Source organism: Molossus molossus, unplaced genomic scaffold (assembly GCF_014108415.1).
Source record: "Molossus molossus isolate mMolMol1 unplaced genomic scaffold, mMolMol1.p scaffold_m16_p_3, whole genome shotgun sequence".
NCBI lineage: Eukaryota > Metazoa > Chordata > Mammalia > Chiroptera > Molossidae > Molossus > Molossus molossus.
In genome coordinates, this window is record NW_023425366.1 from 16323959 (window position 1) to 16612316 (window position 288358).

Genomic DNA, 288358 nt, shown 5'->3' on the forward strand with positions numbered 1-288358 from the left:
ACAGCTCTTCACTTTGCAGAAAACACACACACACACAACATTTGTTTAAGAATAATCGGTCACCATGAAAACTGCCTTACAATGAGAGTCTGCAAAAAAAACCCAAAAACACAAGAAATCTAAGCCTGCATGGAAAACACTCCACTTAATTGAAAGCAAATACTTTGTAAAACTCTAATGGGTCTCCAGCCTTGTTTTTGGGTTATTTTTGGTGCTTTTTTCAGACTGATTAGAGCTTCAACAATTCAGTGTTGTTCTCGATGTATGTTACATTGCAAATATGGTATCAGGTGCTTATTTTCTAGTGTAGCGTTTCACTAATAGTCTGTTATTTTCCGCCTAGGTTGCTCTGTGACAATCTCATGCAGAATTTCCTCCCATGTGGTCTTTCCTCTTTTAGATACGTCTTATTATCCATTAAAGAGTAATGAGATAAATAGGTGCCATCAAGTGACTATGTGACCATGGCGGGGGGGCGGGGGGGGATAAGTGCCCAGCACAACCTTGCAAATAAGTAGTTGCTCTCTCACCTGGAGAGCTTTAAAATATGTCCACACTGGAAACATTTTTTTTTTTTTTTTATCCTCACCCGAGGATATTTTTCCATTTTTTGTACAGATAGAGTGGGAAGGAGAGAGAGGAAGGGAGAGAGAGTGAGAAACATCGACGTGAAGGGACACATCGAGTGGCTGCCACCCGCACGACCAACCAGGGCCGGGGACAAACTGCAACCGAGGTACGTGCCCTTAGCGGGATCCGAACCCGGGTCTCTCCGGACCGCAGGCTGACGCTCTAACCGCTGAGCCAAACTGGCCAGGGCCACACTGGAAACATTTAAAGGGCCATTTAAAAAAAAAAACCTACTTGGTATTGCATCTATACCGTCCTCACAGGAGTGTGGTTAAGACGCGACTTACATGAATATACGTGGGTGTTTATAGAAGCAAGAAAGCGAACATGGAATGGTGTTCCACTGGGCATGTCTCTTGCAGGGTACGAAGCACAGAAGTGACCAGAAATCTCGGTTTCTGCAGGGGAAGCCACCGCACGCAGAGCCCTCAGCTGTTGCGGTCAAAGCCAGAGGGGCTACGACCAGAACAGCTGGCTGCTGCTGCCACCGGGGGCAACGGTCACTTCCCGGCTCTCACTGCAGGGAGAGGGGACCGGAAGTCTTAGCGGGACCTGGCCCTCGAGGACAGCGGGGAGGACTGTGTGAGTCCCTGAGCAGTGTTAACGTGAGGAGCAAGCAGGCTGCCAGCTGCGTGGCCCTCGGCCTGGGTGGCAGTTAGGTACTTCATCGGAGCAGGAGGTAAGACGGGCTCCCACAGCCACACCCCTCTTCGCCTCTCTGCCCGTGTCCTGTGGAGTTGGGCCGTGTATCTGTGGCTTTCTCTGACCTCCATGTCCCCGAGAGCGTTAGTGTCCAGCCCTAGACTCCTCCCTCATTAAGTTTGTGAGATGGAGGTTAGAAGATTGAACAATATACATACAAATTACAGTTCCAGAAACTGAAAAATATTGATTAAGAAAATATCTTAGATTTCTGCTATCCATCCCAGTATCATGGGAATTCAAATTTAGAGATTAGTTTCTCCTAAAATCAGGCCCAATATTCATGTTGCCATAGTAACATTGCTGATGAAAGAGAGAGTTTCCACAGGACCCATTTGTCTAATTCTGTTCCAGTCACAGGGCTGGACTTGGAAGCTCCATAGAATTCAACTCTATTCCTCCTCTGTAGATTCAAGCACTATTTTATGGGAAGGCATGAAACTATTTAGTTGCGTTAAAAATTAATGAAGTACTATGACTGATAAGCTATCTATTTGAGACAAATTTAAAAGCTCAGCCCTGGCCTGTTTGGCTCAGTGGTTGGAGCATCGGCCTGCAGACCAGAGAGTACCAGGTTCGGTTGCCACTAAGGGCAAGTACCTCGGTTGCAGTTTATCCTCAGCCCTGGCTGGGGTCGTGTGGGTGGCAACCTCTCACATCGACGTTTCTCTCTCTCTCTCTTCCCCCCTCTCTCCCTCCAGCTCTATCTGAAGATAAATGCAAAAATGTTCTCTGGTGAAGATTACAAAAAAATAAAAGCTCATGGTCATCATTGTACATAGCCAGTGTTCTCTTTCTTGAGTTCATACAGTCTTTAGTGTCAAAAGTCTTCCAAATTCTGCCCATAGCTATAACATGAAGACAGATGCCACTAAACTCCCTACAACCCAGGGAGAAAATGATGTAGTCAAGCTTCTGGAACTGTGATACATTGAACCCCAATCTCAGATTTTGACTTTGACCCCTCCTCAGTTTGATGTTACTAGCTTGTGTGTTTTTCAGAAACGATATGCAGACAGGCATGCAACGGGGTATATATACTCTGTAAAGTGTGTGCCAGTTTTAAGATGGAAGGTTTAACACACATTTACCTTTTGACATTTCCCCAAAACCACTGGGGAAAAAAGAAATAGAAGTGATTAACTCACAGTGAGAAGATCAGGATGAAGGCAAGGAGAGGTGGGTCACAGTAGATGAGGAAGTTCAGCAAAGTCTCGAGGCAGGGAGAAGGTGGACTGTGCTGAGCGAGGGACGCCCAGGACACGCTATGGGAAACAGTGCAAGTGGAGCCAGGGAGCGTGGAGAGACTCGATTCTACACCAAACCGTAGGACAGGACAAGAGCAAAGGGCAATAATCAGGGATGATTTTATGGAACAACCGCACACAACTCTACAGAATAGCAAGAAGCTATGACTTATCTGTAAGCCAACTAGCCAATCAACTAATCAACCAGTTAACCAACCAACCAACTATGCTTCACCAACCTACCATCCAACCATCAACTGATCAGCAAAACCAGAGGGATGTTTTCTGAAATGAATATGAACTCTGAAAAAATGGCGAGGTCCCAGCTGCAAGTTGGTCCCTAGAGTAGCCCCTCTTCATTCTGCCATGGTAGACCTGCGGCCCAACAGAGGCTGAACCTTTACTCATCTAAAGCAAAACTGTCAGCTGACATGCTTCATCCATGTGAGCAAACCCCAAATCAAAATTTCCTTAAAAAAAAAAGAGGGCCTTTTGGGGTATAGATCTACCTACACAATAGTAGAGGAAAGCCACTACTATTGTGGCTTTGGTTTCTGCTCTTAAATATGAATGAACTTCATTAATCATAGGACAAAATACAAAGAATCATCAGTCACAGGACAAAAATCAGCCACATGGGAAAGAAAGATGTATCTAAGATGCCTTCCGCTGCAAAGAACAGAAAACCCAACTAACATGGACTTGAGCAAAGAGGACATTTATTTTTTCACTGGCGCCCTGGCCAGGGTGGCTCAGTTGGTTGAGTGTCCTCCCATGCACCAGGAGGTCACCTGTGTCCTCCCATGCACCAGGAGGTCACCTGTTCCTATTCTCGGTCAGAGCACCTGCCCAGGTTGTGGGCTCAATCCCTAGTAGAGGACATGCAGGAGGCAGCCAATAGATGTTTCTCTCTCTCCCTCTCCCTTCCATTCTCTCTAAAAATCAATAAACACACACACACACACACTTAATAAAAAGAAAAGTCTGGAAATGGGAGGGTTCTTAAAGGGAGTAGCTCAGCAATGTCATCAAGGGGTTTTCATCTTTCTGTGTCACTATCCTTAGTATGTTAGTAATTTTGTTCCTTATGATTACAGATAGCAGCAGGTATTACATGAATAAGATTACTTTTAAAATTTTTATTTTTATTTACTTTTACCACATGCCATTTATTACTAGAGAGAGTTTTTCCCATAGATGTCTCAGGAGATTTTACCTAGGGTCCCATTGGATCTCATGAATTGGGTCTCATGCCTGTGCCTATAAAATCACTAGAAATGGGAATGAGACTCTTGTGATGGCCCCAGACCAGTGTTTCCACCTTGGCTCTATTGACTTTTGGATCAGATCATTCTTTGCTGGGTTGGGGGCTGACCTATGCCTTGGAGAATATTTAGCAGTATCCCTGGCCTGTATCTACTAGATTCTAATAGCACGGATACCCTATTGTGACAACCCCAGATGTGTCCAAATGTTGCCAAATGTCCCCTGGGGTATAAAATCATTCCCATTTGAGAACCCTCTGATTTTAGACCTCTGATTGTGCACAAGAAGTGGGCTACAAAATCATACATCATTCTGGAGGGGTACCCTCTCAATCAGTCTCAAGGAGGCCGTGAAGGACAATGGCAGAACAGGGCAGGACCACGGGGCCCATGCAGGGAGCAGAGCCAGAGGGAGGCTTTGCTGCGGGGGATGTGATAAATGCGGTGCAGCCTGACCTCTGTACACTTCCCATCCTGCCATTTCCCAGATGGGTGGTGGTGTCCTGCCTTGGTGTGCTGCTTTTACTTTAGATTTTTCAGTGACTGTTATTTTCCTCTGCTGTGTATCAGAGGTAGTGCTTCTTAGTGTAGCTCATCTGACCCCAAGGAGAACTAGTACACCCGGCAGAGGATGATCTCTCAGAGACAGCGGACCTCAAGCTTGATGCAGCATCTGAATGAGATTCTGTGGGTGCCCCTTGGGGAAGAGGTGAGTATATTCTGCGAGTATATATAGGTATTGAGGAGCCAAAGGGAGGACTGGCAGACACCATAAATTGAGTTACTGAACATCTGTTTCCAATGTCCTTCTCTGTTTCCTGCACAGACTCACCCACTCAGCTAGTGACACCATGTAGCCATGTGACACTGTGTAGCCAGTCAGACCTAAACAGGTGTTAAGGAGGGGTTTTTGGCAGAAATGTGGTCAGTGGGAAGAGACAGACTGCAGGCACTCAGAGGATTAGAAAAGGACTGTTTAGTGCTCACTGTTGCTCTCCCAGGGGAGTCCCCTCCAAAGGCTGAGCCCCGAGCCCGGGTTCCAGCCGCGTTTTATACATGATGAGCCTCCGCATATTGGGGCTTTCCAGTTCCACTGCAGTTTAGGTGGTTGGCACATGTAGGGGAATTACAAACGCCAGGGGCGGGGCCTCTGCACTGCCCAAGGGGCTCACCTGGCTCGCCTTCTCATTCCCCACTCTTGATTCCCAGCAGACTTAGAGAACATCTTGGACCATTCTGATTCACAAAAGGTGCACAATTTTGAGGGGGTCAATTTGACCCCATAATCTCCTGAACCTCTTTATAAAATTCTTTATTATACATTCCAGAACAGTGGGTTTAGAGAAACTTCCCCCCATGATGATATCTAAGATGGTTAAGCAACCTCCCAGTGAACGGTGTCATGAGACCAACAGGAAGAAACTCTTCTCGTCCGCCTGGCTGCTCCCCTCTCAGGGATTAGGTGTCTCTTGGCCTTGGCAGGTCACTATAAGCCCCTGACTTGGATCAGGTTCACAGGTGGAGACAAATGTCCCCAGGAACCTGATGCTGCCCTTAGCCGTATGAGGTCGCCACGGGTACACAGGTTGGGACTCACACAAGCTCTGTAACAAGGCACTGTGGAGCACAGTCACTCACACACACAATCACACAAAATTTAAACTGTCCACCCAGGAATTCCCTGTCCTGTGTGGCATCTATGCCCCCAGGGAGGTGATCAAGCTGTGATTCCACCTCAGAGGTGGGCCTGCACTCGGTCCTGGTCCCCAGGGACACTTACCCGTCCAATGTCCTAGCAAGCTTTGCTGTCCTCCCCGAGTCCGTTTGAGCACAGCGGTGGCTGTACAGTCGGGCCCAGCGAGGGTCCGGGCCCAGTGAAATCACTGGTTGGGTGCCGTCCTTTCCGTTGCCAGGGCCCAAAATTAGTGGCTCCTTCCCACCGGCTTCCAGTGCGGCTGTCAACTTCCCGGCCAACGCACCAAAATGTGGCAGAAATTCGGTCGGCGGGAAGAGACAGACTGCACGCACTTGGAGGAGCAGATTAATAGGACTGTTTAATGCTAATGCGCACCGGTGCAATCCCAGCAGAGTCCCCTCCAAAGCCTGAGCCCCGAGCCCGGGTTCCAGCTGCCTTTTATACATGATGAGCCTCCGGGCATTTGGGGCTTTCCAGTTCCACTGCGGTTTAGGGGTTGGCGGATGTAAGGGGATTACAAACGCCAGGGGCGGGGTCTCCGCCCTGCCTAAGGGGCTGCACCTGGCTCACCTTCTCAAGGGCACTGCTCGGGGGAAGCATTTGCTTTACCCCTTCCTTCCCCTTCCCACTTCCTCCTGCCAGACCACAGACACAAATCCCAGCACCCAGTCATCTTGCAGCAGTGAGACAACTGGTCGACATGTAGGAAAACAGATGCCAGGTCTTCCCTGACCCCCTTATTCACTGGGTCAGTTCTGGATTGCCAGTCTCTGGACTCAGCAATAACTGAGTGATTTCTAAGTCAGGTATTCGAGTCAATATAAGACAGGTGTTCTTTCATTTGAAACTGAACAGCAGCTGATTTGTAACAGAAAGAAGGTGGGAAGAAGGGGAAAGGGTGGAATGAAGGGTGGGGGCTGCTAACAGCCTCACATACAGTGGAGGCGAGGTTGTGACTTCTGCCTTTGCAACCCCGTCTCCAGTAATACCCGGTAATTCCCCCCTCCCCCCCACCTTTTTGATGTTGTTGTTGTTTATCCCCAAATCTTTTCCTGACTAAATATACTGTATGGGCTGAGAACTTGTGGGGCTTTGCCTGGAGGAGGGCTGTCAGAGCCTCAGGCATCAGTCAGGGTCTCAGCTTTTGAGATTCTAAGTATGCTTTTGAAATTCATTGTCGTGAAATTCAAAGACTTAATTTGCAAGAACCAGCTATTTGAGAAAGACTATGACATTGAATTCCAAAAGCTTGGTTTTTGAGTATTCAAAGAAAAATCTCTGAAGGAATCGAGGTATAAAGTAGGTTCCCTGAAGTGAAGGAGGAGGTTAGATGTTGAGTTAGAGGTGTCCCAGAAATCCAGTACTTGGGAGTGTGCCTGTGAGGCAGGATGGTGGAAGCTCAGAAAACTTCGTGGCAAGTAGGATGGGGAAACTGAGACAGCTGAACAAACTGGCCGAGCAATTCACGACAGATACAGAAGGTCACCTCCCGGGGGATGGCATCTGGGTCTCTGTTGTATTTCAGCTCCAGGACCAGAAAAGCAGCCAAACCAGGGGGGTGAAGCCAGGACCAGCTTAGTGACCCCCTGCCCTGCAGATGACCAATCAGTAGAGACCGCCACCCTAAAAGGACACACCTGGAAGACTGATGAATATTCTGCTGAAATCCTCCCCTGAGACCTCCCCTAAAATTCCAGCCTGCAGGAGCGAAAGAGAAAGAAAAACCCTCCAGACAAAAGACCCAGTACGTGCCCTCCCTCCCGAGAGCACTCGGTGCCTTTCCCTTCTCCTTCTCCGGCCCCCACAGACTTGCATCTCCTGAACATTGAGGGACCACACTAAACTTGCAACCAGGAAGCACTGAGCAACCCACCCAAACCTGTGTGGAAGGCCACTGTTCCTGACTGCCCAGGGAGCCCAAGCACCCTCCTTGGCTCATCGCTTTCCTGTAGCCAAAGCCGCCCAGCCCAGGTCTCTTCTGCGGCTCCTTCTACGCTAAGCCCGTCCTCGATTCACTGTCCTCAGCTTGAATAAACCTTCCCTCACAATCACCTGGACTTGCGCCGTGAAATCTTTCCTGCATGAAGTCAGGACCCTACACACCACCGGCTGGCCCTACGCAGACCCGCTCGTGAAATCTTTGCTGCAGAGTCAGAACCCCACACACCACCGGCTGGCCCTACGCAGACCCGCTCGGGGCCAGGTCCCTTGTCTGGCAACCCCTGTGCTCTGTCCCCACTCTCCACCTCAGTCCGGGTTGGGAGGGGCAGGTAGGAAATGAGCTCGGAAAGGAGCATGTACTCCTCTGCCTTCAACTCCCAGGAGGCGACAAGCTAACCAGCCAGGCTCACAGAGGCCCCTCGGTGTCTCACGATGGTGTCATAGCCTCAAACGGAAATTGGAGTGGGCAGGCCAAGGCAGAGGGCCCCAGGCAGCCAGGCCGGGCTCCCACAGTCACAGAAGAGAACAGAAAACCGTTCCCGTGCCGGAGAGTCTCCGAATGGCTGGGATGGCCGGTGGGTCTGAAGACAGCTCTTACCAGCGCATGCTTGATGCGAACCGTGAGGAGCGCTAGCGAGAGATACCCCTAGAAGCCTGCTTATCCCCGCTTTCCACACCACACAGCTCCCCAGAAACGACCTGCCCTCCCAGGAAAATGGGTGGCATGAAGGGATTACGTCTGACTGTTTAGAGTTTAAATGTAAAAACGACCGAGTTTGCCCAACTGACAGTGATGAAGGTTCTGCCCGCTTGTCAATGGCGTCTTTTAGTTTCAGAATATAGAGAAAGTTAATCTTCCTTGTGCCCAACAACATGGCTTGAGGAAACTGAACCTGCTACATAAGAACTTGAGGCATAAGTATATTATTTAAAGTAATTAAAAATAAACAAGCAAAGAAATAAAAATGATGATATATCAAATACTATAAAGAAGAAGAGGTGGGAAAAAGAGGGTGTTTACAATAGTTCATTAAATTCTCATTTTTCATTTTTGGAGAACAATAGGCTAAATATAAAATTTGATACATTCAGAAATCTCATGTCATTTGGTATTTTGAAGGTATAAGAATTAAAAACATTTAAGAGGTTGTTGCTTGGGAAAGGGACTGGGTATAGGTAGGAGACTGTTTCTTTCCATCATAAATTGTTTACTGTTTGATTTTTTTCTTACAACATACTGGTGTTGCTCTGAATCAATTAAACTGGAAGGAGAGCCATCACGAGCTGTGTGTTTGTGCTGCAGCCGTGTACACTAATAGAATGTGTGTGCTAAAGATAAAAGGACACTGAGTGTTCTAAGCACACGGAATATCACGCACCAGAGAGTGGCTTTGCAGAGTTCTGCAAGAATTCCTGAACTTTATGGGCAACTGCGGCAACCACTAGACCAATAGGAAATGGAAACTATGTGGCAAGAGACACCAGAGGACAAATAACCCATGAAGCTTAGATAGGGAGACTTTTCAAAGTCGATTTATTGTGAGAGAGACTGAATGAAAGTCTATTTATTCCCTATTCATTGTGAGAGAGATTGAATGAAAGGTTGTGTCATAGTAGTTGGAGCTGTGGGATGATAAATGTAGCATTTGGATTTTCTTTTGTGAAATGCACCAGGAGTTTAAACACACAGACACACACACACATACACACACACACACACACACACGTTGGGTTTCGCTTGCACTCTAGCCCACTAATCATCTCCCCCTCCCACTTAGCCCTTGAGTCTCCAGAGCCCAGTTTCATCGTCCCACCTCTCCCATGTCCCCTCATAGGCAAAGGCTGGCCGGCAGAGGGTAGGGGGCTTATGACTGAAATCGATGATCATTTGACTGTGATTTCAAATAGGTCTAGGAAGCAGCCTAGCAAATCTCTGTGATGCTGTCAAGGACATGAGCCCTGTGCAGTGACATCCAGATCACTTGTTTTGTTTGTTTTTAGTCTGAATGACTTTGTACTCACTCTGACCAACAGTCTTCATTATGTTCTTAGGCTGATGGAGCTATAAGAGGAGAGAGACATTCTGGGGCAGGTGAATTAGTGATATGGACTTACATCCCCTAATTGCTTCTTCAGGCAACACACGCAAAATAGCATTTTCAGGACACTACCAAGTTCATTCTCATAGAGTCTGCGGAGGCAATTAAAGGTTGTACATATTCTTGATCCCAAATCAATTCAAGTTGGTTTATGACTGGTAACAACAATCGGTGGGATTAGTTAAAATTTTCAGCCTGACAAATTTCCTGAAATTATTTCAGAAACTCTTGAACACCAGACAGAGAATGGGCTGAGATTTATTTTTTAAAATTGATTCCAACCCACTGATTCCAACACTGAGGGTATAATCATGCTGTTCCACAACTACATATAGTTCCACCGAAGAAAAAGTCTATTCATGTGGCCAAAGGGAGGTGCATGGGAGCGTCTGACCTCCAACAGTGCAATTCTGCTTTCTCAACAACAGCGCCCAGGAAGCACTGGGGGTAGGTAGATGGCTTTTCTAGAACGCAACACATGAAAACTAGCCTTGGTTTCCTGGCCGTTCATCTGGTCAACCGGGAGAGGGCTTACTCACAGCTCACAATTCAGAAACAGGTTTAATCAAAATCAAGCTCCATCCACATAGTTTATTCCTACCACAGGGTGATTTCGTTGAAATTCAACACTAGGATGTTTGAGGTCTTGATAGGTCGGAATTGGAAAATCTGTCATTTAGAAACCGCCAGCAGCTGTCTAGGTCAGTGGAGACCCCGGAACTCCTTCTGAACAAGAGGCACTTTTGTTCTGGGTCAACTACCTGAACGGCTGCTTGGTCGGCTGAGCGCAAATACTCTTGACCCTCCTTCTAGCAAGTTGAATTCTTGCCTGAAAACTCCTGTCATTTAGTGACAAGCTGTTCCATGAAAAATATTTCCATTAGTTGTAATGAAATTTGTGCTCATCCAAGACTCTCAATTATCTCAGAGAGAGAAATATATCAGTTGGATAATGAAAACAAGAGTAAAGAGTTAAGAAGCAATAATTGTAAAATGCATAGAACTTGCAAAGAAAATGTAATGTAAGGAAGGGTTATTACCCTTTTTTTTTTTTCCCTCTGAACCATTATCTTGACCAGTTTTTCAACTATTTTAGGCCTCATGGTTATCTTGCACACAAACTGCATTTAAAAATAAATTGAAGGACAGGCAGCTGTCTTTCAGGGAAAATTAAGGCTACGTATGGGTGTGCTTGGAAAGGCCTGGAGGGGGCGCACAGCAGAGTGAGGACCAGTGGAAGCAGCCACCTTGTCAGTTGCTCGCTCAGTAGGGGTGTGCGAAGCAAAGCAGCCGCACATTGCACAGTTCAGCTTGTTGCAGATGATATTCTCCAACTAGAAGCTGTTGGCCTGAACCTTGGTGTGTCTTTGCCTGAAAGTATAATTTTAGAACACCACTCCTTATAGCTCATTCATTTAGTATGCTTTGGGCTACAAAAGGCATCATCTTGACAAACAGGTCTGGTAGGTAGAACAGTGGCCCCCCATAGACGCCCATGGCATAATCCCCCAAACCTGTGAATACGTCGCTTTACATGGCAGAAGAGGATCTGCAGATGTGACTGAGTAAAAGACCTTCAGAGGAGAGGATTATTCAGGATTGTCAGGGTGGGCCCAAGGTAATCACAAGGGTCCTTCTAGGAGAGAGGCAGGGGTGGGCGAGAGCCCTGTGATGGTGGAAGCCGAGGTCAGAGAGGCGAGGAGGAAACCTCTGGGCCAGGATGCAGACAGCTGGTCTCTAAACCAGAACAGGCCGGGAAATGGATTCTCCACTAGACCCCATGAAGGAACATGCTCCTGCTGTTCCATTTTATTATAAAGGAAATAGGCTTCCTTCTTCTTCTTCTTTTTTTTTAAATGTTTTTACTGATTTTTTAGAAAGAGAGGAAGGGAGAGAGAGAGAGATACATCAATGTGAGAGAGATACATTGATCGGCTGCCTCCTGCACGCCCCCTACTGGGGATCGAGCCTGCAACCTGGGCATGTGCCCTGACGAGGAATCAAACTGGGACCTCTCAGTCCATGGGACGATGCTCAATCCACAGAGCCACACCAGCCGGGCATCCAGCTGTTCCATTTTAGACTTCTCACCTCAAACATTGTTAGAGAATTCATTTGTGTTGTTTTAAGCCACTAAAATTGTGGTAACATTATAGAAGCAATAGAAAATTAATACAAGACATTAGTTTTGAAAAGAGTCATTGCAAAGTAGTGTAATTTCCAAGAGCCAGTATGGCCAACTTGTGATTTGACAGTCTCTGTGTGGGGTGGGTCTGTGCTTACTCTTTGTTCTACAGTTTCTTTTCTTTGGCTGACATCAGCATTCATCACTCGGATTTGTGAGTCACTAAATGTTGTATTTTATTTTTAATTGTGATATAACTGACATATAAGCTCGTATTAGTTTTAGGTGTACAGCATAATGATTTGATATATACATATATTGCAGAATGATTGCCACGAGTTTCATTCACATCCAAACATTGTTTCCTTGTGATGAGAAACTCTTTCAGCATTTTTCAAACGCACAACACAGTATTGTTAACTGTAGGAATTGATTGACTCCACTGAAAAGTATAAAATTAGGCCTGGCTCCAAGCACCATCTTACCCAGAAGTTCAAAATGCTCCATTTTCCCCTTGATTGTTTCAGTTGTCCCCTCCTCTTTGTGTTAGATTTATCTTCAGGCTGGCTCCCCTCATGGGAGCAAAACGAATCCTGCAGCTCCAGGCCTGACACACTCAGCACCCTCTGAGAAGGAGAGAATCCGGAGGATAAGGAAGACGTCTACCCTCAGAGCCCCAGCAAATATCTCTTACGCTTCAGGGGCCTTCGCTGGCTCTTCTCTTCTTCCCTAAACAAAATATCAAGACTCAGGGATGGGGGTGAGGGAGAAGGCGAGGTAGTGGATTGGTCTGTGTTCCACATGAAGACAGAAGAGGAATAAATTCCACCCAAATCACATGGCTGAGACTAGGGAAGAAGAAATTGTCTATCTGATGAAAAATTTGGGTGCTGTCGGAGAGAAGAGATGAATCAATACGGAGCAGAATAAATGCTGTAAGGTAAGCACAAAGTACTATGGTGCTATAGTGTCAAAAAGAGAAAGGGTCAACCTTTTGTCAGGGTTGCGGAGATAAGAAAAGTTTGCATTGCCCAGCTCACTAGTTGAGCATCCGCCCATGCAACAAAAGGTCGCTGGTTCGATTCCTGGTCAGGGCACATGTCCAGGTTGTGGGCCCGATCCCCAGTGGGGGGCAGGCTGGGCGGCCAATTGATGTTCTCTCTCATTGATGTTTCTTTCTTTTTTTTTTTTAATCCTCACCCGAGGATATTTTTCCATTTTTGTACAGATAGAGTGAGAGGGAGAAAGAGGAAGGGAGAGAGAGAGAGAAACATCGACGTCAAGGGACACATCGAGTGGCTGCCACCCACACGACCAACCAGAGCCGGGGACAAACTGCAACCGAAGTACGTGCCCTTAGCGGGAACCAAACCCGGGTCTCTCCGGACCGCAGGGCGACGCTCTAACCGCTGAGCCAAACTGGCCAGGGCTCACTGATGTTTCTATCTCTCTCTCCCTCTTCCTTCCTCTAAAAAAAATCAATAAAGAAAAAAGATTTTTAAAAGACAAGGTTGCATGAAATAGTTGTGGTTGGCCTATTTCCTTCTTAGTCCTGAAAGGTTCACCTTAGAGAGGGAAGAAGCCATCCTTAGAAGTAGGAGCATTGCAGCAAAAGCCAAGAGGCAGAAAACCTGTGGCATGGCGTAATAGTGACACTAATTAATGCGACACGACCACAGTGCAACACGTTGGAGGACAGCACTGACAGGGAATCTGGAACCTTATGGTGCAGGGCTTTCCCTGAATTCCAGCAGGAGTCACATTTAATTTAGAAACCAGTGGGGAGCCATGGCAGGTTTTGAATAGGAGAAAGATATAACCAAATATGCCCATTGGAAACATTCATCTGCTAGCAACAAACCGGAGGAGTTGCAACAGAGAGACAATTCAGGGAGACCAGGCAGGGAGCGCTTGTGGTATTCCGGTGCAAAGCCATGAAGTAAGGTGGCAGCCAAGAGCTGGAAGATGATGAGCATGAGAGACTGGAGATGGTAGAGTCTTCATGGCTGGCTAATAAATTAGTTGCAAAGGGTTAAAGGAGGAGAATCGGTGGTGACATAGAGCTCTGATGTCACCAGATGTCACTCTGATGAGTAAGAAAGTGATATCATTCATGAAAATGGGGAGCTCACAAACACGAGGTGTTTTGCAGGGTGACAAGCACCACAGGTGGGGAGCGGTAAGGACTGCCTGCCTCTGTGGAAGCTGATCTTTAGCTGCATGAAAAGCAAAGGGACCCCTCATCTATAATTCACCTCTTTTATGAGCAAAAGGAGTTAGCTATGACCATTTTTTTTTTTTTTTACCATGTCAATGCATTAGCTCTTAACATCTCGGAGTCATCACCCAGAGGCAGAATCATGAGCCTTCCAAAGTGTTGGGGTCTGAGTCAGTTAGAGCAACATCCACTTTCCCCTCAGTAGGTTCAGAATTGAAACTCTAGAGACCAAAATATTATCTTTAGTGCTGATACAACCATGGGAGAATGAGCTTACCGTGAGGGTCGGCTGGACTTACCAGCTTGCCCCGAGAGTGAAAACAACTCACCGATTCACAGTCAGTGCCTGGGGTGCAGATTTCCGCCTGCAGGGACGGAGCCTTTACATGGAAAACTTACGCCGCACCTTCCCTGTGGGCAGGCAGGTCCCAGAGACAACAGGGGCACAGCGCCCCGTCCTCTCACCTCCCAGGAGGTCCTTCCTCTTCCCCAGGGAGGGCAGAGCCGAGCTTGTTCCCTGCTGAGAATGGGGACTCACCCACCACCTCAGGCGGCATGTCTACCCCTTCCCTAAAGGCCTGGTGTCCTGACCCACGACGACCCTGCGCTCAGCCCTCCTGGCTCCGGCAAGGCAGGGCAGGCAGAGGAAGCCAGCTCAGGCGGATTCCCTGGTTCTCACATGAGGAGCTAGAACTGTTTTTATTTATGACGTGTTGTGGTCAGACTGGGGGCTTTAGGAGGTTCAGTCTCGTGACAAGTGGAGAGCACGTGGTGGAGAGACCGTTTAGGAAGACGGGGCGGTCATCCACAGGAGGTCCGTGGGGGAGGTACCAAAGCGTTGACAATGGGCTGGAGTGGGAGACAGATTTTTGAATCATTTAAGAGGAAAACACTCCACAGGACTATAGGCGACCAGAAGGAAAGAGAAAACTAAACAACCCCAGGTGACTGGTTGGGCAAGGACGCCTTGCTTGGAAGAAAAGATCTGTAGGAAGAGGAGCACGCGGAAGGGCAGAGTGAGATTTCATTTTGTGGCATTTCCGAGGGAAGATGCCCAGAGATGACCTCACCTTTCTGCGAAGCACAGGGCGAAATGAAGCCTGGGATCAGCTTGGTGGGAGCATGGAGACACGGACTTCTCGCTGCTCACGTTTTCGTAGAGGGGAGGGCAGGTCCCCACCCCCTGAGAGCAGAGGACAGCACCCCCCCTCTCGCGCCCTCACTCCTTCACAGGGAGCCCTCTTCGGTCAGACCTGCCTGTCCACCCGGCAGGACCTCCTGGCTGTTCGATCTGGCGCGTCTCCAGCAAGGCCTGCTGTGTTGATTTCCATGCAAGCCCTCAGGATCGAAGCCACACCTTCAGATCAGTTTTACCACGAATATGCCTGACACTTTACCCCCGTTTCTCTGTTGGTTTGTTTTTCGTCTCTCAGCAGTGGTTCAGAACTCTGGAGGAGAGATATTAGTTTGCTAGGGCTGTTGTAACAAAGTATCACAGAACGGATGGCTTAAACAACAGAAATGTATTTTCCTATGGTCTGGAGGCTAGAAATCTAAGACCCAGGTGCCAGCAGAGAGGCCCTTCTGAGGCCTCCCTCCGTGCCTTGTAGACGGCTGTCTTCTCCCTGTGTCTCCACACGGTCTTCCCTCTGTAGCTGCCTGTGTCCAAATTTCCTCTTATAAGAATACCAGTCACAGACAAACCACAGAACTTACATGCATGGATGCGTAACCATGGACAGAGACAGCAATGCTGGGGACGGGGTGGGGGTGGAGATGGGGAGGAGGGAGTCAGTGGGGGAAAAGGAGAAACATCTGTGACAAAAATAAATTTAAAAAAATTAAAAAAAACAAAAACAACAACAGTCATATTTAGGTTAGGTCCCACTGCCTAATTTTAATTTAATCACCCCTTAAAGGCTTTATCTCCAAATACATTCTAAGGCACTGCGGGTTAGGGTTTCAACATGAGAGTTTCGGGTGGATGTGGGGGCGGTCACAGTTCAGCTCATAACCAAGAGCATGGTGCTTAGTGACCCCCTGAACCCCATCAATAGCCCCTGTCCCACCTTCCTTCTTAATTCATCCTTGTGCACAATTTCGAGACAGATCCCCCCCCCCCCCTATTTATTTCAATGCCAAGAGCCAGGAGCATTTCGATCAGGGCACACTGTTTAGCTTCACTGAAGAAAAAGCAGGGCAGTGGCGCTCGAAGGCTGGATCCCAGTAGGGGCAGAGTTGCCAGGCTACGCGTCACCCGAATCTGGACAGTTTTCCAGACAGGCCTGGTGAGAACCTGCCCCCCGATAGTCATGATGTGTGTAAGTCTTTCCTCCGAAGCAGTGGGGAGTAGTGAGATCATCATTTCTCCAGCCCTGCAGAACGGACGATTTGCCAAAATATCTGAGGTCAACATCTTGCATCTCTTCAGCTTCACAGCTAATGACGAGGCCACAATCCAGCCCTGTGTTTCTTCGTTAGTTCTGTCGTCTGATATTTCTCCCACCAAGTTTGAGCTTGAGAGGTTTTCCGAAGGGAATCAATGATGCATCTGGAATGACGGTTGATTCACAGAATTCTGGTAATTACCCAACACGACTGAAGACGGTCATTCGGAACTTTGTTTCGGCGACACAAAGCCTTTAGGTGTCCCCACACAGCGAAAGGAAGACACCTCGGGGCAGTGAACCTTTCCTCCATCCGTGTGATGATGTGAGGATGCTCGACCTGGATGTATTGATTCGTCTTTGAGAGCGCTCTGTGCCTCATAAATCTCAGAGAAATGTCTTCAAGGGCCTGCCCCAGAGACCACTGCTTCCCTCTTCAGTAAAGAGAAGCAAAGCCAAGGAGTTATTTGTCAAAGTTTCCAACAGAACGGTCCATTTATGAACTGACACTGATGGTTTTCTCTTCTGACATTCATGGGATTTAAAAACTAAGATGCATTTGATGATTAACCTCGGCACATAGAAGCAGAGATATTTGTCTCTTTTGACTTACTCCAGCTACCTGAATTTTTAAAAAATCACCTTCAAGGAGAATCGTATTTATTATACCTCAAAAATTCAGTTTACATGCATCATTGTCCACAGCGATTCCTTCTTCCCTACATTTAATAGCCAAGTGGTCATTTGTTTTGGAGATGCGGTCATGCTCTGGGAGATTTGGCCACCAAAGGAAAAGAACATTCTGGAGAGCACCCCCGCCCCCCCCCTGAATTGGTCCATGGAAAATAGGTCTTAAAATTATAAATGAATTTAAAAATACTGATTAAAAGTTTCATACTTGCTCTGTATTCTGGAACACTTAACCCCTCTTTTCTAGTTTGTAAGAGCTGTGGTGAAAAAAACATCTGTTGTCTCTGTTGAATTGATTGACCTTGAGCAAGTTATTGAACTGAAATTTACTTTTCCCCCTGTAAAATAAGTACTGTGATGTTCATGTTACTAAGGAGGCAGTCTCGGAGGAAGAGGGAAGTGGTTTAGCACACTATTTATTTAGGAGCCTGGGTTTTGAACCTGTTGCCTGGTAAATCTGTTACTTGCTGGTTGGATGACGCTGGGTGTGTGGCTGAACCCCCTAAGCCTCAGTTTTCTCTTCTGGGAAGTAGGCGTTATGATCGCTCCTTCTCCATGGAGCTGTTCGAAAAGGAAATGAAGTAATTTACAACACAGGGCCTAGCATACCACAAATGTGAGATCATGATCTCATCATGATGAAAATAACAAATAACTATTAACTAGCTTAATTATTTTACTTCCTTTAATACGCTAACTAAGACTCAAAGGGAAAGTGAAATCCAGAGTATTTAATAAACTCTGTCCTTGGCAAAATGGATTAAAACCAGATTCATATAATTTGGAATACATCTTTTGAATATTTATATTCATATCTACACATACATATACACACGTATATACACAGATACATATATAGATACATATATAGATACTTATATGGAAATATAAAATATATCTATTTATACTCAGCTGAAATTTCACAGAAGTTTTAAATAACATCTTAAAATATATTTACCAAGATTTTATAACTATACTTCCATTTCTTATGCAAAACTATTTTCTAAATAAAAATATATTTAGTCACAAGTACGAAATTGGAATATGATTTCATAATCTCCCTTAGAAACTTATTTTCAGATTTAAACGGTCCTTTTATGAATACTGTATTAACTCTTAAATCCTTCTTATAATGTCTTCATATTTAAGCCCCAGTGGAGAGAGCTCACCATTCTCTCACTTATTTAAAAGTGTTTCTGGATTTAACAATATTAAGAGCCTCTGCTTGAAGATGGCAGCATAAAGATAATTGTATTAATTCCACTCTCTAATATCGACTGAAAGCAACACACATTCTAACAAAAGAGAACAGCTTTAGTGAAACCGGGAGGCAGAGACAACCCCAAATTATGAAGGATTGCTTCTAAATATAGACATTTGTCCCCAGTTCCAGGAAGATGCCAACAGGAGATTCAGGCTCCACAGTTTGCAAACACACTGCCGTTTTCCATAGGAGGTGGGACAGCTGGGAAGGCTTCGCCAGTCACCCTTCCCGGAAACCACCGATTCCACACCCCACACCGAGGAACTGCGGACCAGATGGTATTGGAAAGACAAAAACCCAGAAACTTTGCAGGGAGCATCCTGGAGGCATGTATATAACGGGAATACTAATACCACTACTAATAATATCAACAATAACAACGGCTGATCATTAGTGAATGCTCACTGTGCCAGGCACTGCTTTGAATGGTTTACATGTACCAGCCCCGCGAATGCTCACAGCAACCCTTTGCACTGTTATGATCCCAATTTTGCTAGTTAGTTTTAGACCCTGGGCTCTTAGCGTCCGTGCCCTCCTGCACGGCCATGGTGTGCATGGAGTCAGCTTTGATCAGTGTCAGTCGAGGAGAGTGAAAATAAATGGCAAGTCACCACACAGAGGACTTGAGCCTGCGGGGCTTCACCTCGAGCCACAGACGCTTCTGCGCTCTTCCAGAGGAATGTGGGTCACTGGGAGGAGACCGGTGCTTGGAGTGGGAGCCGAGCAGAGCTCATGGAAGTCGTCTGCAGCAGCACCGCTGAAACCAGGCTCCTGCGACCTTGGCTGTCTCCCCTTTCCTGCCTCTTGAGCAAAACGCCCAACAGGGTGGAGCTGCCCTCATTTTAAAATGAGCCACGAATTAGAGAGAAACTAGCATCGATGGATGTCTAAATATTTGAAAGGTAGAAAAAAATAGGTGGGGCGTGTGGAGAAAAAAAAGCATTGAAAAGGCAAGCGGATAATACGTGTCAGAAGATGAATTAAATCACGAAGTGAATAAAATTTCAAGCACTTTTCCACACAGGTAAGAACAGAATTCATGGGCCCTCCATCATATTTTAAAGGCTAAAAAGAAAAACTCACAGCCATAAAAGAAGACGTGGTTCTGTGGGTTGAAGGTACACATCTCAGCACAGTTATAAGGGTCAAGTTGCTGGACATAAAGAATCCAGAACCTGATACGGACCTAGCAGTTGGAATGGCACCTATTACACAGTAGACATTCAACTAATACTTGTGGAACTAACGAATAAAACCAAGCCAGAAAATAAAGCAATTCACCTATATCAAGGGAAAACCAAGTTGGCATTAAATTTCACAGCAACAGGACTGAGAAATGGTGCAGCAATTACTACCAAGTCTTCAGGGAAAGAAAGTGTGTGCTGAGGTTTTTATATTCAGTTATGTCATTCAAGAAAACAAACATTATTTTGACACACGAAAGAACTCAGGAACTATAGTACTCTTTACCTTTTGTTGGCAAAATATATACCCGATTACAAAATCTAGCCAAGAGGTAAGAGATAAATAAAAATAAAGAGTTCAGGTATAGAAAACAGAATATTGATGTGAGGACTGAGACTATTTAAATATAGTACCGAGACTAAATGCCTGGGAAGGAAGACATCAGAAGAGAATGGCAAGGTTATGAATAGTAACAACATAGAAATTATGATTTCAGTACATAATTAGGAGGTCAAAAGGAAGTAGAGATAGAAGGACAAGGTCACCTCATTTCATTCTTGAGCCTAAGAAATTCTAACAAATACTGACAATTCAAATTATGAAGGTTTAAGTGTATTATGTTCATGCATGAAGATAGCAGCAGAATAATTTGAAAAAGCAGTATAATCAACCAAATCAGTATGTGGAGGGGTATGTAAATTTGGGAGAAGAGATATGTATGATAATTTCCTCATCTTCCTCAATAGAAATTTGAAGATACTGTTTAAGGTTGATGAGTAAGTTTTGAAAGTTATTTAAATGTGTTTTTCAAAGACATAAATTCTAAACATTAAATATTTATTATAAACCTAAATCCAAAATAGAGAAACCCAGATCACATAGAAAAATAGAGAACAATGGAAATGTCAAAAGCATAAAATAAAGAACTAAGACTAATGACCAGATTAATAAATGTCAGTGGAGTAAACAATCTTTTGGGAGAAAGAGAATAAAATTCCTCATACCTCATATTGTTTAAAAACATAATTTCATGATATGAAGTATAAAAGAGACACATCTCAAGCAAAGTAGCTTAGCAAGATTGAAAATTAAAGGTGGGGCCCTGGCTGGTTTGGCCCAACAGTTAGAGTGTCTACCTGCGGACCAGAGAGTCCCGGGTTCGGTTCCCACTAAGGGCACATACCTCGGTTGCAGTTTGTCCCCGGCCCCGGTTGGGGTTGTGTGGGTGGCAGCCACTCGATGTGTCTCTCTCATATCAATGTTTTGCTCTCTTCCTACCTCTCTCCCTCCCATTCTATCTGAAGATAAATGCAAAAAAAAAGGTGGGTGAAATCCTCCACTCCCAAACCAACCTCACCACAAACTAGGGCAAATGCAAGATAACCCCCCCAAAACCAAACAACAACAAAAACCAAGGAAGTAAGGATTGCAATGTAAATGTCATCCAAGATGAATGATATGACGGCTCAGCGAATGGGACTTGGTAAAGAACTGAGAGGGCAGCCTGTTGGGCGAGTCACCAACAAGGTTGTGATTGTCCCCAAGCACAATGGAACACGTACAAGTCGAGATGACATATGCCCAGTGCTTAGCATAGAGCCTGGAACACAGTACGGGAGTTCTCAGTACATGCTGGCTATTCTATTACTTTTTTAGAACCTTGCTTCTGTTCCACTTGTCCTAGTCTCTCTTCCAGAAATTCCATGTCTATATAAATTCCATTTATCTATACCTCTGCTGACTTCCAGGGGCCGAATCTATCTATCTATCTATCTATCTATCTATCTATCTATCTATCTATCTACCTACCTATCACCTATCTATCTAATCTATATTTAGACATATCCATAGTTTTGGGGGTAGCCAGACCTCTCCTTTAGGCACAAGCCATGGAGCGGTCTCTTTCCTCTTTCTTCTGCCCACCGTGTCCTTCAGTCTAGCTGCCATCCACCTCTCAGTTGGCTAGTTTCACTCGTGCTCCTGGGCTCCCGGCCCAGATGTTTGCTTCCCTCTGACATACTTCCTGCAGACTCTATGCTCCCGTCTTTTCTTCAACCCCAGCCTTCCCACTGGGAGGCTGTTCCTGGGATTTCCCCCAGACGCTTCGGCTTATTTTCATTTGGTTCCATGTCTACTGTATCTCTTTGAAGTTAAGCCACATGGAGGAACTTTCCTTAGTTCAAGTGTTGGTGTACATTCTTCACAGTTTTCAAAAGCATTGGGCATTTTGACAAGCGTACAGGAGTAAGGTTAGACATCTTTGCATTGTGCCCAGAGTTCCATTTTCTACTTTCTCTCGACGCGTTGGATTCTTGTATTCCTGGCAGTTATTGTTCTGGGTTCATGGCCTTGTATCACTTTCTGGTTTTGGACATTCTCTTTGGAGACCCTCTCACTTCTCCACTGGACTCTGATTCTCGCTTTTTATTCAATTATCTTAAAATTCCTCTTGACACCACCATGATCTTAGAGGAGAATCACTTCTTTTAGTTCCATTCTTATAAGATGTGTAGGTAGGATTTTTAAATGGCTCCCGTGACCTTTGCCCCCTTGTATTACTCTCATGATTGTGGTATGTTATATGGCAAATGGGAGATTACCTGGATGTGCCTAGTCAGGGAGCCCTTGGACAGAGAGCTTTCTCCGGCTGGCGGCAGAAGAGGAGTCAGAGAGAGCCACGGCACGCGGACTTCACCGCTAGCTCTGAAGATGGAAGAGACCACCTGCAGGGGAATGTGGGCGGCCTCTAGCAGCTGACAGTGGCCTTTGGCTGACACCCAGCAAGTGATCGGGACTTCAGTCCCGTAGCTGCAAGGAACTGGATCCTGTCGACAACCTGAATGAACGTGAAAGCAGATTCTTCCCCAGAGCCTCCATGTAACAGCCAACCCAGCTCACACCCGATTTCAGTCCCATGAACCCTGAGCAGAGAGAGCAGAGACCATCCTCACCAGACTTGTGACCTACAGAACTCGGAGAGACTGAGTGTTGTTCTAAACCACCCAGGCTGTAGTAATTTTCACACCGCGCTGCAACACGACTGCATAAACATTGCTCAATAGCTTAATGTTCCAGAGCAATATCTGATGATGAATTCTGAATGGGAAGAGGCTAGGGAATATCACCCTTTTGAAAAGAGTGGTAAAGGCAAGATACAACATTGATTCTTTCCCTCCCCTCCTGCCGATCGTCCTCGTGGTCACAGAAGGAGCTGGTGTCCACCCTGCCCTCCCCTTCTCCCTCTTCCTTATCCTCACATTCTGTTGCACTGCCATCCGAAATATCTCTCCTATTTTTTTTTATTCTCACTGAGTGGCCTTAGTTAGAAAACGTCATTAGTTCTTGATTAAATTAGTATCATAGTCTCCTAAGTCAGGGCCTTACTCAATTGTCTACATTGTTCTTGTTTCGAAGTTTCTGAATCTCTAATTCGATTAAGTCACTCTTCTATTTCCACTCCTTCAAGGACATCCTCTAGACTTCCGCAGACAATGCAAACTCCTTGGCTTAGTACTTCCAGCTTGAGTTCTCCCACACTTATCCCTGGCTCCAGTCATACTCAATGGCTCACTCTGCTACAATGAAATCTATTTTTCCATCACTCTGAGCTTAGAAGACTGCTGCCAATTCCATCTGGAAAATTGCTATTCATCCTTAAAACTCAGTTCAAACATCATGCCTTCCAGAAAGTGTTTCACGAGTTAGATATGGACACTTCTTCCATGTGGTCCTCAGCATACTTAGATGGTTGGGACCTTACTAGGGGCTTTTATGCCTTCGTCACTAACAGACCCTGGCAACCACTTTCTCAATGGGTAGAGGCCCTAGGTTTAGACCGGAGTCATGGAGATGCTCATCAGACAGGGTCTAGTTCAGGTTCAAATGTATACTTCAGTCTTTATCGTTGTCTTAGGGCATGACCAGCTTTGGAGCAGAGATGGGCAGTTTGCATAGGAAGCTCTGAGCTGTCTGGGAAAGATGGTCAATCACTCCTCTATCTCACTGAAGTTTGAGTTTCTGGAGAACTCGGAGTTTATAGGCGTGGCCTGATTGAATGTCTAATGGCGGTGAAGGACGACAGGACGACAGGTGGTTTTTTTTTTTTTTTTTTTTAATCCTCACCCGAGGACATTTTTCCATTTTTTGTTCAGATAGAGCGGGAGGGAGAGAGAGAGAGAGAGAGAGAAACATCGATGTGAAGGGACACATCGAGTGGCTGCCACCTGCACGACCAACCAGGGCCGGGGACAAACTGCAACCGAGGTACATGCCCTTAGCGGGAACCGAACCCAGGTCTCTCTGTACCGCAGGCCGACGCTCCAACCGCTGAGCCAAACCGGCCAGGGCAGGACGACAGGTTTTTGATATAACGCTGATTTGAGTCCAGAGAGAGATGTGAAAGGCTAATACACAGGGATGATGGTCCTCGTGTATCAGGTGCTGCTGACGTGGCCTTGAACTGGTTGCTCTGGGGTCTGCTCTTGCCCTGTGACATGGTTGTTGGGAATGGAAAGGGCTGGTAACCCAGGCCTAGACGAGCATGGCCTGCCCTGACGGGCGAAATGGACCACCTTCCCTTGAAGAACATCACGAGCCCCAAGGAGCAGGGCCCTCAGCACGGGGCAGGACAGTCAGTGGCTGCAACCATCCCTTGCATTTACACTCTAGGGACCATACTTCATCTGGAAGCAATTCTTTGTCTTTTCCTTTTTAAAAAATTTGTTTTCAACCACATTTGACATTCAGTATTATTTTATATTAATTTCAGGTGTCTAGCATAGTGATTAGACATGTATATAATTTATAAAGTGATCCCTGGTAAATCTAGTACCCACTGGCACCATGCCTAGTTATTACGGTATTATTGACTATATTCCCTAGGCTGTACTTTATGTCCCTGTGGCTGTAACTGTCAATCTGTACTTCTCAATCCCTACACCCTTCCACCCAGTCCACCAGTCCCCTCTGGCAGTCATCAATGAGTCTGTTTCTGTTTTGTTTGTTCATTCATTTTGTTCTTTAGATTCCACATATAAGTAAAATCATACTGTATTTGTCTTTCTCTGGCCTATTTCACTTAGCATAATACTCTCTAGGTCCATCTATACTGTTGCAAATGGTAAGATTTCATTCATTTTTTTTTTTTTTATGGCCGAATAATATCCCATTGTGTATATGTACTACCTCTTTTTTTTTTTTTTTAAATTTTTTTCTTTATTGATTTTAGAGAGAGAAGAAGGGAGAGGGAGAGAGAGACAGAAACATCGATGAGAGAGAACATCGATTGGCCACCTCCTGCATGCCCCGCACTGGGGATTGAGCCCACAACCTGAGCATGTGCCCTGACCAGGAATCGAACCAGCATGGGTCAATGCTCAACCACTGAGCCACACTGGCTGGGCTGTACTACCTCTTTTTTAAAAAAAATCTGCTCCTCTATCAGTGGGCACTTATTGCTGAGGCAATCATTTTTCATACTGCCTAAATATCTGCCATCTATAGCCTATGAGGTGACAGACACCAGAACTTGTTCCACCCGCGCACGTGGCCCCGGGAGGAAATGCAGAGAGAGGTGACAGGAAGTCCTCAACAGGTTTCCTTCTCACTGAGAGAACACTGTGGAGTGGACAGGCCCCCTCGTGGAACTATTATTGCTTTGGCAGCTCGTAGCGTAGGGTCTTGTTCCACCTGGGGTGCTTTGGACACCATCTCCTTAGCCAGCGCTGCCGCTCAGTCAGAGCGCCTCCCCCAGGGTGGAGCTGGGGTGATGAGTGGACTTCCTTCGGCTAGCAGTGTATTGGTGTTTGAATAGGGAACTTCGGGATCCGACCGTTGCACCCAGGCAACCACCTTCCTAGTTTTCATAGTAGCATTTTGTTTGGGTGAATAACAGAAATAAAACGTGAACTACCAAAAGCATTTGTCGGATCAGCTATGGCCAGGAGTCCCCAGTGGTGCTGGGTGGGATTGTCAGTCTCAGGTAATCCATGCGGGGCAGGTCTCAACAGGTGTCAATAACAATACTGTATGGCATTCACTGGTTTACTTGTTTGTTTCTCCAACCAGTTAATAAACATTTTATAGTCATTCATTTTTTTTTCTATTTCTAGTGAGTATCTTACTCAAAATAGGTAATTCGATAATATTAAATCAATTTTTAAAAATTCAGGGTTTATATACTGTATTTTTGTTCATACGTCCTATCATACTTGGTTTTACAGATATAAAATGCATTCTGGAAGGACAATAAACTCTGACAATTAAAACGTGCTCCTTAATTATAAATTATTTTGATACTTGAGAAAAAATTTGATGCATTTGATGCAGATCTGTTGGTAACATAATTTTGTCTAATCAAATGACTACTATGAAAGTTTTAATAAAACTCTGCTCTATCAACACATTTAAGGTATATTGTTTTCCTCCTTATTTGAAAATTATCTAAAAAAAAAGTCTTTCTCTATAGGAAATATAGAAATAAGAAATTAGTAGTAATAAAAGAGACGTATCACCCCGGCTGGAGTGTCTCAGTTAATTGAGCATCACCCTGGGCACCGAAAGGTTGCCTTGATTCCTAGTCAGTGCACTTGCCTGGGTTGTGGGTTCGGTTCCCAGTTAGGGCACAACCAATCAATGTTTTTCTCCTACATCGATATTTCTCTTTCTCTTTCTCTCTCCATTTCTCTCTCTATGCATGTTGTTGGGTGAGGATTAAAAAAAACAAAAAAAATGCCAAAACACAAACACATACCATAGAATTATACATAGTTAACTATATCAAATACTATTAAAAATGCTTGAATATTTATTTTTTATAATAGTTGTCCTTCTAATGTTATGAAAGGAATTAGTAATTTATATTATAAAGGAAGGACACTGATAATTTGAATTGTTATTCTAGTTTTAAAATTTTACTGCAAATGGGAAAAATACCTTTTTTTAACCCCAAAAAGTTCCCAAGTAGATAGAAAAAGATGACAAATAACTAAGTCATTGGTTTTTTTGGGGGAAATTTAAAAAAATATTTTATTGATTTTAGAGAGAGAGAGAAAAGGAGAGAGAAAGAGGGAAACATCGATTTGTTGTTCCACTTATTGATGCAGTCATTGGTTGATTGTTGCATGTGCCCTGACCAGGGACTGAGCCTTGCGGCCTTAGTGTATCGGGGTGAGGCTCTGACCACTGAGATACCTGGCCAGGGTATGTCATCATTATAGAGCTGGCCACTCGCTCACCTGCTGATAAGCCTGACAAGTTAATGCTAGAAGGGCCATGAGCGCCAGTGAGGAGAAAGCAATGATGACAATAATAGTCCTAGAGAGTGTTATCATAATCCTGTGCCCCATGTTCAGAGCGTTTATTTATTTTTAAAATTTATTTATTGAATTTATTGGTGGGGGAACAATGGTTAATAAAGTTATATAGGTTCCAGATGTACAATTCTATAATACATCATCTGTACACTGTATTGTGTGTTCACCACCCCAAGTCAAGTCTCCTTCCATCACCATTTATCCCCCTTTCAGAAAAATGTTTTCTGTAAACCATTTTTCTTTCCTCACTCTGTGCAAAATAATGCAAAGTAAAAGACTTTGAAATACTTAGAAGCATAATTCAATGTATCCAATTCTGCAAATGGAAAGGTAGGCTATTTATTTCTCCTTGGAAGTTTATTAATTCAAGCCACGTACCAGTTAGAAAAACATGTATTATAGGCAAAATGGCTAGAGGACTCAAGTAATTTTTTTCTTCTAACTGGTGAGAGTATATCCAACCTTTTAAAAACGCAATAATTTATTGATTCTTAGAAAGAGAGGAAGGAGAAGGAGGGGAGAAGAGAGAAACATCGATGTGAGAGCGGAACACTGTTCAGCTGCCTCCTGCACACCCCCTACTGGAGACTGAGCCCACCACCCAGGTGTGTGCCCTTGACTGCAATCAAACCAGCAGCCTCCTGGTGCACAGAACAACGCCCAACCAACTGAGCCACACCGGCCAGGGCTATACAGTCATTTTTAATGACAACACTGAGCCATCCTCAGCGTAAAACTATTTGATAACTCTTCCAGGATAAGTAAGAATCGACTCTCTTTTGATCTCTAGCGTGGCTTTACAAAGAACTTTGCATGGAGTAGGTGCACAGCTTCTAGAAACAATTGAATAGTGGATGCAGAAACAAAGAGAAGTTAGCACGAGACTGTGCTGAAAGCAAACCAGCATTCAATGTCTTGGACGGTTGGGACATTGAAAGTAAACTTAAAAAGAATCATTTTTATGTGTCAAAAGTTATCCATTTCATTTACCCTCATTTGGAAAATAGTTATTTTTACTTAAACCAGTGATTTAAACATTTTTTTCCTGGCCTGAAGTTTCTGGTGCTATACCTCATTTATCTCTGTGATACTCTCACCCCATCAGTAGACCAATAGACAAAATAGCCAAATTCAGGAAATAACGGTCTCTTTTTATAAAGAGCCAAAAATTCAGAAAGGGATCTTAATCCAAACTCTTTTCCAAAAATAATCTCACTTTTGAAATTGAAAACAATATTTTCAAAGCTGCTGGATGAAACTTTTGCTCACCAGTTTCGATGGGGCAGCATTTCCCGTGGTCCACACTGTCATCCTGAGCACGGTGCTTGCTCAGCACCATTCTCTCCATCATCACGTGTTCAGAAGAGACGAGCATTGCCTTTCAATGTGTGCATAACACGCGTCCCCCAGGTATTCTGGCTCTTTTCTCCTGATTAAGAAGCTCAGCTGCAATATTCAACACTAAAAAAAAAAACAACGACGAATGTCTCTTCCTGAGTCACCATCTAATATTATGCCTGGGGATTTCAAGGTCAATGTGTGTGGCTGTGTGGTAGCTCAACACTGAGAGTTGTGACTGTGTGGGATTATGGCAAACATGAAAACAATGTCTTATGCACTTGCTATCTGAAAGGGAAAGGAAAAGCATGTAACATTTAAGGTACAAATGCTTAGGGAAAGATTACAATTGTCACACTTGACTACTGGTAGACACAGCTTGACATCCCTGAAGAATAAATATTAAAGAGTAACTCTTCTTCAAAGATATGAAAATCCACTCATTCAGCTATCCAATAAATATTCATTGGGAACCTACGGTGTACATAACGCAGCAGGTACACTGATGGATAGCAAAGATGTATAACATATCATACTGTCCGTGTGTGTGTCATTTCCTTAGGGCTTTATCAACAAAGTAGAAATAAAGAGGACTGATTATTGTAGATGGTGTTGGAAGTTAATCTTTTTGTACAGTAGTAACATGACCAGGAAAACCTTTAACATCCTTGTTCCTCCAAAGATATATCATAAGTTACTCACCAATAACCAGGGAGAATCTAAAAAAGACTCTTCTGTGGGGAAAGTGGACCTAGACTATATTTGATTGAGGACAGATAATCTGAGCACCGATGGTTTAAGAATTTCCAGGTGCAGTGAGATCAGCCTGATGATTATAAAGGGCATGTTATCTGAGATAATTACAGATTTAAAGTAAAAGGTGTCAACGTTGGGATCCCATGATTATGTGTATATGGCGCTACTCATTCTCTAAGAACATAGAAACTAAGAGAGCAAGAACAATCCAATGACTTGCTTAAGAGAACCATTTGAAAGCTTTTTTTCCTATGAAGAAACGTGATCTTTCAAACCGTGAGCTAGATTGTCAAGAGACTGAAAATTTAACACTGCTGAATTATATCACCGAATTGTTCTTTAAAGCATAGTATTCTAGTTTTCCCTAAAATTTCTATGTAGCTTACGAGTTTGATGGAAAGGTGCATGGCTTTATACCACATTACATCTTTTAGTATTTGGATAAAAAGGAGATTATTCAAACTTTAATCACATCAGGCTAGAGATTAGAGCTAATACAGATTTGTGGTCTTGAACACCAGCTCAGACCTTAATGCGACCTGGAGGAGATCGGGGGACCCTCTTGGTGGGAAATGACTGAGCTAAGATAAATGATTTACAAATGCCGACGAACCATCAGTTGCCTTCAATTACCCTATGTTGAGGCCCATCAGCTGATACATAAAGCTTCTAATTAGCTTCTCAGGACCTCACTATTACCTATGAACAGACAAGTAATGATCACCAGACATTTGAGCATGACTTCTGAGGTGGCAGGCAAAGACCAAAGCAAACAGAGAAAAGAAATTCAGAAAAAATAGAGATAAGCAGTGGGAAGCAGAAGAAAACAATTTTTTTTTTTTTCTGCAAAAAGCTTTATTGATTCCATTTGGTCCAATGCATGGGAGAAGGCTCCAGGGTGGTTCAAGCATGGCTGGTGGTTTCGGGGAGACGCTCAGGCAGGAGCCAGACACCAGGGATGCAGAGGGGCCCTGCTTGAGGGGAGCCTTTCAGAGACACGCTTGCCCAGCCCAGCCTGGGGACGGCCAGCCTGCCAGGTGAGCCAGGTGTCGCCGGTCTTCTTGCTGAGTTTCCCCTGCTCCCCAGGAAGTGGCTCCAGGAAGCCACCGAGCCGAGGGTCTGTGGGCAGGACCCAGGGCGAGCAGATCCCAAGGGCCTGGTCCGGGTCCTCTCCCAGCGCGGCGGCTTCCATGGCGCCGAGGGTCACCCATGCCCCTTGGGGAGGCTGCAGCACGTCCGGGAGGAGGAGGACGTGGCCACGGCGCTGGTTTGCAGCTGGGAGAGATGCTCAGGAGGAGCAGCCCAGGCCTCCAGGGCCACGTGGTCGGTGGAAACAGGAGCCCGGAGGGGCAGGTGCGGAGCCGCAGGTGCAGGGGGCCCGGCGGCTGATGGCACCTCCTCCTCGGTGGAGTCACGGACGGATCTGGGAGCTCAGGGTCGTTGGGCAACAGGAGTTAAGGTACAGACACAGTGTTGGCTGGTCTCGGAGGCTGAGGGTGGCTGAGGTGGTGCCGAGGGTGTGGCTGGAAAAGAGTTTGGAGGGGGGTCGGAGGCTGGAAGGAGGGGTGTCCCCGGGTCTGCTCTGTCCAGAGACAGATCTGGGGTGACCCAGGGCACTGCCAGAAAACAATGTTTTTAAGAAATGATTTATGACATCAGAGAGATGGAGAGTTTCTGAAGTGATATTGTAAGCAAAAGAAAACGGATAGAAATTACCTTACATGGTAGAGAGAAATCTAAGAATCGTGCCGGGAACTCTGTGGCTGAATTATGACAGGTATATAGGAAATTAAGGGAATTTTTAAAAACCAGGCAATTATTAATTTCAGGAAAAAACAATCGAATAAGAAAGGAAACAAAATTATAGTACAGTGTAACGCTCAACTCTGAGCAGTATTTACATAGGGTAACAATTGTGCTGTAACTATATTGGAGGGATGAGGGAGAAGGGAGTGTGCGCGTGTATGTCTGTGTGTGTGTTCTGGTGGTGGTCGCAGTACATCCAAAGCCTTATTCTCTGTGGTGGGAAGTCAGTCAGTAGAGAATGTTCAAAACTGTAAACCCAAGAGAGTAGTATTAAGCTGAACCAGCTGAAATTATTGATATTAGCCACTTTTTACTCAGAACAATGGCACTTTCATATGATTCAACCTAACGTAAGCATTATTTAGGAACATGGAAATACTGGATGAACCATCTGGAAGAGGCGAAGGGGTTGCCTCTGGGTGAGTGAATGGGGCAGAGTGGGAAGTTTTTGCTAAACGCTTTATAGAGCGATTTGGCATGTTAGGCAATAAACATATATTAATTTAATAAAAACTAAATGTAATAAAAGAATGAATAAGTGGCTTATTTCCAAATTAGCTCGGTGAAAAGACCCGACTTTACTTTGAGGGATCATTAATAGCAGTGATTGATCTGATTGGGCTCACCTTTTCTCCTTTAAGGGTTTCTACCGTTTAAAAAATGACTATTAGGAGAGCTTTCTCAGAAAAGACAAAAATAGTCTATTCTAATAGTTCACTTAGAACTCTAATTGGAAATTTGGTTGTCTTCTTCCAATTAAGCTAATTAAAGTGTAACTCTGTTTGGGCCCGGGAGAGGAGGAGCTCCCTAGCTGGGATTCAGAATAACAGCTGACTTTGAAAGGAAAGAACTAGAAGCAAATGCTTAAGAAGCCTGGTGAACCAACTCTGGAGAGATTTTAATTGTTTTCTTATTGACTGACACATGGAGGGAAAGCAGCCAGAAAAGTTCTGAAAAAAAGGTGGGAGAATGGACAACATCACCTGAGGTTTTAAATACATGGGTATCTGAATTGGGAACATCCATCTTTTTCTAGGGAGGGCACCTGTTTTAATGCCCTGAGCATTTGGTAGACAAGCCCATGCTTTGAATACAGCAGGTGGAGGCAAGTTGGAAAGCATGTGTGAAAATATCAGAACTTTCATCCCTCCTGGTCCATTCCAGGACCTTTCTCGCTAGTCTCATGGATCCACCCCCAGCTCCCTGAGGACGCTGTTGCCTTTGTTACCTCCATAACTTCGCTTCTATCGCAAACTCTGGTGTGCACAAAAACCACGAGGAAATCGTCTACAAAGGCAGGCTCCCAATCCCACCCTTCTTTTTCCTGTGATGTCTCTAAATTCATTTTGCATAACACACACCACTACCTATTTGCTCTCAGATGAGCTACAGTAGAAAAAAAGCCAAAATAAAAAGGCCAGGCCTGGGTGGGGGCGGGGGAGGGAGCTTCAAAATACCGAAGGAAAATTGCAAAAATCAAATCAACAAAAGTCCAAGGGCTTATATAGCAATGTGATTTAAACCAGCAAACTACACCTTGATTCGTGTCTATAAGGTAGAGTGTGGGTACTTGTTCGTAGGTTTGATATACTGAAGGTGGAGCCTCCAACGTTGGGGATGCCTGTGGCCTGTGGGGTACCCAGACCACCCTGATTATCTGGAGTGGGGTCCGGGGGTGTGCATTTTAGACAAGCATCCAGGGACTTGGCTGTTGGTTCTGACGCTCCTTCAGATGCCTGGCTCGAGTCTGAATGCCCAAACCAGTCGGCCCCTCAACCTTCTCTCCACTGAGAGATGTTATTTGAATCTTGGTGTCATTTTGCCAGATTCTTGTCAGATAGATATATTTCTTTGGTTCCAAAGAGACCTGAACAGTCTGGATTTAACTTGCTTATTGTTTTCAGTACAGTTTATTTGTTAAATATATGTTCAATTTTGATTTAATTTTTGTAACTTTGCAAGATTTTTTCTATAAATGTATTCACAAATCAGAAAAGACTTTGTCACAATTTTCTTGATTTATGATAAAGAAAAAGTAGGTGTATTTTACACATTAAATAACAAAGTTCTCAACACATAAGAGAGGTTTGGAGGTTGAAGACTGGTTCAACCTTAACATATTTATTTAATATAGTTTAATACTGTAAATGAGTACTTGTGTGATACTTGCCATAGTTAAGCATAAGAAAACAGTGTTATAAATTAGCATTAAACTGGAAATAGTGACATTCTGAGCTAACTTTCTGCTCTTTCTGAATTTCTGCAAAAGCCGTAAGTCAGGAAAGAAGCAGATGTCTTTCCTAAGCTTTTGATCCTGACACTCTGAGAATAAGGCGTCATGACAATAACAAAATATTTCAGATCAATGAACTTCAGCCTCTCCATTTTGTGATGGCTGAGAGGACGGACAGGGAGGGTTGGAAGAATGATTGCACTGTCCTCTGGAATCCGTCTACCTGAGCTCGCTCGGCTGTAAGCTGGGCTGTGCCTCATCTTCCTTCCAACCCTGACTCTCTGTGTGACCTTAGCCCTTAGAACCTAGCTGTGATGTCAGTGAGAGTGGTGGAAGGACATCCTAAATGACTAAAGTTGAGTTTCTGTTGCTCATAGGAATCAAGGTTCAAAACAGAAGTCAAGTCAGTTAGAGAAAAATATGAAAAATACATTACTTTTAGTTTGTTAAAGATTTGTAGCTACTGCTCTGGCATACCGCCTAGATGGGTGATTGAGTTTTTGAGAGATGTCACGGACATCACGTCCCTGGGGTGGGCACCTGGATTCACTGGGAGCTCATGGCCAGAGCAGGTCTCCTTCCTCCTCCTTTAGTCACAGGGTCTGAAGTGCTTGAGGAGCAACAAGATGTTTTAATTCTTTTTCTCTCCTTGTCCTGTTTTAGGGCATTGCCACCCTACAAAGGGTTGACCACAATTTGATATCTGAAATATCAATATTGTCATGGTGATGATTATATAATCAACTAGAGCTTTTGCAGTCTTGGGTGGAGTTTCATATTTATTGGGAAAATATTTCCTTGGGAACACTGTTCCTAGGAATCAGTTGGGTGATTAGAATTAATAGGCAGAATTTTGCTTTTCAGATTCTTTTCGTTCTTTTTCTTCTTCATGGAGCAGTTACCTGATCTTTTTAAAAATATGTTTTTATTTTTTTAGAAAGAGAGGAAGGGAGAGAGAGATAGAAACATCGATGTGAGAGAGAAACATTGATCAGCTGCCTCCTGCACACCCCCTACTGGGGATTGAGCCTGCAACCTGGTCATGTGCCCTGACCGGGAATCGAACCAGGACCGCTCAGTCCATAGGGCGATGCTCATTCCACTGAGCCACACTGGCTGGTCTGGCCTGATCTTACAGAGAGGAATGTCTTGGAGGCTTCAGCCATCAGCAGGGTCCATCCTCATCTAAATTTGTACAATTTTTTTCTTCCAATATTTCTTTCAAATGGATGAGATTAGAATGTGCATACAAAGGAGAAAATATGGGGTTCAGTGTCAAGACTGAGTTGAAAGAAGTGAGTTTAATTCTGATTCCTGTGATGGGACCTCAGGACCAAGGACCCCCTTTGTGAAGTGGGAGTGATACAGCCTATTGCACAGGGCTTTTGTGAGAGTGATATTAGGTCGCGTATATGAGAGTCATTTCAAAAGTGCTCTGTAAAAGTTAGGTGTTCTTATCAGACAGCTAAGCAAAGTTAGACGCTTCCATAGAACCCATCCTTCCCTCGCTGCAAGGAGACATTTTCTTACCAATGTGCAAACAAGACATATTTGCCATTGAAAGTTAAGTTTTTGAGACTAGATGGCTCAGGAAGCAATAAAGATGATCAAATATGTCAAGGGAGACATTTTTAAAAAGGGATAAGTATATTATAGTCAGAAGTAGGAGACAATCTACTTCTTTTAAAGAGCCATCTCTATTCATAGCATATTTGGAAAAGTATTGAATTCAGGGATATGAGACTAGAAAAGTGATCTAAGAATAAGGGTGTCATTCAGTATGAAATGTTTAGTCAGGCAAGCTTAGATTAATACTAGGAGCTTAAGTCATGGCAGCCCTTGCAGGAAGGACATGCACAGAGCAGGTGCGTGTCTGTGTCTTACCCCTGGACTTCTATCACCTTGATCCACGCCTGCCCGTAATCAGTTCTCCAATAACTTTTGCAGAATGAATGTAAAGGCTCAGGAGCATCACTGAGGGGAAATACATCAACCAAGCTGATACTATATTTGAATTGTTCCAACAAAGAGATACATGCTTGTTGGTTTTGATTTATGAAATAGAGGTGTGAGCTAATTACAGTGGCAGACTGAGCCTTTTAGCCTCCTTAATTTCTGACAATCTCAGGATCAGAAGGCTCTTCACAAATATCAGTGATGTGTAGTCAATGAAACCTAGAATGAAAGAAAACAAGTTCTCACTGGAGAACTTAATCTCTTAGTTTTGGGATGGCTAACAGGTCAGCATTATTCTGCTGCTGGGCATATCTGTTAGGGATTCTAAGGATACATCTAGGAGATCCATGAGTCAATTGATTAGAAATATCTACCGTGGGTGCTGGCATCAGGGATGGTACGTAAACACCTCTTAAAGGGGTTTTCAGCTTGAAGGGTGAATTTGTAAATGACTTCCTACCTGCTCTTCTGATAACAGCCTCATGATTATTATGGGATATGGCTTAATATGGTGACTAAAGTTTGGGGAAGTTGGGAAAGGTATTACAAGACTGAAAGAGACTGAGACACACCAGACACACATGCATTTGTGGATGTACATCTCCAGCCTCGTCCAGTTCTTTTGGACCATATGACTGCGTTCTGGCCAATGAGATGTACCTCTCTGAAGACATCTCCATGCCACCTTCTGGTGGGCACTGCAGTTATGTGCTTGCAGTACTTACAATGTACTTATGGCAGCCCTTCCTCCTGGACCGTGAGCTGGAGAGGAGGGGAATATAGCCATCTGGCTCCTTGTCGAATATTCTATTGCACACAGCAGAGTGCCTACACTGTACTGAACACATGAATGAATGGATGAAAATCTCCTTTGAAGAACTATGAATTCTCCCAGTTTAAAAATTATGAACTAGCCTCTGTAGAAATAGGAGGCAGCTTAATGAAAGTACAGGCATGTAACATGTTGTAGCTCTGACTATACTAAAAACATTTTATTTACTCATAGTATCAAAATGCTGGAAAGATTTTATTATTTCCCTCTGGTCTGGTTCTTGCTTTTCCTTTTTTAAATCAGGTCCTTAGACAATTGTTTTTTATGGGAGCGAAGTAAAAGGTGGAGATTTGGGATGGGCAAAAATGTAGAACTTTTTTTTTAATCTATAGTAATTACCATGAGGATAAACAGCTTTCTTCTCAATGCAGCAGTTCCATTAATAGTAGAATTCTTGGTGTCTCACCTGTGAGAGGTCTAAATATATATATTTCTATTTCTGGCTGGGAGAAACTAGGGTCTTACAAGTGGATTATTATGTGACAAGTTGGCTTTAGTTAGTTACCTGGGAGGTTAAGACAGCTGATTCGGAAAGACAAGGTGCACATCCTCATGTACATTCTAAAAACTCTGACACTCTGATTACAAACAGTAGTTTGAGAAAATTGGGGAAAAAAAAAAAAAACAAGTTAGAAAAAAACAGTTTATTAAGTAATATCATATAAATAACTTGTTACAAAAATTGATTTTCAAAAGGCATATTTACTCTTTGTGAGAAGTCACTTTTTAAATTGCATTCTTTTCAAATTTATACGTCTACGAAAACAAAGGGAAATAAAAGAAGCCATTTCAAGGAGAGTGTATTTGCCATTGGATGACAACAAAAGGCCCGGCCACATTGAGCTAGAAGGTAATTGTCTCAACCTCTTGTTTCTAACACAGAAAACTCTCTCTGTAACCCGTGAATCTGAAAACCTCCCTAACTAGAAATGTTGATGAAGGCTGAGCAGCGATGGTTCCCATCAGGTGTCCTCACTGCCGAAGACACAAGCAACGCGGAGGAAAACGCTTCGAACCGAGCGCTCCAGCCAGTAAATCTCCAAGGGTGGCATCAGCTTCAATTTGTACTTGGGAGTATTTTTAATTAAAAACAATCAATACCCGAAAGCTTTGATTTTCTGGGTTGAAAAATCACAAATCACAGTAGGGGAATGCCAAATTGCCTTAGCTGGGTGCTCTGGAAGACGGAGCATTTCCTGTAAGGCCTGTTCTTACGCGGTGCACTTCGAAGCAATGGAAATAATCACAAACAAAACAGGACAGCGGTTTGCAAGCGTTCCTCAGCTTTAGGTTTGCTGCACAGCGGTCCCCTGGCTGCCTACTCATTCTGTACATTTGATTCCTTAATAAACACTAACCTACTAGATCATAGAAAACTCAAAGCTTATCGAAGGTGTCTCTGGACATATTTACATGAATAGCGTAGCCTCGCAAGAAACACCCGGTCTCATTACAGTGGAATGCTTTTCCCACAACGCTGGGTCCATGCCTCATTTGTCAGATTAACCCCATTTGGGGAGAAATTTGAGTTTGTGGTCCATGGGTTTAAAAAAAAATAGAATTAAGCAACTTGTAAAAGCTCTTTTGAAATTAATCTAATAAGCCAGTGGCTGTTCAGCTGAGCGCCCCGTCCTGTCTGGGCGCAGCGGGTATAAGGCTCCGTTCCCGGCTGACCTCCCTTCGGCACCTTCATCCGCTGGCTCTGTGGGCCTAATGTACCCCCAAATTAAAAAATGAAAATGCATCATAAATAAGGTATTACAAAATGGGGAGTAGATTAAAGATTGTCTCAGCAATGCTTAAATTAAATTGACGATGCAGAGACCATAAACTTGTGGCTTTAAAAATGAGCTATTTCTTAATTAACTTTTAACAGGCGTGTGAGTCAATGTATTTCTTTGCTAAGAGGGTATTGCTCTGCCCATTGTATATGGTCGGGTCTGATGTATTTTAGTAGAGAATTATCCCTTTAGAAAATTATTCCATAAAGATGCCAGAGGGAGATTCAAAACGTTGCAACCGTAATAGTGCTGAACTAGTAAGAAGACCATGTGAATTCTGTATTGTCTAGTAAAGAAAGCTGCTTGTCAGACCTTACGAAAGAGTTCATCTTTCTGAAGATCCACACACAAAAATCTAGTCTTTCCACCCTTAGAACCTGATACAGAAGGCCACCTTGTCGTGTTAATATAAGCACAGCAGACTGCTTAGATTTTTCATCTCCTGTCACAATTCAAAAAAGATTTCATCTAGATAAAAACACAAAAGACAAAAAAATTACTCTAAAATGATCTCTTTCAAAATAGTGGGGATTATGACTTTTTAGAGAGTTCTTCCAAAGTAATTACAGTACTTCAGAATTAGTGACTAGGGTACAATAATTTATTTGTGGTGAATTTCCTGCAGAAAATACATTTAGCTTGACCTGATTTGAAATATTTAGTTTGTCCTCAGGATTCAAGTCTGTTATTTCCTTTCAACTGCATAGTCTTATTGGTCGTCAAGTATACAGAATTGAGGAATACCCAATCACAGTCTGTACATTATTATCTTCAATAAAATATGCGTTTCAAGGCAAAACATTTGATATAAGGTATTGTTCAGCAAATCAGGATATCTAAAATTTCTGTACTTGACAATGAAAATCCTGGAAATATTTCCAAGTTAATTTGAATTCATAAAATTTGGACGCTTCTAAGATAAAGAATCAACTTTGCAGAACTTTTTGCACAACTTTTTGGGAGCTGAAAATGAAAGCTCAACCACAGATTTTTATACTGAGTTAGAAACTGAATAGGAAATGGAGTGGATTTGTATCTGAATCTCTTTGTATGCAACTAAACTGCAGAGCTAAGAAAAGCTCTGTAAAAACGATACTGACTGTGCCCAGATCCTCTCTTATGGTTCCATGGAGCCATCTTTTCTTCTCCCCCATTAGATTTAGTTTTTTATTTGTGGACAAATATTTTCTAGGGCCTTTCAGCAGAAAGTGGCCATGAAGTGAAGGAGCTTTACATGTATGCACAATGGCTGACTGTTTCAAAATTTCAGCTCATTCCAGAGAACATCTTTGTGGTTTAAAGAAATTCTCCCCTTTGAATGGTGGGTTGGGGAGAGCGACTCAGAAAGGCCTCAAAGTTCCCGAAACAACCTATAAAAGCAATCTGCTTATATTTACTGAATTCTAGTTTCCCAGTGATTAAAGCAAATAGTAAAATTTTACCCTCTTCCCACTTTCCACACTTCTCATCACAAATGTCTACTATGGACAGAGACAATGTGAAAAGTGATTGTTTGTGTTGATCCTGCTCCTTGACCTATATTTTGGTGGGAAGGAAGTTAGACCTGGGCAGAATAATGGAATTGTGATTCTTATTGTTTCCACGATGCTCAAGAATCTTGACTGTAGGAAAATATCACTCTACCTTGATATTAACAGGACTCTACTGCTAATTATCCAGCCCCAGTCTTAACTTATCCAATTTCTTAGAGATCCACTTCATCATCAGGTTTTGTGGTAAGAGCTTAAACATATCTCGATATTTGGTCATATTAACCTGTTCTTGGTGCACGGTGACATCTTCAGGATGGGATAAAATACCCTGCCAATTACATCTCACATATTCCACTACAGAACTACTTACTTTCACTTATGAGGAGAGAGCAAACCTTACCCTTAAATATTGGAAGTTGCTAGTGTCAACCCTCAGACATTCCAATTAACACCAAAAATTTAAAAGGAAGACTTCTGATGATAGCTTTCTTGTTATAGGACTTGCTTGATTCAGTTTGTTATATGACATAAAACATAAGGATAGGAACTCTTCAATTTTACAGTAAGTCGTGTGATTAAGGTGACTTTCTATTGCTATAAATAACTAGTTCTTATTTATTAACTTTACTAAGCTATCTTTTTCTCAGTACTTACCTGTGACTATGTATGATATGTATTGATTCCTTACAGTGAAGCCCTCCTATAGTATTCTGTTTGCATTCCTGTGTGTGTGTGTGTGTGTGTGTGTGTGTAACTAGCAAAAGAAAACCATAAAAGCAGGAAATAACCCAAGCATGAAATACTTGTTAGTATACAGGGAAGTGCTTTACAAAATAGAAAAACATTCAGGAAACACAAGGAATAATATGTTTGTTAAAATTTTTCACTCTAAACGGGAAATCCAAAACACTAAATTTATCTCATTTTAAAGGTGCCATTTTTACTTCCTGGGTAATACACCTATTTAAAACTTAACTAGATGACAGTTTGTTTCCCAGTAGAAAATATGTGCTGATATGACATTATCCCCAAATGGATATGGCACTAAGATTATCTGTAGAAAATTAACATTAATTGAAAATAAATCTCTAAGACTAATAATTGAAGTCAGCATATTCTTAAGTACATATATATATATACAGAGCCTTTTATTTTTATTTTTCAAAATAAGAATGTTTTCATTCCAGTACTTTGGAAATTTCTGATGACTACACAGGGAGGTTCTAATGATAAAAGTCATTAGAACAGCCGTGTGAAATGAGAGATTGGAACCTGCCAAAAGGAATGCTTCAGTTCGGTCCGGCCTTCTGGATAACAACTGTGATGCTAATTGCATAATTAGAGACATAATAGATTGGATGGATTGTACATTACTTTTCTGCCATAGTTTGAGACCATTACTTTATCATTAGTTCAAAGACAAAGATAGCAGAGTTGCCATGGAAACAAAATGGAAAACAATGAAAAGAATATTAGTGCTTCTGAAAGTCAACGATCAGTTTAATGATCATCTTCAACACTCTGGTTGCAGGGAATCCAACATAGGGAATCCCTACGTTAGCGTCTTCCGAGCATGTCATTTGTAGGTTTTCACCACAATTTTGATATTCATCTATATCTATCATGTTATATAAATATATAAGTGTTTCCGGATGTGAAGGACAGGGTATCAGGTTCAAGTGTGGCTGGCTCTTACCACCCTATTAAACTCCGAGAGTGGGATTTAAGTTTTACTTAATCTACCATTACTAATGCAACTTAATTTGGTAAGAAGTATCTGAAGAACATGAATTACTGTACTTCACACGGCTACTTTCAAGTATATATTAGAATAATACTGATGACAACTACAGACGAGGAGTTAAAATTTATCTCAGCAAAGTTCCTTCTAGAACTTTTAAACAATTAGACTTATTTGTAATTAACCTACTGATGGTTGAAATAATTTCAAGTGATCTGTGATACATTTGGTGGCCCAGATTTTAAAATATGCTAAATATTTCCTGTGTTAACATTATTAGCTGTTTTCCCTTTTCCTTTATATGGTACAAGGACAAACTTTTACATGTCTAATTGGTAACAAATTATGAGTTAGTGGTAAGGAATGAGGTCTTATTATTATTTTTTTGGTTGTTTTTGAATGTTGCTATTTAATTTACTTCTTAAAACATTGGTGAATATCATGCTGTGAAGAGTCATTGGTGTCAGAAAAAGTTCTTGAACACACAGGATGGGCAAATGTCATTTTAAATTCCTTGTGACAGAAATACACACCCATATATAGTTCATTGTCTCCTTGTGAGCTCACATACCAGGAACAAGTTGGCAGTGGTTCCTCCCTCATTTCTTTTCCTAAAACCATATTTGATCGTTAAAGAGCAACCCCTCACCCCATGGGCACCGGAGGGTGGGGCCAGAGCGGTCGGCTGACCTGAGTCAACCAGTAGAGTATAAAAGGCCAGGCCAGTGGGGCCGAGCACGGTCCAGCCTCGCCCTAGGAGCACAAGGGGGACGGTCACTGCTCTCAGCCTGTCCTCCAGCACGGTGCCTGTTGGGCTGACATGGTTAACTGGATGCACTAAAAAATAAACATTTGCCTCTTGGAAGCTCATAAAAGTAGACTAGAAAAAAGTCTCTAACATTGGATCCACACAACTGCAGCCAGCGACTTCAGGAACAGGCGGAACAGAGAACCCTCACGGAGCCGTGGATAAATAGAAAGACAGAGCCACTTCAGAGTTCGGTGTCTATTGTAAAATGGAAAAGGCAACATATTAGGAGTCCTTGTCACTGTCCACCCCTCCGTACATATCCGCGAGCTTCTTGAAGCGAGGGCCCCAGTCACTAAGGTAGTCATAGTCTTGGTCTCCATCCGTGGTCACCGACTCCAGCGAGCTCAGGGAATCGGCCACCGAGCCAGTGCCCTCGTAGGCGTAGGTGGCCAAGGAGTCGTAGGGCGGCGCCGTGGGGTCCGTGTCGTGCTCCTTCAACCTTTGGTTAATGAAATCGCGGACGTCGGTGTTATCTCGGGCGGCTGGAGTCCGTCGGGGTAGGAAAAGGGCCTCGGGCACAATGTCCCTGCGGAGCTTGCTGTCCTCGATGGCTTCGGGGTTCCGCAGGGTGCCGATGTCGAAGGCCTGGGTGTCCTCCTCCCCGCCGCCTTCGTCGTTGTAACTGACGATGTTGTCCCTGATGTCCTCTTTGGAAATGATCAAGGGCTCTTTCTTCCGCTGCCGCCTCAGAGCTGCGAACAACACCACGGTCACTGGAAGCAGAAACAAAGCAGCAAGGGGAGGGAAGTTAATTTGCCACCCAATTAATGCGGGAACAATCCCGGGCGCCAACTGCAAGCTTTGAAAGTCCTCTAGGAAAGTGCAGACTCAACTTTTCTCCCTTTAAGGACGCATTTGCCTTCACGCACCATCAAACTGGGACCCAGAAGAAACGGGGTGGTTGAAAGAAGGGTTACGATATAAGGAGAGGATAAAACATCGTCAGATTTTGTCAGCAGCTCCTTTTTTATTTGAAATAACAAACTAGTTTCAAGGTAAGGAGGATGATAAAATACTGATTTAAAAAAGGAAGCTCAGCAGGAGCGAGGGTTCTGCAATAAAAGTGCAAATTATGCCGAACACCTGACATGCTAGAAACGGCCCAAAAGCACAAGGCTGGTGCCTTCCGAAGGTGGTGGAGGGTTTGCATGACTCCGCATCTAAAAGAACCTTTGCACTGTGCCTCCTTTTTTGTTTTCCTGAGGAAAGTGTGAAATTAGTTCAAAACCCCAAGTGGAGATGTGAATATTTGCACACCTTTCCCACACACGAGGAAATATTACAGGTAATAGCTGGAGAGACCCAGAGACAGTTCAGAAAGCCACTTTTGATTTCCCGATCAGCCCCTTCGAAGGGGTCAGGTAATAATACACATGCCAGATTATTGCTGTTCCAGCTATACAAAATACACACGTTTCAGTTGGAACGACAGAAAATGTCTTCCAAAGGTTCATGTTCTATAAATTTGTTGCCTGGATGTTCATTCTTTTGATTATTCCTCCTAACTCAAATGAGAGACAAGTAAGAAATGTGTTTAAATAGCTCCTGATGTTTCTTCACAGCTGGCTGGCTAGAACACAGCTGACTACCTGGAGAGGGACACATCTACAAATGGACATATGGGTGGGAAAATAAAGACATAGCAACAGCTTGGAGAGAAAACAGCTATCCAGGGCAGAAACTGCACTGTTAAACTCGGTTTGTCCAGGGGAGTTTATAACAGGAAGTACTAGTAATATGCCTTTATTCTCTCATCCATAACATGGTCCTATTTTTTTTATGAGCCATGAAAATTGAATTATCGCAATAAGAATTACAGAATAATTACAGAAAAATTTAGGTGGATGTGTGTATCTACCTATACAATAATAGATACATGCACACCCTCGTGTCTATATATTAACATTTCAGATGTTAATAGTACTAATAATTGGACACCTATTGAGAGAGTTCTGTATGTCAAGCACCTGGCTAAGTGTTTTACATACTGGTGTCATTGATCGTAATAGCCCTACAATAGGTACCATCATTATAAGTCTATCTAACACAGAGGAAATTGAGGTCTAGAGATGTTACATGTACAAGCAATTGAAATCCAGGTCAGCCAAACTAATGAACCCAACACTCTGCCATGCTGTGACACGTGTTTGGATTATAGACCATGTCTCAGGACATGCAATTTTGCCTTTTTTCAAATGTGTGGTTGTGTGATTGTATCGTATACATTCTCTTTTGCTGCCAGAGAATATTCTGATGCCTCATTCATGACGTTCATTCAGGGTATTCATTCATTCAATAAATATTTATGTAGTGCCTACTCTGTGTCAGGTATAGTTCTAGGCACTATCAACAACAAAAAAGTTGATCAAGACCTCCACCTTAATAAGGTGGGGCAGGTGGTGGTAGTGGATGGAGACAGAAAATAAACGATGCGCATAATAAATAAGGAAACTATTAGAAGGCGATGAGGAGAGCAGAGTCAGGAGGATGGGAGTGCTTCTGGGCTTTGTTTCAGGGGCTGGATATGTTTTTCGGGGTGGACAGCATCATTGAGAAAGTGACAATTGAGCAAACACTTGAGGAGTCATCCAAGGAGCTCTCTGGTGAAGAGGTCAGAGCTAGAAGGCCCTGGAGAGGGAGTGTCCCTGGAGCGTAGGGAGCAGCCAGGAGATCCTGTGGCTGGACCAGAGGGGACCAGAAACGACAGCAGCAGGGAAGGGCCACCTCAAGCAGGGTTATGAATGCTCCTGTATGTCTTCACTTCGCTCTAGGGTCCTGGTGGGTGGAAAATTGCAGGGCTTTGGGCAGAGGGACGCTCACAATATACCTTTTTACTGCTCTGCAGTGTGATCCGTGACATGAATTTGCAAAACAGAAGGACAGCCTTTGGTATTAGAGAATAGTATCAAGCTAACTCACTCTCAAGGAGTTAAACTCTGATGTACATGGGTTTGTTCCATCATTTAAGGTAGGCATTTATAACTTCCTAATTCCTCCCCCGCTTCAGTTACCAGTGTCTTTCACTTTAGTCCCATGTGTACCTAACAGTGCAGTTGTCTGGGAGGGAGGGCACAGTCCATCGTGTAAAAGCATGTATTCACTGCCAATTCTCTTTCAGCTGCCACTGCCTATATCTTCTCTCAGTAGCTCGATGAACATCTGAACAGACTTTCTTGATAGTATAACTGTCTAGAAGGGAGAGCTTTCCAAAGCTAACTTTTATAAATTGAAAATGTGAAACCTAAGGTCACAGAGCAAAAGGTTCAGAGAAAGCAGTTGGCCGAGGAGGTGCCCTTCGGGGTCACCGAGCCTCCCCCTTTTTCCCTGCTTCCCTGGGGCCAGAGGACAACAGTAACATTACTTTGGAGGAGGAGACTCTTGGACAAGTTTGTGCTCAAATCCCATCATAAAACTAGAAAGTCGCAAGGCATTGGGTTTAAGTTTACTTAAGGGATTTGGCCTAAGTCTGTCTCCTTCTCTGAAGAGAGAAGCCGTAACATGATGCCTGATGTTATTGTCAGGATGAGTTAATACATGTGAGTGTTTTGCAAACTCTGGATGGAGCACAACAGAGACAGGAGATGTAATGGTTGTTTTACTGTTGTTTCATTTTTGTAAACAAAACAACAGGAGGCCACCTGATTCAGTTTCTTGACCCCTCCCATGCAAACATGGCTTTCCTTCTCTCGCAGACCCTCAGCATGCAGCCCTGGCTCCCTGGGCCTGCAAGTTGCCCTGTGTTCCTTAATCTCACAGAGAAAGCAGCGTGCCCTGTGGGAGCACCAGGGCTCGGGGACAAGACCTGAGCTTGGACTTCGTTCTATCCCCTTAGCTGTGTGGCTCCAGGACTGCACATCTCGGGGCCGCAGCTTTCATGTTTAGGATGCAGATGCAGATACACGGATGGTGCTGAGGATGGAGTGAGAAAAACTTTTGGAAAGCATCTTGCCCAGTGTCTAGCTCATGATGTGAGCTAGTTAAAGATTAAGTCAGATTTCTCTCCTTTTTTATTAGGCACAGAATTCTGAAGAGATTAGACAAGACGTGGGAGGTATTGAGGCGAATTTGGAGCGAGGAGATAGCGGATTCAGTGGAGGACAGGTATGAAGAGGGAAGGTAAAAGGAGCTGGTTAGGAGGAAGGCAAGGGGGAGGAGAACATGGGTCGATGATGAGGGAGAGAAGAATCACCTCCAGGAGATGACAGTGGTCCTCCTTCTATAGACCACAAAGAGTCCCTGAACCTCTACCTAAGTACAACCCTGCCCAGCCAGCCCTTCTAGAAATAACCTGTTTTAAGAAGTAAAAATTCAAACTATTCCCATCCCTCTCTTCCGAAACAATTTTTACAGACTCGCCATTGGACGCACTGATTGGTCTTTGCATACTGTCGGTTTTTATTTATCCTCATCTCTTAAAATCCTTTCCCCGAAGATTAGCTGACAAAGAGAATCACAGTTCTAGAGCCGAGTTTCAGGGCTTCTGTTTTAATTAGCAGATTTGCTGCGGAATGTAAGCGCTTGAGCGGAGATCCCCAAGCCTGCGCCTCTCTTCCTGGAGAAACGTAGGTCCCTTTGCCCTTCTCAGTCCCCGTGTTGTCATGTTTAAAAGGTTTTTTTTTTACCCCCTGTGTAATCCAGGTTAACTCTAACTTCTTTCTATTCTTTCCGCTTGTGTGGGCAAGCTATACAAATCTTATTTCTATTTTTGGAAGGGGCTGCACGAGCAAACATTTGATTTCTTAGTTCACAACAGTCAGGGGGCTGTTGATCATTTTGAGCTCAACTTGATCATTTTGAGCTTAATTTGTTGGTCAGGGGTAAAAATTTCATTTGATTTGTTACACCTTGATTATTTTGCTTTTATTACACTTATATCTTTTAGGTCCCAGATTTATTTCCGGAGCCTGAGAAGAAATAAGACATTATGTATGGCTATTAGAGAGCAATGCTAAGAAGGTGGTTATTTCAATGGGTTTAAGTTTACTGGGTTAGAGAAAATTTAATTGCTTTTTATTTTCCTGTATGAGAGAAAAAAGTCATTGCATTCCTCTTTCTAGTTTCCCATCGATTTTTAAAAAAATCCTCACTTGAGGATATTTTTGCATTGATTTTTTTTCAGGTGGAGTGGGAGGGAGGGAGGGAGAGAGAGGGAAAAGCATCGCTGGGTCTCTATTGGTTGCCTCCCACATGACCCCAAATGAGCCAGGGTTAGAACCTGCAGCCAACATACATGCCCTTGACTGGGAATCGAACATGCAACTCCTTGGTTTACAGGCCAACACTCTAACCACTGAGCCAGACCGGCCAGGGCTCCCACTGATTTTTAAACTTTACCTTCATAGAAAAGTTCTTTATCAGATACCCCATGTCACATGACTTTCACTCTTTAAAATTTAACAATGTTTGTCAGGTTAAATATTAACCAACACATGAAATGAAAAGCGCATATTTATGTTGCCATCACCCCCCTGGGATGTGCTCCCAGTCTGCCAGGCAAGGGATTCTTTGGGGTAGTGGTTCTCTGGGTGGGTAAACGACATGGGCAAGTTTCACATCTGCTCATGCTCCAAAGCCATATCCAAGCAAAAATGAGTTCATGGTCAAACAACACAGATGCTCAGCATATCACGCGACTCACCTAGATCGAGCGGTATGCCTTATGGGGAGGCAGACAGATCTAGTGTCCCAGTGACAGTGTGTGCCCCTCAGCGTGCGATGGGGAGAAGGCTTACCTAGCAGTGTCACGATGCACAGGAGGATGGCGATCAGAGCCCCTGTGCTCAGTCCCGTGGGGTGGACGAGTGCCTCCGCGTGGCAGGACTGCATGTTCCCGTGGTGGTCACATGCACAAACCCGGACAGTCACTGTCCCGGTGCTGCTTTGGACCGGGTAGTCATTGTCTGAGATGACCACAGGCAGGAGGTAGGTGCTCATCTCGTGTCTGTTGTAGCCATTTTTCCGAGTGAAGATCCCCGCGGTGTTGTCTGGAACCAGAAAGCTAAGTGGTGAATGGATGTGGATGCCCAGCCACGTAAGGGTTCAGGTGTGAGGGGCTTAGATGGACACAGACAGAGGTAGACACAGAGACAGAGAAGGTCACTTGGGCTCCTTTACCTTTGTTGTCTTGCACAGTAAAGTTTGAGCCGCTGGCTGCTTCCGGGGCCAAGGAGAAGGAGAACTGGTGGCCGCTGTGCGGGTCATCCTTGTCGACGGCTCGCAGGGTCTGAATCAGCTGAACCCAAACCACAAGCTGTCACAAAGTGGTGCTCACTTCACGTGTTGCTTACAGTTTGGCAGTCAACTGCTTGACTAAATGATTTCTATTTTGAATTTAAAAAACGATAGCCTCTGAAAAACGTACAGTGGGTCTACTCTCTGCAAAGAACCGAGGGTTGGAAAGAGAGTCGGGGTGACTGTGCTGTGAGGCGGCCTGTGGGTAGCTTAGCAGGAAGCCTGGCCTCCTCCCACTAGATACCAGTAGCATCCTCTTTCTTGCGACCATCCAAAGTGTCCCAGACATTGCCGAATGTCCCCTGGGGGACAGAATCACCCGGGTTGAGAGAAACAGCCCTGGAGTGATACAAAGCTATAAAATATCACAGTGACCTACGACAACACTGTAACTTAAGGAGATGAGGCGCCCATTGGCCAGCCTGCTTAGAAATGCAATCGGAGCTTATACACATGCCATGGACTTACGTAAAAGCTAAAGAGAACATTTGTCTATGAAACACCTAACTTCAGCTTCCCAGTTGAACATGTATTTTAAAAGTGCACCTCTAATGTCATTTCTATATCACTGGCAGAAGAGACCTGTTTCAGACGAGGACATGTGTAAAACGTTCATAAACTTGTATTACTTGTGCAGATGGGCAATGTAAGTGAGCGGAACTATGCATTATAGGCATTTGTAAAATTTGTGCTGGTTGTCACTTTCCAGTGTATGTGGTAATTAAAACTGTCTGCTTACCAATAAAGATGTTCCCAAGAAGCTGTGACTAATCTATTTTAATGAAAACTTAAGACCGATTTGGAATCAGCATCAGACTTCGAGACTGATGACCTTCCAGTTCTTAAAAACTGTTTGTTCTTTTATGCAAGTTAAACATTCATCCTGGTTCTTACTTATAGTATTAATTTTGTGAGAATTCATATCATAGATAATTCAAAACTGGCCCTTTGCTCTGTTTATCATCTGAATTGCTAGAGGATCTAAATTAATCCGGCTGGATTAATTTACTTTCCTATGAAACTCACCTGATCTGCTTTGGCTTTTTCACAGACAAAGGTTTCATAGAATTCAGCAAATTCGGGGGCGTTGTCATTGACGTCCAGAACTTTAATGTAGAGAGGCACGCGGCTGCTCTGCTTTGGGTTATCTGCAACATGTCAGAGTGAAAGGAACAGACATGTACATGTTGATCACTAATCCCCTTTAGATAACAGTCACTCACTCCTCCTTTCTCATTCATACACAGAGTCCCTGGGGCTGCCCTGCCATGTGTGGCAGAGGGCATTAAGTACCAACATCATCACAAAAAAGTAGAATTAGATTGTTTGGTACTTCTGGTCCATTAGGTACAACTGATGGAAATACCCGGCAGACATAGGTACGTGTTGATGGAGTGCAACTGTGTCATGAGCATCAGAGTATAAAGAAAAGCTATCCTACAAAGGCATTCTAGAGCTAGATTTTAAAACAAGCCAAGGAAGCAGGCAGATGGGGAAAATGGGGACAAAGGAAGAAGGGATGGTGAGGTGGTGGGGATGAATGATTGTTGATGGTCTCACTTTTTTCGTTGGAGTGCTGAATAAAAGCTACACATTGTACTAAGCACTTGGCTACTTTATCTTATTTAATCCTTGCAAATTGCTGAGATTATTGCCCCCATTTTATAGGTGAGACAACTGAGGCACAGAGAGGTTAGATAATTTGTCCAGAGATTGTAAAGAGTGGAGCCTAGACTCAGACTGGGTCTGTCTGACTCCAACGCCCAGGCTGTTCATCTGGGATAATGACAGAGCAGGATCTGTGTTCGAAAACCCGAGATAAACAAAGCGCTGGTTGTCTTCTATGACAGTCTCCTGGGTAGTATGACAGCCAGGTTCCTGGCCTAAGAATCAGGAGTTGGTCTCTCACCTCAGCTTTTTCATTCATTTGGCTCATATGTCTATTTGTTCATTCACTTGATAAATATTTAGTGAGCATCTAATATCTAATTTGTGCCAGCCACTCTTTGGGGGTGCTGGAACACATGGGGAACCCGACAAAGATCCTACTTCCTGAAGCTCTCTTCTAGTATGAATAGCAAACTGTAAACACATTAATATATAATGTGTCAGATGGTAAAGGCAATGGAGAAATTAAACAGGGAAAGGAATTGGAGAGAGATGATTGTGTTCCTTTGAATGGAATGACCAGGGATGGCTTCTCTGATGAGACGTCATCTGCACAGACATGAATGAATAAAAAGATCGAGCAATGTGAATATTCCTGGCTCTCCAGATAGAGGACATAGCAAATGCAAAGGGCCCTGGGGGCGGGGCAGTGACCTGGATTTAAGCTTTTGGTTTCTGATACAACAAGGGTATTTAGACTCTTAATCTCCTTCGCATCTAAAATTTTGCTCACATGGTTCTTCCATAGAGCTGCCGAAGGGGAAGTTTCAAAAGGTCTATCATGGGTGATTTCAAATATATCATAGAACTTTAAACCATAAAAACAGAACACTTTAGGTGCAAAGCTTAAAAATACATATAAAATGACTTCCATTAAAAAAATTCCTGATGTTACAGAAAAAGGGTACTTTTGGGCAGGTAATGATTTTATAATTTCAAAGCTTTAAGTGTGCCCTATCATTGGTGTCCACGTTAGTCCCTCCACTTAAATTCTGAAGAGCAAATTCCTGCGTAACAAAGTTATAATAAAGAGTTCTCACCACTATCAAAGAACAATGCTGCTTTTTGCTCGCATTGGTTATTTGTTATTCTACTCAGTACCCTTCAGCTGCTCAAATCTCATGAGTTGCATTGACAAAGACTACCACGGCAATGTACCATTTGATATGGAATGTTTTAAAAATAAAATTTTTGTACTTTTAAAATAAAAATCAAAAACTAAAAAATGTGTCATAATTTGGAAGCCTATTTTTAAACATTTAAGTGATATTTTAAAGATCCTTTTTCGTTCATGCATTTGGTTTTACACTGTGTTTCCATTGCACAGTTTTCACTGTGTATAATCACTGTATTTGAAGCATTCCTTTGGCACTAGTTTTCTTTGCCTTCCATTTCACCGCGACTGCCATAAAATCCATTCCGAACATTTTATTGTGTTGCTCATTTTGGTGTACCATGGAAAAGTTAAAATGTATCTCTCTGAATTCTGTAACAATTTTGAAATAGGAATTAAATAGAAAACTAGAGGATAAATTAAATATCTAAAAGATTTCTAACCAATGCCTGTTTTTTAGAATATATTTGATCCCTCCAACATGTACCAATGCAACCCCAGTTGAGACAGATGCCTTTCCATTTGATTGTCTAAATTGCTGAACTTCCACAGTTGCCTCTGTATTTGTGAATGAACCAACATACGTCTAGAAGAAACATTATTGCAAATCAACACATGGTGAGGGGTTTGGAGCGTGCTCCCCCAGCCCTTGCTGGGACACTCCCTCGGGAAGTCGGGACAGCAGTTTTGGGGCGGACTTACTGATTTCTGTTGCTATCACCGTAATGTTGTGCCACAGCAGTGTTTCCCGGTCAAGAAGTTTGGATGTAAAAATGGAACCATTTCCAGAATGAATGTTGAATATTCTGTCCATGTCTGTGTGTCGATCGACAGAATACCTGAAAATGGAGAGAATTTAAAAAGGTTTTCTTTGTATTTGCTCTTCTCACATTCTAAACCTATTCCCAGAGTATGTGATACATGCAATTTTTTCCTAACTGTAGCATATATTTGAATATCTATAACTTAACATTAAGCAAAATATTCTGAGAAATTAGTTGTTGACAACTGAAGTCTTATTAGTAAATCACCAGACAAGTTGCATGATTTTGAGTATCACCTCTGAAGTTTTTTTTTTTTTCAAATGTAATTTGGATCAAGTTTGTATAGTGATTGTTATAATTTAACTCAGGTTTTTAGAAACTCAGAACTTTAGTGTGTGTGTATGAATAAGTAGGATTATTAGCTATTTGTCTAATATGCATATTATTTAAGAAGTTATGTTGAGAGTGCTGAATCCATCAATAGATGATGGATAAAAAAGCTGTAGTACATATACACAACGGAACACTATGCAGCTGTAAGAAAGAAAGATCTCTTATCCTTTGAGACAACATGGAGGGACCTTGAGATATTATGCTAAGTGAAATGAGCCAATTAGAGAAAGACAAATACCACATGATCTCACTTATTTGTGGAATATAATGAATTTGTGGGCTAATGAATGAAATAGCCCTAGAGACATAGAAAGGAGTATGGTGAACCAAAGAACTTATGTGCAGGTATGCCTAACAAATGGACATAGACAACAATGTTGGGGGAGGGGTCTTGGGGGGGCCGGTTGGGGAGGTGGGTGTCTAGGGTGGAAAAAGGAGAAACATCTGTAACAAAAATAAATTAATAAAAATTGGGAAAACAGAAGAAAGAAGTTATGTTGAAATAAGCAAACGATGGCTAGCTGGCTGAGGTTAGTGGGCAGGAGATGGGGCTGGGGCGCAGCTGGGGAAGAGGCCCACAGCCTGCACGCAGGAGGGTGGCTGGCCACGCGCGGCGCAGCCCTCGTGCCGGGAGCGGCGGGGCTCCACCAGTGCAGTCTCCGCAGCAGGGTCACCTCCTGGATCACGCTCCAAGGCGCGCTCTGCGTGAACGAGCAGATCGGCTGGGCACACTCACAGGACTTGTGAAGAGCAGCGTTTGGGGAAGATCCGAAGTTGCAGTTCTGATGCGTTGAGGCGTAAAGCCTGGGAAAAGCAGGGAGAGGTGCGGAGTTGGAAGCTCACGGTGGCGGTCTGGGCTGGCCGCCTGCATTTGCCGCTCGGCCCTCGGGGAGAGGGTGCCCGGGAGGGACGGAAGCCCGGGGACAGAGTCCCGTCGAGGACCCGCGGGACCGAGGAGCTGTGCCAGGACTAGAACCAGCCCAGAGCGGGCGGGGACTCGACAGATACTTGAGGAGAGTTTGGAGAGTTGAAAGAAAACCAAGAGCGCGTCTCAGAAACCAAAGAAGGAAGAGTCTTCAACACCCAAACCGACGGAAGGCGGGTAGGTTTTGAGGACTGTTAGTTTGTATACACTGGAACAGCGGTGTAAGGGGGTGTCGGTACTCTGTTTTATGGGGGGTGTTGAAGAGGACACTCAGAAGAAAGTTGATATGTGAAGGACATTAGGAGCAAAAAAAAAATGCCCATTTTAGTTGGATTCTCAACATTTATATCATGGTAGGTGATTTAAGAATGTCGGCACGGTAGAAATAGCATTTTAGTAAATGACCAAGCTAGTCATACACATGTGAAATTATTATGAATTCTCTGAGAAAAATGAACCCTTCTTACTAAGTTGCAAGAGTGTACAATGTCCAATATTCTCTTTCAGTTAATTATTTTGTTTTAAAATATAACTAGTGAATTATAATAAACCATATATTTTATCATAATAAAATCGATTTTTGTCATTTAACTGGAGTCAAAATAAAACAGATAATCCAATTATTGTGGACCGTGCAGGCCTGATTATAAAGACAATGAATAAGTGGATCTACATTTATCAAGTTCCAATTTATATAAACCTAATGTTTTATTATCAAAAGGATTAAAGCAGATGAAACAGCTATTTTTTTTCCTATTTATGTCATGAATCAACATTTGTTAAGAATTTAGGCAACAGCATTGTACTTGCTTGAGCACCTTTCTTCATTTTTAATCTGAGAATGATAAATATTTACAGCATATAATTATTTAATAATAAATTAATCAAAAGAAAATATCGGTATTCATAGACTTTATAGAAATTTAGTGATATATGCAAATATGTTTTTTTCCTCAGAGAAAGCATCAAGCTTAAGGCATGTTGCCTATTGCCTTTATAAGCTGCAACAGTTTTATCCAGCAGTAGTCTTTTCTTGTTTCTTGCCTCTTTTTATCTTGCTATAGTTTTAATTTTTTTCTTTATTGATTTTTAGAGAAAGGAAGGGAGAGAGAGGGAGAGATAAGACACACTGATGAGAGAGAACACTGACTGGCCACCTCCTGCGTGCCTCCCACCAGGGATTTGGCCCACAACCTGGGCATGTGCCTTGACCAGAAATCAAACCAGTGACCTCTTGGTGCAGGGGTTGATGCTCAACCACTTAGCCACACTGGCGGGCGGATCTTGCTTTAGTTTTAGGTTTTATAATTAATCATATTCTCACATCAAGCCTTGAAATAAAGGGTACGGGGTGAGGAACTTCTAGTTGAAGGCAGTTTTTTTTTTTTCCTTTTGGTACGTGCCCCTCGCGGGAACCAAACCGGGGACTCTCTGGTCCACAGGCCGATGTTCCAGCTGAGCCAAACTGGCCAGGGCTGAAGGCAGCATTGGCTTCAAATAGATATATACCAAAATGTATATGTTTTTTCTTTAATTGGGAGATTTACAAATAGAAAGTCGAAAGTGTTTATATTGTTTAGGAAAGATGCTTGCATGCAAAGCCTTGCTTATTTGTTGTTTCTCTTTTCAAAGTATTTCCGATTTACATTCAGACTATTTACCATCTTGTCACATGAATTGTAACCATCACTGATAAGGAGCAAGGTAATCAAACCCACCAGGATGGTAGCAGATTTTCTGCTAGGTAGCTCTTTTGCTTTCTTTCTAAAACTTTATTCCGTTCTGTGATTCAATAATTTGGCTTCTAATGCATCCTCAAGTCAGGAAGATTTGTGGGTCAGGAAGGGTGTTTGTATGTAACTTTTTCACAATATATGTTCATAGTGACAGTTTATAAGGCTCTGTCATGGGAATCAAAGGCCATTTGTGATAGTTATGAGATGAAAATTATTTTATGTTATTGAAGAATTAAAGATTTGTGTCTGCATAATGATATATCAATGTTTGGGGGAAGAATTCTCTAGCATAAATTGTGCACCTAACATATTATCTAGAACCTACTTGTTCAGTATGTGGCCTTGAGTAACCAAAAACTCTGTATGGGTACACTTTCCTAGTATAAGAATCAGTTTTATCCTATAAAAGGGATCACTGGCATATACCGATATATCTATGTGCATTTCTATCCTTAATCTATATTTATACACCAAATCCATTTCTGCCAAGCGAGGACTGGCAGAAAGAACTTCAAAATTAGTTGTCAGCCAACCCAGTTTGACAAACTCCTTATTTGCACAACACATAATATAATGCAGTGGGTAAAAATGATATTCAGAATAAAAAGAAAAATAGACATATAAATGCAGCCTACATTTCCAGAAGACATGATCTCTTTCAATTAAAAACATGTTGACCGATCAAAGAGGTAACTGGATGCTTGCATTTGTGAAATTCCAGCATGAACACTTGACATCAGTCTTGACGTGGACTGCTAAGACTTTCCCCCTCACGCAGTTAGAACAAGCTCCATGTGAGAGAATAGTTGTGAAAGTACTTAAAATGGTTTGTGTTGTACAAGTGGAGGCTGTCGTCCATTTTCCGTGTTAATAGTAGTGATATGTAGGGAGGAACACTTTGTCCACGGAGCTGTCACGCGGCCACTCCTGGTGGCCCTTAGTCCAGTTAACGAGCCCAGATAAGACAATGGGATGATAAAACAAGAGTCTGTTTTACCGAGAGTGTAAACTTACTCTCTGAAAGTAAACCAGGCATCTTTGTGTTTTAGATATGGGACTTGCTATTGGTTTCATGTGGACAAAGGGCTCAGTGGCTAAAAAGTTAGCAGACGATGCCTGGGAGCCTCAGACTCTGGTCTGCAGCAATAGTCCTCACGCATGGCCAATGTGATCTTTTAAAAAAATAGTTTTGTGCCCTGGCCGGTTTGGCTCAGCGGTTAGAGCATTGGCCCGCGGACCAGAGAGTCCCGGGTTTGGTTGCTGCTAAGGGCACGTACCTCGGTTGCAGTTTGTCCCCGGCCCTGGTTGGGGTGGTGTGGGTGGTGACCAGTGGATGTGTCTTTTTTACATCCATGTTTCTCTCTCTCTTCCTTCCTCTCTCCCTCCTACTCTATCTGAAGATAAATGCAAAAATGTCCTCGAGTGAGGATAAAAAAAAAAGTAGTTTTGAATTAGGTAACGTGGCTACTCAAAGCTCTCTAATGGCTTCTTCCCTGACAGAATACAATCCAGTCTCTCCCAGGGCCTACCAGCCCCAGTAGGCCCAGCCAGGTCCCGCCTGCTCAGCCTCTTCTGTCTCCACCAGCCTCCTTGTTACTCCTAAATGCCCAGCAATCAGACCTTACCCTTGCCTTTCCCGCCTTCTGGAATGTTCTTCCCCTGATCAGCATGGTTCATCCCTATATTTCATTCAAATAGCTACTCAGATTATTTCCTACCGAGGCCAAGCGTCACCACACTATCTAAAATAGTTCCCCATAGTCCGCCCGTGTGGTTCAGTGGTTGAGCGTTGACCCATGCACCAAGAAGTTGCTGGTTCGATTCTCGGTCAGGATACATGCCCAGGTTGTGGGCCCAATCCCCAGTGGGGGGCATGCAGGAGGCAGCCAATCGATGTTCTCTCTCATCCATGTTTCTCTTTTTCTCCCCCTCTCCCTTCTTCTCTCTCTAAAGTCAATAAAGGAAAAAAATATTAAAAAATAAAATAGTTCCCCATATACCTGTTGTAACCACACTGTCTTATTTTACTGTTCAAATTTATGTTTACCTGCCACATTACAATATTTATCAGTTGCTTATTTCTATCTGCCCCATTGGAATGTGGGCTCCCCATTCAGATCTCTGTGTTGTTCTCTGCTGTCTCCCGCCTCGCACGTGGCAGAGCCCTACCGCGGATGTAGCTGTGGACTCGCTGGCAACACCTGCTCCAGCTCAGCTGCTTGCTTTCTCTATGGGGAATCGTTGGCACAGTGGTTTACTGGCCTAGTACTCTTCTCATCTAGTCAACCAAACTACGGGCTGAAGGCTGGAGGTTGGTTCACTATTGCGCTTTCATGACAAGGTTCTAGCACCCTGGAGCATCGATGTCTCGGAACCTGGTTTATGACTAAGGCGTAGGAAAGTGCAGGCAATGCGGAGCTTGCTTACACGGTATAAATGGGATTCAGCTCTATTAATTTATCCCGAATTTCACAGACACATATCATGAACCAGTTCTCATTTTTATCCACATCTGCAGAGAAAAAAAATAATGCATCCAAATAGAGCAGAATTCTGCCTCTAAGTGTAACACAATAGGTCTTCCACACTTGTAAACAGACTCACATGCTTCCTCCACACCACTCTTTCCACATTTAAGACCTTAAAATATCCCAGGCCATTCAGGAGTGTTACCTTACACCAATTCTATGTAAGAGCTCCTTATAGCTCATTTTATGTCCCCCACCCCTAACTTTTGTTTTTCAACTTGCTGCTGCTGCTAAAATGATATTTACGTTGAGCGAGGAGATAAAAGCTGCTCTTTAGTGCAGTTTTTCAGGAAGACGCACTGTGAATTGGATAAAAAGGATGTCTTTTCCAACTTGCAGACTGATATTTGAATATAAATCGACTGAAACTTATGCAAGAGACATGTCGCCGAAGGTGCTTACTTGACAGGATTCCTGGCAGCGTCTGGGTCCTGGGCTGTGACGGAGCCTATTGTCGTGTTTATCTGAGCATCTTCTCTTACTTGTAGGATGTAGGCCAATTTGCTGAAGACGGGGGGCTCATCCACATCTTCCACCACAATCCTCACCGTGGCTGAATCTTTGAAGGGACCCAGGTAGAGAAAACGGGGTTCAACGTGAGGGTTGGAGGCTTCCACTTTGAGGGTGTACACCTTCTTCTTCTCAAAGTCCAAGAGCTTGGGGTGGGGTAGAGGGAAAGTGACATATTTAAAGCAGCCAAGACACAGAAAGCCAAGACATGAACTGTTTTTCATGCAGATCACCGATGAAAAAGAGGGTCCCAGTGCTTAGAGACACCACCACCAGTGATTTTGGGCAGAGGAGCGGGGTTCAGGTGGCTCCCAGCGCTGAGGGAAGTGCAGGCTGAAACCACACCTGCTCTTGTCTTGAAAGTGGGTGCAGGGGTGCAAGGTGTCATGGTCAGCAAGGGAACCCAGAAGCAGGAGTATGTTAGACACCTGAGAACATGTGGTCGATTATTCTGGGTCATATCTGGCTTTAACTGAATACCAGATGAGTGTTTAAAAATTGCCAATATCTGGACCCCACACTGGATCATTAAACCAAAGTGTCTGGGGGAGGGATGGGAATCCGTACTTTTAAACACCTCCCCTAGTGATTCTAATGTGCAGCCAGAATTGAGAACTACAGGCTTGTACTATTCCTCATTCAGAGAAAATAGATGAAAAATGGTGGTTTTGTTTTGTTTGTTTTATTTTGTTTTGCATGAGGTGATAAAATATTTCAAGTGTTATCTTGATAAGGGCATCGGGCTAATTACTTGCCAAAGAAAGTAATGATCACTGTTGTCAGAGGTCTTTAGGAAAAGTCTCTCTGCTTCTGGAGACATAGAGAACTCCAATGCTTATTGCTGACTTTTAGTTTTGGATAATAATACGACAAGGCTCACTAGAAACACAATTAATCAAGACGTTCCTGAATGTGATTTAGTCGGCTAGGCAAAATTTCAGTTTGAATCTGATAAGGCACCAGAAAAATTAAAAAGGTTAATGGACACTAATGGGCTTTCTAATTATGTTATAGTGTAAAACATTGGTCTGAGTGTCACTTAAACATGTTTTATTGTGCTTCCAGTTACTAAGACCTGTAATCCGAAGCTGAAGAAGAAAACATGTTCTTGTTTACATTTCCCTATACTTACATATGCCTGCAAATATGGCAGTGTGCTAAAGGAGAGAGAAAATATCAGTAAAAGAGAGATCAGTAAAAAACAAAACAAAACCCAAATTAATATTATTTTTAGCTTCGAAGCCAACAGTTTACTGTTTTTTAATTTCTGCCACACTTCTGTATAGTGCTCTGTGGTATTAGACAATTTTGGGGGATAAATGGTGAATAAGTACCTAGGAGACAAATAGAAATTCAGAATATAAAATATTTATTACTGTGTTCCAAAAGATAGCAAAAGAGCTTTAGGGAATTTGTGTTACTTAATTTATTTTTGTGGTCTTTATATCCTCTCTTTCTAATTAAGGTCATTGTTATCATTGCTTGTATTTACTTTTTCTTCAAAGCATACGTCAAAATTGATAGTTAAACATTTTTGTATATTTATCTGTTTCCTCGTCTCTTTTCTCCGTACGTTAGAAGTTCCACAAGAGACCAGACACCAACCATCCTGTTGAATAGACCATTAAACTCTCAGTATCTAGAACAGTGTCTGGAACTGCTTTTTCATTTATTGTTTCATTTATATTATTTATTTTATGTATTTTCATGTATTTCTCTTCTTAGTAGTTCCTTTATAAAAATTTATTGAAAGTATGGAATTCATGAGTCGATTAGATTACCGAGGACCCCTAAAAGCCAGCCAAAGAGATCTCAGTGTGATTAGACTTGGTGTTTTAAAGAACGAATTAGAACAACAAAAATCTAGAGGAATGTTCATGTGAAATGTAATTGCCCCCAGTTACTGGGGAGCAGAGAAATGTCAATGCATTCCTTTGCATGGGACTGCGGCATCCTTACCTTTCTGACTGTTATGATGCCTTCCTGAGTTTCCTGGTCAGTGACGACATCAAACATGTCCAGCCCCTCTCCCTCTGTGATGCTGTACTCAATCGCTGCGTTTTCTCCCATGTCGGCGTCACTGGCTTTGATTCTGCCGATCGGTGTGCCCGGTGGAGAAGATTCAGGGGTGTGAAATTGGTATGTACCTGTTAATCACCAGAAAGACAGAAGTCAAGCGTGGACTAAGAATACTCTATCCGAACAGAAACAAACTCATTTTCTAGCCGTTCTTTCAGACGCAGGCAGATTGTGTTTTCCTTAAAAGAAGGAATGGTGCCCTGTTTTCCTTACGTATTTACTTTCATGATGGTTAAGAATGTTTCTTTTGTTTCATACCTGTCTCTCTGCAAACGGAGAACACTTTTCTCGTCCTGTAAGTTCGAAGTTTATGGTGTGATTGTGAACTGTTGGGGGGGCTGCAGGTTTCAAAGCCTCCTGCTGATACAATCCAGCAGAAAGAACAGAAAAGAACTTAACCCGAACTGTGACTTTAAGCCAATTACGACATATTTTTTAAAAGAGTTCTTTCTGTCATTGCTAATAATAACTGAAGGTGAAAATAAATTACAGCAATTTAGAGAATGTATCCTTGCAGACATTCACTCAAGCATGGAGCTGGTCTAGGTACAGTTAGAAATATAGATAAATACACAGAGAGATAAAGCTCTCACTTTTTTTCTTTCGACGTATTTTTTCTTTTAAGTTTTATTATCTTACTTTTTCTGTGCATAGACTTTTCTCATTCTTGAATTTATATTCCTAATTAGAAACCTATATTTCATAGATAGACACATTGCTTATGTCCTCATGTTGCAAAACTGGCTCGAGGAGACTCTACGTGAGTTTCAGTTTAGATCTGCTCCACCAGTAGGTGCTGAGGGCCAAAAACAAAACAAAAAAACTGACTTATTCTTCTCTCACCCAAATTTTGCCAACCATTTATGCAAACGGTTTTGGAAAAAATTTAGACTACGACAGCACTAGAATATTGTCCTTTAGTAATATTCATCCACTAAAGAATGAGCTCATCCTTGGTAAGATGACGGCAGGCCACGTTTTCCTCTGGGGGAGTCAACTTCCATCTGGGGTGCCTCCTGCCCCTTCCCCTGTTCTCCCCTCCTTTGCTTCTGCACATCATCTGCTGATAATCACAGGCCATCGGAGGGGAGGGGGGAGGGGCGTGGTACCTGTGGCCCTGGTGCCTGTCAACCCTTTTGTCGTGCTTCCCAGGGCATTTCTGGATGGAAAAGGAGTTTGGGGGATTAAGTGTTGGTAATCCTGATGTTTTGACCTCTAGGGGATATTGTAGGGTTCCTAAAATGTTTCTCCTGCCTGTTACATCAGAAATTATTTAGCTACTCTTTTTTTTTTTTTTTGCATTTAGCTAAATTGTGATCAATTTGTTGAAAAAAGTAAAGAAAACAGTACTATTTCCTGTGGATCCATGTGCATCTCCATCATAAAAGAAGCCCATATTAGCTGACTGGGCTTTTTAAAATGCATGACTGAGTAATTGGGGTTCTGTTTAATAATGGGCAGCGATTTTCTCCTGGAAGACAGGATTCAGGAAATTTTCTTAGGAGACCATGGTCAGAAAGGAATTTTGTTCCTGGAAGAAAAATTACCTTAAAACCACTTGAGGTGTTCGAAAGGCCCAGCACACTGCTTGATACAAAGTGGGCATTTATGAACACTGTCCTTCCCCCATGGCATTGGGAGGGCCAAGATTTCGGAGATGACTTTGGGCATCTCAATGAACCATTATGTAGAACACTATTTATGAATACAAATGGATTAAGTACATCGCTATTTCCACAGATGTATTTTTAGAAACAGTAAAATGATAAATCCTCCTCTTACAAAGTTTCGTGAGGATTTAGAAGAGATTACATAGCTGATTAAATTCACAAAATATCAAGTCCAAATTCCCCTAACAATTGGCAGCGTGCTTGTATGCATGTATTCTGCGCAAGCAAATTTATGTCTTTTTAATAAGGAAAAATAGAACGATGTTGCTTTTACTTGACAGCCGTATCAGAAATTGCTCGGCTAATTACCAATTTAGGAACATAAATGTTCATATCTACTGAGTGTAAGCATTGTCAACTCATTCTTAATAAAAGTGCTGGTTCTTACTAAGTTCATTAATTTTGACAATTAATAACAATAATCGAAAATAAACATCATTCTTCAATTTAGAGTTTTACAAAAGCGCACTGAAGAAAGTCATCAATCAAATGTCCTACTCTGGGGAAACCGGGGAGGATTGTCGTTGACATCCGTCAGCGTGATGTTTACTGTGGTGGTCCCCGATAGTCCCCCCATCTGGCCGCCCATGTCCTTGGCCTGAATCACCACTTGGTACTGCTCCCTGTTTTCTCGATCCATGTTGAGCAAAGCTGTCTTGATGATACCTATGGATAGGAAATTCAGAAGTGGAAAGGAATATATTAAAAAGACTCTATGGAGTCACTTATTTATGCAAACACACACAGATTGTCACCCACAATATGCCTAGCGCTATGCAGATGTCGTCAGTGACATAAAAATAATTATACATAGCCTCTATACTGAAGGAAATGAAAACCACATAGGGAAGAGAGATACATTAAAAAATCCACCTACAGTATAAGGAGAATAAGTAGAAGTCAAATCCTGCAACAGTAGAGAATGTAAGTAGTATAAATATTAAGTGTTATAAGATGACCCAGCAAAGTGTGTGATTGTGGCACAGTGGTCTCCTACTGAGGCTGCCTGGTATATTTTGGTACATTATGAGGAGATTGTTTAGAAAGCCATGTACATGAACTGACTCTTGAGTTTCACTTACTGAATTGGCTAATTGCTCAGCAAATACACCCACCATCATGAATGTTCTGAGGATTTTCTAAACCACAAAACTACGGTCTTAAAAAAACACAGCATCAGTTCTCCATCATCTTTGTCTTGTGTGAACCAAGAGAATTTAAGTTTTCCCAGTGCTTTGAGCGTTAGTTCAACTGGTCCCAGCAGTGACCAACATTTTCAAATCAGGTGAAGTTGACCTCTATTGTTATATAATAATTATAAAATAATTAATTAGAAGAACTTCTGAAAATTTGCCTGATCTCTAGGTAGGTTTTATGCTTAAATTAACAACATTCTTTCAAAAATCACTGGAGATGACCTTTAACCCTCTCTGGAGCGCATTCCCATGCTGAACAACCATGAAACTGAAAATATTTTTATTTTTACTTTTATGGTTAACAAGAATACCTCAGACAACAGGTCAGTTTTAGCCTGTAGTCCTGGCTTCAGGGAAAGTGTAGCTGCTCTCAGTTCTCCAAGCAACAGTATTTCTATTTAAAAGCCTTAGCTTTTTGTTATTTAAGTTGAATAATTCTAAATACTTTATCCCCATTGTTTTTAAACTCAACATTTTCTTTCTCCTTGGGCTTCTTTCTAAGTTTATTACCCCTCTTAACATATCTATTTCCAACTGGACCTGGTCACCTAGGAGGGTTTTTTGCACTAAGAATAATGGATGCTTGAAAAATGTTTCAAAGAAATTCCACTCCTATTATGATAACAAAAATATGTGTAGAATTTACTAGAGAGTACAAATTATATTTACTAAAATAACTCATTCATGCAACCAAAGTTCATTGTTCACTCTGAGCAGGTCAGCAGGTAACTAGACTCATCATAACACTCAGATTTCTGGGATGGAGATACATCTCAGCTTTACCAGTAGAAGTGGGGTTCTTGGGGACCTACTGGAATACAAAGTTCTGGCGACCACATGGGAAGATAAGATGTTGTAGAAAGCTTTATTTCCATGGAATTACATCCCTGAGTTTCCAAGGTCCCATTTCCCTCAGTCTCCCTCAAGGAAGGAGTCCCATTTTGTCTTTAGCTGGGCTAAAATCAGAGCCAGTGTCCAGAGTTTCTGTTCCCTATTGCAGTGGTGTCCAGTCCAGCATCAGGGTAGCTTAGCTTGTGTTCCCGGCTGCAGTCTATCAGTCCATTGCATGTGAGATTTGCAGGGCCACATGGCTATGGGGGGAATACGGGCTAATACAAGGGAGCAGGAATAAGAGAGCCCTAAGAGCCAAGAGCTAAGAGAGAATGGACTCCTTTGCTTAGGAGATTACACAGTCCCAAATTTTCATGGGCTTGCAGTGGCCCCTCACCTTCTGGCCATCCATCTCGGAGCCCAGGTTTGACTGGCAGGCAAGTACCTTCCGTAGGTCACCCCACCTTCACTGGGCATGCATCTACCTTCCTTTTGTTGGACCTCCTTCCTCAGTGATCTCAAGGACTGGGCTAGTGGTTCCCTGGGGAGTGTGAAGTTGCAGTTTCCTGGTGAAGCTGCCCAAATAACATGCGGATAATATCTGGCCTTCACTTTGCTCCTTTCTGTTACTAATAGCTAATCAAAATGGTGTTGTCAGCATTGGCTCCCATCCAGAACCACTGTGGCAAAGTGGAAGGGAACACGGTGGGTTGTACACCATGCCTAAAAGTTCCACTTGGAAGTAAGTCACATCACGGCCACATTTTATTGGCCCAAGTAAATCATACGGTTACATCTAGCTTCAGAGCTGGGTAGAGAAATGCAAACCTACCAAATAACTAGAAAAAGATGAATTGGAATATTTGTAAACAGCCAAAATGTCTATCAGAGGGGATTGGTCTTTTAGCTTTATACCAAACTGGAAGAAAAAAATAAAGCAATGTATCATTTGTTCTGAATATATCATATATAAATATAGTGGATGAAAGATCCATTGTCAGATTTCTTGACTAAAATGATTTGGATGTTATGTTTATAAATATATCTCTGTATTTGGCAGACAAGTCTAAAAAGAATCAATTACACTGATTGTTTTTATTAAACAATATGCTAGCTCAGCGGAGCATGTCAATGAAAATGACAGATTGTAAAAAGAAGATCAAAGAGGAAATCTAACCTGTTTCTGATTCCACTGAAAAATAGGGCTGGCCTTGTAGGATGCTATAGACAACTTTAGCACTGTTCCCATACGTTGGATCATCAGCATCGGTGGCGGTGACTTGCACAACAACTGTGCCTATAACGACAGAACATGACTCGGTTTATTAAGAGCTCACTACAGATCCTAGATATGCACACATAACAAGAAAGCATGGTCTTACTTTTGTACAAAACTATCACAGCGAGGGAGTGAGGAACTTCAATAGTATTTTAGGTTAAAAAGCCTTGGATCCCTCCCTCTGAAGACTGTGGGCACCGTTTATAAACACTGTAAGGATTAGGTTAAAGGGAAGCATGGGGATGAGCATGACTTTGGGTGGAACTGATCTCAATCCACCTCCAAGGGTGGGGTTTGATTGGATTATTGTTATGGCGCCTCTTTTAAGTCATCCAGGCCCGAGTCAACCCGAATCTCGAATTCCTTCGTCCACAGGGATTAGTTTAGGAGTTGTCCACTTGGGCCACTCATGATTTTGCTGGAAATTCGGTCACTCCTCCTGGACTGGAGTGCACCAGAGAGGAGCCTGCATTTGCAGCAGCTATTTCGTGACCTTAGAGATGGCAGCCTGGGACCAGAGATGACTGGACAGAGAATTAAGGAGAAATAGCTAGAACCACAATCAAACCATGTCCAAAGCTCACTTTATTTTTGGATTTAAGTAATGTGACCAATAAGTACTTCTATTGTTTAAACTAGGTTGAATTGGGTTTTCTGTTACTTGCCAAGAAAAACATTCTTGAACCTTAAAAGAGGTAGTATTGGATTAAATAAAGAATTCATTGAAACAACAGAGGACATACATCTGAAACCTATAATACCAAAAAATGTTATGAGTGTCATTAAAGGTACAAAGAACTATGATGTTTGAGATTAGCATTCTTATTTTAGGTTATTATGGGTAGTATCTTTAACCCCCCCATAAAATTTCATGCAAAATTTTATGTATAGGCTTACATGTATATTTCTCTAAAGTTCCATAGATTTTTTAAAAATTTATTTATTTTTGTTACAGATGTTTCTCCTTTTTCCCTCACTGATTCCCACCCCCCGCCCTGTCCCCAGCTTTGTTGTCCATGTCCATTGTTCATGCATACATGTATATAAGTTCTGTGGTTTATCTCTCCCCACCACCCTCCCTTCTGGGGATTGTCAGTCTGTGCCCCACTTCCATGTCTCTGGGACTACCCCATTCCTCAGACTGTTATGTTCATTATATTCCGCAAATAAGTGAGATCATATGATACTTGTCTTTCTCTATTTGGCTTGTTTCACTCAGGATAATACTTTCCAGGTCTCTCGATGTCATCTCAAAGGATAAGAGATCTTTCTTATAGCTGCATAGTACTCCATTGTGTATATGTACCACAGCTTTGTTATCCATTCGTCTACTGATGGACATTTGGGCTGTTTCCAAATCTTACCTATTATAAATAGTGCTGCTATGAACATAGGGGTACATATATTCTTTCTGATTGGTGTTTCAGGTTTCTTAGGGTATATTCCTAGAAGTGGGATCACTGGGTCAAATGGCAGTTCAATTTTTAATATTTTGAGGTAACATCATATTCTTTTCCATAGTGACTGTATCAGTCTGCATTCCCACCAGCAGTGTACTAGAGTCCCCTTTTCTCCACACCCTCGCCAGCACTTGTTGTTTGATGATTTGTTGATGGCAGCCATTCTGACAGGTGTGAGGTGATACCTCATTGTTTTAATTTGCATCTCTCTGATGATTAGTGATGTTACTGGGCATGTGCCCAGATCGGGCATTGAACTGGTGACCTCTTGGTGCATGGGTCAACGCTCAACCACTGAGCCACACCAGCCGGGCTACAGTTCCATAGATTTTTGATTCACAAAGCAGTCTGTGACTTCCAAAAAAGGTAAGACTCTTGTTTATGATTATTTTATGGATGACTTTTGGTATTCATAGTAGACACGTAGTAAGCATACTACCTCGGTTCTCCTGTCTATGGGGCAGAGGAGGGACATTTAGGGAATACTGGAATCTTCACTTTTTAATACCTAGCCAGTACCATGTACTGAAGAAATACATCGTACTGTTTAAGGCTGGATGCTCTGGACGCAGCATCCTGGTGCATGAGATACAGCGTGCGTCCTTTTAATATAGAAGGACTTGAGGAGGATGAGAACATCATGATTGTGGAATGAGAGCTAATAGAAGAAGTCAACAAACATGTTCTTATTTGACATCAATACCAAATGTAATAGCTTTTAGAATATGACTGGACATTTTGAGCAACTGTCAGTAGCCAGATATTGTACTGGGGGCTGTGCACTTGCTTTGTTCTTTCATCTTCATGATAACTCTTAGAAGTTGACATTTATTATTTATTTCTTGGAGATACAAAACTGGAGGATCAGAGAAGTCAAGTCATTTACCCAATACCACACTGCTGCTTATTAGGAGAGAGAATGTCAAACTTAGGTCTATTTGACACCAACATTCATTTTGACTACCCTGTTATTGTTTCTTTATATAATTTTTTTAAGATGCCTTTATATATCAGAGTAAGGATTGATATCATATTAATGTATGATAATGATGAATATCAAGATAACCATACCTGTGTGCAAATTAGAAAAAGTCTTCTCTTTCTCAAAACATGTTTCTGTCGGCTACCCCCAAATATTTGTATTACATATTTAATTCTGTAATGGCTTCAAACAAGACAGAAACAGACCCATAGATAGAGTAGGGGGCTGGGTAAAAGAGGTGAAGGGATTAAGTGAAAAAAATAAAACAACAACAACAACAAAACTCATAAGCAGACAACAGTGTGGTGATTGCCAGAAGGAAAGGGGGTGGGGCAGGCAGACAAGGGTAAAGGGGGATAAATGGTGTTGGAGAGAGACTTGACTTGGGGTGGTGAGTGCACAATACAATAACAGCTGATTTATTGTAGAACTATGCACCTGATACCCATGTAATTTTATTATCCAATGTCACCCCAATGATTTCAATTAAAAATTATCTCTCTGTTAAAACACACAGTCAGTGGCACCCCTGGTAAGTTGTACAGTGACAGCTAGCACATCAGTGATGGTTGCCCTGGTGGTGCTGATGGCAAGACTGTCCTTTATTAATTCTTCCTGTTTTTCCCACCAAGTGGGCAAATATTATCCCTAACAAATCTTCCTCTTAAAGAATTCTAATCCTCCTCTTGGCTTGGTGATCATCTGTGATTTAAAGAAAAAAACAAAACAAAGTGGCTTCAAGTAATGAGATGAGCAACTTCGTGAGAAAAATTTAAATGTTTTACAATCGTTTCCAGGGATTAAATATTTTCAAAGTCTTGGAACTGTGAACTGAAACAGCTCTGATCGATGACTCAGAATTACAGAAACGTTTTTATTATATAATTTAGCCCTTTTGAATTTGACACTGAGTGAACATTAAAATAACCCTCACACAAGTAGTTTAATATTTGTCATTGTCTCCCATGAAGTATATTAATGTGGCTAAGAGTGACGTCAGTAGAATTCTTTTTCTTAGTTGAAATTCTGTCTACTTTCTCCCAGTCTAAGCAAGTGAAATGCACACTTATGAACATTAAAATTGGTAGAATGGTGCAGAAAATATTAATTTACCACATTAATGTTACAGTCTCTTAATTTCCACCAATTAGTAAAGAATGTATCCCCTAGATGTCATCTGCATACTTTTTATAGATTATAGATTACTCTCCAAATATACAGTTTCTTAAAGCAACAGTCACCACTTTTTCATCTGGAATCCAGGCTTCCGTTTTCCATTGGAGAGATTCTCACCTGGAGCAAGGCCAACATGGGCTGAGAGAAACAGAGGAGACTGCTGTTTTCTCGCCCCAGACAGAGTGGGAATTTTTAGTGGGAGAACAAGTAGATGTCATGGTCTCTCTCTCTCTGCCACTTTCCATACCCCCAGAGAAATGTAGTTTTCTTAATAATAAAGATAAGTTGAGACTAGAATAATATCAGAAAACCCTGGGTACTTACAAAAAGGACATAAATAGATTGTTTGAAATGTGATACTTATAGGATTTGGCACCTATATGTACTCAGCTCAGTGACTTCGCTCCTAGGCCTCCTTACTGACGAGCTAGAGCAGAAACACTGTGTGGCTGTGGTCACAGCTCGCTCACCGACATCGGACATCTCGGGCACGGTGGCCGTGTACAGCTCCTTGGTGAAGATCGGCTCGTTGTCGTTGATGTCGTGGATCTTGATGATGAATTCAGACTCAGGCTCCACGGGTCTCCCTGTCTTTCTGTTTACCGCTTGAGCTCGAAGAATGTAAACGGGTTTTTCTTCCCTGTCCAGCCTTCTGGTGGCCTGGATATCCCCTGTGTTTTCATTGATAATGAAGAGATCTCCTGCTCCATCTCCTGAAAGGATATATTTAAGTGATCCATCTCCTCTATCCTGGTCTGAATGTAACTAGTGTAGAAAAAAAAAATTAAAGAAAGTAAAAGTCAAACATGAGATCCTAAACAGTTTGTCTTACGATGCATGCTTTCATTCAATCCTTTCCAAGGGGTGCAGTTTTTTTCTTTTACTGTTACTTAAATCCCCCAGAGTAAATACCATTCGTTAACGAACATGTTTCCTTATACTCATAAAAATTTCCAGAACTGAAACAGAGCTTGGAAAAAATGTGGTAATCCTTACTTTGAAGAATAAAAGACTATAAGCCAGAGCAATCACGAGATGTCCAAGGACATATTAGACTGGCTGGAATGAAACTATTTTTACTACAGCTTTTAGATTCTACTCGAATACTCCTCACTTTTATGCACATAGACACACTAGGGAAGCAGTGTATTATTGATAAAAGGATTTTGGTTTGTGACTCAGAGAGACTAGGGTACATTATGTCTCTACACTTTACTGAAGGGAGTCTAATGTGATGAAGATTATAATAAGTTTTCTGCATAGATATGAACTTTATGTATTTATTTATGACTCAATGAATGAAATTCAACTGGAAACATTTGAAAAACAGTGTAAGTGCTACTATGGGCGTTGCCTTGAAAACCCCCTGACTAGATAATTTACAAGGTCATTTGGAATGAGAACATTTAATACTTAGATTTTAGTTTAATAAGGGGAAGGACTTCTAAAAAGTACAGCCAGCCTAGAATTGCATAGTCGGCCTTAGGAAGTAGTGAGGTCCTGCTCCTGAAGGTAATCAAGCAGGGGCCCTAGTCAACGCGATGGGGCTGGGTAACAGGTTGAATTAAGTGAATGTGAAGATACCTTTGAAGTAGAAGAGAGTGATGGTAATTTGGGAGGTAGCCCATGTTACCTAGCCCAAAGATTCTTTCCAGAGAGTTGACTCCCTGTTATTTCCCATGTTCTCTTTTCCCCTCTTCAGCAAAAGTTTAGGCAGTATCTCATAGGTCTGCTAATCTAACCCTACTTACAAATTTTCAGAAAGTGCTCTTTATTGATGAGAACTATTTTCAAACCCCAGTTATAAATATCAGCTGCATACATGCCCTGGCCAGGTGGCTCAGTTGATTGGAGAGTCATCCCATACACCAATAGGTTGTAGGTTTGATTCTTGATCAGGGCACATACCTAGGTTGTGGGTTCGATCTCCAGTCAGGGTATGTGTGGGAGACAGCTGATCAATGTTTCTCTCTCATATCCATGTTTCTTTCTCTCTCCCTCCTTTTCTCTCTCAAATTAATAAACATATCGTCAGGTGAGGATATATATCAGTTGTGTACAGACCAGTTAGTTCCAGTGGGAAGGCTGCTAATCTCTACCTCATTTCAACTTTGTCTAAACAGGGTAGGGGCCATGTCACAACAGGCATGGCAATAATAGCAACAAGTAAACAAACTTCGTGCCCTCCTGCTTAATACTGCAGGGAATGCTCACAGTAGTGTCTAGAAACATATTTGAAAACAAAATTTCAGGACAAAAAGGGATTTTTAAAATAACGTAACCCTGCCTTTCTAAAAGTGTATCACATGACTATCATTTATGCAAAATACTGACGCAAAAGGGTTCTGTGGCCCAACGAGTTTGGGAAATACTTCATATTCTGCCTCTTTCTTGGAGTCACCCCATGTCCATTAACATATGAAAGACTGTGAATGTCTACAGCTCAAAATTGTAGTTGACTTCCTTTATTCAATCTGGCTTTTCCAAACTCTCTTATGTAAAGAAGGCTTTCTGGGTGTGCTCCATATTGATATTTATTCCCCATAACAGTTTTCCAAGAAACACAGTTTGGGGAACATGAGCTAATTGAATTCATCATCGTAGAATCAAGGAAACTGAAGTTCTCTTTTATGTCGTGTTTCCAAAATCACGCAGCTCAAGTGAAAGCGTCGGAAGTATAGAATTTGAGTGCAAGAGAGGCCTTATAGATTATCGGGTACGGCCTCCGGTTTTTAGAGATGGGGAACCGTGTCCAATGCCACACAGCTAATGCTGGTTAATAGCAGGGCTGGAGAATATCGTTCATGCAATTAGTAGCCTTGAAAGCAATTTGACAGAAAGAATGAAAGATAAATGCGAACGGGGAGGAAATTGCTTAGAAGTGAGGCACACACAATATGAAATGTAAAACAGGAGGACTCCATGATTTGTGTAATGTGATATGCTAAGAAAACGTTGAAACCATGATTACACAGAAAGAGCCACTGGGGAAAGTTTAACTTTCCACCATCAAATTCTAATGACTGGAGAGAGCTCTTAAAAAGCTATTTCATTAACTCATGAGTAAGGAAACCAACATCACTGCCTATGGGGTCCTGGCTCAGGGCAGCCATGGTTAGATCCTGGCACAGTGCAGGGCCCTGCACCTGCAGCCCCGAGTAAGGTCTTGCTCATTCTTTTTCCTCCTCAGATATAGGATCGCAGCAGGGTCTACTCGCCCGCCTGTGCCAGGTTTCTTATTCGTAAAATGAGGATGATAAGAGCTCCAGGACAAGGCTGTTGGGGATCTCATTAGAGCCAACATATAAATATGACATTAATCACTATGTGATAAAAGCGGATAGGTTTTATAAATTACAAAGCTCCTTCCAAATTTAAGAGATCGTCTATATTTTTAGCTCTTAGTTCATAATAAGCATATGTCTGCTCTTATTTTGACTTTGAGAACTTTGTCGTGAGGACTCTGAAAATGCACTTTTGCAAACACACGGTATCTAAGGTGAAATCTGTCACCGAAAGCTAGCATTCTCCCACCTGGGGACAAGTGCCGCGTTTCCGTGTGATTTATTGTCCCCTGCGTGCCACTAGCTTATAGACTCCCCTTGGCCTGCTCTATCACCGCTCTCGATTGTAATTGTTGCACACTTAGTAGGTGAATACCACATCTGGTCACAAGATTTATTCAGGTAAAAGTAATCAGAAACTTATTTCTAGCTGTCAGGAGAGACCATTTCGATGACTTATAGATCAAGCACCCGAGGCGACAGGGAAGGGCCGCAGAGACGCCAGCTCAGAGGGCGCCCCGGGATTGCCCCGTCGATCCGACTCTGATGGATCAATATTGGAAAACCAGTGGGGAAACGCACCTCTTCACTCAGGCGTCGCGGGGTAACAAACCAGTTTAGCCTCAGCCCTCCACGTGCCCGGTGTGTCTGATGGGCTGCATAGCAACAGAAACCTCGGGAGCTTTTGTGTAATTCTTTCCCCACCACCCTCTCCTTCCCGAACTCCCCGGGCCAGTTCTTCTCCCTCTTCTTGGGGAAAAGAGGGAATGTAAGACATCAGTGCCAGGGAAAGGGGTGGTGACAGGCAGACATTAGGGGTTTATTGAGCACTTAGATTTTAATTGGATTCTTCCTTTTGTGATGTCATTCATCACGGCCACTGTAAAGGCAGAAGTTAAACAACAACAAATAAAAGGTTGTAGGTTGCCGCAGGCATGTTCTCACTAATTTCAGTTTAATGTGGCTGTTCCATTAAGTTTAATCATCTGGTTCACTTTTTAACGATTCGCCATCAAGTAAAAATTATCCGCTTCCCTCGGAAAGTCACATCTCATCTGACGCCGGCAGGACTTTTACTACTGTACCTGTGGCCTTTGGTTCCAGAAGCAGCGCTTGGTCTTTCTGTTGATTTATTTTCATTTTGTAAGCGCAGCACCTTGACAAATAGATACAGGGGCTTGGGGGGTGGACGTGGCCCCACAGAGAGTGTCACCGAGACATTGCTGGCATCCTTTTACCTGCCACTTGTGCCAACTTTCAATTTAATGTTGACTCCAATTCGAAGCTCTAACGCCAACGGTACGGACTGCGGTGGTTTATGGCAGTCGCGATTGCTGCCCCTTTCTCAGTACTTGTCACTGGGTCACTGTGCGTCAAAACCACACTGAATCCTTCAAGTGTATGTTTAGACGGAAAACGGAATCTGAACATCAGCTCACCTGCATGGCACACACGGGAAAGAGCCTGCAACAGCCTGAAGGGGGCTCAGGGAAGGGATTACTGATTTTTTGCTGAAATAAAGAAAGTTGGATTGTGGCCAGTGTGCTTGCAGAGTGCCATGCAGGTGTGGTGTGGCCCTTTAGGAAACGGAATGTTTCCACTCGGAAATGTCAGAGGAGAGTCAGAGCACAGCTGCGGTGACAAGATACTGTTCGACTGGGACGAAGGTGGAGATACTGGAGATAACGGCAGAGAGAGAGCGCCTTTGTGTTAAACAGCTTGACTATTATTTTAAATTAGGAAAATAAAGATACAATCAAGTTAGGACAAATTGAGGTTTAACTGAATTCAATATATATGTACACGTACATTTGTATGCATATATACATCTCTCTACACAATGCATGTATAAGTAATACTAATAAGTATACTTAATGTTGTGACGCCTGTGAAGGGCTTGTTGAGTAGAGTTCACGTCTGGGGGAATTTTAACCGAGCTTGAAGTACACGGCAGGGATTAGAAGCAGATGTATGTTATGCTTAGCAGAGCGCCTAGCTGCAAAAAACACTCTTCAGTAAAGTCTTCTTGCATCATAAACATGCTGTATTCAGAAGGCAGATTCTATTTATTTTTTATTTTTTAAGTTAAAAATCTTTATTTTTTTAAAAATCTTTATTGTTGAAAGTATTACAGATGTTCCTCCTTTTTCTCCCATTGACCCCCTCCTCCCCACTCCTGCCCCCCTCTCGCCTTTTCCCACACTGTTGTCTGTGTCCATTGGTTATGCATATAAGTTCTTTGGTTTATTTCTTCCCACCCCCAACCCCTTTCCCTGTGAGGTTTGTCAGTCTAGCAATGAATTTTTACTTCTTAATCCCTTCAATTTTTTCACCCATTTCCCCAACCCCCCTCCCATCTGGCAACCAACAAAATGTCCTCTGTATCTATGAGAATGTTTCTGTTCTGCCTGTTCATTTTGTTTGTAGATTCCATTGTCGATAGATATGTATTCATTGCCATTTTGTTTGTTCATATATTTTATCTTTTTCTTCAAAAAGACCCTTCATCATTTCATATAATAACAGTTTGGTGGTGATGAACTCCTTTAACTTTTTCTTGTCTGGGAAACTCTTTATATGGCCATCGATTCTAAATGACAGCTTTGCAGGATAGAGTAATCTCAGTTGTAGGTTCTTGGTTTTCATCACTGTGAATATTTCTTGCCACTCCCTTCTGGCCTGCAAAGTTTCTTTTGAGAAATCAGCTGACAGTCTTATGGGAACCCCCTTGTAGGTAACTAACGGCTTTTCTCTTGCTGCTTTTAAGATTCTCTCTTTGTCTTGAACCTTTTGCATTTTGATGATGATGTGTCTTGGTGTGGGCCTGTTGGGGTTCATCTTGTTTGGGACTCTCTGTGCTTCCTGGACTCGTAGTCTGTTTCCTTCACCAAGTTAGGAAAGTTTTCTGCCATTATTGTTTCAAACAGGTTTTCGATTTCTTGTTCTCGCTCTTCTCCTTCTGGTACCCCCAAGATGCGAATGTTGGCATGCTTGAAGTTGTCCCAGAGGCTCCTTACACTATCCTCATTTTTTGGATTCTTTTTTCTTTTTGCTGTTCTGATTGGGCGTTTTTTGCTTCCTTATATTCCAAATCGATGGTTTGCTTCTTGGATTTATGTACTCTACTATTGAATCTGTGTAAATTATTCTTTATTTCAGTAAATGCCTCCTTCATTTCTGACTGTGTATCCATCATTTCTGACTGGTCCTTTTTTTTTTTTTTTTTTTATCCTCACTCTAGGACATTCTTCCATTTTTTGTACAGATAGAGTGTGTGTGTGGGAGAGAGAGAGAGAGAGAGAGAGAGAGAGAGAGAGAGAGAGAGAGAGAAAGAAACATGGACTTGAAAGGGACACATCGAGTGGCTGCCACCTGCACGACCAACCTGGGCCGGGGACAAACTGCAACCGAGGTACATGCCCCTAGCGGGAACCAAACCCGGGTCTCTCCGGATCGCAGGCCGACGCTCTAACTGCTGAGCCAAACCGGCCAGGGTCTGGTTGGCCCTTTTTTATGCTCTTGAGGCCCTCACTAAGTTCACTGAGGTTCTCACTGAGTTCACTGAGCATCCTTATAAGCAGTATTTTGAACTCAGCATCTGTTAGGTTGCTTATCTCCATTTCACTTAGTTCTTTTCTTGGGGTTTTGTTCTGTTCTTTCATTTGGGACCTATTTCTTTGTCTCCTCATTTTGGCTGCCTCCCTGTGTTTGTGTTTGCCTCCCCTCCAAGCTTAGAGGGAGAGAGTCCGATAAGTCCATGCGCGGGCCCTTTAAGGAGCTGCCTGGGGCTCCAGCCGCCTCAGCCTCCCTGAGGCTCAGTTCCCGCTGGTTTTTCCAGCCAGAAGTGATGAGGACTCTCTTCCTGGCACTGGACCCCTGAGCTGGGTGCCTGGTGTGGGACAGGGACCCCTCAGTCCTCAGGAAGGACCTTCCCAGCCGAGGTGTCCTCCTGATTTTTATCCGCCACACGTGGGTGTGGGACCAGCCCGTCCCCTCCGCCCTCCTACCAGTCTGGATGTGGCTGCTGCTTTGATTCCGTAGTTGTAGGACTTCCACTCAGCTCGATGTCAGGCTGTTTTGAATGATGGTTGTTCTGTAGTTTAGTTGAAACTTTGATGTGGTTGTGGGAGGACGCGATACCGTGGTTACCTCCCCGCCATCTGGTCCGGAAGTCAGAAAGCAGATTTTGGGGGTGGAAAGATTTGGGTCTGAATCCAGGCTTAATCAACTAAATTAATTGAATTTTCCTGGTTTTTATTGTCATCAATAAGATAGAACTGAGAATAATTAGCTTTACCACAGCTATTCCTACTTCATTTGTCCCTTCAAAGTTGGTAATCTTTAGCCCTGTTTGGGTCCTTGTCTTTCCTCATTTCACACACTCCCCCAAAGGGATCATCTACCTATTTTCATGTATTCAATTATTATCTTCACGCCACTGGTGCCCAAAGCTATACCCAACTTCAGGGCAGATTGTTTTCTTGAGGTCCAGAGTCAAGGGTACCGTTGCTTCCCAGGCAGGTCTCTTGTACAATTACTCTGAGTACTTCCCAACTGGCCTCTTTACCTTCTGTCCCAAACCTGTTCCTCCTCTTATATGTCTCATCCCTTTAAAGGCCACCAGAGTCATCCTAGACCCTCCCCTCTGCCTCCATCACCACATTCATTAAGCCACCAACTCCTGTCAATTCTACTTTTTCCCTGTATCTCAACTCACTGACTTGTCTCCATTTCCAGTGGCGTCCCTTGGTCTGAGCTACCACCATTTCTCGTTCATTGCATTGAGGCCCTCCAAACACACACCCCACCTGCTTCCTTTCAATTTATTTTCCTTTCTGTAGCCAGACCCATTTAAGCAACAACAACAATAATAACAACACTCTAAAGATGACACTCTCTTCTAATTAAATCCTTTAGTGTTTTTTCTGTACTCTTGGGAAAAAGCCCCCATCCCTACTCCTTAACATGGCATCCAAATTCCACCACAGTCACTGCCCCTCTCTTTGGCCTCATCACCTGCCGTTCTCTCTTTGATGCTTTTTGGTCGAGTGTACTTGTTGCAGTTTCCTGGAGATACACTAGTCTCTTTCATACCTGGGCCTCCCTGCATATGTTGCCCTTGGCATATGTCCTTTTGAACATCTTCACCGAGTTAATCCAAGTCATACAGCAGGTCTATGTAATCTCGATCCCCTGGGGAAAGACTTCCCTAAGCTGCTAGTCTAAGTTAGATTCTCCAGTTATGCACTCTCAGGTTAGTCCCTACTTAGCCATCCGTGAATTCTGTTTTATAATTTTTTTTTTGATGACTTGTTTCACAGCTGTTTTTATGTGTCAGTCAGCAAACAGATTGCAAGCTTCGTGAAGGAAGGCACCAAACTTGTCTGGTTCACTTCTGTGTTCTCAGCATCTAACATACTGGCACATTACAGATCCTCAATAATTAAGGATCTCAAGGAATGAGTGAACGAATGAACGTTGTAAAGATAAAACTGGATACAATATCCATAATCAATGAAGTTTCAGAAGGCAATCAATAAATCTTACTGTCCTCCATTGCCACTCTCACTTAATTTTAGGATAACTCTATGTGTTAAGAATATATGTTCCTAAAGTTGCCAGATAATTTAGCAATTATTGCCAAACATGGTCCAATCTGAGCAGTCTGAGGGAGGAATACAAGTTATTGTCTCAGATCTACAACATCTTCTTTAATAACCAATTAAACCTCAATAAAACAATGTCACTTGTAGTTGATGAAAAGAGCAGAGAAGTTATAAGTCCATTGAGTACACTGACCATCATAATTATACTAGGTACTGTGACAGAAGTCACCTGTTAAGGAGAAGAAACTGAAAGATTTTACTGAACCGTATTTTAAGCATCATCCTGTTGCAGAAAGCACTGATAATGTACAGAAAATGCTCCATTTTATGGAAACATTGTTCCCTAATAAACATAGTTTAACTGTCAACCAAACCATTTTAAAACACTTATGGGCCTGAAGAGCTTCATAAGGAAACAAATAATAATAATAAAAAAAATACCCGTCTTCTACAAACTTGAAATTTAGGCTTGTACACACTCATGTGTAAAAGATACAGAATAAAAGCAGAAATCAGACAGCTGAGTACTTTTGTTAAGTATTAGGAATAAAAAGGTAAATGAAAAGAGCGAGAGCCTGTAAGTTGGACTGGGTGGAGTTAGGGAATGTATCCGGTCTTCGATGGTTTAGGAGACTTCCCGGAGAAGTTCAGGTTTACCTATGGCAGAAAAATGACGTAGCATCCAGCGTGATGCAGGGCACGGTTTCAAGGCTCAGTGTGGGAGAAAATCAGAGGAAACCTTGGGAAGGTGCCTGCCTGCTATATGAAAAGCAATAATATCAGCTAAAACAGAAACACTCTTTCCCTTGAGTTACTGGATCCCGTATTTTCTCACACTGTACTCAGGTGTGCAAGGGAAGATGATGCAGCTTCCTTATTTTTTTAAATAGCTTATCCCTCAAGCTCGAATCCCACTGAATATTAGGAACTCTGTATTAGGCTGAATATCCAGTCAGTAATCTAGTGCAATTCAATAAAGCCTCCCTGATTCAATAATACAGTCTCTTTAGATAACTCTTTTACATAAATCCTAGTCTTTCTAGTTTCAGCTTTCTGCCTTTGCCCCTAATCCAGTCCAGGATGGCATCTGGGTGTGTGAAGAAGAGAGAGCCACATGACCTGAACCAGAGGGTAACATTTGGGGCTTTTGGAATCAGGAGTAGTCCTTGTGCTGCCCTCTGGCCTGCTGGTCTCGAGCTAGTATCTCTCGTCCATTGCTTTCCTCATCGACAGCTGGGATTTTGGCAACTGGAATCATGACCTCAGCTCCCGAAGGTCCGATGTGACCGGCTCTAACCTGCCTCCCCCCTAGCCATCGCATAGGCCCTGATGTCTGGCTGTCACGCCTTCGTTGCCCTTGGCACATGTGGTTGCAGCTGCAGCGTTGCTTTGTCCTTGGTCAGTACCATCTACAGGACCATCCACCTTTCTTGCCCTGGAGAAGCTTTGGAAGGCTGCGGGGAGCCGCGACGGGCTTCCCCCCACTACACGATTGCCCCAAAGGGAAAACTACTCTGCTTCCATCTTTACCCACAAACTGGCCTCTGCTTCCTGGCCCCTCCAAGGACTTCAGATACCCTGTCTCAGGGCAGTAAACATGACTTCAGGTACACACAGGGCTGTGTGTGTGCATGTGTTTAGTAGCCAGAAATGTGAACCGTCTCCCTTGGCTTTGGGAATACCCCACCACGTGAGTTTTGGTGGAAGGAAGAGCCAATTCCCAATATAAAATCTGAGAAGACAGCTGAGGTGGGAGAGTGACATACAGCCTGGCACCAATCATTTTCCATGATGACATGCATAGATGAGATGAGTGAGTTGTATTGTAGTTGCTCAGACCTGACTTTTGAAACATTAAATGGGCTTTTAAAGAATCTGGAAAAATCTCTTTTTCTCCAATAAAATCTAGGATTGGGCTACCTCAATATCCCATATTCTTTTTCTGTTTATACCATGTTGCTTCTTGTCGGTGATCTGAAAAAATTATTTTCTTCTATACAACATAAATTTGTGGATTTTATAATAGTGAATATACTTTATCTTTAAAGTGTTCTTTTATATTATTCATCATTTGGGAGTTGGTCTGGCTGAGATTTGGGAAAATAATAAAAGCAGGCATTTATTAAGCCCATACCTTGGGCTAGAAAATATGCTGAACTTATTCCATAGATTATAAAATTTTTTACTCATCATGAATTTCTTTATATCCCCTCTAAACTGATGAGGAAACTGAGGCAAGATAAAAGTTAAGTAACTGCTCAGCATCGTACAAACACACGAAGCAGACTTCAGCCAGTCTGACACCACAGTCCAGCCTGCTAACCACGACACAAATATTTTCTCTGGATGTTTATACTCAGTTCTATGAACATTCATTAAAGGCTTACTCTGTACCAGGCAGTATTTTAAGTACCAAATTACAGAGATGTAAATCAGGATGCTTCAACCTCTTTGCCATTAACAGTCTGGGCTGGGTAACTCTTAGTAGCAGTACCTGTCCTAGTGAACAGCACCCTTGGCCCTACCCACTAGAGACCTGTAGCACTTTTCAAGTTGTGACAACCAAAAATGTCTCCATAAATTCACAAATGTCCTCTGCAGGGATAAAACTGCCTCTTCTGAGAACCACTGATGGAATTCTGCATCTATTATCTATCTATCTATCATCTATCTATCTATCTATCTATCTATCTATCTATCTATCATCTACCTACCTACCTACCTACCTACCTATCCATCCATCATCTTTCTCTCCGCCCATCTTTTTTTCTCATTATGTACCTTGTAACTTTTAAAATTCATTCAAATTATACCACAAAGGGCTCTGCATTTGCAGAGATAACACAACCCCACTCATTTCAATCTTTTATCTTTTGTTAGATTTAATAACCCTGAAAAAGACCTTGTGTTTCGTGGAAGAGAATTTTTGACAAAGTGCTAAAAGTAAAAAAAAATTTCAATCTAAACTCAGGAGAAATTTATTAATTTCTTTGACATTTATCCTTTATATTCAATACCTTGAATTTAATGTCGAAAGTACCAAAGTGACTATTAAATGAATGGAACTTGAGTACTCTAGTGGTTGTGGTGGGCAGAATAATGGCTCGCCCAAAGAGGTCCATGTACTAGTTCCCAGACCAGGGCCTGTGTTCCTTTACATGGCTAAAGGACTTTCCAGGTGTGATTAAGATAAAGATCTTGAGGTCCAGAGATTAGCCTGGATTATCCAGGTGAGCCCAGTATAATTCCCAGGGTCCTCAGAGGGGAAGGAAGGGAATCAGAGGAGGGAATGTGCAGTGGAGCAGAGATTGCTTTGAAGATGGTGTACCGCTGGCTTTGAAGACGGAGAGGGACCCGTGAACCAAGGACTGAGGTGCCGCTGGAAGCTCGAAAGGCAAGGGAAGGGGTCCTCTCTGGAGCCTCCAGGACACCTTGAAGACACCTTGGTTTTAGCCCAGTGAAACCCATTTTAGACTTTTGACTTCCAGAACTGCATACATGTGTTCTGTTTTAAGCCACTAAGTCTGCATAACTTGTTATAGCAGAAATAGAAAACTAAGACAGTAGTTCCTTATCTTTGGGATTCAAGGTGGGCTATGGTCCTTAAAGAGTCCTAGTGAAGAGGGAAGAAAACTAACCTCTGGTAACACCTACTATGTGTCAGGGACAGTGTAAGTGCCTCGTGTGTTACATCCACTAAGTCTCATAACACGTCTAGAAGATAAGCATTACTTTCTCCACTTTTTTCGGAGACCCTGATATCAGGGAGGTTAAGTAATTTACTCAGAGTTAAGGGCAGAGCCAGGAAGGATACGAGGATCTGCCTGACTTCAAAGTCTGTGTTCATGCACATGAGCACATACTGCCACACACGTCTAGGATGATTACAGAAGTTTCTGGATTCACTGTATTTATTATACTAGGCCCCAGGCTAAGTTATTTGTAAACTCTATTGGCACAAATGATACAAACTATAATAGATGTTATTGTTAATTTTGGATTTATCAATTAAACAAATGCTTTTGGGTTTATTCACTGCATGAAGTTATTTCCCCAAAAAGGCATTGTTTACTGCCTTGTGCTTGGCTCTGGAAGTCCAAGGTCTTCGGCAGACTAAGACATTAGTCTCAGCTCCTGCTTAGTTTTAACATTTTCATTTTCAAAATGCCAGTGGTAAATCAAGTTGAAAGCCAGATACCCAGTCAAAAATTGATTTAGCAAGGCACTGTAACTCACCAGTTTTAATCCTGCTTTTTTGCCTGATAGTGTAATCTTTTCAGCAATTGACAAATCTAAGGACACACACACACACATTCACACTCACCCCCCTACTCTCTCTCTCTCCCTGTCTCTGACACTACTCTTTAGAAGAAAATATTGATAAATGTAGACATTTAAGACAGTGAATCAAACAGCAGAAATTTAAAAAATTATGTTTCTCACCAGCTAATGGACTTTTCCCAACATGTTTTTCTTCAAAGGCAAATATCATATTGAATATAATAATCTTATGTTGACTTTTTCTTGGGATTTCAAAAATTACAGCCATATCTTTATAAAACAAGTAGTTTACTTTGAGGGAGAACCTCTTTCTTATTCAAATTCATAGCTCCCAAGCATCCCGTGTGCTCAGGAATCGATGATTAAACTGAATTCTGTAACCTACTCATACAGTCAAGGAAATAATGGTGAGCAATTCTAGGAGAGAAGATTATGAGCTCATTTATTAGTTTTTCTTACTTGGGAACCAGCTTTAAATTCTTAAATGATTTGAACAACTCTTTTTTTTTTCCCCCTACAAGGAAGCTAAATGTGAACCAATCGGGGAGGAGCAATGTGTGCTCCCCAGGGCTGCCCGGGGTAAGTGCGCTCCCCGTGATGCAAGTGCCCTGAACTTGAGCGCCCACCTAAGCCTTCATGCTATTATTTCACGTGCCCACCGTGGCTGGGATGCTCTCAGCTGCTGGAATGTCTCAACGATGGGCAAGGGAGGAGCATCAGCCCCGGCTCTGGTCCTTGCTGGCAGGGCCCTGGGACAGTTTCCTGCAGCGGGCACGGGCGGGAATCGCTGGGGGAACACTGCAGCGTCCGAGAAAACGTGAGAAAACTGCTCCTAATCTCATGGCAGATTTTCTGCAGGGAAACTGTCAGTCTGCGCTGCCCCCTGGCCCGCCGCGGGCAGCTTCCCTCGCGCGGTGCTCGCGTCCTCCTCGTTCCACTTAGTGACCTGAAGACGGTCCAACAGGAGATACACTGAATAAAGTGCTGCCACCCATGTTTGCTCAAGTCACCTGCTTTTCTGGACTTCATTTTAAAACTACATTTCCCTTCAAGAGGCAGGTGGATTGGTCATCACCAAGATCTTAGCTTTAACAGGGTAAATAGCTCCCCACTTTTATTCTTTTCTCATAATACGCACCGTTGGGAGGGTGGATAGAATATTCAAGATACAAATAGGTTTGGAAAGTAATTTCTTAAAATCCATTCTGCTTTACTTGATTTCTAATTTTAGGAAGTCTTTTTTAAAAATTATTAAAAAAAAACTATTTGGAAATAATTTCAAACTTAGAGAAGATGCAAAAAAAAAAAAAAAAAAAAAAAAAAAGGGCCTTACTTGATTTGATTTCTAAAGGGGAAGCTCTCTTCGTGGAGGGTGTTTACCCTCATTGTGGTGGGGGGGTGGGGGAGAGCCCTAAGCTATGGATTAAGTAAGGAAATGAGCCAGATTCTTATGCTTTCCAATTTATGAAAAGAAAACAATAAAAGCATGCTGAAGGTTTGCATGACAGTACTTTAAAGCAGAATTTTCTTTGCATCTCCTCTTTCATGGTTCTCTTCTGAATTATACTTATAACATAAATTGTAGAAAGAATTAAGATGAGATTATTCTCCAGAGATAATTATTTTTCCTGTGAGAACTAAAAATATGTAGATTAGAAGAATATTAGTTGGTAAAAAAAGAATTATTCGTTATATAGAGTTTTTCTCTCCCTGAATGATCACATTTGTCTTGATTGCTGATTTATTGTGAATCATCGCAATCAACATTCTCAGGTCTTAAATGATTTTTCTTTTCCTGAGCACTTGAATTGTCTGCACTGTGTACCTTCTTAGGAATTTTAAGAAAAGGAAATTCGTTTTCTATTGGTTAACTGTCTTTTTCTCATTTTGTTCCAAACATTCTTCTACTGAGACTCTAAATAATGTCTGATTTTCATTTGTAAAAGTCTTAAAGGAACCAACTTTTATGATATGATGTTATTTGCTATATATTTCCTTTTTATCTTTCTTGTTAGTTCATGCGCACACAACTGCGGTGTCTTTAGTTTCTCTGGTTTGCACTAAGGAAGCTTGAGTTTTCTCCGACCGTATCATAAATATTTGTGTCGCTTTTATGTGAAAGTTTCAGAGGCAGTTTCCATGGAAGACTTTCATAACAAATTTGGTTTATATGTTTGCTATCTAATACATGCTTGAACTTTAAAGACTAGATTTTCAGTTGTCAATCAATGACAAATAGCATCATCAATGGTATCCATATCAAACTATTCACATCGATAAAGTGGGAGGCAGTTTGTAGATAGACAGCAGATTTTTATCTTTTGTGGTCATTGCAGCTTACGTAAGTAATATTTGACTGTTTCCAATGTGCAAAGTCTGTGCTAGGCACCTTGAAAGATAGATGCAAAGGTGAGCAAAGTTTGCAAAGATGTAACTATTCAAAGGTATAAATTTAATATCTAAAATACTAATTGAAAGAACAGCGCTGGGATCCAATATAAAACACGACTCAATTATTGAAGGTCAAAATCCAACCTTAAACAAGAAATTCATTATTTTGTTCTAAAAGGAGAAGCATTTGGAGTAATTAAACAATCAAGAGTGGCTTTTCCCACCCACACACAAAACTTTGATTCAATAATATAAGGAGATTATATTATTTCAACCTAATTATGATATTTCCATCTTAAAATAATAGTATACCTGAAGTACTATAGTCACTTTTGAATTGCTGTATCCATTAAACTTTTTATTGGAAAAAACAAAACAGAAACAAAACAGTATCTAACCAGACACTTAACATTTTACAGTACTCTAAATAATATAAGCTCCAAATTGTGGTGCAAACTGATGTTTTAAAATGAAATAAATGATAAATAATCTTAATAGGAGGATGAACAAAATTTACTGAGACCATCAAATAACGTAATTGTAGTGTGCATTTTATTTTTGTTTGTTTGGGATAATAAAGAAAACTTTGTAGTTTCTATATACTTAGCCTTCTGAATTGTGGTTGATTAATCCTATTTGCAGATCCCTAAGCTGCTTTGACACCATCATCTGGCCCATAATGCTTAGCTTCCCTGAAGGAGACAGAACATTGGTGGGATGTTTGGGGCACCGTTGGTTCTCCCTTCTCTTCACCTTTTCATTCTTTGAAGGCACACTTGGCAGCAGGTGCCTTCCTGCTGGTACTGGTCTTCCCTTAGTTCCTCACTAGTGAGTATGATATATCAGGCCCCGTTCTATGACCTTCTGTGTATTAACTTATTTAATCTTCACCTCAATAGCTTGATTACTCCCCTCATTTAACAGCTGAAGAAATGGAGGGCAGAGAGAGGTTAAATAACTTGTTCAACATACCCAGGTAGTCACAGTGTAGCTGGGGCTCAAACACAGGCAGGCTGCCTACGCTATTAACTTTACACTCTCTGGCGGGCAATTGTTGAATGAATGAAAAGCATTTTCTCTCCCAATGTGTTCGGAAATGCCACGGCCGAGATAACTTCAATCGCCTTCTTAACTCCAATCTGTGTTCCCTCCAGTCAGCATTAAATCCCACATCCAAAGTGATATTTCAAACTTTGTGTTATGCCTTTATTACTGCCCTCAGGCCTGCTGGAATGCACCAATTCACCTAAAATATTTATTCATATATTTCACACATGTATACATTTTAATCCTTTAAAATGCCTCTTTTCTTGCGCACATGCGTTCGCTGTGAATGGAACACTGGGAAAAACTACGAATACTTGTCCAGTGGAATGTTTTGGCTGCTTTTCTTTCTATTCCAGCTCGCGTAATCTCAAATGTGATGCTTCACATTGACCTTTGAGAATACTGGTTATTTTTACTTCTTTATCAAGAATGGCAATAAGAGACAAAAAAATCTCTTATTTTCTTCTGGGGAGTCTGTGCTTTCCTTCACCCTCTTCTTCAATTCCCCATGGAAATACAGGTTTGGAAAGAATACTGATATACTTAGCATGCTCATTAGGATCATACCACATTGTTGTCTTTAATTTTTTTAAAAAATCTTTATTGTTGAATGTAGAATGTATTACAGATGTTCCATATTTTTCCCCCATTGACCCCCTCCTCCCCACTCCCGCCCCCCTCCCGCCTTTTCTCACACTATTCTCTGTGTCCATTGGTTATGCATATAAGTTCTTTGGTTTATTTCTTCCCACCCCCCAACCCCTTTCCCTTTGAGGTTTGTCAGTCTAGCAATGAATTTGTACTTCTTAATCCCTTCACCTTTTTCACCCATTCCCCCAACCTCCCTTTAATCTGGTAACCAACAAAATGTTCTCTGTATCTATGAGAATGTTTCTGTTTTGCCTGTTCATTTTGTTTGTAGATTCCATTTTTGATACATACGTATTCATTGCCATTTTGTTTGTTCATACATTTTATCTTTTTCTTCAAAAAGACCCTTCATCATTTCATATAATAATGGTTTGGTGGTGATGAACTCCTTTAACTTTTTCTTGTCTGGGAAAGTCTTTATATGGCCATTGATTCTAAATGACAGCTTTGCAGGATAGAGTAATCTCGGTTGTAGATTCTTGGTTTTCATCACTGTGAATATTTCTTGCCACTCCCTTCTGGCCTGCAAAGTTTCTTTTGAGAAAGGCAGCTGACAGTCTTATGGGAACCCCCTTGTAACTAACTGCTTTTCTCTTGCTGCTTTTAAGATTCTCTCTTTGTCTTGAACCTTTTGCATTTTGATGATGATGTGTCTTGGTGTGGGCCTCTTGGGGTTCATCTTGTTTGGGACTCTCTGTGCTTCCTGGACTCGTAGTCTGTTTCCTTCACCAAGTTAGGAAAGTTTTCTGCCATTATTGTTTCAAACAGGTTTTCGATTACTTGTTCTCGCTCTTCTCCTTCTGGCACCCCCAAGATGCGAATGTTGGCACGCTTGAAGTTGTCCCATAGGCTTCTTACACTATCCTCATTTTTTTGGATTCTTTTTTCTTTTTGCTGTTCTGATTGGGCATTTTTTGCTTTCTTATATTCCAAATCGATGGTTTGCTTCTTGATTTACGTACTTAACTATTGAATCTGTGTAAATTATTCTTTATTTCAGTAAATGGCTCCTTCATTTCTGATTGTGCATCCATCATTTCTGACTGGTCATTTTTTATGCTCTTGAGGCCCTCACTAAGTTCACTGAGGTTCTCGCTGAGTTCATTGAGCATCCTTATAAGCAGTATTTTGAACTCAGCATCCGTTAGGTTGCTTATCTCCATTTCGCTTAGTTCTTTTCTTGGGTTTTTTTTCTGTTCTTTCATTTGGGACCTGTTTCTTTGTCTCCTCATTTTGGCTACCTCCCTGTGTTTGTTTCTGTGTATTACTTAACGAGTGGTATGGGGCTAGCTGAGACCAGATGCTGTTCATTTGAAAGAATTTAGGAAAACCTGAAGCAGGATCCAAGACAGGCCAATCCTATGGTTAAGCAAGTGGCAACAGCTTGGGTGGGCCTGAAAGTTGGGCGGGGCGGGGCAGGGCCTCAGGGAGTCAGCAGGGCGGGGCTACCAGTGTGAGCCAGGTTGGTGGAGCCCCAGATATGGTGGCTGTCTGCCGCCCCAGGGAAGGGCTCACCAAAGGAACAAAGGCCTCTGATGGCACGTCTGTCCCGGAGAAAGCCCCTTCTCCAGCCCTCACTCCAGTGCAAAACAGCTCAGTTCTTCCCTGTATGTCTCTGGCGCCCCTCGAGCTGCCTCCCCTCCGAGCTCAGAGGGAGAGAGTTCGATAAGTCTGTGCGCGGGCCCTTTAAGGAGCTGCCTGGGGCTCAGGCCGCTTCAGCCTCCCTGAGCCTCAGTTCCTGCTGGTTTTTCCAGCCAGAAGTGATGGGGATTCTCGTTCTGGCACTGGAACCCTGAGTGGGGCACCTGGTGTGGGACGAGGACCCCTCAGTCCTCAGGGAGGACCTTCCCAGCCGAGGCGTCCTCCTGATTTTATCCGCCACACGTGGGTGTGGGACCAGGCTGTCCCCTCCGCCCTCCTACCAGTCTCGATGTGGCTGCTGCTTTAATTCCGTAGTTGTAGGACTTCCATTCAGCTTGATTTCAGGCTGTTTTGAATGATGGTTGTTCTGTAGTTTAGTTGAAACTTTGATGTGGTTGTGGGAGGACGCGATACCATGTTTACCTACCCACTGTCTTGAACAGAAGTCCCCCCGACATTGTTGTCTTAATAACTGACTCCATGAAAACTTATAGGAAGGCAGACTTCACTACCAGCAACCTGCATCTACACAAAAAGAGATGCCTTCTTGAGTTTCTAATGACACCTTAAGATCTACACATTTGATTAGAAGGCAGGACTCCTATCAAAAATCTGTTTATTTTTGGTGCATACGGTAGAACATTAGGATGATATTTTTAATTTTGGCTAGAGAGATACTGCCCTCTAACTGTTACATTTAGAATTCTGGTTATAATATATTCTTGTCATATTTAATTTAATGTTCTAATGCCATCATTTATATCAATGAAAGTGAAAATGATTCTGGCTTAAGAACCCACTGACTAGTGATTGCAATATGTCAGGGATTTTTATGTAATTTTTGAAATAAAATTCAGTCACAATGATAATTAGGGATTTTGGTTTTAAAATAAATATAAAGCAGATGTTGGCATTCTGCATATTTGTATTTCCACCTGCTATGGTGGATTCATAACATGACAGAAAATGAAGAACTCTGGTACAAACCAAGCATTCCATGGTTCAATATTAGGACAAACAAGTTAAGGCAATCAGTAAAGAAATACCAATGTCCATGGGCTAGATTCTGGGGTATTTCTTATAATGAGCATGTAGAGTCTCAACCTTTCAAGAACCTCTAGCTCTGTTTGACTTGTAGAGCATGAAGTTAAAATAGCTCAGTGGGAACAAAAAGAACTTGAACCCTTAACTGTCTTATTCACCTCCATCCCTCCATTTTGTTGAACAAATTGAATTACAAGCAGAAGGATATAGGATTCCACAGGCATAATGACCTGGAAAGTTGGGGATTTGGATCAGGTCCTTGTTGGCTTTCTGTACTTTGTGTGACCCGGGCAGCTGAAAGTTGTGTTTACAACCAAGGTCAGACATTCTGATGGTCTTGCTCTCCACATGAGCAACTGCGCAGAGAGGCAAGTTTAAGACTCGGTGAATTGCTGTTAAATGGGACATTTTCTTAGCATCAAATAGCAAAACGAAGCTTTTGTCATTAAAGAAGTGAAATTAGTTGGCTGGTAGTGGAAACAAAATGAGGATTACTGCCAAAATTGGCAGTTGGGAAGTTATTTCTTGAGACATTTTTAAAAAGTACCTTCAACAAGCAAATGAATGCATGTTCTCTAAAATATACTAACAGTTGAAATATAAAAATGTTAAATGGCTGGGCATTAAATTTAAATGATGAAGAAGAAAGATGTGCCTGAGGCACTTGTCCTGACTCAGGGAGAAAAGATTATTGCGGGTTATCAAACCAGAACAGAAGTTTAAGGAAGGTTATCAAGATGTAAAAAGAAGAGGCACTGTTTCATCATGATGACCCAAAAGACCACTGAGTGCATATCTAATTTTAAAATCACATGTAGCTGTTTTGAATATCACTGATGTGTTCTGGAAATTAAAATAAAAAAAAATAAACGGAAGGCACAAAACATTCATGTAAACATATTTGTGCAGCTCTTTAAAAGGTAGTCTTTAAAAAAAATTATTTTTCTCTCTACTCTTGGCTGTCACACGACAGGTTCTCAGTAGGTATGTATGATACTGAGTTGAATTCAATCATTCAGCAGCAAGGCATGGTGTACGTCTGCTTTTTCATTGAGCCCCGCTGGCTCTGCAAAGCCCTGGCAGTGTGTATAACCCAACAGTTACCAGGTCAGGCAGGCTACCTGCCAACTTTGGCAGCGTGAGACTTTGGTTAAAATGCCTGACTGCTCTGAGCCTTAGTTTTCTCATCTGTAAAACAGGGATATAACTAATATGTGGGCATTAAGTCAAGTTGCTATGAGGGTCCAGTGAGATACTATACCCGAAGCACTTGGCAGAGTGTCTGGAACAGGAAATGTTACTATCGTGATGCTTTAATTGGATGCTGCTGTTTGAAGTGACGGGTTAAATGAGTGTCTGAATCACCCGTCAAATTAGCACAAGGAGGTTTCTACTTTTAAGTTTCTGCTATTTTCAGGGGGTGGGGGTGGGGGAATATAATAAAGCAATATTTTAATGACAGCATCTTTTAAATGGTCTTTCAGAATGTATAAAATATTGCTTTATATTTGCTGATTTGGGATCATGTAATTGTAGGAACAAATAATTGTTTATCCCTAATTGTAAAGGTGTATTTGGCTGACAACTTTTATTTTTATGGGCCATTGAAACATTACTGTCTAATTATCCTAAGAAGACTGGCTTCGTCAAATTGGGTAAACATTAATTTTAAATACTCAGAGAAAAGCAGCTTAGGAAGACCTGTGCATCACAGTTTCCAATAGAACCCACATTTTCACGGTATTTTAAAAAGCATGTGTATCAGTTTTGGGGGGAAAGCTCCACCAAAGAAAACCGTCATCAACTTCCAAAAATGTGGCATCAGAAAATATCTATGAAAAGTTACAGTTTATCAGATTCCATAAGCACAGCTCTCCTGCGTTGCTACTAAAAATAGAGGCACCTCAACGCTTCGATGGAGATCAGTCTTCTGTACACTTTGCGTGGAAGGAGAGGACGGAGAACATGTGAGGAGACAAGGAAATTTAGCTTTGCTGGGGTCAGTTTAATGACAGGATGTGAATCTCTTACCTAAAACTGTGCATACTTCTGAGATTTTAAAATACATTTATCTCTGTATTAACGAATGCCCGTGCCCTGAAAATCTAATTAATATCTGCCTATGTTCTTCTTTCTTCTTGAACATAATCTCACGCTACATACTATCACCATCCAAGAACTGCTACATTATGTGAAGCTGGCAGGAGGGTATGGTACTTTTCTGAAAATGTGAAATTACGATGCTATTTTCTTCTTTCTCTACAAGCCAAAGAGAGCCTAAGTAGAGTTTCTGTAAAATCATATGGACAAGAAAACATGCACCTCTTTCTGTTTTCTGTGCTGGCATTAGTGACATTTCACTGTCCTGGTTGTTCTGTCTTGAAATCTCTGCACTTTCTGCCTTCTCTCCTGTGGCTTCAGCGTCCGATTAATTGGGAAGTCCTTGTAGTTCTCCCTCTGCAGGGCGAGCTGACGCCCCGAAGCGGTTCTTTAGCACTATGCGCGCCTCAGGAAGCTCTGCTGCACCCCATGCCCAGCTGACCCTCTCCTTTATGTTTCCATAACTTTTATCACTGAACTTGCCACATTTTGTTATAATTATTGTCAATAATATTCTCCTGGGGCCTCAGTTCTCAAATTTTGCCATGTATTGGAATAATAAATACTTAATTAAATACCAACTAAACCTGAATCTCTGGGGAGGGGAGGTCCAGGCAAGGTATTTTTAAAGGCAGCACTTCTCAAATAATGTGCGTTCACCTGGGGATCTTGCTGAAATGCAGCTTCTCAGGTGGGGCCCAAGATGCGGCATATCTAATAAGCTCCCCTGTGACATAGATGCTGTTTATACTAAATCAGCTCAAAGTCGCCCTTAAATATTCATGTATTTTGGAAAAAAAAATCATCTTTCTTATCTGTATCTCTATCTCTATCTCAAGCTCACAAACTCTCACTCAGTTCAGGACCACTTCCTCCTCTGTTATTCTGACCTGCTGCCACCATTTAGGTGAGTCAGGTGTTGATGTTTTCTCACGCAGCAGAGTCTGGGTCGCCAGTAATCCAGCTATTGGCAGTAAGTGCGCCCCTCCCTAACCATGCAGAGTCCATGGTCTGTGTTCATCTTACTGGCCATCGACACAGTGAAAGGCTGTGTCTTAAGACAGGAAGAGGAGGAAGGTCTTGCTGCCCTTGCTTGTGCTTCAAGTTTTAAGCATGATCTCGTCTGTTTACTTTATCGTCATCCAGCCTCCAGTCTTCCACTGCTTCTTGGATGCTCACGTGACCCTGGCCTCTTTCCCTTTGGACACTCCACAGGTCTTTGCTCCCACTCCTCACACCACAATCGTCACTGTCATCTCTATTGACTTGCCCCAGAATAATCGGAACCGATGAACACAAATACAAACATAAACAGATACTTATAATGTAGACACTTTTTTTCCTACTTTAAGTGGTATTTGCTCAACTGCATGACTTTTCCTCAGTTTACGCTTCTATCTGTTACATGTGCAGAGTAATCTTTTCAGTTTTAGCTCTAAGTAACTATTATTTAGTAGGGCTAAGGTTCTATTAGCCTTCGTACAACTTTACACGGCAGTCGCACTGTGGTCTAATGGTTCCCAGAATGTTCACTGAGGTACCCTGGGGTGCAACAAGAAACTCACGGTGGCACCAGGAAATATTTTAAAAATTTCCAGGGAAAGAATGAAACTTGAGCTCTGTCAGACACCTTATGAATGACTAGCTCAGAGTAGTTCACAGTTTCAACAGTAGGTGGTGCTACATTTCTTTCCACAAATTTATATATTTATGAAGCTGGCTTCCCCAGCACCTGTGGGAGAAAGCAATACAGTGCAAAATCAATGTGGCAGAAGAGCAAGGGGCACTGTTCAGTCTGAGCTGTGCAGTGCCCAGCACACACCTGCCACTAGTAAGTCACTGTGGTTATTTAAGAATGAAATAAAAATATTATGTTTCTGTTAATTGATGTGTATTTTTGTAATTTAGCTTTTAGAACATAGTTACCTATAAAGTTGTTTGGACATAACTATCGTTTGACCTAAGGACACGGTGGAAAAATTATTGAGACCTTGAGGGCATTGTGAACTGAGAAAGTTGGGGACCCCTGCCATAGCCTGATCTTGAGAAAAATTTTGTTTTCCAAAGTTTCTTGACCCTGGAGATCCGGCAAATCTCCTCAGGTATCTATTTTATTCCAAATTTATTAAAAGTGAACCAACTTGTTGCCACATGTGGAACCCAAACTGCTTTTTTCTTTTCAAAATTTTGTTTATTTTTTATCTATTTTCAATTGTGGTAAAAAGAAAACACTTTATAGTATAATCCTTTTGTCTATTGATAAAACATAACTCCAAAGACAGATTTGGAAAAATGGCCTATCCATAGTGCAAGAATGCACCATACACACGCCTCTTACACATACCTCTTACACACCTCTTCGCACACCTCTTACACACACCTCCTCACACACCTTACATACACCTCTTCACACACCTCTTACACACCTTACATACACCTCTTCACACACCTCCTCACACCTTACATACACCTCTTCACACACCTCTTACACACCTTACATACACCTCTTCACACACCTCCTCACACCTTACATACACCTCTTCACACACCTCTTACACACCTTACATACACCTCTTCACACACCTCCTCACACCTTACATACACCTCTTCACACACCTCTTACCTTACATACACCTCTTCACACACCTCCTCACACACCTTACATGTACCTCTTACACACCCCTCACACACCTTACACACACCTCCTCACACACCTCCTCACACACCTTACCCACACCTCTTACTCACACCTCCTCACACACCTTACACGCACCTCTTACACCTCCTCACACACCTTACATGCACCTCTTACTCACACCTCCTCACACACCTTACATGCACCTCTTACTCACACACCTCCTCACACACCTTACATGTACCTCTTACACACCCCTCACACACCTTACACACACCTCCTCACACACCTCCTCACACACCTTACCCACACCTCTTACTCACACCTCCTCACACACCTTACACGCACCTCTTACACCTCCTCACACACCTTACATGCACCTCTTACTCACACCTCCTCACACACCTTACATGCACCTCTTACTCACACACCTCCTCACACACCTTACATGTACCTCTTACACACCCCTCACACACCTTACACACACCTCCTCACACACCTCCTCACACACCTTACCCACACCTCTTACTCACACCTCCTCACACACCTTACACGCACCTCTTACTCACACCTCCTCACACACCTTACATGTACCTCTTACACACCCCTTACACACCTTACACACACCTCTTACTCACACCTCCTCACACACCTTACATGCACCTCTTCACACACCTCTTACACACCTTACATACACCTCTTCACACACCTCCTCATACACCTTACATGTACCTCTTACACACCCCTCACACACCTTACACACACCTCCTCACACACCTCCTCACACACCTTACCCACACCTCTTACTCACACCTCCTCACACACCTTACACGCACCTCTTACACCTCCTCACACACCTTACATGCACCTCTTACTCACACCTCCTCACACACCTTACATGCACCTCTTACTCACACACCTCCTCACACACCTTACATGTACCTCTTACACACCCCTCACACACCTTACACACACCTCCTCACACACCTCCTCACACACCTTACCCACACCTCTTACTCACACCTCCTCACACAACTTACACGCACCTCTTACACCTCCTCACACACCTTACATGCACCTCTTCACACACCTCCTCACACCTTACATACACCTCTTCACACACCTCCTCATACACCTTACATGTACCTCTTACACACCCCTCACACACCTTACACACACCTCCTCACACACCTCCTCACACACCTTACCCACACCTCTTACTCACACCTCCTCACACACCTTACACGCACCTCTTACACCTCCTCACACACCTTACATGCACCTCTTACTCACACCTCCTCACACACCTTACATGCACCTCTTACTCACACACCTCCTCACACACCTTACATGTACCTCTTACACACCCCTCACACACCTTACACACACCTCCTCACACACCTCCTCACACACCTTACCCACACCTCTTACTCACACCTCCTCACACACCTTACACGCACCTCTTACACCTCCTCACACACCTTACATGCACCTCTTCACACACCTCCTCACACACCTTACACGTACCTCTTACTCACACCTCCTCACACACCTTACACACCCCTCACACACCTGCTGGTCGCGGAGGCAACGTCAGTCCCTGCCCTGACGTTCTTCCCCAGCCCGTTCTCCTCTGGCAGAACGTCAGGGCAGATGAGGGGAGGCGGGGACATTCCTCTTGCTGCCAGTAAAATGCCCGTCCAGCTCGTGCTCGGCGCTGTGACTGCGGAGGGATTGCGCCTCTCTCCTTCCATCTTCCGCCCGCGGAGACATCCGTTAGTTACCTCGTTTTACTTTTGCAACGATATAAAAATTAACACCCCTCTTCAGTGCCTTACCCATAAATTTAACAGCGTGTACAGCGGATTTTCACCAATAACAACGTCCTCATGCGCCTACTGTCTGCCCGCCTGTCACTCTCGTCTCACGCCCCCTGCGGGAACCGCGGACGGGCCCTGCCCGGGGCCAGAGGGCCGCCCGGAGGGGTACTCCCGGCCCGGGGTGGGGCCGCAGCCCAGAGACGGGCCTCAGCCCTGCTGTGCCCACAGCTCACGACTCCCCGTGGCAGTACTGCCTCTGCAACTGTAACCACGAAGCTGATTCCCGCGTGGTTTTATCCACGGCTGCTTCGAGTGTCCTGCAACATCCTGCCTTTCTTTAGAAACATGTGGTATTTTTCACATAAAATGGCATCGCAATTTCAGAAGAAAAAGCAAAAAACGAGGAGGATCAATTATTTAGACAAAGCACTTGAAAAAAAAAACTTGTACAACAGTAATGTTATTTGTATGCTAGAAAGTGCTTTGAAGATGATACGATTATTCATTTACTTTTACAGCCATTACCCTATTTAGGCAGCTCTGTTCAAACCCCACGAAGGAAATGGAGAGGTGTGCAAGTGCGTGGACTGTGTCTGTGCAGCCACACAGAGAGTGGATTTCACAGCAAATACAAGGCCAGGCCCGTGGGGGATCTGTGTGGATGCCCACCCCTCACTGAATGCTTCCTCTCCTACTTCATTCCACATTAATAATTCACTTCGTTGGAATAATGCCTGGTTACCTCAGCCCAAGCCATGGATGGCTCTCCTTCATTTACCCTGGTAAATACTTAACGAGACAATCTGCACACGGCTATTCAGGGATATTTGATAACAGTTTGACGTGTGACCATGCAGCCCTTGGAATTTGCAAGTTTTATGCAGTTGGCATACTCTGTTATCGATGTCTAAAGTCATAGCTGTGATCATAAATGAAGACATTTTGTCATCTCTGTTGCGTTCATGGGTGACAATGATTTTTCTTATCAACACCATAGGATGAAACACGGAACCCACGTAGTTCATACCTGTATCCCTGCGTTTTTATTTATATTTTACATCTTTACAGAATGCAGATACTCTGCAACTAGAATGTAGCCGATGATAAAATGTCGGGGAAACTCACGGCGACAGTATCACCCGGCTGTTTCCCTGACTCAGCTCCAGCCGTGGCTGAGGGCAACCATAAGCGATGCCTGCTCATCCTACTCTCTGGAGTCAATAAAAGGGTCAGATGATACTCGGAAATAGCACCGCTCCATAACCATTTGTCTCTCTTGCGAACCTTGCCACGGTTAAATCACAAGCTCTTGAAATGCCTGACTCGTGCCAATGATCTGAGACAAGACAGAACAGTAGCAGCTGTATCTACGGCCGACCTGGGGTAGTGGTGGGCGCTCAGAGAATGGCTGGCACTGTAGGTATCAGAGCCCAGAAACAGTTAACGTGAACCTGGCCCAAGGACTCGGAATGTGTGCTTTCAGAATGAGGAAAAGGACCCTGCCTTTCCTTACGGCTTAATCGCTCTAGTCCTATTTTTAATACATCCTGCTTCATAGAAGAAGCTGAACCATATTTTTCAAGCTAAAGTAAAAAAATTAAAGGATTTATGATAATCCTGTGCGGATGGTTGTGGGCGTTTTATTTCCAACTGGGGCATTTCTCTTTCTTTGTCACAGTGCTAACATTTCTCGGCTTCTTGCTACAGTCTTCTTCCTCAAACTACTCAAGTGGGGAAAAGAACATTCTCACCAGATAAGCAACAGTTCTTCCTGGCTTGGGGAATAGTTCACAGCCTCCCTGTCTATCTATTAGTAGTAACTCCTTCAGGGTTTTCAAACCACAATGTCAAAGCGCCCAATGGGATCCTACCTTGCCCACATACTGATAACCAGATCCTGCGTATTCCTCCAGGAGAAAGAACTGATTCCACATCCAGCTTCTTTTTGAACGGTTCAGCTCATTCTTGCTGTTTCCAGAGAGCTCCAGGGCCCTTTTCTTTGCTGGGAAACCACTAGTCCTCTTAGATAACGGAGTTGAGAAAGTTGGGTAGGGCTGACCAACCCAAAAGAGGAGCAAGAAGTACCGGTAAGTTCTCATTGTGATGACGCGGTCCAGGCTCTGGGCAGCAGCGCTCCTATCCTTGGAGTGCCTTGGATCACTGGACTGTGCTCAGCCTCATTCCTTCTTTCTTCCACAACGCCCTCGGCTTGGCTATCGGGATATCTGGAAAGAATAATAACATATCAAGCATTTTTAGAGATGCTTAAGATTCAGTGTCAGAGCAAATAAGCTCTGGCAAAGGAGGACAGGCATTTAAATAGCAAAACGACAAAAATAAGTTGGCTATCAGTTTTGAAACGAGGAAAAAGGATGCTTTGGGTATGCACAACGGAAGGCCTGGGCCCCCGAGGAAGCTGCTGTTTTCCTCTCTCCTGTGTTATCATGTCCAAACCCTGTTTTAAGTGATAGCATTTTTGTAAGTCAACATGCCAGAGTGGATTATTTCACCGCCGTTTTACCTCTGGGTACCTGGGCTGAGATCTGGTGAGAAGAAATGAGTTTGTGTTTCAGATTCTGTTTGCATATTTATCCTCATGAACAAGTCTAAGGCAAAGATGATCACAGACCATTTCAATTTAATTGAGAGTCGACAGTGCTGAAATTTTGCTAGAATGTGTTGAGTAGCTGTGATGTGGAGACATGTCAAAGTGCAGACCCTTGGCTTTGGACATGAGCTGATAGAACAATCTGGGTAAAATGAGGTTGAGAAAACCATACACCTCCTCTTCAGGATTCATGTTAGCATATTGAAGTTTCTGAAGTTAAATTTTGTAATATTGAATCCAGTATTTCCCAAACTTAACTGGGAAACTTATTTTTTCTTGTATGACTTAATTAATAGTGCAGGATGTGTTAAGAGGTAGGTATAGAATTTGACTTTCATAGAATATGAGAATTAAATGAACAATTTTATTGAACTACCTTTAGGAATTCCTAGGCTTTTATGTCTGAATTTTACTTGTATCACAAGCAACCAAGCATATTTTTAAAACTGGTCAATCTGTTACTGGAGAGTTGATTTTCTCTGTCACTAGCTGGGGTGGGGTTCTTGCCATAGCTTCAGAAAAGGAATTTTCTGAGAAGATTCACATGGGAGAATGAATGGATTTTATTTGCATGGAGTTACGTTCCTGGGGTTTTGATGTCCCATGCTCCTTGATCCAGTGCTACAAAGGGATCAGTTGTGGGTTCAGCAAAGCTAGAAGTAGGGCGGTGTCCAAAGTTTGTGGGCCATCATGAAACTGGACCCGGCAGAATATCAGGCAAGATTCAGCCCCTCGGTCCTACAGGGCCATAAGGCACGTGGGCGAATGCAGGGCATGGGAGCCCACAAGCCGGGGGTCCGGCGTAGGCAGCGACAGAAAAAGAAGAGAGGGAACTTCCTTTGTTCAGGAGACTATGTATTCAGATTTCCCAGCCTTGCAGTGGCCACGTCTGTTCTGGCCACTGACCTGTTCCCTGGTGTGATAGACAGGTTAGCCCCTTCCCTTGACACTCAGATCTTACTGGGCATGTGTTTAACCTGCCTTTGTCCCCCATCAATCTGAGAGGAACAGACCTGGAGAGTGTTAAACTGCAGCTTCCTGGCAAAGCTGTACAAATGCCATGCCTATAGTATCTGGTCGCCCCTTTTGCTCCTTTCCTGTTAAATAATAACCAGGTTATTGCAATGGTATCAAAACAATTTCTATGTAGTTTTCATAGGCACCTCACACATATCTGAATATCACAGGGCAAGATTTTAGAAAGTCAGCTATTGTACTTGTGGGTAATAATTTTCCATGGCAAATACTATTTTTCAAGAATACAATCTAGCATTTAAAAAAAAATCCTTGGGCCAGACTGCTTGGCAAAGATGTCACAGATTGGTTTACTATTTTATTAAAGTGATACCTGCCTATATCTCCATCCTAAACTTTTCCACATTTCTTGGAAAAAAATCTAACAAATTACTACTTCACCTGACTATTTGACATAAAAAATATTTTCTTAAATAATACTAACAAAAAATAAAGTGTTTTTTAAAAAATATATGTTTTTACTGATTTTTTTAGAGAGAGAGAGAGGGAGGGAGAGAGAGAGAGAAACATTGATGTGATAGAGAAACATCGATTGGCTGCCTCCTGCATGCCCCCTAGTGGGGGTGGAGCCCGTAACCCCAGGCATGTGCCTTGAGTGGGAATTGAACCCGGACCTCTCAGTCCATGGGATGATGCTCAATCCACTGAGCTACATGGGCTGGACATAAAATACTTTTTAATGTAGAACATAATAGTAATGAAACCAGTACTGCTGGCAGCAGGAGAAATGGCACTGGTTGTCACCAGTGGGACCAGACCTGGGTTTAGCAACCTTGGTGCTTGAGTTCTGGCTAGGAAAGAATTCAGAATCCAGACTCAAACGATAAGAGAACATTTATTTGGAAAATAACAGAGGTAGAAGAAGTGATTTGTAGAAGAAATGGGCTTAGGAAATGAGCTATGAAGGCAGAGGAAGGGCCCTTGGAGCTTGGGAGTGAGGAAGTAAAGGTGACCTACCTAGGGGGAGGAACAGGCATGGGGGTGCTCCTGGGAGGGAGAGCACGCAGGGACCTCCATCCTGAGGGTGCAGATTTGAGGGGAGGTCCCAGGGAAAGACCTCAATAGAATATTCAGTAGTTTTCCAGGTGTGTCCTTTTAGGATTGGCAGCAGAGTAGGGCTTACTACTCGAGGCAGCTGGTCCTGAGGTCAGCATGGCATCACTTGTCTGGTTTTGCTGCTTTTCTGGGCCTGGAGCTGAACTACAACTGAGGCCTAGATGTTATCTGTGAGTAGGAAAGGTCAGGGGCTCCAAACCGCATGATCAGTGATATGCTAAGGGAGGGAGGAAAGGTCACCCTGGGGTGAGGTCCTACTCTGCAATTGTTGGTTGCTAGGCACCCCAGGCTTTTCACCCTGGTGACCTTCTGCACCTGGCCCATCGTCCTTGCCCTGCTCCTGTCTGTCCAAACTGCCAACCACAGTACATTCACTCTAAATAAATGCACGTAAATAAACATATTCTAGGTAATCTGATCAGCGCTCTTTTTCTCTTTGTTAGAAAATATTTGTTCACCTGTCTCCTATTATTCTACCAGGTCAATGTGTATGTGACCAGTTTTATTTATTTATTTTCCTCAGCAACGAGTAATTATCACCACCTAACACAAGGCTTAGGGAAAGCCTTCTGTTGTAATATACGTGAAATATTTCACAGCGTTCAGCATCTTAAAACCTTGATTGCATTATTATGCATCTTCTTGACAGCAGGCTGGGACAGTTGCTGCCACAGGTGAGTAGATTAGTGTGGTGACAATTAGTCATGCTGGAAACACGCCAGGCAACAGTATACTTGTCACTGGGTGGCCTTGGTCCAGGTGTGGAGTGACTGATGCTCAGTTAGGCACCGAGGAGGCCTCTCTTCTCATGGGTAGTGTGGAAGGGGACGGAGGAAGCGTATGGAGAAAGGCCCTCCAAAGACAGCTATTCATTTTTAGCAGTAGAGAGTACACGGAGGTTGAGTCAGTGGGAATCCCATTTTTCTTAATTTCCCACATTCTCCACTGTGTGCATAGACAATTCCGCGGCGAGGGAGGCAGGGAGCTGGGAGTCAGCTGTTCGAAAGGCAGACTCCCGAAGGCCATTTTAAAGAAAAATCTAGCCCTGTGGGTGTTGTGGGCAAACTCTGCAAGCTGTTGCCACTTGAATATTAAACATTAGTTCTTTTTAATATCACAGATACCAAAATGTCAAGTATTTCATAATTTTAACGCATTTTCAAAGTGGTGCGGATTGGAGCAGTTTTCCAAGGGTGCCAGAACATCTAGGCTGGCTCTCCCACCACGTTTTGTATCCATGGCAGGGTGTGTCCATGGGAAAAACTCCATGTTCCAAACCACTAAAATTAGCACGGTCCACTCATATTTGGTGTGTGCTTTTTAGAAGGATATATTTCTCTGTGAAATTCTATGGTTAAAAAATACCCAATGAACTTTAAACGGTTGAATATATAACTTCGCAATTCCCAATGAATACTTCTCAACAGGCAGGACTGCACAGTGGTTAGGATTATCCATGCTGGAGCCAGACTGCCTGGGTTTAAATCCATGCTCTGCCTATTAGTTACTGTGCACGCAGAAAAATGGCTTAATCTTACTGTACCTTAGTTTCTTCTTCTGTAAGTGGGGATAATTATAGTAACTACCTGGTAGGGTTTTGTAAGGATTAAATAAGTCATTGTAGCAAAGCACTTAGTAAGGTATTACTAAGTATTAGCTGTTGTTATTATGATTACTGTTGTTATCGTTACTGTTACTTGCATGGCATGGATGGAACCCATCTACAGCCCAACGCAGAAGTCTGCAGGAGATGGCATGGTTCCTTTCCCCTTAGGCCTAAAGGCTTTTACTTTTCAAGAAGCATTTCCAGCCCTGGCCGGTTTGGCTCAACGGTTAGAGCGTCGGCCTGCGGTCCAGAGAGACCCGGGTTCCGTTCCCGCTGAGGGTATGTACCTCGGTTGCGGTTTGTCCCCGGCCCTGGTCAGTCGTGTGGGTGGCAGCCACTCGATGTGTTCCTTTCATATCGATGTTTCTCTCTCTCTCTGTTCCTCTCTCTCCCTTCCACTCTACCTGGACAAAAGATAGAAAAATGTCCTCAGGTGAGGATAAAAAAAAAAAAAAAAGAAGCATTTCCAAATACGTCAGGTTATTTTAAAACTAAAGAGTGATGCCCTTTAAAAATGAGAATGAGTCCATTTGCTAACTGTTTTCCTTGGGTGGCCCTCCGTTGAGGGTCTCTCAGGAACAGTGTGAAGGCAGAGAAGGCAGAAGCCCTGTGCCCGCTACGGGGGAAAGGAAAGTTCGCTGGAGGACGGACTCAGTCATAGAATTTCTGTGCTTTTTCCCCCTTCTGTTTTGCTATGTTAAACTTTTGTTATTTTATTTTATTTTTTTATCCTCACCTGAGGATATTTTTCCATTTTTTGTACAGATAGAGTGGGAGGGAGAGAGAGGAAGGGAGAGAGAGAGAGATACATCGACGTGAAGGGACACATCGAGTGGCTGCCACCCGCACGACCAACCAGGGCCGGGGACAAACTGCAACCGAGGTACATGCCCTTAGCGGGAACCGAACCCGGGTCTCTCCAGACCGCAGGCTGACGCTCTAACCGCTGAGCCAAACTGGCCAGGGCTGCTATGTCAAACTTTTAAATACCATCTTTATTCAGAACAAGCCCCAACGTTGTCATTTTGCCCTGGTGATATGGTGCTGGACAAACATATCCTGTAACAAACAGGCTGACATATTCTAAGGCTGTAGCAGATGACAACTGGATATAGTTAAAATGAATCACGTACATATTTTAGATTTTACTGAATCTGAAAACAGGGAATGAAAACAGAAAAGCATACTGCAAGCATAACCTTAGATGAAAAAACCCAGGTGCCGGATGGCCACAAGTTCGCAGGGAGGAAACGCCTCGGAGAAGCACGGGGAGCTGCTGATGCCCGGCCGGATCGCAGGACCACACGGCCAGCAGCAGTCAGGCGGGCCAGCCCGCTGTAAAGGCGTCTAGCAGTAAACCAGGGGGACAAAGATGTAGGGGCGTGCAGAGACATCTAACTCAAAAATAGCTGGCATGATTACTCAATCAGGAAAGATTAGCTATGGAAAGGGGAAGGAATGCCAAACAGAGTAGGTATTGTACCTTTTGCCCCCACCCCCTTGTGGCATTAAAGAGCAAATCAGAAATAGCAATAGCTCTATAAATATAAAGCTCAAACTGCCTAATGACAGCCTAATGACAGTTTAGCAATGGGCTAAAAGATTATGTAATAAACTAGATCACTACCTTTAATTTTCTTTTTGCTGGAATCTGGGTTTTTTTTTTTTAACTTTCTATTTCTTATAGGCTATTATTTGTATTTTCTCAAATTTGTATGCCAAGGTGGTTAGTCCGGAAAAATAGTTAAAATCTTTGCAGAAGCCTTTTTTTTAGTGATGTGTAGAAGGTAACTAGGATATTTATGAGTAGCAGGCAAGGCCCACATAGCACTGATAAGTACACACTTTGAAAATTTATTTGCCTGGCAGTCAATATGCCTGTATACTTCAATCTTCACAAGAGTATATAGTCAAATCCAACTTTTATTTAATGCATTCCATTTAGGAGGAGCCTGGGCCTCATTAATTCAGGCTCTACTAATTTAGAAGATGTGCTAGTTAGTGTAGAAGCTGGGCTGAAGATTTCCTTTGATGAGTAAAACCTTTTCCTTTTGGAAATTAATTATGTAAAAATATTTCATAGAGATAAATAGAATGCGAAAACAAACTACAATGTCTTCAAGTTCCCTAAAGTACTTTGGAATCGCCTTTTATTTGCAAATAATTAATACACTAATTAGAAAACTTCTCTATTGATTGAATTGCTTCTCTAGTGACTTATGTTTGATAACAGTCTGAATTACTCACTGTATTATCTGGTTTTGAGATACTGATTCAATTATACTATTTACAGACAAACAAATAAGTAAATATTAGACAGATTTAAAAGCTATAATTACTTTAAGGTTGTAGAATTCAGACTTAGCATGCATTTGTTCTGATGTTCTTGATTAATTCTAATCAGTGCAGTATTACTATAATGCTATCTGGGTTTATAAATTAAACCAAAATGCATTCATTCTTTGGTATGCATAACCTTAACTTTGGTATTAAAAGAACAGTAAACATTCAGTAAAGCAACATTATTAATGTACTTTAACCATTTAACATAGAGAATGTTGTAAAATTTGTAATGAAATTATGTCTTCAAATAAATAGTATTGTGCATATGTTTTATAGCATAGTATTTTGTATGATGCTGCTCACTGAAAACATTTCTGAAAATATTATCTACGTATAAGTCATCCTAACCCATTGGCATAACCCATTAGCAATGTTTTTAGCATATGTATTGTAAATCCTGTATTAAGTTTTGGTATATTTTCTCATATTATTTCATCCATGAATTAGAAAACAGCTTGTTATTTACATCTATTTAACATTTCTCCTGACCCTATTGTATTTCAATTCAGCCTGAAATCTCTCTAGTCCCACACTGTCTTTGGGCGCAATGGAGTGAGGGTGGTATTTATTCCGTTAAAAACTAGCAAAGTAAAGAAACAGAACTGTGATATCTGGATGAATTAAACAGAGTGAAGCCAAAGGGACATGTCTAACACACACACACACACACGTGTATATATATATGTATATATACATATATACATACATATATATATATATTTTGTTCTGAAAGAAGAGTTTTGCATTCAATTAAGTTAGTTCAAGATCAACTTTCTGGTCACTGAAGAAACTTCGTTTTGAATGGGTTGCCACCTGGTGTAAATAAAAAGAAGTCGCTGGAACATGGCTGATCTTCTAGAAGTGGTGACATAAGGGTAGAACCAATTTACAATTTGTGGTAGAGATTTCACATGAAGTCTTCATTTCTAAACCCCCATTTCATTTTTCTGTAAATGTCAAAGTCACTGTTGAGTAAAATTGGTTCCGTTTCGTGTGTGTAATGAACTCCACTGAAATGTGTCAAACAGCTTTGGCATCTCTCATCACGCAGCATTTCTCCGGTGCCAGTGAATCATTATGGCAACAGCCATCAAGTGATGCCTGATTTTTTTTTTTTTTGTAAATGTTTATATTTGTGGATAATTTGTGAATCTGTTTGCAAACTGATGTATTTCCAGATGAAGCCATTCAATGGTATTACCCTCATTCTAAAAATCATACTCCACACATTACATTAATGAAGATAGAGTCAAATGTGTTTCAGCACATAAAACTGTGTTTTATATGTAGCTGAAGTTCAAGGAATATTTGTGGATTTGAAGTACTCACTTGGGACAAAATACTCAAAAACTTGAATCAGAGAATAAAGACAAAGTTCTTTTTTCCACATGAGGGGAAAAGTCCAAACTACTTTATAGAGAGAGGAGGTATCAGAGTATGGTTTCAAGAACAGACTCTTGCACACCATGTGTCTGGGTTAGAAGCTCACTCCTGCCCAAGCCTGGCTGGGCAAGCAGGGGACCAACATATGTCTCAGTTTCTTTAATCTATAAAATGGGATGATACCCAGAGGTTGGCTGTGAGGATAAAATGAATAAATTCGTATGAGGTGTTAGTTATCAAGATGGCCATAACCTAAACTGTCAGAGTGCCTTGGGAGGGGACACACCGGTCATCCTGAGGTCAGTTTGCCTGTCATGCATTTCTTCTTTAGCCTCTTACAAGGAAGAAACTGAGCCAGTAGCTGATCTTGAAAGATCAGTACGTGCCCACTTCTGGATGAACTTGTGCCTTCAGGGGATCTGGCGACATTTTTATTTGTGGAGGGAACAGTCCGGAAGCAGTGCAGGCCCTTCCCCACGGGTCTTTCTGACCACCCCCACCCCCCACCCATGTTTATTTGCCACTCAGTTGCATTTATCTCACGTTCACTGTGGTTGTCTTAAACCCCCTTCCTTCATTCCTTTGTCCTTGCTGCCTGGCTCCTGAGGGCCCCTGGGTCTGTGGATGCTCTTTTCCCAAAAGGGTTACTTAGGAGACCAAAGGAGAAGAGAAGGCATATTGTTCCTATAATCAGCTGTCCCTGGCATGAATTGTAAACATCTCTGGAGCAAACGATATGTCTAAGTTGCAGAAATGTGTGGAAGACTTGGTTTCATGTTACTCCCTACTTGTAAGGTGGGCCCTCTGGCAGACACGTGGTTTCTTTGGATGCTCAGCCATTTAAGTCCAGGGAGCTTGACCAAGCCCGCCAGATGTTCAAACCTCTGGCACTCCAGCGTGAACGATTTCCGTGAGTTTGTTCTTCCGTCAGTAGGTTGATGGGAGGGCAGCCTGACAGTATTGGCAGGGGCTCTGGGACAGCCGCAGACATGGGTAACTTTGTGGGTGTGGGGGCTCAAATAGATTTAACTTCATTAAATTGCAAAGTGAGTCCCATGGCTGTGTTTACTGTGAGGTTGCTGTGAACTTGGTGCGTTGCCCGTGGTTTCAAAGGCTCATGCTTGTGTGAAGTGTAATGCACAGTCGAGATTGTTTACTTCTGCTGAGACGCCATCTGAGCCTCTTTGCAATGTCATGTAGTCTAACTCGTAAACGGTGACGCTAGTTAACTTCGCTGTGTTCGGTCCCTGCGCTTACCATGTGCAGGGCTGTGCTCAGTACACCGCAGACCTGTTTCCACGTGCTTCTCACGACCGTCCTGGGAGGTGGATACTAGTCTGAAAATGTCTGCAGATGAGAAACTAAAGCTTGGACAGAGAAACTTGCCCAAGGTCACGGATGAGCATGTGTCGAAGCCAGGTCCTGGCCCCGACATCAGGCGGCTGAGTTCTCACCCTGACCCGCTCTGAGGAGTCACGGGCCAGGCTGCTGCGCATGATAAGCACTCAATATAGCTGTGACCTTAGAATTGAGAGCTCGCAACTCCCTAAAAATATAACAGCAGTACACGTCTCTGAGGGGTAAAAATAGTTGCCACAGTGCATAAAAGCAAAATAAGAAGAGCAAGCAAACATGTGCTCTGTGCCAGGCGATGGAATAAATGCTCTATAAACATGTTCATCGTCCACACCAGACCTTGGAGACGCGGACCATCATTCTAAAGCTCCTCGTTCGAGACGGGAAGCATGGCCGCGGGGGACTGCACACGTCGCCCAAGGACGCACAGGGAGAGGCTGGCAGAACTTGGAGAAAATCCAGCGGGTCGAGAGGCTCCTTTTTAACCAAGGCATTCCTGCCTCATTTGTATTTTGCTCATGGAAACAGGATCTAGGTTTTATTTACTTCTCATTTCAGACAAAATTTGAACAAATCTATCATCAGGTTTCTAAATCCTCAGCAAATTAGAGGGAGGGGGTGAGGCGCGCCAGAGGCTGGGGTGCTGTTAGGGGGGACGTGGCGGAGAGGCGGCAGCAGAAGGGAGGGTAGAACAGACCGGGCTGGAGCTGGCCCTGGGGAGCAGTGACATGTCATGGTCCTGTGCCAGGAACCGTGCCTGCACATAGTGACGCCTGGTAAACATTTGTGAAACAAGTGACTGTGGGGAGGAGAGCGTGAGCGACTGAAGGCAGGAATGATTTAACACACGAATTAACGGTGATATGACTGATGAGCGCCAGAGTGGCCGTATCAAGCCCGCGCAGCCCTGGAGGAAGCCCAGCGCTGAATATGTATAGTGAGGACCCGGCATCATTAAGAAAAGGGCCAGTTCTTTTGAGGGGCAGGGGAACGGAGGCCAAATATAAGCAGAATGACTGTCGATGTGATGGTGGTGGTTAGAAGAGCTGTGTGTGAGGTCTGACTTCCTCTCTTTCATTTCCCAGGTTATGCCGTGTCTCAGCTTTTGTTTCTCATATGAGAATCAGGACGGGTGTGCTAACGCCCAGGGATAGGACAGCACTGTGGTTAGAAGCACACTCGTATCCCAGCATGAACACTCGCTAGTCCTGAGCAGTGGGCCGGTGACCTGACACCATGGGCTTCGATTTCCTTCACGTGCTGCGTGTTCATGGAGGCACCTGATAAACAGCACACCTCTTTCTCTTCCCAGCTCCAAAGGAATTAGAAACTAAAAAACAGAGGAACATTAGGGAGACTAACATATCACCTTCATTACGAAAATAAAAAATTTAAGAAAGCGCCAGGTTGGAAAGGTAGCTTATTCCGAGAGCCCAGCGGGCTTGCTAAGTAAACCCTGCATTAGGTAGGCTCTCCCTGGAGTCGAGGTTACATTTCATTTTGCTTTTACTGTTATGGAAGCAGGAGCGGTTGCTGCCTCCGGATAGCAGGCTTCAGTTCTACTGTTCGGAGCCGGAAGGACCAACTTTCTGCTCCTACCCCTGGCCAGCTCAGCTACAGAACGTGGACGTCCGGAGAAGCGATTGGGAGGGATCTGTTTTAATCCCCATTAATTAAAAACATTGTTAGCGATATCAGTGATCCTGACAGCCAGTAAATTGCTTGTGAATTACCAACAATTCTCATATTTAAAGCTTTGCTCTTTGGAGTTGTTTACAGTCTCACTAAAAGGAAAAAAGTATGAATAATTTAAAGATGGGGAATTTGAAGCTTCCCTTAAAATATTTTGCACTTCAGGTCAACCAATGCATTACAGACAGAATGAAATCTTTTCCATCTCTCTTCACCTTTCCCACTACACGTGCGCGTGTGCACACATAGACACACACACATACACACACACACACACACACACAGCAAAAAGGAATAATGATCCAGATATTCAATATGCTTTGGACATTTGTCTGTTAATACTGAAATGCTAAAATGGCTATTCTCACCCAAAAGGATAGCACTGTTTACAGAGGTGTAACCCTTTACACCAAGTTTTGATGGGAAAAAATAAAGTCCTGCTTGCTGCTTGGATAGCTTCATTTATTCCATGTGTTTTATGTAACACTTTATTTGCAAAGGACTCATAACCTAAATTAGATGCCTCTCATAATATCCTGGTGCAATAAGTTAGATGGCATTTAATTGAATAAATATTATATAACAATGTGAAGAGATACTGCAATATTTTTAAAAATTGTTTTCAGAGAGACATCCATTTGTTGTTCTACTTATTTATTCATTCATTGGTTGATTTTTATATGATGTACTAACCCACGGAGTAACCTGGCCAGGACCGGTGTTGCAACACTTAAAGGTTTATTTCCTGAGACTAACTAAAGTAGAAGGGAGGCTATGGAGTTGGGGACATCTTAACCAATTCAGGCTAATGCTAACTGACCGTCACATTACACTCACCCCAGACAGGAAGCCACTGTGCTTGATTGCCTTCATTTAAAAACTTTAATGAGAACCTCTGCTTACTCGAGTCAAATTGCACATAAAATATCATGCAAAACATTTTAAAAGGGAGTTTTAATTATAGCACTAAAGACATGCCCTTGTTCAATGTTTACTAAACACCAGCCAGAACTAGGTAATTAATACATGTTTAAATAAATGCAAGAGGAAGAAGGGAAACAAACAAACAAACAAAAAAACAATCACATTCATCTTTTGTCAAGTTTGACTGAGGTTGTCCAAGAAGTTTGGTTTCTGATTTAATGACTGCACCGTAACTGTGGACACGTGTAATTGTAAACGGCGGGGCGCCAGGACTCAAGGATGGCCAGCGGGGAGCGAAGTCCCCTTGTACATTGTTGTTCAGAATAATTTTGCATTGATACTCTTTATGTTCCACAGTTATCAAATCGAGTGTTTTCCTTCTGTTCATTCACTCCATGGCAGAGATTCGGAATGTTCGGGTGCTTCTTTTCAAATAGGTCAGGGTATGGCCTTTTGATGATTTAAAGCTACAGAAAAATATTTTTCAGTAGAAAGAGCATAATGTATGCAAAAAGAAAAATTTTGCTGATACCGAGTTTTTAGTTCTAATTTTAATATGTTACCAACTTTTCCACTTATTTATCTTTTTAGAACCCCCATGTCCCCCATCTATTAATGGAAACTGTAATTGCCCGTGTTAGTAAAGACTGATATTGGAAAGCAGTTGATAATCGACTGAAAAAAAAACCAAAAAAAAACTCAAAACAAAATAAATCTTTCTGGATTTGCCTTGTCTCAGTAGCTTTATGAGAAAATCCATAGAAAAAGTATTCAAAGTAATTTTGAGATCCCGTAGAGAGAGAAAATTTCACAGGTCCCATCAGTGATCCTGCTCCTACTAGAAACGCTATTCTCTTCATCATTCCTGTTACAGTTCGTTCCCGTGTTGTCGAAACTGGTTGCCAGATTTCTCAAATCCTCTATGAAGCCGCAGTCTGTGTGAGCCTGGGAAATGACAGTGACCTGTGGTCGGCCTCCCTTGGGTGTCCTGTTTGAAATGTACTGATGGGCCTGGGCGGGCCAGGCTGAGACAGTGAGTAAACCTCCACTGGTTTGTTATAAATATGAACTATGATACGTCGCGTTATCCTGTGAGCAGGCAAGGAGTACCAGCAAGTCTTGTTCTCGGTGCCATTGCTTACCAAGGGCTGGTCTCAGGCAGAGAGCCAATGGCACCTACAGCAACCCACAGTCTTTGGGCCAGTTCATGTTATACCAAACATTAAGTCAAAATATCATGAAAGGCAGCCTACTTAAAAAACAAAAACCAGAGAAACCTTTTTCTTCCACATGTCATTTTTCTTTAAGGAGGGAATCTTTATAAACAGAAAAAGGCCTGGTTGGAACTTAAGCATGCCCCCGGACGTCTCTGTAATTTCAGCTGGCAGGGGGAATAGAATTTCCTGATGTATTTTTCCTAATAAAATAAGAACCTGAAGTGCCAGTATATTTGCACACCTACCAATTATGAAATGAGTTTCTCTGGATATTAAAACGAAGCCAAAATCTAATTTAGTCCTATAACCTACCGTCCAAACTCAGCTTTAGTTCCATTTGGAGAATGAGAAATTATTATTTGATTAGCAATCGATTAATGGACTTTAAAGTAACTGTGTATTTTTTTCCACCATGCACTAGAACAATTTTGTAAAATTAGCATTTTTCTCCATATGAAGAAAAAGATATGTACATACCTATATGTGTGTGTGTATGTATATATATATATACACACACACATATATAGACACCTTGAAAGCACCTTTGGCAGTCAAGTGTTTCTGACACCATGACTTTAGAATATGCTGCGCTGTGTCATTGATGTAGAATTTCTTTCAGATGACTGTAAATAAAAATCAGGTCCCATGGTTATAAATATCCCATTTCACATTTTCTTTAGCAACAGCAAAATTTCAATTAATTGAACCTCAGCCAAGTACAAATAATGCCAGAAGTGCAATACTTGGTGCTTGAGGTCATGGGCAACCATTAATTAAGATGCCGAGGATCAGCATTAAAGGCCCCAAATACAGATTTTTTTTTTCCCCCCAGAATTTTTTTTTTGTGATGGGTATGGACTGAAATATCGATAAAAATGCAGACTCAGCTGTACAGAAAAAGAGAGAATTTGGTACAATTTTTATTTTGCTTGTTCTGGAATTTTTGATAAAGTTCTGAATTGTCATTTTTGAAAAGGAATAAACACATCTTACTTCAGGGTTTTATGTACAGAAAGAAACCCATGTGCATCCCATGTTCCCTTTATTTTAAAGGAACTTAATGCTTTTCCACTGGAAAGACGGAGGAGAAGACTTCGATCTTTTTGAAATAACTAAAGCCACCACATGTGAAATTTGTAGTTATGCCATACCTTATTTAGAAAATCTCCCCAAATTGCTCAGACTAATAGAAATGAACTATTTCAAGAGATGGTTCACATCCTTTCATACTACCTAGATTTTGAGGGCAGTGTAATTGTGTGTGTGTGTGTGTGTGTGTGTGTGTGTGTGTGTGTACGTGTGTACGTGTGTGTTTTGCTTTCTGGAAGGTAGCTATTTCTCCATGTTGCTTTGTGGTGATTATGTCCAAATGAGGACTCGGAGAGAAATATCAGTACAACTTGTTAACCTCCAATTTATCAGCCACCTGTATAAGACTTAATGGTTGTGTTAACCCAGAGTCTCAGGAATAATTATAGTCTAAAACAAGTCCTTAATGTAAAGAGATGAAAAGAACTATATAAAAGGAAAGCTGTCATGAAATAGAAATTACATAAGCAGAGAACTTGCATGGTGTTGAGTCAGTACTTCAGTATGAAATTTCTTCTTAAATTAAGATGCCTAGTAAGTTGGAAAATAAAATATGTATGATTAGCAGGGAATACCTTGGACCAAAATAGTTGGATATGAGTCAAAAAAAAGACAGAGAGGTGTTTTTTTTAATCTCTCAAGTCATTAACCAGCTTTAGTTCACAGAAAAGTTATTTCAAATACTTGGTTTGAAAGACTGCTTTGAGGTCTGCTTTTAATTTGAACAGCTGAATAGTATCATATTCATGCCAGTATTTTTTTTCTTGTTTTAATATCATTAGGAAGAAAGCCTCCTAAACCAAAATGAATCGCGTAATTGCTTAAAAGGAGAAATACATAACATACATAATTAATATAAACTTTTAAAACAATGTCCTTATGTTAGCTAGGAACCTTTGTTTACACACAATAGACTTTCAGTTTTAAAAAAAACTAAACTACACGGAACCATATGGAAACATTTCTAGAATAAGATTTTAGCCCACAACCTCTTACAGCTCTTTCTCCGGTTATATCTGCTCGGGGGTCACAAATTCTACAAGTGGTTTGAAACTCTCCATGTCTTGAAATACTCCCACCAACTGGAAAATACTTGTTTTTATGAAAAGTTTAAAAAAAAAAAATAGAACACACTACCACTTTTCATAGCTCAACAGATTGCTGTCTGCATGCACACTGCTTATGACTAAAGAGAAATGACTTTGGCACTTTATCAGTTTGATGAGAGATTGTTATTGCATTTGCCCTGTGAGACATCAAGCCACCTGCCACAGCATCCCTGGATGTTTTTTTTTGTCCAAGGCAATCATTTCCAATCAGGGTGGAGATAGGAAACCATGTGTCAATAGATAGAAGTAGCTGGAATGTTCTGGCTAAGAGAATGGGTTTTGGAATCAGCCAGATATAGGTTGAAAATTTTATTACCTTTTGTGACTTTGTACATGTTACACAACCTCTTCAAAGTTTAGTCTTTTCTTCCTGGCCAGTGTGGCTCAGTGGAATGTGCGTCGCCCTACAAACTGAGAGGTCCCAGTTCGATTCCCCATCAGGGCACATGCCCGGGGTTGCAGGCTCGATCCCCAGTAGGGGGTGTGCAGGAGGCAGCCGATCGATGTTTCTCTCTCACATGGATGTTTCTATCTCTCTCTAAAAATCAATAAAAACATATTTAAAAAATTTTTTAAAAATAAATTGTAGCCTTTTTATCTTAAATTGAAGAAGATGATCATATTTGGGTCTCAGAGTATGTTATTGTGAAGAATGAATGTCAGGATGTACAGAAGGAGTAGATAGATAGTAGCTATTGTTATTGTATCTTTTTTATTTTTATTTTTTGGTGAAGGTCTGATGAATTGGTGACTTTTTTTTTATCCTCATCCAAGGACATTTTTGCATTTATCTTCAGAGAGAGAGGAAGGGAGGGAGGGGGGAAGAGAGAGAGAGCGAAATATCGATGTGAGAGAGGCATATTGACTGGTTGCCACCCACACGACCCCAACTGGGCTGGGGACAAACTGCAACTGAGGTATGTGCCCTTAATGGGAACTGAACCTGGGACTCTGGTCTGGAGGCCGACACTCTAACCGCTGAGCCAAACCGGCCAGGGCGAACTGGTGACTTTTGAGATACTTTTCTTTTCTGCAATAACTTTTCAGCTATGGTAACTACCTGATCTTCCGACTTTTCTGCAGAGATGTCCTGAGTAAGATTCCCGGGGAGGTATAAAGGCAGGCCCCAGCATGTGAAATGTATCGAAGTCTTCAATTTTACTTTAAACACTTATACATATTTTGTATTCTATTCAGTGATAGATCTAAATTGCTTTATTGCTAAAATAATTTTTGCTCCTCAAATCTTCTTGTAAATCAGACGCTCCAGTGTACCCTCAGGCTGTGGCCTCTGGCAGTGTGTTGGGCCATGGAACGGCCTGCCTGCGGCTCCCTGGAGATCTGCAGACTCTGTTTTAGTAACTTTGTACGGGTGATGTGTGAGGCTCTCTCTCACTGACCAGCTCATCTCTTTCCAAAATGAAACATAAGTGGGTGGAGTATGGATTTTCCTTAATCCTTTATGAATGTTTAGCTGATTTGGCGGAGAACCAGGGTGCAATTGGTAGGGAATGGAGAGAACACATTTCCATTCTTTAGTGTAAAAAATAAAATCAGTGGCAAATAGTAAAGCACATGTTGCCCCCATATGTCCCTATTTTGTAGCCCATTAAAACAATATTGAATGGACATGAACAACAAAACGGGACAGGGCGGGACAGGGGGGAGGAGGGTATCAATGGGGGAAAAAGGAGAAACATCTGTAACAAAAATAAATAAGTAAATAAAAATAAAAAAGTAAAACAACAACAACAAAACAATATTGAGATACCCTAGAGTCAGGAGAGTTGCTCTACAAATTACGGCATATGCTCAGTAGGGTTTGAACACCATCCTGTGAGTCTTGGGAAACTTGTGAGTCACTGCAGATTGAGGAGGAAGATGAAGAACATGCGTTGGGTAGCTGGCTAAGCAGACACCTGGGTGGTTTGCTTAGACTTGAAAACATTTCTTGTAAGTAAAAATTCATGATGATAGTAAATCACTGTTAAACAAATAAATAATAAATCCATGATATAAATAATAAAATTATTGTCTGTGTCAGTTTTCAACCTTCTGTCACTCTGATAGTTTAAACTACTCAACTTAAAAATGAAACCCCGTAGGGCCCTCTGCTCCCCACCAGCCCTTCTAATTCTGTGAGTGGGGACACACAGGCTGGGGAAATCCCAGAGGCAGGGTGCTGCTTGTTACTATTTCATTCTGGACAAAGAGTCGTAAAGGAGATGGAAGAGAAAGAGGAAAAGAGAGAAAATGGAAAGAGAGGAAGAAGGACAAACTCTGTGACGGTCCTTTATTATTACAACTGGGGAAAGGATCAAAATCAAAATGTAAATTGATCCCCCACAGTCTGGTGACATTTCACGCAGTGGCAGTAATGTGTACTGGCCCCTGGCCTGTGACATGTTCGGCCTTCCTTAGCTCACCGTGGGCTGTCGTCTCAATGCAGTGGTTAGACGTGCCGTGTACAGGCAGCGATCAAACCACACCTGACTCGGTACACCCCCCCCAGCGTGAGCATGCTTGCTGCGGGACAGGGGTGTGGTTCTGCTCCCTCTCTCTCAGCCCCAGCTCCCATTTCATCAGCTTTACTTTCTGCTCCGGTCAATTTTAGTAGGGGGAAGGATAAGGTAATGGGAAGGTTCTTGACTCTTTATGGCCTGCCAAATTGTTCAAGCTGATGTTTCTGGATGGCTCAGGTATATGATTCAAACGGACTTTCCTCTCCAGGGGCTCCTTAATGGGCGCCCCGAAGGTCCGCCACCTCTGGCTCCTCTTCTGTGGTTCCCTCCCTCCAGGCCTCTGTGTTTGCATTCGGGATGGCCTAAGGGTGCTCCTTCCATAGCACCTGATGCTGGGATCCTCTCCTTGGAGGTCCCCCCGCTCCTCCAGGCAGCCCTATTGTACAGAGCCCAAGACGACCGCCTGCCATTTCTTTCCTATCGGGCCCCCATGTGTCCTCAGCAAACACCCCCACTTCCACATCCTGAAAAACTCCAGCCCATCCCAGTAAGGCAGGAGGCCCCTGGCTCTGTCAGCTACATAGCAGCCAGCCCCTCTCTCAGACCCCATTCCACAGTCCACTCTCTCCCCTCGAGAGTGAGTCAGGAGTTGGTCCCCATTTGTGTGTCCCAACAGCAGGGAATACGTCTTACCACTCCCTGGGGGGTGCCATGGATGTTCCCCTGGTAGTGAAGCCTCCCTTGATTAGGATTGGAGACTAGCAGCCCCTCTTACAAAGGAGGGTGGGGACTTAGCAAGGACAGAGCCCTTCAGCAATGTGATCTCGAAATCCTCACGCTGACCCCTTTCATCCCCATCTGGTGAAGTTGACCTTCATGCCTTTCATAAATCATGCACATGAGGGGATGAAGCCACACCCTGGCTGCCCACATTATCTTGGTAACTCCGTTTCCTCTGAGTTAGGAAGAGTCTTCATCCTTGTTATACACAAACCTGGCTTAATTCAGTTAAGGAAAATAAGCAGACTCTCCGTAATCACTAAAATTAAAAAATTATATGAACATGTCACCGACGTGAAGCCACTGCAGCTCATTTAACTTTGCTGGCAGGTGACCCAGCACTTAGAATTGATCGTAAAAACAAGTCTGCGCAAAATCAGTCTGAAACTGTCATCAAAAGAAATGAACTTTAAAACTGTATCCCATTCACATCATGAACTTTTCCTTTAAGAGTGATATTTATAGGCCTGGTGCCAACCCTTTCAGTGAAATCCGAAGCAAACATTTCCTTCGCACATTTTCACGTGATGCCTCCGATTACACTGAACGGAGAGTGGGTGAGATACTGGTTTGTGTTAAGACATGTAGCAGGGGCCCAGGTCTGAGCATGAGCTGTGTTTCCCTCTGTGATTCCGGCAGACTCTCGGGATCAGCCTGCCCAGAGCCTGTGAGTGAGAGACACCACGATGCCTCCCAGGACAGCAGTTGTCCTCGGGGAGAGGGTGTCAAGCAGACAAGCCTGGACCTGTAATGGAGCCCGAGTCATCACCCGGGCAGGACAATTCTGAGCACAGTACGATGCTGCCGTTTGGTTTTGTTCACTCAAGGGTCAGGTCTGCATCCTGGGGCGGATGGGGCTGCATGTAGGAACGGAAAGAGCTGCTGTCCCTAGAATCTGAGACACTGAAGATAACCCGAGTAGCCCCAAACCTCAATCTGTCCCTTTGCCTCCCTGGCTGGAAAAATCAACCTTTCCTCTGTGCACTGAGACAGATACAGTCTTGCTTGAAGACTGCCTAGTAACCCCAAACAGGGAGAGTTACCTGGCAAGGGGTACTGATTCTCAGGTCCGCACCTTACCAACTCTCATCGCCTCTAGCCCTGTGTCCAGCAGCCGACCTCAGCAGGCTGCATGGGGCCAGTTACAAAACCAGGCCCAGGAGAAGGACGCTCTCACATGAAAAACAACTGCAAGATTTTGAGGAATGTGATTTGGAATGGATTCTCAGGCTGTTATACCAGGTAGAGAGGAACACAGAGACTGGGCATGTGTCAGAAAGAGTTGTCCCTTGTAGGCTGGTGATGACATGGCTTCTTAGCTGCTGTGCTGACCAGAGACTGCCGGAGTGCAGCATGCGACCTCCAGGGTCGACGTGGGTCATCACAGACACCCCGGCCAGAGTGCTGGTCCAAGGAAGGTGACCTTCAGAAATTTCTGGGGTGGCTAAGAGATCACAGAGATCTTAGGACGGAAGCAGATAGTCTAAGATTGTCCTGGATCTATCCAGCTGAAAAACTCCAGAGTTGGGGGGCAGAATCACCCCATGGGCGGTCACGCCACTGAGCAAATCCAAGCCTGGAGGCCATTCCTAGACCTAGTCACTGTGACTGAAGAAGAGGTTTGGAGCCTTTGAGATTAGACTCCAGCCTTCCCTGGGGGACTTGTAGCCATTTACTGAGCTTCTGTGTACCAGGAAAGGGGTGACCCCAGATTCCTCCCACTGTTGATAGTGACGTATCTCTGAAACGCCACTGTATTGGTATTGCTTTTGGTTTACTTCGTTAGCGAGAGGGGTCGTCATTAGCGTGGCTCTTTCTATTACAAGGCTTGCATTCCAGGAATTGGGGGGCTGATGTAGGCACTCACCCCTGGGTTTATCCATTCCAGCTGTATACTCAGCAACTGGAGTTGGGGTGGGCACATGGACGCTGCCTCTGAGCTGAGGAAAGTCCCGGGGTCCAGGACTGCTACCCTGGTCATGATGGGGGTATCGGGAAGTACAGGGAAGGTGGAATTTTGGATCAGGTTTACCTCTCAGTGGGCCCAGTGGGTCCATAGATCTGTGAACCAACTTGTGGTCATTTTCTCAGTGAGGGTAGTAAAATGGAGTCACCCTATAAGCTGATTAGAATTAGTCCCTGCTTGCCTGGGACTTCTTTAAAGTCTTACAGCTTAAGCAGACAGTGAATTAGGGCATCATGTACAGATATGTTACACTGTCTACAAAATCCAAAGAAATTCTTACCTTTCTGTAGGGAAGACCAGGCAGCAACTTGGTTGCAACTCAGTTCTCAGTCCTCATCATCTCTCCTGGACATAGTTTGGCTCCCCCTGAACCCCACGATTCTGCCACTACTACCACCATGGATTCACATGGCGGTAGTCGGTGTTATAGCTAGCCACTCACAATGCTCTGAACAAGAAACTTCTTTCACAGGGTGGGGACCATGGGGTTTTCTGGCTTTTACTGTGTCCCCTATTACCTTGAAGCAGCTGGTCTGAAAGAAGAGTGGATTGACCTATTAAAACTCAGTTGTAGCCCCCGCTGGGAGACAGCGTTGTGAGATCAGGTTCCTGTCCCACAGGATGCTCTGATCTAGCGAATAACATATGGTGCGGTTTCTCCGTAAACACAAGCCCTGGGGCAGAATGGTAGCTCTCATTATTCCATCTAAATCTCACTTGTAAATATTTTATCTCCCGGTCCCGCCGATTTGAGTTTTGCTGGTTTAAAAATCTCATGACACAAACAAAAACTGTGTCCACTATGGGACCTAACAGTGGGTCCATGTACTTGACTGTTGAAACTGTCAACTGATTACTGGGCTCCTCAGGCCACTGGGTCAACAGGGAAAACGCTATCTCCGTGTGGTGGCATCCATCCTGATTGTCAGGGGACAGCAGGGTTGTGCTTCACAATAGTCGCTAAGAGGAGCCTGGGACCCTCTTGAATGATTCCTAGAACTGCATGTAAGGTGGTGAAAGTCAACAGATGAGCGGAATACAATGGCGGAGACTGCAGTACATTCACCAAAACTCATTTCCTTTTTCCTCCCTGGCACATGGCTAGACTACGGTTTCTAGCCTGGCAGCAGGATCTGAGCATGTGAGTGAGGTCCGTCAATGGCCTATGAGGGAAGCGTTATATGCTACCTGCAGGCCCAGCCTAGGAAAACCTCCCACACAATCTGCTGAAGCTGAGAATTCCGGGGCAAGAGAGGAGGGCCGAGCTCTAAGGTAGCAGGAGCCGGGATGGCAGAGGCCACCCTCATTTGGCCAAGGACACCCTCTTTGGACTTGACTTAAAAGAGGAATAAATGTCTACTGGGTTAAACCACTGAACATTTCATGGTCGTCTGTTATAGCAGCTGGCATTACCCCAACAAATTACAAAGCCCTTAAAAGTGTGATTTTCCCATGGGTCAGTGGCACTCTTCAGAAGAGAGCCTGGCTGTAGACCTTTATGTCTGTATTCTATCCAGGAGGGATGTTTTCTGGATGAGGAGATCCAAGCACAAGGGTTGGAAGAGGCCGAGCTGGAGTGGATCTCTCACCAGCAAACTGCAATTGGCAAACCCTTGTTGGATGCCTGAAACACTGACACTTGGTTTATATGTGAGAGCTTTCTTTGAACGCATCAAACCGCGTTGATGGCCAAGCGACAGCATGAGCAGTAAGATGAGAGGTGCTTGCTTTGTCCATCTTTCTCTTCTCTGCACCTGGCGATGAGGATCTAGGACTGGAAGGTTGGTGGGAAGGAGGAGGAGAGGAATAGCCTGTCTCTACTCTATCTCCCTGGTGCTACAGCCTGACTGTGGCTGAGGAAGTGAGGGAGGTGTAGGGCAGATGTCACGTTGGAACTTCCCACTGGACAGGACTCTTTGAGACTATAAAAATACCAAGGCAACCAAACGTTATGGAGTTTGCCCAAGATAAATAGGGTGGGAGAGATTCAAGAGAGCATGAAAGAGTGTAGCCATTGAAGAAGAAAGAAAACCATTTTATGAAGCAGAAAGCTGTTTGACTCTGTTAATCACAACTTGGAGTGACATCACAGTCACACCATCCCTTCTTTTCACTGTGTCACAATGTGACCGTGGAGAATAATCAGAATGAATCTCAGCATTGTGTTGTCTCATTGCGGGAGAAACCAATTTATCTTCATGAACAAAAATTGCTATGCGTCTTCTTGGTAGTTGGTGGGCAGTCTGAGAAGAGTGAAGTTGTCATAAGGGGAGGAGGGAGGAGTTGTTGATGGGCTGCCACACTTGGGATTTTAAGGGGATGTTGGCTCCAAGAATGACCTAAATGACCTGGCCGTGTCCTACCACCTTGTCTCTCCTTGAGGGACAAGATGCCACAGGCACTGATAGTGGAAAAGCTCCTCGCTTACCTCCATGAACCCTTGCTTCTGGTCTGACACACACTTCTACCTCTTTCCCCCAAATTGAAGAAAGAAACACACAACGTTAGCATTTCCTAAAGTGTGTCGCACAGCAATCTAGTTCCATGGGCTGTTTACAGATACTCCAGAAGAAAAAAAAATCTCTATGATCAAGTAACCAGGGTAAACCTGGATTGGGAAGAGCTTTTTCTCTACCACAGAACTTCTCACAGCTTTTATTATGCGTAAGCGTGTGGTGGAGCTTATCACGGCGATCCAGAGAGCAGGATTTCACAGGCTTCTAAGTCCGCGGACCCTCTTTCCCCCCTAGACTGTCTTCGAGGATGAGTGCTCCTCACTCCCTACTCTGAGACCTGCTGCCCAGTTCATTTCCCCTTTTGCAGAAAAAATTCACAAGTAACGAATTGATGTGAATAAAAAGAGAAAGACAGTGAACTTCTTTTCATTTATCTAAAAGACTATTTGAAGACTTCTCTGTGTTAAAATTATGTGCTTTTTTTTCTGGTCTAGAGAGAGGGCAGACCATTCCTTGATAAAGCGAAGGCTGGTGAAACAGGAATGCACGTTTCATCCCAACACCAAAGAGCTGTGGGTTCCTCTGTGGCTCTTCTAATAGACGACTTTTGTGCAAGTGAGTTTTAAAGTGAATGCTGTGCCTTTGCCTGGCCAGATACCTCACTTTTCATCACATGCACCACCCTGAAACTGCCCACATGGAGAAGAGAAGCAGTATTTGCAAAGCACGCTTCCTTCTGATCGGGACAGACCCTAATGGGTCTAGCAACCATTCGTTTATAAACATTTGTTTCCTCTTCTGAGAATGCTCTTTCATACCATTTCACAGCTTTATAGCAATGACTTCCGGTGAGCTATATTTTATATTTAAAAAATTCTGAATACAAATGGAGAAATAATCTTCCACTGAACTAGTATGGATTGGTAATATGGATTTGGTCATCATCTAAAGTGTGTGACCAATAACTACATCGATTCTCATTATTCACAAAATAAAATAAGCCTGAACCTGGAGTCAGGAAACTGGTTGCTATTCTCTGTGTTCCTAGTGGATTCTGCGGCTGTTAGCAGGTTTCCTGACTTCTCTAGGCCTCGGTTTATTCAACTGTAAAATAAGAGTTGGCGATGATATCCTGTAGGAACCTTTCAAGCTATAAAATTCTGTGATTCTCATACTATTCCTGCCCCCCCCAATTCCACTTTTAGCAGATTTCAATACACACCTGCCATCACGATGCCCTGCAGAGGAAGGCTCTGACTCTGAAACCACATCCATGGTGTGTTGAAACAGATGCTCTAAAGGAAAACCCACCCGTTATCTTCTACAGTGTGAATGGCCTCGTTCCTCCAGCTGTCAGTAAAAACTGTGTTTGGACATTTGGCTACTTAAGTGTGTCGTTTTGTGCCCCCTAAATATACTTGGAGAATACATGTATGACCCAATATTCAGATTAACTTTTAACTTCTGAATATCTTATAATGCAATTAAGGACAAGATTAAGAAAAAACTGACAGATCATAGCACAGAGAAGAGGCAAACGTCTCTAGAGCTGTGCTGCCCAGTGCAGCAGCCACTAGTGACATGTGTCTATTGAGCATTTGATGTGTTGCTAGTCTGAGCTGAGATGTGGGTACAACACATACCAGATTTTGAAGACTTGGTGCAAAAAAATCAAAACAAGCAAAAAAAAAAAGAGTTATATGTCATTAGTAATTTTAAAAATGTTGCTTACATGTTTAAATGATAATAGTTTGGATATATTAGGTTAAATAAAATATTATAAAAACTAATCTTTTTATTTTTATTTTAATTAATTAATTGATTAATTAATTTTTAAATTCTCACTCGAGAATGTTTTTCCATTTATCTTCAGATAGAGTGGGAGGGAGAGAGAGAGAGAAACATCGATGTGTGAGAGATACATCGATTGTCTGCCTCCGAATGACCCTGACCAGGGCTGGGACCGAACTACAACCGAGGTTTGTGCCCTTGACTGGAATCGAAGCCAAGACTTTTTGGCCCACAGGCCGACACTCTAACTGCTGAGCTAAACTGGCTAGGGTTTTTGTTTTTTTTTTCTTTTTTAAATGGCTACAAGAACATTTTAAATGATATATGTGGCCCTTATTTCATTTCTGTGGACCGCACAGTTCTAAGGGATTCTGTCATGCTAATGAAGGTAAAGATACTTTAGATAACACTGAATTCCATTTTTTCACCTTAGAAACATTAATCAATGTAAGTATTTCCAGTCTTTTAACTAGGCTCTATTCAAAATTTCATGTCACTATTCTCACAGTGAGAATTCTTTTGCGTTGAAACAATGTTATGAAGACGGATCAATCTGCCAGCCCAGCTCTATAGCTTCTTTTACCTTCCCTGCAACTACAACACTGCATATAAGCAATAAAAGGACTAGAAAACAGTACTCTGAAATTGATAGTAAATTTTAAAAAAGTAAAATAAAATAAGAAGTCTTTTTGTTTGTTTAAATTATTTATGATTGAGTTAGTTCTGTCCAACCAAAGGAGAAATATAAGAAGATGGAAACTTTCAATGTGGCCTTTCAGAGGACTTGTGGACACTGCCTTCTTTTTTTCCCCTCTCTTTATTGATTTTAGAGAGAGAAACATCGATGAAAGAGAACATCAACTGGCCACCTCCTGCATGCCCCCCACTGGGGATTTGGCCCACAACCTGGGCATGTGCCCTGACCGGGAATCAAACTGGTGACCTCTTGGTGCATGGGTTGGTGCTCAACCACTGAGCCACACCGGCCAGGTGACACTTTCAAAGATTTAAATCTTTTATGTCTGTTATCACTTCAAAACTTACAGTCTTTATTCTCTTAAAGACATATGTGATTCTTTCACTACTTTCTTATTACCAGTAAGTAAACAATTAGCATAATTGCAATGAAAACAAAAGGGAAAGAGAGGAAGAATGTAGGAAGACCTCTTGTCTGTTTTTGAGGGGAAAACTGAACCAAGAGCACTTGCTTTGAGGTTGGGGGAAAGTAGACCGGCTTTGGGGTGGGCGGATGTGGGAACAGAGGGGGAGCAAAGACCTTTCTCTGAAATAGTGCTTTGCAATGGGCGCATTTTAGTTCTCAGCAGAGGGTTCTGCAGTAGCAATATAATTTCCCTGTTGACTGTGTTTACAACCCATGAAATACATAGTACAGCTTGACTGCTTTAAAGTCAGCTACCACCATCTGATAGTTTTATCCCAGACTGAAAAACCCTTAAATGTAAAATTTAAGATAATTTTTAAAATCACCAATAACTGATGAATTAATCAAGCACACCTGTGTAATGAAGCCTCCGTAAAAAAACAATTTGTCACTTACTAAAATAAAACATCAAATACAGGAATATCTGAAGAAAGATTTGGGTGGTCCTGACATACTTTCCCCCCTGCAAGTTTTCACTACGGGAAGGGCCCAAAGACAAGAGGCTTTGACCCCTGCTGAGCACCTTCTCTCTGTCAGGCTTTGTGAGAGGCCCTTAAAAATCTCTGGGGTTTGTAACTATTGCAACAACCCTGTGGGGTGGGTGTTATCATTCTGTGACTGTTTGGGAAACTGAGACTCAGGGGTTTCCTAGAAGTTGCATAAGATGTTGGCATTTTTGCAATATGAGGTCAGAAATGTCTTCAGTTACTTCAGTTCATTTAACTTGCTGTGTATCCTGCTTTCTCTCCTGGAGAAAATACGAGGGAGAACATTGCTTGGAGGAGAAGAATTGTGGGTATGAAACATATTTCACAGACAAAGAAGTATCAGCAAAAAAAAAAAAAAAAAAAAGTCAAATCCATTCTTTTACCCGTGTCTCAAGAATAGAAAGTCAATTTTTAATTACATGGGTAAGGTTGAACAGGGGCTAACATATCAAAAATGCTGAGTTCAGGGTTGGAGATTAAATATGGAGAGAGGCTCAGTTTATCACTCTTTGGGAGGAATAAACATCCTGATGGAAGAAAGAGACTGGAATCGTTCTGCCTCCAGCCTGCCCATGACCCTGAGGTGAACAGTGGCGTGACCTCTCGGGAAAGTAAATGAACAGCTATTGGGACAGCACGGTGCCGAGTCGATGCCATATGTTCTGGGGTGCTGATCGGGTGTGGGGAATCAGGTAGCTATCACCACCTGCTGACACTGCCATTCTTTTGTGGGCACAGGTTTACTCGGGTCATATAACATCCTGGAGAGCCTGCTGAGCGCTCCTTTTTGCTTTCTGATAAGATAGACCCTAAACCCTGTGCCCGATTCATACTTTTCTAAAAGGCACGTCTCTGATTGCTAACCATTATTCCGTATGCTTCCCTTACCTCGTTCGCTGCTGTAAATCCTCTCTGGAACAAGGCGAGATTTAAATACACAAACTGGGTTCATTCATTCTTAAACATGCTATCTTGTCAAACAGCTATTTCCCAGCAGGTTTAAAAGTATAAGGTGGCTACACAGATATGCAGTCTTTAACATACAAATCTATGTGGATTTACTTCCAAAATGAGATGGATTTTGCTCTTTACCAATTTATCACTATGATTCCACAGTACTCCCTAGCATCAGGAATCACATTGAATAAGGCACCAAATGTGATTAAAGACAGTTAGGGGAGAGAGTGGTACATTCGGACCCTCTTCTCCATTCAGAGGTTGGCACAAATATTGACGTGAAATCTCAGCGAGAGGAGCCAGATTTTCTAATTCTTTTGATCACATGAGGTTCATAGTGACCACACTCAAGTTCAAAAAGGGGGCTCGGGAAGGGATCCCTTTTAAGCAGAGCTTTCGTCTTGATCTCCCGAAGTGTCCTGACAGATGAAAAGCAACAAGTCCCACAAAAGAAGTCGGAGGAGATTTCAGGAAGCGTGTGTTAGGGCAGAGCAGGTGCGATGACCCCTGATGCGTGGCTGAGCCCGAGAAGGCCGTGTGCCCCCGAACGCGGACTAGATCAGACGGAAATGTGCCGTTCTGTTCTGCTCCACACCCCTCTGTCCACATCGTGTTCACGCCATTTCCCATGCAGGGGACCATGTTACGATACTTCCAGGCATCATTACAAACTAATCCAAAGCAAAGTTGAGTGGTTTGTTTCATTGAAAGGCATCTTGATTGAGGTGGTTATTAGTAAACTACGAAGTACAATGAGGATAATTGATGTGAGCCCTGTCATTATTTAGTGATGTCTTCAAATGTTCCCATTAATTTTTTCTCTAATTAAAGAAAATTACTTACATTTAGCCAATTGAATATAGAAAAGAAAAATGGTTTGCCAAAGTATAAGATTGCTATTTATACTTCAACCATTAATAAAGTTTATACTTCATAAATTGTTACATGTTTTTAAACACCTGCTTTTCTTATTCAAAAATATGACAAATATTTTCTATAGTTCAAAACATGAGTGGCAAAAAGGAATAAATTCTTTGCAATTAACAACAAATAAAACTGCAAATATTAATCCTATTAGTACAAACAATAGTTATAAATTAATACAAATAAGGTGACTAATGTCCCAGAATGTCCATAATGTCTTTCTTCTAATGAAAGGAATACAGACACTATAAAGCGGGCATTTTATAATAAATTTAAATTATATAATTGTCTTAATTAATATCCTAGAATGTGACTAAAGTATAACTTCTTGCATGTAATAGTATATTCATTTCTTAGCCTTTCATTTTAGATTAAAAAAATATGTTTGGAAATGAGATCGTCTCTCATTTGTTTCTTGAAAAGAATTATTTATTTGGTTTTATTGCTATAAATAAATTACTCATTTGAGGCTTGTTTCTCTAAAACGAAAAGTTTAGGCAATCTGTCACGCATAAAAGTTATTTTCCCCCACTTAGCCCAGTAGCTGCTTGCAGAGAAATTGTATGAGTAGTTAGTTTTCACTATCATTACGGCAAACCGGAGACAGAAGAATAAGGGGGAATAGTAGAAATCAAATAGAGGAAACCTCTAAATGAACCGTGATGGTAGACGGCAATAAAACTGTCGACTTGGAAATGAAATCACTGGACAATAATGCCTTCAAATAGATGGGCACAGAGAAGCCACTCAAATCACAAAATTATTCCTTTGTGGTTGTTGACTCTGATATAATGTATTGGCTGAAAAAGTAGAATTTTTCTAACTTTCTAATAGAGCAAAAAATGAGCCTTACGTAGCTTCAAAACCATAAAGGTATATGTATATATAAAACTAAAATTATATACAGTTATCAGTATATGTAAAGAATATATGATTGTGTACAGATCTATATATACCTATGTGTGTCTGTATATGCATATGTATATATGTATATGTGTGTATATATATGTATGTATATTCGGGTATATACATGTATATATAAATGCAATTTGGGTTAATCATCATTATAATAATAGAGACCTAAGGAAGAAGGCCTGGACCCTAGAAAGGGAGACAAGTTTGTCTATAAATTGTGCATCTGTGGGCAGGGTGTTGGGGAGGGTTTTCACAGAAGAAGTGAAGCAAAGCAGGAGAAAGGAAGGATGCTGATGCTCTGTGATTTACAGTGAGATCCCCACATTGCCAGGGAACCCAGTGGTGGACTGGAATGTAATTTCCCCTCCCTTCCCTTGTAGATTTATAGATTCTAAATGGCAGACATTCAAACAATAGCATCTAAGCTCTCAGTAACTTCTTTTGGCATCACCATTTTGTGGACACTTCTTCGTATTTATTTATTTATTTATTTTAATTAATTATATCTTCACTGAGGATATTTTTTCTATTTATCTTTAGGTAGAGGAAGAGAAAGGGAGAGAGAAACATCGACGTGAGAGGAACATTTTGACTGGTTGCCTTCTGCAAAACCCCGACCAGGGCAGGGTTTGAACCACAACCAAGTTACATGCCCTTGGCAGGAATTGAACTCACTGGTCCGTGGGCTGACGCTATATCACTGAGCCAAACTGGCCAGGGCCTTCCCCGTTTTTAATATGTGACAGTTTTGCTAACTTTGAAGATATGACTTAATTAGCAGACACACATATCACTCAATATATGTGATAAGACTTGTACGTCATGGCACAATCCATTAAAAAATACAGGAAGAGAGTCTTTTTGAATTTTATTCATGTATAGAAATGTTCAAATTTATGTAGCTCCTTTACTTGTATTATTTTAGCATAATATTTGCATGTTTTTAAAAATTTAGTGTCATAAGTTTTTGATACAGCATCAGAAAAGACTAACATATTAATGAAGAATAAAAATATACCCTTAAATACAATTATTAGGCTAGAGGTTTATAAAAATCCCTCAACTTTAAAATATATTTTGTCAAAATATTACCCAAGGAACTTATAGGCATATATGCATAACCAGTGTTCACAGATAATAGTGTGTTGAAGGCCTGAGAGGGGGCAGGGGAGCAGGTTGGAGGGGGTCAATGGGGGAAAAAGGAGAATATCTGTAATACTCTCAGTAATAAAGATAATTTTTAAAATATTTACTAAGAACACACTTAAAACAAAACAGCATTATGAAAAATGCATTTTGAGATATTATCACCATGATTTTTTCATTAATTAAAAAGCCATCCAAATTGAAATGATAATAATTTAGTAATTTGTTGTGAATTTGTTTTCCTAACATGCCACAGACACAGAGTCCTGCCCTGTGGGGTTTGCAGTGTGGCGGAGACAGACCGTGAAGTGCACAGGCAGGTAAGTGATATACTTTTGCATCATTGAGATGGTCTATGCATACGAAATGGACACGGTAAATAGATACTGAGTTACAGAGTGAGGGGTGGCTGCTTTATATAAGGTCAAGGAGCACCTCTCTGTGAAGAAACTGGAATCATGACAAGCCACTCATGGGAAGAACTGGTGGAAGTTTCTAGTAGAGGAACCAGCAAGTGCCTTGGCCATGGAGGAAGCCAGCTTCCCATGGTCTTAACAGAGCAAGGCCAGAATAATGGAAGTAAAGTAGGAGGTGAGCTGACCAGAAACTGTAATGAGTAACAATAAATAATAATAAAAAAACAGAATAAGCAAAGTTTGGTAATAACAATGTAAGTGTGTGTATGCATGTATGAATATATGTGCATGTATGTATATGTCTTTGTATGCACATGTACGTTGGTGTATATTCCGTTGTTCATTGCATTTTAAAAGTATGGTATAGCCCTGGCCGGTTTGGTTCAGTGGTTAGAGCATTGGCCTGCGGTCTGGAGAGACCCGGGTTCGGTTCCCGCTAAGAGCACGTACCTCGGTTGCAGTTTGTCCCGGCCCTGGTTGGGTCGTGTGGGTGGCGACCACTCGATGTGTCCCTTTCACATCGATGTTTCTCTCTCTCTCTCTCCCTCCCTCCCACTCTGAACAAAAATATCGATAAATGTCCTCGGGTGAGGATAAAAAAAAAAAAAAAAGTATGGTATAGCCCTGGCTGGTTTGGCTCAGCAGTTAGAGTGTCAGCCTGTGGACCAGAGTCCCGGGTTCGGTTCCCGCTAAGGGCACATACCTCGGTTGCAGTTTATCCCTGGCCCCGGTTGGGGTCGTGTGTGTGGCAACTAGTCGATGTGTCTCTCTCATATTGATATTTCTCTCTCTCTCCCTTCCTGCCTCTCCCTCTCCCGCTCTATCTGAAAATAAATGCAAAGAAAAAAAAAAAGTATGGTATAGTGGCCATTGGATTGCCTAGATTTACATAGTGGCTCTTCCATGTTCCCGCTCTGTGACCTATGAACAGTTATTTAACCTCTTGGTGCCTCAGTTTCCTCATCTGTACAGTGAGGATTATTGAAGAACCTCCTTTGAAGGGATGCTGTGAGGGTTAGTGAACTAATATATGTGAAGCCCTTCGAAGAGCGCCTGGCACAGAGTCCAACTGCTATGCAAGTGTCCTCTTGAAATTTCCTCAACAACTAGCATTTTATCCAAATTAGTAGAATATATTGTAATTATTAACTCCAGTCGACATTCTCACAGGCAAAACCAATGGTCAAAAAGCCTGACTCGGTATTTCTTCACTGGCCACTCATATTCATTTACTTGGGAAACTAGCTTACTCTTTCATTTATTTTTGGAATATTTCAAGCTTAAAGAGGAAACCTCTTCTGCTTCTCAACTGGGATAGGGGAGTGTTTGTGTCCTGGATAGAAGGTGCAGCCAAAGACGCTTTCTGGGGGTTAAGGGTGCCTTAACCATGTATCCACTTGAGGGAGCTCGAGATTCTCCAAAGTTCCCGTGCTCTCAGTCTCCTCAGCCCTGGGACAGGGTGCCCACCACGCGGCGCTTGGGTTACATACATTGTGGAAGGAAAAATGTAAATGTCCAGAGTTTAAGTTTGGAAAAAAGTACCAGCTAGTAAAAATGATAATTTACTGTTTCCTGTTATGTATTTAATTGAGGGGATCAGAAACACGTTTTTGAGAAGTTCAAACAGCTCAGCTGGAAGCACAGAAATGAGCATAAAGTGAAATATTTATGGGAGCTTAATGCTGTTTAAGACTCATTTTCTCCTTGCCTTAAGACAAGAAGTAAAATTAACCATTTCTAATTAAAGAGTTGGAAACAAAGCAGTGTGAGGCCAGAAGTAGAAGCTAAATGGTAATGTCTAAGTTGTAAAGTGTGAAGAAGTCCTTTGACATAGAGGTCAAACATGGGGAGATCCATAAGAATCCCCCTAGAACAAGGAAAACAAAGTCAGGGTGATTTGCAAATAAATTACATGATGGTAGGCTTGCTACCACTGCTTCTGACAGGAGTATTTTCCCTCCATGGGGAGAGTTCCACACTGGACATCATAACACCTCTCCATCTCTACGGCAGTAGTTCAGCTACATAGGCAGCATACATGCAATTTCAAAATGAACTGCGATTGCTTTAAATATGATTCATGGGAATGCTGGCCCAAAGGAATAGCCATCCATTAAAGATACAGAAAGGGAAAGAAATTCTCAAGGCCTAATGAAGACACGGTTCTAGAGGCTCCAGGCTACTCGGCTCCTTATTACTAAACCTCTATATAGATACACAATAATTTGCTTAAAATACCAATTTCATGTACATATTTTAATTCTAATTGTATCACAAGTGAACTGTTACAGAGAGTTTGAACATTTGGTCTTTAAATCACTATAGGCTGAGTCATCTAAAGATGAAAATGAGGCAGAAGAAAAGAAAAATGTTGCATTAGAATGCACTTTCAACAAATGGAAACTATAATTAAAATATAATCATGTGAGTGGAAGTAAATTAAAAAGAGCATATCATGCTTCCAGCATATTCTTTCTATGCTTAGATATTAAATTTAAAATTTGATTGTCTTAACATGGCTTTAAGCATTTTGCCCAAAGATTTACGTTAATCTTTTTATTTACATTTCGTGAAATTTTCTACAATGGTTTATTAATTAGCACAGTGTTTTTACCTGGATTGTGTATTATATTTTTAAGCTACCTTTGTATACCTCTCAGATTTCCCTTCAGTGTTATCTTGATTTTGACGAAGCTGAATGGATTTGCTGGGCTGTGTGAGATCCGGATCAAGATTATGCTGCCAATGGTTTTTCAAATCATTTCTTTATCATTTCCATTTTTTCGTGATGCATTTGTTTGTTTTGCTTTGCCTATAAGTTTCTTCTCTTGTTCTTCGTTAAGTACATTACCTCAAGGTCTTAAACACCTTCTGCGGATGTCTTACAGGTGAAACAAGACAATATGCCTGTTGAGGAAGCCTGATGCTTCTGAATCCTCATAACAATAACTGAAAGTGTATTTTAATGATGTTTAACAGAAAACACTTAAGACATACTTGGGGAGACTGTTTCCCTGACAGGGAGTAGAAATAAGCCAGGGTTTTGGATTGTTCTCTGTCTGTGATGGCTACACAACGAGCCCGTGCACTATGTTTATTCAACACCCAGCACCCTGCAGTGTGTTCTCCGGGTTTCTTTTGGAGAAGTTCTCAAAGGGACAGAGAGCACTTCCTCCCCTTGTATGTTGAGCTGATCTCCTTTTAAGTTGCGATGGGGACCCTCAGCATTCCCCTGCACGAGGACTTGGAGGAATACACAGGCCGCAGGCTTTGCTACTGCTTCTAAATGGGACTTCAGGGCTTTCCGTGCCAAAGAGAAAGCAAATTCTTTCCAACCGGGGCCTCTGCAACAGGGGGGTCATTGCTACCCTGATTCTGGCGTGGAGACGGTGGTGGTAGAGATAGCATTGGTATTAAACTCAAACACAGCGTTCAAAGGGTATGGAGGATGGAGTTTAATTATGAACAGATAACTCGACTCAATCCTAACTGTCCTACCGGCGTTCAAGCCAAGGGCCTGCTAATCACCAGCCAGGAGGATGGATAGCAAAACGTCGTACGTCACCGAGGGCAAGAGCATCAGGCCATAGTTACGCTGCACTTTAATCATCCCAGTTGGGCACAACAAAAGCAAATAGACACTTCTTTTTATTCTCCCCAGTAGTAAGTGAACTATTTATTCAGTTGCTATGATTGTAGGCAATTGGATTTCTCTTTCTCTTAGTTAATTCTTTCCCTAAGAAATCCTCAGGTAGACTCTGGACTTTCTTTAATCCTCAAATATTTTCAGAGTTACAATTCCCCTTTTTTTTTTTAATCCTCACCCGAGGATATTTTTTCATTTATCTTCAGAGAGAATGGGAGGGAGAGAGAGAGAGAGAGAAACATTGATGTGAGAGAGACACATCGACTGGCTGACTCCCGTACACCTGGACCAGGGCCGGGGATGAACCGCAACAGAGGTACATGCCCTTGACCGGAATCAAACCCGCCACTCACTGGTCTCGGCCAGGGCGAGAGTTACAATTCTAATTACATAAAATCTTAACTACACTATGGTTTAGCCAACAGTATTAGGGAACTAGAGAACTTTGAGCTTCCAAAGTGGCACAGCCATCCAACTAGAAGAGCTGAGCTGCCGGAACAGCTGGTTACAAACATCGACGGCTCCGGAGAGAGAACACGTTTCCCCAGCCTCCGGGTCCTCATCTGGTTTCCTACACCCTTCACAGTTGCAGCAAGCAGCGTGCTTCATTGCCTATACACCAATCTACTTTGGCCAAAACTTCCTTTCTGACCAGTATGGTGACCAGAAGTAGAGAGCAAATATCTTATTTAGGACAGAAAAATGTAGGACTTGGAGTCAAAAACACTTGCTTTGCCCCTTCTTCCTTTATCACTGAGTTAAGTCCCTTAACCGTCCCTAGACTCAGTTTTTGGAGACAGCGTGGAACTCACAGGTTGTTGTGTAGGTGAGGAACGATGACATGGTTAGAGCAAGTGACCTTGGACATGCCATACAGTTGCTAGGTATATGAGCTTGGAGCGGTGGCATCAGATTGTGAAAAGAATTAATCTTAATTGAACACCTACTACAGGTCTGTCATTATACTGGATACTTTAGCATTTTTATGCCCTACATGAGGTATGCTTTTCTCCATTTTACAGGTAAGGAAACATGACGAGGTTGAAGAACATGCTTAAGGTCACATAGCTTTGTTACTGGCAAATCGGGGATGGGAACGTAGGAGTATCTAACCCTGGGATCATACTTGTTTCCATCCCTCCAAGTTTGGAATCAAGGCAAATGCAGCCTCTTCAGATGATTCAACTCCCAAGGCCGGCACAGGGGATTTGTGGTTAGCAGAAGAGTGGTCCCCTGAAGATGTCCATGTTTCCATCCCCAGAACCTGTGACTAGGTCACCGTAAGCGGCAGGGAGAATTTGCAGATGTGATTAAGTTAAGGATCTCGAGATAGGGCAATTATCTGAGTGGGTCTGAATATAATCACAAGTGTCCTCATCCGAGGGAGGCAGGTGGGTGGAGAAGGAGATGTGATTGAGCACAAGTCTGAGAGAAAGAGATTTGAGGGCGCTACCCTGCTGGCTTACCAGATAGACAGAGGGTGGTGAGTGAGCAATGCAGGGGCTTTAGAGGTGGGAAAAAGAAAGGAAATGGATCCTCCCCCAGAGTCCTCAAGAGGAGCACAGCTCTGCGGACACAGTGATTTAACCCAGTGAGACTTCTGGCCAATGCAATTGTAATATAACAAATTGTATGGTTCTGTCCTGGCCAGTTTAGCTCAGTGGTTAGAGCATCAGCCCATAGACCAAAGAGTCATGGGTTCGATTTCTGCCTAGAGCACGTACCTCGGTTGCGGTTCGTCCCCAGCCCTGGTCGGGGTCATGCAGGAGGCAACCAGTCGATGTGTCTTTGTCACATTGACGTCTCTCTCTCTCTCTCTTTCTTCTTCCCTCCCTCTCCCCCTCCCTCCCTCCCTCTCTCCCTCCCACTGTCTGAAGATAAATGAAAAAATATCCTCTGGTGAGGATTTAAACAAAGTTGAAGGGTTTGAGCCTACGTTGTGGTAATTTGTTGCAGCAGTGATTGGCAGCTTACGCAGGATCTTCGCTGGGCTCCTGGGCGTTGCTCGCCCAGATGTTGGGTGGCTCAGCTCGAATCCCTTAACTCAGGAGGTGGGTGATCATGGAGGCCTGGCAGATGATAGTCAGGGCTGAGAAGCACACTGACATCTTGTGGCTGGGATGGGACCTATATTTGCCTACTTAGAAGAATACGGGTTGAAGGCCAGAGATGTCAGATCGGGAGGAAGCCTTGACGGTGAGCTTTAGAAACAGGTGCAGAAGTCATTAGGGTTCTGGGCTCTGATGCACGGCCAGGGAGGGTGCAGGTGTGCATTCCAGAACCTTGGGCAAGAGTCAGACAACGTTTCTGTTTCAGAACATTTAGAACAGTGACCTCCCCAAACTGTAAAACATATACCCCCCTAATATGTACTTCTGTAGGAAATACAGTAAATGGTATTTTTTTTTTTATCCTCACCAGAGGACTTTTTTTTTTTTGCATTTATCTTCAAATAGAGCGGGAGGGAGAGAAACATCAATGTGAGAGAGACACATCGAGTGGCTGCCACCCACACGACCCCAACCGGGCCTGGGGACAAACTGCAACCGAGGTACGTGCCCTTGGCAGGAACCGAACCCGGGACTCTCTGGTCCATGGGCCGACACTCTAACCACTGAGCCAAACCGGCCAGTGCCAGTATATGGTATTGAACAAACACAGGTATGAATTGTAAGTATATGTGACAAAAATAATTAATATAGAAGTTCAAGTATTTCCTTCCCAAACCCCACTGGATTATCTTCGACATTCACCAGGGAGGGTAGAGCATGAGGGAGTTTGGGAAATGTGATTTGATGGGTGGAGGGCGCCCCTTCCTTTCTCTTCCCTCATCTCTTGCTCCGTTTAAGAAAGGGAAGAAGTGGGGGAGCGCGAGACAGAACCTCCGAGTCTGCCCCTGACCTAGATAGAGAGATTGGAGCTTTGGGATTTGAGGAGCCTGCTTTAGGGGAAGTGTGTCTGCAGGTAACACTCTGTGCTTGGGAGGAAGGGGTGCGGCTTCCAGGGAGCAGTAATTTCCAGGCTTTGGGATTACGTGGTTATGAACAGACTCGCCATTTTCTCGTGGAAATCATGAGATCACGTTTCTTCCCATTTGATCCCGAGGAGCACAAAAGGCTGCAAACTCCTTAATTAGTTTTGCAGAGAGGTTTGACTGCCTAATAAAATGAGGATTGTGGGATTTCCATGTTCTCATCTTTCTTCTTCAAAGGACTAATTTTCTGCAACATATTTGTAGCCCTAAACAATTTCTGAAAATACAGAAGATAATGAGTGTGTGTCCCTAGTTTTGAAAGCATTTCACCAGTTCAAGGGGAGGGTAAATCCACAGCTTTCCTACTATCGGCCACTCGGCAGGGAGGAGCAGGTCAGGGGGCTGGGAACACTGGGAAGGAGCAGAATGGGACTAGATCACAGACTTCCCCTAACTTGCTGTGTGAGCACAGTCAAGTTGCACAACCTCTCTGTGCCTGATTAGAAGAAATGACCACTCACAGTCCATACTAAATAAATACTCTATTATGTACCCTGTTTATAGGATAGCAGGATGTATTTTGTGTGTATGTGAAATGAAAACATTTTTTTTTTCTCAAACTCTCATATCCAATGGGCTACTCAATTATATTGAAGTTGAAAAGTATTAGACTTTATTGGAGGAAAAAAAATAACATTTAATACAGTATAGGATTAGGGCAAAACTAATGACTTGGTATTTCTCTTGCTAATTGAATCTGGGGTGTGGTGAATAGAGTCAGTATTTGGGATGTGACTCTTGGTTCATCAAGTTATGAGCTATGCAAATTTAGAAAAGGTATTAACATCTGTACTAGTTGAGTTCCTTATGCACAATGTAGAGAAAATCATGCAGTATTATTGTGAACATCTGAACATGTAACTTAGTTGGTACAGTGTATGTCTAGAATAGGCTCTCATGTTGTATCTACAGCAGTAATAATATCATCAAGCCCAAAGGATACAGTACTTACATCCTCCACAACTCTAAGGGATGATGTAAGCCTTCTGTGTTTCTTTTATGCAGTCTCTTCTATAAACACAAGGCCCAAAGTCATTTATGTATCAAAACAGAACAGTTAGAACAGAAATCAAACCATATAAAGACATGATCACTACAAAATCATTCACTGGACAGCTCCTTAAAACAGGGTCTCACAACCTCAGCACTATTGACTTTGGGGCCAGGTAATTCTTTATTGTGGAGGCTGTCCAGTGACTTGTAGGATGTTTAGCAGCATCCCGGTTTCTACCCAGTAGATGCCGTACCTCCCAGTTGTAACAGCCAAAAATGCCTTCAGATATTGCCAAATGCTCCCTCACCTTTGAGAACCACTGCCTTAAAATTATGAGCTAAACAATACAGAGAACTAGACAGAAACACAAATATTGTGAGATTGTTATATTCATGAAGACTAAACACACTAGTGAGCTAAAGCTTGTCTCTGGAAACTAGGTATTTCATTCTACCTCTAGCTATCCATGTGCCTTTAGATAATTTACTTAACCTTGCAAAACTGAAGTTCTCTCATTTGTGAAATGGGGATATAATCTTACACGTTTAACAGGTCCTTGTAAAGATTAAATGAGATAATGTCATGATTGGGGCTCATAGAAGCAGTTAGTACATGTCAGTAATTGTTCTTTCATCATTATTTATTACCACTACTAACACTACTACTATCATCATCATCATCGTCATCATCATCATCATCAATAGATCCTTCTCTATGAAGCACTGCTATTTTTCAACAATAACGCATAACTTGAAAAATAATTAGTTGGGAAAAAATATTTTTAACTCTTTTATGGTATTTCAAACTTTGGCCTTCTAAATGAAAGTCTAATTGGAATATCCATTCTTTTATTTTTTGACTCAATCACTCGTTAGTAACCATTATACTGGAAACAGTTAAATATGCGTTTCATCCAGAAATAACCACAGGAACCCAATGCGACATGTACCATCAAACCCAAAATGTAATGTTAATAGCACGCAAATTAGTTTTTAAAATAATTAAATCACTGAGAGCTGCACCATTTACAAATAATTACAAAAAAAGAATAAAATAGGAATCTTATTAAACTATTTAAACAAAGTACTGGATTTGTACAACTTCTAAGTTCCACATTAGAGAGCACAAGTATGATTCCAGGAAGGACGGATAATGTTACAAAGCTCCTGTTTTTCTGAAATCCTAATTTTATTAGCAGCAAAATAATTAATTTTTGTGACGACAAATTCTTCAAGGGGAAATAAATACTAAGTTGGAGGAACGTGAGCAGTTAAAGAAAGGAGACGAAAAGACATCAAGGCAACCTTAAGAGCAATTGTAACCCCTACTATGAAACTGTGTACTAAAATCTTCATTTTCAAAGGGCTTTTAAACAAATTTCCACTACTCAAAAGACAGTGATGGTATCAATGAGCTTGCAGCAACGTCAGCTGGGAAAGAGAACAGGGGATATTTTTTCAGGTACTGAAAGACACTATATAGATTGAGGGAGTTGAGAGATCACTAAAAATCTAGGTAGGTAGGTGTGTGTGTGTGTGTGTGTGTGTGTGTGTGAGAGAGAGAGAGAGAGAGAGGCAGATATAAGTTGTAGAAGAAAAAAAGACTTTACTATCTCAAAAAAAAAACAAGGGCTTTGAAAGATAATATAGTCTCTCAAATATCTAATAATCATGGCATTAATCAGGATAATGCATGCCATACAAAAAAAAGAATGACCTAAATATATGTATTAGATTGGCTTAATTTTATTTTTGCCATGTGCAATTAATGAAGAGTGGAAATGTGGAATTAGATAGACTTTGATTTAGGGTATAAAACCATCATTAACTAATTGTTCTACCCTAAATAAGTTTCTTAACTTCTTTGAATCTCAATTTTCTCATCTGTACAATGAACCTAAATATTTATATCTCACAAAAAAGAATAAAATAGGAATTGAGGGGATTAAGTAAGATAAAGTATACGAAAGGATTAGCACTCAGTACCCAAGAGATGACTCTTACTGCACTGATATCTGAGTCATTGAAAGAAAACACTTTTATGTGAAGCCCAATTTAATGTTCTCTTTTGACATTTTTTAAATTAAAAAACTTTTTGCAGCATTATCTCAGACAAAATATAAATTCATAAATTTGGACTTCTATAACTAATAGAAAAAAAAGGACTTAGCATATTTGTATCTAATTTGCTCTCCCTGACTTATGTGCAGGGTTAACTTTATATGAATCACTTTTACAAAATGGCAGGATTATATTCTTAGAGTAAAGAAAATTGGTTTTAAAGAATCACTTGATGTCAGAGTTTGGTCATTGTTTATCATATATTAAAAGCCATATATTTCAAATAGTAAAACATCCCAAGAAGTACTAAATATGCCTACGCAAGAAAAGTTATTTGGGACCTTTTAAGACTTACTTCTCTTGTAAGGAATTCTATAGAAAATCGGGAAGTCTTACCTATTCTTAAAAATACAATGGAAAAGGTATTTCATAGTTTTATGGAAAATGTTAATAGGTCAAAGAAAGGCAAACTAACATACTGAATGCGTATTCTTCGAGAGAAAGCATCCCCTATGCTCCTGCATATGCTTTCTCATACAATCCACGCAACAAATCTAGCACTTCTGATCCCTGTTTTTTAATACCTGAAAGAACTGAAGTCTAAAGAACTTGAGGAACTATATGTCTCAAGAACTCATAACTAGTAATGGTCAAGGTGGACGCTGAATCGCTTGTTATATAATATTTTACATCCCAAGCTTTTCCTATCACATCACTCCGCCCTTCCTTAACAGCCCTTCCCCCACACCTCAACAAACATTCCTTTTGAAACCTGTGAACTCACACGGTTCCTGAGAGAGGGCGTTTATTCTGCTTTACAGATGAACAGTGAGGACGAGACGAGATCAGCTGCAAGGTGGCCCACATCACCAAGTCCTATCACTGTGCTAAACTGGGTTTTCTGATTTCTTCCATGCCTCACAGGTTTTCGATGACAGCCCTCTCTCAAGTGTGATTCATAAGATGTTTAATAAAGGTCAATAAAAATGTATTTAAAAAGGTAAAGCCTTCACTAATGAGATTAACTTTCTGAAAATCCAGAGGACTGTTCCCACTTAATTCCAAGATTCTATAACTTGGAGATGTTCTGCATTAATTAAAGTTGATTTCAGATGACCTAAATATGTGTGGGCTGAGAACAAGACCAGTAACAGGTTTTTAGCTCTGGCTTACACAGTCAACACTATTGGAATGTAAGGAAAAGAACTATTGATTCAATCCATCCAGTCGCCAGCGTTCACTTTCTAAAGGGTTCTGGCAGTGCACTGGAGTGCTTGACTAGTGAGGGAAGAGTGACTGGGGACAAACTGAGTTGCTGCAGTTGACAAAGAGCTTCGTCAATGTGCAGCCAGGCTGTGCTTGCATAATGAACAACCAGGACATCTATTAAATCAAATTTTGTTCAAGAGATTCAATTTGCATGACAAACTACATGGTTTCCATTTAAATGTCTCTCCCTTGCATACCCGTGTCGAGGACAGGGTGAGAATTCAGGCGAGACTGCATAAGATCTTAGCCAAAAGCTAAGAAAAACCCAGAAAGAAAACATCCAGACGATTTTAAGGATGATACCTGATGAAAAAAGATTGCTTCTGTTCTCACACTGGATCAAGCATGTTCCTCCCTCAGTCCTTACCCATGCTGCCCCCTTCCTGGTACCCTCTACCCACCTGCATCTCCCACCCAAGTTTTTCTCTAGGGTTCTTCTTGTTCATCCTTCAGGTTGGGAAATTATCACTGCTTCCAAAAGGCCTTTCATGACTTCCCTATTAAAGTGCACGTTCCCCCAGCTATTCTCTATCATTCCATCCAGGTCTATCTCCTTGATAGTGTTACTGGCAAAATGCAATTCTCCATCACTAGTGGGAACGGGGCTCCTGGCATATCTTGAGAAATGAATTTTCTAAGACATGCGTGGAAGAATAAATGGTCTTTATTTGTGCAAAGTTATATCCTTCAAGTTCCAAAGTCCCAGTTCCCTTAGTCCAGTCCTGAAAGAGGTGCAGCTGGGGATTCAGCAGAGCTAGCAGCAGGGCCAGTGTCCAGAGTTTCCATTCCATGGTGAAGCTGAGTCCAATTTGGCATCAGGCACCAGGCTAGATTTAGTTCGTCAGTTCATCGTACGGGTCCCACATGGCTGTGAGCCACGGGGCGAATGCAGGGAAATGTGCCCCCTGCAACAGGAGTCACCAGAGAGCCAAGAGAGCACAATTCCTTATGTGTCTCAGGTTTTGTGCCCTGGCAGTGGCCATGCCTATTCTGGCCGTTGACTTGTTCCCAGGTGTGACTGACAGGTAAGCATCTTCCCATGTCACCCACACCTTACTGGGCCTGCATCTAAACTGCCTTTATCCAGTCGCTTCCCCCACTGATTTGCGGGGAACAGACCTGGAGCGTGTTAACTGCAGCGTCCGGGCAAAGCTGTATAAATGGCATGCCTGTGTTGTCTAGTCCTCCCTTTATTCCTTTCCTGGTAAATAATAACCAGGTTACTATAATGGTATCAGTAGCATATATTATAGTTTTTAAATGACATATTTATTAAGTTCTTTATTTGCTTACCTTGTTTTCCTTCTATCTCACTGTAACCTTCTCAAGAGCAGGAGTAATACCTGCTTTATTTACCAGTGTATACATTCCATCTGGCTCAGTACCTGGTGTTTAACAATGCTTCATGATGAAATGAATGAATAGAGAATTTGGTCACCCTCACTTTAACTAACTACATTAATACTATGAGATAATATGAGATCCCAGGACTGTGATAGGATGTGTTTATGAAGTTAAAATATTCTGAACGCTTTTAAGTGGATTTAGCATATCTGTTGGAGTTGGTCCTGCTTCCTGAGTTCTCACATTAAAAATATCAGTTTTTGCTTTGATTTTGGCAATACGGACAATACCGTCTCATTAATTTTTAAAAAAACTGGAAAAAGAAACTGATTAGTAGGTAGAACCTTTAATACTAGGTCCACACCCTGACCAGACCCTCTGGTGCTTTCTAATAGGGATGATTTACCATAGGAAATATAAAGAATTGCTTTTAATTGTGGACGTTTACAATATAGAAATAACATTCTTGCTCTGATTTAATCAGATTTACTAGATTAAATTATGGGATAAAGGAGAGATAACTGGCTTCCTATTTCTTTTTTTTTTTTTTAAATTTTATCCTTACCCGAGGATATTTTTGCATTTTTGTTCTGATGGAGTGGGAGGGAGAGAGAGTGGGCGGGGGGGGGGGGGGCATTGACATGAAAGGGACACATCAAGTGGCTGCCTCCTGCATGACCCCAACCAGGGCCGGGGATGAATCACAACCTAGGTACTGCCCTTGACCGGAAACAAACCTGTGACTCCTTGGTTCGCAGGCCGACGTTCTAACCTCTGGGCCACACCAGCCAGGGCTGGCTTTCCAATTCATTATATGGATTCTAGGTGGAGAATGACCTGCTGAACTAAACAGATTCTGAGTCTTGATAAATAGTGCTTAGGAAGTAATTTGAACGTTAACAGAAATACTTTCTTTATCAATTTGTTCATTCATTTACACAATAAATATTTACTGGATGCTTACTATTTCCCCAGGCATGTTCTAGGTGCTGGGGACCTAATAGGAACAAGATACAATGGGTATTTTTCCTCATGGAACTTGGAATCATTCAGGGGACACAAAAAATACACAACCAAGCAAGTGAGTCAAGATCATCTGGGATGATGAAGGAAATGAAATGAGGTGTTTTGTTTGGGTACCTGGGTGAGCTACTTTGAGCTGAGACATGAATGATGTGAAGGATGCAGTTATATGTTGAACCTGGGAAGAGAGTTCCAGAGACAGAGATTAGCAAGAGCAAAGGGGGTCTAGTGAGAAAGGATGTTCTAGGATTATAGGTGTTGAAACTATTATTGTGAAAAACTGTTTGGGATGTCTGGTGCATTTGTCTCGGTTCTCAGAGGAACAGACCCAACAGGATGAGTGTCTGTCTGTCCATCTCCTTCCTTCCTTCCTTCCTTCCTTCCTTCCTTCCTTCCTTCCTTCCTTCCTTCCTTCCTTCCTTCCTTCCTTGTATCTATCTATCTATCTATCTATCTATCTATCTATCTATCTATCTATCTATCATCTATCTATCATCTATCTATCTATATCATTTATCTATCTATCTAGATTTATATAAAGGAATTGGCTCACACAATTGTGTAGGCTTAGTGAGTCCAAAACATATAATGGGATAGACTTGTAGGCTGGAGACTTAGGAAAGAATTGCAATTCAAATTCAAGAACAATGTGCTGTTTCAATGCCTTCTTGCTGGGGGCTGGAGGAGGAGCAAGATTAGTCTTTGTTCTGTGAAGTCCTTCTACTGATTGTATGAGGCCCACCCACCTGCTTTACTCAAAGTCCACCAATTTCCAAGTTAACCTCATCTAAAAATTGCCTCCATAGAAACATCCAGAGTAACATTTGCCTTTGTGGGCACTGTGGCCCAGCCAAGTTGACACAAAATTCACCATCACATTTGGGGAACAAACGAAGTTAAATGCCACCGGAGCACAGTATACCAGGAAAGGGGTCAACACCTGAGGACAGTAAGTGCAGAGGAAACCACTGAAGCTTTAAGCAGCATGAAAGACACCTTCTGGTTTAAATCTACAGACAACCGCGTGTAGAGGCTGGACTGCAGAGAGGCAGGAGGGAGAAATCCGGGAGGCAGTGGGCAGTTTCTGTGGTAGCTTTGGGCAGAAAGAAATAGTGGTTTGGACCTAGGGTTCTACAAGTGAAGAAGAAAGCAGAAGGTTTCGGAGTATACCTGGGGAGCAGAAATGACTGGGCACTGGTGCACGGAATGTGGGGCTCACTCCAGGGGTCCAGGGCTCCCCCAGGCCCGGAGCAAGATGGAGAGGAGTGGGAGGCACAGATGTAGGAATTTTCTATCAAAATAAATGGAAATGGGTGTAATTTCTTTAAAACCAGAAAACTGTGCTTTCTCATATCTACAATTTATCCCAGTGAAACAGGTTCCTTTGTTAAATGAATGAAATTGCAGTGTATTTGGAATTACCTACCTATGTTTTACTTTAATTAACTATAAATCTTTAAGACATGAGATAAACCCCTTTCAGGTACAGTTTTCTTACAGCTACAATTTAAAATATAACAGTTGGGTATTGTGTACTTTTTTGTGAGTGAATTTACCTGCTTGCTTATAAAATGTCTAATTGCATCATTGGATAATATATTATAATTAAGCTTAAAACAGGGTTACAAAAAGATATTGCAAGTATATTTCAAGTTAGTATTTCCGTGATTATAAATGCTCTGCAATTTCAAATGTATTATAATAGTATTATTATTTAATAATTTGGTTATAAAAATGAATTATAATAAAACTTTTTGGGGGGGTTCAATATGTTGCTATGGTCAGTGAACCAAGTCCCCTGGAGTTGTTTACTAAGGTGATTTACAGAGAGCAACACAAATAACTTAGATTGGATTATTAGTCACATGTTCTCTTGGACTTTATTTTATTTTATTTTTTTTTATCCTCACCTGAGGATATTTTTCCATTTTTTGTACAGATAGAGTGGGAGGGAGAGAGAGGAAGGGAGAGAGAGAGAGAAACATCTACGTGAAGGGACACATCGAGTGGCTGTCACCCGCACGACCAACCAGGGCCGGGGACAAACTGCAACCGAAGTACGTGCCCTTAGCGGGAACCGAACTGGGGTCTTTCCGGACCGCAGGCCGACGCTCTAACCACTGAGCCAAACTGGCCAGGGCTCTTGGACTTTATTAATCACCCTAAAGCTGGAATTTCCCACTTCCCTTTAGAGCCTGTGGCCTTCTGCCATGAGGTGCAGCAGCCTCTCCCCCAAAACAGGCACCATTATCTGCCTTCTCCCCTTCCTCTCCTTTTTTTGCTCACCTACACCCAGAAATCCCTATTCATTATTTTTTTCAAATATATATATTTTTATTGTTGACCGTATTACAGATGTCCCCCATTACCCCTCCCATTACCCCCCTCTGCCTAGCCCCCACCCCCCACCCAGGCCTTCACCACACTATTGTCTGTGTCCATGGTCTCTGCATAAAGTATAAAAGTTCTTTGGTTTCTCTCTTCTCGTCCCCCGCCCCACTCCACTGTCCCGAGATATGTCAGTCTGTTCCATGCCTCAGGACTTATTTTGTTGGTCAATTCATTTTGTTTCTTAGATTCCATAAATAAGTGAGACCATGTGGTATTTGTCTTTTTCTGGTTGGCTTATTTCACTTAGCATAATAATCTCAAGGTCCATCCATGTTGTATCAAAAGGTAAGAGATCCTTCTTTTTTATAGCTGCATAGTATTCCATTGTGTAAATGTACCACAGCTTTTTGATCCATTCATCCAGTGATGGGCACTTGGGTCGTTTCCAAATCTTAGATATTGTAAATAATGTTGCTATCAACAAGAGGGTACATATATTCTATTTGATTGGTGTTTCAGGGTTTTTAGGATATATTTCCAGAAGTGGGATCACTGGGTCAAATGGCTGTTCCCTTTTTAATTTTTTGATTAAACTCCATACTTTTTTCCATAGTGGTTGTACCAGTCTGAATTCCCACCAGCAGTGTACTAGAGTACCCCTTTTTCTATATCCTTGCCAGTGATTATTGTTTGTTGATTTACTGATAATTGCCATTCTGACAGGTGTGAGGTGATGTACCATTGTGATTTTAATTTGTATCTCTCTGATGATTGAGCATTTTTCCATATGTCTGTTGGCCATCTGTCTGTCCTCCTTAGAGAAGTGTTTATTCAAGTCCTTTGCCCATTTTTAATTGGATTGTCTGTCTTTCTTTTGTTGGTTATATGAGTTGTATGAGTACTTTATTTTGAAACTTAACCACTTATCAGATGTATCATTGGCAAATATATTCTCCATACAGTGGGTTCCCTTTTCATTTTGATGGTAGTTTATTTTGCTTTGCAGAAGCTTTTTAGTTTGATGTAGTCCCATTTGTTTATTTTTTTCTTTGTTTCTCTTGCCCTAGGAGACATATTGGTGAAAATTTCAAATGTTTTATAATATTATTATCTAATAATTTGTTTATAAAAATGAATTAAAATAAACTTTAAAACTTTAATGACAATGAAAAAAACAATACCTTCCTTACTTAAGCAAACAAAATTCTAAATGCCTAATCTCAGTATCACCTCTGCTTACACTCAATTTATAATGGTATTTTTTTGGAACGTGCCCCTAGTGGGAACCGAACCCGGGACTCTCTGGTCCACAGGCTGATGCTCCAACTGCTGAGCCGAACTGGCCAGGGCTATAACTGCATTTAAGTTAAATATATCTTAAATGTTTTCCACTCTCAAAAACTGGTTTAAATATTTTGGTAGTTATTAGATCTACCTAAACAGCAGACCAGGAAGCAATGTCCTAAGTCCAAAGTTAATTAAAATATTAGCTAAATAGAAGCGAGGCTGGGCCTGAAAGTCAGGTATTTTTACTTGCTGCTGGGAACTCGATAGCATAGCCTGTGTGTACTCTGGCCAAGCTGAGCGTGTTCAGCCTCCACACTGCTTCCTCTTCACTCGTTACCTTCCCACATTCAACCCCTTGGGTTTAAGGAGAGTGTCTTGTTTATCGTAACATTCCACTGTCTGGCATGGTGTCTGGCCCAGGCACTTCTAAGGTGCTTAATTAATCGTCCTGAAAGAACCGATTCCCTCAATTCACTTGTGAGCATTCAGCTATCGATTTGAAACTGTGGATTGTGACAATTAGTTGGTCATGAGATTAATTTTGTAAGTCTGACAAGAATTTCAAAATAATTAAGTGGAATAGAATATATAGTGGATGGAGAGCTTTGCATGTAAAGATTATGTTTTTTGCTTTTTGGTAAAACTTCTTTAAGTTATAAATATATATGAATGTGTCTATTAGGTTGCAATGTAAAATGTATGTCTTACTGTGGTTTGTAATTAAAAAAGTTAAAAAGTTGGTCTAGGTTTTAAAGTTAAAATAAATTTTTTCTTAAATTTTTTTTCTTTATTGATATGGGAGAGAGAGAAGAAGGGAGAGAGAGAGAGAGAGATAGAAACATCGATGAGAGAGAACATCGATTGGCGGCCTCCTGCATGCCCCTCACTGGGGATCAGGCCCACAACCTGGGCATGTGTCTTGACTGGGAATCGAACCGGTGACCTCTTGGTGCATGGGTTGATACTCAACCACTGAGCCACACCAGCTGGGCACTTTTTCTTTTCTTCTTTTTTTTTAAAATAAAGAATACAAATTTGTGAAAATTGCCTAATAATCAGAGACAGGGACTATATGGGAAAATTGAGGCCATGTTGACCATTTAACATACACGGCATAGAATAAATGGATCTAATCTCACTTAACAGGTATATAGTAGTCACTTCTAAGTACCCTTGACTGAGTAGTGTGAGGAATATAAAATACCTAGTAGAAGGACTGTGTACTCAAAGAACACAAGAGCGCCCGCAGAAGGGCTACATGCATCTAGCCACAGCCTTTACTCAGGAAAAGGTAATGGGAATCGTTGCCTCCTCTTCTCTGCAATTCTGGCCCCTATTTCCAAACCTCACACCTCAGGCTCTTAGTATTATAGTTAAAAATAAATGAAAAGTTAATCGGCATTTGTGAGTTAGCCTAGGAATCAAACTGTCACTTATTATTTGGTATTTATGGACAACTGATTTCCAAATGAATTTTTGGTATCAAGCCTGTTGCTATGTTGGATGTGCTTGTACAGTTTTTTTTTTTTTTTTAATTTTTTTTTTTTTTTTTGTAGCAGGATTTGCCATATCAGAGCAGGAGTTGGCAGACTTGCTCTCTAAGGAGCCAGATAGTAAAGATTTTAGGCTTTGTAGGCCGTACATGGTCTCTGCTGCAGCTATTCAACTCTGCTGTTACAGTGTGAAGGCAGCCATAGATAATACACAAATGATTTGTTCCAATAAAATTTTATTTATGGGCACTGAAATTTGAATTTTATATAATTGTCATAAAATACCTTTCTTTTTTTTACTTTTTCCACCATTTAAAAAAGAGAAAGCTGTTCTTAGCTTGCAGGCCATTACAAAACAGGCGGTGGCTGGACTTGGCTCGAATCACAGATTGTTGACTTCTGTATTCGAGCAATAACGTATTTCCTCCCCCAAGAGATTTACTGTGTGCTGGTTTTGTGCAAACGAACCAAACAAATCCACATCAGATTGCAAATAAACTTCTTAAGCCCAGGAACTGGCTCATTAATTTATTTTTCATTTATTTTTTGGAAAAAACAAAACAAACCCAAGGTTTTGAAGAAAAATGTATAGAATGTTTGCATAAATGAATGATGCAAATAATGTAATAGATTATCTGATAGAACTTGTAAACATGCCACCCCTTTACTCATCTGGTGTAGGAGGGCATAGATTTTGAAAAAAATCCAAACACCTACTTCTGGTTTTAGGTCATCTGTTTCCTGGTTTCCACGTGGAGTTCCTTTCTCTACTGTCAATGGGATGATCTAGGTTTGATTTTATGAAAGGAGCTGGCTGGTTTCTGTGAGTGTGCGTGTGTGTGTGTGTGAGAGAGAGAGAGAGACAGAGGGAGAGAGAGAGAGAGAGAGAGGGAGGAGGGGTACTGGGAAGATTCAGGTGCCACAATTTTACTTGCATACAAACAATAATAAAAATAATACTATTTAAAATAGCCAACATTTATTGAGTACCTACCGTGAGCCAAGAATTCTGTGAAGGCTCTGTATCTCATTGAATCCTCACAATAACTTACAGAGGTAGGACACTAGGGAAAGTGACTGTGATTGAGTGATTTACTCAAGGGCATGCAACTGGCGAGAATCCAGGTAAGACTGACTCCTAAACTTAATCACCACCCTTAATCTGTTTATATGTGCCAATGCTCTTTAGTTTTAGACATGGACACATTAAAACCACTGTTTTGGAATGAGTAATAGTCTTCTGCACACTATACAATAGGATTTGCAATTGATCTAACTTTAGTAGAATTATATCCTATTGGCTACGTCTTCAAAGCATTGACTTGCTCTGATCAGCATTATTTTACACGGTAGAATGGAATTGGCCCCTAGCTGTTTAGTTTTACATGTTCTATTACCTAAACATTGATGGTTCCCCCAAACATCATTTTCACTGCATTTTTAAAGGCATGTTTTTACTAATGAAATGAAATGTTTCAAATTATTTTAGGGATCCAGTATAGAAACTATAGTCTATTGAAGCACAGGTTGAATATTACTCATACGCACCACAGTTTTCTTATAGCTCAATAAATGTAGTATCTAATTCTATGTGATACTGTATTTAAAGGATTTAAAAATTCATTAAATAGTTTCAATAAAAAGTAAACTATCATATAAAGCATCACTAACTAGTTGATTGGTGCTTACTAAAGTACTTTTCTTCTAATTATAGTTAAAATCTATTAAAGTTAATGATAGACATCATTCAAGAGAACATTCAGAGAGAGTTATGGTAGGAAAGAGTTTCCAGTTCTCATTTTTTGCCAATTTATCCCAAATTGGGTAAGATAGCTCCTCAGCAGCAGGACTATAATTTCCATTGTAGATAAAAAACAATTAAATTTAATCATTCATATGTGTGACTTGATCCATTTCTATTGGAGTTCGTGAGTAAGTTAACATGAATTGTAATGCTTTTTACATCAAAATTTCAAACTTCCTGAAGTGAGGTGTTCTGAACACAGCAAGAGGAAAGTCATAGTATAAAATGATTCAAAGTCGGCAGTTAATATGAGAGTCCAAAACTTTACTAGGATATGCTCACATTTTTCATTAATTTCATGTCAAGATTTATCTGCAATCAGTAAATAAAGGCTTACAGAAATAAATTCCATTGTTTACCTTGGCTTCAAAGTTTGGTTTTTCTCCCAATGTGATTTCTTTGAGATACAACACAATTTCTTTCCGATCCTGAGCAGATGGGCCTATGCTAATATGAAATGGTGTCTTGGAAAGGTTATTTCTATTTTCTGCAGGGAACAGTGATCCTTTGACCTACATTCAATATATGACACAGATCTGATTGTACAACAACCATCAGCCTCATCTGAAATCCCTAGATGGAGGTCAGGGACCATTACTCTTAGGTGTCTGAGCTAAACTTAACTAACGCCTTTTAAAAATATATGGATGGTATTTTGTTCCCTGTAGGATATATGAAAATGGCCCGAAGAATTTAATCCTGAAAAAAGTTAAAAACAAGAATGGTTTAATTGTTTGATATGTCTCCATGACCTCTTAAAATCATTAGCACTGCCCAGTGCCTTGGCTTTTCCCGACCTGCTGTCCAGTTTTTTTCTTTTAAAGTCCTTTTGTGCACCTTTCTGGTCTTCAAAACACCATCAAGTAGCCATGGTCCTTTGAAGACAGGCCTTCCCGTGTCTCATGCAGTTTCAGACCCAGGAAGGCACGGGGGTGGGGGGGGTAGACTTCCAGAGAGGAGGGGTTGGACTCCAATTATAAGGAACAATGGTGTTTCTCCAGTGCCAGTGGGTGGAGGAGGAACTCTTCCTGTGAGCTGGTGCTGAAATGTTTAGCAATCACTTTACAATGAGAATTGGCAGTTGACTGCCAGGACGAGACGGTAGGTCAGCACAGGTGTCAGAGAACAAGGTCGGTTTCGGAAGGAAGTAATTGGCAAATCAGATGCGGCCGGGGAAACTCACTGGGGAGGGCCAGGTGCTGGTCAGCAAACAGCTTTAAAAGTAATTTTTAACCAATATTATTTGAGAGCTTTTTAGAAAGAGTGACCTTTCCCAGAGGCATCTGCCAACTGATAGTACAACAGGAAAAGAGGAAAGGACTTCGTAAGGCTTTAAAAGAGGACTTTCACAGGCGGTTAAAAAGACACACAATCCCGTGCCATGCGAACCTGTTTAAGCAGCAGTTTCCTGCACAGGCTGGGCTGCTGTCACTTCGCAGTCTGCTGTTTGCCTTCGCTCACCAACCCACCACCTCCTCTCCAGAGCCCTTCACCCGAGAGCTCAGCACCAGTTTTCTGGCTGAGCTCCGAGCTCCGCTGGAGACACCAGCAGCCAGTTGGCTCTTGTGTGGTCTGGAGACGTAGCTTTTGGTTTTAACTCTTTCATCCTTGCAGGAAAATGCATATGGCTTCACCTCTGAGTGTCTGTGGCACGTACTGTTCGGGAGCTTTTCCAGTGGGCATATTGCAGCCTTCATTATGCACTTCCATTGTTTGGGTTCTGATGTCCTTGCCCATCATCCCTTATCCAGCCTGCAAAACAGCTTGCATCTGTGTTTTCAGAGTTGAGGAAAATGCATCCAACGCGTCTCCTACCAGTTCTTTTTGAGAATTTGCTTGCAGATATATAATTCTCAGTGAAGGGGACAGAAATTATATTCATCATTGTACCTGCTGTAATTAGCACATAGTAGGCAAGCAATCAATACTTGAAATAAATAAGAAGGAATACATGAATGAGTGAATGACTATCGAAATGACTATCGAAAGAATTGGAGTAGGGAATTACAATGGGAGGTGTTTAGGGGCACAGAGTTGGGCTAGAAAAATAGCTTCAACCAGCCGGTAGCTTTGATTTCTAGAATGGTAACTCATTTCTCCCGATTTTTGTTACATGCAAATACTTTACTGGGGGTGTTTTTCCAGAGAGCAGTATTTGGGCAGCAAAGTCAGAAAGAAGGAGAACCAAATCAAGAAAGTGTTATCAAGTTGGCCACTACTTCATGGGATCACCCTAGAAACACTAGGAAATGCATTTCAGGACTTTGTATCCTGGGGAAGAAGGGAAGAAACATTTATCCATGGGCTCCCATCTCCAATTTGTCAAAGATTCACTTCCTGGGACAAACAGGCGCACTTCTGGGTCGTATAAGGTGTAGTATGGAGCAGGTCCTGGCGGTGGCTCACTCTGTGTCATCAGAGAGAAGCCCCAGGGCAGGAGACAAGGTGTGCATGGCACAGTTGCACCTGCAAGAAGTGGGTTTGAACCTGTGCAGAACTGGTCGTCATGCTGTTACTGAAAGGGGACCTGGCCCTGGGCAGGTCTGCCCGGGGCCAGCAGGAAGGGTGCGGGCGCTTGACTTTGTGCAGGGAACGTTTTACAACATGAGTCCAGGTGAATTTTGGAGGACATTTGTTAAAGCTGGGATGGTGAAACAAGGAAGGGCTGGGGAAATGAGCCCAGGCTGGGCTGCTTTGGCTCACAAAGAAGTCAGAGAACAGGGGGCCTTGGGGACAGGCTCAGGGGGTCTGCCTGGGATGAACTGCCACTGCCCATTGCTGTCCTGGTTTCAAGCCTCGTGGGGGCCCTTAGAGTCTAGGAGATGCTGCCTGTGGGAGATAAATAAAAAGGGGCCACGGGCGTGCTCCTGGAAAGGGGAGCCCAGGCTCCTTTGTTTTGAGGCTGTTATTTCTCTCGCAGGCAGAGGGTTTCAACAGAATATTCACCAGTTTTCTAGGTGTGCTCCTTCAGGGTCCTGGTCCTCACTGATTGTCAGTGTCTGGGCAGGGGTGGTTAGCCACGGCAGCTGGTCCTGGTGTGGCCCGCCTGGGTGTGCTGCCTGGACCTGGAGCTGGAATATAGCTGAGGCCTCGATGCTGTCTCTAGGGAGGGGACCTTCTGCATCTGCTGTAAATTGCTCGATCAGTTTGTTCAGCTCTGTCTCAGTTTCCTGTCCCACTTGTCCCCGCTCACTGGCCTCTCTCAACACCAGTGGCTGCAGTGAGAGCCAGGTAAAGCCTAGGAGATCTGAAATGGCTCATGAGCGGTATCTGAGATAGTCCCTCACATACGAATATAGAACATGTAGCCATTGGTTGGTTTTAGGGGAAAAAATGTAATCACTTAAATCTGAGTTCATGACTTGAAAATTAGGACAAGTATTGTGTTCAGTAATGTTAATTGGGTGTACCCTTAGCAATAATCTCATTATAGAGTTAGAGAAACAGAGAATTTGACTCATTTGACTGTGTGTTCATGTGTCTTAATTTTGGTCAATAGATTGCTTTCTAGAGACCTTAAAGTCGGAAGCCTGCCAGGAGGGACCTGTAGGTCTGATGTTTCCTCCGCTCGTGTTAGGAGGACTGTGCAAAGGAGTTAGTCCGGGCTTGGCTCAGAACTGCTTGGACTGGGCTCCTGGGAAGTCTGATGCTGGCCACAGAAGTGTTCTGATGGGTGAAGGTAGGGACGGACCAGAGCCTCGGGGTGGAAGCAGGCAGCTGAACCTGTACCAGTGTGAGTGGTGGAGAACGTGCCTGTTCATCTTCCGAGGCTACCGTAGTGCACTTCAAACTGTTTGCTTGCACATGAATTACAATAATATGTGTTTCTTCCACATTAAATTAAAGCTAAAATGTTTACTCAACATTTAAACGGTTGGAAATGTAATTTCTGGCCAATCATAACTATAAATATTAACACTAAAACTATTCAATCACTTTAAAAGTTTTCCAGTGAAACCTTAATACAATAGCCATTCAGAAGCCAAAATGTCTCATTTAAACATATGTGAACAAGATCATTTTAACAATAAAAAGTTTTATGCTATTCCTTTTCTCACTGAACTTATTTTTATTCAACATCCCCTAGATGTTTTTATTCTAATTGCAAATTTTATGCTTAAATGTCTTATAGTGATCCCACAAACTTTGCAAAAATTATGAATAGAAATTGAATTTAAAATAAACATTTCCTATAAATCTCTAGGAAATAAAAAAATTTTTCTAAATAGGTTTAACTTTTATCAGTATGACACAAAGCAACTTATTTGGCAACATTTTATAGTTATGTCATTATGTTTAAAAACAAAAGAGTAAACCTTACATGAAAAAGGCCCATGCAAATGTATACAATCCTGCGACCCTGAGCGTAGTAGGCTCGGGCCACCAGGGCAAGGTGATTGTGGCAGAGATGTCCCCTGGACGGCAGTTGCAAAAATCAGGGCTGCAGGCCAGTGTGTAAGTTCAGTCTGGAGATCCAGGAGCTGTAGTGAGCCTGGGGAAGCCGTAGACCTGAGCACCGGCCTTGCTCCCCGAGCGCCCAAGGCCCGCCCCTCAGGCTGAAGTCCAGGTCTCCGCAGAGAGCCGGTGCCAGTCGGCTGACCGTGCAGTTCCCGGGGCAGCCGCCTGCCCCAGAGTCTCTCTGGGTCCTGTGAGACCAGGACCGGAAGCACGGACCGCCAGAGCCAGGGGGTCAAAGGGTGTCCCCCTGGGCAGCAGCCTGGAGAGCTGGGGCACTGAGGCCCGTGAAAGCCCCCCTGGGGAGACTTAGGTGCCATGGAGCCAGCAGGACTGTGCGGGGAGGGCACACGATGACGCCCAGTGTCTGGAGCCGCAGAGGGGGTTGAGAGATGGCGCCCACCCCCGCAGCCTGTCTGCAGAGAGCACACCAGCAGCGCCCAAATGGGTCAAATCCTTTGCCTGCCCCTCAGGCTGAAGCTCCAGAACAAGCAAACGAGCCTCTCACACAAAAGTGGGGGCGCCCACTTCCTTCTGCAGGATGGGAAGTCTGACCCTGGGGCCCCTCTGGAGCCCATCCTCAGATACCTGCGGCCTGGGGCCTCCTGGGGGAGGGGCTCCTGGGGGAGGGGCTCCTGGGGGAGGGGCTCCTGGGGGAGGGGCTCCTGGGGGAGGGCCCTGCTGGTTCCCAAAGCTAGAGGTTTGGAGGGCTCCTCTCTCAGATGGGGTCTTCAAAGTTGTTGGTGCCCCACATGGGCTTCAAACTTTCAAACTTTGCTTCTCAGGGAGCAGCTCCGGATTTTGAACTGCCCCCCAATTTTGGGCCACTGCACAGGAAGTGGGGTTTATAGCAAGACTGCCTCAGCCTCTCTTATCCACCTTGATGTGGCCCCTAAAGGGTTACTTCAGAGGAGGAAGTTGTTGCCCTGTGGAGCTGTGGACTTGGTGTGTTGGAGGGAGGTGTGTTCAGGACCTTCCTCCACCACTATGTGGAACCAGAACCTCATCTCCCCCTTTCCACATGAGGGGTTTGTGGTAGTGGGGCTGGTGTGCTTGTGTGTGTGATGTGCTTGTGGTGTGTGTGTGTGTGTGTGGTGTGTGTGGTGGATGTGTGTATGGTGTGTTTGTGGTGTGTGTGTGGTGTGTGTATGTGTGTGGTGTGTGGTGTGTATGGTGGATGTGTGTGTGGTATGTGTGTTTTCGGTGTGTGCTGTATGTGTGTGTGGTGTGTATGTGAGTGTGGTGTGCATGGTGTATATGTGTGAAGTGTATGTATGTGTGTGAGTGGTATGTGTGGTGTGTGTTTGGTATGTGTGGTGTGTGTGGTTTGTGTGTGTGGTTTATGTGTGTGGTGTGTGTGGTGTATGTGTGTGTGGTGTGTGCATGTGTGTGTATGCGTGTGGCGTGATGTGGTGTGTGTGTACGTGTGTGGTGTGTGTATGTGTGTGATGTGTGTATGTGTGGTGTGTGTCGTATGTGTATGTGTGTGTGGTGTGTATGCGGTGTGTGTGGTGTGTGTGGTGTGTGTGGTATGTGTGTAGTGTGTGTGGTATGTGTGGTGTGTATGTGTGTGTGTGTGTTTGTGTGTGTGGTGTGTGTGTGGTGTGTGTATGTGTGCGTGGTGTGTGTGGTGTATGTGTGTGTGGTGTGTATGTGTGTGTGGTGTGTGTATGTGTGTATGTGTGTGTGGTGTGTGTGTGTGTGTGGTGTGTGTGTGTAATGTGTGTATGTGTGAGTGGTGTGTGTATGTGTGTGTATATGTGTGTGGTGTGTGGTGTCTGTGTGTGTGTGATGTATGTGTGGTGTGTGTGTGGTGTGTGTATGTGTGGTGTGTATGTGGTGTGTGGTTTGTGTGTGTGGTGTGTGTGTGATGTGTGTATGTGTGTGTGGTGTATGTGTGTGTGATGTGTGTATGTGAGTGTGGTGTATATGTGTGTAGTGTGTGTATGTGGTGTGTGTGTGTGGTGTGTATGTGATGTGTGTGTAATGTGTGTATGTGTGTGTATATGTGTGTGTGGTGTCTGTGTGTGCGTGATGTATGTGTGTGTGTGGTGTGTGTATGTGTGTATGTGGTGTGTGTGTATGTGTGTGTATATGTGTGTGTGGTGTGTATGTGTGGTGTGTGTGGTGTATGTGTGTGTGATGTGTGTGGTGTATGTGTGTGCGATGTGTGTATGTGTGTGTGGTGTATGTGTGTGGTGTGTGTATGTGTGTATATGTGTGTGTGGTGTGTGTGTGGTGTGTGTGTATGTGGTGTGTATGTGTGGTGTGTGTGTGGTGTATGTGTGTGGTGTGTGTATGTGTGTGTATATGTGTGTGTGGTGTGTGTGTGGTGTTGTGTATGTGGTGTGTGTGTGTAATGTGTGTATGTGTGAGTGTGTGTGTGTATGTGTGTGTGTGTAATGTGTGTATGTGTGAGTGGTGTGTGTATGTGTGTGTGGTGTGTGGTGTGTGGTGTGTTGTGGTGTGTCGTGTTGTGATGTAATGTCGTGGGTGTGGTGTGTGTGTGGTGTGTGTATGTGTGGTGTGTATGTAGTGTGTGTGGTGTGTGTGTGTGTGTGTGTGATGTGTGTATGTGTGTGTGGTGTATGTGTGTGTGATGTGTGTATGTGAGTGTGGTGTATATGTGTGTGTGGTGTGTGTGTGATGTGTGTGTAATGTGTGTATGTGTGTGTATATGTGTGTGTGGTGTGTGGTGTGTGTGTGTGCGTGATGTATGTGTGTGTGGTGTGTATGTGGTGTGTGTGTGATGTGTGTGGTGTATGTGTGTGTGATGTGTGTATGTGTGTGTGGTGTATGTGTGTGGTGTGTGTATGTGTGTATATGTGTGTGTTGTGTGTGTGTGTGCGTGATGTATGTGTATGTGTGGTGTGTGTGTGTGGTGTGTGTGTGATGTGTGTGGTGTATGTGTGTGTGATGTGTGTATGTGTGTGTGGTGTATGTGTGTATATGTGTGTGTGGTGTGTGTGGTGTGTGTGTATGTGGTGTGTATGTGTGGTGTGTGTGTGGTGTATGTATGTGTGTATGTGTGTGTGTGGTGTGTGTGTGGTGTGTGTGGTGTGTGTGTATGTGGTGTGTATGTGTGTGTATATGTGTGTGTGGTGTGTGTGTGGTGTGTGTGTATGTGGTGTGTGTGCGTATGTGGTGTGTGTGTGGTGTGTGTGTGTGGTGTGTGTGTATATGTGGTGTGTGTGTGGTGTGTGTGTGGTGTGTGTGGTGTGTGTGTATGTGGTGTGTGAGTATGTGGTGTGTGTATGTGGTGTGTGTGTGGTGTGTGTGTGCTGTGTGTGTGCATTGCGTTGTGAGCCCTGATTGTTTGTAGTGTGGCAGCTGTGCCCTGTTGCTTCTCCTCATCCCCACCCCAGGAACAAGGCAGGCTGCCTAGCAGGTTAGAGTACCCTCGTCTGGACAACCGCATGCCACACAGAATTTGCATCCACCACTTTTCCTGCCTTTTGGCTGCAGTCGGTTCACACCTCTGCGAGCCCAAGCGAGGAGGCCAGCGGGGGTGCAGATTTTCTGGGGAACAGGCTGAGGCGGCTCCGAGGAAAGTCTGAATTGCAGCCACATTCACTGTGTCAGCCAAAACACGTTCAGTGAGAATTATGGGCACGTTGCCCCCAGTGCCACATTGCATTTGTGACATAAAAAATGCTGTGCTTCATTCCAATTAGTGAAATTTAAAAAAAAAAAAAAAGCTTGCAGTATGTTAAAAATACCCAAGACCCTCAAGTTGATTTAAAATTTGTAAGAAATAATGGTAACAACAGGAGCAGCAAACAGAAACACCGAACATTTTGGGGATGCTTCCTCTGTGCTCAGCACTCTGCCAAAGTTCTTTCCAGCATTATCTTAGCTACTCCTCAGAACACCTTTATGAAGTTGAAACGACCATTATCCTCATTTCACAGGAGGAAACTGCACTAAGAGAAATGTCCAACAGGGTCATCAGTCCAACTGGGAAGTTACTGTACCTACACAGACAACCCGGGACTCCCTTTGTCATGCAAAAGTAGGACAGTGTAAGAACTCCGTGATAAAAGATGACCCCTTTCTTCAAAGTTTCACATATAACTCATCTAACTAAATATGAAGGCTTTATGGTCATGGCTCCGTAATTCTGCCCCTAAATTGCTAGGCAAAAAAAAGACATTTTTGTCATAGATAAATATTTACAGAAAGGTGAGCTCACACTATGGCAAGGGTAGCTCTAAGGGAATACAAATAAGATTAAGACAACGTAAGATTTCGGACGTTATTACAGGATGTCTCAGGAATGTCTTGTGTGGCATACATCACATCCATGTAAGTACATTTGTGAAAAAGCAACCCCAGAACCTCACTTTGCCTAAAATTACGCAGATAACAGTGGCCGCACACTACTGGATTTTCATTTATAAATTTTATAATTAATTCTCATACTGTTTTGACTTGGATTTAGATAGACATCTGCATTTCAGCTTATTTGCCTTTCAAATAAAACCTAAAAGAAAAAAAAATATTCTTAAAGGAGAATTTGAGGTATTTTTAGCAATAACGAGGAAAGAAAATTGTTTGTGATGCTATTTTTAAACACTTCTTAAAGCTTTCTTAAAGCTCCAGTGGTTAGGACAGTGCTAAAGGCAAAAACGGTGCTTAAGGAAACACTTTAGAACATACTAGAAAAGTTGAAGCCCAAACGAAGGCTCCCGAGAGCGAGGAAGGGCTCATGTGGCATGATGTCCTTTGATTCTCTTAAGGTCATTTTCTAAATGAGACTATGAGAACAAAATGAAATTATACTTTCCTTCCAGCTAGTTAAGCCTCAAATCCCTGGATGAGAAAAAAAAAATGTTTTCTGTTTGGACAGTGATGTATTTCTAGTCAGTCTATTCCCCAAACAAACACGCCAGAAACCCACTGTACATGCCGAGTAAAATAAAAGATAGAACAGAGGTTGTTCAAATGGGTCAGTATCGCTCTGGTTGCCATTTTGCAGGTAACCTCACTTGATGGAACAGGGGCGCTTCGGTCTTGTTATCTATCACCTCTAAAGCCATAGTTTATTAAACCGCATCCTGTGTGAATGTCTCACTTAGATTTTCACCTAGAGCAAGACTGAGTCTACGAGACTAAATTGTAGTAGACAGTGTTAGTTGCCTACCCAACATCCCTTTCTCACCTTCTTCCCTCCTAATAGAATCCCAGTTTTGTACCTTCCTCCCCCAAACACACACATATATGCCAAAGGAAGCTGACCCCAAGAGTGAATCTTCGGTCTAAAGAAGCCAATGAACACAAGGAATTTCTCAGCAATCAATGATGAATTTAAGAATGTTCATGTGACCTGAGCTGGCTCAATGGGACTGACGGGCACTAACTACCCTTCTTCCTTAATTGTGAGGGGGGTTGTTCTCTCCTTGCTACTCAAGAGTAAGGAAGTATGTAGCCTCCCTTGCCACTGGCAACCATCTTAGAGTCTGAGGGGGACACTGGTTGAACAACTTTGATGCTGAAGGGGGCATCATGGACAAACAAAGATCCTGTCCAAGTTGTTGACCACACCACTCATCTGTGGGTCACTTGGAGCCTGTTTTATTATGGGTTCTCCTTTCTGTGAAATATAATTTCATTCATTCCTTAATCTGGTTGGGACTGGGATTTTTCTCTTACCTATAGCCCAAAGCATCCTAATACACAGGCTGAAAACACTTAGTGAGAAAGAATAAGAAGTAATAAGACCTTGAGGATGCTGACCACGAATTACTGTAGCTTGCTTTTCTGATCGCCTTTCCTCTGTTAATAGGCTTACTTATTGGTTTCTCTTTTACCCCTACTAGCTTAATCACTCCTGAAAATCCTTTAATTCTCTACTTATAGTCCTAAAGTTGGGGATGTGAAGTGTGGGGGAGGGCTGCCCCTATACAGTTAGATTACTTGCATTAATGTGAGATGTTACTGATTGAAAGCGTCAATCAAAGGAGTGGTGCAGAGGTGGAAAAACGATGCTGGGAATCAGCTTTCTAGTGTTTCTGAACTCACAGTTTCTACTCCTCTTCCTTGCAAGTTACAATTTCCCACAATGGTGAGATGTAATAGGCAACATTTCCAGAATGTATCATGGTACCGATGTTAGTCTAGGAAGTCTGCTTATATAAAAGAAACTAATTTCTATTGATCATAAGTTTAAAATTCTATGTGTACCTTTGATGTCGGGCTGATGGCTATCACATAAACAAGGGAAGCATGCAGAGCGCCACCTAACCCTCCCCACGTCACCTCACAACCTTACAAAACATTTGGTGTGCTCAGAGCGGAGCCGAACTGCAGGTGTCACTGCCAAACAGGACTCAGGAAGACCCTCTTCCATGCTTTGACTGCCACTTAGGGAATGAAACAGGACTACATAATCAGTCGAATTTAATTCAATCTATTTTTTTTTGTAGCCTTGTTCAAGGCTATAACAAAATATGTGGAATCTGGTATTAGACTTCCTGTAGAACCTCAGGAAACATTTCCAGGGTAGGAATTTAAGAGAAAAATGATTTTGTGCATAAAACATGTACATAAGAGTGTTCCATAGATTGTTTTGTAGATTCGGTTAGATGTAGCGGTATGGGTGGATAATAAATCAAAAGATAACCAAGGTTTGTTATTTTTATTTTTTTAATCCTCACCCGAGGACATTTTTCCATTTTTTTGTTCAGATAGAGTGGGAGGGGGGGGGGAGAGAGAGAGAGAGAGAGAGAGAGAGAGAGAAACATCGCTGTGAAAGGGACACATTGAGTAGCTGCCACCCACACGACCAACCAGGGCCGGGGACAAACTGCAACCGAGGTAGGTGCCCTTAGCGGGAACCGAACCCAGGTCTCTCTGGACTGCAGGCCGACGCTCTAACCGCTGAGCCAAACTGGCCAGGGCAACCAAGTTTTATTATACTAGTCTACACCCAAGAGAGAAAATATGCAGCCTCAGTTTTCAGCCTTAACATACAAGTAAAAACTGTAAACAACACTATGCTGTGGCGTAGAGTGACCAAAGAAATATTAACTTTTAGATAAGAAAATATTCCAAGTAAAAAATTCAAGTATTGCATTAGGAGACCCACCAATTATAGGGTCTATAACCCTATTTCAGATATTTGGCCAACGTCACCAAGGACATCCTGGGGATATGACTCTTCTGTTGGGTGTACCTCTTTGGTCTCGACAATCTAGGAGGCTGGCACCAAGTTTCTTAAGTGTTTTCCCACCATGTGTCCAAAGGAAATCAGATTACAAGAAAAGAAAATTAACATCCAGCATAAATAATGTAAAAGCATATGAATGTAGTTCAGAGTTTAAAAATGAGCACTCTCCACTTGTTCTTTCGAGAAACATCCACTGTGTTCTTGCTATTTGTTGAAAGCAGTGCTATGTCTTAGTGGTAAAAGTAGGACCCAGAGAGAGGCCTCATTCTTTAGATGCTTCCAGTGTGATCGGTGGGACCTGGACCACAATGGAGAGACTTTTGCAAAGATGTATTTACAGTTGCTAAGTAAAGCCTATTATAGTATCATTCAGGATGGTAAGTGGAAGTAAGGGAAACCTTCCAGGAGAAACAGATTCTTGACCTCTTTTCTGAAGATCCAATAAGATTTGCCAGGTGAAGATGAGTTGGGACACCAGAGGTAAGCAATCGAGACAGCTGACAATTAGTACCAACTTTCAGTGTGAACACATTAAACTCTAGATGTAGCAATGGTAGATCCTAATCTGTTTTATGACTAAAAGACTCAATCCCAACAGAATATCTATTAATTCATTGAATAAATGTCTAAAATGGCAGCTCCCACAGTCATATTTAATATTACATACGTACTGTAACCAGTCTGACCTCAACGCGTGGTAGCTTCCATGGCACCCAATGCAATGCCTTACACAAAAGTGTTCATTAAATGGTTATTGGATCGAAATCCTGTTGCCTAAATCCTACACTTCAGCTAGTCTTCTTGTGTGAAAAGGTCTCTTGCTGAAATGTATTTCTACTGATTAGCGTATGTAAAGCTGTACGGCAAACTCATCGGGGGAAATTGTAGTGATCAGTGAAGAAACACTATGGAAGTATTTGGGGGCCTATCATAAAAAGTAAAGCCTTAGTAAGCTTTTGGAAGCGAAGAGGGAGATGGTGGTTCTTTTTAAATTGGGGCAGGAGGTCAAAGCCAAACCTGAAAATGAAGAGAGACCATATAAATCACAAGGTCACCTGAGACGAAGTCTAATTTCAGTACTCCTGTAAGATATAAGTATGGGGATAAAAACCAAACATAATCAAGTCTGAATGTCCTACTATTATATACAAAGCCCATTATTCACAGAGCATGCATTCTAACGATGCTGTCTTCCTTTACTTTGTTTTCAAGTTCTGGCTTTGTGCTCAGGAAGTCCATTACTATGCCAAAGATTGAAAACATATATTTATCTAATAGTTGACCAGTAAAGTTACAGTTTAATTTTGTACTCATAAATCTGTAGTCCACTTGGGATTTATCTTCTACTGAGTATGGGAGAAAAGATCTATTTCCCCCAAATTGTAAGTATATGTTTGTCTTGTCATCCACTGTCTGTCTAGCACTGGGCACAGGAAGCCCTCAGTAAATATTGTAGAATGAATAAATTAATGAATGATGAATCTGAACCTTCAGACTCTTACCAGGTTCCTCTTGGGATCAACAGTAAGTGATTGCAAGGTTGACTCAAATTAAAGTGAGGAGCCAGACCTAAGCTGAAAGGTTTTGGCGAGGCAGCTTCGGGCTATCATTAACTGATCTAACTCATTATGTGAACATACTGATAAATTCATTGAGGGGTGGAAAGGAAAGATGTGTTTTCTCGTTTTCTTTCTAATTATATTTTTGAGTCCGGAGAAATGTGTACATTGCATATATTGTGTATACATATCTTCCTACATTGTTGGCATTTTTTGATTTGACATACACTGGAATCTATCAATCATCCATCTCAGTATATACATATCCATACATATCCATACAGAAGCAATAAGCATAAAAAACTTGAGAGTTTAATAGTTAAGAGCATGGGCTTTCACGACTGCCAAGATTTAATTTTAGCTCTGACAAGGACTAGCTGTGTGACCTTGGGAAGTTGCTTAACTGTGCTGTTCCCCAGTTTTGTCTTTAAAAGTTGACAGTATTTACTCCAGAGCACTGCTGTAAACACTAAATTCATATAAAAAAATTAGAATAGTGCCTGAAATATTTTAAGTGCTCTCTAAGTGTTAGCTTTTATTATAATCCCACTCAGTTTTCCTGATAATCTTCCTTATTTTTGCTCAAGTAACAGATTCAAAACATCTTTAAAAGAACATAGAGGATTATTGAAATGAGACGTTGAAAAACTCAGCCCCCCCCCCAAAGCAATTGCTTTACTTACCATAAAAAATATATAGTAACATACATGGCTACTAAAACTGTAAAAGAAAACAATCTCAGAAAGAACCATATTTGAATTCTGAAAAATAAAATATATCGAAAATTTAAACTCAGAGTCACGTCCTGTTTCCAAACACAAATTACAAATGAAAAAATCAAAATGACAGACTTCTGCTAATCTGCTTGGAAAGGCATACGCTGCCAACCAGTCCCCGGGCACATTGTTTAATGCCAAGTTTAATAAGAAGGCTGCCTGGAGGAGGAAGAGGTCTGGTGGGCCGATTTGGAAAACTGGGCAGCTCTGTTTACATGCTCAGTCCCTAGAGCGCTCAGGACACTTTGATAAGGTTTCCTTTGAAATTGGCTCCTTTGAAAGGAGTCAGAGTTATTAAAACTTATTAGCACGGGATAGAAAAGTTATATTTTTTTTCATTGGAACAAATGAAATTGAAAAAGAAATAAACTGGAAAAAATATTTAAGAGACTCACTTGCAGCTTGAATGAGAATCTCACCCTCGCACGCTTATGTGCTTGCATTTGCTAATGATGCCTTTACTTTAAAACTGTCATCTTGAGATGGAGACATGATCTTTTAAGCCATTTTCTCCCCAGCCTGGATTTATCTACTGCATAAGGCATCTTATATCAGGTGGGCTTTTGCAGGGCAGGGAATCAAATAAGGAATTTCCCAGAAATCTTCGTATCATTTTTCGGAACATTTGTCACTTAGGTAAAACCTAAATTGGAAAGTATTTGACTTAGCACAGTATCTTTTGAGCGGTTGGAGCCTCGTGGCTGCTTCGTTGGATTGTGGAGTTTAACATGAAACTCACATTTCACTCCTGGCTGTAAAGTGTTTCCTGATACCATTGTGGATCACAGTGCATATTTATTAGCTACAAAGCAGGGCCAGTTGGCTCTCATTTTCTGTGACTGTTTTCTCTGACCAGCCACGATGAAAAGATGGTTATAAGGAGAGAAGAGAAAAAAATATAAGCCATTTAATAACTCATTTTATTTTAGGGACAAATCGGGAAGCAAACATGTGCTCTGTTACGTTCAGAACCCCCAGGGTGCAAAGCACACTTCTTGTTCTTCAGCGCCAAATAATGCAGCCCAGGGTCTCAATAATTCCTCTCTCTGTCCACTACATAAAATCTTTCATTACATCACATTAAACTTAGTCACTTGAGAGCATTTTACTCTTATGTAGCTTTCAACTTCATATTTTAAATACATTAACCAACCTCTTTAGCATTCTCTGGGAGAACGTGATTATTCACATGACCACTAAGCATTTCACTGTGTCCTTTCCTCTATTATAATCATCTCTTTAATTTCATTTTTTTTTAGAACACAAAACATGTACCCATTTAAATTCAAGGGGGGGGGATTTTAAAGAAAACTATAGTACTGTTTGGAAAGATATTGTGAAATGTGATATCTGAGAATTAAAAGCAAACTTAAGAAAGAACAGGAAGTATCATGAGAAAAAAAATTGAATATGGGACTTATATTTGGCATGTCCACGCTTATTTCAAGGGCTGTTGACCTGCCAAGTAAACGTACATTGAATGCAAAAATGTCTGCAGAGCTGGTCCTTCCTGCATCTGGAGGTTCTTGATGACACTAATCAGTAAGGGACCCCTTCATTCTGATGTCTTAATTGAGATCTGCCCCTAACATCTACTTTTTTAATAAAAAGGGAGATATAAATCCGAAAAGGAGTGAAACTTTGTCACTGATATTTATTATGACTTCCCTCATGGAGTTAATTCTTTATGAAACACGGCCAAAATCCCAACTAGATACTTTTAAACAAGTAGTTTAATGTGAGACTAATTGCTGGGAGCCACAGTAACTCAGCTTGTTTCAATTTAGGATTCGGCAGTAATACAACCAGCTGGGTGGATTTTATCATTTTGCATTGGTGATTACTTAGTCTGACCACATCGTTTTGATCTGTGTTAAATTAAAACCTGTTGCTAAGAAGAGCTTAGGATATTTTGCTAGAATGCGAAGTTGGGCAGTTTCAAACATTTTATAAAATGGATGATCGTGGATTAATGAAACTCTTTTTATTTAATCCTACAAAAGAGGTTTAGGCTTGGTGGCTAAAAATATGATAAGCTCATTTTCATGACTGAAATCTATACAATATGCTGGAAGGCAATTGCTTTTTGAAGTAAAAATGCATACCTTAAAAACAGTCAACACCTGAGAAATCTGTCCACAGTGATGCAAAGTTCACTGTTGGGGGAAGAAACCCCACCCCTTTTATAATGTATATGGTTGTTTAGCGGAGTTTTCTTTAACTTATCAAATTAGATATGTGTAAATTTAAAAAGTTTTTATTTTTACTGAACAATTCCCTATGCAACCAAGTGAGCAAATTCATTGTTTATGACACATTCTGGCCATGAGCTTGGCAAAGCACATTTTTACCAGACCTGTCAATACACACGCACACACATACACACACACATATATATACATATATAGTTTAATTAAGAAATCCAAAGATAACCTTTGATTAAATGACTTTGTCATTTTGGTTGATTTCAATATCATTATAATTCCCCTTTACTTTTCATTCATCCAAAAGAAGGAAGAGAACCAGGTCAATAATTTTTCATCATGAAGTTATTCATTATCTAAGTCAGTGATCCTCAGATTTTGGATTTCATGGAACATTAATAGTTGTTTCTTTTTTCTTTTCTTTTCTTTTAAGGAGGGAGGTTGACATTGGGTTGCTTGCCAGATTCAATTTTGTTAAGGGAAATAAAATCCCCAACATAATCTAGCTACATCCTTTCATGAAAGAATTGACATTTGAGTCCTTTAAAATCAAATAAATTGAGATTTATGAAACACCAAATAGGATGTCATCATTTTTCATGTCTGACCACTCACCAATAAACTTCTTCATTTTTTCAAAGATGGACACTTGAGTTTGACTAGCCTGGGGAATCACTGATTTAGGTAAAGCTCACTCAAAACTGTCATCAGGCCATTACCAATACAAACCTAAATGTTATCATGTGTCTCCCCCAGTATTGGTCAGAATTTCAAAGGACAATTTTAATTCTTCTTTGCAAAAGGAGCTTTACAAAATGGTATGAATACATGAACTTTCTAAAGAAAAAATGTATTTAGTGTATCCATGGACAAGTCACTTCATCTCTCTGGTCATCAGTTATCTCTACATTTGACAAATGTAGAGATGAGTATCAGGTCAAGTCATCTCTAAGCTCCTGTCTGTGTTTCACATTCTCTGATTATACTTCTAATTTTCTAACTATCCTTGAAGACTGAATTAACTACATGACTTTTTGAATGGGGCAATAAAAAGAATAGAGTTTAATGAAAATGGTTCATCCATGTCAACCATATATAATACTATTGTATTAAGAGGATGACTTCCTTCCTTCCTTCCTTCCTTCCTTCCTTCCTTCCTTCCTTCCTTCCTTCCTTCCTTCCTCCCTCCCTCCCTCCCTCCCTCCCTCCCTCCCTCCCCTCCCTCCCTCCCTCCCTCCCTCCCTCCCTTCCTTCCTTCCTTCCTTCCTTCCTTCCTTCCTTCCTTCCTTCCTTCCTTTTATTCCCCCCCTCCTTCCTTTTATTTATTTTTAATTTATGGTGGAATTTTACTTGGTAAAGAAATAATTTAGAACAAATACCGAACCATGATGGTAATGAAATAACAAAATTGTGGTTATAAAATAAGAAAATAATTATTTTTACCCATCAGATAAGGATGAAATAAATATAGCCGTACTCAATTTTACCCACAATCACAAATGCTACGTACAAAGTGAATATACCAATGCACTGAGAAAGCACAGATGCCCCCAGAGGGTGCTGTAAGATTGGCCCCTGTCAATGAAATGAATAGCTGGCATTTTTAGCTACCTTCATGAAGTACCTCCTCCAACGTGAGGCTGTCTTTGAAATCAAGACAAGATAATTTATTCTCTTATGAAACTACCATTATTATACTCAAATGGCCCACACAATCCTTTTTACTTCAATGATAAATTCTAACGCATACTTGCAAATGGTTTTCCAAAAATGAATAACCTACAAACATTTCCTCGGTCTTAAAACCTACATTGCTCCGGTCAGAATTATCAAATCATTCCCACATCCTCTGCTGCTCTGTATTTCTCAGAGAGTCACACTTTTGCTTCTAAGGTACCACATGTGTTAGTTAACAGCACATTCATTAAGTGCTTGGCTCGAACAGAAATTCCCTGGAAATTCAAACCAAAAAAAAAAAAAAAAGAGCTAAATAAAGAGGATACAAATAGCATTTTCCTTTGACTGACTAATTATTACCATACAGAATGCACGTATAAACTTAGAACAGTGTGCCGCATATGGGAAAGCCTAGTAAAGTTTAATTCATTAGTATGTGTGTACTTTGTAATTATAGTCATTATTATTTGGACATACAAAAACTCTGAGCCTACTGGTCATGATTGCTTTATTATCAGGTGGGCTGGGCCGTGTGGCCAGTTCAGTCTTTTATCATGGTGTCCCCCACAGAGGATTCCGATGGGGGGCACACAGGTCTGCATCACTGTTGTGTACTTTGGGTGGCAGGTGTCCAGAGGACACACAGTATATCCATTTAGCTGGCAGGACAATAAAGATAATGGAAGGAAAAGAGTTCATTTTCTTCAAAGCACTAAGAAAATCCCTGTCTTTGATTCTCATGGAAGTTCAGACCACGTTTTAAAAAACATACTCCTGTGGTTGTTTTAGGATCCATGCTGGATCATTTCCGGTAGATGGCCAACTGTTTTAAAAGATCATTTTCACATTTTCATTCTGTGGTAGGATATTTATAAACATGTGACCGTCTGTGAATGATGTGATTGTGTTTATAAAGTTGTATTTAATAGTAGCAGTATCGATAAAGTAGAAAAGGCGACCTCTGCAGAAATGGCTGTTTTCCTTTTCGTTCTATTCGTATGTTCCCCTCATGTGTAAAAACTCACCTCCTGTGTCTGTTCATTTTGCTCACTTGGACACCTCGATTTAGTTTTCTTCTTGCTGTTTTCTATGCCTGTAACTTATTAGGTCTTCTGCACCTCTTCTGGGTGATCTACCAATTTGGGGAATCATACAAAGAAAAAAAATCCCAGTGCTCTTTCAGTGATAGAATATGAAGATGACGTGCATCCCATTCTGTGGTGGCTGGCATCCATTCCTCCCTTCATGACCTGTCTTCTAGAAGAGAGCACTGCAGATGGTGGGAAAGGCTTGGGACCCGTGCTGCTGTCTACACTGCACATCAAATCTAGTAGTGACATTCTGGCTTTGATTCAACTCTTTCTCTTATAAATCTCAGCCAGTTGATCTGATTCATAGAAAAAATGAGCACCCAGCACTGTTAGTGTAAAGATATTAAACAGACAAAGCGAGGTAAAATAATTTCTAATAACCTGTGGGGATGGGGACCTGGTACCCTCTGCCTGTGTGTCTCCATTTCTGCTTGTGTGCTCTGAGCACTCACCCCTCGTGGGTGTTTTTGTTGGAAGAGTTAACATTTCCTGGATAGTTCGGTCTTGCTCAGTTAGAACACTGGCTGTATCAGGTCCCCTCTGACCCAACCATTTTGGCTTAAAGGGCTTTACTCCATTTTCCTTTCATGGTGAATGAAGGTGGACCACCTTCACGAAGGGTTCTTTGCACTTTTCCCCTCTTCCCTTATCTTCTCACTTTGTGAATGATGAGGTTACAAAGACCATCTACGTCTGGCTCTCCAGCTAATTAGGGACAGCCTGAAGTTTCTCATATGACTGCTTTGAAAAAGGGAGCATTCCTAGGCATAGGAACTTTAAAAAATGTAGGCCAGTTAATCTTCATAAGAGAAAAGCTCAGATCCAGGAAAGAGCTTCAACCTCTCATTTGTCTTCAAAATGGAATAAAAATCTCAACGGAGGGGGGAAAAAAGAGTGAAGAGAAAAAAAAGATCGACCCCTGCTCTCTGATTCTATATTTCTCCTCCAGTTCTGTTGGAACAGTGACAACTGGGTGCTCTGTGCATGTTTTCTCTTTTTTTTAGCAGTTTCCCTATTAGCATGATGTTCTTGAGTCTTTGTATTTAGAATCATTATTCAGAAAAAGAATTTAAACCAGAGGAGTCTGATTATCTACAGGTTCACCTTTTTGTGAAGCAAATCAGGTAAGCTCAGGAGACACTAGCTAGCCTGAAACACTATTAAAACATGCAATTCAGACCGAGGCTCTGCTTGTTATTTTTATAAGCGAGACCCTAATTCTGATCGACCCCAAAGAATGGGCTGCTGTGACTAAGCAAGCGGCATAAGGCAACTGGCTTCCGCGGATGCTATCTCACTTGGAACACATTTCAAACTTTCGAACAGATTTTTAAATTGGAAGTTGAAACCTGCAGACTGTCAGCAGAAGAGGCTGATTCACTCCCATAGAAGTTATTTTACTTTAAGTCACAGAGTTTTTAAAGAAGTAGGTTACCTAAAATGTGTTGTGAGACATCAAAGAGAGAAAGAAAAAAACACCTTCCAGAATAAGGGTGACATAGTTATCGAAACATCCGTTGGACTTTTTTATGCTTATTCGAATGGGGGCTCTTTAGACTAGAAGCCTCTGGTTTTGTATAATTTGTGAATGTTCATGCATCTCTGAGATTTTTCCTTTTTTTCTTAAAATATTTCCTTAGAGGTGGGGATTCTTCATGTAGAACTTGTTAAATTATAGCTAGAATGCCATTATTATTATTATTAAGTAAATTTGAATAAAGGAAGTACAGTCTTGGTAAGATCAGAAAATCTTATATTGATAGTGATGGATTTCTTATTAATAGTCCATTGCTTTTATTTGGAATCATAGAAAACTTACCAAAAGTCTGGATACCCCCAAAAAACTGAGCAAATACTGTTGAATTCCTTAGATTAGTGGAATAACACAAATAATACCAATGATAGTGATTTTGACCTGGCTTGAATGTCAAGATAGTATTTGGAGAATACAAACTTGTCTATGAAGAGAAAGCTGTTGCGTGCTTATTGTCTTAGATAACAAAATCTATGATGCAACTGAACTACAGGGAGAAATGCATGGAGTGACCCACTAGAGGTCCCTTCCAACTAAACAAAGTTTCTGTCGGTCAAGAGTAAGTTGCTCTAGTAAGTTGGCATTCATGACTGCAAAGCAAGCAAGGGCCAGAAGGGGGGACCACACGTTTCAGTTTCACTTCCTTAGGAAGATACATGGTTTTATTTAGAATATTTTTCATACTCGATCTCTTTTTTTTAATCCCTGTGTGGGACAATCACTCAATTAACTCTAATTAGATATCCAGGACTTGCTGTGCCAGTGCATTTGCAATAAGACAGTGTCCTTTCGTGCCCTGGAGTTGTAGTTGTGCTTTCTAGAAATTTTACTGTTTCAAGTATCTCAGAGCAGCATTTTGCAAGATAGATTTTTTTCCCATGAAAAGAAAGAGTGCCTCGGAGTAAGTTTTTACTTGCAAAGCTGATGGAAGTGGTGGGTGGAGGAGGTAAAGTACACGTTTTCTGATAGTAGGTACGTTGGTAGAAAATGATTTTGTTTCTATATATTATCTTTGCAGAGTTAGCATTAAAAAATGTAATTGCAATAAACTGATATAAAAGCCAGATAGTAAAGGGACTAAAATTCCCCATAGAGACACCAATTTGTCACTTACTTATAATGGCAGTGAAAGATAATTGTAGACAAGTACAGTAGAACTAAACCATTGCCATTTTCCTTCAAAAATGTGCTGCTGTCTCGCATGTTCTTCTGAAGAAATTGGTTACTTCCTCTGCTCCAAAAGTCTGCCACGAGCCATCAAAATAGGCAGAAAAAGATCTGCCTTTTATTTCCCCCCAGTACCTCTTTAATTAGTACACACCAAAGAGCAAAAGTGGGTGAGAGACAATCCTGTGTGATTGTATTTCCCAGTATATTGTTGGGTTTCTTTTAAGTTTTGGAGCTCATTGAAAATCTGGCCCCTGGCATAAACTTTGCCCTCCCCCTTATGACACCATGAAGACATCTGCTTGATCATACCCCCTCCTTCACACAACTTGTTTTCCGACTCTCTAAAATAGCAAATACAGAGCCGGCGAGTGCTGGTACACAAAGGATGATGCTCACGCTAAACTGGGAGAGATTTCTTTTTCCTAAAGTAGAATCCTAATGGTTTTCCTTCTCAGGTAAAGGCGGCAGCAAGAAAGGAAAGGAAACAAGCAATCCAGGCCCACCAAATCCATAGCATATTTGTTATCCACGCTCAGAAGAGTTGTGCATGGACAGGTCCCCGTTCCTCCGCAGCACAGGGAGGAGCGTGCGCCTCCCGGATAATAAGCACTCACAAAGCGCATGTTTTGCATGTGCGCCTTCCAGGGCAGCCGTACATGTGTGTGCACACCAGCCACGCCAGCAGCATCCTCCCAGAAAAACCTCTTCCTTCCCACATCATGCGTTCCAGTAAGGGAAAGTGTAGACTGGAGAAAACATGGGCTTTAGAGTGACTATCATAATTAAAATATCTTTACAAAAGGGGGGGGGGGGGAGGGAGAGATAGAGAGAGAGAGAAAGAGTGTGGCTATTCCAGATAATTAAACTTCTTGGTTCTTCAATATTCTCAGTAGTGAACTCAGGTGAACAGCCCCTGGCAATCACAGAGTCCTGCATAAAACTCCCCATAAAATATGGATTTTATTGCAGCAGTGACAACACTTCTCAGCATCACACTGACCTCTCCAGCATCTCCCATCTTAAAATCTCCGGTAACTCTTGGCAGAAGAATCACAGAAGTGATCCCAGCCCTGCAGCTGCTGCAGTACACATCGCACCGTCCCCTTTTATTAAACCCTGGACCACAAACACCGAGGGCTTTCCTCTCCCTGCACCGGACACCTACCACCAGGCGCTCCGGGTCTGCGTTCACCCAGTCCGGGAGGCAGTGCACCCCAGATTTGTGCCTGGCCGGCCCCGAGAGCACAGGCGAGCTGCGTTTTCCACATGACTTTTCCCTGGACAGTGCGCTCCATTTTCGGAGTCCAGCGTGGACTTTTCTTGCAACCTAAGCATTTCTGTCCGAACGAGCAAGCTAACGGTTTTCTTTAGCTCCTTCTCTGGGTCAAATCATCTCTTTAGCTTAAGTTTTCCTTATTGAGGGCATTCTGGAGTTTTCAAGCTACCCGATTTTCGGCTTTACCCCAAAGTCCAGAAACGTAACTCAGCCAAAGCAGTCCCCGCAAAGCCCCTTGTGCTGTGGGCAGGTGGAAATGAATCAAACCCCAAAGGGCTCCGCGGGTCCTACACGCACCGGCGCCCTTGATAATTGACCAGCCAACTTTGCAAATGCCGGCGCCCCCCGGAAGCCTCTGCCCGCAGAGAGGGAGGCAGGGGGTGCTCCCCGCGGCCCGTGTCGGATGCCCCCATGCAGCCCCAGGCAGGTCGGTCTTACCAGAAGGCGGAGGAGCAGCGCCCAGGCTCCCCGGGCAGCGGCGCTGGTCCCGGGCAGCGGCACAGCGCCGCCCGCGCAGCCGGACCCGCGTGCCCGCCCGGACCCAGGCTGGCCGGCTGAGCATCCCTCCCAACTCCGGCGTGCGGCACCGGGCGGAGAGAGCCTTCTCTCTGATTGGTTTCCATCAAAGCTACAGAATTGAGAAACAGAAAGGCATGCACCACCACCACCGCGGCTCACAGAGCCCGGACCCACCTCGGCTCGCCTTCCTGCGCCCCGAGACCCTGCGCCCCGCCAGGCTGCTCCCGCCGCGCCACCGCGCCGCGCCCCCGCTCTGCGGTTCTCCTGCAGCGGCGGAAGCTGCAGCTCTCGGGATGGGAAGGTTACGGGCTCGGGAGAGCTGGCTCTTGTGGGCACACACTGATTTGCAAGTGAATGAAGTGGGAGGGAGCAGAGAGAGGAGGACTTTGTTAGAGCGGCCCAGGGCCTGCCCCCACCGCCCCCTCCCCGCGACAGAATGACTCCCTGTGTTTGAAGTCCTGAGCAATTCGCTCCCTGGAACGCTCCTCAGCCCAGGCTTTCCCTTCTGTTTCCTTCTTATTTTGGGGCATGCGGTGGGGTGGGGGTGGGGTTAAGACAGACTCAGAACTTAAGTGACTCTGTCTGTTCCCTCCTTTAAACTACCCAAATGCACCCTGTGCTAATAGCAAGGGTCTGCTGTTCCTTTTTTTTTTTTAACCGACTGAGCAATTACGATTCCCAGGGACACAGTGCGCGCTCCGCTATCAGCTGGCCAGCTCGCTCCGTGTCATAGCAAAACATGACACATATAACACAGACCCGGTCTCCCGCGAGAACCGGACCCGTGGCTTTTCTTGACAACATCAACAGGCATTCTCCAGGCGCAAGCAAACATCGACACGGTCTTTCCTTCTACCAGGAAGACAGGTTTCCACAGAGTCCTCTGATCTCTGTTACTCTTCCAGCCGGAGGAACCCCAGGATGCTGCAGCATGAAGCCAGGCCTCCCTGGGTTGGCAGAAACACGTGCAACCCGAACCCTTCAGGCCCGCCATGACTTAGGGCTGGTTCCATCTTTCCAAGCGAGTTGATATAAGGATACAAAAGACTTGTAGAAGAGGGGGGGTTCGTGCTATTCAAGGTCTACTGAACTGGCTCAGGATGTTTCAGGAAAGTTCCTGAAGTAGGATAACCTCCATATTAAACTCTCCGGAGCACAATATTCGAGTAGCTATATTTACATATAAATATAGAAACTATTTACATATAAATATAGAAAATATAGTCATAAAAAAGTAATTTCTAATAATAGGGAATTCAGCTGCAAAAATCTCAAGCATGTCAAAGTATTACTAAACGAGAGTAATGGGTTTCTGCAGAGGAGATGTAGACATGATGGAGCCAGGCACTGTTGGATTAGGAAAATTAAATCTAATTACCACAGTGATTGCACCCAGGGTCAGCAGCCTCCCAAACCAGCTGTTTGCGTGTGCTGGAAGTTCACAGGGAGATTTCCATTGCATGGTGCCTTTAAAACAAAACCCAGGCCACTTTGGCCTCTGAGCGGTTAAATTGATTGGAGGTTGGTCTCCTTCCCAGCTGAGCTTTTACTAGAAAATCTTTTGTTTCTCCAATAGAAGTTCAGGCATTTAAATAAAGCCCAAATCAAAGTATTTCCTCTAGGCAGTCTGTGCTTCAAAGACGTGTGCATGGAATGGCTTAGCACAGATGTTCCACACATGGAAGATGGAAAGACTTTGAGTTTCTTTCTTGAAAAGATCTTCCCCCTAACGAAGAATTGCCACCAATGTATGAAAAGAGGCTGATGGTCCTTTCATGCATGCAGCTCTTTAAACTCTTGTGGAGACAGCATGGGCAGAAGAAAGCTGCTTTTCATTCATAATCCACTCTCAGATTATGAATTTCTTATACATTTAATTGGAAATACTAGCTCCTTAAGTTTGTATAATCCTTTACTACTTACAAAGTACTTTCACAGACTGTTTTGTTTGATTCTTCTTTCAGCAAGTGGATTGGTTTCCCCCGATTAGGACAGAGGAAGCACATTGAGGGGGTGATGGTCTAGGTCAAGGTACATGAGCCACACAAGATGCCTGGTGAGCAGAAGAGGCAGAAATATTGTTGGTAAACTGTGTGCAGGTGTGTGTGCGTGTAGACAGAATGATATAATTATGCCAATAAAATGCCACATTTTAAGACTACCTTTACAGAAAAACATGCAAGATTGACTAATTTTTATGGTAAAAGTAGGATAATAGTGAAGTTGATGTTTTACCCACTGACCCAGTTAATATCTCACAAAAGAAATCTCTAATTGTTTGCAACATACTGTTCTTCAAACCCCATTAAACCACATATCAAAGGTGATTAAAACAACTACTTTTTGTTAAGAGCGGATAGAAAAACAATTTGCTTCTGAACAGCTCAATATTAAATTACATAAAGGATAGTACCTTTTGATTTTATTTTATTATTTTTTGGTACGTGCCCCTAGCAGGAACCGAGCCCAGGACTCTCTGGTCCGCAGGCTGACACTCCAACTGCTGAACCAAACCAGCCAGGGCCAAGAATAGTACCTTTTTATAAAGTATTATCTTACTTAAACAGTTTTCTCTTTTTAAGGATAGCACTTTTACACTAAAAAAGCATTTTTGTGTGATTTTTGAGGATTTCTAGTCACATTCACCACAACCATTATTAATTTGTATTTACACGATTGATGTAAATATGCAGAATTATTTTTTCTTTTTTTAGAGATCAAGAACTGAGCGTTACCAGTTACATGATTACCTGGCGTCACATCCGTCCTGTTCCAGTTAGTTTCTTGGCACCACAGCATGCTGGCAAGTACCAGGAGCGAATTAGAGACAGTTAAACAAATAGGGTCCTTGCTATTGTCTTGTAGGGTCTTCTCAGGGACCTGGAGGGGTTCTGCAGGGCCTCCGGAAAGACCTGGAAGCAGACACCCAGGCCCTCTACCTGGAGTGCTCCTGTCTCCTCCTGGCTGGGGTTCTTCTGTTTTGTCTCCTTCCACACCTGCTTCCTGTTCTCCGTCTACAGGGCAGAACAGCACCCCCCCCCCCCCCAGGTCCAGACCTTACCTGTGGGAAAGAGAGGGAGCTTCTCTTTCTGCTACGTTGCCAACTTCTTGGCAAGTAGCTCTGGTTGGCCAGGTGTTCCCCTGGACCAGTTAGCTAGGGCAGGAGGGGGCAGCAAGGTTACCCACAGGCCAGCTCCCCTAGGCCCCCACAGAGGGGCAGCAGCTAGGAAGTGTCCCTGTGACCTGAGAAGACATTTCAAAGAGCATGTCATTCTCCATAGTCTCTTGTTTTGTTTAGTACTTTGGTAGAACTGAAGCATCTCACCAGTTTTAGGCTACTTCATTATTTTCTATCATCTTTCAGTAAAAAAATTGTGCTTTTCTCCTTTTATAGCTTGCAAAGTTTCAGTAAAAAAAAAACAAAACAAAAAACTTCTTCATAGACCATTACTAGGAATATTAATTTTGCCGAGGGATTTTTCAACTTCCACTAAATCTCTCTTCAGATGATTAAGAGGCTATCGTATCCTTATAATGGGGATGCATATAAATAAATAATTGCAAGTTCTCTGACTTTCTTTTCAATAATACACATCTGCATGCAATGATTATCTGATAAAAACATTTTCATGATCAACACTTATTCTTGATTAGAAGAAATAGATTCACTTTTAAAACCATATGCCTAATTAAGAATCTGGGCATGGGTGACTTTGCTTCAGCCAGTTCAAATCTTCCATCTCAAATGTACCCTAACTGTGTTGCTGCCAGAAGAAGGTGCAGACATTACGATGCCTATTATTTTCTCATTAGGGATGTGCACAGTGGACAGATTTCACTGAGGAATACACCTCTGTCCTGTGTGTGTATGTATGCAAGCACACACACACACACACACACACCAGTGTTTGAGCGGGAACAGAGGTTTGAGCACTCTGAATATTACTGGACTGAAACAGAGGAGACAGGAAACCTCGATGGAATTCCCCATTTGTGAGAGCCACAGACATCTCAATATAAGCTAAAATAAATTCACACAAACTTCATGTGCTCATCCAGGTTTTCTAATCTTGGGAGAGTTTCCAATACTGTATTTAAAAATGGGTTGGATCCCAGGATGCATTAAGACATTTCTCTCCTGATTGTTCTATTGGACTCATCACGATGGCTAGATGACAGTAGCCAGATTTCCAAATGAGAGAAATACGCAGCAGCAAAATCTTATTGACCCGCACAGGGCATTTTAGTACTCTGGGCATTTCAGGGTAGGTAGAGTGGACTTCATTTTTTTGTTGAATTCTTTTCATATTTTATTCACTGCTTTGTGGTGGAATCTAAATGTGCCTGATTCCATATGTATAACTCAAGTTTGATATACTGCACTATATCCATGAGGAAGCATGTCCTTGTTTAGAAGAAATAGCCCATTGGGAGGATATGTAATATATCAATATATTATTTTAAACAACTTGGTCAGTATTTAAACCATAATAAACAGAAATAGATCAGAGAGAACAGAAAGTCCTACACTTGCATCCAGAGCATTTATCTGTTTTGATCATCATTTTGTCTCCTGGTGCTTAAAAAAGTGCTTGGTACTTACTTGTATAAATAAATAGAGATTCAGATAAACTATAAATGGATCCAGTAGACAGGAGCTGGAGATAGTTCATAGATGTAAGATCATGCTTAGGAACTAAAGTCAATAAGACTGGAAAAGGAAAGGTTCAAGTTGACCATGAACACTCTTCAATTACTTGAGGAACTGTCTATGGAAGAAAATTAAACTGGCTTTTAATGTGATCAAAGCTTCAGTTAGTATCAGTAGGAGCCACTGGATGATATTGTATTTCTTTGATTATGAGATACCCATACTTTCATATTTTAACATCTCTGAAATGTTGATGCCTCTTACATTTGACATGGTAAGAAAGCACTGTGGCATGTGCTAATGGGCAGTGTCTCTTCTTTCTTAGTGACACATAAACGAATGGTGTAACTTACTACCACTGGCTTCTTAGATTTGATGACATGCAGATGGTATATTTCAGCTCAACATATGGAAGAATTTTCAAGCTATTAGAGCTGTTCAAGATGAAAGGTACTGTCAGCTTCAGGGTAGAGAAGGATCCCATCCCTGTAGGCATTCAGTCACAGACTGGACACACACTTGTTATATATTAACTCGAGCGTCAGACCTGGGATTGAATGATCTTACACCTCTTTGTCAAACTGAAGATTCTTGAATTGTGATCCAACCTCCTTATTTTTGTAGATGAGAAAAAAAGGATCACATGGGTTAAATGCTTTGCCCAAAGTCACATGTCTCATTAGTGGCTGAGACCGGACTAGTCACGCCCTCATTTCCCAGTCTGAAGCTACTTTCATCTACTATTTATCCCTGTTTTCTCTGGGCTCACAGAAAATGGGCAGATACGATATTTTGAAAAGAGCAATAACTAACCCTCACCGACTATATACAATGTGCCATTTGCTTGTTCTTTGTATGTATTCCTTTAATCCGTCTGGCAGATGAAGTGGTAGGTATTATTCTTTTATTTTTATGTTTATGGGAGGTAATTGTTTCATCAGTATGAGTCAGAGCTGAGATTCAAACACGCACTTTGAAGTGAGTTCTTGTACTCTTGTTAACCACTACACAGGGCTTACTGGTCTTTCGAGCAGAAGTCTCTGTACTCCAGGACGCTCAGGGACAGTTTTGTTCCTCAAAAAGGAATCCTTGGAGGGCTGAGTTCCTGGTCACAGTGGAAGTCTTCTCTTTGCCCCTGGGAAGCTATATTTATTATCTCTCTTAGGAGAAAAAGGAAAGTTGGAAATAAAAGCTGCCGATTATTAATTGATAAGGAAATTAATTGTTAAAAGTACCTTAGTTAAGTACATTTTGGGGGTAATTTTCCAGATACCATAATATTTAAAACATCAAACAATATATTTATACACTTGGTTTATTAAAAAATTGTGTGGTCTTGACAAAGCCCTTGTCTCTTGGCCTTAATTTATTTATCTGTAAAATGAAGGGGTTGAACTAATTTTCTACTCCTGTAGTTCTGGTCTTTTCTTTACGTTGCTATTTTGTTTGCGGCCACTAGGGGGAGAGAGGTAAGGCCTTTCTACTGAAACTTGCTTCCCATTTCTAATTTGGAATAATGGTCTTGAACAGCCACAGGGAAAACTCATTTTTCTTGAGACATTGAATATTTTAAAATGCCTTTTTATTAATTAGTATTAAATTGTGATGTGAACTTGTACTTCTTTGTAAAATTTGAGAATTTGAAGAAAACGGTTATTACTATTTCTACGACCAGTAAAGTCTTTATAGGTATAATATGCATCTCCATAAATATTACCATATAGATGTCACTAAGCCCATTAAGAATCACAGATACAAGCCTTTTTGAAAAGTATGACAAGCCATGATATTTTAAGAATGCAGATAAACTCATTTAAAGAACATTTTGAAAACCTTCAGTGATCATCCAAGTTGATAATAATTAGTTAATATTTTCTGAAGCAACACAATAGGAAATTTTCCACTGCAAAGTTGAAAGAGAACTCACTGTTCTGTTACAGGAAAAGGTCCATAGTACATAATGATCTTTAAAAGCAATTTTAGTAGCTCACATTTATTGAACACTTATTATGTGTTGGGCAATGTGTTAAAAGCTTTTGTTTATATTCTTTTGATTCTCTCAACAACTCTATAAAGTAGTTGCTTTATCGCGCCCGCGAGTAAATGGAGATTGAGAGAGTGTCATTCATCACTGTGCCTGTCACACTGCTGGCCCGTAGCAGACTGGAGCTTTGAACCCAGGCACTCCCAGGCCGCAGAAGGGCACACGTCCACCGACTGCATCGCCGTCCACGGGGCACAGCCGACGCTATGGAACCCGTGCTAGACTATAAAGTGCTCTGGGTTCACTTCTCTTCGGTGAGTTACTACAATTCTCTTCAGCAGAGGGTGCCTCTGTCATTAGCCTTCCTGTTTCCGGGCAGGCCGGGTGAACGCGGGAAGGTCGAATCTGGAATGAGGAGGTACAGTTCGACTTCAACAGCATGCATTTGGAAACAAGATTTTATCTTCGGCTCTTAGAACCAGAATCTGGGCATGGGATAAAGAGTTCTAATTCCTGAGCTGCTGGTTTGTAAAACCTTATAGTTATAGTCTGGTTGTCTCTGCCTTAAAAACATAGAATTCTCAGAAAGCTGGAAACTTCCCATTTTTGAACATCAACAATCACACCATTTATCAAATGCCTAAAGTGTGCTGGGAATTACAGTCAGTGCTTTATAATTGCCTTGTTTGATTCCCCACAACAACTTTCTAAGGTCAGTATTCATCTTATATTATAGATGAGAGACATGTACTCCAAAGAGATTAAATAACTTATCTGAGGTCACACAGCCAGGAAGTGGTCGGATATGAACCCAAATCTCAAGTGTGGTTTGAGCGCAACGTACTTAATGAGATGCAAGGTGTCAGATTTGGCCGGAGTGGCTGCGGTAAGACTTTCTAGTCTTAGGCATAGCTAAGACCCAGGTTGGAGCTGGCGAGGCAGGAAGCCTTTGGCTTTGTGTAGATCTGAGGAAGTATATGTCATAGAAGAGGTCAGCAAAGTTTCTGCTGGGCTTCTGTTCATTTTGCAAAATATGATCATGTTTGTGGAGAATAAGGCAGATCTATTCTGTCATATAACAAGTCGGGGCAGTTGTCCCGGAGGGGTGGCTCTGAGCAGTGGACGAGGGGGTGCAACACAAGCTCCTTCTGCTGACGTGGTAGTTCCCACCGCCCCAGTCCCGGAGGCTGGGAAATTCTTCCTGTCTCCTGCCTGACCCCACAGCTCGGCCCTTTATTCCAAATTTATTTCACTTTCTGTTCATTTTAATTTTATATTTAATACATTTATACTTAATGTCTAATACCTTCGTTTAAAATGAAAGCAGAAGGAAGCTCAAAGCCTGCTTCTCCTCGGTCCCCTCAGCCTCTTTGAGATGCCACCACAAAAGGGAGATCTGATAGGATTCTATGCAGTCCAGAAATAACTGGTGGTCCTTCTTCAAAGAGTTTCTCATTTTATTTTATTTTAATTTTTTTATTGATTTTATAGAGAGAGAGGAAGGAAGAGAGATTGAACCATCGATGAGAGAGAACATTGATTGGCCGCCTCCTGCATGCCCCCCGCTGGGGATTTGGCCCACAACCTGGGCATGTGCCCTGACCTGGAATCGAACTGGTGACCTCTTGGTGCATGGGTCAGCACTCAACCACTGAGCCACACCAGCCAGGCAAAGAGTTTCTCCTTTTAAATAACTGATGATACACATAAAATTAGACCAAGAAATAGTATGCTGTTATATGCCCCTGTATTTTTTATTTTTTTGTATATTTTATCTGTGATAGTTTGTCTATGAGGGTGTTGGATAAGTGCATAAAAATCATATTGTATACTCAAAGAGAGTAGTTTGGTGCATTTTTTTACACATGTATTCAGTCTTCATCTAAGTTTTATCAAAACTTATTTGAAACAGCATTTTTGCACCGAACACTAACATATTCTTGAAGTGACTGCTTTCGTGTACATGTGCAGTCAGACCGTCATCCCCTCGCACATCACCGCCCCCTCCTGCACGGAGGGCTCCCTGTGAAATGAGGCAGAGCGAGGGGGAGCTCGGATAGTCTGCAGAAGTACTGCACAACTACATTTAGCTGCGGCACTCCGGTCTGACTTCTTAATTCCTTCCTATCTCTTCCCCCCTTTTCCACCTTCTGCTCGAACTTCGAGGCTACCCAAAAAGAAAATGATTATGTGATTAGGATCCCAGCAAAAAGTAACTATGGTGAGTCTTCCTAAATCATCTTCGGGCACATCTCTTATTCCGCTAGCTTTCCTATGGCCCCTGATTGCAAACATGCAGAGTTCTGGAGGATCAATCAAACATTAAAAACACAGTAGCCTTTTGCATTTCTAAATGAAAATCATTAGAACGGGCTATTAAAAATGACAAGAGAGCGCACAGTCCAGCAGATGAAACATTTACATCCCCATTTTTCTGGTCCAAGTGTTTAGGGTGGAAACCGTGTGAGAAACATTACTTATGGTTCCTTTGAATCCCTCTGCACCTTCCTGTCTCCGTGGCGTTTTACTAAGAGGTGACAGTGGCTTCGGTGAGGTTTTGTGATCAGGTGAACTCCTCACAGCTTGAGCCTCCCCTGACTTTGTGTGAAAACCACTGTGTGGAGTGGGGATCAGGTCGCTAGTAGCCTTGCGGACTTGGCATCCCACCCAAATGCCTCATGTTTATTCCTTCCTGTTGCTCCATTTGATTGCCCTTCTGATGCATGCCTCTGAATATGGATGGAGGTGGGATAATATTTTGGGGTTCAATATCTAAAAACAGAGCTTAATGATCTGGACCTTCCCAGAGAGCAGATTTCCCGGTCTGTGGTTCGCCCTCGCAGAGTTGAGGCTGCTACAAAGATGTTGATGGGTTTTATAGGCCGGCCTCTTGGGACGTGGCAGCTTGCCACGGTGCCATCGGTTCAGACTAATGATTGCACAGAATTCTCATGAAGCAGATGGCTACTAACCGCAATATTAATATTATTTTGCTTTGTACATTTAGGGGAAAAATCGTTTCCACAGTTGCAGAGGAAAACCTTGTTTGGATTTTATAAAGAATGATCTGCAACAGAAATAACATGCTGTCAGGACCTGTTTTATATGCTTTCATTATCAGTGACAAATTGTGATATTAATTCTATAGCGAATTTGTGCTTCGGATTTTAGCATCTCTCTCAACCATTTGCCTTCTCCACAGAGCTCACTGCAGAATAAAGTGCTATGGATTTTACCTTGGAGGGATCAACAGCTGGATTTAAATGCCATCCTGTAATTTGCTTAGACATACTATTGTTTATAAATTTGAGGAGCGGGTGTTCTTTGACAGGACTCGAAATGAAGTGGACGTCTGAGGTCATCACTTAGATCATTCAGGTCGAGGTACCCTCCTGCCTGGATTCCCCTAATAACGAAGCCCAAACAAAAGAAGTTTATTTCTGTTTGAATCGGTCAGGCAATTACTTCTGGGCTCTGTCCTGTTTGCTGATGCCACTCCGCGGGTGCGTGTTGGGAGAGGAGAGGGTGACTGTCCAGCTGCCGTTGGTGGGATGCTCTCCTGTGATCTGTGTCATTCTGCCACCAATGCCAATCATTCTTTCATTGTGATCAGTGTCCTCGACCTCTGTAATGCTATTTTCAGGATAACTCACAAAGGTACTTCAGGAATGCTTACTATTAGGGCATTAGGGAATTCGACATGACTTTGCCTCAAGCATAAGAATTTTAAAATTTGGGACACGAGAGTGAAATGAACACTTGGCAGCCAGGCCTTCCTTGCATTTCTCGGTCAGTCTCGGAACCCGGCGTAGGCAGACACACAGGTTTGTTTTTTTGTAATAGACCAGATGTTTAGAAATGGTTTTTCACCTGTTTGATTTTTTGACTTTTTTATTCTTGTAAAGTTCTTACAACATAATGTAAAAAAAAAGAAGAAAAAAAAACCCAACTATTTTTTTTTATGTCTAGTAAACTAATAAGAGAGACATAAAACCATCAAAAGATAGGAAATGCTAATGAATAAGAGAAGAAGAAAATTGTATCCTTTCACAGAAAGGGCTGGAGGGAAGATGAGTAAGGACAGTAGTCTGTTCCTACTCTGGTCTATTTTGAACTCGTGGTGATTCTGTTCCAAACCCAAAACAAGAAAGGGAAAGTCTTACTCCGTATCCAAGTGACTGTTCCTTAACAAACCACACTTAATTATGTTTGACATCTAGTTTTTGACCACTTGGCGGGTCTTCAGCACTAAATTAGAAGGATAGGAGGGGACATGATGTTAGATGGAAGTTTAATGACTGAAAGTGACAGTGCCCTTGTGTGAGAAGAGAAACCCCCCAGAAAAGCAGATACCAAGGGTCATGACAGCAGAAACAGTGATGAATTTTTGCAAAGGTGACTCTGAAGTTCAAGAGACGTGAAATCATAGTCACTTTTCCTTAGAAAGCTAGCGATGACTTCTCTGAGCAGCTGAGGAATGAGTTAATGGACAAGAGCATATGAGTGAGTGTGCTTCAGTAATGTGTAAGCTGCATGTATGTGGGATAGCGGGTTTGCGGTGATGCAGTTCATTAGGCATCTTTGCACTTGAGTTGGGTCCTATTGGATCAAACGTCTGTCCCTCCCTGGGTGGTGATACGAGGAACACAGGTGTGGGTGAAATGTCTGAAATTACTCACTTGGAGATTCATTCCTTTAGGCCTTGATGCCATTTTCATTTTTACACTCCTGTTAAAATGAAAATGCCCACAGGTGAAGAAACTAGACCCTGGTAATACACGGAGAACACTCTAATGGGCTACTCTGGCAGTTAAATACCATGAGAATGTTATGCAGGATGAATCCTCATTCATTTCTCGAGCTAAAACTACCCCCGTGCTCTGGAGACCGAGGAAGGGATTTCGGAGGCGAGCTCAGCTTCCCTCAGTTCTATGGGACAGTCATGCGCTTTTGTTGTCACTTCCCAGGGAATAGAAGTCTTCTTGGCTTGAAGCCCCGGAAACTTCCTGCCATGGTGCCAGCTGAGGCTGATGAATTGATTGGTCACTCTTCTGGATGAATAACAAGCCTGCTGATACTACAATTGCAAAATAAACTTTGCAATTAACGGGCACTTAATTAGATGCAAGGAGAATTCAAAAAATGATCGACAGTGTTGCATAAGCGAGCTAGAGAAATAAGAAATGTATTCGGTTGCAGCTGATACCTACTTACCTGTCCACCCAAGCTTCTGGTCAGCGATACAAGAGAGAAGAGTTGGAGGCCGCAGCCGGGGTAAATGAGGAGCTGTGGCCGGTGTGGGAACCAGGTGGACTACTGGCCAGGTGGCCCACCCTTTTGAAGAGCACCCTGATGGTGGGCTCTACCAACCTGAGTTCCCAGTAGGAAAACATGCTGTAGGAGGATTGCTTAGTTTTAGGGTAATCATCTACTCTAGTTTGCCTGCAGTAGTCCCAGCAGATGCCTGTCGTACAGGTTTAATTATTATTCGTGCCTTAGTTTACTAGCAAAAGTGTTCTGGCTTGAATGATAAATAATTACGTGGTCACTCTACTCAATTTTAAGTGAAACAGAAGAGAAATTATGGAGCCTCTTTTGGAGCTGATCACTCACAAATAACCTCTCTCACAATCTCTTATTTCCTTACAAGCAAAATAATAAAAACACACCTGGCAGTCATAAGTCTAGTTTCCTACCTAGTGAAGAAATGACATCAGACCCGACAGCAATTTCAACCTTTCCCCCCTACGGCCTTTATGTTTTATGGAACTGCCTCTGTTCACGGTGGAATTGACAATAACTAGGCAAAGATGAACATTTTGGATGAGAAATGTGGAAATAAACAATGCTGGACTCCTGAGTTTATATCCAACAGTGTACCAGCCAGGAGCAGGAGGGGCGAAGCGGAGCCCGGGGGTGTTCATGCTCCCCGCTGCGCCTGGCCAGAGCCCGGCTCCTCCCTGGCACCCGCCCCGCGTCTCGCTGGCGAGGCATCAGAATGGATTTATCATCCTTCGGTCGTCATTGACACTGACAGCAGTGGTCGGTACATTTTCCACACTCTTTATGAATGGGTCTGGAAAGTAGTTTCAGAGTTTTTCCAAGTGATTTTGGGGACAATATTCATTATCCCAGGGACACATCCTTGCAAACATGAAGAACAGAAGGGCTGACATGCAGCTGTCACACAGAGAGGCTTTTCGTGTGTTTCTGGTTTTAAAAACCCTAGTTACTAACTTTATCTTCCCTCTCTTGTGTAACATTAGTATTCTTTTGCCATTGGCTCCTGGAATGTGCTAGTGTATAGCTGCTTCCCTGGGTGAAGGCCAGTAGGACATTTCTGAATATTGTACCCATATAATCGGACCACATCTTCTTGCATTTTGGGCATTAATCCAATGCCTTCTTTATCTGTGATTCCTTTTTTTTTTTTTTCCACCCCTACCATGGACACGCTCCTGAGGAAAAGTTTGAGGATCAAACAGGAGGATTCCACAGGGCATAGTACAAACAGTAGGAATCTGACCGGAATTAGGAGGACACGTGAAGAGTGGGGTGAAGTGGAAAGGAAGAACCAAGATAAGATAGTGCAGGAGTGCAGTGTCGAGGACCCGTGCTGGGCTCTGGGCATGGAGAGAACCGTGCGTTCGCTGGTATTCTGGGCACTGCACCAAGGGAGAGGGGGCACGGCCCTCTGTCCCCGTGAAGCGGGAGCAAAGACCTCTGGTGACCGATGCCATGGAGAGCCCTGGATCTGAGGCCCAGCAGCTCTCCATAAGAGCTGTGTGACTTTAAGCAAGATTCTTAATGTCTCTCTGCTTCCGTTTCTCCATCCTAAACTGGACGTGATTGCAGTATCCATCCAATAGGGTTGACGTGACTCAAGTTATAAAAAGAGCTCAGAAAAGTCACAGGCACATTTTGGGCACTCAGTGAATGTCAGCTCTCTACAAACATCCTGCTGGTGGCTTCTGGCCAGATCCTCGCCCTGCAGTGTGTGCGGTGTCTAACCGCGTGTAGCTGAGCCCATGAGGACGTAGCTGCGTAGCCCTGTGGCACCAGTAGTATTTCTCTGCAGCCCAGTGTGGTTCTCAGCTGATGGGTTTGAAGTCACAGTCCCCATCTAGGCCAAGGAAGACAGATGCTGGATGATTCCCAAGAGTCTAGGTCTCCACTGGGGAATACCAGTCGGCCCTAAAGCAATGATTTGTCTCCTTTTGATGTAAGTGCTGGAAGAACAGAAAGTATGTCATTTCTTCTTGTTCACTATGACTGGGTCCTTAGAGATGGTGATTAGTTAGCACTGGGGAAAGTCCTGTTTGCTCACCTTCTTAAATTTAAAGCATCTTGAACATTGATTATGCAGGTATAACAGACTCTCTCAGTAGCTCATCTCAACTAGCCTTTCTTGAGGTGTCTAGGACGGTGCTGGGAATAGTGGACTTATTAGACATTGCCCACTTGCAGTGAACTTAGGATCTAATTGTGAACTAAAACATTAGTGTGCGTTTGAATACTAAACTGCTGAATATCAACACCATTCTAGTTTGTGAAAAAGAAGCCTTTCAGCCCATCCTTCATATGTGTTCTGACAGTGTAGCCCTTTCTTTCTGACTTGTCTTAATTCCAGGTAACACATTCCTAATGCAGGGCAGCGGCTCCGCTGCAGGGTTGTGGTGACCAATGAGCGGGCGGGCTAATCTCGCCCACGCTTGTTTCTGTCTGAAAGAAGAAAGGACCCTGTTTCCCACCTGCCTTTGTGAGCTGTTCTGCTCTTCTTATTTAAAACAAGTTTTTTTCCTGTACTGATTTTAGAGAAAGAGGAAGAGAGAGGGAGAGAGAGAGAAACACTGATGAGAGAGAACATCGATTGGCTGCCTCCTGCATGTCCCCCACTGGGGATCCGACCCACAGCCTGGGCGTGTGTCCTGACCGGGAATCGAACCAGTGACCTCTTGGGGCATGAGTCAATGCTCAACCACTGAGCCACGCCGGCCAGGCTGTCCTGCTCTTACATACCATTTTGAACCTGAATTCTTGCTTAAGTGCTATTTTTGTCACCTTGATTTAGTTGTAATTTTTTAAACCTCCTTTTTAAAAAAAAAAAAATTTTGAGGTCGCCCTGGCCGGTTTGGCTCAGTGGTTAGGGCATCGACCTGCAGTCCAGAGAGACCCGGGTTCGGTTCCCGCTAAGGGCATGTACTTCGGTTGCAGTTTGTCCCCGGCCCTGGTAGGGTCGTGTGGGTGGCAGCCACTTGATGTGTCCCTTTAATGTCGATGTTTCTCTCTCTCTCTCCCTCTCTCTCCCTCCCACTCTATCTGACCAAAAAAATGGAAACATGTCCTCGGGTGAAGATGAAAAAAAAATTTTGAGGTCATCTGTGTAAGGTGCCCATTACAGTGTCTAGGACATAAAAAGTGATCAATGACAGTTCATTCGACCTCATAATACATTTTTCTTCCGCATGCAGTTCCAAATCATCCTTGTCAATCATGTAGCGCGTTGAAGCCCATTTCCATTCTGTGCATTTATTCTTACTTTACCGAGGACAAAAACCGGAGCGGGAGGAGGGCCCTCCTTCTCCCCTTCGACAGGAACATGGGCCCGACTGCCACGTTCTGTGGAGAGAGTGAAAAATAAACATCCTAATGGACTTCCCAGGAAATAGGTATAATTATTTTCCTATTCTCATAGTTTTGTGTTTTAAGCTTTGTATTTTATTCACAGCATACATCCTATGCGCTTTGCAGTGAAAGCCGGTTCTGGTACTGAGCAGTGCTCACTAGGGTGACTTTCACCCCGTGGGTGTTCCTGAAACGCAGCCAGAGGCGCCCTCTGGGTTACCGTGCTCACCCCCACAGTGGCAGTGTGGAGCAGGAGTTTACAAATCACGAAAGCCCCCGGTTTGTACATGGTAGTGTCATGTGTATTGGCTTTAAAAATATTCTTTCTGTACAAAATAACTCAGATTTTTCTTTGAATTGGATGTTATAAAAATATGGCATGGCTGAGTTGGATTTTCATGATTCTTTCTCAAATTTGGGCTTTCTTGTCCCTGGCAGATTAATCTCTATCTCTTGGAAGATTAATTGCATTGTGTCCATCATCTCGGAGAACCCCTTTGGGATGAACTAAGGAAATCATAAGCATTGTCTACGTACACTTTTAAGTGGGTGATTTGTTATAAGACTATGACCAAAATGGAAAAAATGCCATCGGTTCCCTGGAGGCTTCTGGTGCTCAGGCCTGGCAGCACTCGGGATTCGATTTGTCTGCTGCTGGGCGGGGAGGCTGAGGCCCGCCCCCCTTTCTGCCACGGGCTGCCCCCTTCTCTCCGTGCACCTGCCTGGCTGCTTTCGCACGCAGATCCTTTGACCGTCTCTATTACAGAGTCCCCTAAGGATCCATGAAGACTACCGATTATCATTTCATTTAGACCTTGTAATAAATGGAACAATCTCTTTTAATTTTACCAGAAAGTAAAGTTAATTCAGATTTAAAAAATATTAATGTGAATGAGTGATGATGAAGATAGATGAGATTTTTCTCTTCACTTTAGAACGTGCTTTCCATTCAAGATTAAAGATGAGCTCTGGCTACCAAACGTAGGAAAAAAAAAAAAAAAAAAAAGGAAAGAAAGGAAAAAACAATCAGAAGATTTTGTTATTTTCTTTGACCTAGATGACTGGTTTATCTTCATGCGTGTTGCTTGGTAGTAAAACCCAGTGCCCAGGAAGATGAAACACTGGTAGACAGTCCTCGGCCATGGCTCAGAAAATGCATCCCATTGGACCTCCTGTGTTGTTCAGAAGCACAGCTAGAATCCCAGATGCCTGCTCTTGCCAGCACCACACTATGAGACTCCTCAGGCTTCTATCATTTTATACCACTGCTGCCTTTTACTCTCCACTCTGGATGGACCATTAGCCACCTCACCGGACTTCCATCTAGGTCTGAAGAAGAGAATAAAGGCCCATTATAAAAACTTTTGTAACTTGAACCTTTGTGTATGACAACACCCTGTCTTTTGTAAGATGGTCTTGGTAGGCGGTTAACTCCGAATCCTCTTTGTTGTTGTTGCTCTGTCCTGTTCATGTGAAGTACGCACTGGAAGGTCCACTGAGGTAGAAGAGAAGTCAGTCTTGTTTGTGGTTTGGGCTTGTAACTGCATGTAGGAAATAATGATGCATTCGGTAAGACACATTGGACTGAGGAGGCAGGAGACATAACAAATATCTGTGCATCCCGTTTCTGTAAGTTTTTCCATGTCTAAGACATAGACTTTCAGTTAGAGGAGAACTTATAAATCATGTTGGAGGCCGTTGCACTTGGTGCAGTGTCTGTAGGAGTGACCAGTTGGCATGGCAATGATAGATGGACTCACACAACTGGGTCCGGTGGTTCAAGTGTAGTTCACTTTGGCAGTGACGAAAAGTCTTTGTGATCCAGCAACTGTTCAGCGACCTGGATGGAATGAATTGGTCTCTTTCCCAGTGAGTAGCTGCCCATGTCACAAGACTAGAATGTAACTGGTACTAATTGTCTCCCTGGTTGATAGTTTCCAAAACAGAGTTAAAGAGGTCACAGGAAGGGTGACGAGAGGCTCTGTCTTTTCACACCATCACTCATTTAGTGAGCTCTTTGCACCAGGGCATCCCATCTGCTAGGCGGAGAGGAGGACACCAGTCACTGCTGCAACCTTGGTTAAACTGAGTCTATCTTAAATGACACGTCTTCAATTCTCTTGATTATCTCTGTGACAAAATCTTTATCCATGCCAAATCCAGTCCAACACCTTCACCCCTGGGGGAGGGAGGGCTCAAGCAGAAGCCTGTTGGAAAAGAAGAGTCGTCTTTAAAATGACAAATGCTTCTGCTCATTTAGAGCGAAGTCCAGATTTAAAAGATTGGTGGAATTAGCTTCATAGTTGCTTTATAATCACATCCTACTGTGTTAGAGTTGATTTCAAATTTATTCTCATCAATGCTTATCCTTCAGGACCCATTATAATATTTTTTAACTTTTTGTCCTACATACAATGAAGTCCAGAAGAATTTCCCCTGGATTGAAGAATTAATAATGTGAAGATGTCATTCCCTACTACAGGAATTAAAAAAATATAAGTCAATGCCAATCAGTATCCACAAAGTTGGTATTAAAGTCCACAGGAAAAAATTCCAAGAGAGTTAGTAATAATGAGGTACACAAAATACTATTTAAAGAGACAAAAGGGTTACTGCAATTAAATAATATGAGACTGGAAGTTAAACAGACAAGCAGATCAATGGAACCCAACTGGGCTGTGCCCACAGACACACATACCCACATGTGGGAAGTTAGGATTTGGTAAGCATGGTATTTCAAATCTGTGAGATGTTTGGACAATTGGGCATTTGAAAGAAAGACAAAATTGGATTCCCCCCACCCCATACACAAAAGATAAACTGCAGATGGATCAAAAGTCTAAATATAAAAATTATAAAAGTGTTTGAAGAAAATGTTTTTAAGTTTGGAGTGGCATGCTTAAGTCAGATACAGAGACCAGAACCCATAAAGAAAGCACCACAGTCTGGCTGGTGTGGCTCAGTGGACGAAGAGTCATCCCATGGACTGAGAGGTCCCAGTTCGATTCCCAGTCAGGGCACATGCCTCGGTTGCAGGCTCGATCCCCAGCAGGGGGTGTGCAGAGGCAGCTGATTAATGTTTCTTTCTCACACTGATGTTTCTATCTCTCTCTCCCTTCCTCTCTCTCTTAAAAAAAAAAAGAAATCAATTAAAAATGTTAAAAAAAAAAAAATGAAAGCACCATGGGCAGACTGGAGTGCATCAAGATTCTCAATTCCATCAAGGACAGACAATCCGGAGTAAAAATACAAACAGGGAACGTGGAAATGGTTGTGCCCTATGTAACAGGTGCACATGACTCATGTCCTCATACTTACAGAGTTTGTCCAATCGAGTGAGAAAACTATTTCTCATTTGATAGAAAAATGGGCAGAGGATATGAACAGTGAATTCAGAGCTGGAGAGCTGGAAAGGACTAATAAACAAATAAAAAGTCGTTCAGCTGAATTACTAATTAGAGGAATGAAAATTAAAACAGGATACCCTTTTGTAGCTGTTAGATTGGGACGATATAAAGAGAACTGCAGACACTCTGTGCCGCGCTGGGCTGGGCTGCGCCGACCTGTCCACACTCGTGTGCGCTGAAGGGAGTTTGTAAACTTTGGAGATTAGTTTGGTAAGAAATATTAAAACTGTAAATGCACCATTTCTGTAACTTAGAAATATTCTGAGAAATCTCGCCTAGAGTTACGGGTTGAAAAGCATATATTTGGGCCCATCACAAACATAAACGTCCATCAATAAGAAAATGGTCAAATAAATTACATCATATCTGTACAATGGATCCTATATAACCATTCAAAAGAATGGGGTAGAGTTATACATACTAACACAAAAAATATTTTTGCTATATTGTTTAGTGACAAAAACGTATAGCACAAAGACAGTTATTTCGTGTGTGTGTGTGTGTGTGTGTGTGTGTGTGTCTTAGGAAAATATTGAGAAGTATGGGTCCCCAGTTGTTGAAAATAGGTAAAAGTTTAAGGTAGCTGCAAAAGTGAGTGGGACTGAAGAGGCCCAGGCAGGACTCTTCCTTCCTTAAGTAGGTGTTCGAAAGGGTGCGAACATGAACAATTGTCTGGATTCGAAGTTCTGGGCTTTGCCGTGAGGTAGGTTTGCCTGCATAGCCACACCAAGCACATGCTGTCAACCCCCAACCCCTCTCCCTTTTGTAGTAAGGCCAAGGCAGGGATGGGCACGAGCCTAAGAAGGCACGGTGAGCGTAGGAAGCACCGCCAGGGCTCAAGGTGCCGCGTTCTGGGTTACAGTACAAGGAAGACGACCATTCAGCATCTGCTGGGACAATGCTTGCCCCTGTCACTGATGCTTAATTTCCGAGCCATTTGCCTTTGGTTCTTTGTTTTGCTTTGTTAATGCATGACAACCACAACAATGCAACTCTCAATAAGTAAGTGTCAACTTTGTGAAGTGATTGTCAGTTAAAAAGCTAATTTTAAAAAACCTTTGGGTGTTTAATTCAGTGTTTTAATAACATGTAGATATTTTTTTTTAATTTTTTTTTTATCCTCATCTGAGGACATTTTTCCATTTTTTGTACAGACAGAGTGGGAGGGAGAGAGAGGAAGAGAGAGAGAGGGAAACATCGATGTGAAAGGGCCACATCGAGTGGTTGCCACCCGCATGACCAACCAGGGCCGGGGACAAACTGCAACCGAGGTACATGCCCTTAGTGGAAACCGAACCCGGGTCTCTCCAGACCACAGGTGGACGCTCTAACCGCTGAGCCAAACTGGCCAGGGCAACATGTAGATATTTTTTAAATGGGAGCATCAATGCTCTTTCTTTTTGATTGTTTTTGCACTTTGTTGGCAAATAGCTTTAGCCGTTCATGTTGTCCAATTGGCATTTGAATCAAGTGGGGACCCAGTGGTCCCCTGGAATAAAGAAGTGTGGCAGAACTTCCAATGACTGACATGCAAAACTGGTTTGCCTGCATGTTTTTATAACACATAATGGAAACGTGCCTTCTGATTTCTCGAAGTAAGGAATTAATTTCGAAGGTACTAAACCGCTTTCAAAATCAGTTTTTCTCATTCAGACTTCTTTTCCTATCTTTAGATAACAGTGTCTGTTACTGGCTTTTGCAATGGTTTGTTCCTTGTTTTTATGCAACGTACATCCAACTGGGTGCTTATAGTTTGATATTTGAACGTATATATATTTTTATCATGACCAGTATCCTAATTTATAGTTATGATGTTGAGGTGATATTTTGTCGCCAGCTCGTATGTGAACTATTCTTCTGTTGATATGACAGCTTTCTAAGAAACACTTTTGCTCTTATATGGGAAAATCACAGGTGCAATCTTAATTTAGGGGATCAGTAATGGGGAGTGATCATGGCATTTGCTCAATACTAAGCTAGTAATAATACCTAGAAAGAAGGAATTATGGAGATCAATGTCCCTGAAAAGCTGCTTTTGACTTGCTAATCTGTTATTCAAGATCCTCTAAAATTGCAGCTCTTGGCTTTCATGAAGTAAAACAAAACGTTTAGCTCTGACCTTCTTTTAAGTCTGCACCACACCCTTCGTACCTGGAAGGGTGGAGACTGAGGAACAGCGGTCCCACCCGTCTAGAAAGAGCTCACCTGCTGCTCCGGGGAAGTGGTCAGGAAAACTGACCTTCACATTAGCTATATCCTTGACCTTTCTTCTAAAAGAGAGAGAGAGGGGAGCCCCGGTAGGGGCTGGGTTGGTTGGAACGTCCTCCCAAACACAAACAGGCTGCAGTTTGATTTCTGGTCAGGGCATAGACCTAAGTTGCTGGTTTGAACGCCCCCTGGGGGAGCATATGGGAGGCAACCGGTTGATGTTTCTCTCTCACATTGATGTTTTTCTCTCTCTGTGCCCCTTCCTCTCTCTCTAAAAATCAATCAAAACTTATCCTCAGGTGAGAATTAAACAAGCAGAGAGGAGATAAAACCAGATATAAAAAGCTAACAAAAATGAAGTAAAAACCAAGGCAGATTTCAAGAGACATCGGCCTATACATGGATATGTGTATAACAAACCTATCCATGGAAGTAAAAATAAACCATTTTAGAAGCACTCTGGGGTACATTCATGAGGTTCAGTGGTGGTAATCCAGATTCAGGCAGGAAGGTCCTTGATGTCTGCTTTGGACGTAGCATCGCTTTTCTGGCTAGAAATCAAGAAGAGGGAAAAAGCACACAACTGTTGGAAAACATTAGAGTGATACTGCTGAGGGGACCCGAAATAAAAATAATTTCTGTGTGTTTTAGTAATGAAATGATGCAGACATTATTTTAATTGCAAAGCAATGTGACATAATAAAGTTTGTGGAAGCGTTTACATCCGGGCTGAGGGATGTCTGTGCCGAGCAGCCTGTTGACAAAAAGGCTTAACTGCATCACTCATTAAGTAGGGACTAAGGATGACAGCCACTAGTGCAAAGGGGCATCCCAGGGCCTGCTGACTGGGAACGACAGTGATTGAGCTTACATGACTCAGGTGTTCGGAGAAGGAACATGGGACGATCAGGACGCTGCCGTGCACCTGCTGTGCACCTGCTGTGCACCTGCTGTGATTGGGCAAGAAGCAAGGCACATGCCATCCTCGCTCTTGTGTGTGCTCAGGAGCTAGGCTTCTCTTGTCTGCTTTGCATGTTTATTGGGCAGGAAATGATCTGTCTGTTTAACTTAGAACTTGTATTTTCAATGGAACTGACATTGGGTTAAAAAAATCGATATAAGACTTACAAGATAAAGTAATGCTATTTTATTGACAGCTATCAATAATGGATAACGGGACCTTCGCTTGCATATCCTTGAACAATTAATGACTTGAGACTGTCAATAGGTTATAAGTGAAATTCTGGTTATGTAGAATTGTTAGCTTGAACGCCAATCTTAGACATTAATGTAATTAATAAGTGGAAAAGTGGCTTTTTGAGTGTGAGAATTCAAGTATGTTTTATTAAACTTTTTCAAATAGACTTTAAAAAATACATTTCCCCTTTGCAAACAGAACCGTTGCGTATCTATCTATGATATATGAGTGCATGAGCATGACACAGATTTTTTCAGTTTATAGGACATCATCATATATTTCTTGAGAAGAAAGGAAGTATAAATTGCTCAAACAATCTAATAAAATTCAGTTAGAAATAATTTAGTGTAAGATACGCAAGCTAGTAAGTATCGGTTCAAAATACAAATACATTTTTGTATTCTGTGAAAGTAAGATCACTGTTATCAGTTGCTATTTTTTCCCTCTTCATGTGGTTTAAAATAGAAGAGAAAAAGCACAACTCCAGAGAGCTTTCCATTCGGTTGGCTTTTCTAGAAAATTAGGATCCTTAGAAAGGGAGAAGAAGAGACAGATTTTTAAAAAACTCCTCTGTGCTTTTATTTATAATAGCTAAAACTTGTAAGCAGCCAAGATGTCCTTCAATAGGTGAATGGATAAACAAACCATACTACATCCGTGCAATAAAATAGTATACATGGATAAAAAGAAATGACCTAGTAAGCCATGAAAAGAGCTGGAATTTAAAATACTTAAATGCATGTTGCTAAGTGAAAGAAGCCTGTCTCAAAAGGCTACACACTCCACAATTCCAACTGTTTGACGTGCCAAGAAAGGCACAATTACGGAGACAGAAAAAGATCAGTGGTTTCCAGGGACAAGGATGAGTTAGAGAGCAGGGACAAATATTGGAGGGTAGGAAATTTTTAGGGTAGTAAAACGACTCTGTAATGGTGGAGACATGGCGTCATGTATTTAGCAAAAGCCATAGAATGTATAACACAACGAGTGAACCTTTGTAAACTATAGACTTGGGTGGTAATGACGTGTCCGTGAAGGTTCATGCATTGTCAGGAATGTACCACACTAGGAACTGTGTGCCTGTGTGTGGGGGATGGGGTGGAGAGGTAGGTATATGGGAACTCTCTGTTCTTCTATTTAGTTTTTCTGCAAACTTAAAACTTCTCTAAAAAACTCTCTCTTCAAAATTGGAGTTTGAAATGGAAACTTTCAACTCGCAAGATTAAGGCTACTCTGGGTGAACATGTTCCATAAACCAAGAGGGTCTACCTTAAAAAGCTCGGTGGCCTTCCACTTGTGTGTCTGCATTGACTTTCCTTTGGCTCCAAGCATTAACCCAGACACAGCAGGATGAATCAGTGATTGCAAAGACTCTGCCTTGGCCCACAGGGAGAATGTCCAGAGAAAGTCTGTCATTTGTATCAACCCTCTCCAGTGAGTTGAAGTTGACCTGAATGCATTCCAGGGTTGAGGTGGTGTCACTGGTCACTTAATTCAAGGACAAATTTCATACAAAGTTTTGTAATAGAATGGCTCCCATAATAGGGATACATGACCACAGGGCACACATAAATGACAAGTCAGTTATTCCTTCAGAAAGCTCCCCCGATGAGCCAAGGTTCTCATTTGGGAAAGATATTCACAGTCATGTTTTGGCTATGAAATCTACTGGTGATATTTTTCTAACATTTGCAGGTCTCTTATGCCCACCCCTAGGGTGCAAGTCAGGGTGTTTTGGGGAGGGAGGCAAATGAATGTCTGGCTTCCTCACAAGCAGCACAGTTCTGGGGCCACAGATAGTACCTTTGGAAAGAAGATGCCATTTCCACTTGTCCGTCCGTCTCAAGTGAGACTGGTGTCCTCACAGAGAACAGGCTGAGAGTACCCGCAGTGTGGTCTTCTGGCTGCTAAGCCTTGGGGTGTCCAGGTCAGTTTGAATAACTGGCTAGTTCTGGACTTTGGAAGAAATGACAGGATGGTCAGTTTAATATTTCCTACACCACTAGCCAGGTGAATTTTTCTGCCCCATGGAATGACTTAGACCTGGGAAGAGGAGAGGGGAAGACATCTCAAGATTTTAGCAGGTATTTTGCATGGCAGGTTCAGAGCTGGGGCCATACTGCTGTTTCTGATGAACTTCTCAGTGAGGGGAATGGGGAGACAATTAAAGCCAGAGCCATCTAGCAGGGGATGGAAGACCCCACAAGTTGGTTAAGTTTAAGATATCTGCAACAGTTAGGGAGAACTGCATTTCAGCATTTCCTTAATGAGGAAGGTTCTAGGCGTGATGTTCCCTTCCTTCCTCTGAACCTTTCAGGGTCTAAGATGCTCCCTTTCCAGGTGTCTGAGTTGTCACTCATCCTCCACTGCCACAAAAGTCTGTCTTCATGAAGTAGTTAGAACTTTACTTTCCCCAATCATCCCCTACTTACTCTCAGACCTTTCATACACAAATGTGAGGTGTAAGAGGAACATCATTATAAAACTTTCAGAGTCCAGCTGAGCCATTATAGGGGCACTCATGAGAGTCATTATTATATGGTCTAAGGTCCTTAGACCACAGTGGTCATTATTCTTTTGAGCATGTCTCTCTAACAAAAGAATCCAGGCAGCTGAACTAGAATCAAGTTGAATCCCTAGCATCCCTTTTGCATGGGCCATCACCTAGAGAGTGTATGAACCAGATTGGCCTGGGGTTACCTTTAGGAGAACGGATGATGTATCAAGCCCAGGAATAGACTTATATAACCCCACTACCCCTTTCTCCTGATAATTATGCAGAGGTAATTAATCCTTGTATTGTATTAACTCTACTATTATTTATTTTTTATATAAGCTGTATTGAATAGTTACTATCTCTCTCTAGGGTTTTCCCTTACAATACAGTGGGTTCTTCAAAGCAAGGAGTTTTGACCGTTACCTTTGTATTCCTAGGACCTAGGAGGGTACCGAGCACTGTAAAAGGCTCTCGAAAAATGTTTCCTAACTAGAGCTCAGTGGTGAAAGATGGACAGGAAAACTGTTCCAATTAACTGTGAATTATGTAAAATATACAGAATCTGATGAAAAGGAAATGATTATTGATTAGTTATATGAAGAGGAAGCCATAGGTTTGAGGATAAACATTACATATGTCTTTTAAAAATGTATAATTGCATATCATTTCAGAAGCGTTCAATAAAAGTCCAGGAGATCAATGTATGTTTCTCATGGTTTCTTCCTCCCCGTCGCATTAAACTGTTTAGCAGTAATAGCTATCTATAGACGTATTGGATTCAATTATATTAATTTTTTTGGTTTTAATGATGCTTATCAAATTAGTTCCGTAAAGTAAGAAACATCAGACTAAATTTCATAGTAACTGCTTGAGATAAATGACAACTTCACGAAGCTAAAGAAAAAGTCAACTACTGAAAAAGAAAATGAGAAGAATTTTCTACAAACTTTGTTCAAAGAGCTTGCGGTGAGCTTGGGCAACGGGGGGAAGGGCGCAGGCTCTGGGTAAGTGCTGCTGAGTCTTGGTTTGAGAGGTGTAGCCAGCAGTTCCGAGGGCAGGGCGGGAAGGGCCCTGATGGCACCTTAGGGTAATGAGCTTGTCTGAATCCTTGGTGACTCAATGGCATGTTTTACGGTCTGAGTTACTGTTTTACTGCTGGCTCACTAGACTCTACCTTCCCTTGTTTTCCTTCTGAATGCTCTCCACAGGAAGTGAGAGATACAGCTGGCTTTGACGGACATTCCTGAGCCTCTGGATTTCATGGACAGAGGGGACGCATTCAGGAGCTGCCTGCTTGGGGATCGCATTCTTTGTTCTTTTGTGCAGATCCCAAGTGAACTTTGCTCCAGCCAAATTAGCCCAGGGCAAGGCATTGAAAAGAGATTCCAAGAAAGACACAAAATGCAAGAACAGGGAGTCCTCGTATAATTTCATTTAGATTTCTAATTTTAGTCAAACATGGATTGTTTTCATCTTGAATTCCTTCTAAGAATGTTAGTAATTTGCAGTTCTATTTTGTTGTAAGCATAACATTGCTTCTTTCCCCTCAAGTTTTTAAGTACTGGTCGACTTTAGGAGCAAGAAATTCTTACATTTAATTTTGGAACAACTTGATCAACATGGCTGCTTGAAGTTTTTGCTATCTGGAATTTGAGGCAACATTACAAAAGTTATAGATTTATTGAATGATACTTGATTTCACCTTATGAAAGTCTTAATTTTATTAAGCAAAAATTTACCCTTCCATGTCTGATACAATAGAATATCAGCATCATTTTTTTTTTTTTCTGGGAAGTGTTCCCTCACTGCTGCTACATTGTAATAATAACATATCATATACGCTGTGGTTGACTGTCTATTATGTTGTGCATGTGTCTGGCTTTGAGTGAATTGAGGAGGAAAGAAGAAACTTATATTTATACATCAGTTTCTCATCATCCAGCACTTGCTACAGAGGAAACACGTTTTCCATTGCTTGTTGAATTCAACAGAAGTACATTTTAGTTTCATTGGAACACTTAATAGGGTTGCTTAATTTTCATAGGAACATGGAGGATAAATTGATACAATGATCTCATTCATGAACAATAATGTTTCTTCTTAAATAAATATTGCTATTCAGGCTTCTCTCTCTCTCTCTCTCTTTGTAATATTATAATTGTGGTCTAAATTACCACTTCTGGTATTTCAATTCTTACTAGACTCCACAAAAGGCTTATCTTCCGGAAATACTTCTATTATGTCGTTTTGTTGTTGTTGTTGTTCCTGCTCAAAATCCTTGAAAATGTCCACATTAGGAAGGAGTAACCTGGACCACTTTGCAACCCTGCAGACAGGTTACCCCGTGGATGCTGATTAACTGGAAGGTGTCTGCCTGAAGGTGGTTCTAATCTTGAGCTGCTAAGCTCTGCTTTTCACATCTTGTTAAATCCATGTATCAGTGATGTGTATGAGTACAAGGAATGTATGCTTATCAGATTTGCAAATGATCCGAGGCTAAGGTGGATGACAAATATATTAGACGACAGGGTCTGAAAATATTTCAACAAGCTTCCTTTAACAGGATGAAATTTAATAAGGATAAAGGTAAAATCCTACTTAAAAAAACAAACAAACAAAACAGAGAAAACCTCTCTGCTGAGCAACTGCATATAGAAATGTGGAAGATTCTCAGAAAGGCTCATCACTGATGGGACCGCCACACGGGCCAACAAGTCAGGGCATCAGGAGAAGAGTAGAAAGGAGGTATTGGTCAGACCCCATTGGAAGTCTTGGGTACCATTTTGGGTTCCACATTTTTAGAGAGCTACAGACAAATTGGAATGTAGTTAGAGAGTGTCAAAGGGCCTTAAGTCTACACTATGAAATAAATATTTTTTTATGGTAAGAGAAAACTCAGAGGAAATATGCTGGTGTCTTTTTTTTTTTTTTTTAATAGTGGAAGTACCAACATGAGGACAAGAGATTTGTCTGGAATTGATTGTCCTTAAGGATGCCACTAGCATTCGTATCTGTATGTTGTAGGGGAAACAATTTTGGCTAACTCTAAGGGAAAAATTTCTTAATACGCAGCTCCTAATTAAGCTATTGGATGCCTAGCAAAACACTGAGTTTTCTAATTTTTTTAAGCAGAGAGGGAAAACTCCAATAAGATAAAGGCTTCATAAAAGCAATAATGAGAGACCTCTATGCACCTATTAGAATGGCTAAAATCTAAAACACTGACAATACCAAACGCTGACGAGGATGTTTTCCAACAGGAATTCTTACTCAGATCTGGTGAGAATGCAAAATGATACAACCACTCTGGCAGTTTCTTACAAAACAACATATTCTTATACCGTCAGTAATCACATTCATTGGTATTTACTCAAGTGAGTTAAAAATGTCCACACAAAAACCTTCACTTAAATGTTTATAAAGCTCTATTTATAAATGCCCAGATTCAGAAGCAGCCAAGATAGTCTTCCAAAGGTGAGTAGATAAACAAACTGGGATACATCCAAACAATGGAATATTATTCAGTGATAAAAAGAAACGTTATCAAACCATGAAAAGACATGGAGGAACCTTAAATGCCCATTGCTAAGTGAAACAAATCAATTTGAGAGGGCTACATACTGTCTGGTTCTAACTATATGACATTCTGGAAAAGACTAAGCTGTTGGGTTACTAAAAACCTCAGCAGTTGGTAGGGATTGGAGGTGGGAGGAAGGGGGAATGACTAAGTGGAGTGTAAGGGATTTTCAGAAAAATGAAACTATATTCTGCATAATATTGTGAAGGTGGATTCATGCCATTATGTATTTGTCAAACCCCATAGAATGTACAACACCAAGAGTGAATCCTCATGTAACCTACGGACTTTGGGTGATAATGTACCACACTAATGAAAGACGTTAATAATAGGGAAACTGTGTGTGGGAGTTGGGGGGGGTAGTTGTGAGGGGAATAAATGGGAACTCTCTGCACATTCTATAAACCTAAAACTACTCTTTGAAAAAGGCTGCATGATCCGGCTAGTGTGGCTCAGTGGTTGAGTGTTGACCCAGGCACCAAGAGGTTGCCGGTTCGATTCCCGGTCAGGTCAGGGCACATACCCAGATTGTGGGCCCAATCCCCATTGGGGAGCATGCAGGAGGCAGCCAATCAATGTTCTCTCTCATCAGTGTTTCTATCTTTCTCTCCCATTCACTTCCTCTCTCTCTAAAATCAATAAAGGAAAAACAAAACAAAACAAAACGCTGCATGAGCTAGTGATAGGGTAGAGCACAGGCTGGGACCCACTGGGCTGAGGTAGGAAGGGTCAGTGGAGATCACAGCAGAGGAAGAGAGCTAACTTCAGCCTCAGAGGATCAGTGCCCAGTATCAGGTCCTGGATTCTTGGCGATCATAGACAGGACTACAGTTCTCTAGAGAAGTTTACAAGAGGGAGTGTAAGGCTACAAGAGACCACAGCCTTCGAGTTGGAAAAGGAAATCAGAGCAAATTGTCATGGCTGCAGGACTCTGGCCAAGACCAGCTGCCTTGAAGGGGTAGGGTCTGGATGGCCCCGAGTTTTCTGTCTCTGGAGGAATTCTCAATGAGCATACACACAAAAATGTACATTTATACACATATGTAGGTATACCCACATATATGTGTATGTATACACACATACATACATATATGTATATATATGTACAGATATGTTTATAGATAAAGACACATACACACAAATAAACAGAATAATTTTAGATACTGAATAAGTTTTATTAAGAACACAAACTAGATCTGCGTGATGGGAAATGACCGCAGCAGGGAGAAGGGAGATCAGCCCTATCCAGGCTGGTCAGGGAGGGTCTATAAGGAGACAGTTGAACCGATACCTGAAAGGTACAAAGGAAGCAGCCACCAGAAGAGCCGAAGAAATAACATCGCAGCAAAGGTGCATATTCTTATATTGAATCGTTAATATTCTTTCAGTTCTGTGTGTGTGTGCGTGTGTGTGTGTGTGTGTGTGTGTAAGGGAAAAGCGAAATCATTAAGAAGCAAAGAATGAAAAGTATAGAAACCAAAACTATTTCAAGGATTGAACCCAAATATTTTGCAAAAAGGTTTTTAGAAAGTCATGGACTCTAGTACTTATCAAGAATGAAATTAAGTCACTTTTCTTTTTAAATCCTCAACTGAGGACATTTTTCCATTGACTTTTTTTTTTAGTTGGAGTAGGAGGGAAGGAGGGAGGGAGAGAGAAACATCACTGTGAAAGAGACTGAAAGAGACACACTGGTTGCATTGCCTCCCACACAACCCTGACCAGGGCTGGGGATCAAACCCGAAATGGGGATCGAACCTGCAACTGAGGTATGTGCCCTTGACCGGGAGTCAGACCTGCGACTCTTTGTTCCAAGGGCCAATGCTCTAACCACTGAGTCAAACCAGCCAGGGCTAGATCTCTTCTCTTATAATAGGTCTGAAGAATGGTTTCCTAACTAATCTGGAACAATGTGATTCCTTTGTCAAGTTATTAAAAAAGATAAGCACACATTGTAATAATAGTTCAAATAAAAAATTTCTTGTGTTCTAGAATTTAAAAAATTGGGCGGGGGTCAGTTATTTAACACACACGTTGTACCCCTCGGAGTAGAACTGTGAGCATGGCGATTTTTTTCTGAAAGAGGTGATGGCCTGGTTAAGAGCACGGCAGGATGGCCACGCTGAGCACACATCGGAGCTCGTCTTCTGCTTCTGATGGTCCTGAGGGAGGCTTAGTAGATAAAACAGGTCTGTTGTGCAGGCTTTTCAAACACACACACAGAGCTAGAACAGCTCAGGGAGGGAATGAAGTGAGAGGGCAGGGACTGCAGGCAGAGAGACGCGGGGTACCTGGAGGTTATCATCATTGACAGGAGAGGGCAGAAGACAGAGAGGAGAGAGGAGAGACACACCAAGTCCCTTACAGTATGAGCTGGGAAAGAATACTTAGACCACAAACCTGTTAGGCGATTTATGAATGAGTCGCACGGGTTCTGGTAATGGCCAAAGCTGCAGATTCTTAAGCAATGCTGCCTTGAAGAAATCAGAAGAGTCGCGTTCTCTGCTCTTTCAGCTCTGGGCCTCTTCTCGAGTTTCTTTTCTGCGAGAAGGTAGGAACTCCTCAGGTTTGTGATATGCTAACCCATGTTTTTAAAGGGCTAGCCATGTGTTTGATTGGCGGCTCTCAGAATGCTTGCCCAGTCCGGTCCAGATCTCGGAGGAGAGGGCTGCTGTCAACTCCGCACTGAGAGCCACACAAGTTCTTCGACATGCGCCTCTGAGTTTAGACTCAAGGAAACCCATTCCCACACAGTGAAATTAAGTCATAATGGAAGTGGATACTAGCTACTTCAGCACAACAGGATTTATTTGGGTCTATTTTTGGGGCTTGCTACAACACACTAATACAAAAGTACTAAATCACCGGAAAGAAAAAAAAGTCGGTAGTGTTGTAAAGGATGTGAGGAGACAGAAAGAACAAAGGACTTTTCTTGAATCAAATGCAAATGTAAATGACCTGCAAGATTCTGCAAACCGTCTTGCTCCTGACAATGAACATTTTCATGCAGTGAAATCCATTTTTGAGACTCATTAGCAAGTGCTGTGATCTCGCTTATTTTCTGTAGCAGCGTCTGGTTTTTCCAAATTGATTAGGAGACCTCTGATGCAGGAGAGCGAATCACTGAACTACCCCAGGTATTTCTGTAATTGGTTATCATGCTTAATTACAAATGTTTCAGCACAACCAATTTATTCTGGAGTGGATTTTTCTTGCCTTTCCACGGCTACCCCTGAAAGTGCTGTTTTCTGTTTTCAAGGAGAGAGAGAGAGAGAAAAATTAACCTCCTATGCATGTTTTGCTTCTAAAAAAAGCAGATTAATGGACTGATGGATTCATTCAAGGTATTCTATCAACAGTTGTAGTTGAAAATAAAATAAATGGAAACATGTGTGTATTAGCTTCTAGCGGGAGGTCACCCGCTGCAAACTATTACTGATCTTTTCTGGTTTTATTGTTTCCATTAACCAGTGCTGGGAGCTGGAAGTCCAGTCTTCTTCCCTCTCTCACCCTGCCATGGTGCTGGCTGACCTTCATGTATTCAACCCACTGGCTCCTGAGCTCATCAGAAGTAAATGGACTAGAATCAAACAGAATATTGCTCTGTTCATCATCTGGCAGTCCCGAAGACCTGAGCGAGCGGCTAGTTGCGCTGGTGTCCCCAGCTGCAGACCAGGCACATGCTACCTTCTCCAGTCTGTCACCCTCAGCCTGGGGCATTCCACAGTCAATGACGGGAGGCAGGACTCTGGCCAGGCCACTGGCTTCCGCCTCCTGCCTCGGCCCTTCTGTGAAGATCGGAATGGACTCTTCAGCACTGAAGAGAGATGGCCAGACCCGGAGTGTAACATCTTATCATTGGAATGAGATGAAAGAAAACCTGGACATTTCTTTCTCCAGGCCATTCTTGCTGGAGACCACATGTCACGGGGGCACCGCTGCCCATTCAGAAGGGTCTCCTACCTGTGCCCGGACAGATACTCTGGTGCAAAACAAAGCATGCATTGCCCGATGCCAGCTGTGATTTCTGTCTCAGTCTTTCAGATTTTAAGAGTGTTATCGTCATTACCTGAAAAATGACGTAACCATGCAAATAAAGTGAGTTTTAAAAAAGTCTTTATAGCTAAAGAATGAGAGAGGTTAGATTGGATCTAGGTTGATGTCCCATTGGTGAAATTTATTGGTTTTTTGGGAAGTTATAAAAAATTGGTGCTAGGAGGGCTCCTAGAGATAATTTAGGCTAATTTACTCACCTGCCAGATGATAGAGGGAAAAAGAAGTCAAGCCCAGCAGGTGTGGCTCAGTGGACTGAGGTCCTCCCCTGGCCTGAGAGGTCTGGGTTCGATTTCTGATCAGGGCACATGCCCGGGTTGCGGGCCCGATCCCCAGTAGGGGGCGTGCAGGAGGTGGCAGATTAATATTTTTTTTCTCTCTCTCAAATCAGTGTAAGTATATCCTAAGGTGTGAATAAAAAATAACTTTTTTCTTGTCCTTATAGAGTGATTTCATTTTGCTTTTGTTGTGGCAATAGATAGGAATTACTGATAATTCCACAGAATGTAATAACTTATAAGGAATGACATTTACAGTTTTTTCAATATTCAGACTCTGACGAAACTATTTGTATTTGATTCTTGAACCTCTGGGTCGGGAGAGAAAGCACTTTGCTTCCGTGGCAAAGCTGTCTGTGCACGGCCCTAGCACGTGCTCTCAGTCACTGAAGGAAAAGTTCTGCTGCTGCAGTAGAGCCGCCAGAAGAATTCAGAACCCCAAAGCCCCAAAGACAGCGGAGCAGGGGAAGCCGCCACCCCTCCGCGCTCTGCTTTCTGCGCGCGCTGGGGCTCAGCGTGGGGAAGGCACGCAGGCCGGGGTGCAGGACGGACCCCGTTCCACCCAGCTCCCGCTCAGGCCCGGCGCCTCCCTACTTGGCAGAATTTCTGTAGATCGCTGCGGCGTCACCTCTCAGTTTCTCAGAGTAAATGAGGAAAGCCTCCAAACCCACAGGATGAAGTAATTAGCATTCATTACCAATTTTATTTCAATGGCTAATTGCACTTCTCGCTCATATATTGATACAAAAAACTGGACAGTCGAGCAGCATCTACTGTCATTTGTTACGCGGGTATGGAGAGGCCGGTTGAAGGCAAGGTTTTGTTGCTCCAAAGAGTCCGCAACAATGTGCACGCATTTTGATAAAAGAGCTGTGGTCCATTCAAAATCAGACCTGACAACAGTCAGTGGAAGTGGGGGAGGGGAGGTTCTTGATCAGTAGGACTGGTTCCCGCTAAATTTGAGGAGGGGGAATGGGCAGCCATGAGGAAGGGGGAGGTGGCATTCGTAGGCATGTGTACCCACTCTGATGCCTAGGAAAGGCCTAAATGGGCATGAGCCAAAGTTTGAGAAACTGGCGTGTTTGTGTATTGAGGTTAAGGAACAGGCCAAATTTCTATTTGAGGATCATCCTTCTAGATGTTCTGTTCTGAGTCTTAGGTGGCAGAAGACCCTACTAACCTTTGTTTGATGTCCATAAATTCAACTCACCGTCTTCTGGCCTCTCTCGGGTTGGCGCATCAATGGAAGGAATACAGCAACCCATGTGGTATTTCCACTCATGAAGTTTCTGGAGCCCTCTTGTAATCTAGGCAGTGTTCTAGGTCTCTGGCTTGCAGACGGGACCAGAGCAAGAATCAGAAGCAAACCAAACATATAAAACTTGGGAAGGATGATAGGACACCTGAAAAATGTGTGGGTATTGTGTAGAAAAACCCCAAAGTATTGTGAGTTACCTCAGGGCTGGTAAAATGATTAGAAGTCTTCATTACCCCAGGCCAGATGGAACTTAGAGAGCACTGACAGGCAGTCAGGAGGTCTAACTCAGTGGAGGGGTACAGTCAGTGAACCGCAAGCCTTTAGAGAAAGAGTTGGGGGAACAAGTGCTGTTCCCCAACTCTCCTTCCTCCGTCACATCTCTCACTGAGCTTTCTTTTGGCTGAACTCAGCCAGAAGCCAGAGGAGGCTACCTGTTGATGGAGTTCATTATGGGTCAACATTTTGCTGCACAGATCAGGGTGTACATTAGGGGGTCAAAAAGAAAGGGAATGTATTGAGAAGGGTGAGACACATGCTTCATCTCATTTCATGGCATACACAGCCCGGGGTGGGTAGAGTAAGGCCGGATTTTTAGTTGTGAACGATAGAAGCCAATGTTGGCTTAAGCAGGGACAGAGACTGATAGCCTTCTGGAATCACTGGGTTACCTGGAAAACCAGGTTCAGGGAGGACACCACTGCTCTTTAGCCTGGATTTCTATCAGAGGCATCACTGTTGCTGTGGTTTCAGAAACTGCCGAAGTTACCTTCCTAGCCAGAGATTCTTCTTCGTGGATCCTTTAGTTTGTTTGTTTCACCAGCTACTGGTATAAACCTGGGGTGTCTGCCGGTCTCTGGCTGAATCTAGGCCTCCTCACTGAGCCTCGCTACGGAAGAGGTGGCAGAGTGAGTAGCTGGAATTATTCCTTTCTGCAGAGGGCAGTGCCTGTCACAAGAATGTTTCGGTGAGGAAGTGTCTGAGTTTCGGAGAGGGGCTCCGGTGAATGCTGGCCAGAGAGCATGACAGACGTCGGCGACAAGTCGGTTTTATTAGCTCCATTGTGCAGAGGAAGATCTGAGGTTCAGAGAGGCTAAAAAACTTGCCAAATTTACAGCTTTAGTTGGAAATCAAATCTCAAGTGTGGGTTTTGGCTCTTTCTACTATGTCAATTTTTTCTCCACTCTTTCAGACAATTCAATCTGATTTCCACTTTAGTGATTTCTTTTTGAGACAGCACTGGATATTTTTTTTGAAAGTGCAAATGATTCTAAAGTTAACTTGGATGAAGAAATACATGAGAAAAATATCCAAAAAGAAAGAGAAAAAAAGAGTAGTGAGAGGAGATATGTTTTCCTAGCATTAAAATACAAGAGAATGCTGTAGGAATTGAACTGTGTGGTGTAGGTATAAGGATGTACGGATTAATGCAATAGACTAAAAGTTCCTGAAATAGATACACATAAATGTAACACTTTAGTATGTGATAAAAGTAAAGTTTTAATACAGTGGAGGAAAGGGTAGACGAAAAATTTGTTGGGACAACTGCTGACCATTTGGTTTAAAAAAATTTACATCTTAACTCTAATGAGTTCCAAAGGTGTTAACTGTTTTAATCTAAGAAATGAAAAAGAATAAAAGAATTATGTAGGTGAATAGTTTTGTAACTTTGATCTGTGTGAAGCATGTCTCAGTAATAAAGGCAGGGAGATAAAACTATGGCCAAGTTGGATTATATGAAAAGTAAAAATTTCTCCGTGGTAATAGCAATACAGACAAATAGTCACAAGGGAAAATACTTGCAAAATAAATGAAATAAATGGGCTAATAGTCTTTGTGTATAAGGGAAAAATTAACAGAAGATATGAAAATGGCTGATTAACATATGAAAGGATGTTTAATCTCATGTGCAGTAGTAATCAGGTAAGTTTATATTACAACAAAATTAGCAAATTAAAGCAATTAACAATGTCTAAGGTAGTAGACCAGTGTGTGTGTGTGTGTGTGTGTTTATTTTAATTTAATACCATTCTGGGCTAGGTCAAAATAGGATTAATTTTGCTGGAGAGTTAGTTGGCATTATATACCAAAACTCTTTAAAATACCCTTTAATGAACAATTTTACTTCTGGCCCTGGCCAGGTAGCTCAGTTGTTTGGAGCATTGTCCCTATGCACCAAGGTTGCAGGTTTGATCTACAGCCAGGGCCCATACAAGAAGCAACCAATGAATGCATAAATAAGTGGAACAACAAATCCATGTTTCTCTCTCTCTCAAATCAATAAGTAAAATTAAAAATTTTTTCACTTGTAATTCTTCAATATGAAATAGTTTAGCAAACATATAAATTACACAGGGATGAACACTGCAGTGTTATTTTTAATGAAAAATTAGGAGAAGAACTACTAAATATTTGTAAAGTTAGGATAGCTAAATGATTCATGTATATTTATAAAGTAGAATACTATTTATCCATGAGAAGGCAGATATCTATTGATATCAGAAAAGATCCATGTTATATTTTTAATTGAAAATGGATGAAATACTATGAATTAGTATATCCAATATTTATAAGAAAAAAATGAGCACTATATTTAGAAAAACTGGGAAGATTATACTCTAAAATGTAAATAGTGGTTTTATCTGACTAATATCATCTTGGATGACCTTTATTTTTCCTTTATTCATTTTTACATTTCTAATTAGCTTATGGTTAAGCATTGATAAGCATAATACAAAACCAAAACTTTTTTTCTATTTTGAAAAGAGTAAAAAAGGTATATAATATGAAGCAACATATGAAGACTAATTTTCATATTCTCATTTTACATGACTATTCTAGTACAATTGTGTGTGTGTGTCTGTGTTTGTGACTGAGAGTAATAAGAAGCTAGAAAGGGACAAGGAAGAGAGAAAGTTGGAGAAGATAGCTAAACTATTATTTGTTCTAATTCGCCATCTTCAGAGGATGTGAAGGAAGAGAATTGACTGTAACCTGCACCTAAATCCTACTTTTTACCCCGAGCGAGTCTCAGTCCTCCTTGTAGCTGGTCCAGAAGACCGTGGCCCTCACTTGCCTTCTCCCCACCCCTCTGTCCTGTAACAGTGCTGAGGTGCAAAGATGACCAGAGACCCACCAAGGAGGCAGGGGAGCACCAGCCCGTAAGAGGCTAGAGAGACTTCTCTTGATCAGGGAATGTATTCACTTTTGAGAAGATCAGGAAAATGTACTTGGTGGAAGTAGAAGAAAACAAGGCATCAGGGAAAGACACTTGAAAGTCTTTGCAAATGGGTTCAGGGTGATTCAGTGACTTGCAGCTTAAAGGCTTCCATCCTCCCCCTACAGGGGTCACTGTGCCTTTAATATACAAAAAAGTGATTTCAGCTTCCATGCTGTGCCCTGACGGGGCCTGGAAGCCTCCCAACATGTTCAGATGCGGCCAGGGTCACTGCGCCCAAAAGCTAGGAGGGATCACACCTCTCCTTCCTTGGCGAGGGCTGCAGCCGACCCCCACTGCCACGCTGATCTCCTGAGGCCGTTTTCCGACATTCCAGTCCATTCCATACTGGACACCACCCTCTTTTCTGCCTGAAGTATCACCGACACAAGCCTGCGATGGGCAGCAGCTTTAGAATATGGCAGGAGGAGCTGGGGGTGGTGAAGGAGGGAATCAATATGATACATTTGACATGGCGTCTAAATAGATCTTAAAATTGATTGGTATTTAGAAATCCTTTTCCCCTCTAGCTACCTTACATATCCCCTCTTCCTTAAATTCTGGGACCATTACCCCTTCTCATTCATGGCAGAAACTTAAAATAGCTTTTGCGATGTGGGATGAGACGAGCTAACCTTTCCGATCCAAAAAGATTCTTATGCTGTTTTCCTAAATGAAAGAGCCATTTTTCCTGGAGATTAATTATACTGTTCCCATGTTTGCAATAAGAACTGGTTCGCTATTCTTTTTTTATTCTCCCATTTATAATACTAGGTTGGGACAACACTGGGGGACGGTCAAGGTATTTTTGGGATCTTTATTCTATCATGAGATGTTCCTTTTTTAAAAAAAATTATTTTTGTTACAGATGTTTCTCCTTTTTGTCCATTGACACCCTCCTCCCCCACCCTCCCCACCCTGTCCCCAGCTTTGCTATCCATGTCCATTGGTTATGTGTACATGCATATAAGTTCTGTGGTTTATCTCCCCCCCCCTCACCCCGTCTTCTGGGGATTGTCTATCTGTACCCTACTTCCACATCTCTGGGACTACCCTGTTCTTCATACTGTTATGTTCATTATATTCCACAAATAAGTGAGATCCTGTGATATTTGTCTTTCTTTGCTTGGCTTGTTTCACTTAGGATAATACTCTCTAGGTTCTTCCCTGTCGTTTCAAAGGATAAGAGATCTTTCTTTCTTACAGCTGCATAGTACTCCATTATGTATATGTATCAAAGCTTTTTTATCTATTCGTCTACTGATGGACATTTGGGCTGTTGCCAGATCTTAGCTATTGTAAATAGTGCTGCTATGAACATGGGGGTACATATATTCTTTCTGATTTGTGTTTCAGGCTTCTTAGGGTGTATTCCTAGAAGTGGGATCACTGGATCAAGTGGCAGTTCAATTGATATTTTTTGAGATAACACTATAGTGTTTTCCATAGTGGCTGCACCAGTCTGCATTCCCACCAGCAGTGTACTAGAGTCCCCTTTTCTCCACACCCTCGACAACACTTGTTGTTTGATGATTTGTTGATGATGGCCATTCTGACAGGTGTGAGGTGATACCTCATTGTTGTTTTAATTTGCATCTCTCTGATGATTAGTGATGTTGAGCATTTCTTCATATGTCTCTTGGCTATTTGTATATCCTGTTTGGAGAGGTGTCTATTTAGCTCCTCTGCCCATTTTTAATTGGGTTCTTTGTCTTCCTTTTGTTGAGTTGTATGAGTACTCTATATATTTTGGAAATTAACCTCTTATCTGACATGGCGTCTAAATAGATCTTAAAATTGACGTCTTATCTGACGTGTCATTGGCAATTATGCTCTCCCACACAGTGGGTTCCCATTCTATTTTTATAGTTGTTTTGCTGTGCAGAAGCTTTTTAATTTGATGTAGTCCCATGTGTTCATTTTCTCCTTTGTTTCTGTTGCCTTAGGTGATGTATCAGTGGAAATTCTGGTGCGTATGATGTCTGAAATTTTGTTGCCTACATTTTCTTCTAGAATTTTTATGGATTCATGAGTCACATTTGTCTTTTATCCATTTTGAGTTTATTCTTGTGTATGGTGTAAGTTGATGGTCTAGTTTCATTTTTTTGCATGTAGCTGTCCAATGTTCCCAACACCATTTATTAAAGAGGCTGTCTTTACTCCGTTGTATGCTCTTGCCACCTTTGTTGAATATTATTTGAGCATAATGTTTAGGGTCCATTTATAGGTTCTCTGTTCTATTCCATTGATCGATGTGCATGTTCTTGTGCCAGTACCAGGCTGTTTTGATTACAGTAGCTTTGTAGTATAACCTGATATCTGGTATTTTGATCCCACCTACTTTGTCCTTTTTCAACATTGCTGTGGCTATTCGAGGTCTTTTTTTGGTTCCAAATGAACTTTTGAAGTATTTGCTCCAGTTTTGTGAAGTGTGTCATTGGCATTTTGATAAGGATTGCATTGAATCTATAGATTGCTTTGGATAGTATGGACATTTTAATGATGTTAATTCTTCCAATCCATGAACAAGGTATGAGCTTCCACTTTTTTATATCTTCCTCTATTTCTTTTTTCAATGTCCTGTAGTTTTCTGTGAATAGGTCCTTTACTTCTTTGTTTAAATTTATTCCTAGGTATCTTAATATTTTTGCTGTGATGGTAAATGGGATTTTCTTTTTAGTTTCTCTTTCTATGAGTTCATCATTAGTATACAAGAATGACGTCAATTTCTTGATGTTAATGTTGTATCCTGCTACTTTGCCAAATTCATTTATTATGTCTAGTAGATTTTTGATGGCGTCTTTAGGGTTTTCTATATACAATATCAGGTCATCTGCAAATAATGACAGTTTCACTTCCTCCTTTCCAATTTGGATCCCTTTTATTTTTTCTTCCTGTCTGATTGCTGTGGCTAAGACTTCCAGTACTATGTTAAATAAGAGTGGTGAAAGTGGGCATCCTTGTCTTGTTCCTGTTCTTAAAGGAAATGCTTTTAGTTTTTGCCCATTGAGTATGATGTTGGCTGTAGGTCTTTCCTATATGGCCATTATTATGTCTAGATTTGATCCCTCTATTCCCATATCTCACCACTTTTTATCAGAAATGGGTGCTTATTTTGTCTAAAGCTTTTTTAGCATCTATTGATATGATCATATAATTTTTATCTTTCATTTTGTTTATGTGGTGTATCACATTTATTGATTTGTGAATATTGTACCAGCCTTGCATCCCTGGGATGAATCCCACTTGGTCATGGTGAATAATTTTTTTGATGTATTGCTGGATTCGTTTTGCTAGTATTTTGTTCAGGATTTTGGCATCTATGTTCATCAGAGATATTGGCTTGTAGTTTTCTTTCTTTGTAGTGTCTTTTTCTGGTGTTGGAATTAGAATTATACTAGTCTCATAAAACGAGTTTGGAAGTATTCCTTCTTCTTCAATTTTTAGGAATAGTTTGAGCAGAATGGGTGTTGATTCTTCTTTGAATGCTTGGTAAGACTCCCCTGTGAAGCCATCTGGGCCTGGGCTTTTGTTTGCTGGGAGAGTCTTGATTACATCTTTAATTTCCTTCGTTGTTATTGGTCTGTTCAAGTTTTCTCTCTCTTCCCGATTCAGTTTTGAGAAACTATGTGTTTCTAGAAATACGTCCATTTTGCTTAGATTGTCCAATTTGTTGCCATATAATTGTTCATAGTATTTATTAACAATCCTTTGTATTTCTGTGGTGTCAGTTGTTATTTCTCCTCTTTCATTTCGGATTTTGTGTATTTGGGTTCTCTCTCTTTGTTTCTTGGTGAGTCTAGCTAAGCGTCCATCAATCTTATTGATCTTTTCAAAAAACCAGCTCTTTGTTTCATTGATCATTTGAATTGTTTTTATTTATTTTTTGGTCTCCATGTCATTTATTTGTGCTCTGATCTTTACTATTTCCTTCCTTCTACTTGCTCTGGGGTTTTCTTTTTGTTTGCTTTCTAGTTCTTTAAGTTGTGAGGTTAAGTAGTCAGAAAATTTTCTTGTTTCTTGAGGTGGGCCTGTAGTGCTATGAACTTCTTTCTCAGAACTGCTTTTGCTGCATCCATACATTTTGTGTTGTTGTGTGTTCATTTTCATTGGTTTCCAGGAAGTTTTAAATTTCTTCTTTGATAACCATGGTAACCCATTCATTGTTCAATAACATGCTATTTAGCCTCCATGTTTTCAAATGTCTTTGCATGTTCTTGTTGCACTTGATTTCTGGTTTCATGCCATTGTGATCTGAGAAGATGCTTGATATGATTTCAATCTTCTTGAACTTGTAGAGACTTAGTTGGTGCCCTAACATGTGGTCTATCTTTGAGAATGTTCTATGTGCACTTGAGAAGAATGTGAATTCTGCAGTTTTGGGGTGTAATTCCCTTTAGATATCTATTAAATCCATTTGATCTTATGCTTCATTTAGAGAGAGTCTCTGTTTTATTAATTTTTTGTCTAGATGATCTATCCAGTGATGTCAGCAGGTGTTGAAGTCCCCTGCTATGATTGTATTGCTGTTGATTTCTCCTTTGAAGTCTTCCAGAAGATTTTTAATATATTTTGATACTCCTATATTGGATGCGTATATGTTTACCAAGGTTATATCTTCCCTTTGGATAGATCCTTTCAATATTATGTAGTGGCCTTCTTTGTCTCTAGTTATGGCCTTCATTTCGAAATCTATTTTATCAGATACGAATATTTGTACCTCAGCTTTTTTTTTTTTTTTTCCGTTTTCTTGGAAGATGTTTTCCATCTCTTCACTTTCAACCTATGTGAGTCTTTTGTTGTGAGGTGGGTCTCTTGCAAACAATGTATACATGAGTCCTGCTTTCTTATCCAGGGAGCTATTCTGTGTCTTTTTATCGGAGCATTCAAATCATTCACATTTAAGGTGATAATTGATATGTACTTATTTATTGCCATTTTTGTTTAGTGTGGTTCTATTTTTCTTCATATTTCTTCTACTAATTACAGCAGTTCTTTTAACATTTCTTACAGTGCTGGCTGGTTTGGTGCTAATATATTCCCTTAGCTTATTTTTTGTCTGGGAAGTTCTTCATTTGACCTTCTATTTTGAATGATAGCCTTGCTGGATAGAGTAGTCTTGGATTCAGATTCTTATTTTTCATGACCTTGATTATTTCATGCCATTCCCTTCTGGCCTGTGGTGTTTCTGTTGAGAAGTCAGCTGATAGCCTTACGGGGATTCCTTTGTAGGTAACCTGTTGCTTATCTCTTGCTGCCTTTAGGAGTCTCTCTTTATCTTTAATTTTTGGCATTTTAATTATGTGTCTTGGGGTGGGCCTGTTTGGGTTCTTCTTACTTGGGGTTCTCTCTGCTTCTTGAACTTGAATGCCTTCTTCCTTCACCAAGATAGGGACGTTTTCTGTCAGTATTTCTTCAAATATATTCTCTAATCCTTGCCCATTTTCTTCTTCTTCGTGGACTCTTATGATGCGAATATTATTACGTTTCCAGTTGTCCCACAGTTCTCTTAAGCTGTCTTCCTGTTTTTAAGTTGTTTTTTTCCATTTATTTTTCTGATTGGTTGATATTTTCTACCCTATCTTCTAATTCACTGATCCAGTCCTCAGCTTCCTCTACTCTGCTGGTTAGTCCTTCAATGTGTTCTTAATTTCTGCTATGTCATTGTTTATTTCCACTTTGTTGGTTTTCAGTGTTTCTATATCTTTACTTTTGGTGTTGATGTCCTTAGTCATGCTGTTGAGCTTCCTCAAGATCATGGCTCTGAAGTGTACCTCTGATAACTTGTTTAACTGCATTTCATTTATCTCATCTTCGATAGAGTTCTCTTGTTCTTTTATTTGGAATTTGTTTCTTTGTTTCACCATGTTGGCTATCTCAGTGGATTTTGGAGCCTGCCAAATTTTCCCTGTGGGTGTTGGTATTCTGCTGTTTGTGGCTCCCTCTACTGGGTTTGGATGAGCCTGGGTGGGCCCACATTAAACACCACTGTAGAGTCTTACTTTCCTGGGTACATTTGCAAGCCCAGGAAAGGTTCAGTTATCCTGTAGCTTTTTGTCTGGAGGCTATTAGTCTCAATTACTCAGGGCCTTGGAATGTAGCCCTGGTGTTCTGGGTAAGAGGATTTCCAGAGGGTGGGACAGATGTTGGTTGTTAATGACCCTCAATTTGCATTTTTTTGCCTCACCTGGAAGGAGCTGAATCTCCGAGGGAGGGGCTGCTGCTTTTCCCCACAGCTCTGGGAAGGAGCAAGCTGGCCACCGTCCTTTGTGGCCACAACTCTGAAAAAACTCTGAGCACCCTCCTTAATTTCTGGTGTCTCCACAGAGTTCTAGTCCAGTCCACCCTCTCTCTGCTGGAGCCCCAGGTGAGTGGCTGTAGCCAAACCAGTGCTCTCTTCTGGTTCTCTGTGATGTGGAGCAGGCTTGGTATTTTAACCCCCAGGACACTGCTCACCACTACAGCCACTGCTGTCCATGGGCTCCTAGCCTGCCACCTCTTGCACTTCGGCAGATCCTACCAGCATCCCTGGTTATATGGTCCTGTCCCACTGCTTTTCTGTTGCTTTTTTTCAATGATTTTTCTTTATTTTAGTTGTAATTCCTGTTTGGTCCTGGGAGGTTGTGTAGCTTCCATTCACTCGGCCACCATTTTTTCTCCTCTGAGATCTTCCTTAATGACCAGGGGCCACTCTGTAGGCTAGGTTAATTTTAGTACCATGTGGACCTTCACTTGGGACAATAGGAAGCCAATGAGACCTCAAATCTGAGAACTAAGAGACTTTCTACTCAGGGCTGCTCTGTAACTGAACTAGTGGGAGGGGTTTGTGATGGATGGGCTATGAATAGATAGAAGAAAGGTAGCAGGTTAGAGGGAAGACACAAAAAAGGTGCAAAATGAAAGGGAAAGAACAAATATAGAGAGAAACAGAAAATAGGGGATGTAAGAAAAAGAAAGGACAGGCAGGCAATGAAAAAAGGAGGAGCTGGTTTAAAATTCCTCCCCGAGTACAAGACTTAGAGTGGATCATTGTGATCTACTCCAGCCTGAAATTAATGCAGATAAGGAAACAGGCTTAAAGAATTTAGTGACTTGCCCAAAGCCCTTCAATGAATCAACATAGATCAAAGACTGGAATTCAGATCTTCCAGCCACAAACCCAATGATGGTTCCACTACCACATATTTTAGGTCTTTTAGGAGGTATTAGACCAGCCTGATCATCACTAACTGATGAAAATAGCTTGGAGCAGATATGGACATTAATACAGGAACATTATTAACAATCTCAAGGGTTTGAGATGGCCTCTTTTAGAGAATTTTACTAACTTTTATTTTCTATAGTTGTTCATAAAGTTTAGTAGCTGTTTTGTTTTCTAAAATGGAATATTGTGTTTAGGAAAGTGCTTTCACATGAGAGGACTCTAGTACTAAGATACATAGAGATCATTTTCCAAATAGTTGAATAATAAACTATTAGGGGCACAACTAATAGAGACCTGATGGTAGTAACCCTTGATTTCCTTGAGCAAGTATTTTCACGTTGGAGATATGTGTGTGTGTGTGTGTGTGTGTGTGTGTGTGTGTATATATATATATATATATATATATATATATATATATATATACTCTGTGTTGGCAAAGATCAAAGGGCCAGGACTCAAGAGACAACTTCAAAGGGCAAGTCAGCATTTTTGACCAAGTTGGATCATTTCACACAGAGACAGCTACAGAGCAAGAGCAGCAGCAGAGATCTGCCAAAGGGAAGGAAAAACATTTGAAGCAGGAGAGAAGGGATTTTCTAGCAAGAAGAGCTATGTGACAATGGTTCAGCTGCGGACCCATTATGCTGGGTCACAGGCCAAAGAGAACTGTGGATCTCTGAGGTCCATGGGGCAGGGGCGGGGGCAAGGGAATAAGATGATGTGAACACTGGCATGAACGAAGGGTCTTCACAGTGAAGAGGGCTGATGGATGTGCTGGGCACCTCAGAAGGTGGAGCTCCCAGAAGGAGAATGGAGAGTGCAGTGGAGCGGAGCCCGCTAGAACCACACAGTTAGGGAACTGATCCTCGAATAACCTCCTCTTTCAGGAGTTTATAATGTGCTGTAAAAAACCCGTCTCTAGACTAAAACCTGGCATGACCACACTTAAACTGCATTTTACTGCCATCACACAAATCCCCGATTTGCTGTTACTTTCTCTTAACTCGGGCTGGCTCTGTGTGCAGCGTTGCAGGTGCCAAGATGTTTTGTAAAAAATTTCTGTAGAGAATGGATTTGATTTGAAAAATGCAGAAACTGGATTCCAATTCTTAAATTGAAATGCTGGACTAGGCACCAAGGACTTTTGATTCAATCATGTCTATGTTCAGGCTATTAATTCCCACTCGGATGGTGTCAGTAGACACAGAAACCACTAGAAAAGCAGAGATATTCAGAGTCTCCAATGGGTGAAGGTCATCCAATAACTAACTCTTCTCACTGACTTTCATAACAAAATTTTAGGAAGCTTTGAATTCTTATACATATTGGAAGTTCCATTTACTATTAGTCAAGAGGAAAATTTATTTCATAGAAGAATCTATCGATACTTTAAAAAATAGGTCTAATACGAGACACAGTACTTTACATGTACATTTCAAATGTTGCAACTATCAGTAATGAGTCTAACACCTTCACCTTACAGTTTTATTTCAATGGTTGGTTTCAGTTCATGATCTCTCTATTCTATCCTTTAAAAACGAGCTAACTAGCAATCTAGTGAAATGATTGTGCACAAATCCAGTGTCAGAAATAAAAATCAGGTCATTGTATCTCTACTTTCCTTCTCTATATCAGAATCAATTATAAAGAACGAATTATCATCTAGTCACTGATCTCTAAATACAGTCTTTTCCTATATACAGGGGATATTCACAAAGTATAGAAAAAACAGGCCAGCATTATAGAAGCATAATAAACTGAAGTAAAAAATACACAACTAGAAAACCCAAACTTAATTAAGCAATTTACAATATTTTCTCAGATTTGTTCGTGAAGAAAGGGTCACTTTGATAGTCCAGCTGTTCCAGCTAATTATTTTCAAAGTAAATTGCTATTTGCTCTTTATTCGTTGTTTATTTATTTTCAAGTTAGAGTCCTAGCTTCAAGCCGATACTTTCATTTCAAAGGTCAAAATAATACCCTTTTCTCTTTTTTGAGGAAATAGTGGGCTAAATATGCTCTTCTAGGGAAGAAAATTTTGCATAATAGGTGGAAAACTTTATATATTTTTTCCAACTTTAAGTCACACATTGCATTTTTCTTTCTTTTGTCACTTGGGCCAGGATGTGAAGGATGAAAAAGTCCCCTTATCTTTACCTATGATTCATTACTTTAACAACTCAAGACTGAGAGTTCAGGAAATAAACTAAGAACAAAAGAGATCTCACTTGTACACGGGTCCTTTGCAAGCATTTAGATTCTGTTTTTTCTTTTTTAATTTCTATTTATTTATTGTTTTCCAATTATAGTTTACACTCAATATTAATCTGTATTAATCAGATGCACAACAAAGTGGTTAGAACATCAGAGTAATCTCCTCGCTGTTTCAAGTACCCACCTGGCCCCATGCATAGTTATCATGATCTTATTGACTGTATTCCCTGTGCTATTAGTCAAGAGTAATCTACATTTCTGTGACTGTTCTGTGACTACCAATTTGTACTTCTTTTAACAAAATAATTTTCTTCTTATTTATTTTAGAGACAGGAAGGGAGAGAGAGAAATAGAAACATCAATGAGAGAGATTGGCCGCCTCCTGCATGTCCCCACTGGGGATTTAGCCTACAACCTGGGAATGTGTCCTGACTGGGAATCAAACCAGTGACCTCTTGGTGCATGGATCGATGCTTAACCACTGACCCACACCAGCCAGGTCTAATTTGTACTTCTTAATCCCTTCACCCTTTTCACCCAGCCCCTCACCCCATCTCCCTTCTGGCAATATTTTTCTTTGTCTGGTGATCATGTGTCTTCCTGGATCCCTTTTTAATGCATATAAAGTCTCATTTTCTACTAGCTAAAGGCTGTCAAAAGACACTACAAAATCTGATAATTGTTTTCTTCCTTCCTTCCTTCCTTCCTTCCTTCCTTCCTTCCTTCCTTCCTTCCTTCCTTCCTTCCTTCCTTCCTTCTTTCTTTCTTTCTTTCTTTCTTTCTTTCTTTCTTTCTTTCTTTCTTTCTTTCTTTCTTTCTTAAATCATCTTTATTGTTGAATGTATTACAGATGTCCCCCTGTTTTTAAGGCTGAATTCTTTTCCTTTGACTACCCAAATTATGGGATGCTGCCTTGCTTTTTCCAGAATCTTTCTTGGGTTTTTTTTTTTGTGTGCATTTTGAGCTATGCATGTCAACAGGCCTAGTGATTAGCGTGTACCTGGTCTGCAGTTGTTTTTGCCCAGTGTTCTGGAGCATTCTGTACAATGAAGTCCTGACTTGGATTTGTCTGCGTACAGTGTACTTGAAACATACCAGGGGAGCGTGCTCTAGCCTGGGTGATGGCTTTCTGGAGGAAGGCTCTGAGCGGGGCCTTGAACAACTAGGATGAGCTGCCAAGTGAATGGGGTCCTTTTTGCACACACATTCCAGGCAGAAGGCACTACGGGCGAAAGTTTCCAGAGGTAAGAAAACACGGGATGTCCATAACATGTTGTGCTGCTGGAATACAGGGCGTGTGTGTGTAGACGAGGGGATTGTGTGGAGCAGGAAGGTGGGGGATGAAGGCTGGAGGGCTCCAGACATAGAATGGCTTTGCCAAGGGTGTGTGGGGGGGAGAAGGGGAACTTGATGCAAAATTTCAGATGGGGAACCAACTGCATGTTGTTAAACCAACGACTTACCATGCTGCCTGTCGCCCTTTGAGATCTTTAGAGGTCATTATTAAACCACCAAGCAGGCTGCTCTCCTGGCTTCATAATTTGACAATCTTTCAAGCAAATAGAACAGTTTTGCTGAGATTCCCAGTGGCAGGGCTCAGCCTTTCTAGGTACTGTCCATCTCTTTGGACCTCTCCTTACTTTTCCCCCTTCAGTGCTTGATACAATGCCGGATTCTTTCCCAGGTACCTTGACCAATGATTGCATTACTGGGTAAATCTAGATCAAAATGATCCCTCCCCGTCACCGATTTGCATGTGAGTCTGAATCCTCAGAAATGGCTTTCCTGGCGGAGAGTCAGGTCCCATGCCAGGCGTGAAGGAAGCGAGCTGGCAGCTCCTCTCCGCCTAGGCCAGCACGTGACTGGCTGCAGACTTCAAAGACACCCGGGGTCGGTGCTAACCTGGTCTGCCTGTGAGAGGCTCGCCACCGTACCTGCTAAAACGCCACCGACTGTGCACGGATGTGTATTTAGATTTCGCATAATGGCATGTGTATAATTCTTTTTTTTTCATTTGTGCTTTCAAGAGTCAACAAAGAAAGTCCCGTATTTGACACTGCTGACGTTCCCTTTTAGACAGCTGCCACCAGCGTTGCTTGGCCACTCCCTTTTCATTTCCTATTCCCTTTGAACTGTCCAGCTCACCTTGATACAGTTTCATCTCTGTAACGGCAAGGAGAGAGGGTGTTATTTCCCAAGGCCATGGCATCATACGCTTTTCAGTTCATTTTAGGCTTATTACCTTGCAAATGTAAGAGTGATTAGGGTTTTGTTTGGCTGGGCCAAGCATGATTTAGACATGTTGAAAGGTGAAAGTATGTGTGGCAGTCCCTTTTCATGACAGAACTGGCTATTTATTGGAGGTCTGTTACCTGGGTCTGTCACTTTTCTGCCTGTGACTTTGGGTAACCCACATAATCTATCTGCTCACTAAAGAGTAAAAAGAATATAATTTTACCTTCCTGAACTCCAGGATTTCAGATCAGGTGTGAAAGTTGCTTGAATTCCATGCAAGAATGCTTTTAAAATGGCTTAATAAAAAATGTTAAATTGAGAGCATATTTTGTTTGGGGGAACAATGTGTGTTTTTCAGAAATAATATTTCCATAGCACAATTACAGTTTAAAATTTTTTTTACTGTGACTTCTGGTTCTTATTTTAACACATGATTTAACAATATGCTGTGATTTTGACAGCGTTATATATCTTTCTCTAGAAATCTGTAAGACTGCGCTGTTAATTTGAACCTAGGGAGCTGGTCCCCAGTGAATATTGTTAGCATTGGAGGAGCCTGATGTTCTATTAACAATCCACAAAATAAGATTCACAGGTGATGCTACTGTACTGTGGAGCAACTCTTTCCAGGAGATTCTAGTGCCGATTTTGTGATGCATTTTTCTTCCTTAGTTATTTCCTCCTGATTGCACTCAGCTTGTGGCTGACCTATTGTAACTCTAAGATGGGATACATCACTCTATAACTTGGGGGGGGGGGGCTTGCAATTAACACAGAGACCATGCATTTAAATGAAGTAATATGCGTTATGAAGTACCCTTATATTCACATTTATAATTCCTTGTTACTATACATCTCCAATTCTTTCTGTCAGATGTGGACATTTACCACTACTGCTTTCAGAAGAGAGGGAGCATATGGTCAGCTCCCAAGATTTGAAAATTCAAACCATATATACCCACTAATGAAATGCTTTTGAAATGATGGAGATTGCTTCTTTCTCTCTAAAGACTAAAGCTGTGATTCCCAACTCCAGTTTCATCACCCTCCAGGGTAGCTGCAATCATCCCAGAAAGTAGCATGAACATTTAAAGACAAAATTAATTTTAACTCATTTTAAATTAAAGACAAATGCATGCCAAACCATGCTGTTAAAGAGAGGTTATCTTGACATCCAATACATGCCATTTTAAAGCCGAAAGAACTATTATCAATGCCTATTGTGCACGCACCAGCCGGGAACCATGTGAGATTTGTTCTTGGGGTGACCTCACTGAAAAGAGCAGACCGGGGAGGGAGAATTTCATTATACTATAGAAACTTCCTTTTCCAGATTTTCTAATTAAGGCTAGGAATAATTTCAGGGCAGTGCGAAGGAGGCACAGACAGTTTAACGTTGACCCCTGTTTTCTTGGAAATCTGAGTTCCATCTGAACTACAGATAAACCTCCTTTCACTTTATGTTGCTTGCCCATGAGTATCCCCAGAATCCTTACCTGATGTCATACACAGCAGTCAATTGAAAGCAGTCATGAAAAGTATCCTCTTACTTCAATACATCATCACCATGCTTTTAAAAGAATTATAACTGTGTCAATTAATTGTCTTCCAGGAGTCAGAACATTTTTTATTCATCACGGCAGTCTGGTCATCAATGTTTTTGCATTATTTCTTCTCTTCTTATCTCATTGCTGAAGTTCAGCATAATTTCTTTTGAGCCCAGTGGCATGTTATATCCTGACTGCTGTGCCTGCCTCATTTCAAATGGGACCCTCTGTTTTTTTTTTCCTTCACTTACCGTACTTTTAGGATTATTTCAGGGTAATTTTTATATTGATGTTTCACACAAATCTTATATTTACTGCATCATTTATTTGAAATCAAATTATAAGCATTTACTTTTCTCGACTCTTGAAGAATTTCTCTAGGACTAGGAAACAGCAAGATTTAGGTTTGACAACTGCTTAAAATCATATTCGAGCAGCTGATGGGGTTTCGATCGGCGGAGCCTACGCATGTCAGTGTGCATCTCAGCAATTTGGTAAGGTCTGAAAAAATGCAAGTAAACAAAGTCGTTATCATTACTGGACCTCAGCCTACAAAATGCTAACTGAGGCCCTGATACATTAAGGACTCTTCCAGCCGTACTTAACATTTTTATACTTTCTGTTTAGAAAATGGGGAATTATATTTCATCATAAACTTAAAACGTTCAGGAGAAGATTGGAATGTGTAAGGATGAATATTCTTTGTATATGCTGAAATTTTTCTCATCCAAATTTCACATTATTGTTATTAGCACCATTTGATATAAGCACCCAGATTAAATCGAAGCCTACTGTAGTATTATGGAAGACACATAAACGATGTTTCTAATCTATAACACAGATGATTCTGTACATGTGGAAATGTCTGATGATTTGACTCCCCCGGAGCTAAGTTCAGATCTTTAAAGGCAAAGGATGTTGACAAGAAGTGTAAATGCCATGTTTGTCAGAAACACCCAGCTGAGCAGTCTATGGACCCCATTCAGTGTGGAGATGACACTGGGCAGTGGTGGGACAGCCAGCGACGAGTGTACCAGCACCTTTCCCCTTGAAGGTGGGGCTGTGTGACTAGTTTAGACTAGTCAACAGTAGGAACAATCAAGTGGAATACATACTTACGGTGTGTCTTTTTTTAATATCAGCACTTGGAAAACATTCTAAAATGACTTCTATTTTCTAATGTTATTGGTCATCTTTCCAACTGACAGTATTATCTGAAAGGTTTTAATGAACCTGCAGAAAGGCTAAGAATTGAAATGCTAAGAATTTCAAAGGGTAGTTTACTTTAAAGGATTATAGTACAGTAGGTTTTCCATGTATGTGCTTATCAATTATGTAATGTATCTAGCAAATGGTGCAAATTCACGACATGTAAAGGTTTGCCTGTGACCATACGTTAGCATTAATGTTTCGAATGTTATACAGCACAATGTACTATAATATTCTTTGTGTGTGTGTGTGTGTGTGTTAATCCTCACCCAAGGGTATTTTTTCACTGATTTTTAAATAAAGTGGAAGGGAAGGAGCGAGAGAGAGATGAAAACATTGATGTAAGAGAGACACACTCATTGGTTGCCTCCTACACGACCCTGACCAGGGCTGGGATCGAATCTGCAACCCAGGTACATGTACTTGACCGGGAATCGAACCCGAGACACTTCAGTACTCTGGCTGATACTCTAACCATTGAGCAAAACCAACCAGGGCGATATAATATTCTTATTATAAGATAATTAAAGTTGTTCACATGCCATAAGAACTAGAAGTGACAATGTATTGAACGTTGATAGTTGGTAGAGAAAAGGATTTAATAGGCTCCAGCATCCTAAAGTTCACCACCCTCTAGCATGGACATTTCTCTTTCTCTCCCTTCTTGTTACTTCTTTTGTATAATTCCATGGAGATTTGACAAGACATCAAATTCCAAATTTTTTCCAACTGAAATGAGACATGATAGTAAAAATTAAGTGTCATATTTTCTATATATTTCATATTTTCACTTATCTGCATTCAAATGTAGTACTGAAGGGTGTGGGGGTTTGGGATATATTTTCACTTTAAATACTAATCTGAAAAATGTTAACGTTAATCACAGATGTGACTATCATATATATGTCTTAAGTTTGTAAAAATCTCAAAATTAATATAAATACAATTACTATAAATTCAATGGACAGGTTGTATTCAGATTCTGCCAATTGTGCCCATAATGTCTCTTTTAAATTGAATTTATAGGGATGACATTGGTTAATAAAATTATATAGGTTTCAGGTGTAGAATTCTATAATACATCATCTGTATATTGTACTGTGTGTGCACCACCCCAAGTCAAGTCTCCTTCCATCACCATTTGTCCCCCGTTACCCTCTTCTACCTCCCCCACCCCCTTTCCCTCTGATAGTCACCATACTGTTGTCTGTGTCTATGAGGATTTGTTTTTCTTGATCCCTTCACCTTTTTCACCCAGCCCCCCAACCCCCTTCACCTCTGACAGCTGTCAATCTGTTCTCTGTATCCATGACTCTGTTTCCACGTTGTTTGTTAGTTTATTTTGTTCAGTAGATTCCAAATATAAGTGAAATCACATGGTACTTCTGTTTCTGACTGGCCTATTTCACTTAGCCTAATACTCTCCAGGTCCATCCGTGCTGTCACAAAAGGTAAGATTTTCTTATTTTTTATAGCCAAGTAGTATTCCATTGTGAAAATGTACCACTGGTTTTTATTCAGTCATCTACTGATGGGCAGTTGGGCTGTATCCAAATCTTGGCTGTTGTAAATAACGCTGTAGTGAACATAGGGGTGCATAGCTTTTTTTGAGTTAGTGTTTCTAGTTTCTTTAAATATATTCCCAGAAGTGGAATTGCTGGGTCATAAGGCAGCTTTATTTTTAATTTTTTAAGGTAACCCCGTTTCTTTCCCCAGTGGCTGCACCAATCTGCATTTCCTCCAACAGTCCACTAGGGTTCCCTTTTCTCCACATCCTTGCCAACACTTGCTTGTTGATTTCTTGATGATGATAGCCATTCTGACAGGTGTGAGGTGATATCTCACTGTGGTTTTAATTTGCATTTCTCTGATGATTAGTGATGTTAAGCACCTTTTCATATGTCTGTTGGTGATCTGGATGTCCTCTTTGGAGAAGTGTCTATCTATTCAGGTCCTTTGCCTATTTTTAAATTGGATTTTTGTGTGTGTTCAGTTTTATAAATTTTGGATATTAATCCCTTATTAAATGTATCATTGGGGAATACATTCTCCCATTCAGTGGGTTGTCTTTTCATTTTGATGTTTTCCTTTGCGGTGCAAAAACTTTTTAGTTTGATGTAGTCCCATTTGTACATATATATATTTTTTTGTTTCCCTTGCCTGAGGAGATGTATCAGAAACAATATTGCTAAGAGAAATGTCAAGGTTTTACTGCCTATGTTTTCTTCTAGGATTTTTATGGTTTGCAGTCTGACATTTAAGTCTTTAATTTATTTTGAGTTTTTTCTTGTGTATGGTGTAAGTTGATAGTCTAGTTTCATTTTTTCTTTTTGCATGTATCTGTTCAATTTCCCCAACACCATTTATTGAATAGATCTTTACCCCATTGTATGCTCTTGCTTCCTTTTTCAAACATTAATTGACCATAAAGGCATAAGTTTATTAATGGGCTCTCTGTTCCATTGATCTATATATCTGTTTTTATGCAAGTCCCATGCTGTTTTGATTATTATGGCCTTGTAGTATAGTTTGATATCAGGTAGCGTGATTCCTCTAATTTTGTTCTTCTTTCTCAAGATTGCTTTGGCTATTCAGGGTCTTTCGTTGTCCCCTATAGATTTTTAGAATATTTGTTCCAGCTCTGTGAATTACACCATTGGTACCTCCATAGGAATTGCACTGAATCTCTAGAGTGTTTTGGGTTGTATGGTTGTATGGACATTTTAATGATGTTAATTCTTCCAATCCACGAACACAGTATATGCTTCCACCCATTTGTATCTTCTTCAATTTCTTTCTTCAAAGTCTTATAATTTTCTGAGTAGAGGTCTTTTACATCCTTGGTTAAAGTTATTCCTAGGTTCTGTTTTGTTTTGAAGCAATTGTGAATGGGATAGTTTCTTCTTAATATTTTTCTTTTATTAATTTTTTTTTTTTTTAGAGAGAGAGGAAGAGAGAGAGAGAGAGAGAGAGAGAGAGAGAGAGAGAAACATCAATGAGAGAGAACATCGATTGGCTGTCTCCTGCATGCCCCCCACTGGGGATCGGGCCCACAGCCTGGGCGTGTGCCCTGACTGGGAATTGAACCAGCGACCTCTTGGTGCATGGGTGAATGCTCAACCAGTGAGCCACATGGGCTGGGCCCTTGTGATTGATTTCTAGTTTCATACCATTATGGACAGAAAAGATGCTTGATATGATTTCAAGCTTCTTAAATTCATTGAGATTTGTTTTTGTGTCCCAACATGTGGTGTATTCTAGAAAATGTTCCATGTGCACTTGAAAAGAATGTATGTTCTTCTGCTTTGGGGTTTTATCCATTTCATCCTAATTGTTAAAATGCTCTGAGGATATCAATTAAATCCATCTGCTCTAGTGTATCATTTAAAGCTGCTGTTTCCTTGTTGATTTTCTGTCTGGAAGATCTATCTACTGATGTCAGTGGGACTCTCCTATTTATAATTCAGTTGTAATTCAATCTTTACTTTGGGGGCAGGAATTCCTCCAGGGAGAGCCACACATTTACATGCTGTATTCCAATGCTCAGCTCTGTATTTATAACTCTGTTTCAACTAAGAGATGTGGAAAAATCACAAATGACTGGTCAATTCCCAATTGGATGCAACTGAGAAAACTTATAAATTCCATCTTCTACTTATTAAAATTTAATGTTCTAATATTAATATAGGCTGTGAACTAGGTTTTTGCTAAGATTTTCAAATGAGAACCTGAAATTGGACCAGGCTAAGCTGATACCCAACAATATTTTGAAGCTGGGACATTCCCTTTCCTTTTTATCTTTATACTGCACCCCTTTCCCTTTCAAATCTCACTATTCCTTTCTCACTATATTCCTTTCATATCCTTTCTTGATGACCAAAGTTTACATCATTGTGGGGTCCTGTATTTTGTTGTTGTTGTTGTTGGCTTAGGAGAGACAATTCATATCCTAGTCCGTGGCTTCCTACTGTACCCTCAACCCCTATCATCACTTCTTGCCTGGATTACTGCAACAGTCTTCTTACCTGGTCTACCTAAATTCATCCTTCTGTCTTTCTAATCCATTCTACTGAGTGTATCTAGAATAATGTTCCAGAAATGCTAATCTGTTCATGTTTTTTCCTACTTAAAACCATTCAGTGTCTTTTCATTATTCTCAGGGAAAAGTCCAAAGTCCTTAACAATGTTGATAGGATTTGGATTTGAGGTCTGGCCTGCTATTTATGGTTGTGTGGCTTGACCAGGTATATCTCAGTTTTATTACATGATCAGTTCTCATTTGTGGTATTTATGTTCTGTAAAGTTGCTGTGAGCACTGAATTAGCGAATACTGAACTGTTGTTCTTAGGAGAAAATACAGGATTAGGGTCTGGTGATCCTCTGTTTAGAATATTTCCATCAACAGATCAATACATAACCTTGTTTTATATGTATTTCTGTTTAATGACACCTTAATATACATTATTATATATAGATTATATGTAACATTAAACTCACAGCCAATGGCACCATAATGCCTCAATGAAGCTTATCAAACACTTCTATTTTCTCTATAAGGCATGTCACAGTCTTGTTGCACTAGACACTAGAAAGCATCCTTGGGCCCATCTTTTTATTTTTAAATCCTCACCTGAGGATATTTTTGCATTGATTTTCAGAAGAGTGGGAGGGAGGGAAGGAGGGGGAGAGAGAGACAGACAGACATTGATTTGAGAGAGACACATCAATTTGTTGCCTTCCACATGACCCTGACCAGGGCTGGGGGGATCAAACCACAATCGAGGTACATGCCCTTGACCACAATCAAACCAGCGACCCTTTGGTCCATGGGCTGACACTAACCGCTGAGCCAAACCGGCCAGGGCCCCATCTTAAAAGTAAAATCACCAACAAAAAGCACACAGTACAAAAAACATAGTACTAAATAGCCTAGAAAAGTGCACTTGTTTATATAGTACAAGAGCTAAAATGATGAGGCAGAGCATCACCTTGTTTGACCTCAGCTGGGAACATGCTTACATTGGGAGACTTACATATCTGTAAATAACCACAGAATGCTGTGAGTATTGATTTTAGTGAGTAGGAAAATGTGCAAATAAGGAAATCTGTAAATGAATAATAGAATTGCTCGTGCATGAAAAGGACACTCGTGATTTCCTACCCTCGTGTCTACCTTGTGCTTTGTTGGTTAATTTCTAATTTTGAAGGCACTGTGTTCACTGTTTCCTAGGTGGCCAGGTACTCAGAGAGGGGACCTTGCAGTTCTGCCAATTCGTAACATTCTGAACCAGTCACTTTGCCAGTGAAAGGTTTAGGGATGGGCATGGAACTCAGAGCAGCTAATGAGATGTGGAAGGAGGGGCAAGGAGCTGCAAGCTCTCTGGGAGAAATTTTCTTGCTGACAAAAGACACACAGAAAGAGACATCTCTCCTCTTTTCCTGTTGAGATTTTTTGCGCCTTCCTGGAATAGCTGAAACCATGAAGATAAAGCTGATACGCTGAGTATGGTTCAAGGAGAATTTGAACAGAATCCAGGTTTTTGAGAATGTTGATGAGCAAGTGAATTAACCAATGAAGCCTTTTTTATATGTGAGATAAAATAAACCTTTATGCGAGTTGTAGTAGGTTTTGCTTGTTAGTTATTGCAATCCAAAATATCCTGATAGAATGCTTATTTTTCATAAGACTTGTGTTAGAAATCAGTGGCAGAAAAATATATAAATGTACATATTTAAGTACATACACCTGCCATCTGTTATATGGTCATGATCAGTGTTACTTCCCCTTTTGTGCTTTTAGGTGTAGAAAGATTGTACTGGTTAAAGACTAAACTATCAAATATTTGTGCTCTCTCTTTCACATTAACAATAAAATGAGGTGACTTTGAAACCTCATAGAATATTTTGTTTCAATGTTCTATCTTAGAATTATGATCCCCTTAACTCCTCTTTCCCTCTTTTCAACTATTTACTCTTCTATTTTATAAGGTGTTGGTTAATGCTCAAAATTTCAGTATCATGGTTACTATAAAGTTGTCACAATGTTTCTGTAACAAGTTCCTCATACTGTGAGATAGAGAGAACCGATATTTCAGGTGCTTTGTGAATATCCCAAATGATGAAGGACAAGTTTTCAGAAAGTGAAGTTTGCGTATAAAAAATAAACTTAGGGGATTTATTCTGAGCCATTGTTTATTCATTCCAATGCTTAAATACGCAAGCATTAAGCCTTTACAATGATCAAAGCATGGGCTCTAGTAAAGATGTATTAAGCCTCCGAGGCTTAGAATTCTCGAAATGGCCTGGGATGTAAGGTTTGAGGGACCAATGTGTTTCTCAAACATTTCAGTGTTGTCCATGCTGGAAAATTTTACACAATAAGCCTTCAATAAATACTTGTTAAATAATGATCTATTGTTGTGTAGAGCACGGACATGCACACACATTTATATAGGGCCATTATTTACCAAAAGTATGTACGATTCTCTCCTCTATTGAATTTTTAAATGGTATTGGATGACTCTGCGTTCTAGTATTTCTTTGAATGCACACATTGGTCCCTTAATTACATTGCCCAGAATGGTCTGAGAAGTGTCCAGCTTTGTAGAATGTTCAGGGTCACTTCATGACACTGTTATATCTAGTGGTTCATGGGAGACAGCGTTTGGTGACTTCCTTCATGGTTTTACTTTCCTGGGAGGCTGCTGAGCCACCCCATCCAGTATGGATTGGCATGCTGTCGTCTTCTGAGAGTGTGCACTTAGACCTTGCACCAATGTTCTTTCAGTCCGAATGATTTCTCTGAGACATTTCTAGGATTCTGATGAGTAGTCTAACACACAGCTTTTGTTTTCTTCTTGCAGATGATACATTTGAGCATCTAGAACAAAACCATTTTCTCTCTTCGATAGAGATCGTATGTAATTTTCTTTTACGCATTTAAGTCTAATATTTTCACTTACTCTGCTATTATTTTTCAAAGTGCGTTTTGATCATTGTTGACACAGAAATTGTCATATTCCCTCAACTACATGATAAACCTGAACGACTTCTAATCAGACCTCCCTCAATTATAATAAAATGAACATGAAACATGAATTTAAACTGTTTTAGGGTACTATGTAAATGTAACTGTTATTAGTATTACTATAACTACTATTTTAAACACCTATGACTGTTGAAAACTTTGCTATAATTTTAAAAATAGCTGTTGTCTTTCGTGGAAGGCAGAGCTTGGATTTTAAAATGAAAGAAAAGTGGCCTTTTGTAGATCTGTAGGGGCACTTGATTCGTGTTCTTTTGAACACATCTGTTCTTGTATTGCCTAACTTTGTGGTCTCCTGAGGGTGCCCATGTTCCTCTGCAAAATGGTTTGTCAGGGGACACTAAGTTAGGTTGAATTAAAGGAATCCTAAGCCCTGGCCGGTGTGCTCAGTGGTTAGACCGTGGGCCTGGGCACAAGAGGGTCTTGGGTTGGTTCTGGTCAAGAGCACGTATCTAGGTTGCAGGATCCATCCCCGGCCCTGGTTGGGGCACGCGTGGGAGGCAACCTGATGTATCTCTCTCCCATGGATGTCTTTCTCTCTCTCTTTCTCCCCCTCCCTTCCACTCGCTCTAAAAGTCAATGGAAAAAAAAAATTCCCCAATAAGGGTTAACAACAACAACAAAATGTAAAAGAATCCTAAGATCTAGGGGATTAACACCAGCTAGTTTGCTTCGCCCTCAGGCTGCATGATCACTGTGGACTGACGGGAGGGAAGCACTGCTCACGGGGTCGCTCTGGAGTCCCAGCCGATGGCGGGTCCATCTGGAAAGGAACCTGCCAAGGAAGAGAGAATGCAGATGTTAACACCTCTCCTGAGACGCGACACATTGCCTTTGTGCTCACCTTTCACTGGCCAGAGCAAGTCATATGACACGACAGACTTCAGCCAGGTGGGCAGGTACCTCCCTCCCACAGTGCCGGAGGGAGAACTGGGATCTCTGTGGATGGCCCCAAAGCCAGTCACCACTGGGGGTGACAACTGGAACGCAGCCGGAAAGAGAGCGAGAGGCCATTTCCTGAAGTGTTGCAAACACACACACAACTTTTACTTTTATGTTGATGGGGCTTTTTTACCCTTCTCTCTCTTTTTTAAATTGGGTGGTCAGATGAGGGGATATTAAAGGAGAAGCTTTAATTATTACCAGCTACCTTTTTGTCCACCTGTATGTTTCTTCAGAAGATATATATAGCGCTGAACTCTGTTTCAGGGCAAGGCAGGCGTTATTCCATGCTGGGCAGTGAGGTGTCTGTGCACATCAGGTTAATTACAGCGATTTCAACCTTTTTCATCCCATGCACACATAAACGAATTACTAAAATTCTGACAAAATACATTAGATATAATTTTGATTCATTCATACTGGATGGCTGTTGTGTGGGCTGTTGTCACTGTTTTGTGTTTGACAAGCTAAGGGAAAGAGGTCAGTGGTCCCGAGTAAATAGTCAGGTATTGAACGTTTTAAGAGTTTTTGGAGTACGCTGGTTGAAAATCACTGGGTTAACGGTTTGCTTTATGTATATTTGAAGTTTAAGATGATCAAGTAGTGCTATATATATATATGTATGTATGTATGTATCGCTTCTATGGTCTCTGATGAATGACACTGTAAGGTACTAACCCGAGAGCCGGCCCCTCTACTTGGGCTCTCTCAATGTCTGTTGAAGATACTTACAGGGTGGGGCAAAAGTAGGTGTACAATTGTGAGTACACAAAACACAGAGTTTATTCTTGTATTATTATTTATTATTGTATTATTTTCCATACGAACAACCATAAACCTACTTTTGTTCCACCCTGTAGTTTTTCACTTCTGAATTGATGCACATTAAAAAAAATTACTAACAACAAAGCAAAAATCATGTCATTTTAAGTGTGTTTAATATTCACTTGACACGCCCGGCTGGTGTGGCTCAGTGGATTGAGCGTTGTCCCATGAATTGAGAGGTTCTGGTTCGATTCCCGGTCAGGTGGGTTGTGGGCACAATCCCCAGTAGGGGGTGTGCAGGAGACAGCTGATTGATGTTTCTCTCTCACACTGATGTTTCTATCTCTCTCTAAAAAAATCAATAAAACATATTTTTAAAAAGAACCTTTAAAAAAATCACTTGACCTATTCATATTTTTCCCATTGGTGTCAGTCAATTCGGTGACAGTTTTTAAAAATTAAAAAAAAGAAAATAAAATTGGAAACTACAGCACTGTATGGCTGCAATTAAGAGAGTGTTTTTTGGGAAGGGATTAGCATAACCCTGGGTTGGAGGTAGGTTTCACTGGCCTGAGTACATATTAAAAAAACTATTTTAAAAAATCATTTGGGAAATATAAACCAATATAAAGTAGTTTTTATTTAGTATGCATTTAAAAAGATGAAATGTGGGTGTACACTTTTTTATGAGCAAAACTTTAGCATTAAAGTGACCAATATGCCAAGTGCAAAGAAATGCCCTTAATGGAAGTATAATGAGTAGGAAGGTCAAGAAATGAATGTACTCTAAATCATTTTCTTAATAAAGAACAGACCCTTTTCCCTAATTTCTTTTAATTTCAACAATAAAGATTTTTAAACAGTAGACCAAGAGAGCTGGGCTAGACTTCTATTTTATAAAATATCATCAAAAAATCTTTTACAAAGTTTCTAACAGGACATTCATGCTGCATGTGTTTTTTAGGGACTTTGAAGCTTGGGAGATGTTCTCCTTTGTTAGTAAGTCACCCTCCTGTTTGTGTGTTCCCACTCCTTTACTAAGGCGTGCTCCCTGCAGGAGCGGACATCCTCTGGGTTGCGCAGAGCCTGACCTGTGCATTCTTTGTCCAAGGAAATGATCACTGGGAGCAACCAGGGTTCTACAGAGATGTGTCTCTGCTCACAGCAGAGGAGGAAACAGGAAATGACACAGAGCGAGTCTTGCACAGCTGGAAAAATGAATTAGACGTACTCTAAACAGAATCGGAAGGCATCAGAGTCAAAGAGAAAAGACAAAGGAGATGAGAAAGTTTGCTACCATTTCCGCCTGGGTGCTGGAAGACAGGATAGTACCCCTGACAGCTCCAGGGTTCTTTTCGGTCATGTTAACCAGAAAAGGGCATCATGGCATAGATATTTCCATAATTTCCATTGGTTCTGCCATTTTTATTTTCAATATATTATTAGTTAAGAGAGAAGGATTGTGTACTAGAAGCCAGAATTGGTGAGCTGGACTGAAACAGTGTATTTCCACTGGAAATGTTGGGAAATTAAATTAAAGACAGCTCTGACCTCAGAGGCACTGTCCTTTATAATACCCGTGCAAACTTGGGCTGCTTCATCTAAGATCAGATTTATGAAAACAGAAGTTTGAACAATTGAGTTGCAGGGTTTATGTTCTTAAATCATGTTATTGTTTATGTTCTTAAATCATGTTATTATTTCGTCAAGACAGTGGAAGGGAAGCTAGAAAAGCAAATTTTATCTTCTAGAAAATATAAATCTCTGAACAATAGCGTCTGCTGGTCTTCACGTTACTCTAGTATATTTGCTCATTTTCGATATATATTTTTAAAGTGAACTGGAGTTTGAAAGTCTAAAACTCAGTGTCAGCTATACATCCTCTCGTTTGACAAACTCATAGTTGTTGTTTAACCAAGTTCGGGAAGGATATTTAGGAAACCACTTCCTAAGCCTTTGGATATGTACTTTTATTGATTCTGAATACCAGAAATTTCAAAAACAGGATGTAACGCTTATTCTTAGGAAAGTGTAGAGTCATTGTTTTATCTATAATGTAGACTAAATAACAACACAGCCAAGAAAAGCAGAACGTGAGATGAAGGAAACAAACAGAAAAAAAACCCCCAAAATCCCCGCATCTCAGGATAGATGAAGCAGTCATTGGTGTTTACCTCGGTGGTCGGGGTATGTGAGGGGGGCAGTGTTATGGGCCATTTACTTTCTCCATAATAATCTCCTTCCTTCCTTTCCATCTTCTCCTTTTGCTTTAGAGTGATAATTCCAGACATTTGTGTAGAGAAGAAAGTTGACAAACAAACCTAAATGAATATCAAGCACCTTCCAGTAATATTTTTGGACACGTAGAGATACAGGCATAAGGGAACGTTCTCAAGGGGAGCTCTCTGTGACCCCGTTTTCTGGGAATATAATTAGCACTTGTGTCGTTGCCATCTATTAAGCTGGATGCTTTGACACGAGTCCTAACAAAATTCAGAAGTTGTATCAATTTCGAAGCAAAATCGCCACATTTTTATCACTGACCATTTAAAAATTTACCCTGTTTACACGGCCGTCAAGCCTCCAAAGGAATGTAGAGCGGCGCTGAGCCGCAATGTGGACATTTTCTCAGCTCCTTTAATAATAGGTTATTTGTCCTTAAAAGGTTTTGAAAGATTTTTGTTTGAACACCTCAGGTTGAAAGATAGTATCTCGTATTTACACATGTCTGTGTTTACTCTCTTTAATTGTGAGTCAGAGGTAACACACAGGTGTCAGACGTTTGTGAGGGCAGGATTCTCAGGCTGGAGAATGCGTTGTGTGGCCCAGGTGATAACCCAGCGAGGGAGGCAGGGCTCCAGGTGCACCGGTGGGTGGGCAAGTTCCCGCTCCGCTGCTCTCGGGAATCTTTCTGGTCAAATGTAGAACTTTTCAAAGATTAGAAGATGTGTGATATCAAAAGGCATTTTGATGGTCAGCCCAAAATTCCATGATAGAATTACGCACCATTAAAGATTATTCATTGTTTCCAATGATTTTAAGAGAATTTTTAGAGACAGAGTAAATGTAGATTTCCTTTGTATTTGGAATGCATATTCCAAATTACCACAATAGATTTGCTGTGCAGTTTTGCTTGAACACCAGGGATCTGAAGGCTGGCTTGGTCAAATGACTTCTAAGAATGCCCTGATTATGAACATGCTTGATGCTGTAAGCCAGATGAAATAAGAAAGCTAGCAGAAAAGCCAGCTTTCTTGGAGAGAGTGCACTATATCTTGCTTTAATTTGCTCCTTGGAGTCTTTGCATGCTATTGGTGATGTAGGTAAGACCAGGTCATAAAAAGGTCTTTGTGCTGTTTCTCCAAGGTAGGGTCTCTGCTTTATACGGAATTCCATACATTTGGATTTTCTTAAATGCTTTAAGTTGTGTTAAATTCACAAAAATATTACATTTTACTTTGTATTAAAGGTTTACAATCTCCCATCCGAAACTATTGAGGTCCAAAACACCCAAGAATTCTGGTGCTCACCGACCCCTCAATGTTAGAAAGGCAATACTGTGCACATACCATACATGATGCAATACTTTCAGCATGGTCTTAGGCAAACCCCATGATCAAGCAGGTTATTTTCCTTGCAAGCATATGAATGTTCACAATAAGTAAGAGAAACAGTGACCATAAATGACCTGCCTTCAGTTCAGGTTGGATCTTTTTTACCAAAAATATGAAAAACTGTTAAGTTTTTCAGAATTTAATTTTTAAATTTCAGATAAGGAATTGGTCTCTATCAGTTTTATTTTTCTGATATAACTTGGTAGACTTTTTGAAGCTTTTAAATATTTACCAATAAAAAGAAGCAGTATAAAATGGTTTTGAGCCAGGCCAATGTGGCTCCGGATTGAGCAGCGACCCAGGCACCAAGAGGTCGCTGTTCTATTTCCAATCAGGGCACATGCCCAGGTTGTGGGCCCCATCCCCAGTGGGGGACATGCAGGAGGCAGCCAATCAATGTTCTCTCTCATTGGTGTTTCTACTTCTCTCTCCCTCTCCCTAAAATCAATAAAGGAAAAGAAAAATGGTTTTGAAACATTAAATGCTTATCCTATTTTTTAAACATTTGGAAACTTCTTATTCTAGTGTTGACATAGTGAGATATTAACTAGTGTATATGGACACAAGCATCAGTATTTGCCTCATAATGATAAAAATGAGATAAAATCACATGTTTACATTTTGATGAGTTTCACTGGAAACACTGACTACAGTCTGCCAGACATACACGCACTCATACCCCTCCGCGAGCACGCTTGATCCCGCCTCCTCTCCTACGCCGGGGATTACTCTCTTCTTTCTTGGATCATTTTGTGTTATTTTCCTTCTTGATTATTCACATCAACCCGTGAGCTTGCTTCAGATTGTTCTCTGTTTCTTAAACAGAGTTTGCAATAAGATTTAAATTTGCAACTTTAGCTAAGCCGCACAATAAAACAGCCGCTGTATCCCAGAGTAGGCGCTAAACTCCTGAGGAGGTTTGGAAAAGTGGCTCCATGACCCTTAAATTCTGCACTCACATTATGAGCATAAAGAGGTCAGATTAAAAAGCAGAATTTAGAGATTTCTTTGAAGAGAGCAGCCCCCACTGCAAAGAGACCACTTGGAGAGCACGGGGGTGTCTTAATGAGCCCGGATGTGCAGCCCCAGACTGACAAATCTGATGGGAAGACATCGATGGGTCAGAAAACCAAAGTCAAGAAAAATTGCTGCTGCTGCTGCAGGTCTAACCATGTCCCCAGGGTCTGTCTGTGCAGAGAATGCAGGAGTGTCTTCTGTGGGCTCGGTAGAGTCCGACGTGAGAAAAGGCTGCTCTGGGATCGCTGTTGAGTTGACCTTATAGGACCATCTTTAGAGGATTGAACAGACTTCAACAGAGAAGCTGGAGACGGCCTGAGGAGAGACTAAGGAAGTGTAAGAAGAGAGCATATTCATCTGGTCAGGCACGTACAGGTGAGAAGCCACAAGTGTTGTGAATCACTAAGGAACCCGTGAAGAAGTCCCACAGAGGAGACAGCGAAACCCCCACTGAGCCAACCAGCACAGGCTCAGCTTACGGCAGTGCCCGTCATATGAACCCTTCCTGCCCTCCTTATCTCTGCTCCTGTCTCCTTTCCCTTCCCCTCCAAACCCAGAAAGGATGAGTAAGAGCAGCCCATGCAGGGGAGGGGAGTGAGAGAGAATGAACTCATTTCATTCCCCGACGTTTCTGTGTCCCCCAGGAAATTGACAGGGTGTTAATTCGATGGGCATTATTGGATTTGAGGTTAGACCTCTACCTATAAATTTTTCATAAATCCATAATGTATGTTTTTCTTTTGAATTAAATTGGATGCTTTGACTCTTACGTGGCCCTGGACATTCTAACTACCAAACTCTCTCTTCTGTGCATGCCAGGTGACTGCACTTGGGCCCATAGCTTTGTGTCACCTGTAGGCTGATGGCAGCCAAATGTAACACCAGCTCTGACCTTCTCCCTGAGCTATGGTGCGGACTGTGTATCTGACTGTCCACTTGACCATATTGTTACAGTGGGATGTCTAATGGATATCCCAAAGTTAATAGGCAGTTAATAAATGTCCACAGCCAGTGTTCCCTCAGGTCAGCTCTCTCTGTGTTGTCCATGTCAGTAAATGACGACACCATTCATTCACTGTCTTGGGCCAAAAATCAAGTTGCTACTACTCCCTTTTCTTTGTATCCCACACCCAAGCCATCACGTCTTATCAGTTTTATCTTCAATATTTATTGTGAGTTAGGGAATCTATCTCTACTGCAATGATTCATGTGAGAGATGATGTTTTTAGATCAGTCTGACAGATGTATGAAAAATAGATGGTTGTGGACAAGCATGGAAAATTCCCACTGCACTCCTACAGTGATCTGAACCCTACCTCAAATGCTGTCACCAAGTACACTCCCTTTGGCTCACTGTGTCCTAGGTAGACTTGCCTCCTCTTGTTCTCTTTTTTTTTTTTTTGTGGTATGTGCCCCTAGTGGGAACTGAACCCAGAACTCTCTTGTCTGCAGGCCAACGCTCAACCACTGAGCCAAACTGACCAGGGCACCTCCTCTTGTTCTTGACACATAACAAACTCTTTGCTGACTCAAGCCTTTGCACTTAGTGGTCCTCCCGTCTACATATTTTCTTGTTTATATATTGGTTTACTGGTTGATTTCTCTTTTCTTGCTCTCTTCAAACTAGTAGGTAATATATGCTTTCTTTCCTGGTCAACCCTGTGTTCCCAACAATAGAAGAAGACCAATGCACAGTGATTGCCTATAAATATTTGTTAAATGAATGAAAGAATGTAAGCAGTTAAGGTTTCTCATTTAAATAGGGGAAAAAAAAATCATACTGTGATAAAGAGAGTTCTGGAAGTCTTCATGTCCACTCCTGAACCCTGACTCAGCCACTTTGGCAACCTCATTTCAAAAAACTTCTCCATATATTCTTTTCTTACTCCCAAATATGCGGCTTCTCATGTCCATTAAACAAAAACAAATGACAGCCTGCAGAAATAAAAATGTAGGACATATATTTCCACACTGAGTTCAATATAGCAAAAAACACATAATTTCAAGCAAATGGTCTTTTCTCAGTAACAGTGCCCCTTTGATAAAATTTCACACCACAGGAAATCTATTACAATAAAAATCTGTTCCAGTGTCTGTCCATTTAGCAATAATTCTCTTTATGCTTGATGCTGCTTTCCTAATGAACTGTCCTAGGGACCCTCCTCTCCTTCCCTCTGAGATTTCTGGACTTTATACTCTGCCTCTGAGTTCTTGCTTGTTGTCATGGTAGCCTTGCTAATTTTGCTTATATTTCTTCTCCATATTTTCCCACAACCTTTGAAAAGACCAAGTTAAATATGTGCCAAAGGCTATTTCTGACTTAATGTTGTAGGCATGAAAATATTTCTTTTCTTGGCCTCTTGAAAAATGTTAAATGGTGGTCTCAGCGTCATTGATTGAGACTATTTGTTTATTCCCAGGGCTGAGTGTTAAGGCCATTCTATTTTGATAGAACTATTTATTTAAAACAAGCTTGAAATCAAAGACATCTCATACAGTATGCAGGGAATGCTGTTTAACCCAAGTAATCCCAAAGTAAATAATTTATTGGATTACTCTGTAGGTTGAGAAATGAAGGTAGGCTTTGGGTGTATTTGGTTTGCCTTTTTCTTTTTAATTACTCACTAAATAAGTGCATGTGTTGTGTGAGTTTAGAAGAAAACAAAGTCTCAGTGAAAAGAAGATATTATTCTGTAGTGACCTAGGTGGTCCCGAGAAAGAAGAGATCTCACCCATATCCATGTAGCAGGATCAGCCCTGTTATCCATGGTTGCATAGGGCAGTCACTTCTGTATCTCACAGATAACATTGCCAAAAAACTAGCAGTTTAAAAATTACAATTATGAATTCTTATTTTTTATTATTGCCTTTTCGATGAGTTTTTAGATTGCTATTAAAAATATATTCCCACAAGTCCAGCTGCTCATGGACCCATGTCAGCTGCACACTCTGCTTCCTTGGGGTTCGCTTCCTGTTGTTAAGCCCTGAGAAACAATGCTTATTCATTCATTTACTTTCTGTGAGAGAATCCTGATCATTAGCTCTTCCGGGTAAGAAGAAGGAAACAGGCTAACCAACAGAAAATATTTAAGTATACCATAAGAAGAAACTTATTGACCCTAGGCAATAAAAAGCTGGCAAAAAGTCCTAGGAGTTACAGATGGACAATTGGTAACCACTTGTTTGGGAAGACTTGAGCATTTAATCAACTCAATCTGGAGATCTCAATTAGACAGGGTGCACACAATCACAGTTACTGGTCTACCAACTCCCAGCATACTGCAAGCAGGAAATGTTTGGGAATGTGAAGCAGGTAGGTTAAGTCAAATTAAAGGTGAAAGATTTATAGAGCTCATTATAGAAAAAGTAGTACATATTTAAAATATCATCAGATGGGTTTAAATGAATTAATGGGTGAAGATACATTACACATTTCCAAAGGAAACTATGGATATTTGAAATAGATACCTGATCTAAGAAACACTCCTGCTTATAGTCTCAAATATTTTGAAAATGACAACATGAACAAAATGTAGCTTGTTGTCACTCTCAGTAAGAGTGTATCAGACGAATTGGCTCATTAATTTGACCTATTATGGCATTTCTTATGTTCTTACGTTCCCATGACCCCCTTGAAGGCTCATTTGGCCTTGAAGCGCCACAAGGTGAGAAAAAAAAATCTCAAAATTAATAGGGAAGTTACCAGAGTGCTTTTCCACAGGCTTAGCAAGTTGTCAGCTTATCCTTGAAAGAATAGCTTCTACCAGAATATTTCTCCTATGACACTGGTAAAGGGGCAGAGAAGGGGGTTGTGACATTGCTGCCATAGATGGGGTTTCCTCCCTAATTCTTGTGTACCTTTTATCCAGACACAGAGTAATCTTCAGTTCAAATATTTATATAAACTCAGGTGAAGAAATCCAGATCTCATTTCGGAAGAGTTTCAGGGTAAGGCCTGATTAACTGGACACAATGGGCAAGTTAAGTGTCTTTCATTATTAGTAAGAAAATGAAAACTGACTCATCCCAAGGTAAACACATCCACATGAAGCAATGAAGAAAAAGAAAAAATGCTTTTTATTTCAAAAATATTATAATCATCTTATAGGTGTGCTCTTTTGAATGCATATACTATAATGTGACAGTAATTAGTTACCTAAGTATAATTACTTTGACTTATGTCTACAAGGCATACTATTTCATGGCCAAAAGAAACAGGATAGGACAGCAGTAATGTGTGACTATGTCTGTTTTGATGAAAAACACCAGTATGCAAACTGTTTTCTTTAAGAAGGTGGGCACCTGCTCCTGAGGTGGTTGATTCTTTCACCTGGTTGTTATGTCTGAAAAATTAATACTTGTTCTGCAACCATAAACCAGCCTGTAAGTGAAAGCGGTCCTGCCAACAGTGTTTGAGTCATTAGAAGAGTCGACCAGTTGTTCTCCTGTCCTTTCTGCGTGGCTGAATTTCCTTAATGACCAATTCATTGTGTGTCTTCAAGCATGACACCCGAAAAGCTGTGATCTCTTTAATGAAGGATCCATTAGTCTTTCAAGAATGTGAACATGTGAAGTTGAAAAACCTATTCAATAAGGTATCTCCTTGAAAGAACTCTAATCATGCTGTGAAGTACATTTACACAAAATATAACTTATTCATGCATGTTTAACTCAGCAGAATGGTTTTTTTTTTGGAGTCACATTAGCTGACCCTGAGAAGAACACGGGCTCAGTTTACTAAATACTTCCCAGTTTCATATAATTGCTAAGATGCCACTTTTCCCTTCAGTCCACATTTATATATAGCAGAGCATCCTCTCTCTGAGCATCAGCCATTGTACGTCCTCTTTCTGTGTTCTTTGAACCTTGGCAGCACCCTGACTCCAAGAGGGCCTGATCATAGGTGGTCACCCTGCTGCTGTGTGCTGTGGATGGCTTTATACAAATCTTGCTGGTGCCATCGGAAGTGACTCCCCGCAGACAAAGCCCAAGAACGACCCTGATCACCCCCTCTTTCGGTATTATCTTCCGCATTTTATCTTTGCCGTTTTAAACCTGCTCAAAGGTTTTTCTTTGAGAGCCTCTAAAATTTAGCATATCCTCTGCTGACTCGAGAGAGAAAAAGATGTAATTATAATACATGAACTGCGCTTGCTCTGCACATTAATACAGTAATGGAAAATATGAGGTTTTCAATACAAAAATAGGTTTTTGCTGTTATTTCACATATTTAAAAATAATGCACTATATCAGGAATTAATTTTAAGGTAGTCAACTGTGATCCATCACCATTAAGTCACTTTTACCAAGGAAAATAACTCGATATACTTTCTATATTATTGAAGGAGAAATAAAGTATATTTTATTTTAACACAGAAACACAATTTTGCCCCACCAGATAATTGGATTAGTAATATAGGGAGGTATCTCATAATGGGTTTTTATTGTTTTTTTTTCCCCTAAAGTTGCATAATAAGTATCGGCTTCCATAAAGGCACTTACCTGCAAAATCATCTGAATAGTCATTTCTCTGAGTATATGCCATAGTTCGCATTGAATGTGTTCATGTGGGATTTTTCTAGTTTAGTATTAATTTTTTCATAGAATTCAGTATTTGGACAGTGGCTATTTGAAAACAACTGGAGTTAATAGAGTCTGGTAAGCAAAGAGTTGGGCTCTTACCCAACTTTTCCAAGTCAGAAAGGGTTGGAGCTAATGGTCCTGATGACTACCCTATGAAAGCGCCATCAATGCTGTCACAGCCAGGGACTTGCTTGAGCTGAGCAGCTTCCACGGAGACATGCGTGGGCACCTGTAACCCTGTTGGGCACCGCCCACTCATTGCAGGAAGGACAGAGGAAGGTTCCGGGGAGAAAATGCCTTCTGAGGAAAGAAGAAGGCCAAGCTTGACCTTAATAACAAAGACTTAATCTTCAAAAGAAAGTAGGGATTTTGACTTCATCACTGAGTCTTGCCAATTATTTTCCAGTCTAGGCCCCTGTAGACTCTGTCGCATGGGTCCGGGGTCCCATGAAGCATGTGTGTAGGAGTTTGGGTGGGCATGGAAGAAAGGACGACTTTGAATAAAAGCGGAAAGATCTGAAGGACTAGAGAGTCTCTCAGACAATGTTTTGGTCCTTACACTCCTAGATGTAACACAAAAAGTAGAACGAGGAGTATCCCCTTGCTTTCTCCCAAAACAAAGCAAAACAGAAAACAAAAATATACCCCAAACCAACAAACGCTGCTGTTTTGATGGACCTTTATAGGGCTTGCCCACCTGTGGTGCGTGGAATTGGGGGGCCAAGTGGGAAGGACTGTGCTCGGCAGAAATGCACCCTTTGCTACAGGATTTAGGGAAGAGCTGCTGGGCGTGGGGGAGGGGAATGCAGAAGAAGGTAGAATGAGTCATTGAGATTAACTTCGTGATGATAAACGATGTGCTGACTAGCTCCCCTCCATTTTTACATCATTAAAATGAGTGTCAGTACCACTCGTTCACTTTCGTATTTAGTGGTTGGTAAAACTTAAAAGACTTTTATTTGCTGAAAAAAATTTTTAAATGGCAATTTTTAGTGCCTTGCCTATTTATGAGAAATTGTTCTTGTTAGTACTAAAATGTTAGAAAGACAGCTTTCTTCACCCTCCGTGCGGCATCAAGATCCATTCTAAATTGGAGGGTGTGTGGACTGTAAAGTTGGCTAGACCACTGCCCTAAGCCTCCCTAAAAGTTAGCCCCAAATCATCCTTTAATGCAGGTTTCTCAATCGTGGCATCATTGACACTTTAGACTGGAAAATGCTTTGTTTTAGGAGACTGTCCTATGCACTGTTCTTGTGGTTAGCAGCTTCCCTGACCTCCACCTGCTAGACCCCCGTAGCACACACCTCCTCGGGCTCCAGGTTGTCACGGAAGAAAACGTCCCCGGACATTGCCAGGGGAGGAGAGGCTAAATTGCCCAGGTTGAGTCAGTGCTCTAATGTAACACATGAACTAATCTGAAACAAAGAACTTAGAGAAAATAATGTTGGTAGAATTGGTCATAAAGTTATTAAAATAGTACTAATATTCCTATGCATTCTTTACTTGATTCTTGACACATTTGTTACTTTTTCTAAATTGATTTTTAGAGAGAGAGAAAGGGATAGGGAGAGAGAGAGAGAAACATTGATCATCTGCCTCCTGTACAGACACCCCCTACCCAGCGTGTGCCCTGACCAGAAACTGAATTGGTGACCTCTGGGTGCATGGGATGACACTCTACCAACTGAACCACACTGGCCAGGGCACATCTGTTTCTTAATGTGAGAAATGATCGATGCATAAAACTAAAAGCAATACTAGCTGCCATTTATTGAAGACTTCCTGAGGCCAACGCACTGTGTTAAGCACTTGATCAACATTCTGTTGAGTTCTCTTCGCGTTTCTTTGCAGTTGATATGATTGTTCTGTTTCCAGAGAAGGCTTAGAGAGGTCAGACAGTTGCTCGAGGCCACACAGTAAGTGAAATACATAGCATTTCAACCCACATCTACTTGGTTGCACACGCTGGAGGTTCACTTTATCACTCAGTCAGGGTCCTTGCAGGAAAAAACCTGTTCCCGTGGGGTAACCGATGAGGCTTTAACACAGGTCATATTCACATGTGAGGGTGGGACATGACAAGGGTGGATGGAGCTCCCCTGGGAGGTGAGAGCTGCCAGATCTTATGTGGGGTCTGAGGGAGCCGAAGGAGAGAAGAGTTCCCACAACCCAGAAAGAGTGGCTGTAACTTCAGGGAGGACGGCCAGACCGGAGCAAGAAGAAGCATAACCAACTCAACAGCTGCCGGGCAGTGAGCATGTGGGGGAGGACCTGCGTGAAAGCACCTCCCTCCCTTTGATTTCCCACTGATGACTCCCAGATCCAACAGGGAGCCTTGGGGCGAAGGCGCCTGTGGCTGTTCTATCAATGCACACAGGTCAGTTCCTAGGACTCAGAGTTGGGTCAAGACAGTGGGTCAGGAGGGGCAGGAGGAAAAATTCCAGATTGCTTTAACCTTCATAAACCTTCATATAATTAAGATACTTTATAAAATCATTTTGAGCACCTACACAGCACATGACAATAACTATTAGTAATAATGTGCTGTTGAAAGATAAAAGGAGGCATATAAAAACTTTAAGAGTGTATCTAAGCATTTATCTGTTTGAATTGGGCACCATCAGTGTGGAAGTGGTTAGGAGCCAGGGGTAAAACTTCTACAGCAAAAGTGTGGAATCGAAGAAAGGAGATTATTTGACTGACGATAGTTTAAAACCCTGCTGGCTGTTTGTGGTCGTCTGTCCTTAGTGTTTTGAATTCATAACCCTGAGACATTTACAGGCTTAGATTTTGGTGTGCTTACATAGGCCACCAGGGCATTACAGCCTGCTCGGTTCAATGGCCTTTTTGTTTAATTAATTTAACCGTGCTACAGCAGGTTTAGGCAAACTTTTATTTTGAATCCTCACCTGAGGATATGTTTTTAATTGATTGATTGAGAGGGGGGGGGGGGAGAGAGAGAGAGAGAAACATGGTTGGGAGAGAGAAACACTGATCTATTGCCTCCGGTAAGCTCCCCAACTGGAAATTGAACCTGCAACTTGAGTATGTTCCCTGACCAGGAACTGAACCCTCCACCTCTTGGTGTATCGGATGACACTCCAACTGATACAGTTATAATAACCTGGTTATTATTAGCAAGAACAGAGTAAAGGGAAGACCAGATAATATAGGCATGCCATTTGTACAGCTTTGCCAGGAAGCTACAATTTAACACTCTACAGGTCTGTTCCCCACAAATTGATGGGGGAGGGGACTGGACAAAGATAATTTAGATGCATGCCCAGTAAGGTGTGGGTTACATGGGAAAATGCTTACCTGTCCGTTACACCTGGGAATAAGTCAGTGGCCAGAATAGATGTGGCCATTGCAAGGACTCGAAATCTTAGATACGTGATTTCCTTAATAAAGAAAGTTCTCTCTCTTTCTCTCTTGGTTCTCTTGGGACTCCTATTTTAGGGGGAACATTCCCCTGTATTTGCCCAGGTGACTCACAGTCATGTGGACTTCACACAATGGACGGATAGACTGAATCTAGCCTGATGCTCTGTGGGACCCAGCTCCATCATGAAATCAGAACTCTGGCCCTACTTCTAGCTCTGCTAAACCCACAGCTACCCCCTTTTCAGGACTGTCTTAAGGGAACTGAGACTTTACAAGGAATATAACTCCACACAAATAAAAATCATTCATTCTCCCATGCAAGTCTTAGAAAATTCCTTTTCTGAAGATATTGCAAAAGCCAACTCGCACTAGCGATGGAGAAATGTGGCCCACTCATTTCTCCTGCAACACAGCTGAACCACACTGGCCAGGGCTGGGCAAACTTTTTCTGCCAAGGGCCGGGTAGCAAATATTTTAGCCTCTGTGGGCCATGTGGTTCCTGTTGCCTTTATTCATCTCTGCCATTGGAGAGTGAATGAATAAATTAGTGAACTATATTTCAAGAAAATTAGTATTATTGTTTTGGTCCATTGTGTTGCAGTTTGCCAACCTCTCTACTATTGGAAAACATAAAGCTACATCTATGCACACTAAATTGTGCCAAGTCATTGCTCTCCCCAACCCCATATATTGTTCTAATATAGAACAAACAAACAAAAAACATGGAGCATTTCTTTTATATGGATGTACAGATCACCCTATCTAGGCTCAGAAAATTAAAATCATCCTCCAGTAGGATTTCTGAATTTTATTTTTTGTCATTTCAACTCTGTTATTGCAACAGGCTGAGTGAAGAGACTGACTTTGTATTTAACCTACTTTTAAAACTCAATGCACTATTTACTGAAAACTAAGAAAATTCAAATGGGAGAAACAGATTGTTTTTTATGAAATAAAGTGAATTTGTGGAAATAGATATGCATTCATAGCATACGAAAAAAAATTAAAAATCATAATTGTAATATCTGCCTAAATAATCCTTAATAAATTGGGACCAATTAGAGAAAATCAGGTCGCTCAACTTCTGGGCAGATGCTACATGAGGGATTTGTGAGGTGGTTGTGCCAAAAAGGTCATATTTTATAAAGGGGACTAACATTATCTAAAAATTGTAGGGACAAATACAACCCACATTTTAATGAGGCCTCCCTCCTTCCTTCCCCTCTAATATGTAGATCAAGTGAAATTGGCTTGATTAATCCAAATGTCCTTGGATGCTAGCATCCTTTTCAGGTCCTGGAGATTCTGAGGAATGGCTGATGTTTCTCTTGTGATCTCTGGCCTCCTCTGTTCAGCTGCCATCAGGGTCATGAGTCCTTGCACTGTGTGGAGTGTGCTGTCCTGTTGTACGCCTCGGGTCTCAGATGTGACAAGGTTCCTTTTCCTTGACTCTCCCACGCACATCCCCTATTAACAAGTTCACATGTAGAGTGGGCTGAGAGGCAGTGTTACACAAACAACTTAAATGATTATTATACACTTCATATATTCCCTAAAATCCTTGAGTAAGTCTCCTCTGAAGTCTCCAGGCTCCAAGATACTTGTCTCCCATCCAATCTCTCTTTCTTTTGGCCCCTGGAAGACCTCCTCACCCCCCAAATCTCTTCCACTTTATTAAGGGGAGCATTCTGGGTTCTTCCAAGCTTAGTCCTGCTTATGGAAAACTTGCTCATACCTTGTGCTTGACAATAGCCTGTCTGCTTTGGCTCTTAGCAGTCTCCCTCTTTCCCCATCTATAAGGGGAAGGAAGGTGTCAGGTGAATTACTTCTCCCTACTATGAATTAATTAACCTTCCTCAGAGAGCAGAAGCAAAGACTTCTGTTTATTTAAAACAAACAAAAGGGAAAAGCCAAATCTCCATAGTGCATTATACCTTTGGAAACCAGAGCACTCCAAAAGTTTTAAAAGTTAATGCACTTTTGTTTGTTTTATTTTATTCGGATTTTTTTTTTTTTTTTTGCCTGCCTGCCACGGGTCAACCAGGCAAAGATGATGAGGCTCTGTTTACCATGAAATAGCAGAGAATGGCCATGGGACAGCTAGGAAACACCTTTTCCAAAATCTTTGTTTGAGATTATACTCTGGGCAAGATGTAGAGATAATGAGACATTTTGGATTTGTTTCTGAAACGATTCTTTGGGGCTGTTGAAAAGCTGTGTTTCATTGACAGGAGTTTGCCCAACCCTTCTGCCTCCTCGTTTGTCTCTTCCGCAGCTGAAAGTGAACAAGTAAGCAAGTTAAGTAAGTAAGCAAGTTAAGTAAGTATACTTAACCGGATAATTTAGGTCTCTAATCCCCTTTAATTTAAATTGTACCTATAAGATCATCTGTGTCTTACTTAATTTTATCTGTTGAAAATCCAATAATAAGAACAGGTGGGGAAATGTTTTTCCTAAGAATAATTACAGGGACCGAGAGCGGTTGCCAGTGTGTTTAACGCCTGAGATACTGGTTGAGATAATCACAGCAGGACTGAGAAGCAGAGGTCGTTCTTGGTGGTACAGGACACCTTTCTTCAAAAGGTTTGATACTAGTTTTAGGAGCCAGCCAAGGGCAATGAATCAGGCTGAAGCTGTAAAGAACTATGTGGTTATATCAAGGATAGACCTGAAAGTATTCATACAATTCGATCAAGTGAGTTCTAGGAAAAAATAAGAGAGAGAGAGATAGAGAATATTTTACCTCTTATAAAAGCCTATTTTAAGGAAGTTATGTACATCATGGCCTAAGGAAGCTTAACTACTTTCCTTTTTTGGAATAAAAAGCTACATTACTACAATGTTGATGTTATGGAAACCTGTAGAGGAGAAATTCTGATTAAAATTAATTCCTGACGCTATGAAGGTAAAAGTCAGCCAGCCAAAGTAAGGGCAAAATGAAGTCTATGCCTTGAGGAAGAGCAGTTACAGACTATAAAATCGTGAGTCTAGGAGAGGAGGGAATTGGGATGATTTATTTAACTCAGTAATAAAACTTAAAAATAATCTAAGTAATGGTTTCTAAAGTAACCTAAGGTTACTTGAAACCCTCCAACTGCAAAATTTAATTCTGAACATATTTTAATTTATAACAAGATGGTCTATCTCAACACACTGACTAACAAACGAAGTTCACAAACAGAAATTTCAGAGCGTAACTCGATAGAGCAAAGGGGACGGCAGACACGGATTCCACGGCGCTTTTGGAATTTGTTTAATATTTAATGCTTCAAATTTTGTGATGAGCATGGAATTGACATAACCAATGAAGCTCTTAGGGAAGATAAAGGCAAAGATGTTTTTAAATGTAAAATTCAGTCCAATTCAATTGGGTTCCTCAAGTATTTTCGAGAGCTGGATGCTCTCTGGGGGCCTTTTATGCACAGTAGCGCCCCTTGCAAAAGTCATAGATTTATTTGCTGCAGATACTGGTTGTGAAGAGCTTTGCCCAGAGCACTTGAGTACATTTTTTTGATTTCTTGCTCTCTCTCCTCTTTTTTTTTTTTTTTGACTTTCCAAAATCTTTTCTTGGTTATTATTATTTGCTATTTTTCTTTTAGTTCTTCCAGTTTTCTTAAAGCATTTTGATCTCTCTCTATTGTGGTGAGTTGAGTTCTTTATGGAACCAAGTCTCTTTCATGAAAGATTCTTAAATCATATCATGTAAGATGCCCTATTTTAACAAGGGTCCGGGAACAACGGTGGCTTCTGAGACTTGCAGTGTAGAGACGGTGCCTGAATTTCAGTAGTTCGCCTCTTGAAAGTGTACACAGGAGCAACAGGTGACACCTCCGCTCTCCCTGTGCGCACCTTGTGCTTTATTCTTCATGCGTTTGTACAACATGCACACACATCACGTTTTATACTTGTTACTTCGCCCTGGGACCAGCTGCATCATCCATTATTGAGGAGACAGAGGCAGGTTAGGCAGTGAGGGCTGGGACCATGGGAAGGGAAGGCTGAGACACGGGGAAGTTTGAGATGACTTGGAGCTCAGCACACAGGCAGGCAACCCAGTGCACAGCATAGCTGGAGGTGCATTTGGACTCTACATGTTAATTTACTATTGAAGAATATAGTGCTGGCTATTCTGACCTATTCCAATTAATATACCTGCTGGTTTCTGGGAGCAAGGCAACAGGATTGCTGAAGGAGTGGATTTGGGGGAGATCCCAGAAGCAAGCATAGGGTTGCTCCAAGAGCATTTCCCCTCCTCCTCACTAATAGTCTGGGGGAAGCTGAAATTATCATAGAAAGGGAAGTCACTAAGGCCCCTGTAGATGACCTAGGGCTGAACCCAGTCAGGAGGGAAACACAAGCTTTAAAATGTATGGATGTTGCCCTGGCCTGCCCTGGTTTGGAGTGGTTAGAGTGTTGGCTGGCGGTCCAGAGAGACCCAGGTTCGGTTCCTGCTAAGGGCACGTATCTTGGTTGCAGTTTGTCCCCGGCCCTGGTTGGGTCATGAGGGTGGCAGCCATTCGATGTGTCCCTTTCACGTTGATGTTTTTCTCTCTCTCTTTCTTTCTCTCTCTCCCACTCTATCTGAACAAAAAATGGAAAAAATGTCCTTGGGTGAGGATAAAAAAAAATGTATGGATGTTGCTAAGGCAGAATTCCTTGAAAGGACCAATCAGTGGCTAGCAAAGTATAAATCTACCTCTAAACAACAGAGCCCCACTGGCAACCCACTTGGGTCCTCTCCCCGCTGTGGGGAGTCTGTCTTTCAAATAAACTTTCCTCTCGCTTACCCCTTGGTCCGTGAACACATTCTTTGATTGTGGGAGACAATGAACCTGGACACCACCGCTTGGTTTCATCTTCACCAAGTGATGAAGCTGTTGCCACTGTCACTCTGGTCTAAGCTAATGTCATCTGTCTCTGCCACCAAAGCAGCTTTCTCAGTGGTCTGTCTGCTGCCACTCTTGTTTCCCTGAGGTCACTATCCACTTGACAATCAGAGAGGTCTTTTTAAAAGCATTAGTCAGGTTTTCCTGAAACACAACAAAGTCTTTTCATAATATTTAAAATAAAATCCAAACATGATTTGGCACCTGACTCTTCCTTAATCTCATCTTGCACGGCTGCCCCCCTTACCCACCGCACCCCAGCATCACCAGCCTTCGCTCGGTCCCTTCAGCAGGCCTGTTCTTGGCTGGGCAGTGCTCTCCGCTGGCCACCGAGGAGTGCTCCTCAGTCACCCAGCTGTTGGCCACATTGTCCCCTCTGCAGAGGGGTTTCCCCCAACAGATCAACTGGAAGTAGCCACATAATACAATCATATCACCTCTTTTAATTCTCCATATACACTCACACTATTTAACACTCATCTCCTTTATTTATTTTTGTTGTGTTTTGGCCATCTTCACCCAATAAAATACAAGTCTTTATGCCCAAGGATTATGCCTGACTTGTCCATCTGTTTCCTCAGAGCCTAGGATAGTGTTTGCTATGTAGTGAGTGCTCAGTAAATAATTATTGAATGGATACTAACATTCTTTACCTTTACTTCCTAGGATGTAGGACTACAAATACATTATAACAAATCTAGGTCTATCACTAATTCAATTGGTTAATCGAGTCACCTATGTAAATGATGATAAGATGTACTTTTCTTCTAAGAACACTGAATGTAATGTACTTCTATTTTTTTAAAAAAATTTTCCCCTTTATTTATTTTACAGAGAGAGAAAGTGAGAGGGAGAGAGAGATAGAAACATTGATGAGAGAGAACATTGATTGGCTGCCTCCTGCATGCCCCGCACTGGGGATCAGAGGGCGTACAACCTGGGCATGTGTCCTGACTGGGAATCAAACTGGGGACCTCCTGGTGTATGGGTTGGATGTTCAACCATTGAGCCACACCTGCCGAACATATTTATTTGACAGTGAATTTCTACTGCCCTTGAACTGAAAGCAATTCAATATCCTTTTCATTGTGAATATTACGCATTTAATTTGAGTATGTATTCACTCTTCAGTATCAAACAGATTATTTCCTCTTTTCCTTCTTTCTGTCTAATTTTAGTTTCAATCAGATATTAAATTTTAGGATCCTAAACCCAAATGTTGTAAAGATCTTCCTACTGTGGGAAGTTGTACTGAAGACGCCTGCCTTTGAGTTTGTGATGCCCCACAAGGAAGCCAGCAGAAACTGTTCGTGCCCAGGGGCAGGTTTTTTTGTTTTTTTGTTTTTTTAAAGTTGACCCTAAATAACAACACTGGGGCTGTGATAGAAGCCAGATATCAAAATATATGTGTCTAATGAAGTTTCAGTTTTTGTATTAGAAGTTGGAAGCAGTGCCCAGAAGGTGGTGAGGCTGGGAAAACCAGTTCCTGGTCCACTGAAGCTGACAGTGCAGGGTGTGTGTGGTCTAAGGCTGATGCAAGCAAATATCGATGAGCTATGTGTACAGGTCCTTGTGAAGCCAACTCACGTTTTTACGGCCCCTGTTGGAAAACCAGTTGTAATTTATTTAAGGAGAGTGTGATCCTTAAATCCATGACCTATTCAAAGGAAAGATAGAGACTCAAGTGATATCCAACCTGGAGCAGGATGACCATTAGTGGGTCATAAAATCAATCCAATGGGTCATGATCAGCAGTTTTTAAAAAAGGAAATATAATAGAATTGACTCAAATGGGAAGTATCAGAGGGCATCATCCATTATAAAATTTATAACAGTTTCATCAAAATTATCTATCATTTTTATGGCTGTAGTATATATGGCATCATGATATAAAATACATTTCTCACCGTGAACGGGGTCAAGAATCTGCGAAAGCCACCAGAGAATATTGGATTGGATTGGACTGAGTTCATCTGCCATAAAATGAAGAATAATTTACAGAGAATTTTCCCAGGTGTATGAGGACCAGGCCCCAAATAAAGGCAAAGTCAAGTTGTCAATGAACTCCATGAAGTAAAGAACTGCTGAAATGCAGAAGAGAATGTTTTTGAATCCATACTTCATAAGTCCCTCAACTAGCCTCATGCACTTTGCCCAGTGATGGCTCACAGTGTATTTGAACCTCCCAACAAGGAGTTAAACTCCCTGAAGCAGAAGTGGTCATATAATTCTTCTCTGTGTCTTGTAATGCTGAGAACATAGTGGTCACATAAAACATGAATCGAAAAATTAAAATGTGATAACTGAAGGTCAGATATAGTCTGCATCATTTTAGCCTGGCCCTGCAGTATAACCCAGTGGTTTTGCCCACCATGCTTGTCTGTCAGTAGCATATATATCCGTTTTCTATCTGCACATGTTTTCAAGCTAAGTCTGTTTTGAATTTACTAAGAATAAAACATGCACCCTGGCTGGTGTGGCTCAGTTGGTTGGAGCATCATCTTGTTCACAAAAAGTTGGCAAGTTTAGTTCTGGTCAGGCACATACCCAGGTTGTGAGTTCACTCCTTGATCAGGAGTCGGGAAAGGAGGCGACCAATTGATGTTTCGCTCTCACATCCATGTTTCTCTCTCTCTCTTCTTCTTCTCTATAAAAAAATATATTTTTTAAAAAGGACATGAGTTAGTTGCCAAATATAAAAAAACACTTTTCAAAATTTCCAAATAGCATTTAATAATCCATTCCATTTTATTTTAACCTTTAAATCTGTGACTCTATCAAGGAAAGATATCATATTCTCCTAGTGTGATTTGTGTTTTTTTTCTGCATTATGGTGAGATCAGAACCGGAAAGTGGTGGAAATGGTTTTAGGTTCTACTTAGATTCCTTTGGCTAACTCACGCGTAGAGTCAGCTCCTCCTCCACTGTCCAAAGTCCCCGAATTAAATTAAACAAGAAATTGCTGAGAAGATGAAGCCAAGCATGACTAACATCTTGTCTCAGAAGCATGTCAAGCTTGGTTAAGAATTAGACTCCCCTTTGTTATTGTGGGGACAGAAGGAAGTCCCTTTTACGATGACCCAGCGTGAGTGAGCAGGTCTCGTGTTAGTTTGAAGCAATTTACTTTTGTATGTCTCTATGGTAGTTCACAGCAGGTACTTTTAGCAGGAATGAAAGGGCTTGCTCTGCAATCTGCTTTTATTATTTCACTGAAGAGCAGAAGCAAAACATATTTCAATCAGAAGAATTATACCTGAGTGCTGTAAATGGCTCCCGAGCCAACAGAGAAAGCCCTGATACATTTAAGGTCAGGGCTGATGTTTTAAGAGAAAAATGTTGATGGTGAACCCATGGAGAAATAAAATCCTAGGCTAGCCTAAGTGAGTTATCTCATTGGGTAGTAATCAGGAGATAAGGCCAGAAATTCCGGAGGTTAGCTTAAATAGATAAGACATCCAGACTTGGAAAGAGAAAAAGACATTACTGGGAGACGCGAGGGCTTCTGTGGAATTCCAGGGCCCCTGTTTTATAGCGAAGCCACCTTTCTATTGATTAGTGTTAATGAGACGAGGGAGCCCCACAGTGATGGATTATCAAAGTCTACCTAATCTTGTTTTTTACTATTTAATCTTTCTTGTTGCTATGATTAGAATTATGTGCAAACGAAATCCTTGTTTCTTCCTCCACTTGACCTTATTCTGATTCGTCAAATTGATTCTCTTACACTCTGAACTATGCCAATTATTGTGTCTGTCAAGCCCCACATTCATTAGAATATTGGGGCTAATGGACATGCTCTAAGAGCACATTCATCTTCAGAGATACGGTAAAAGCTAATTCTTTTGGCTCAGCAAAGCTCAGGTTGACATCTTGCCACTCTCCCGCTGCCAGGAATATCTGGTGACTTAATGAAGCAAAGAACTTAAACACACAACTCAGTGGATTATTCCATATCAAGGTTCGCACCGGAGTCTGTGAAAAAGGATTAATTAACACTTTCAGTTCTACAAAAGGACAGGCGATGGATTAAAACACAGGAGGACTACCAGGATGGACAGTGTGTCAGAAGGATTACAGAGTAACTTGTACCTCAAGAGCCCATTGATCTTCCTTTTCATATGGTATTTAAAAAATAATCTTTTATACGCCGGTGGTAATGCAGCTGGATTAGTGGATCCAACGGGCCGCGACTGTTTAAATATTAACTGGGACAGCAGTGTCTAAATCAGGAGTTTTCAACCCTGACTGCATATTAGAATCATCTAGGGAGCTTTTAAAATTCGCAGATGCCCAGTCCCCACCCCTAGACAGAGACTGCTTTATCTGGCTGGGGGTGGGGCTGGCATCAGAATATTTTAAAAGCTCCATCATCGTGGATTTACGTGTATGGTCAGCATTGAGAACCACTAGTAAGTAAATGCTAAAACAGAATAGCTTTTTGTTACCAGCATGTCCGACTAAATATCCCATTCTTTTAAAGACTCTCAACAGTGTATCTTTTAAAAAGAGCAGAGCCAGCATTTTGTTTCATTCAGTCCCAATCACTCTGGCCTTTGCCTTGCGAGCATATTATGAGTTGTGCTGAATGCAATGAAAACGTTTTGACCACTTTCAGGAAAGCATTTTTAATTTTCAAATTATCCTTGATATGAAATTCATGCTATAGAAAAGTCTCTTGTTTTTTTTTTTTTTTTTTTGTGCAGCCTCATTGAATTTGTTTATTAAAGCAAAAATTGTAAAATATACCCAAAGACTCTTTGTCAGTGCAATAAGCAAACAAACAAAAACCATAGGCCTGTTTTGTTTAGTTTTAATTGACTAAAAATGAAGGGGACAGTTAGTTACTTATCAATTGTGGCAGGAAAAAAATCAGTTTATTTTATATTCTCACACACACACACACACACACACACACACACACACACGAATGCTAACAAGAGACCCACCAATAATTGCAGAGTTTTGACCAAGTCACAGCCTGTCTGGGCCTCATGGTCACATAGTTCAGGGTGGAAACTCAGTGGACATCTGTGACTCTTGTCTCACACTCTGCTCTGCTAGTTGCAAAAAGAAATGGGGACCAAGGAGCCCGAGAAGGTGACTGCAGGGGGATGGATGTGAGGCCCTTCCTTGGAGGCCAGTTTGATTTCTGTGCTCCTAACCCAGTGCCCGGCTGGGCATGTGTGCCCCAGTGCGAACGCCTGATGCCAAGTTTCCATTCTGTCTTGGATTCCGTGCAGGCGACTGTCTAGCCAAGGGTCCTCCTAGCAACAAAGCTGATTGCGGAACCCGTGACCTGCACCCACAACCAGGACGCTGACTCCTCTCCTGCCTGCTCCCTATGACCTTTTGTTTCATCACAAATCCCGGCTCACAGTTTCTCTAACCTTCTGACGACGTGGCACCAACCAGAACAACTGCTTCTGTGCCTCGCACATCTGGTTAGTGCCGGTCAGGTGGTTTCTTAGTAAAATGCCTTCTAGAGGAGAAGGCAGGGCAAGTAGGAGGGCTGTAGGCACAAGTCATCCTTGAGGGAGTCTGGAACCTGAACTGGTCAGACTTCTCAAGTCCTGTTCTACTTCTGTGTCTCAAGTACTTGTTTGCAACAATGCAGAACTTCTACACTTTTGTTTGCTTCCTCTTCGCATATTTGTTTTCCTAAAAGATCCTGGTGGCCTATATACTTTTGTCCAAATTCATTAACTTTACACATTCATGTTGTTGTAATTCTGATACATTTCTCTTGAATCTGAATTTCCTCTTGGATCAATCTCTGCTAGTGGAATATCTCCTAACTTTCACCCTGCTTCCTGATTTGATTGCTTTGTAAAAAATGATGCCATTTACGACATGTTCTTTTGGTTGGTCTTTGTTTTCTTTTCTTATTTTATAATGGATTCCACAATATAATGCTAAAGAGAATATATGGATTTTGTAATGCGAGTGCAATTCTTCTATTCCATTCTTTGAAAAGTGACTTCTTTTTTACTAGGTTTAATTGCCAAACTCAGAGCAGTAGCTTTTAACCATCACAGAATTTTATTCTGCTTCTTGCCCCATTTTTAAAATATGTTGCTGTCTTCCCCTGCAGTGTTGCTGTGTGCTGGTATCTTTTAATAGCATATTTCAAACATGCAGAACAGTCTAGAGAATAGGAGTAAATACCTGCTCCCCAGCAAGGTCAGCCACATCTTGCCATTTCCAAACCTACCTTAGTTATTTTTGAGGGAAGAGAACACAGCAGAAACAAAGTCACCTGTATACCCCCTTTCTCTCTTCCCATTTACCTGGCTTCCTCCAAGATAAGCACTGTCTTTAGTTATTGTCATCCCCATGCATGGATTTACCTTAAATGCAGGTATCCATAAATAAAACCACCTTTTACTCAAGTGGTGTTTTATGAACTACTGTTTCGTAACTCTTTTTTTTTGTTTCAAAATTAAGATATTGAATCACATGGCTCAAATTTATGTATTTTAACTCCCAGATCATGTTCTGTTGAATATTCATAAAGGTGTTTAGCCAGTTGATAGAACATTTTGAATTGTCATAGACGGTGTTTTTGTGAGCATTTCTGTGCCTGTCTACGCTGCTGTGTCCCTACTGCGTTATTGGTTGGGTAACAGCTCCTGCAGAGTTAACTTTTCTTGCCACTTTGTGCCAGGGGCTGAAAGGCAAATTTCCTGGTTTCTGTTTCATTTCAGTACCCTCTAGGGGTGTCCATAGTAAGGTTCTGTCCTGGACAGTTAAAAGAGGTTGGGCTACCGAGTTAGAATAAAAATAGCCCTGGTGTGACGTCTTTGGGATTCACCGGCTCCTCTGTCAATTTGCACTGTTCTTGCAGGAGATCATTTCTGACAGCGACTACCCCAGTGTCCCCTCTGATTTACTGGTCGCTGGAACTCAGTGGAGATTGCTTTTTACACCCCTCAAGAATGGGAGGCTTTTCCGTGGGGTCTCCAGACACATGCACTATGAGCCTCCTAGAGCAATGGGAGATTTAGTGTTTCCGTAGGATGGGCTGTTCCTCCTTATGAAACCAGAACCACAACGCACTCAGAACTGGACTGCGCTCTGTCCTGCCTCTGCCGTCAGCTCATTGCTTTGTGCAACAACAGGGGAGCCTTTTCTGCAAAACCTCATCCAGTAATTTTAACAATTAAGTAAACATAAAATCGACGTCATGTAATAATGTATTTAAAGATACTTTTTCATTTTTCAATTCCAGATGACGTCCAGTATGAGGTTAGTTTCAGACATTTATTTCGTCAAGCAGAGTCAGCGAGTGTTTGGGGCCGTGGCTGCGGTGCCCGCGTCCTGGGGCTGCTCCCCGTTCCCGCGGCCCGTCCACGTGGGCGGACTCAGCCCGGTTTGCCCAGCCGTCCAGGGCGGGAAAAGATGCCCGTTCACGGGCTGCTGCTTCCCTCGCTCCGGTGAACTGAAGAAGAGTAGGTCAAGCCAGGATGTCTAGACTTCCTCCCCCTTCACCTAACTTTTCACTTGGGTGGAGACCGTCTCAAACCCAACGTTTGACCCTTGTGATGTTTTCCGAAGCTGTGGACGCCGGTGGCTCGTGGGGTTCCCGTATCAGCGCAGCCGAGTGACCGGAATTCTTCCACTTCTGTCGTAACGCCCCCCAATCATTTCAGCCCGAGCCACGTTCGTTCCATTAGAGAAAGCAGGTCACGGGCCAGCATTAACAGAGGATCAATTCCTCGGATCAATATCCTGATTGAACAAGACTCATGGCCCCTCCACTTTCAATAAACCATATGACATCTGAAACCAGGAAAATGATGGGTGGTGGTGCCCACTCCAAGTGAGCGCCATCCTTCATCCAAGCTGGATCAGCAGCTCCGCCCAGCTCTGATGATTCCACGGCTGGGGAGCAAGGATGACGTCATGGGTGATGCCATCGGGGCACCAAAGACTGATTTATCCCAGCAGGACTGATTTATTCCCGTTGTCAAGTTTCCCTTGCAGGAAGGGCTCCCTATGCATTCCCCACCTTTTATTTCTTGCTGGTATGTATAGGCAGGTGCCATCTCTATTAGAAACAACAAATCCCCATAATTCTCTAGAGAAATAGGAAATCTTTGAGTATTCTCATTCTCATAAGTAAAAATATCGGTAAGACAAAAAATAATATATATATAAAAAATAAAAAGGCAAGATAAAATCAGGGCCAGTCTTACTCTCGAGAGGCTGTGAGTTGGCTCCACAGTTGGCGTGTGCCGTCATGTGAACTAGACACAACTACCTAAGGAGGTAGATGCCAACAAAGGGGCCCGCCCACCTTGACTAAGGGAAGAGGCTGTGCCCGGTCTGCTCACCATCATCACCTTATTTCTGGCCCTGATCTCTGCAGCTTGTTGTGTTGGCGTGCCCACGTGTCAGCACGTTCTGTTCGCTCTCTTCAAGAAGCCAATTGATTTAAATTCAGGACAATATGCTGCAGATTCTTCCTAAATTGAGCCATCAGTTCAGCCTCCTCGGGTGGCAGGGTGGTGTCTGGGCTCCCAATGTTTGGGCTTCCATTCCTCCGTCCCAGCTCCGATCTGCGCGGGGAGGAGGGACTCAGCTTTGGCTGCCTCTCCCAGCCAGAAAGCAGCTCCTAAAATTACTCATTTGTTGCTTGGGAGCTTCTAGTCTTTTGCCCATTATTTAAATTTTAGTGCTTGAAGAGTTTGATTGTGGGTTTTTACTGATGGTAGTTGATCTGGATGTATAGATGTTAATCAGTCAACTAGTGTTTATTAGAAGTGGACTGTGGGTCTATCTTTAGCCTAGATAATAGGAGCACTTTCAAGGTTCTTGTCTTTGCTGGTAAGTAAATTAGATGGTTCTTACTTTGATAGTAAGTCTGTGGACAATTTGGAAAGTATGTGCGTGTAATTCACACCAGTGGGTGATCTCAAAATGAAACTGATTAGGGGGGACAGAGCCTGCCATGTACTCTGGGTAAAAATAATCACATCAAAATTTAAAACTTTGCCCTGGAAGGTTTTGCTCAGTGGTTAGAGTGTTGGCCTGCGGACCGGAGAGTCCTGGGTTCGTTCCTGCTAAGAGCACGTACCTCAGTTGCAGTTGGTCTCTGGCCCCAGTTGGGGTTGTGCAAGAGGCAAGCAGTCTCTCTCACGTCGATGTTAATCTCTCTCTCTTTCTTTCTTCCTCCAACTCTGTCTGAAGATAAATGTAAAAATATCCTCTGGGTGAGGATAAAAAAAAAAAAAAGAAATTTAAAACTTTATTGCTAGAAATATAAATTAAGATTTATGTGCTAATTTAAGTAATTAACACAGGAATATTAAACAAACCTAGAATTTAAAAAATAGAAAGTAAATAACTTTTCAACATATGTGATACAAATAAAAATGGAGAAAATAATCAATTGACCCAAAACATGTTGGTTTCCTATTTTTTTTGGTATGTATAAGCTACGTGCCCCTAGCGGGAACCAAACCCGGGACTCCACAGGCCGATGCTCCAACCGCTGAGCCAACCTGGCCAGGGCAACATGTTGGTTTCTAACAAGTGGAATATGTTGACCAGGTAATGGTTGGAAAGCTATTTAGCACAAAAAATTGCAAATCGGTCAAAGTAATGAAAAGACAGTAAGAGTGCTTGAAAGGTATTACTACTACTAGTGGTAACAGCGACAAGACAGTAAGTATCGATAAGAAAGATCAATAATAAAGCATACAGTTGGTTAAATCTTAAAAATATTAAAACCTTAAAATGGTAAAAGATGGGTATATTTGAATGAGGCACAGATAGGAACAACTATGTTGCTTGTTTAATTCTGGCTACTAATTACTTGAAAAATTGGTAAAAGAATGAAAAGCAAAAACTACATAGAAAAAATTAGAAAGACATCAGCATAAACCAAAATGTTTCCATATGTAATTCTGAAATAAAAAGCAGTCAACTAAAAGTTTTCAGAAATCCTCAAAATGTCAGAAGTCACCTCATTCCATTATAAATTACTATGTTATGTAAATAAGTGCTTTTAAAAAACAAATATTTTGACAGATTTATTAGTAAATATGGCAATTGGCCATTCATCATATTGATTTTTTGTGAATTGCCTAGATCGGTAAGGGACCTAGCATAGTAGAATTATTCCTATTTTCCAGGGAAATTTAGCTTCATAGACAAAGAAGCAAAGTGTCTATCTGTTTTGTATGTAGAGGGTGTGGTTGCTTGTTCCTTAGACACCTGAAGAGTATAGGAAGGATGTTTCAAGCTCACATCTGACATTTGAAAGGTACCACAAAAATAGTTCACAAAGCATAGTCATTAAAGTATATCAGATAAAAAATATATAAATGCAATAGAGCTAATTGCCAGAAAACCTTCTACCAAGCTTTTCAGAAACACACATTATGTCACTTGAGCTCTTATGGAGAGGAATTAAATCCAAAGCAAGAGAGTTCCCAGTGCCAGTATATATGAGAAAATTGTCACTTCCAGATCTGGAGTGGTATTTGGCACATGGCGTGACATATGTCATCTTCACTGCAAGCACTTTCTTATGCATATGGTCCCTCCAGCTAGAGGAGCCCATCCACAGTCTATTTTATCAATAGTGAAGACACCCAGACTGAAAATAATCTTGCATTAATAGAATCAACTTATATTTGACCAAGAAAGCAATACATATTTTATACATACACCTTTTCCTTTAAGGCATTATTGTAAAAAAAAATACTGTGTATTGATGATGTAGAATAGTTCCGTGCCTACATGCTAAACAGTAATTGTAACGAGTTTGAGAGTATTTATTGATGAATTCTATGAGTCTCATCTGGCTACCTTTAAACAAAAATCCTCCTTTTTTTCAATGAAAAATGGTTTATAGTTTTGATATATGTATCTTTTTGATGCATAGCATTGGGAATTTTGTTAGGCAATATGATTTAATGATGTCTCTTTCACAAGGAAGTCTTGGCACAAATTTTAATTCTATTTGACTGTTTCAATAAAGTAAAATTGTGTTTAATAACTAATATGTAAATGCAATATGTTAAGTAAAACCCAGTTCATTCTCTTTTGATATATTTTTTAATGAAGAGAATGTAGCACATCATTTTTTAGTTCTATTTTGATTGTTTACTGTCTTTAAAAAAATACAGGAAAGTACATTCAGAAACTAAAAAGGACCATGATTTGAATACTGTTTCTAATAGTGAGAAAATGTTTTTTAAAAAAGAACATTGTACCTAATGTGACTAGTAAATTTCTATAGACATTAAGAGAACTCACAGCTAAAGTTCAACTGCTATTTTTAAATATTGTTAAGGACCAAGAAATTATTATTATTATTATTATTTTTCTTTACCAAGGAATTATTTTGAATACAAATAAATGGAATTCGGAAATGCTCAAGAGTTCGGAAAACTAAAAGTAACGTTTTAGTTAAATAAATATTTTCTCACACTCCCAAGAAGCCTTTGTCATAGGGTTTACAAAAATAGCTCAGCACTTTTACCCGCACTCTGTGCACTTAGAGCCAGAGAACCTGGATTTGGGTAAACCACAGTGGGATCTCCGCGCTGTATTTGATGCCACGTCTCCACAGGCAGGAGGCATTCAGCTCCATCTCTTGGGTTGTTTCTGGCAGTTACGATGACTGTCATAAGAGCCTGTCTCAGAGAGTCTCACTTCCCCCTTCTGGGAGTGTGGTAGAATTGCGCTGCCCTTCCCCCCTTAAAATTAGACAGGATCATGTGACTTGCTTTGACGACTACAATGTGATTCAAGGGGATGTGTCATTTCTGGGTGGAAGTTTTAAAAGACAATGTACCGTTTGCTGTTGTCACATCAAGACTCTTCTCTGCCTGGAAGAGTCTCTGTCAGCTGGGTTCCCGGATTGAGGGTGCATGTACGCGGAGCCCCCAGCTGACCCAGGCAACAGGAGAAAGCAGCCTTTGTTGTTGTAAGTCATGCAGATTTGGGGGATTGTTTATTACTGCAGCATACTGTTGCCTATCCTTACTCAACTGAACAATAATAAAAGTGATAACAAATTAGCTACTCTCCCAGAAAAGAAACCGCCACCACCACCAACAAAAGAATAGCAAACTATTTGCTAAGGAGACATCACTCTGTCTATAACATGAAAAAAAATTAATCAGTTAAACTGTGTTTTATAATATTTTATTTGATTTTAATGTGTGATAGAGAATTTATCACTGGTCCTGTGTCATTTTATGTTATAGATAGGGGTCAGGAAACTTTTTGTATGTGTGGACTGACAGTAAATATTTTATGGTTTGTAGGTTATGTGATCTCTGTCACGACTACTCAACTCTGTCACGATAGCTAGAAATCAGCCATAGACAGTATGTAAATAAATGGACATGGCTGTGTTTCAATAAAACTTTATTTACACAGCGTGGCTGGTGTGGCTCAGTGGATTGAGTGTAATCCCATGAACTGAGAGGTCCTGGTTCAATTCCTGGTCAGGGCACATGCCTGAGTTGCAGACTCAGTCCCCAGCGATCAATGCTTCTCTCTCTCTCTAAAAAAAAAAAAAAAAAAAATCAATAAAAACATATTTTAAGAAAACAAAACAAAAAACTTTATTTACACAAATGGGTTTAGCCTAGTGGCTGTAGTTTGCCAGACTCTGTTATTAGATAACTTATTTATGAGACCTAGTGTGTTTATATTGGCATTGCTTTTATTTTCCTACATGACCCAATGAAGTATATTTTCCTTAAGGTGAATTCTTTTTTCTTCCTGTTTCTTTTCTTTTTTTTTAAAGGGGAGGAAGAGAGAGAAACATCGATGAGAGAGAACATCGATTGGCTGCCTCCTGCATGCCCCTCCTGGGGATTGGGCCCACAACCTGGGCCTGTGCCCTGATGGGGAATCAAACCGGCGACGCCTTGGTGCCTGGGTCGATGCTCAACCACTGAGCCACACCAGCTGGGCTTCCTTTTTTTCTTTTTATCATGTTCTAACTCTTTTTGTGGAATAGGTGGTATAACTGTCGTCAATGGAGAATTTCTTTTACTATACAGTGAAACACTGCATCTTCAATTTCTGATTTACTAAATGATATGATTTTTGACTAATTTAAATGTTTGAACAGATAAGGCTGTTGAAGCTCATTGAGACAAGAGCTTTGTTTGAAGTCCTGGACGCAGTTTGCAGGGGAGGCGGTGCTGCAAGCTGGGTTCTGGGGTCAACTGATTCCCATTTCATTTTCATTACACCCTGGCTTTCACACGATTAGAACAAGTTCAGGAGGATTAGGCCAAAAAATTTAAACAGGGTTTCTCTGACGTTATTTAAAGACTGTAGAGACTGATTTTAGTTAATAATGAATAAAGGCGGTATTAAATGACTTTATATGAGTGTACACAGAGTGTATGAAGCTTCAGTTTAAGGTTTTTTCCAGGTAGGAGGAAAAGGAAGATGTAGATATTGCCATTAACCTAATTTATGATGTTTACTTACTTCTACCTCTCTGACTAATGCTCCTTTTGTTCTCTTTATAATTCTTAGTTCCTATCTACTACCTGTCCCCCCCCAGGAGCTGCAAACATTAGCTGATTAATACTCAGCATTCCTAGCGGCTGTGATCAGTGGAGGTAATCGCTCATAGCACACTGATATCTAAATCAACATAATATATCTAAATCACCTTTGTTAATCTGCTGGAATTTGCTTAATGTTTCCTGAGCTTCTATCTCCACTGCAACAGTGTGTTTAGAAAAAGAAATACCCAGGACATAAAGATATGATAATTCAGTTCAGTAAAAAAGAATGGGTTTTACTTTGTGGTTGGAAACGTTTCATCAGTCTTTTGAAAAGTTTTTCTTTCTTTCCTTCTTTTTGGCGTAGGTCATACTGAAGTGAATTTTTCCACATACAAATCATCTGCTTAGATGCCCCTTTTTCCTTATATTTCACAATCTGTTTTCTCTGTGCCTAACTAAATATATGAAAAGAAGAAAAAAGAATTCTTTTGAAAATTTTTTTAGAAAAAAAGGTGATAGAAATCTGCAGTTCAGCTGCATGCTGCCTGGCAGTTCAAAGTGCCATTTAATTTGCTTTCTTGAAGATCTAGAATGTTAATCCAAAATGTAGATCTTCAAGCCAAATCTTCATCACGTGTACATCGGAAGGATTCTCTGGACACAGGCTTGATCGATTGAAGGGGTGGCTGCGGTGGCCTGAGTAATCACCCCAACAGACAGCCGCGTCCTGATCCCTGGATCCTGTGACTGTTTTGTGCATGGCAAAGGCGACTTTGCAGGTGTGACTACCTAAAGGCACTTCTTCAAAGAAATAAGGAGAATACATTGAACTATCCAGGTAAGTCCAGTGTGATCGCGTAAGAGGGAGTTCAAAGATTCGGAGAGGAAAAGATGTGAAAATGGAACCAGAGTTTGGAGTGAGGCGATTTCAAGATGGAGCAGAGACCATGAGCCAAGGAAGCCAGGAGCCTCTGAAAGCTGGAGAAATAAGGACACCGCTGCTCTCCTAAAGCCTCCAGGGGAACACGGTCCTGCTAATCCCTTGATTTTAGACTTCCGATCTCCAGAACTGTAAGAGGATGCGTTTGTGTAGGTCTGAGTTACTACATTTGTGGTAATTTGTCACAGTAGCGGTAGGGTACCATCACAGTTCTCTTTGTGCATTATCAAAGAATGCAAGCAGATTTGAATTTTACAGTGAGCACCTGTAAGAGAAATAACCAGCTTCTGTTTCTCTATTACTAGAACACGTTATGGTAAAATAGAAATTTGTTTTAGATTATTCATCATTTTATCTGTTTTTAGTCCCCCCCACCCGCCTTTTGGGGTGATAGTGAGTTCTTAGAAATGCTATTGATTTTTAGAGTGGTCTTTCAAAGGTTATAATTGCTCTGGGGATACTGTACCGTCTCTTTGCTTTCTATAAAATGTAAGGAGCACCATGGGGAAGTGAGAAGCTGGCCTACGCTAGACTAGATGGTGTTATCAAAGCTGGTCTGAAGGAGTGGGTGTGTGGGTTCACTTCCAATTAGGCACAGCAAGTGTCCCGTCGTCTTCCCTGGGCCATATCACCTGCGTGGCTACAGGTGGGGCGGGGGCCAAAACACAAGGGAAACAGAATTTTCTGTTACAAATTAATTGGAAAAGAAAACAGGACAAAAAGAAGCTTCTCCATCCCTTCTCTTTACTCAAGTGGCTTGTGAACTCTCCTTATAAAAGAGAGAATTAGACTCTGTTTTATAATCAGGCATTTTTTAGATTTGGCCAGGGTCCAGCTGCAAAGGGCTTTTAAAGAAACAGTAGCCCTAGAATTTTCTAGGACTTCTAATAACAACCCTGGAAAAGTGCTCAGTCCCTTGCTGGTGGGACCCACAGATGCCACACACTGTTGCCATGTGTACTCGATGCTCTTTAAAGAATCAGCCTGTAATCACTGGGGTTTTACTATACCTATTACTCATGGCTGATTTCAACTTTTTATTAAGCTAAAAAGGAATACCTTTTCTAAAATATGGAAGGTTGTAAAGTTTCAAATGTAGATTCCAATAAATACTTTGTTTTTATATGTGTTCCTCCCTCCAGCTACCCAATGAGGGTTGATTTGTTCCCTCTCCTTCATGATTTTAGAAGATGTTTGTTTTGGAAAGTGGTTATATGATTTATTGCCCAGGGGAAAAACTTTTATTTTACATTGGGGTGCTACATTTAAAAACTTTATGGATGATTCATTATAAATCAAAATATTCTCAGAAAAGAGCAATTGTTGGCATTTCTATATATACAAGCAATGAAGTATCAGAAAGAGAAACTAAGAAAACAATCCCATATGCTATTGCAACAACAACAAAAATATAAATTCTCTCTGAATAAACTTAACCAAGGAGGTCAAAGAGCTGCACTCGGAAAACGATAGAACATTGAAGAAGGAAGTAGAGGAGGATGCAAGCAAGTGGAAGCACATACCATGTTCATGGACTGGAAGAATTAGCATCATGAAAATGTCCATATTACCCAAAGCAATCAACAGATTCAATGTAATTCCAATTAAAATACCAATGGCATGTTCCACAGATCTGGAAAAAATATTACAGAAACGTAAATGGAACCAAAAAAGATGCTGAATAGCTTCAGCAATATTGAGAAAGAAGAACAATGTTGGAGGTATCAAAATACCTGATATCAAAATATACTACAAAGTCACTGTAATCAAAACAGTCTGGTACTGGCATGAGCTTAAGCATATATAGATCAATGGAACCCAACAGAGTCCAGAAATCAATCCATTCCTATCTGGGCAATTAATATTTGACAAAGGAGGGAAGAATATACAACAGGGTAAAGACAGTTGGGAAATTGGACAAGTACATGCAAAAAAATAAAACTGGACCACCAACTTACACCATACACAAGAATAAACTCAAATGAATAAAAGACTTAAATGTAAGTTACAAAACCATACAAATCCTAGAAAAAAACATAGGCAGTAAAATCTTAGACATCTCTCGGAAGAGTATTTTTGCCCATATGTCTCTTAGGGCAAGGGAAATAAATGAAAAAATAAACATCAAAGGAAAAAGCTTCTGCACAGCAAAAGAAATCATCAACAAAATGGAAAGGGAACCCACTGCATGGAAGAACATATTTGCCAATGATACATTTTATAAGGGTTAATCTCCAAAATATATAAAGAACACATACAACTCAACACCTGGAAGACAAATAATCCAATTTAAAAATAGGCAAAGGATCTGAATAGACACTTCTCCAAAGAGGATATACAGGTGGTCAGTAGACATGAAAAAATGCTCAACACCATTAATCATCAGAGATAAGCAAATTAGAACCACAAGATATCATCTCACACCTGTCAGAATGGCTGTCATTAATAAACAACAAGTGTTGGCAAGAATGTGAAGAAAACAGAACCCTGTGCACTGTTGGTGGGAATACAGACTGGTGCAAACATTGTGGAAAACAGTATGGAGTGTCCTCAAAAAATTAAAAATTGAACTACCTTTTGACCCAGCAATTCTACCTCTGGGAATATATCCTAAGAATCCCAAAACACCAAATTGAAAGAATATATGCACCCCTATGTTCATAATAGATCTGGAAGCAGCCCAAGTGCCCATAAGTAGATGAGTGGATAAAAAAGCTGTGGTATATTTACACAATGGAACACTACTCGGCCATAAAAAAGAAGGAAATCTTACCTTTTGTGACAGCATGGATAGACCTGGAGATTATTATGCTAAGTGAAATAAGCCAGACAGGGAAAGACAAATACCATATGATGTCACTTATATGTGGAATCTAATAAACAAAATAAACTGATAAACAAAATAGAAACAGAGGCATGGATACATGGAACAGTCTGACAGCTCTCAGAGGGGAGGGGGGAAAGGGGGCTGAATGAAAGAAGGCTAACAGATTAGCCAAACAGCATATGTGCATAGCCCATGGACACAGACAACAGTGTGGTGATGGACATAAGGAAGGGGCATGGGGACTGGGTGGAGGGGGGCTAAGAGGACATCTGCAATAGGGTCAACAATAAAAATAAATGAAAAAAAAAAAGATTAAGAAATGGAGCCCTTAATTCTCACTAGGTTGTTGGTATTATATGCAGTAAAATGGGATGCTATCATTTCTCTCAAGCAATTTCAGACCTTACTGGGAGGCAAAATGTAAATGATTTGGAACAGCTAGTTCATAAAGCACAAACACGTGTGGTCTGATACCTGGTGAATGAGGGAAAGTTAAAGAAGCAAGAGGAGAGAGTGGGCTGGAAGGAGAGGATGAGACATATCTCCCCAGATGAGATGGGGTTGAGTTCTATTCTGAAGTTTGGGGAAGATGTAAGAATGTGAAGAGGAGAAATGAGAGAGGAGAAAGTCCAAGACACCAGGGGATGTCAGCGGCAATTATGTGCACATCATGTCCCCAAGACTGAGAGGAGTCCTGATTTGTGCTGCAGAAAATGTGCATTTATAATATAATTGGAGGGCAGGTCACCGCAGTGTTTTTCTTTTCTCTGGGATTCCAAAGAGAAACACGCTCCTCATTTCCAGGTGGGGCACAGCTCTCCCTGTTCCGTGCCAACCTCAGCTGGTGAAGTGCTGTCTGAATCGGAGTAACAGGCTCTGCTCCAGCAGGCACAGGCTTATCTTAGAAGGCGTAGCATCCTGTCACTTTTCACTTAGCATTTGCTTCAAATAGATGAAGAAAAAATACAATCCAGCAATTGGAAATTGTGCAGTATCAACAAAATCCGTGTTAGAGCGAGTCCTTTACTGTGCATGTTGTTTCCAGAAGGTCCAGTGATGTCTTTGGTTCTCCACCCCCATCATGGTCCACCATGGGCCAAATTTTGACATTATCAAAACTCTGTCTTGTCTTTCTTTAATTGAATGATAAATAGTTTAGAGTGAGGTGGCACGAGAAATAAAATGCCCTACCATGTGTGGTCCCTACCCTGAAATTTGGAAAGTGTTTTTTGCCCTCACAGTTTGAAGGTGTGACACACTCTGAAAAACCACCCTTGGAAAGCAAAAACAAAGTGGGTGACGTCAGATTCTGTTTTGAGACACAGCTTCCTAATTATCTTCTAGGACTCAAAAACCTTTTGGATGAAAAGCCTAATTTGGGAAATAAACTTCTTTCCAAGAATGAAAACGTGCCGCACGGCTGAGTGCTGTTGTTATAACCGAGAAGAAAAACCCACGGGCTGCGCAGGAGGCTTGTTTGGTATGTTACTCACAGACCACTCCACCCCCCTCCGGCTCCAGTGTGTGCCAGCCCTCCCTCTGCCACCCCACACGGTCCTCCACGCGCCTGTAATCAAAATACACGCTCTTGGAGACAACGAGGAGCCTTTACTTTTATTTATTTATTTTCTTAAAAAATTTTTTTTTTCTGTGTTGATTTTAGGAAGGAAGAGGGAAAGAGAGAAACATCGATGAGAAAGAACATCGATTGGCGGCCTCCTGCATGCCCCCAACGAGGGATCGGGCCCTCAACCTGGGCATGTGCCCTGACTGGGAATCGAACTGGTGACGTGACCTCTTGGTGCATGGGTCAATGCTCAACCACTGAGCCACACTGGTCCCATGAGCCCTTCACCTTTAAACAAAGTTTTCAACAAGATTTTCCCTCCATGTACCATTTGCAGAGCCTAGTCGATTGCTCCTTGTGGCTTGTGCGTGACAATGTCCCGAAGTGATGACTGCAGCTTTGGTCTGTTCTTCTTTGGTCCAGCAGGTTCCAGTTCCCTATTTCCAACAACCAGTTGGGATGAAGGCCCCTAATTCAATAAGTTCAAAACCAAACTGATTAATTTCCTCCCCCAATTACTCAAATCTACAGCTAATTACGTTGCCATTCATTCTGATGCTCAAAGTAAGAGCCTTACACTCATTCATAATCCCTTCTTCACCGTCTTTCGTCCTTCCCAGTGTCTCCATTCCCACAGGGACTCTGGTTCATTTCAGGCTCTAATTTCTTACCCAATTAACACCACAGACACCGCACTCTTCCTGCTGTCTCCAATATATCCATTGCACTGCTTCAAATAAACACAAATCTGTTCATTATACTGTCCTTTCCAAATCTTTTACCCAAACAAAAATATCTACATTTCTTGGCATGGATCATGTACTCCTACATAAATGGGCCCCACTACTATATTTTACTCATTTTCTACCCAACCTTATTGTCGGCTCCTTCTCAAACACATTGTTCTGGGTTAAGTCTTTTGTTTTCCAGTTTTTACTTGACATCTCTTTCCACGCATGTTAAAATTCTATCTGTCCTTTCAGACAGTTCAAATGCCATCACGCCACTGACTGACTTCTGAGCTTGCCTTTCAACTCTCATTACCCTTTAGCTTCTTTTCTCTTCGGCAACGTATCAAATTCTAACTTACAGCATAATTTAATAGAAGAATGTTTGGCACTGCCATAACAATTTTAGGTTCAGGTCTGAGTTTTTCCTTACTTGTGATCTTGGGCAGGATATTTAATTCCATCTTGACCAGTAAGAAATGGATACCATTCTTCACTTTTAAGGGACAAGGTTTGTAGATATCCATATGGAATTAGGAAGTGCTGAAACGTGATCTGTTAGCATTGGAGGAACAAGAAGATGGTTATGATTCTAAGGCTATGCCTGAAGGGTCAGTGGGACAGGAACATTGAAATTATAACTTTTGCTTGAACTGGTCAGGAATAGAATTAAGCATGATTGTCAGAGAGAAGTCGAATCTTTGAATTAACAAAGTTCACCTCTAGGTTCATAGAGTTCTAGTTGCCACCATTGTGTACGTCAAAGTGTATGCTTTTTGGAGATGGGAAGTTTGGGTTTAGATGCTGAGCCAACATTTAAGCTCTCTTACCTATCTAAGATTCCACTCCTCACCTTTAAAAATAATCCCCTTGCAAAGATTTACATGAACCTGTTGTGAAAGGCATGAACACTGTGAGGCATCCCTCCTTTAAATGGCAATTGTAGGACATTTAAAAAGATGCTGAGTTCTGTAAGAAACAAAGGAGAAACTCAGTTCCTTGGTATTCTAAAGAAGAGTTTTTGGCTGGTAGTTCAGTCCTAGAGCTGAGGTTTCTTATTTTGGAGCAATTTCAGGTAGCAGAATGTTCATCATTGAAGCTGGGTTCAGGAATGATGCAACACTAATAAAGAGTAGTGCTTCCCATAAAAACAACTGGGCTCCTATGAGGAGGAGTTTTCAGGAGGGTTGGAAGACTCATGAGGTGCACACATTAGTTGGCTGTTTTACTTCCTTGCTGTCTTTAGCTCTTCACTTGGTGCATGGACCGAGGATGGCCATATTCTGGAGGTGATGTTTGTTTCATCTTTGCTGAGTAAGGGCTGCATGCTCTTTCTCTAACCCCCCACCCCCGTGCCACCTTTTATTTTTTTATCCTCACTTAAGGGCGCTTTTCCATTTATCTTCATGGATAGAGCGAGAGGGAGAGAGGGAGGAAGATAGAGAGAGAAACATCGATGTGAGAGGGACACATTGAGTGGTCGCCACCCACATGACCCCAACTGGGACGGGGACAAATTGCAACCGAGGTACATGACCTTAGCGGGAACCAAACCCGGGGTTCTCTGGTCTGCGGGCTGATACTCTAACCTCTGAGCCAAACTGGCCAGGGCTACTGCCACCTTTTTATATCTGCGATAACTGCTAAGGGACAGGCATGCTTTTAAAAATCAGTTTCAAAGCATCTCTTCTCTTTATATAATAATGAAGCCAATTTCCATGGTCATCACATAATCCCATGGCGGAGGGGGGCAGAGGTATATGCACATATGGGAAGGAGGGTACAGGACTTTGACTTACTATTGGCTCTTGGCCTTTGACCCGTGGGCAAATCAAAAATAAAAAGCTTGTGGGAGTTAAATAAGATCACGTTCTTAGAGGAAACATTATTCAGTGGCATTAAAGCACAGTAAGAAGACGGTGTTCAAGTGCGGGGACTATTGTGATGAGTGTAGGGACCACTGCCGTGGAATTCGGGGGTGAGGGAAAGAGGCAGGGCTTGATTCTGAACACAGCAGGGGTGGACAGGTGGGAATTTATAGCCAAGGAGCAGGTTGGGGTCATTGGATGGAGAATTGCTATGAGGAAACATCAGGAGTAAGGAGGGCTACTCAGGCTGAACCCACTAACAGGATTCTTGTTGCAGACACGGCAGTGTCATCAGACATCATCAGGGGGGTCAAGGACGAGACGCCTGGTCAGACACTGAGGCTGGAGAGTTCTGGTTCATCTGACCCAGCGGGGTTCTTGCCAAAATTGAATTTTACAAGGACATACACAGATGGGCCTAGAAGAAGGTTTAGGAGGCTGATTAAAATTTGGTCAAGCAAAAGATCTTTGTCAATATATGCAAAGTATACATTCTATACATAACAGGCACTAAGTAACCCCTCCCTCCTTCCCTCCCTCCCTCCTTCCTTTCTTTCTTTCTTTCCTCTCACCTAAAATATTTTTCCTGGAACATAAACTCTCTCTGACAAAAATCCTATACAGTCAGGGCTCATTTATCACGGTTAATCAGTTCCAGACTCTACTGCGATAAATGAATTTCTGCGAAGTAGGATCCTTTATTTATATACAGTCGTCCCTCACCGCTTCCACTCGGACTGCCGGGTGTCACTCTCTCTGGAACACGATAGGGTGAAGCCATGCAAGTCCGAGTCGAAGCGGCGAGGGACGACTGTACAGGACTTCAAGCAGATTTAGTCCACACCCCAAAGACGATGGCTAAAGGGTTGGGAAAAGGGCTGTGAGAAGGGCCTACCTGGTGAATGACAGCTGCCATGGACGTGCCAGGGACAGCGGCGGCGGCAGGTCACGTGTCTTCTGTCCTTGGTGCTTGTACACGGCCTGTGGCACTCGGGTCGCAGCAAGTGTTCCTGGGTGGTTCAGAGGCAGCCCTCTGTTCCACGCAGGCCTGAGCGATGCTGGTCTAATCTCAAGCCCACGGATACCTGCCTAATTTTGAAATTATGGGGTTTTGACCATGCATATAAAATTGTACTTTTGGTTTGGCCGGTGTGGCTCAGTGGTTGAGCGTTGACTCATATACCAAGAGGTTGCTGGTTCCCAGTCAGGGCACATGCCCAGGTTGTGGGCTCGATCCCCAGTGAGGGGCATGCAGGAGGTGGCCAATCAATATTCTTTCTCATCGATGTTTCTTCCTCTCTTTCTCCCTCTCCCTTCCTCTCTCTCTAAAATCAATAAAAAAATTTTTAAAAAATTGTACTTTTATTGTTGTTTAAAGATTCCAATAACTAAACATTTTAAGAAAACAAAACAAAACAAAAATCACCAAAATACCAGGTCCACATTGAGTTGCCATTGCTCCTAACAGGATGAACTCTGTTTTCTAAAAAATACGCATTGTGCTATTTTCTCCGCTTCTTCAGTTCCTAATCTGAAAAAAACTCAATATAATGTTTTTGAAATGCTACCGCAACATAATAAATAAAGTTACCTACTAGGAAAGGCCAAAGTGTTGATCCAAAGGCTGAGGCTAATGAATGAGCAGGGGTTCTTTTTGCCAATCGACTCCACAGATACCCTGTAAGAGTTTATGGATTCTCTGTGGTCAGGCGCAGATTTCATGTATCTGAGTTACTCAGGCGAAATCTCTCTCTCTCTCTCTCTCTCTCTCTCTCCCCCCACTGGGGAAGGAAAGGGGCATTTAAATTTTCAGAGCAGTTACCTCAATCATTTTCTGTGTCTGCCCTAAAAACTGGGCTGAAGTTGTTTCAGAGTGACAACGTGTGGATATTTTAGTTACTTCCAGGTGAGACTCAATCTCATCTCATTTTTTCAGGACCTCAGGGGATCTTTTGCTACATTGCTCAAATGCCCTCTCGGTTCCTCTACATTTGTTAAACTGAGGCCCAGAGATTGCATTTAAGCCCAGCAGTGCGTGCTGTTCTAATGCCGATCATTAGCTGCCTGTCCAGATGGTCCCTGCTCTCGCTGACAGATAGCGAGCCTAAATTGTTCATCTCCAGTGTTTCTTGTAGACTGCCCAATATGTTTACTGTGGTCCATTTACAGGAGGGTGACATTAAGCAGATCTGATGCTAACATTCTGGCACTAGTCGTCATGAGGAAAGTGGCAGATCTGGGGAGGAATGTGGAGGACAGCGAGTGAGTGAGTTACACCCCAAAGCGCCAGCATTTCGAGGGCAGCCGACTATTTTAGTCACCTGTCAAGGACAGGTAGGAATTCAGGCTCAGTGTGCTGTTCACGCTGGCCTGGACAGCAGTCAGCAGCTGACACCTCAAACTGCTTTCCTTTAAGTCACGGAAACAGCAAGCAACAAAAGCCCACCAGCCTCACTCCTACCTTCAGGTCATTCGCATAAATGTCAATCACGCCGAGATCAGTGGAGACCTGCATGCCGGAGAAGGACGGCTCACTTGCGGGCGCTTCGGAGTTGCATTCTCCTTTTGAAGTTTTGTGCGAATGTCCACTTGATCTCACAGTTGTGGTACCTTCACCTCCCTCCTAGCTCAGCTCCCCACTCAGTTAATGCCAGTCTCTGTTTCCTGGGAGCTGTAAATGTCCGCGCCAGAAGTACGTTTCCTCATTTTCCTTGTTTCTATTTCTTTCTTTGAAATGCCAGGCAGAGACCGCTCGAAGGAGCGCAATGCCCAGCTAAGAATGCATCGTCATGTTTCCAGGGGTGATATCAGTGTTTTTGAAAACACAGATTGAAGTGTCAATTATGTATAAGGCGCATGGCCTCATGATATCATGGACCCAAAAGGCTACAGTCAGATTCCTGCTGTCAAGCAACTTCCACGAAAACCACCGGGACTGTTCATCAGACACATTGTAGGTTATTCTTTCGAAACCTTACCATGGTTGCACAGTTTCTAGAAAGCCATTAATTGCTTGATAGTCTGTTTAAAACCATTAATTATAAAGATATGCAGTGTAAATAATTCTGGCTGCCTTTAAAAAGAGGGGCAGCGGAGTGCAAGGGGAGGAACAGGAAGATGTGTTAATAGCCTGGCACAATGCAGTGGGCGACACACCCGAGCCAGTGCACTATGCCGGGGGAAGGATACGGCAGGACACCGATCACTGCGGTCTTTTACAGCATCACTGATCATGTGTAATGTTCTAGCTCTCTTGGGTTTAAAATACACGTATATGTATCTTTCTTTTGGGAACAGAACGACACAAAATATTTCAGCTTCTCCAGATCTATGGAATCACAGTGTTTCGCACTTACTGATTTTTATGACTTAAAAATGTTTCAAGACAATGGAAATGGGCCTTACGAGTTGGGAAAGAATTAAGACTTGTGAGGAAGCACATCCAGATATGACAGCAGCAGGATAATTTTCCTGTAAGATTTTCTGAAGTTTCATTCAACCTTCCTCTTTGATAGCAGCGGCGATGGAAAGAAAGACGGGTGTGTGTGCTTCAAGCCCCCGAAATGATCCTCCTTTCTCCGGACTTCAAAGTACAGAAATTGTTCCATCCTGCTTCCCTATTTCAAACCACACTGTTTGGTGGCCAGGCTTTGAACTCTGGGTGAGAATAGAATTAGCCTTCAGGAACTTTGGTGGAGATTTATAAAACAAGCAATGAACGTGTCTCTGCTTTCTAAAGACTTTTTGCTACCATTCCAGTAACATCCCTGGTGGGCTATAATAAGCATACTTTAAAAAAATCCCTCTTCGATCTCTCCTGCCCCACTTTCTGGTTTTGAACAGCTACCCAGGAAACTATTATCTCTGTAACTGTTCCTAGGCTCATAGAAGTGGGCAAGTACAGGAAGGCTCCCCCAGACTTCTCTGAAGGTTGGATTAGAATTGCAGAAGATGAGATCGAAGAGACATGTTAGGACTTTTCATCCAATCTCATCTTTACAACTGGACTCTGAGTATTTAGAAAACATTATTTTCTTTAATGGTAGGAAGTCTATATGTATTTATGATTTTTTTTTTCTCTTCCTAGCATCTTGGAATTCTAGGACGACCAAAGTACATTTTCAGTAGTTCTTAATAACTGATTTATGTATTCCTATTGAATAGTTGCAAGAAGCTCACCCAAATAGGAGTGTTTGAAGGAGACACTTGTTATTGAAACAAAACTTCAATCTTTACCTCTTCTTAGAATTCTAGCCTTTCTGGAGTTGCTGCTGCAATATCTATGAGAACATCAAGTTAAACAAATTCAAAAATGAGTTTCTGGATACCTGTATCCAATCTCCTCTTCTTCCTTCAGCACCATGCTTGGTGGGTGGTGCCCACCCTGCTTACTCTCCTAAGGAGAAGCCCGCACACAGGCTTTCGGGATTTACTCCTTCAACTCTCTGTATCGAGCAGATCACCAAGTCCCAGTGACCCTAGTTTCTAGGATTTTCTGATCTGTCTCCTCTTCTCAAAACCCTCTACAAATTGGTTCATTTAACTGACGGAACTACTGCGGTCGCTTTATTTCACCAGGCTTCTCTATGCATATTACCCCTCTCCTGGTCTCCAGAATGCACATTTGATGTGTTATCCAGCACCTCCTGTGTTTAAGGGTCCTCTAGTCCCTACAGTCTGGAGTCCACAAGTGCCAGTATGTGGCCTACAGCCGCTCAAAGACCTGGACCCTGACTTCTGTTCAGCCTCTTCTGTGTCCAGTCATTCTTCATATCTGTCCTTCCAACTATAACAGACTATGCATGGCTACCTTAAAAAGTTAAACTATTTTATTTATAATATTCTTCACACATGCTCTTTCCTCGGTGTGGGGATATTTCATGCACTATGCTAAAGGAAAATATTATTATACCTATTCTATGGATAAGAAGATCGAGGCTCAGTGAGGTTAAATATCTTTCCTATTTATTATTATTACTGTTATTTTTATTTTATCCTAGCCACATTTTTGTGTTTCTAGTCACCATACACTTCTGATTCTATTTATACATGTTTCTGTAATCTACTTTTTCCTTTCTCTTCCTCATCCCACGCGCATTTGTTTCTTCGCCGATTCAACAGATGTTTATTTACTGTGCACTTGTGTAGGTTATCAGAAACAGTTGTGTGTCAGCCCCTTGCAGGTGACAGTGTGCTGCCCCAGTGTCAGTGGGGACTGAAGCTGCCACGCAGCTGTGTGTCTCTTCCCCACTCACTGCCCCCCGACTTCCTTTTGCAGCTGAAAAATGGCCACGATCAGTTTCCTTCCCCCGAAGAGCTAGACGCTGACTGTTTACCAGCACACTAGTCACACCTCTTAATTCCTCACCTCTTGTCTCAGAACATCTCACAGCCGGATCTCTCATTTCATGATCACCTCCTACGCAAAGACAACACGACTGCGATCTTCTAAACACTGACTTGATTTGTCTCTTGCTTCTTTCCATCATCAACAGCTTAAAGTCAAAATTCCTTATTGGGGTTCATAAGACCCTTCTTGCACTGGTCACTTCTCCATATTCATTTCCTATTAACATTGTATTTTATACTGTGAGTACTAAATGGTGTGCAGATTCTGAATAAAAGCACTTGTTTCTGATCTCCTGGTCTTTGTGTATATTACTTCCTGTGCTTAGAACCAACCAACCTTCCTTCCTTCCTTCCTTCCTTCCTTCCTTCCTTCCTTCCTTCCTTCCTTCCTTCCTTCCTTCCTTCCTTCCTGTAAACTCTATTCTTCAAAATTTAACATCTATCTCAGTGTTTGGCACAAAGCAAGTGAGCTTCATATTTTATCATTGAATTAAATGAACATTTCCTTCCTTTGGTAAGTAAATTAGTATTACGTCCTTTGGTAAGCCTTTCTAGGGTCTCTCCCGTTCTCCATTATACAGAGAGTTAAATACTCTCTCACAGCATTTCTTTTATTATCATATGTATATGTCCATAATCACATGTAACATTGCATGACCCATTTATTTATAAACCTGTCTCCTTAGGGTATAGATCCTTGAGGACATACATTGAGCTCTCCATTTCTGTTAAAGTTTTGAAATTGAGTACGTCGCAGAATAACTGCAAATTTGCGCACTGCCTATTATACATTTCTATTAGCAAGAACAGGCGAGGTTATGCTTTGATAATAAATACATCCCTGAATTGAGCAACTTTATTGGATGAAGCGTATTTCCACTCACACGAGCCAGCACGCGTTGGGCCGTTTTCTAGGACACGTCTCCTCTGCGCAGGATTCCAGGATCCAGTCGTTTCTCTATTTTGAGGAAACTCCATCTGTGGCTTCCGAGGTAGGTTATCAGAAGCAGAAGAAGCATAATGTCCCACATATCACTTCTCAGAGTCCATTGACTCTAACTCTGAGGAAAGTTTGGAGACATAGGGATGAATGTTGATCTTTGGAGAATATTAACAATCTCAGCCACAAAACATGGAGGAACTTGGTGAAAGGAAAATGTCCTAATGGGGGAGCAGAGTTGGGAACAGCCTTATGGCAGAAGCGGGGCTTAAAATGAACTTGAAATCAATTTAGAACTTAAGTAGTGAAAGAGAGAAGAGATTTTAATCATTTGTTGACTTAAAATATAATGAAACTCTGGCTTAATTCTGGATGATTTTCTAGTTTCTATATAACTTTCAGATTCATAATTTTACTATACTGTTTGATTTAAAGCAAATTAATAAAAACTCATTTAGTTTAGTTTAGAATTCTCATTAAAAATTCAGCAGGGGTTTGTGGCTACTAATCAAAGACGGTTAGAACAGGCAAAACTAATGTCCGGCAGTTTTGGAAATGTCCCTTTGTGGAAGACCAGTTCGTTAGTCACAGAAAGTACTGGCTCATCTACATAAATAGTCCACAGGTCCATTTTACTTGAGGTAATCTTGCAAATGAGCGATCGTGTCTGGTTCCTCATTGAGGCTTGACCCTCCACTTCCTCTGATTAAACTACGTAAGCTTTGGTTCTCCCAACTAGACCATTTTCCAAATGGTAACAAATAATATTTCTTGTGCTTGTATGGTACTTTCAAATTTATAAAGCAATTTCATATTAACCATTTACTTTGATTTTTATTTTATTTTATTTTTGTTCTTTTAAATCTTTGGGTAAGGACATTTTTGCATTTATCTTCAGATAGAGCGGGAAGGAGAGAGAGAAACATCACATCAACTGGTCGCCACCCACATGACCCCCACTGGGGCTGGGGACAAAATTTAATTGAGGTACGTGCCCTTAGCGGGAGCTGAACCCGGGACTCCCAGGTCCGCGGGACGACGCTCTAACCACTGAGCCAAACCGGCCGGGGCTCATTTTTATTCTTTTTTTTTATACTTCTTTTTTTATTTTTTTTTCACATCTTTATTGTTGGATGTAAAATGTATTACAGATGTTCCACATTTTTCCCCCATTAATCCCCTCCTCCCCACTCCCGCCCCCCTCCCACCTTTTCCCAAACTATTGTCCATGTCCATTGGTTATGCATATAAGTTCTTTGGTTTATCTCTTCCCACCCCCCCAACCCCTTTCCCTTATTCTTGATTAACCTCTTGTTGTGGATTGGACAGATATGATTAGGCCCCATTTTTTAGATGAAGTAGTTGAAGTCAGTTGACTTTCCCAAAGTAACAGATCCAAGCCCAGTGATTTTTTTTCTTTTACTTTTTTGTTGTTTTACATTATCACTTACCTGCTGCTTTCACTACCTTTTGATGAAGATAAAATCAAACCATGTCCTGGTTTAAATTATTATTGAAAATCCACAATGAAAATTAAACTCTTCAGGATCAAATATTACACTCAAATAAATATATCTTTGAATGCTGATTACATTAAAAAATGTAAAAAAGCAGCTAATTATAGAGGAAAAATAATCACCGATTAAAATTCTTCCTCAAATTAGGTCTTTATTTCTTCTCATCCTAGAGGTTTTGAAAACAAGTTATATGATTTATATTCAACCTGAGTTATAAATCTCATGACTATATCTGCTTGCTTATAGTATATGGCATTATTTATTTGTTCATTAAATGCATATTCATCACTTATAACATGTTAAGCATTATAGTAGATGCTAAAGATCCAATGGGGAACAATGCAGAGTTAGTACCTTCACACAGAAGTTACCAGAAGTGCAGTAATTGCCAAGATGGGATTAACACAGGAGTGATAAGAGAATGCAGGGGGCAGGGGGCAGGTGACCCCGCAGAGTCCATCAGGGGTAAGGACACCTCCTTGGAAGTGCCCAGAGAGGTGAGCAGGATTTGGGTATGCGAAAGTCTGTCCTTGTAGAGTGGCCTTCATGCTATATTGGTTCTGCCTGGGGGCCAAAGAAATGTGTAAACTGTTATTAGTTCAATTCTGATAAATGTGCAGGTGTATTTATCACCGAGATATAGGGCTGTTAAGAACAAGAGAAATACACTTTTAATAAGGAACAAATCTTAGAGCAGTGGTTCTGAAATTCTAGTGTCCATCACAATCACCTGGAGGCCTTTGTTAATCCAAATTGCTCCACCCCACCTGAGTCTCTCTGATCTGGTAGTTCTCAGCTGGGTCCTCAGAATTTGCATTTCTGACAGGCTCCCAGGTGATTGATGCTGCAGGTCTGGGAGGCCTGTCATGGAGTAAAAGGATTAGAATTTGTGTGTTAGTGACTTTCAGTTATACCTCTGCCATTTGCCTTCAGCCTACTTCTGAAGGCAATTAGTGTTTATTAGAAAGTTGCTTCGTACGACACTCAATAAATAAGTCAACGGCTCCAACTAATTTTTCCCCATTAGTTATAGCATTTAAGTGGATTTATGATCATTTCAGATTTACCACGAATACGTAAGCTGTAACGAAAGGACATCTGAAAAATTGCAACCGGAAGAAATTACGAGATATGCTGGCTTTGTACCTTGACTATATTTTTTGGGGCAACTGATTGGAAAAAAATTTATTTAAAAATAGAGAGGAGCTCACCTGGATATTTATAACCTGACAGGTTAGAACTAGCACAACATCTGAATGGGAAATTGTAACTCTCAAAATCTGCTCGGCATTTCCTGAAAACTCAGTGAGCTCATTCATCGGAAATTTTGTGAAGAAATGTATAGTTCTGGACAAAAACTCTTACAGCAGAGAGATCTTCCTAAAAGGGCTAACATGCTAAATTCTCTACCTACCCTCCTCGCTGAAAAACATTTAAATTCCATCAGAGGGAGGTGCCTTCCGTGATTAAATCCTACAGAAACTCCTTCCCCTAGGTATTTCCTGGCAGCAACTGGCAGCAGATGGAGGGCGGAGAGATAAAAAGTCTTGGCCTTCCCCCAGACGCGCAGTGCTGCTTTTAGCACCTTCTCCCTCCATTCACTTGTCTCCAGGGCCCAGCTGGGCTGTGAGGAGTCAGAGAGAAGGAGCCACCGCCACCTTTGGTTCAAAGGTGAAGCCGCAATTCCGAGTTCTGGCTGGTTCTGCTGGGAAAGGCATGTCTGTGGTTCTAGGTTCTGATCTACTTAATTGAGCACCTCACGGCCTGAAATGAAGACAATTTGGGAATTGTTTTAAATATGAGGGGGGGGGGGGCAAGTCTTGGAAGGATGCTGAAATGGTAGCAGTGCCATCTCAGAACAAGGGTGGGGCACCAGAGAGATGAGCCAGAAAAGGGAGGGGAGAAAAAGTTCCCAGGTCCTTTGCTACAGGACAGAGCTTTACCAGCGTGATCTCATCAATCCACCAGCCGTCCTGTGATATTAGCATCCCCACTTCACACAGGGTGGCATGGGGCCCCGCGCCTTGACAGACAGGGAAGTAGCAAAGCTGGGATGAGATTATTTCTCCATCCCAACCTGACTGTTCAGGCGAAGGTAGGCATGACAGTTGTATAGCTCAAAGAAGGTATTTATCAGAGACAGAATGTGGGTAAATTATTGAAAGAAATGTGAGCAATTTTCATTATAGCCAGATCCTAACTATCAGAGAAAGAATTAAAGTATTTCTACATCAGACCCTCAGTTTGCTGGTCACTTGGAAACTTTCCTTCACTTATTTGCTCTGATTTTCTATGTTTTCTATGAATATCCTGGATCTATTTATGTATCCAAAGGCCTGAACTTAAGTGATCAATTCTCCATCTGTTACTGATTTTCTGAAACACACGCATAACCAAGTCATTATCAGCCACCAGTGACCTGCTATAATCTGGCGTGGCACCGCGCCTCAAAGGTTGCCTTTTAGTATTGCTCTTTTGGGATTCTCCCTGACCTTCCAACAAAATCTCATTCCTGGCTCATGCCTAATGTCTAGTGCAGACCACTTAAAGATGGCCAGTTTCAGGGCAAAATCATGTACAATGTAATAAAACAGCGAGATGAGCCCTTTCCACGTAACTGCGGCTGGTCTGACCCTCTTCTGCTCTGGGCTCTGTTTGGAAACATGACCGCTCCTTCGCCCTGCCTTCCTCGCATCCCAGGTGCACTGTGCCTCGTGGAATACACATCTTGGACGTGTTTCCGAGAGAGCATCTCCTTAAACAATCAACCTTCTAATTCAGGAGCTTTTCTATCCTTCCAGTTTTTGTATCACCAGTTTTAAAAACCATTTTAAAAAGAATGTCACCATCATGTAGAGCATGGAGATTTGTGCCTAAGCATGTAAATCATTTTTGTAAACTGCTCTTTACTGCGGATGAGCAGCAGTTTGTGCTGGGTAGGAGGTAAAGACTGAGATTTCATCGCTTAGTGGTGAGATACGCATACTTCTCAATTATCTGTGCTAATGGGGACGGTGATAACAAGGGTAATGGAGTCCGTAAGAAATCCATTGTGGAATTTAAATCACGTTTTGTTTTTTTTCTTTCTGCTCCTTAGTAGAGATGGAAAACATTTTACTAGAGTGAAATTTCAGATTGTTTGTAGCTTTCAATTACTGTGCTATTTCAGTTCCCATTTTTTCTCAATAACTAAACGTTGGATACTTAAACAGATAAGGGCCTTGTTGGATTCTGAAAATAAAGATACTTTAATCAAACCGTCTATGCATATATAATACCCAAGCAATGGCCATTTTTCCCCCCTCTGTGGAACTGATTAAATGTTAGCACTTGGTGAACAAAGCAAATCAAACACTGTTACTGAAATTAGTAGGGCATTTACTAAAACAGATTCTGTGCTGTTACTCAGAAATGAAATGGGCTGCATCTGTTAAGGCTCCCCCTCAAACTCCTGTAAAGAATTAGAGCTGTGGGTGGTAAGATATTCACCAGTAGTCTGCTCTTTTCCTATTTATGTCAAGAATTTCAAATGAGAGACTCAAAATTGTCCAGAGAAAGCTACTCCGTGCTGCTAATCTTTGCTGTTCATATACAAAGGTGTGCCTTTATTGGAGAGCATAAGGATTTTAAAATACGACTAGGGACCACGGTCTAGACATCGGCAATTTAAAATAAGAACAGTGAAATAAAAAGACACAGGAGCCTCCTCCCCTCACATCACATCCGCCTCTGCTCCATTCACACGTCATTTCGGCTAAACACAGAGTCAGAATCCCTTTCACTCCTTGACTCCAGAGATTCCCAGAGTTTCAGTCATGTGACTCGGGCAGGGGGTAGCTTCCAACAAGTTTACATTTGAGAAACCCGGTGCGTGTCTTTTTTTTTTTATCCTCACCCAAAGATATTTTTCCATTTTTTGTAGAGATAGAGTGGGAGGGAGAGAGAGGAAGGGAGAGAGAGTGAGAAACATCGACGTGAAGGGACACATCGAGTGGCTGCCACCCACACGACCAACCAGGGCCGGGGACAAACCGCAACCGAAGCACGTGCCCCCAGCGGTAACCGAACCGGGTCTCTCCGGACCTCAGGCTGACGCTCTAACCGCTGAGCCAAACCGGCCAGGGCCCCATGCGTGTCTTGAGAAATCCCATGTGTTCAAAGGCTCCCGGGCTGGTTGCGGTCTGTTCCCTGCGGCGCGGATCCGTGACTAGGAGCGGACCGCACGTGTGCCTGACACCACCCTGGAGACCTGTCTTCTGCTGCTCCAGCAGGACTCCCCCCGCGCACGTCCTTGACGCCAGCCACATCTGCCTCCTGCCACATCTGCCTCCTGCCACATCTGCCTCCTGCCACATCTGCCTCCTACGTCTTTTGAGCAGACCGACCCTCTCCGTGTTTTGAACGTTGATAAAAACAACAACAACAACAAAAAAACCCCTCAAGTGTCAGAGATACTATATTCGACTCATTTTGCTCTTTGCTGTTTTTCTTTTGGATTTCTCGCCCTCTCTTTTTCTTGAATAACTTAATTAACAGTGAATCGGCTTTCTTTTCTGGAACTGGAACTCCCAGAAGTGTCTGATATTCACCTAGATGTATACTGATGCTAGAAGGACCTTCTCTTAACACTTCATGCTACACACGTGTCCTGCGTGCTCCGTGGCACCAGGAAGCCCACAGACTCCTGCATCGAGAGGAGAGGGCCAGTTAGCATCTGAAGCGTGGCTGGTCTGAATTGAGATGTTCTGTCCATCTAAATACATGCTGAATTTGGAAGATTCGGAACCCTCCCCAAATCTCACTAATAATTTTCATATGGATTTCATGTTGAAATGATACTTCTGCTATATTGGGTTCAATAAAATGTCATTACAATCAATGTTACCTATTTAATTCTTTTAAGTGGGGCCATGGGAAAATGTAAAATTACACATGCAGCTTGGATTTGTGGCTTGTGTTGTGTCTGTCCTGCTCAGCACCAATCCGGACAGCTGTCCCAGCTCTGTGAGAGCACAGGACAGGACACATTGACAGGAGCAGCCATTCTGGCCTAGAAAAAGCAAGACAAGTTGTGTGGGGAAGGTCCCCTTCGGATGTTTCTCAGAGGGCAGGGAAGATGACTCGGGTTGGGGAATGGGGCAGGTATGTTCCAAGCAGGGGCATCTCAGGAGGGCCACAGGCTGGCGTTCTGGCTGGAGACAGTGAGCTAGACTGTGAAGAGTGTGGGCAACTCGCGTGGGCCGAGCAGCCAGGACCAGGGCTAACAGTGGCTGTGGGTACTCGTGTTCCCTGCCTGTGTGGGACCAGCCTCCCTGCCGGCCACTAGTCCTGTGACAGACCTGATAGTCATTCTCCAGTAGGGACCAGTGGAGACCTGGTTCCCACCCTCCCCTCTGACTGGCCCCCACCAAAAACACATGCGTCTTGGTGCCACGTTGAACAGGAACAGGTGAAAGAGAAGGGGAAGAACAGAACCTAAAAGCCTAAACATTTGTTCTCAAGCGATTGCTTGGTGATACCATAAACCGGCAAATTAAATTTCTTCCTAGACCAACTAAGCAGCAGCTTGTGGGACTGATCACGTCTATTATAAGAAAGGAAGAGAGGTTGCAGGTTACTTGAACACCTGAGTGGAGCACGAGGCTGTCACGTGCGGCAGAGGGAGGGGGAGGAAAAACAGTAGTGGAAGGTGCTGGCTGCCAGTGTGCGCCATGCGTGTTCTATGGAACTATAGTTCTGTGGCTGTGCATGTGCGTACTGTTTAAAGAAGTGGACTAGAACACATGGAAGAGAAAATATTGGGGAGGGGGCTGAAACTATGAAAGAACACATTTAGGGAGCATACATAGCATATTTAACTGTCTTATTAAATTGATTTTCATTTCTTCAGTATTTGTGTTAAGTCTGACCACATGTCTCCTAATATTCACCTTTGTACAATGTGTCGTGGGGTTGGGGAGGGGAATAGAGAGGAGGATTATTGCTTTGTCTCCTAAATTCATGTATGTTTTTAGTTTCCTCCCTTCCAACGTTTGAGGTAACCAAGGAAAATACCATCCAGAAATTGTGGAATAAGGTGTCAGGAGGAGTACAATGGACATATTCTGGGTGGGCTCCCCGTTCCCAGGAGCACAGGGGCCTGTACCTGGGGTGGACGTGCTGCTGCTGTTTGGAGTACCTGCAAGCGAGGGCTCATCCTATTGGTCTGCTTGTCCTTTGGTTCGGAAAGCTATCAGCATCCTTCCAGTAACTCCTTTAACTTCAGTTCATTCAGACTGGCTCTCAGTTAGTTGCAACCATAGAAATGCTGACTATGGCTTGGTGTACTCACTAACCAAAATAAATACATTTTCAAGTCCTGTGGAAGCATAGATTTACATATAAACAATCCAACGGACAGATATGTGGTGGTCCAAATGCTTCAGATAGTGCTGTTATGTAGGACATGTTATTTGTGCATTATCTCCAAACTTTACCCAGGAAATGGGTCAGTGACCTAGATCAAGTTATTCAATAAATTTGAACACAATAAAAAATTATAGTTTTATTATCCAAGCTTTACACCCCAAGGCTGTCCACAAACCAGGGTGATGAGAATCAGTGAGATTTTATTTAGCTCCGTTCTCTGCTCTACTGTCTTCATTATGTATAGCAGCCTCTCAGCCTCTGGTTCCTGCTCCTTCATGAAGATTGAGGGGGCATGTATAGATATCTCTGATTAAAAATAGGTTTTGAAGAGCAATCTCAGATGTGGTCCAATTTAGATAATCTCCTAGCTCATCCGGGAACTTGTCACTAGTTTGATATGCATGAATTCTAAGCCAGAGCAGTGCAAAGAATGTTAGTGTTTTAAAGCAGTTTGTTTTCTTTTGTGTCAATATTCTGCTCAAGGATCTACAGCAGCCTTTTCTTTTATTTGTGCTGCTCTTCATTTAGTCATTAAAAGAATTTGCATGGCTGCCAAGGGGCAGTTCAGGATAGATATTAGATACAACGGAACAATTAGGATCTCATGGGACTCTCAACCGCTCTCAGTCCTTTCTTTATATGTAGTCTCTTCCACGTTCCTGCTCATGTGTGCATTATCCGGCTGGGATAATCCAGGGCTTATTTTTCTACTGTTCCTCCTGATTGGTACCATCAACTCATCTGTTCTTGATTTTCAATAAGGATAATTTTATACATTTCAATTCTGGATAACTAATAGACTATTCATATGAGGATAAAATTAGTCTTTAGAAAGACCACCCTGTATTTTGTCGCCAAATAGCTATTAAGATATCCTGTTTGGGCTCTTAAATTGCCCACAACAAAGTCCTAGCTCTAACAAAGAAGCTTTTCAGTGTCATAGGACACTGATTCAAGTATTTGAAACTAGTGCTAAAAAATTAATACTCATAGCAAGCTGCCGTGATCAAAATGTTCCAACATCTTCAGTGGTTTAACCGAATAACCAAACCTAACACATTGTTGCTTAGCCAATGCACCCTGAAGAATCACACAGTGTTTTTTCAGCAGAGTTGGTCTTGAGAGCTGTGTGTTTCCAAGTCAATAAAACTTCTTAATGTTCACAGCTAGTGTTTCACAGTTTTCTGCCAAAATATTCAGAATTAACAGAAAATTTATTTTTATAAAAGATTACTTTAGGAATATTGGTTCTTCACTACTTCCCCTCTCCACACTTTTGAAAGATAAAGGGCTGTCTTAATACTGCTGGCTTCCCTCATGACAAGTATTAAGACATACAATTAAATTAATGCCTATTGTTAAAGGTTTTCCAGATAACAATCAAAGGTAAATGAGATTTTCAAGAAATTGAGTAAACAAAGTTATGATCTTCAATTATCTTCAAAAGCTTTGATGGGAAGCTCAGTCGACTGAAAGGGAAGATGCGTAGAGGAGTTCTGACCACATGTCAATTATACCATCAGTATAGTAAATACTGTAGAAGTACTATAGGGCAGAAAAGTAATTAAGAGTGCTCCTGAGTTGAAGTTTGAAAATGAAATGTTTCACTAATCTACCTTCCACCCCAAACAGAACAGGAGATTTAGAAAAGCTAAATGTGACTCGTAAGACCACTTGGTCAAAAAGGAATAGCCAATTCATCTCAGTCTGACTATTTACCATGTATGTATAATACCAAATGGTGGACCAGTTGGTTACAGTCATTTCTATTCTTCAACACATTGTGGGAATACCACAAAGACATATTTATCCATATAGATTTTCAGATTAGTGAAGGCATATTACTTTAATTCTATGGAACAGAAAGTTTGTGTCACAACAAAAAGTCCAAGGTCATGAGAAGACTACTCAGCTTAGAATGTTGCTCCTATTTATTTCCAAAGACCTTGAGGACAGTGCATGGGAAACTTTCTAATACAATTTCTCAAACTACACTATTGTTATATTTAATGGCATTGACATTTAGCCATTTATTCAATAAACTTGTACACTGCATTCATTAGATAGTTGGGAATGACATGAAAATGAATAAGATATGGTGATGGCTCTCAAGGAGTTCACAGCATAATAACGACAATAAGCAAATGAACAAAACATAACAGTATACTCTTGTGGTTTTGTTTACCATTGTTTCAGTAGAATCCAGTCCAGCCTTTGGGATTCAGTAAATTATTATACAACAAAATTTGTGCAATAAGAGAGAGATGCCCAAAATATAGTGGTGGTTAAACTCTGCATTGACTATTTCAGTAAGTGTTTAAAGAGTTGATATTGAAGGATGGGTAAAAGTTTGCTAAGATTTTAAGGAAAAGAGGTGTTTTGGAACCAGAACAGAATTGCAATGTTACAAACTTACACAATAATGTTTGTGTACTTGGAGGAGGAATGAGATTGATTTATGACACTGAACTTGGTTGTATGATTGAGAATAACCATAGATGATGCTGGAAAATATGGCAAATCTAGACTGTTTGCATCTTGTTTGGCTCCATTTGGAGGAGCTTAGGCACTGTTGTTTGGAGTGTGATGATCATAGAAGCAGATTTGTGAACTTTGGAAGCTGGAGGAAGAAAATTGGTGTTAGAAAAAAGGTTTGAGAATTTTTCAGGAGATTAGGAGGAATATACTAAAGCAGTGACATGGAAAAGTGGGGGGAGAAATGCACAGTTTGAAGTGACATGACTTAGGGACTGATTATGTATAGGGTACAGGAAAGGAGAGTTGAATATACCCTGTGGATTTTTAGTGCAAACTTCCATCTCTGTTACTCTTTGGAATTATTTCTCATATACCACAGGTCACTTCATGCATCCTTGAGCATAAAATAAATTGGATTAAGTGGAATCTATTTTACAATTCAGTCTCATATTTGTTGGTGTTAAAAAATGAATTTAACAGAGCCCTTTCAAGTAAGGAGTGATGT

At 41.8% G+C, this 288358-nt stretch overlaps 1 protein-coding gene across 2 annotated transcripts; it reads right to left on the reverse strand.

Annotated features, from left to right (window-relative positions):
• Positions 1-41416: 41416 nt before the first annotated feature.
• On the reverse strand, positions 41417-171507 carry CDH6 (cadherin 6). 2 transcript variants are annotated; one of them, XM_036279298.1, is made up of 12 exons: positions 171321-171507; positions 96423-96776; positions 68522-68816; positions 64332-64451; positions 61626-61793; positions 59338-59525; positions 57271-57524; positions 51225-51361; positions 48767-48888; positions 47624-47741; positions 47242-47493; positions 41417-42222 (listed from the first exon to the last, which is right to left on the reverse strand). In XM_036279298.1, exons 2-12 carry the CDS (start codon positions 96648-96650, stop codon positions 41732-41734), a joined length of 2373 nt encoding a protein of 790 aa, XP_036135191.1. In that variant the 5' UTR covers positions 96651-96776; positions 171321-171507; the 3' UTR covers positions 41417-41731. The 2 variants fall into 2 exon arrangements, with proteins under 2 accessions (XP_036135191.1, XP_036135192.1); XM_036279299.1 differs by lacking the exons at positions 64332-64451; positions 171321-171507 and having other exon boundaries at positions 96423-96491.
• Positions 171508-288358: the final 116851 nt, after the last annotated feature.

Excerpts from the sequence above, each read along its gene's own strand:
- CDH6 (XM_036279298.1), bottom strand. The coding sequence starts at position 96,650 with ATGAGAACTTACCGGTACTTCTTGCTCCTCTTTTGGGTTGGTCAGCCC. Across the intron at positions 61,794-64,331 it reads TTCAGTGGAATCAGAAACAG|GTATCATCAAGACAGCTTTG; the intron begins GTTAGATTTCCT and ends TCCTATCCATAG. Across the intron at positions 57,525-59,337 it reads GCATCATAACAGTCAGAAAG|CTCTTGGACTTTGAGAAGAA; the intron begins GTAAGGATGCCG and ends CCCCACCCCAAG.